The sequence below is a fragment of the Parasteatoda tepidariorum genome, chromosome 11 (genome assembly GCF_982258835.1).
Source record: "Parasteatoda tepidariorum strain Cologne lab strain chromosome 11, Ptep-v5.0, whole genome shotgun sequence".
NCBI lineage: Eukaryota > Metazoa > Arthropoda > Arachnida > Araneae > Theridiidae > Parasteatoda > Parasteatoda tepidariorum.
In genome coordinates this window covers 43,454,243-43,696,558 of record NC_141765.1, presented here as the reverse complement: position 1 = coordinate 43,696,558, position 242,316 = coordinate 43,454,243, and the positions used below count along the sequence as shown (strand labels likewise).

Below are 242,316 nucleotides of genomic sequence, written 5' to 3'. Positions count from 1 at the left end.
ATACGAAAAAAAAAATAAGTAATCGTCAAAAAAAAATTATGGAGAGAAAAAAAAAAGTTATCTGGTAATCAATTTAGAAACCTCATTTTTTTTCATACTTTTTTTGACAAGGTTTACAGTCAATTTTAATTCCAGTATCAAAAGTTTGTTAAAAACTAAAAATATTCAGGAAACTTATGACAAAAAATTTAACCTGAAATGCAAACTGGTGAGGGAAAGAGTCTAGAGCTCAAAATACAGCTAGCTGATTAAAAGTACAGAGTTCAGAGTAAAAAAACAAGATTTTCTAAACAAATGATATTTCTATAAAATATACTTGTCATTTTAAAATTTACTATCTTTTTCTATTATATAGAACAGTATGTCAAAAAGTTTGTCTTCAAATTTTTTTACAATCTATAGTAACATAAAAAAATAGGAAGGATATCTTTTTTTTTGCCAATGCCTTTTAAAACCTAAATATAATTCTTTTTTTAATACTCTTGCTTAATGTGGTACCATAGAATTAATGTAATTTATTATCAAAATTTAAAAAATAAAATGCATGTCAGAGTGTCTACCAGGTCCAAGAGAAATAAATTCATGAAATTCTTGACCTTTTTTCACAACATTTGCCTTAGTTTTTTACTAATACTTCTTTATTTATAAAATTATCTGTATTAATAGAACTACATTATTCATAGATTTAATTCATGTGAATAGGATTTGAAGTGCTTAAAACCTTTTTTGGAACAATTTCAGAACACAAAAATTCTCACTTCGGTACATGAAAATCTTGTTTCTTTTCAGCGGCATTGTCATTAACAGGAATTTTCCTGCTCAACTACAAAATTCATCACACTGTACAAGTGGATAAGTAACATTAAGACACATTTTAAATAGAACAGGGGGATTACTTATCTGCATGCAAACACCTTGAATTTAATATTGTTCATATTATAAAACACATTGCAATGTGCAAAATTTTAAAAATGGGTGAATATGGATTCCTGTGTGTGATTTACAAATCATGTAAATATATGCGGTGTGAAGTTAGTTGTTTCAATCAGTAGTAAATAGACGGTAACAAAAAGAAAATAAAGGACTAAGAAAACTAACAAATAATGGCTTTAAGTTCTATTTAGACAGACTGAAAAAAGTCATTTCTTCAAAATACTCACTCATTCAAAATAGGTTCATTCTCATTTTTATAACAGGAGAACAGCAATGGTTATATAGCCATACACGAAAATTTCTCAAGGAAAAAAAAAATATTACTTTTAAAATATATTTAACAGAGTAATGACTTTTTTTTATAAAAATTTAAAGCAATACATTTTATTTGGTATATTAGGGTTTAAAAATATTTCAAAAATCAATTTTCTAAAAAAATGGAATAATTTGAGAGAACTGAAAGAGGGAGCAAGCAGCATTTATAATAATCCTGGACCCTTTTGGAGAAAAAAGGTACTCAAATGCTAAAAAGTGCACATCATAGAAATACATGTCAAACTAATAACCTAATTTAATTGTTAATTTAAAATTTTAAAAGAACATAAAACTAATAACCTAATTTAATTGTTAATTTTAACTTTTAAATATTTTAAAAGAACATCTAAAAATGTTTCTTCTTTAAACATTCCGCAAGATTTAATCTGGAATTGTTATAATAAAGTGGTAGCAAATTATGTAGTAAATTTCGTTGGAGAAGGACAGTTACACCTACTTTTTAATAGAGTAACTAGTAGAGTGTTGTTTTAACGTTGCATTTTATATGATACTTATAGTTTTTGATATTTAGAGGTGAAAAAATTACTTAAAAGGAAAAATACTCAACTGAAAGTAACTTGACTTTCGCTATCACTAGGAAATACTATTTTACAAAGCGGAGCAAGCTGGCATCTCTGGATGCGGTAGATAGCTCGCCTCACGAATTTTAAGAATTTCTTAAAAGTATTCGTAGTACACAAATAACAGTTTTTAAGTACTTTTCGTTTTTAACATAGTCAATTCAGAATAACAATGGCGAACGAACTCAGCTCGTCAGTGCGCATTGGGGAAAAATTTCATTACGCGAGTAGTGCTTGTTACTAACTATTACTGTCTAAATCTTGCTCCCGAGCGGAACTCGTTTGCACGCATTATGAGGCACGATTCGATTGCGAACTGAACTCATTCATAACCGTCAAAGGGTTAAAAAAAATGAAAAATATTAATGAAATAACTTTATTGAGGATATAATATATTTTTGCAAAGAAGACTTAACTTTCAAAAAGAAACACTTATTAACACACTGGCAATTTAACAAATGGGAGAAATTGGGAAAATGTATCTTCCCAATAGGTGAGGTTGCTGCGAGGAGAAGACAGAAGGTTAAAATAACACTTTTTACGTGCAGAACCGTCAGTGGAGTAAATTTCTTTCATAAGAATTTCAGTGAAATTATTTTTTATTAGGAATATGCCTTCAATAGTATCTTTAAAAAGCATAGCATATGAACTTTCCTAAAAACCTGCTTACACTTAGTATAACAGCGACTCAAAATTCACGGAAATCTTATTCATGAAAAGATAGTGAAATATTCTGGAACAAATCTTATGATACAGATATGCGAGTGCAAATACAGAATTAACAATAGTTTTAGTAACCTCTTCAAAGCAGAAACTGAAAAATTATAGAGAAAATTAAGATTTTTTAAAATGTTGTACATAATTTTTATCATTATTTTTTTTTAATAAGAAAAACAAGAGGAAATTGTCGAGTTACAGAAAATTGGGAAGTCATAGAAAAATACAAAAGTCGCACATTAAAAAAATTGAGTTGGAATGCTAGTTTAGTTATAAAGGCACGTTAGAAAAGATAAAAGCAACTCACAATTTCTTATATCAGAAATAAAAACAGCTAGGCCGCGCATGCCTTCTCCTCGAACTGCAGGCATTTTTTATAGGTGTGCAGTATACACAATCTGGAAAGAAAAAAAGAATTAGACACTTTAATCTTAATAATAATCAGTAACAAAGTAGCAGCAAACTATTGGTTCCTTTTATCCTTTCAGTATTTTCATATGAAGAGTAAATTTTTTATATTGAAACATTTTTTCTAATTCATACAATAGAACTTAACATTTTATCTACCATATTCCTAATTCGAATAAGACTTGACATGAAATTAGAATATTTTGGATGGTTTTTACTTTCAAGTGTATTCAATAAAAATCTCATTACCATGCTTAGTTATGTGCTGAAAGAGGATTTTCCTGTACAATGGAAGATATAAATTTAAAATAAAGCTTAATCGATAGTGTTAAAAGTGCATCATTATCGTTATCCATCCAAGAATATTTCCCGATACCTACATGCTAAATTTAGAAACTTTAATTATATATTTACTGAAAAATAACAATAATCTAGGAAAATTTAATACAGCCAAACCCCGGTATAGTGAACCTTCAAGGGACCGAAGTTTCGGTTCACTATAACCGGGAGTTCACTATATCCGTTACCCAGGTAATTTAACTAATGGTTCCAAAACTCCTCTCTTTTATTACAGATTATTCCAATAAATGACTGAAAAATATTATGTAGTAGCAAAAAATGTGTTATTTTTCATTACTCTTCGCCTTGCGTACAAAAAAAAAATTAGTAATCTTTAGCTGATGAGCAATCCTCAATATCAGATATGGAAACACTTCCCGACTCTCAGCTAATTTTTCCTGAATTTCTGTTATTCCGCTTTTTAAGCTAACCTTTGTCTAACCTGCCATTTGAGCACATAAAAGTAGTCTCACTAACTCGCTTAGCAAATTCATCGAAATTTTTTTTTCATGAGCAGAAATTGTCTATTTTTCCATGTGTTACAAACTGTAGATTTGGATAGTATATATTCCCTGCAAATATCAGTTTGATTACATTCATTTTCAATTTTTCTAATCATGCCCATTTTATCATCAATGGAGAATGTTTTACGTTTACCATAGTTGAATTTGAGACACTTGTTTGCAGGCTTTTTTTAACTGAACTGAGAGCAAAAAGAAGTTGAAATGAGGGCCTTATCAACACAGATTAGTGTCCAACCTTTGACCAATAATGAATAATTACTCATTCCCTCTGACAGAAAATGCATATTGATCCCATTGACACCTGACAGGTGCATCATCTGCCAGGGTTGGAAACATCTGCTTGGCATGTTTAGGGATGGGAAATAAAGATAAAAGAAGCAACCAAGAAGAAATGCTTATCGCTACATTCCCCTCTATAGATGGTTTTAAAATTCGGTATATCTATTTATTTTTAAGTAGAAATTTCAAAATTATTACAAATAAAATGAAGAAAAAAATCAGACGAAGACAGAAAAAAGTTCACTATACCCAACTTCCTCAACTTTTTGGTTGACTATATCCACAAAAAATAACATTATACGTGTACAGCAAGGCACGGGGTCGAACATTTCGTTCACTATATCCGGGAGTTCACTATAAACCGTGTTCACTATAGCGGGGTTTGACTATTAATTTTGAAAAAATAAGAAACTATTCAATTGACTAGCTTCCTACCTTAAAATTTGATACTTTAAATAACGTAGTTTACAAAACTATTTAAATTTTTTACACCTTACATAACTCAAAAGTTTTGAATATTTTTAAATATAGTTTTTTTTTTCACTCAATATGCTTACAGGTATATATTATACACACACAATGTAAAAGTCATATCTGGAATTTTGGAAAAATTTTGAAATTTGAAACAGGTGTACAAAAAAAAATTATATATATATATATATATATATATATATATAAAAATTTCAATGATTTAGTAAAAGCTATAATTTCCAGAATTCATTTTATTGCAATGTTTGCAAAACATTATTAAAAATTTTATATTTATTTTTCAAAAGAGAAAATAACCAGTATTTTCAGAATAATATGGTGTCAAATATTTTAATATAAAAAATGGCTTATATATAGTATTAACATTTACTTTTTTTTTTTTTTTAGTCTGCCTTAGTGTAAAATACTCATGGTACACTCAAAGCAAAAAAAATACCAGTTTTCAATTTTGCTCAAATATAACTAATCAAGTTAATTCATTAAATAAATGATCCCATGAAACTGAAACATAAACTTGATGTAAAAACTTCATTTGCTTAAAAAAATATAAAGATTGTATAAAAAGCAGACAAGTTTCGAGCACTCAAAAATAAGGCGCCCTTTCTCAAGACTCGTCAAATGTGAATGGAGGAAACAAAAGTTTGAAACAAAACAAAATTTGCAAATAAAATATTGGCAAATAAAGGTGGAAAACTAAACTAGAAAATTCACAGTAGCCGATTGAGGCAAAGCAGGAAAAAATTCATCTCCACATGCTATGGAGAGGTGGAGAAGAGCTTGTGTTGTTAACAAGGGAATCAAATTTTTTGAGGCAAATGAAGTTTATTATCAAATAGCACATAATTTTTCAACAAAAGTGATTTTTAGAAACTTTAGTTTTCCATTGATTTTTTTTAAATTATAGAACAGAAGGGAAAAGTATGGAAACCTAAGATTATTGGCTTTAAAATAGGAACATTAGCAAATACAGAATAAAGAATTAAACATGAAATCTTTTCTTGCTTCCCTTACTTTTTTTTTTTTTAATTTAGCAAATTTTTCTTTTTTTGTATCTTACTTACTTTTTAAACTGCTTTTTTTTAAAGTTTTTCCTCCCCCTTATTATAATTTTTCATGAACCATAGATATACAGATAAAACTTTTGTTTATATTATGGTGCCATGCCTTCTACGGAATAGAAATAAAACCGAAAACAGATTTTTAGCATTTAAATATGGTGTTTAGAACTTTTGTCTATCTGGAATTCGCAGATTCCCATACATTCAATATAATTGAGCTTTTACTAGTAATTTTAGAGGTGTAAAGCTTTTACTGCCCATCTGCCCTATTTTTAAAAAAGGAGACCAACTTGAATGTCGTAACTACAGAGGTATAACACTCCTCAATACGGCATATAAAATCTTCTCCAATATTCTTTTCAAAAGGCTCCAGTCTTTTGCTGATAAAGCGGTCGGAAATTACCAATGTGGATTCAGGCCTCAAAGGTCTACCATTGACCAAATTCATACTCTAAGACAGATCCTTGAAAAAACTAAAGAGTTCAACATCAGGACTTTTCACCTATTTATAGACTTCAAAGCTGCCTACGACAGTGTTAAAAGAGATAAATTACTTGAAGCGATGAACAAGTTCGGAATCCCTACAAAACTCGTAAGTCTCACCCGTGCCACTATCAACAATGTGAGATGCAGGAGTAAAATCCAAAGCCATCTATCTGAACCTTTCATTACCGAAAGAGGCCTGCGCCAGGGAGACTCTCTTGCTTGTCTGCTTTTTAACCTGGCATTGGAGAAATGCATTCGGGATAGCGGATTAAACCGAGGAGGATCTATTTGGAACAGATCTCTCCAAATCCTCGCTTATGCGGACGACATTGATATTGGAAGATCAGAACGGGCTGTTAAAGATGCCTTTCAAGCCCTTGAGGCCTCTGCTATAAATATGGGCCTTTCCATTAACGAAGACAAGACCAAATTCATAGAGTTTTCAAGCTCAACTGTAAACTATAGTGAACCTTTGCAGATAAACGGACATTCCTTTGAAAAGGTTAAAGAATTTAAGTATCTTGGTACAATTATCAATGACCAAAACAAACTGAAACCTGAAATTGACAATAGAATCAATATGGCCAACAGATGTTTTTTTGGACTAAAAAGTCAACTAAGATCGAATTTTATTAGCCAAAAAACAAAACTAAAATTATATAAGACACTCATTCTGCCTGTCTTGCTATACGGAAACGAAACCTGGACTTTAAACCTTGACGTACATTGCCCGATAGAAACGTTTGAAAGAAAGATACTTAGAACTATTTTTGGTGCCATACCAGAGGGGGGATGTTGGCGAACACGGTACAACTTTGAACTTTATGGGCTCTATAAACATCCTCAAATTATGCAGATAATCCGAAGCAACCGACTAAGATGGCTCGAACATATATGGAGAGGCTCTGAAGATAGCCCTGTAAAAATTGCCACCTTCAAGAACCCTCAGGGGTCCCGCTCTAGAGGTAGACCACCTACTCGATGGCTCAAAGACACTGAAAACGACCTCAAAGTCCTGAAACTTAAGAACTGGAGGGGAGTTGCCATGGACAGAGGGAGCTGGAGAAGGTGTGCTGTTGAGGCAGCCAAGGCCTGCAAAGGGCTGTTGCGCTCCTGAAGAAGAAAGCTTTTACTAATTACTGGTGAATTGTTTCCCTTTTCCCAAAATAGTTTCCGTAGTCACTGTTGATATCTTCAAGTACTTGCGAAGCAAAAAAAACTTAATATGTATGTACTACAAAATTTATTTAATTATTATAGATCGAATTTCCTAAATCCAGAGTATAATCTAAGCCAAAGGGCTTAGTAGCAAATCTAAATATTGAGAGAATAAATTGATATTATATGAAAATAAGGGTGTTAGTATGCCAGATTATGATGTTAATAAAAGATTTGGAGATGTCAGATTTATATAAGAGTTCAAAAAAGACTAAGAAAAATCTTATTCCTTAATATACAGGATAAGATCAACTCAACTTTAAGACCAACTCAAGGAACTTTTGATCAGATCTTCACATTTTAGGACTCAATTTTAATGGTTTGAGGTAACACCTCAAATATGCTAATTAAGTAGTGCAGATGATATTTTAAATTACGAAATCAGACACAAAAACATACTTTCTTTGAAGAAACCTTTGATTGATTCGGATTTTTGACTCCAAAAATAATCACAGCAATCTGTAAAATACAATCCCAAAAGTTGGGTCCGAAAAGTAGTTCTTAGAATAATTTGCATAGTTTGTTTTAAACACCATTTTGTATGAATCCAACTTTTGTGGAATTACTGTCCTAAGTATGAAAAGTGCCAAAAAAAACCCACCATAGATGGCGTTCTATTTGAATAAAATGTAACTTCCAAGTTAAAGAAGAATACTCTTCAACAGAATAGTAAAAGTTTAATTGCAGTATTATTTCTTTTAGAGCAAATAAATGTGATTTCACCTTAAAAAATCTGTGGGTCACAATATTGAATATAATTACTGTCTCCTTATTTTCTTCCATAAAATATCAGGCAAGTAAAAAATTTTGATTTATAAAAAATGTAATTAAGTAAAGAATTTAATAGTTTTTCATCTATTTGGTAAAAAACTATCTTTTCATAATTACTACCCCTACCTGAAATACACTTATAGGGGTCAGTGATTTCCTAAAGTTTAGAATTGCTTTACTAATTGAAAAACTTTTTATGTGTTTGACTCATTTGGTTATTACATATTTAGTTTCCTTTTTGTCAGATTTCAATAAAGAAGTTATCATTTAACGATAAGAACATTGCTCGTAAACATAATACGAAATTTTAATACTTAGAAGCAAATTATTATATAACATAAATATATTATTGAAATAAAGTTAAAATAATCTATTTATCAGCATTTAGATAGTTATGAATACATTCTACTTTGTGCTTCAACTATAGTTTGATTAGAATAACAAAATATTAAGTTTGTAAAGTAAAACCAAATAGCTAAAAAAAAAATATTATTAAATGTATTTTGATTTGCTTCATAAATTTTTAATTAGAAATTAATTTGGCATGTTTGTCTTCCATTTCTACTTTTATTAAGAATTGAATTATTTAAAATATTTATACAATTTCATTCAGTTATAATTAATATCTGACCATTAATACCTAAATTTTGTAGTTTTAATATTTTTTGTCAGTTTTTATTTAAAAAATTGTTAGTAGAAATAAGAATTTAGTAACTAAAAAAAAATAATAATGATTTTTTAAGTATTACAGAAATTTGCAATTTCAATTCTAACTACTCCTTTACATTCCTTAATTTTATAAAAATTATATAAATATAGGTGATAAAAAGACAATGAATAAAATTTCTACCTGAATAAAAAGTTAAATGAAATTTTACTGGAATATTTGGATGAAAAGTTTTATTAGTCGCATCTACAATTTTGTGTTATTATAAAAATGTCATAAAGGTCAATTTCTACTCATTTCTATGCCATAACCAATTTATATAAATATACAAGATATATTTCAAAATGTAAAAACAAACAATATCTATGTTTTTAGGTATAGAGCACATGGTGTAGTTTAGGGGTGTACAACCAGCGGCCCGCAAGAGCTTCTGGGCGCAATTTTTTTCTCTTTCCCCTGAAAATTAAAAAAATCTGGAAAATTTTGAATTGCAAATTTGAGTCATCACTTTTTGATGCGCTCAATTTCCACCAATTCTGTTGTAAATATATGTAGTTTTTCTATAGTTTTTCAACAGTTATTGCTACGAAATTCTGTATAGTTTTTGAAAACCTAATAGTTTTAATAGGTTATTATGATGCAATAGTTATGAATTTAAGAAATAACTTTTTCACAGTCATTTTTTCAGATTTTGTAATCAATCCATGTGATGTTCCAAAGGTTTTTTTTTGGCATTTATAACTACCAATTTCTATACTGTTTTTAAAATGTAAATACACTTATTACCGCTTGTGACTTATAAATTGTGCATTTAATTGATCACCGACATGCTTCATTTTTGCTAATTTCATCATAAATGAATTTTTTTTAAAGGCTGTAATTACCACTCTTTTGCATGGGATTTTGAAAATCTCATATTTTCACTATGAGAGAATTACGACACGCGAGTTTCAAATAGCACATTTAAATAATCACTTTTTGAAGCACTTTGTTTCCACTGTTATTTTTCAATCATTTTTTCAAAAATTTTTGGATTGCATAATGGTTTTAAAGTTAAAAAAATTCCAAATTTTATTACAACTAGTGAATTTTAAATTCTAATAATTAAAAGTTTAATTTTCCAAAAATAGGTTACTAAGTTTACTGATGAAAATATTTAGTGTTTAGAACACCAATTTTAAGATAAAAATTATCATATTTGCCACCAGCATAACTAAATATGCTTGCAGTCTCCATTAGTCAATCTGCTGTCCAAGTGGTCCTTCACTTAAAAAGGTTATGCATCCCTAGTGTAGTTGATTATATATATATATATTTATACATACAGACCCATATAATATATATGAACGTAGCTCACGGAAAATGTATCCTTATCGCAGAAAATTTTTTACTGTTGCTAAAAAAAGAAAAAAATCTGCCTCGTCAATAAAACTTTCTTGTTCGAATTTCCTGAGAAAAAAAAACAATATTTTTTCCTACCAATGCAAACAAGATTTAAGATTGCGTAACACGTTTCATATTTGAAATATTTTATATCAAATATTGCGTTTGTGATTTTTAAGTCACTATTATGATTTGTGTTAGACTTTAAAATTGTATATCAGAATTCACATTTTTTTCGCGATTTTAAAACCAAACAAAGATTAGTATTCTTAAGACTTTAAAATCACAGAAATTCATATTCATGTGATTTCAAAATCATATATAGATTCATATTCACACAATTTTAAAATCAGAGTTTGGTATTTACACTATTTTAAAATCAAATAATATAGAGTTTTGTATTCACAAGATTTAGAAGTCACTATTATAAATTGTGTTCAAGTGACTTAAAAAATTATACACCGCAATTCATATTCACACAATTTTAAAATCAAAATGAGATCTGATTTCTTACTATTAGAAGTTATTTACTATAGTTTTAATTCATTTTTGTTCCATTACTAAAAACAGTATGCTTTGAGCTTAAAATTTATAAACTGATTTATTTCAAACAAACTTTTAGGTAAAATATGTGAGCCAAAGTTGAATTTTTTTTATAACTAATAAATTTTGTGTAAAATATAATTTTTATACCTAATTTTAAATTTAAGATTTAATGTTTTGATACTTTAATATAATGTTTTTGAAATTATTTTAAATGTTTGTCAAATTTTCAAAAATGTCAGAAAGACTTGAAAGGCCAGATAAACATTAATAATGTTAGATAAGCAATCTAAAATACAATCCCACTAGTTAGTAATAATAAATATTAATAATGCAAATAAATATTAAAAAATGTTACAATTATTAAATTCCAAAAAAATGACACTAAAAAAATTTCCTTAACACTACACCTATGACAAAGATCTATTGTAAAAGATCTATTATTTATTCTATTTGGGTGAAATTGTATAAATAAATATTTATAAGCATAGGTGTTATTCATAAATAGCTATAACAGTTATAAGATAAGCTTCCTTTTTTTTTACTAAAAATACAATCACTATTACATGCACTTGTTTTTCGTAAATTACCCAACTATATTTGAGCTAGCGTAACTTAGTAATATGTTAAACTAATTAACTAAAATTTTGGCAAGCAATGCTAGTCTTTTCTTGAACTACAAACTAAATTACAAGTTTATATAAAATCACAATTAACTTTACTATGCCAAGTAATACATTCTAAATTTTAACAATAGATTATCTTTTAACATTAGATCTTTTAACAAAGATTTGTTTCTTTCCTCAATTCTGAGATTTTTCATTAGAGTGATAAACTACTTTTAAAACTTTGAGAGAAATACTAGAATATAATATAAGTCATAATTATTCTTTAATTAGAAATTACATCAATGAAGTGTATACTGCCAGGTTAAATGTAAACATACAATGTAACTTAATTTAAATATTTGTCACCAAATCAAAACCATAACAATTTTACAAAATACAAATATATTATAGAAATACCTCAGTTTTATTCACCAAATAAATGCATACAATAATAAAGTCACTTAAACTAAAATTGAAACAAGGCCATAATTGATTAATGTGGCATTTGACTAATAAGTTGTTTGTATTTTTATTCTTTTGGCTGTTAAGCAGTTGACCCGTCCAGTTGCTTAAAATCAACACCGAATATACAAAGCAAATATCTTAAATAATAATTTAACATGTGACGAAATTATTAAAATAAATTTACTCAATCCATTCTTATTACAAATAATAATTAATGACGACGAGGAGCTCTAGTACAAGTTCTTTTTGACATTTACGTCAGCACTCTCGCTTACGAAGCAACAAATCAAAATTTTAGAGGTATACAAAGATCTTCCTGAAAATTAAATGATTGTAAAGAAAGAATTCCATTATAAAGCAAATGTAGAGTATTAACACACACAAAAAAAGAAAATTTTAGAAAAATAAAAGCTTCTCTCTTACTACAAAGATGAACAGATATTTCGATAAACTTACGAAGTCACAAAGTAAAAATAATGGTAAACACTGCAGTAATGAAATGCGTTTCGATGAATAAGAACATAAATTTAAATTTTACTTAATTGTTTAAACCTGCTAAATGAAGTTCTAAAAAATATCCCAACCTATTAGAAAGATACACCCACTGCAAATAGTTCTGGTTCCGGTAAACTGAAACAAATAAGCGCCACCTCTTGGTACTCCAAGTAAACATCTACCAACTAATGCTGTTAGATTATGTTTCCTATTGCATAATGTGAGATTTATAAATATTAACACACAAGAGCTCAGTTATCAGAGCGACTTCTATTTTAAAAAAAAGTAACAAAAATACAATTAATCTGGTGTTAGTAATACTCTGTTCTAACTCTTTAAAGTACTATGTAAAAGAAAGTTTTAACACCGACACTGGTTTGGTTAACCGGCACCAGTTAAAATATATGATTTTAAATAAGAAATTATTATTTTTCCCATTGATGTGTTGTAGCAGCTCACAAAACCGAAGGATATTATTTTTTAATCAAAAGATATGCTGAGTAGCGGTAGGGGGTTCAATTCTCACCATAACATTTTCTGGTCAGGTACTTCTTATTTGTATCACTTTTTACAATTGATACTACTCAATTTGACACGGAATTTTAAACAATCATTTGTATGAAAAAAAGGACTTTTAGTGAACTGGGAGTGACATTACATCTTGATAAATTAATTTCTTTATTTTCACCCTAAAGTTTTAGATTCTTCACTAGTGTAATAATTTTATTTTTCCTATGCGTTTATTTTTTCTAGACTATTGTTTTTCTCCTTCTTTTTCAATATTTAGCAGGATATTAACAGAAAAAATATTAATCGTGTCCTGATTAAAAGTTTTAGAAGATTAATGCTGTATCTTGTCTTGATTAAAAGGTTCGGAATATTTCTGTACCGTGGCAGAGTAATCACCAAGTCTTGGCAGCCTGGATGGTTGAGCGTGTAAAGCTAAGCACAGATGGCGCTAAGGGTTAAAATTCGTCATAGACTTCCGGGTTACTACTTTCGATTGAGCAGAACTCTCTGTGGCATCAGCCAGATTAACTGTAACTGTGTGTTAACTGTTTAGTTTTAGTTTCAGTTTGTATTTATGTTTAGTTTCAGTTTTGTGTTTGTGTATCTCGAAAAGTTGTTATTAAATGTGTTTGCGAGATGCTAGATCCTGCTCATTTATTTAATATGTACTGAAATAATACACAACAACACATGGTGGCAGCGGTGGGATAAACGAATAGTTGTTAAACGAAACATAATATTCGAACGAGCTCAGTTCAATCGGCGAATTCAAAAAGAAGGTGAGTCTGTCAACGATTTTATTACTGCTTTATATGCTCTTGCTGACAAGTGTGAATATGGTAATTTACATGACGAATTGCTTCGTGACCGTATAGTTGTTGGTATTAAAGATCAAACTTTAAGCGAAAAATTACAACTTGATTCTGAACTTACCCTGCAAACTGCAATGGACAAAGTACGTCTTTCGGAATCCGTTAAGAAACAACAATCACTACTAGTTGAAAATTCTACAGTTAATGCTATTAGTCAAAAGAAGAAATATAATAAAACAACTAATGCAGACAAAAGTAATTTTCATGATTCGAAAAGTAAATATCAAGATTCGAAGACTAATTATCAGCGAAAAAATTGCAAATGGTGTGGTAAACAGCCACATGAAAAAAGAAACTGCCCAGCAAAGGACTCAAATTGCAGAAAATGCAAGAAAAGAGGACATTGGGATAATGTTTGTTTATCTACTATTAAAAGAGTCAATGAACTTTGTGATGCTGGTTTTGTAGGACTAGTGGGAAGTACACAAAACACAGATGAGTGGGTTGTTCCTGTTAAAATACTAGGAAAATGCATCCAATTTAAAATTGATAGTGGTGCAGACTATTCTGTTATTCCAAGCAGTATTGCCTCCACAGTACTCAAACATACAGAACTAAAAAGTACAGATAAAGTGATTTTTGGCCCCGATAAAACACCCTTGAAGTTAATGGGAAAACTGCTTGAAAATGTTGAATATAATGGAAAAAAGTGCTTAGAAGAAATTTATGTTATAGAAGGACTCCAAACATGTTTATTAGGAAAACCTGCCATAAAATTTTTTGGACTTGGTCCCAATATCCAATCTCAATCTGTGCTCAACATTACAAGTTTTAATCCTTTTCATGAATTTCCTTCGTTATTTCAAGGACTTGGCTTACTGAAAGGAAGTTACCATGTTGAACTAAATAGTGATGTTAAACCATATGCCCTAACTTCTCCACGCCGAATTCCAATACCACTTCTGGAGAAAACTAAACTAGAAATACAGAGAATGCAAGAATTAAATGTTATTCAGAAGGTAGAAAAACCTACTGATTGGTGTTCTCCTGCAGTGGTAGTACGAAAAAAAGATGGAAATGTGCGAATATGTGTCGACTTGACGTCACTCAATAGAAGCATCAAAAGAGAATGGCACCCATTGCCAACAACAGAATACAATTTATCACTTTTGGCTGGGGCGAAAATCTTTTCGAAATTAGATGCGAACTCTGGGTTTTGGCAAATTCCTCTCGATGAAGAATCTTCATATCTCACAACATTCATCACACCCTTTGGCAGATTTCGTTTCTTACGTCTACCATTCGGAATATCATCTGCTCCAGAACATTTTCAACGTAGAATGTCACAAGCTTTAGAAGGTCTTCCTGGTATTATATGTCACATGGATGATATACTCGTCTGGGGTTCAAATCAAAAAGAGCATGATGAACGTCTAACATCTACTTTAATCCGTCTGAAAGAAACAGGAATCACTCTTAATAAACAAAAATGCTGTTTCTCTGTTAAGTCTATAAAATATCTAGGTCATGTCATTGATGACTCAGGAATACACCCAGATCAGGACAAAGTAAAAGCCATACAAAATTTCAGAAGCCCAACAAACAAAACTGAACTGAAACAGCTACTTGGAATGGCAAATTATTTAGCAAGATTTATTCCACGATTTTCAGATATTATGGCGCCTTTGATTTCTATGTTATCCACAAAGAATAAATTTGTTTGGAACTCTCCTCAGGAAACCGCACTAAAAAAGTTAAAAGACATGTTGTTATCTGAACCTATACTTACCATCTATGACCCAAACAAACAATCAATTGTTACAGCCGATGCTTCTTCTTATGGATTAGGAGCCACACTGTGTCAGAAGCATGATTCTACAATCAAGGTGGTAGCTTATGCATCCAGAACTCTAACTCCTACTGAACAACGTTATGCTCAGATAGAAAAAGAAGCCCTTGCACTTACATGGGCATGCGAAAAATTTTCCAATTATCTAATGGGTACCAAGTTTCTTTTGGAGACAGATCATAAACCTCTTGTCCCAATACTTACTAGAAAATCTTTGGATGATTTAACACCTCGCCTACAACGTCTCAAAATGAGGCTCATGAGATATTCTTTTGATGTTTTCCACACTCCTGGAAAAAATCTTTGCGTAGCAGATGCACTATCTAGAGCACCACATCAACAAGAAACTCCAAATCTGGAATTGGAAGAGGAAGTTGAAGCTTTTATCCATCAAGTTTTAGAATCTGTTCCGATGTCTTCAGAGAGACTTTCCCAGATAAAACTAGAACAAGAGACTGACTCAACATGTAATATGTTGATCAATTACGCTTCTCAAGGTTGGCCGGAGAAAAACCAGATAGTACCATCCTGTTTACCCTTTTGGCCTCTAAGATATGAAATCTCCATACAGAATGGCTTGTTAATGAGAGGAAACCGAATAATCGTGCCAAATAGAGGCTACGACAAGAAATATTGGGCAAAATCCATGAAGGACACATGGGAATTAATAAATGTCGAGCTTTAGCGAATTCAGCAGTATACTGGCCTGGCATTAGTAAACAAATAGAGGAATTAGTTCGGGACTGTCCTTCATGTATACAGGAAGCTAAAAACTGTTCTGAACCTTTGAAACCAACTAGTTTTCCTCAGAGACCATGGGAAATTGTAGCTATGGACTTATTTAAACTCCATGCAGAATGGTATTTATTAGTTACAGATTTTTACTCACGTTATCCAGAAGTGGCAAAACTGGATAGTTTAACATCAAAAGAAGTAATTTTACACTGCAAATCAATTTTTGCCAGACATGGAATTCCAAATGTTGTAAGATCAGATAATGGACCACAGTTTGAAGTTACTAGAACAGCAGAGTTTCAAAACTTTGCAAAAGTATACGGTTTTAAGCACATTACTTCAAGTCCAAGATATCCTCAAAGCAACGGTTTTGTTGAAGCAGCAGTGAAGATAATTAAATTAAGATTCAAAAAGTCTAAAGATCCTTACTTGGCTTTATTGAGTTATCGGACAACACCTTTAAAGAACGGCTACAGTCCTGCTGAATTGTTGATGGGGCGTCGACTACAGTCAACCTTACCTTTAGCAATTTCACTACTTCAACCAAAGCTAATAGAGAAGGAGATACTGGAAGAAAAAGAAGAGAAAAGAATAGAAAGACAGAAAAAGGATTATGATCGGAGGCACAATGCTCATGAATTGAAACCAATACATCCGGGTGACAAGATATGGATAACTGATAGGAAGGCTGTTGGAACTGTACAGAGAAAAGCTGAATCACCAAGGTCATACTTTGTTAAAGAAGCCAAACAAGTGCTTCGACGGAATAGGAAACATTTGATTCCAGGATCTAAACTACAGATTCCACCGCTAAACGATGATTTAGAGGAAGCTCTTTCAGAAAGGGATAACAGAAGGAGCTTACCAGAAATAACGGATCCAGATCCTACAATGTTAACTCAGAAGAAGGATGTATCTTCAAAAACTGTTGTGACTCGCTCTGGAAGAATTGTGAAAGCTCCCAATAGACTAAATCTTTAAAGGGGGGAGATGTGGCATCAGCCAGATTAACTGTAACTGTGTGTTAACTGTTTAGTTTTAGTTTCAGTTTGTATTTATGTTTAGTTTCAGTTTTGTGTTTGTGTATCTCGAAAAGTTGTTATTAAATGTGTTTGCGAGATGCTAGATCCTGCTCATTTATTTAATATGTACTGAAATAATACACAACAACACACTCTCTACCAATTGTAACACTTTACATGATTTCACTATATGAGTGTGAAGAGTCACAGAAGAAGGACGTATGTTAGTTTCTGTCCTAATTTTCAAATAAATTAAAATATTTTAAGATAGGGAATTACAGATGGTGTTTTCTACACTGGGGAACGCTGCGAGCTCCATACCGCCTATACTTCCGGATTACTGTTTCTGGAGTATTTTAAAGCTATTTGGCTCACAACGTGATCATTGTGTTTTGAGATCCTTTCAAAAGTGGTATTTGATTAATTATTACTGAAAACAAAATTATCTGTTTGAAAATATCACCTCGCAGAATAAGCTGTAGTAAGCAGTTGCAAACTTTCTATCCGGAACTAAAACAGGTATTGAGCTCAAGATTGTTATTGTTTACATTTATATTGAAAACACCATCCATAAGATTCGTATCTGCAATCGAACGTCAATGCAATTCATGCTTGTTTAAGCAGTTCATCTTTCATGTAGTTTTTAAACGTTAATGCACCCGTTCTTAGTAATCGCATACTGTGTGAATGCTCCTTAAGGCCATCCTCTGATTCTTACAAATCCGAATGTCGTCGAGTCTTGTTGTAGTGCACTAGGCAGTACGAGACTCGACAGTACTGTCAGTAAGCGATGAGTGACTACTTTGATTAACCTGCTTAAGGACCAAAGGTATAGGGTATCGGTCCTCGCTAAATTGCTCTACCATAAAGTGCTCGACTTCTTGAACTGGTTGTCTGGCTACTAAAGAGGTGGAGCCATCCTTTTTTCAGAAGATCAAAATTATGAGAAATTGGTGATCGAAATGGACTGCAGGTGGTGTAGAGCAGAACTCTCTAACTATGGCAACACTTCGTATGCTTTCACCATTATCTTGGGGAGAGTCGTAGAGGAAGGAAGTACGTTAGTTTCTGTCTTGATTTTCATGCAGATTAAGATCTTTTAATTCTTAAAAATATATGGAAATAAAAATTACATTAAACACAGTTCTAAAGGAAAGTATCATAAATTTAAAAAATATTTTTATTAAATAAAAAGGAAAAATATTAAGAAAAGGGAAAATATCGTAGTACATTCCTATACAACTAAAAAGAGGAGGAGAGGAAAGGGTGAAGGGCCAATGGCATGAAACTGGTTTCTCCCCAAATGAACCCCTAAACTCGCAGCCTTCGAACGCGGACGGTGACGTCACTATTCCTATCTAGTCTATTCTATGCTTCCGTCCGATAATAAAACAAAATCCTAAACTCGCAACCCCCGAAAACAGCAGTGAAGGGAATCCCAGCCCTTGAACAAAGATTTGAACCCTCCCTCTAGGAAGTGACATTGTGTGTTGATAGTTTTAAGAAAGTGACCAATGGCTTTTGTTTATCCCTTAATCGTTCTCCCTTCGCTTGAGGGTCGTGACCTCTGTCACAGAGTTCGCAGCTTTGTTTTTGAAAGGGAATGCATTCTTCTTTCATTTTGACCATTACGTAGTCTAAAATAAATATCTATTTATTTTAATCTTCGATCTTTATTCAAGAATAAAATATGCAGTATTTGTTTTAAACTTGTTTGCATTATTGTATTTATTATAAGAGAATCGATTCACTTATAACTATGTTTACTAACCAGTTTGCGAAAAAAAGAAATATTCTTAAAATAAAAAATAACATCAGATTACAAATCAAATACATCTTTATTTATTACCGTTTCTAAAAATCATACTTTGAATGTTTCTTTAAATAGGTGTAATCGATTCAATCAGAAATTTCATCACTAGATTATGAAACTTTAGAAATTATATATGTATTATCGAGAGCTTTTAGACAAAATTTTGTAATTTGACAAAATTTTGCATCTTTCTATTTTTATTTATTTTATTATTTATAAAAATTTTACTATATTTATGATTATTTTATTACTTTTTATTATTTATAATTATTTTATTTTATATTTGCAATTGATAAAATGCATAGCTTTATACCACTGAAATCTTTTATTTTTAAAGGTACAATAAGTATCAAAATAACATGTAATAAATAAGCTTTAATGAATAGAAATAGCATTGAAACTAGCATTTTTTTAAATAATTGTTAGTTTAAATAATCTGAAAAAAAATTGCATTATAATTTTTAAAAAAATGCTTTTGAATTTTTCTCTTTCTTTTTTGTTATGACTTTTCTTTTTTTTGCAATTGCAAACTTATATATTTTAGTAAACAATATTGTATGCTAATAGTTTTTCAAAAACACACTATTTTCTTCTTTTTTATAATATTTTTTATAAAAAAATGCAATTCGCAACACAACAATGCAATATATTTTTTTTTCAAATTTAATAAATTATCTCTTTTTAGAAAATGGTATTTTCAATCGTTGTATTATATTGAACTAGATTTGCAAAAAAATTCTCTGCAATCAATTTTTTGCCTTATTACCCTTCTTACATTAAACCCAACTTAGAAGACAAGGATGTTAAGTAGTAGTACTTTATTTAGAATTTCATACTAGAATTTCTGGTTGCGCAATTTCACTTTGTCGTTCCAGCCATAAGGGAAATTCGTGATTTATTTTTATATCACAAATTCATGTTTGAAGTTTAATTCATTACAAATATTTTCAATACTTTCAATTAAACAAATTTTCAATTTCAAAATATCCTTAATTGTTTTTATATTTGATACTGGATTTTATTTTTTGCCTTATCATTCACCATTGTGTATGCAGGTAAATTATGAAAAAGTCATTCGGAAAAATATTTCTTTCAAGTGTCTCATAAATTTGGAAAATACTTTTTGAATTAGAATTAATTGCATCAATCAGGATAACTTAAAATATTATTTGAATAATACCAAAAAAACACTAGTATAATAATGATCAATGAATAAAACAGAATATATTAGTTAATACTTAAAAATTAATAATACTTAGCTAGTTATTAATACCTAGCTAATAGTGAAAAAAATGTCAAAACAGAGAAAAAAATTATGCTTGATTTTTTTTCTCCCTAAAATTTGTAATACTAACAATAAATATTTTCAAAAGTTCAAATGTCAAACAGCAGTTTAAGATATAACTAAAAGTTTTCTTCAGTCAAGCATTTTTTTAGAACAATTTCTAAAAAATTTTTTAAAACAACGTGATTTTAGAAGTTTTTTAATGTTCATTTTAACAAATTTTATTCTTAAAATATTACATAATTTTAAAAAAAAATTTCGAGTATAATTCGATATTATAGTTATAAGACCGGAAATACAAATAATTTTTTCTTGGAATATTTAGAATTGAAAAAATTAAAGGGGTAGTAAAATTAAGGAAATAAATAATAAAAAAAAGGTTTCTTTACTATGCATCTAAATTTATCAGCATTTTTGTAATAATTCAAAAACAATTTTATTGAAAAAGTTTCCTTTCTTAATATTCTGGACATTTTATTACGCTCTTATATTGAATCTAACTCAGAAGACAAGGATGCCAAGTCGTAAAAGCTTTGTCAGAACTTTTAGGAGTTAGAACTTTTAGTTACACAATTTCATTTCTGTCGGTCTAGTCATAAGGATTATTCGTGATATTACTTTATTACAAATTCGTGTTAGTAGTTTAACACGATGCAAATATCAATTAGTTTTCATTGCACACATTTTCAATAACAAAATTCTTTCAATTATTTTTCTGATTGGCGCAGGATATTTTTTCTTATAATTTACCATTCTGTATACAAATGAATTATAAAAAGTAATTCAAAAGAAATTCTCTTTTTTTACTCGTCGCATAAATTCGTTAAAATCTTTTTGAAGTAGAATTAATCGCATACATTAAGATAATCTGAAGTATTATTTCAATAAAAACAAATAATTATAGTTTAATAATAATAAATGAATATAACTGAATATCTTTAGAATAATTTAGCTGATATTCAATGGAGAATCTCAAAACAGAAAAGAAATTTATGCTTAAGTTTTTTTTCACCCTAAAATTTGTTTATCAATTTATTAAAGAGTAAGTATTCTAAAAAGGTCAAATGTGAAACAGAAGACTGAGAAATAACTAAAACATTTTTCCTATTCTATTACTTTTTTAATGCTATTTCTAACAAAAAAAAATTTAAAAAATGTGATTTTAGAAATTTTTTAATCTTAATCTTAACCAATTTTATTCCTAAAATAATACAAAATTTTTCAAGAAATAAGTTGTCAAATATATATGGTATTATAGACATGGTATCACAGATATGGTATTATGGATATAAAAGTAAAAATATCTTTTTGTCTTAGAAAATAAAAGGGGAAATTTCGCATTTTCAAAGATGAACAGAAAAATAAAAAAATAATAAAAAGGTTTCTTAATTATGCATCTAAATTTATCTGCAATTTTATAATAATTCTACAACGATTATATCGAAAAATCTTCCGTTCCTTCAAATCTCTAATAGAAGCAAATCTCTAATAGAAGTTCAGCGGATGAAAAATAAGTATGCAATTTATAGTAATTATTATTTATATTATTATTACATATTTAGTTATATATTATAGATTTAGTTATATATTATAGATTTAGTTATATATTATAGATTTAGTTATAGTAATCTAATCTATTTATTATGTACTAATCTCAGCTATAATTCACCAATTTTTTTTAAAGAAAAAATTGCAAAATTTTACTAAAAAACGAGGTTTTCTTTAATCTATGATGCATTTTTTTCTCCAAATGATTTGAAAATATTACAACGTAGTTAAAATAAAAGTTACTAAAAACACGGCAATAATTATACTAAACGTATTTTGGTTAAGAATACATAAAAATTTGGAATAAAGAAATTTTCTCGTTTTATTTAAAGTTGTGCAAGATTATTGTAGATTTTATTATAAGTTCTGCAAGAAACAAATTATTTAATCGATTTATTACACGAAATAATAAATTTGTGAGAGAAAAATTACGTCTGAAATATATTAATAAAATATCTAGGTAAATGATTATAAAAAAATCGTAAAATATCTGGATAAAAAATATCTTTGAAATCGGAAATCTAATTTAATCCCAGCGTTACACGCATCCTATTTGAACATTCGAATCGCTTTTACTAGCAAATTGTTAGGTGAAAGACATCTGATAGATGGGAGGAACGGTGAAGATCGCAGCCAGTTAGCAAAATCCGTTCGAAAGCTCTAGGTTACAGGTTTTCCCTAGGAGTAAAACGGGAAGTCAAAATTACGCCATTTTTCTATCCCTAGCTCGTTCGATGGTTACCAGTTTAGAGCTCCTGGGCGTATTCCAGCGTTGCGATCTCCTATTGTCTTATGATTTTCCTTAGAGATGGTGTTTTCAATATAAATGTAAACAATAACAATCTAGAGCTCAATACCTGCTCAAGTTCCGGTTAGAATTTTTGCAACTGCTTTCAACAGCTTATTCTGAGAGACGATATTTTCAAATGGATTATTTTGTTTTCAATAAAAGAAGTAAATTAGATAATTTCTGAGCTCAAATCTGCAGCATTTCATAAGATGTTATTGTTATTAAGTAATTCTGGTGAGTTTGAAGTGAAAATTTGTTTGAGTTATTAATAGATATATGGATGGTGTTTTCAATAGAAATGTAAACGATCTCGAGCTCGGCGCCTACTCTCGTTCCGGTTAAAAAGTTTGCAGCTGCTTACTACATGTTATTCTGATAGGCGATGTTTTCAAACGGATAATTTTGCTTTCAATAAAAGAAATAAATTAGATAATTTCTGAGCTCAAATCTGTCATATTTCATAAGATATTAATGTTAATATGTAATTCTGGTGAGTTTGAAGTGAAAATTTGTTTTAGTTTTTTAGAGATATATTGTTAAAAAAGGTGACATGGTTGCTAGATTTTGAATAACTCGCTTTTTTGGCAGTCTTGATATGGCCTCTTTCCATAAGTTTATTACTGTTTGTTCTTGTTGCGAGCTGTGCACCATTTTACGTTAGTGTTAACACTTTTAGCATTGTAAACACTAGTATTGTTAGCATTGTAAACACTAGTAATAAGTAATCAAATACATTGTTTGCAAGAATCTCAAAACACAATGATGCCAAATGGCTTTAAAATACAACGGAAACAGTAACCCGGAAATTTAGGCATTACAGAGCTTGCAACGTTCCCTAGTGTAGAAAACACCATCCATTGTTAAAAAAAAGGTGACAGGGCTGCCAGATTTTGAAAAACTCCCTTTTTTTGGCAGTCCTGATTTGGCCTCTTTCCATTTGTTTTTTACTGTTTGTTCTAGTTACAAGCTGTGCACCATCTTACGTTAGTGTCAGCACCTTTAGCATTGTAAACACAAGTAATAAGTAATCAAATACCACGTTTGAAAAAATCTCAAAACGCAATGTGAGCCAAATGATTTTAAAATACACCAGAAACAGTAACCCGGAAGTACAGACGGTATGGAGCTTGTAGTGTACTAAACACCATCCAGAGATGCTTTTTAGACAGTCGCCGATAGCTCATTGTACAACTCGAATGTGACGGAAATAAAGTACCAACCAAACACCGTCGAAGAAGACTTAAGCCCTGATTGGTGTAATATATTCTCCTCCCGAAAACTCGCCTGTTTAATCATCTTTTTAATTCGATTTCTATCGAATTCGCATTAACCAAATGCTGTAAGAATAATTCATTATGGAGTTTATCACCCAATTGATTGTACCTAAAGTTTGTGACGCTACGTGCCTGTGTCCCATATGCATTGTACAGGATCCCGCCTTTTTTCTGCAGTCCCTAGTACTTTGGTAACAGTTATCAAATGCGAATATCTGTGACTGAACACTGTTCTTTTTATAGAGGGTGCTGATTCTCGATGGTACTGATAGAATGATGTTTTGATGTTATTTAAACCGAAAGTAGTCGCTCTTGAATTTGCGTTTCGTTATCCCTAAGTTAAATGTACATCTGTGGAAGTGTTTGCCGAGGAGAGAAATGAATCCGTAAATTATTTCATGTTCGAAAATCAAGATCTTCACTTGTTGCTTTTTTTAAAGTGATGTTTGCAATCTTTTAAAGTTTGTGAAAAAGATATCAACAAACGCATGCTATATTAAAGTATTAGAAATTATAATTAATGTGTGATACATGGCTTTGATATTGTCACTTTTGATTTTTAAATTACATTCGTCTCTAATGAGTTAGCATAATGTTTCTAAAGTGTGAGTGTCGTAAGTTTTGCAAGAAAACTTCATTTAGGTGAGCGAGCTTAATGAATTATTGAATATTATCATGAGTTTCACCCAGGAGAAATCGTTGAAAAACTTCTAGTTCAGGTTTCTTACAAAGTAATTTTGTAACAAAAAATTGTTTTATTTAAGATCTTTTACTTTTGCAATAGATTAATTATTTTGGATTGTTTCCCCTCTTATCAAAATTATTTTCCTAGCCATTATATATTTTATAACAAAGTAGGTTCTAAATTACTATGGATAATATATTTTGCACCACCTATGTAAATTTGTTTTCTGTTATATTTTTGATTATTTTAGAAAAGTAACACTTGCTTTGAAATGCTTGTACCAGCAAGTTATATATCAAATATAACAAAATGAGAATAAGGTTAGCACGTTTTAATATTATATGCAAATTGTAACAGTCTAACTTAGAAAGCTTCTGGTTATTTTATTGTGTATTTTGTGTATTATTTATGTGTGTATTTTTTCTTATTATAACTGATTTCTTATTGTTTCAGTCATTTCTCATTAAATTTAATCTGGTTCACAAATATTATTTAAAACTAGGAAAAATTCATTGTGATTGTCAGGAATTAATGTAGGATTGGCAAGGTATTTGTCATTAGGGTTTTAGAGGCTCTAAGCCATAGATTTCAGGTTATTAAAAATTTTTTTTTACTGTGATTAGGACTTGCATGGGAAAGAATGAGGGATTTTTCATTTTTATTAAAAAGCAGGAATATTCCCCCGTAATATTAAGATTTATTTTATTCAACTATGTTGCTATTAATAACATTTATTAGATAAAAAACATTTTTTTCTTAAATTGTAATTTTTGTTTATAAAAATTATCAACAATTATCTAAAATTGATTCATTTAATGGGATAGAAATAATTTTCTATGTATGAAAAATTTTTTTAAAAAAGAAATTACAAATTGAAAATTTTTTTTCTTCACATTAAAGCGAAACTATCTAATCAAATTTATTCTGATAATTTCTGGATTGAGAAATCGAAGGTCTGACTTCTAAGGGAAGGATAAAACAATTATCACTGAAAAGTCAATTGCATTTATGATTGTTACTTATATGTAAAATAAGAGCAAATAACATTAGGGTGCTTAAGCAAAATTTTGGATTAACAACAATTGCATAAGTATAGTGAAACAATTGTATTCCATGAAGAATCATAAAAGAATAATGGGAATTTTAATGAATTTTTAACAGGCTCAAAAATTGTAATTTAGTATATACCCATTCTTAAAATCGAACATTGTGATACATATAAACAATATTAATTTAATGGATAAAAAGAAGAAAAAAAAGTTCAATTTTGTTACTAGCATACATATGGTTCAGAAAGCATTATAGCATTTAAATTCAATGTTTCCATAGATAATTAAACGCTAATAACACTAAAAATTTTTATATTATTTTCCTGAAGCTATTTCTATCTGTTTCTATTATTTAAGAATGATCCAAATCTGTTCCAAGGAATGAAATCTCTTAATTTTATGGATTATTACTTTTATTTCTTAAATAAAACAACTCATCATTTTTAGAAATTTATTTAATTATTTCTTAAATATGTAAGTATTAAAATTTCGTGAAATGGACTTGAAAAGAAATATGTAATTTTTTCTTTTATGAAATTAAATTTTTTTTTTTTTTAAAAGCAGAAACAGACTACAATCAATAAAAGTACGCCTGGTCTTTTTTCGTGCTAGAATTTCAAGTATTTTTACATGAAGTTAAAATCATCCCTGAAAATCAAATTTTGCTTGAATTGAAAATTTGTTGAATCCAACCCTGGTCAAATTTGCAATTAAAATTAAATTGAATTTTTATTATGTTTTTTTTTTTTTTTTTTAATTTTGCCTATTTTTTGTAAATTGCATTTTGGTGAATTTGAATATTTTGATGTTTCAGTTTGAGTTCAAATTAAAAAAAATCAAATGCATTAATATTTTGTATGTTGCATAGTAGGCATGGCATACACTAATTTTCTTGTTTATAACTATACTATTAATTTTTTTAAATTGCTTCAGGTTTAAAATGCAACATCATGAAGTTTTGAAAAATATTTGAAATGTCCTTTCATGGTGGTGGTGGGGCTTCCCTTCCCCACTCTCACAGCAGTCCCAGTGGCATGTATCCAATTCCATCGTCACCTGAAAACAGAAATGTTGGTAAAAGGCTTCCAGTTCAAGTTCATTTCCTTGATGATTCTTGTGCTTCTTTTAACATTCAGGTATAAACAAATGTATCAAATGTTTTTTAATCTGATTGCCTATGAAAAACGCTCAAAATTTTTCCCTCCGCTTTGTTGGAAAGCATGTTCCAATTTTACATTAGGTCGAAGGCAAAATATACATAAGAAATTGAAATTGTTTAACTTTTAGCAAAGTTTAAAAACCCTGCCCTGCTAATCTGAATCGTGCAAATTGAAAAATCGAGATACTCTAACTAATAACATATATGACATTTGTAAATCTTCTGAATATGGAAATTGGAAAAATATCAAAAGAACTGTATAAAATAAATATCATTTGTCTATCGTATTGCTTTCAAATTATTAGAGATTTATGATACAGTGGCGCTCACGTACTTAAGGACCGTGTTTTCAAAATAAATGCGTCATTATATTGGATCATTATATTATGTTTCGATCAAGATATCTATAATGACGAATTCTACCTTAGTTGAACTTCAATCCTCAAATAATTCATTCGTGTTCACAAGTGTTTCATAAAAGTTTATTTAGAAAATACATTTTGTTAAATTTCTTATACTTAAGGACAGTTTGTCTAATCATGAGTTACTGAATGATTACAATCAATTTATCGATCAATGTAAGTGTAATTTACTACATTATCTTTGGCTGATGCTTTAAAACATTATATTAATATTTTTCTAAATTTTTTTAGTACAAAATTCAACATTATTATGAGTAAAGGTAAAAATGTTAGCAATGAACAGAGATGTCGAAGGGATACTCTGAGAAAAGAAGGTTTAAGCTTTAGAGAAATTGGTGGGCAGTTAAAATTATCAAAAACAGCAGTTTTCCCAGTATTGAAATCTATTCAAGTGACCAAAAGTATTGAAAAAGCATCCCGAAAACCACGTCCTCGCAAAACTACCGAACGAGAAGATCGAATTATTCATCGAATTTCTGAAGCTGATCGTCACAAAACCGCCCCGGACATCAGAAAAGAATTCGCTGAATTAACAGGCAAGCACGTAAGCCATAATACCATCAAACGGCTTTTAAATGAGTTTTGGCTTATGTAGGAAAAAACCGTTGATGTCAAAGAAGAATATAGCAGCTCGATTAGCTTTTGCAAAAAGACACCGAAACTGGACATCGGCTGGCTGGAATCGAGTTATATTTACAGACGAATCGAAGTTCAACAGAATGGGCTCAGATGGCAAAAGTTATGTGAGGCGTCGAGTCGGTGAAGAATTTAATGTACGGTGTACAAAATCAACTGTAAAAGGTGGATTGACTTGGTGATTGAGCAGGTTGCCATTACACGTTCAGGATGTGGTCCAATTCACAAAATCGAAGGCATCATGGATCAGCATGTGTATGTGGACATTATCAAGACTGTTTTTCTGCCTTATTACAGGAAACTTCGCTCAAGAAAACCAATCATGCAAGCCGATAATGATCCAAAACACATGAGCAAAACTGCGAAGGCCTTCTTGTCAAGCAAGAAAATTAAGGTTTTGCAGTGGCCTTCCCAATCACCAGATCTCAACCCTTTCGAGATGCTGTGGATAAATATGTGAAATAGCAAAAACCAAAAAATTTAGGTGATTTATGGAAGTGTGTCGAAGAAGGCTGGGCAGCTATACCTCCTGAGCGATATCAAAGATTAGTAGATTCGATGCCTCGTAGATGTGAAGCAGTAATTGCCCCAAAAGGCTTACTGACTAAATACTAGCTCCAAATCTTTATTTTTTGTTACATTTTTTACATTGTTATTAATTTTATTAACGATTAAGAAATATTTATTTTGTTGTCCTTAAGTATGCGGAATGCATATTTTTTCTAAAATGTTACATAATTTAAGTATAACAGTTAGATAAATGATTTTAATTGTGAAAATATATTAAAAATAAGTTATTTGTTCCAATACATAATTATCAATTCAAAAAACTTATGCATGAACAATAAGTTTTGGATTTTACTTTCCATAAAGACGTCCTTAAGTACGTTAGCGCCACTGCATGTTGTAGTGAAGCAATGAATTAAAAAGTTATTGACTTACATTTTCATAATGATATTGTGTCACAAACTTAAATGTGTATCCTAAAAGTGCACAAGAAAAAGACTCATGATTGGAGAAGATGCATTTGATGTAATAACTATGAAGTATTAAATCTCAGTTATGCTTTTAAAATCCCCTAGATACAAATTGTAATATAGTGGGTAAAGTGATGATTTGATGACACAGTTCATGTTAATATTGATATAGTTAATACTTCTGCATACAAGCACTTATAATTTCTATTCCTACTTTCCAGATTGACAAGTTTTTGACAATTGCTGCTTTTATCCGATTTTAACCAAGGTTTTACCCTTCAGGTCAAAAATCCATTTTTGGCATAGTTATTGACAATTTTCAAAGACCTAAAATTTTGGTGTAAAAAATTATTATTAGAATTGTAAAAAAAAAAGTACAGTAGAGAACCATTTATCCGGTATCCAGATAACCGGGAAAAACTTTGTTCGATTTTCCCGCCATTTTAAACTAGGACGAAAAAAGCGGAAATTAGACTCATCCTTGAAGTTGAGTAGAGGAAAATGTAAGGAAGGGGAAATTTTTTCCCCCTGTTTACCCAGAGAAACGTCATTTCCTCCGTGACCTTGATGGCAGGGAAGGGAGGAATGTTTTATTTTTTCCTTTAGGCCGTCAATCAAACTCAAGGGTGTGGCATGCTGATTTCGTTTTCTGCTTGATTTACGAGGGGAGTGGGGAAAATGCATTGCATGCATATCAGTGAACAGATAAAGAAAAGAGAAAAATATATTTATTTGACATCGACTAATAAAAATAAAATCTTTTTCTTTTGAATAAATTCTCATTCTTTGGAAGTGCGGTATCAATTGCAAGTTTTTCTTGGTGTGGAATCACATCTGCTGTAATTAAAAATCTTGTTTTTATCAACAAAAAAAATAAAATAAAAGGAGAATTGTTCATTAATTTAAACATAGGATTATTTTATGAAGCAGATTGCAGTTTTGTTTTTCTGATTCCAATACGTTTGATTTTTTTTCTTTTCGCGACACTCAATAAATTAATTCTTTTTATTCATAAATTTTATCATCAGTTTTTTTTTTTTTTTGAATTCCGTTGATCTTGCCTTGTTTCGGGTTTTAATATTTATGCTGGTGCCTTTTTTAACTATCGTTTCGGTTCGATAATTTTCAAGTGTTTTTATTTAGATTAATAAGTTTTCTTTTTATTTTATCGTTTCCCCCGTATAATTAGGTATGAAATATATTGCGTTATTTAATCATTGGTTTTGTTTATATTATTTAATTTCGGAATTTTAATTATTTTTAAAAAATAAATATGAGAATTTTGTATTTTTTAAACTTTATTTTCTTGTCTAAACTTGCAAATTTTTTATTCTTTTAAATGTTATATTTCTACCATTTTTTTTTCTTTTTAAAGTTAGGAGTACCTTTCTTTTTTCTCTTACTTTATGCATTACACTTTTTCCTTGTACTTCGGGTTCGATAAAACATCGATTAACGACACTTTTTGGTCGATCCAGAAAACCGGGAAATTCAGATATCCGGGATAGCGATTGTCCCGAGCATCCCGGATAATTGGTTCTCTACTGTACATATAAAATGAAAGTTTACAATTAAATTATGTTTTTTAATCATTTTTAACATTACACCTTTTTTTTTTGTTTAACATTACTTTCCAAACCCTGAAATTTTGGTGTAGAAAATCATAATCTGTTGTGAATATTAAGAAATTATAAATAAATATGTGTTAAATTGCTATTTATCTTATCTGTTAATTTGTCTAATTATCGAAATAAAAATACGAAAACAATCATCTTAAAAAAACACATCACTTTTTGCATTATGTTTAAAACCAATTTTTATTTATTCCCATTTTAACTCCTTCATTCCCCAAAGCATGTGATTATAAAATAATAGTTTTGATGCCCTCTGTACAAGGCCGGATTTACGTATAAGCTAAATAAGCTGTAGCTTGGGGCCCCCGAGATGACCAGGGCCCCCAGATCCTACTTTCCCCCCTCTTTTCTAAAATCTAAATCTAATCGAAGTATTTACAAACATAGAATAATTGTTACTCTTCACTTTTCTAACCAAAAGAGGAATAAAACGGTCTTTTGACTGGTGAAAATATACCCGCTTTAGTACCTGCCACCCACGGAGTTGTTAAATAGCTGTCTCACTTTACACGGAGGGAAAATAATTTTAGCTTCTTTAAATTGCCTATGACTCTTTTGTCCTTACTTATCACAGATATCCACAGAAATATCAGATATCCACAGAAACACAGTTTTGTCTGATTTCTGATCATAAATTGCTTGGAACAACAAATTTCTAGGGCTGTAAATAAGGAGAGAGTCTTGTTAGTATTTCTTTGGGGACACCCTGTCTTGAGATTTCTTTTGCTCACATTGTCGTTAAAGTGATCCTCCTTCAATTCTAATTTTTCTTTTTTACAAAATTTAGTTATTTTTTCTAATTTATTATAGAAGCTTTTTCTTCTTTTAACTATCTTAAATGTTTCAACTAGCGTAATTGTTTAATTTACTTAATTGTTGTAATGGATTTTATTTTATTTTCCAAATTAATGGTACATGATCCCGTGAACTACAAACTTCTAAATCCAAATTTTCGTAGGATATTTAAGAATAGATAAATTTTTCTCTTTTGGAGGTAAGAAAATGTTTTTATTAAATCAACTTTGGTTGTGGTTAGGGAAAACATGGAAGGTTTGCACCGTTTTTTATTTATACATTTTTAAGCGTAATAAATTTCAAATTATTAATTATTTAATAGCTTATAATATTTGCCCCCTGTTTACATCAATATTTTTTACTTGAATTAGAAACTTAGTAAAATTAAAAAATATGTTTTATAAAAATAATTTTTTAAGGGCTAAAGAGCTCTGTCAAACCTCCTTACTAAAAGGTAATTTGACTTGACCCACTTTATTCTGATGGATGAGTATTTAAAGAACCAACAAAGCAATATATAAGTGTCTAAAAATTGTGATAATTTTGTTTAAAGAAACATCAAATCTAATAGTTATTTACTAATGAAAAGTAAGAAATTTGAAGCAACATTGTTAAAATGAATAGTAAGATTGATTCAGTAATTTGAACTATATGGAGAGAAATCTATCTTTTTTATTTATTTATTTAGTTCTTTTTTAATATTTTATGATTTTTGACAGACCAAGCTGCCAAAATTCTTGATTTGGTCTATTATGGATGAAAGTGAGGTAACAGATGTTATTATATTTTAATTATACTTACTGCTAATAGACAGAAACAACATGTGATTTTGCTTGATAGAGCATTGAAATCGAGTGATCATGACCGAAACAAATGCTTAAGTAAGAAAAAGGAAAAGAAAAAAAAATAATTGTTCAAACCTCCTGTATGACCAAATTTTTCATGTTTCCCTTAAATATGAAATATGTTTATTTTGTAATATTCGTACAGAAAATTTCTTTTATTTAGTTAGCTAATGATTTTATTGTTTATTGATCATACTTGTTTCTATTTTTAATTCCTTGATTTTTGTTGTTATTATGTGTTTAAAGTTAATATGGCTTTTAAATTTTTAAATCAAAGTCGAAACAACTTCTTAAAATTTTAAATCGAAACTATTTATGACATTTTGACAACTTTGTTTTAATTTTAAACGTGTGCATGTAATTTAATAAAATAAAAACAAATAAAAAATAAATTAAAAAAACATAAATAAATAACTGATAATACAAAAAACTTCGTTGTCATTAGAAGGGAACATATCATCTTTCAAGCAATTTCAGTATTAATAAATTATTTATAAATAAAAATTTTTTTAGTTTAAAAGGTAAAAAAGTTCTTTTTGCCCCTTCATTCGATTTTCAGACTATTTAATATCTGTATCTGAGGATCAGAATTCCCTTTCATTTTACCTTAAAATTTTACAAATGATATATTTCTTGCTTTCATGTGATATGCAGCAGTTTTAAATGGCACTTAAGAATATCTAAAAAAATTACTAAATTGTCAATTCAAAAAACAATTAACTAATACTTTTGAATATGAATTTAAATAACTAAAAACGTTTGTTCTGCTATCTCATTTTATATAGCACTATTTAGAGCAGACAGCTTCGTATTGGTGTGATGATGACGTAATAAAAGATGCATGCAGAAAAAGCAAATTTCATTTCAGTTAAAATCCTTAATGTCATATTTTTAAACTCTTCGAAAAATGTAGTAAAAAAGTATACAAATTAACTGTCGCAGAAAAATTAATATTAAGTAAGAACGAAACAAAAATGAAATTGAAATATGTTGAATCACTAATGAGACAGGCGAGATGAAAGACATCGAAGCCTATTTGATTGAATAGTAAAACTAGAAGGTGTTTCTAAAATTTTGAAATCTATCAGGCTTTAATTTTTTTTCTGTCACAAAATTTATCAGTAATTAAAAATAATAAATTCGTTAGATTTCAAAAATGGTTCTGTTTTTTCGTTGATTAAATATTAAGCATTAACAGATATTTATCTTTTAAAACATTTCATTCTATAATAAAATAATTATTCTACAATTGTAATTATCTAAAACTAATTGATATGAAGCTATAGTGTGTTCCATTGATATGTTGAATGCTGATTTTGGCTGGATGTCCGAAACCCGTATCATATTTATTCTCTCTGATATTTAATAGACCCTTTAAAAAATCCTTAAAAATATAAGCCAAAAATTTACATAAATAATGACAATCTTGCACTAAAATTTAACAATTGTACTTAAAACAATTAAAAAGAAAGCAAAAATAATGAAGAAATATTTTTAATATAAACATCAATTAAATAATATCAGCTTACGAAATGTTCTTTTTATTATTTTTTATTTTTACATACAGTATTATTATAACGGCCCTCACCGAATCCAGGTTGTAGGGACTGCTGGATTGGGTTCAAAATGACAAGGCTACGGTGTTGAATATTAGTAGTGGTAAACTCGAAATTGGGTCAGCTGTGCAATGATTGTTATTAAATAAACTAATAAATTTGGCTGGGATAGCCTGGTTGATAGGGAGTTGGACTCATGTTCGTGAGAATAGGAGCTTGAATCCAGCCAGCAGAAGAATACCCATGTATAAAATGGTGACTGGTGCATGTTAAATCTGTCAGGGTCACAAAGTTCTCCAAGTTCTCATAACAAATAAATACATCTGGGTACTGATAAAGCAATTCCCTTGTCTTCTGGATTGAGTTCAAAATTACAAGGCTACGATAGTCGTTAACTCAAAATTGAGTCGGTTGTTCAACGGGGGTTATAAAAAAAAATAAAACTAATAATCAAATTGTATTTTCATGTTTTCTTTCTAACTCTTTGCATATTTTCTACACACATTCAAAATTTCATGTTTCTAAATCTTATAGATTTTGTGCCGCAAAGCAAAATGTAACGTAAAGAAAAACAATTGTGAAAAAAATTGGCAAAAAATCATTAAAAATTGCAAATAAATTATATTCAAAATGAATTTTAAAAAAAAGCTCTGTTAAATATATAGTGGCCCTTCCAGCATGCCAAATTTTTACTCAGTTCTTAAAATGTATTTCTGTTCTAACTTTTTTCCCTCATTTGAAAAATATGTGAAATAAAAGAAAGGTTCTACATTATAGTCTCATCACGATCAATATATTTAACAATCAAGTTATATTATCAAATTTTTTAATAATATAATGCTAATACTCAACAATAAAAAATAATGACAGTTTACTTTAGGTGTACAGAAATGGAATTGAACTTATAAGGTCACCATCATTTTCAGTAGCTTAGGGCCCCACCAAGCTTAAATCCGGCCCTGCCTCTGTATAACAAGTTTATTTTTCACTTTTGAGTGAACAAGACCTAAATTCTTAAATATTTTTTCAATTGATGCTGAGCTGCATGTACTAGAATGTAGACTTACCAAAAATATTAAATTGTTTTGTGAAACACAAAGCATTGTGTAGCAATAGGAAATTAAAAAAATTTTTTTTTTTAAATATCTAACATAAAGATACGGCAAACAAAAGCAATCACCTAAAAAGTGATTAAATTTTTTTTTGAAAAACGAGTTAATTAACTCAGCACCAAAATCCAAAATTTTAAAAATAATATTGCTGTTATTTATGCTCTAAAATGCAAAATTTTATATCAAATCAAAAGTAATTATGTAACCAGTTACTGATTATCATGTAATTTTTCAAACTAAAATAGTAATTTTTGTATGTTAAGGATCTACTATGTGTTTCTACTTCACAGTTATTGTTATGTTTCAAAGGGCTCTAGCTAGATTAGATTATAATATAAACATAGTGATTCCAATTGTAAAAGTTTATTTTCTTTTCTAAATAATTTAAAAAGTCATGTTACTGATATATTTGTTATAAATCACATAATAGTATTTATTAAAAGAAATGGATTGTTAATGTATGTTCTCAGTAATTTTAATTGCTAAACTAGTTAGTTTCTCAAGTAATAATTGTTTCCTTTATGTGAACTAAAGAAAAATATAATTTCTAGTTTTATTTTTTCAATTGGTAATTTTACTTTTTACTAAATGTTAAGTATCGATGTAATCATTCATATATTAATAAATTAGTACACAATTTTATTTCAAAACATGGTTATTTATTATCTTAAATTGTCTGGAATTTATTATTAAACAATTGCACACTCGTAAAATTTACTCGCGTGGAAATTCAACTTTTTTGCCTTTTGGCCAATCTCATCCCTGCTATAACAACTTAATACATCTGGGGGTACTGGAATGAAGATTGATCGTGCTCTGGTTCAGATCAAAATTATGATCTGTGGATGGATGGTTTGTGAATGCGTCCTCCCTGTAAAACTGGTTGTGACGTATGTGTGTGGCAGAACTCAAATTCTTGGCCATAGATGGCGTCGCTGGAAATCAAGAAGACTGATACCCCTCTGTCTTAATGTAGGCTTGTTAGTATTGACAAGTGGTATAAGACATTAAAGAACTTACATACTTCCACTAAGACGGGAAAAGTTTGTCAGTCGACTTATGTGGATCTGTGTGATTGGGTAGTAAAGACATGGGATGGGGTAAGAATCGAAACTGTGACAAATGTAAATTGTGATTTTAGCAAGGTTTCAATACTGCCTCATTGTAGAAAAAATGATTCCATATATACAAATATTATTGACTTTGTAACTTATTCTGTCAGATGAAAAAAAACAAAATAGAAAATGTAATTTGAATTTGGATCTGAATACATTAGAATTATTTAATTCTGATTTTGACAGCTTTGAGCGATTTGGATGAATGAATATTTCATGTTTATTTATGGTATAATTATATGTTTTTTTTTCTTAAAAATAACGGTTAATTTTAAAAGGTTTGTAATTTTCTTTTTTAATAATATTTCCCTTTTTTAATGCAAATTATTTTATTACCTATTCATACTTAGCCTCATACTACAGAACGATATATTGACGCTAGTAATATGCCAATGTTCATTATGCACCAATGCGAATAATATATTGAAAATTGTGTTGCATTAAATTTAATTTTAAATTTTATCTATTCCATTATTAGTTACTGTTAATCTAGTCATTTTAGTTGATCTAATTGGTCAACTTTAGTTTCTTCCATTTGTTCTGGACAAAATGCAAACCTTGATTGAAACCATTAAATGCCAAGCAAGTATATTGTAGTATGTAGTATAGTATATATTTGAACTTGAATGAGTAAATTAAATTGATTAAAAATTTGTCATCAATAAATTACTGAGGCAAAATATTAATGCAATGCTTTTATTTAATGAATTATTAGTTTATTTTTTATGAATTTAACTACTAAACTATGTATTAATTAATTAAATATCTAACTATATATTTTTATTTGGTATAAATTTTTCAGTTTAAAGCCATGGGGAGAGTGTTATTTGATCAAGTTTGCAAGATGTTAAATCTCTTAGAAACAGATTATTTTGGATTGGAATATGTCGATTGCACTGGTACAAAAGTATGAAAAATTATGCTAATGTTTCATTTGTACATACATATATAATCAAATTATGTTTCTTAGATGCTATTATGTTGCCAACATCTTTCTTTAGAACTTTATAAACTGTCTCAAGCCCATTAAATGAAAATGTTTTTGGGAGACATGCTAAGTTGTGTTGTTTTGTGTGTTAGTTTTAATTTATCACACTCTTTTTTTTAATCTTATTTATTCTTTCATAGGAGTTATTCAAATAATATGTATGCATCTAAGTATGATTTGCTTATTATTGTTGATAAGAGGGGAGGAGATGTTTGAGAAATGTTTACGTAAGACACTAAAATATACTTTTTGGGGAAAATTTAAGTGCAGGAAAGGAAAAAAATTTGTAAAATTTTAAATTCAAAGTTAAATTTAGGTAAAGGAAAAGGCAGAAAAAATTTATTCAAGGAGTTTCAAAAGTTAAATTTTGATCACTGAAGCAAAGCATAAAAAATTCGTAAGGAGTAAAAAACTTTCAGCAAATGAACTTATAAACAGGGGCCGATGCGCCCACTTTAAGCTTGGGGGAGAATTTTTACACTAAATAAAATGAATCGTTTGGGGGGGGGGGAATTTAGATGAGAGAATTAGTTTTTTTTTTAAGTACATAAATAAAAGAAGCTAACATCGAGGGGGGAAGTTAGCAAATTTTTTTTTTGAGGGGGGATGAATGCACCTAAGAGCTTGGGGGTGCACTTCTTATGAATGCAATTAAGTATGTTAAAGGCATGGAGGTTTCCAAATGAGTAAATAACGAGGTGGCCCAAGATTCATACCGAGTAGAAGAAAATAAGAATGATGCTATGTCATAAAAGATATTGAAAAATGTCTAACAACTTTATGATTATCTAATTAGATGCTTAAATCATTTTATGCTGAAATATTTCTGTTTAAACTATATTGATCTGAAAAGTTTTCTACTTGAATTTTTAGAAACTTTGTTTAAAAGCATATTAATGATTTTTCTAAATAAATTATAATTTTTAAATCAGAAGAAAATTTTTAAACTCCTCTCATTCTTAGAAATTTTTTATACAAATTAACTTATTGTTATATATATGTTTGTCAATTTATATTGTTATATATATGTTTGAATTTATACAAGATTTGATTTAAGGTTACAAATCTTTTAATTATTCTTTCCAGTTTTGGTTAGATTATGAAAAACCTATTTGTCGTCAAATGGGCTTGTCAATGATTAATCCAATCATGTGTTTTTGTGTGAAATTTTATACACCTGACCCTGCTCAATTGGAAGAAGAATATACCAGGTATTTTACTTTTTGTTGATCTTATATATAATTACACGCAATACTTTTATTTTTTAATGACGCAATTAGTTTAAGAGTTATATAAATTATGCATTGCTTTATTAGTTAATTGTTAATAAAAATGAATGTGAAATATAATGAATAAAAATGAAATGAAATGTTAATAAACATGAACAAATGAAGCGTGATTTAAAAAAATAATGAGCAATTTTTTGCCTTGCATATTAAAATACATTTTATTTATTGCTTTTTTAAACTCAAACTCATAATTAAAGATTGATCCCTCCCCTATTAGCGTTATTTTTCTTAAATTTTTAATTAAACATTTTTTGACAACATAGAAATTTTTAATGGCATTTTATTCACTTTCGATTGCATACTTGTTTTGAAATTATTTAAATTTAATTGAAGTAGAGAAATTTTTTGTATAAAAATTGCTATTTTACAAATCATTGTGAAATGCATTTATGAAATGTAATTTGGTCTTAAAAAATATAATACAGGTAAAATTTAAATTTTATTGGGTTGCATTACTTGAGTCCGTTACTGGCATGGAACGTGACTGGTGCTAATAAAATTATGACAAAAGTTATTGGCTATGAAAAAATATCCCCAAGAAATGGGTTCATAACAAATCAGTCTCCGGGGCAACAGCTATGTGTCTGCACCCCTTTTTCTTTGATTTTTCATAACATGCAGTTGTTTTAGCATTCCCTAAAACAGTGCTGCCGACTTATATTAAAACATTATTATTATAAAACATAAAATTTAAAAAAAGTAGTAAAATTCCAGAAAATATAAATATATAGAAACTTGTCTGAGAGCTAAAGAGTATTCCATTTTAACAATTCTATTTTAAAAATTGTCCTATCTTCATTGATGATTGTAATCCAAGAATCTCAAATATCATAATCATTCACATAAACTGCATATCATCACTGAAGTTTCGATTCCCTTTCAAACTCTTCACAAACTGTTTTAAAAAATTATGCACTCCCCCTATCCCCATAGAACCCTAAAATTATTTTTTTTAAAAAAAACTTTACTATTACAAAAGCACTTGATTTATACACCACCCTTAACCCACATTTATTTAATCCCACCTTCTTCTTTGTCAGCACAACAGCCCTTAGCAGGCCTTGGCTGCCTCAACAGCTGACAAACGCCAGCGCCTTCTATCCATGGCAACTCCCTTCCAATTTCTAATCTTTAGGATTTTCAAGTAATTTTCGATGTCGTTGAGCCATCTTCGAAGGGGTTCTGCTTCTGGGACGTGACCCCTCGTGGCTCTTATATGTGACTATTCTCATGGCGCTATTTTCAAGGCTTCTCCATAGATAGCCCAGCCATCTCAGCCTATTACTGCGAATTATTTGGGAAATTTGGGGCTGCTTGTAGAGTCGGTAGAGCTCGAAGTTATATCTGGTTCGCCAGCATCCCCTTTCTTTAATTGCGCCAAAGATGGCTCTGAGGATCTTTTTTTCAAAGGTGTCTAGTGTCCACTGTAAATCTGAATTTAGGGTCCAAGTTTCACTTCCATTAAGTAGCACAGGAAGTATAAGTGTCTTATAGAGTTTTAACTTTGTTTTTCGGCTGAGAAGATTTGATCTTAACTGTCTCCTAGTCCAAAGAAACACTTATTAGCCATTTGGACTCTATTGTTGATTTCTGCTCTAAGTATGTTTTGATCGTTAACAACAGAGCCAAGGTATTTCAGTTTGTTAACCCTTTCAAAGTTATAATTATTTCAAAGTCATAAAGGGGCACTGTAATTTACAGTTGAGGATGAAAATTCTGTGAATTTTGTCTTATCTTTATTAATAGCAAGGCCCATATTTGTGGCAGCAGCTTTGAGAGCTTGAAAAGCCTCTTTGACATCTCTTTCTGACCTTCCAATTATATCAATATCATCCGCACAGACCAAAACTTGAGGAGACCTATTCCAGAGAGTGCCTCTTTGATCCAATCCATTATCTCGGATACATTTCTTCAAAGCAATGTTAAAAAGTAGGTAAGCAAGGGAATCAAGGGTAGGGTAGGTAAGCAAGCCTCTTTCAGTTACAAAGTGTTTAGAAAGATGGTTTTCAATTTTAATCCTGCATCTCACATTACTGAGTGTAGCGCCGGTGAGGTTAACAAGTTTTACAGATATACCGAACTCATTCATTCTCTAAAGCAGTTTATCCCTCTTGATGCTATCATTGGCAGCCTTGAAGTCTATAAATAAGTGAAAAGTCTTGATGTTATATTCTTTAGTTTTTTTTTAGTTTAATCCCACCTTGAAAACTAATAAAATTCAAAATTTTTTTAAAAAGTTAATAAATAAGAAGCTTACTAACATTTCCATTTATTTTAACTATCTTTCTCTGAACAACAAAATAATTACTCCGATTAATCTCCCTAACAATCTCTATAAGACGAACAAATGCAGATACTCTTTTATTAATGCAAATTTTCCTTAACATATCGTGATTTCTGAATTAAGCCAAAATCCATCATTATCTTAACTTCAAGATGTGTCTTTAAGTTTGAAATTTTCAGTATGGAGCAAAAATTTTTTAGGTAAGAGGAATTCTTTAGTGATTTTTAATTAGTTTGAAAAATGTAAAAATCAATATTTTGTCTTTTGTATGATGTAGGTTAATCGTAATTAATGATTTTATATGTGAAAAATTTAAAAAAATATTTAATCACAATGATTTATTAAATAAAAAAAGTTGGATTATTTTAAGAGATAAATATTTAAAAGTACAAAAAAAAAACAACTTCTTTTTAAAAAGACTTGTAAAAACTAGAATTTTCAGAAGAAACTAAAGATTACTAATTATTGCAAACTTAACATTTTAAACATTACATTACTTATAATATATAACAATAAATTATAATTTCCATCCAAAATATTATTCAGTGTTGTAGATTCTAGGTAGCTCTTTCTCTAAAATAATTTTGTACTCATTTGTGCCAGACAAAACATTTTATTTGCAAATCCAGAATGATTTTGGAATTAGTTTCGAATAGGAAATAAGGTAATCAATCCAAAGTTCTCTACTTAGTTTTTTTTTATGATTGAGAAATTTTTGCATTTAGTTCATTTTTTCTCTTGTAATAATTTATGCTCCTAAATTATTGAAAATGAAATATTAATCTGAAATAAATGGTGAATAAATTAATCTGCTGTTTATTTAATGTATTAAGAATTATATTGTAAATTATTATTATATTTTAGGTATTTATTCAGTTTACAAATCAAGCGAGATTTAGCTCAAGGAATTTTACTATGCAATGACAATACCGCAGCATTAATGGCCTCTTACATTGTGCAAGGTAAGTAATTTAATACCTAATGCAATTCCTTTCAAGTGTTTTATGTGTTTTCTTTTCATATATTTTTCTTTAAATATATAAATTGTGTGTAGTTTTAGTTTTTCTACTGTAAATGTTTCTGAATCTATTCTATATTGCATATTAGTGCAAATGATAATGCTAATATTTTATTTGGACCATATCAAAAGGTCTTAATCATCTTAAGTAAGCACCAAGTAATCTTTTCTCTTTTTTTTCCCCTTCATCTATCGAACATTGCTATAACACCTTGAATATGTAATGTTTTTCAAGATAAGTACAGTGTAGTCCATTCTTGCTCTTGAAACAATACATTCTATCTCTGATTATATTAGTATTGGTTATTTTTATAAATATTCAAATCATCAGCTAGCTCTAAGTTCCATCTTTAATTTTCGGAAACTTTCCCGTTTTCTGTTGTTAGTTTTATTAACTTAAAAATAGTCATGATTTTAATTGATTATGTCTTCTTGTAAATTAGGGATGCACAACCTTTTTGAGTGAAGGGCCACTTGCACTGCAGGTTGACTAACGAAGGGTTGCACGTATATTATGGACTCTTGCAAGAGATACTATAAACACTAACAAAAAAGCTATTATGCTCACAGAATAAAAGTGTAAAAAATACCTACAGATTTTAATCAGTAATAGAAACTTGAACTAAATATGTAAAATAAAATTTATAGGGTTAAGCAAAAAAATTAAAATAAAACTATTATAATACATATTAAAATTTAATATTTCTTTGCTATTATTTATTTTAAATGGAAAAGGTTTTCTTTTTCTTTTTTTCTTAAAAAAAAATCATGCAAGAAATTTAAAACAGAATTACAAACAGTGAGCAATTTAAAAAGTTTGCCTTTTGCTCCACTTTTCAATTTTTTTTAATGTTGTAATAACATAGTATTGAAATATTGGAATTCTAAATACCACATACAAATGCATGGTGCTAATTGCCAAAAAACGATGTAAAAAGAACTTATTTAGGATGAAATATGCACAAATAAATATTGTAAAAAGGTGATTATTTAAAGGTGCGATTAGAAACTTGTGTGTCGTATTAACATCATAGTTAAAATAACAGATTGGAAATATAGAGGAAAAATTGCTTACATTTACGAAGTAATCAGCATAAATAAAACACACCATCAAGTAATTATTTAAATGCGGTATTTAAAATTGGCTAGTCGTAAGAAAAATTCGAAATTTCTAAAACCACCTGGGATTGCATTGCAAAAACTATTTAAAAAAATTATTGGAAAATAACTTGGATTTATGATGAAATCAATAAAAACAATGTGCTTCAAAAAGTGATAATTTAAATGTGCGATTTGAAACACGTGTGTCGTAATAATATCGTAGTGAAATAGGAGATTTTCAAAATCTCGTGCAAAAGCATAACAATAACTGCCTTTAAAAATTATTTAAATTCAAAACTCGCGCATCATAATAAAGTATTAAAATATTGTTTTTTCTTTTAAAAAAACTATTCAGAATTTCGCAGCAATCAATAACTGTTGACAAAACTATCAAGAAAAAATATAGATTTGCAATAGTATCTATGCAAATTGAGTACATCAAAAGTCTTAATTCAAATTTGTGATTCAAAATGTGGAAATTTTTTTTTGGAAAAATTATTGTGCTTAAAAGTTTTTGCAGACTGCTTATCAACAGTCGGCAAGCTGCAGGTTGTGCACCCTTATATGTAAAAAATTATATAACTATTTACTACAAAGAGTAAAAGCAACTTTCCCTAGAAAAAAAGCTTCCTCATTTCTTGATTTTCTTTAAGTTTAGAAATATTTATTTTAAATAATTTTTGTAGCTGAATGTGGTGATTTTGTATCTGAAGACTATCCTGATCACACTTATGTTGCATCCTTTATGTTTGTTCCTCATCAAGATGCTGAATTTCAACATAAAATCATGGAAAATCATAAGAAACACATGTAAGTTAAATATATTCTCAAATTATGATAATTAAGATTTTTTTTTTCTTGTGTATACTGTACAGTCAGCAAAATAATCTGAAAACTCTTAATACCTCATAATCTAATGAGTGGTGTGTATTCACTTCCAACTTACAGTCTTGAATATTTTAGTTAAATAATAATTACCGTTAAATCGTATATTCTCTGAATGAATGTCTTATTTTGTTATCATTATGTAACCAGTATTGCCAAAAAGTTTAAAGGTAATGAAAATTCCACTCATATAGTTTAGTTTATAGTGAGATTTTTAGTGCTTTGCACGTTTAGATGTTGATTTAAATTTACTGACATATTTGTTATAATATCTCTATATTAAAAGAAGAAAAAAAAAATTACTGCCATCATCATCCCTGTTTTGAAATTATTTTTTTTTGTCAAGCTTCTTTCTCACTGTCATAACTCAAAAATTATTTGTTGAAACGATGTGAAATTCTGCACATGTTGCAATATTTTAAGAACATTCTGATGTGAAAATGTTAATTGATGTAGTCATTGATTTTTGAGTTGTTTTATATCAAAGTTGAAGTTTTTTTTTTGCATTTTGTTATTCAGTTTAGTCGAAACTATTAGCAGGGTAATTGTGTTTCCTTTTCATCCATGTACTTATGTTTGAGAATGTGTAACACATCTTGTTTAGTCTAAATTTTGAATTATAAATTTTAAATAATTGAATGGTTTATATTGACCATTCTTTTTGGATATTTCAATGTATAAGTAAAACTAATCTCAGTAAAATTTTCATTTTTTGCAGCCATATACTCTTATGACTTAAGATAATAAAATTTGATCTTTTTTAAAATTTCATATTAGTTCTGGAATTAATATATGTAAAAATTTTAGAAATAGTCCCAAAACCTCTGTTATGAGATGAACTATTGTTTTGCTTTCCTATTTAATACAAATAAAAATATTGATGGAACCTATTATGAAAAAACAAATAAATAAAAATCTGAATATAAACTGTTTTTAAAGTTTTCACTAAATAAATATAAAATGTGACCCTTATCTGGAAAGAGTGGGGTGTGAGACTAGAGATGTGTGGGTGTAGTTTTTATATAGTATTTGAATGAAAGTTGATCTTTTATGTTAAAGTACATTCTCTAATGCACATAATACATAAATGCAGTTTTGGAACATTGCATAGTTGTTCATGTGCTGGTGGGAGTATAATATTTTTTTTAAACAAGTGTATCATAAATAAATTATAATATTGCTATGGGAAAAATATACTTGAGGGTGCCCCTTGGCGAAATTGGCGACTTATGTTTGGCGCTATGCCTGTTTGCGCGGAACACCGTGGTAACAGGAATGGCGGCCAAAACATAATGATATTTCAGTAAAACATTGGAAAATTTCAACAAAACATTGAATAAAGCTTGCAATGAACCCAATATAAGCAAAATTAATAAGTCCAATAAAAAGGATTTTGAATCGAAGCAAAAATTATTGGAGTAGGCGCAGAAAGAAAAGGAAAAAAACAACTCACTTCTTCATTAAGCTTGAATATTCTCAGATTTAGGTGCACAGAATTATCTAATAACAGTTAGATACTGTATAAATTTATCATGAATAGAATCGGTGTACCTCCATCGCCACATAAATGCGACGAAATACGAATCGGAAATGGCGTCTGTAATACTGGACTAGCGGTGACATTTTTTTCTTAAATACCTTTTTATGACTGCCCACATACCTTTGATCTTATTGACCAGATTCAAAAGTAACCTTACCAGCCGGTATCCAACGTAGAACTAACGGACCTCTGAAATTACAACCGTTGAACATTTAAAAATGATGCTAAAATCTAAACCAATCAGAATCACGATTGGGTTTCAACATCGCCCAGCTTGACGATCAACCGCGATCAAAACTTGGCGAGAATCAAGGGGCACCCTCAAATATAGTCAACCCATTGCTATATTTCGTTTTAAATTAATAAATAAAATATAATACTGCTATATTTAGTTTTAAAATAATATTTTCCTAATACTAACATAAGCATCATATGACATTTACTATTCTTTTAAAAAGTACTTAGATTAACTATCATAGCCTTGTATTCAATTTTGAAATTTTAGTATGTGCTTTGTTACAAAAATCACTCTAACTGCATTATTGTTTCAGATTACTTGAATCACAACACTTGTTTCAGTGGTTTGTTTTTCTTTTAATATGTTTCTTGCTTCTTATTTCTTTATTAAAATTAATTTTTATTTTTATTTTTAGAGGGCAATCACCTGCTGAAGCTGATCTTAATTTGTTAGAAACTTCTCGGAGATGTGAGTTGTATGGAATTAAAATGACACCTGCAAAAGTATGTTCTGTACAGTCTTATTATTGTTTTAAAATTCATCTCTCTTAAAGAATAATTAATATAAGGATGTATTGGTTCTTAAGCAGTCAGCCATGAACCTAATTGTATAGATATTAATTTAATTATTTATTTGATTTTACTTTTACCTTGTGTTTTGTGTCTAATTTGAATTAAACTCATTGGCTGGCTTTGACTCTATGACTTAGAGTAAGTATTGAAGGTTTTTAAATTTTTTTATCAACAGAACCTCAAAATGAAAAGTTGAAACATAAAAAGTTAAAAATATATGCATACTGTCAACAAGTCCAAATAACTTATAGCTTTTAATACTGAGACTAGCCACACTTGGTATTTGTTAATTATGCTTTTGTATTATTTGTAAAATAATTGACTTTAACATTTTTTTTTCTTTTAAAATTTTATCTTCCTCAATATATTTAGAAAAAAGATTTGGACTGACTGCTTTGTTATCTTTTATGGTAACAAGATTTATACTCTATGTGACTATCTTGATACTAAATTTTTTTCCCTATGCCACAATTGAGACGAATTTGTATGGGTTTAAATTATAAAGCTGCTATTATAAAACTTCGAAATATGCTAGTAATTTTATCACCTAAAATTTTCAAAGCTGTTGCATAGACTGGGAAGTTTATTTCCACAGAGATAATACGGTAGTACGAGTCCAAATTTTTTTCCTATTACTGTTATAGGTTTTCTGATAAGTAGTAAGGAACATTGTGAAGCGCAGAAAATTAAAAGCAGCTGGAGACTTTTAATAGCATTTTTATTTTTTTCTACTTATGCTATTGCATTTCTTAATTCTTATTTATCTCATTTAGGACAGTGAAGGAGTTCCTTTAAATCTAGCTGCTGCTCATATGGGTGTATTAGTCTTCCAGAATTTCACAAAAATCAACACATTTTCCTGGGCTAAAATTAGAAAAATAAGTTTTAAAAGAAGGAAGTTTTTAATTAAGCTTCATCCTGAGGGCTATGTAAGTATCTTATTCATCATTACATTATTTGATATTTATGTCATAGAAATGCTAGATTCATTGTTAAGTTTTCAAGGAATTTAACTGTGAGTCTTTTGTACCTTCAACAATTAGTCCAGTAGTGCTTCAATTTCTTTCTTTTTGTTTTATTTTTATTTTAAGGATCATAGTGGTGATTTCCTTGCTTTTAATAATGTTTTATCAGTTTTTTGTTAAATTTATTTCTACAAATAGTTAATACAAATAATTACTACATACAAATACTTAACTTCATTTTTTGGGGTTTATTTCTTTCAAATACTTCTGAAAGCCTTCAATGTTTCATGGTTGCTCTTATTCCAGTATTAATTTACTTATTACTGATTACCAAAAAGCAAAATGACCTTGTTATGTAATGAAAAATTTGTGTGAAGGATTTTTGAAAATTGCAAATGTAACATTTAGATACCTGATTGAGTCTTAATTAACTCAGTGCTAAAACGATAGTAGTTTTTGAGAAATTAGGTAGTGAAAAATCAACTTTTCTTTAAAAGGTTCACATATGCTCTTAAATAAATTATGTGAATTTGGCTATATTGTGCAGAATTCATATCGACCAGCCATGGGATTTGAACCCGGATCACCTCATTGGGAGATGAGTGCTCTATCAGCTGAGCCACCACAGCATATGTTTGTTTGTTAAGTTATAAATGAGAATGCTTGAAAGCTATTGGTTTTGAAAACTAAAGTTGTGGAGAAAAGTAATTTTGATCTTGAAAACTAAAACTGCTATAGGAACAGTTAATTGATCAACAAATTAAAGAAGAATTGCTTGACTGACATTGCTTATTAAAAGTCTATGTTTGTTTTCATTACTATCTTTTGTTTGTACTGTTTCTGGTAGTCGCATGGTGGATCACTAGGAGTGAAAGCTGCTATCCTAAGTGTCAAATAAGAAATTAGCATATTTTATTTCTAAGCAAGTTTTAATAGTGAATTTTTTTATATTTATTGTTAGCATCGTTTTTATGTGAAATACATGTTAGGTTAAAAACTGCCTGTTTTTCGTCTCTTTCTCTCCCTTTTGTTTCTTTAGTGAGTAGACCAGTAACAACGAGTTCATCTTTTGTGCTGGAAACTTGCTAGTAAAGGTCTGAATAAGTGTAGTTAAACGACTGATACTCTAGATGAGACGCGTTCTTACATATTTGAACTGGACCACTTAGAGTGATGCACTTTTCTTTACTGTCTTAAAGCATTCTGAAAAAAAGATATCGAGAATCCCTTGGAGTCCTGTTCCTGCCGCTATTGTGAGGTTTTTTCGATTGTCTTTGTTCCCAACACAACAAAGGAGGTATCAAGGTCCCTCTAATGTGGAATTTTTGACTAACGATTATATGATAAATTCTGGTGAACTCTGTCTGCTGATCTATGAACTGAACTGAGACATTTTGCTGTTCTAAGAACTTGTGTTCTACTAGCCCTGTGAAAGTTTGTTGAACTCTGTTTGACAGGAGTATTTTTGCAAATCCATGCATCTCTGATATTTAGCCTATTCTGCTAATAATTATAGAGGATTTGTACCTACTATGTCATAATACTATTAAACCCTATTTTTGATTGTTGGATTCGCAATGTATTCTTAGTCAAGTGCATTAAACGTTTCAAATTATAGAATAGACATTTTTATATTAATTCATATTTATATTTAAGATTTCAACTGTAAAGAAAATTGAGATGATTAAGGGTATTAACATGAAGTTATTTATTTACAGGGGTATTATAAAGACACTGTAGAATTTGTTTTTGAAAGTCGAAATGAATGTAAAAACTTTTGGAAGAAATGCATTGAAAATCATGCTTTTTTTCGATGTTCAGAAGTAAAGCGATTACCACGGCAGAAAACTCGAATTTTTAGTCGAGGCTCTTCTTTTAGGTATATCTTTATTTAAAAAAATAATTGCTGTATGATTTCTAATTTATTATACTTATTACTCATTATTGTTAATTTTTTGATTTTATTGCATATAAATAAAACATTTTATGTGTATTCACTGCTGGCCATTAAAATTGCTACTTTAGAAAAGAATAGAAATAAATGAATGTTATTTATTAGACTCATACATTATAGTAAGAAGAGCAATTTAGAGGCAAGTAGGACATGTAGATATTGAAAAATCAGTAACAAAAGTTGCCAACTTTGGTAAAAATAACATAATTTATCTACGTGGATGAGGAGTTAGATATTATAGAATAGAAAGAAGACGTAAATAAAATCTTAATAATTAAAATAAAAATATAAATGTGTGTTATAGAGCAATTTCTGCAACCTTAATCAGTACACTTTAAAAACTATACCTTAGTTTATTTGCTTTTAAACCATCAACAAACATTTTCAATTGTTCAAAGTTCGGGGCGTTGTCCTAGCTACCTTCGACCTTCGGACATGTTTTGTGTTAAAAAAGGCGAGGATAGTACACCCAACAAGCAGCTGTGCCACCGTTCATGGGTCCATGCTGCTGCAAATGTTGAACTATTTCAATATAAAAATTTTGTCTTGGGAACTATTTTATTTCTATACTCACGATGAGTAATTTGGCTCTTCAACCCCCTTAGTCAAGCTGTCTGTCTTCTTGGCTATTGATAGTGGGTTGCTGCTGAGACTTAACATGGTGTTCTATGTGACTCAGGGTTGGCTTTTTGCCAGAAGGAGCTGGTTTTTGCCATGCCAATGGAAGAAATTGGTTATAACCAGTAAAAACCGGCAAAAATTGGCAGAAACTAAAAAAACGTCTATACTAGTTCTAGTAATTGCTTAATGACATTTTGTTTGAGTAAACTGAAAAATGTAACTCCATGTAACTGTAACAAACTTTTTAATTCATTGTTTGTTAATATATATTATTTTGTTTATATTAAATATAAAGAGTACAGTATATCAAATATTTATATGAAATAAAAAATAAAGTAATGTAATAATAAATATAAATGCTAGATTTTAGTTTATTACATTAAACTCTGAAATTCAGTAATTATTATCATTTAACTCTTAACATAACTGAATAGAGCTATTTTCAAATAGTTTTTTTCTTTTCAAGACATAATTTGCATGACAACAATCCAATTATTATAACAGTAACAGTTTTAGTCTTTGCTGTATGTAAGAGGCAATATAATTGGTTAGACTGCTACATGGTGGTTCAGTTTTAAAAAATATGCAATAGATGAAAGTTTCACAAATCTTGCTTGTTCCTTGATGGCAATGACTGCTAGTTCTGCTGGACTTGAGAGAATTTTCTCAAATTTCTGGTTTGTGCATAGCAAATTGTGAAATTGTTTAGGTTTAGAAACTGCATCAAAACTTGTCTTTTCTTATAGATTACTGCAGAGTGCAAACAATGTAATATTTGATTTTGAATGGTGATAATTTTGTAAATAAGTTGTACTTTGTTTACATTTAATTATTTCTTCTATGAATTATACATTGTATGTCAATCTCAGTACTTACTTTTATGTCATTTTCTGAATTTCTGCCAATAAAGTTATGTACTTTTGCATATGTTGCAAAATAAAAATTCTAACACGAAGGAAATGTGCATATGTAAAATTCTGAGCGCACATTTTTACTACCTTTTCCTGGCTTTGCAGCCCCTTCATAATGTTTTTTGAATTCTGCAGTTCCCCTTATCAAAATTATCACTGCAATAATTCTATAAGGACAATTTGTATTATTTATTGTATCAAAATTTTTTCAGTTGGGGTAAGCCTGTTTTGTCTTATAAAATGCCAGCTTTAAAAAAAAAAAAAACTTCGTATAATTGAAGACTTATAAATGGTTGGTTCTAGCGTTGTTTAAGAGATGGAAAGTTAAATAATTTAATATTAATTCAAAACTGTCTGCTGCACAACATGTGCCTAGAGTGTACACTAAGTCTTGATTAGTCAGAGTGTTATTTCAATTTAAAACAAAGTGTAGATTTCGTTTTATTACAACGTCCTCTAACACAATTGCATTCCTGTGTGTCCTCTGTGATTATTATTTTCTCAGAATATTGTGATATCTTTTTTGTTACGTAGGCATTTACCTTATACGGTAGAGAACCATTTATCTGGTATCCAGAAAACCGGTACAAATTTTGTGCGGTTTTCCTGTCATTTTGAACTAGAACATTTTTGAAAGAGATCGGATATTTGACTGAAACTCGAAGTTGAGTAGAGGAAAACGTGGGTGTAGGGGAAAATTTTTCTTCCCGTTTGCCCAGAGAAACTTCATTTCTTCCCTGACCTTGAAGATCTTTAGATCGAAAGGGGGCAGGGAAGGGACAAATGTTTTATTTTCTCCTGTGTGACCGAAAGAATCATAGTTTTTCTGATAAGCTGCCATCAGTTAAACTTAAGGAGCGGCATGCTGATTTCGTTTTCTCTCTGATTTATGAGAGGGTGGGGAAAATGCATTGCATACGCATATCAGTGAACAAAAGATAAAATAAAAAAGAAAAATATATCATATAAATATAAGATTTATTATGATAAATTGTTTTATAATTTCGGATAATACATTATTTATTAGGAGTAAAGCGTTTTTTTAATCACCAGTTATATTTATCTATTTGACATCTATTAACAAAACAATATTTTTCTCATGAATAAATTCTGATTTCTTAGAAGTGCAGTATCATTTCTATGCAAGTTTTTCTTGAAATGGAATCGCATCTGCTTTCGTTAAAAATCGTCTGTTTTTATAAAATAAAAAAATATAAGAGGAGAAGATTGTTTATTAATTTAAGCATATAATTATTTATTACTAATAGCAGACGATTATTTTATGAAGCAGATAGCTGTTTTTTTTAATTTTTTTTAATTCTGGTTTTCTGATTCCATTATGTTGGAGTTTTTTTTTTCTTTTCATGATAAAATTCATATTCAATAAATTAATTCTTTTCATTCATAAATTTTATCAATAAGTGTTTTTTAAATTCCGTTGATCTTATGATATCCGGCCTTGTTCTGGGTTTTAATATTTATGCTAGTGCCCTTTTTTAACTATCGTTAATTATAATTTTCAAGTGTTGTTTTTATTTAGATTAATAAGTTTTCCTTTTTTTTCTTTATAATTAGGTATGAAATATATTGCGTTATTTAATCGTTGGTTTTGTTTTATATTAGTTAATTTGGGTTTTTTAATTATTTTCAAAAAGTAAATTTGTGAGTTTTGTATTTTTTAAACTTGTTTTTCTTGTCTAAACTTGCAAATATTTTTATTCTTTTAAATGTTATTTTTCTAACATTTATTTTTGAAATTTAGGAGAGCCTTTCTTTCGTTTCTTATTTTAAAATGTGTTACACTTCTTCCTTGTAATTTGGGTTCGATAAAACATCGATTAGCGACACTTTTTGACCAATCCAGAAAACTGGGAAATTCAGTCATCCGAGAAAGATAGCGATCCCGATAGCGATGGTCCCAAGCATCCCGGATAATTTCTCTACTGTACTAATTTTCATCTGATATTTGTCAACTTGGAGTATTATTGTAAAATTTAAATTCCATCTTTTATACAAATTAGCACACTTTTATAATTGCTGTTCCTAGTAATGAAATACTTGTTTTGAATATTTTGTCATGCATATTATGTATTTTTGCAGGTACAGTGGCAGAACACAGAAACAAATGGTAGAATATGTGAGAGAAAATTATGTGAAGCGTCAGCCGTTTCAAAGGTAAAGCAGTGTGTTCTTTCACTGAACTTTCAGTTGTGCAAAATACTTCTCTCTGCTTCCTGACAATATTCTTATTTTGAAGCAAGAAATTTTGTTTGAATTTTTATCTGTGAGAACTTGAAAACTAATTTATATTTTTTATTTATTTATTTTTTTTAAGATTCAAGTAGTTTAATTTGACTTAAACTTAGAACCGTTTGATGCTTTGCAGATTACAAAGAAATCTTTTATAGATAAATGTACCTGTATTTCGATTTTGAAGAAAGGAAGTTATTTACAGTAGTAAAAATAATTTAAATCAGATCTTGGATAAATGCATTATTATTTGAAAATAATAATGATGAGTAATGTTTGTACACTCTCATTTCAATAGTAACTGATCTGATTCTGTGTACAAAATCTATAATAACTATAATCTATAACTATAATCTATAACTATAACTATAATCTATAACTATAACTATAATCTATAACTATAATCTATAACTATAATCTATAACTATAATCTATAACTATAATCTATAACTATAATCTATAACTATAAACTATAATCTATAACTATAATCTATAACTATAAACTATAATCTGATTTTGTGTACAAAATTGTTTTTATTTTGACTTGTGTCATTAAACTCTTGAATCAATATAATCCTTATATCTTTTCATATTAAAATCTTTAAACTATTTTTTTCTTTTGTTTGCCAAAATTTAGTTTTTAAAAAAATATTATAGGCCCCAACTTAAATTTTTTTATTGACATCAAACATTGCTCTGTAAAATTTCACAATTACAATTGTATTGTATCTTCCTTATTTATTTTGAACTTGCATTTGTTAGTCTTAAAGTATCAATTCTTTCATGTTATTGGTTGATTGTATGCATATTCATTGCTATATTCTTATTTTTGGAAAGACAGAATTTTTAATTCAAACTTTCAGTGATAAATTTCTATTTGCTACATTTTATTTGGCATTTGTGCCCAACTTAAACTTGTAAATATTAAAAGAATATACCAATTACTCTTCTCTTTATATTATGCAAGTGTAGCATTGCAAATTTTCGACTATTTGGAATGAGATTAACCAGAAAGCTCAAAAAGCTAGGATTTGTAAAAGTTTACAAAAGCTTTTTAAAAAAAGGAATTTATTTACAAAAGGTTAATTAAAGCATTGAAACAATTTATTGTGAAGTACCAATAAATTGCATTATTTTGTAAGATAATATAAGCAGTTTTTTCATTGATAAAATTGTTGAAAACCTGCGAGATAAAATTTATATAAAAAGAAAGAAAGTTTAGGACAAAAGAAGACAATAATTGTGGTTTCCGAAGAAACGAACGTCATCCCCTTCCTATAACTTCATTTTAATAAAGAGTAAGTAGAAAATTTTCTTCAGTCTCTGTTAGAGGAAGGGAAAATAGTTGCCAAAAAAATAACATAGAGGATAATGTTAAATTTCCTATAACATAACATAACAAAAAAAAATTGTAAATTTTTTTTAGTATTTTTATTTGTATTTGTTTAAAGACACTTTGTTCTTGATTTGTATTTGTTAATCACCATACTGTCATTGATATCTTTCAGAAAAATTAAATAACAAATCAAATAAGAATAATGAATATTAAATAGATTTGGATTTGATGCAGATGAGTTTTTTTTTTCTTCTTGTGTTTTAGTTTTGGTTCACTTCACAATTTTTTTGTTTATTGAACTTTTTAACCTGCATTTTGTTACATCGCAACATTTTTTAAAGGCATTTTTGGTAGTATTTTTTTTCTTCCTGAAAGTACAGTAATGTAGAAAAATGATTATTTCATTTTAAAGTTTAGCTTTCAGAATAAGGAACAATTTTATTTGCTGTTTCTCTTTCGCCTTTTTGTCAATTGTGTAACTTCAGTTTTATTTTTATAGCTGTTAGTCAATATCACATTTATCTTTAATATTTCTTGTTAGATGACTATTCTAGTCTTTGCTTACCTATTACCCTTATTATTGTTCTAAAAGCTGAGATTCTGGAAAATATTTTATATCAGTGTTTTTATTGTGGTGCAACACTTTTCCAGCTATTTAGCTTGTAATTTCCCTTCAAATACTTCTATTAACAACTATTACAGTTTATTTTTCCATTATCTTTATTATTTTCTATAAGCAGTGACTCAATTATGCTTTTTTTATTTATTTTTTTCTGTTTCATATATTTTCTTTCACGTAGCTATTTTAGTTTTTTTCTTATCTGCTTTTTTTATTATGGTTCAAAATTTTTTCCAGTAAGTACAGCAGAGTGGCCACTCACTCTGAAAACAGAAGAATACATGGAATGCCCGGGGAATTCGAAAGTACTCCTGAAAAGCCTAGAATTTTTAGAAAGTTTACTCTGATTTCTGGAATATTTTGGAAGATCAAAAATTAATAGTACTTTTTTATTTTAATTTTATAACCAGTTCTGAACAGCCGACCTAATTCTGAGTTTGTGACTATCATTGTTCATTTCCATAGCCTTATAATTTTGAACTCAACCTAGAAGAGAGGAGAAACCATGAAAACCTCCCATGGTTTGCCTGACTGTAAGAGGATTCTTACCCATGATTCATTTACCACTGACAATATTTTACGTCAACACTGTAGTCGATGTGAGCCTGGAACAGACTTCGTATCAACCAGCTACCGCTGACATTTGAACCTGGGTTACCCCATTGGGAGGCAAACACTCTCTATCTCTTAAATTACTGCAGCCCTATCAGTATTTTTTTATAAACGTTGTTGAACAGCCAACCCAATTTTTTGAGTTTATGACTACCAATGTTCATCTCTGTTGCCTTGTAATTTTGAACCTGATCCAGAACACTAGGGAACTCCAGGATCAAGTAGTGGGAGAAATTTTGCCTTCTTGCATGACCTTTTGATGGAACTAACTTGTATTTGCATTACATGGAGAGGAAAACCAAGAAAACCACTCATGGTTAGCCTGATGGCAAGGGGGCTCTAACCCATGATCCATCTACCACAGAGGATATTTTATATCAGCACTGTGGTCAGTGCGAGCCAAGTGTAAAGTTATAAGATGCAGACGCTCTATCCCCTGAATCACCCCGGCTTCTAGCAGATTGTTTGTTATATTCATTAAAAATAATATAACAAATATATAAATTCATGTATTTACACTCAACAAAATGTTTCAATTTTTTTATGTATGAAATTGTATCATTTAAAATTTATCCTGTCTCACTTTTTTTTCTTTTCATCAATGTTATTTTAATAAATAACTCATTTTTAATTTATTTAATTAATAATTTCCAGTTTTCCTACATCTAAAAACATTAGGACAATAAAATTTTTTTCAAAACCAGACATATCTATCTATAGCCTGTCATAAAATTATTAATGAAAATTTTTAATGAAAGTCATAAATGCTTTGTTCAATATCATGAACATTTTAACAATGATCAGTTTTAATATAAAAAAAGTGGAAATTTTAATTGAAATTTTTTCCTTCTCAATTCTTAAACGCATGCTTAAATATTTTAATAATTTATTAAAATTATGTTTTATTCATGAGATTTTGCAACCCAATCCAGAAATTTTTTTTCTAATGCGACCTTGGATATCTCACCTAATTGTGTATGGAGAGTGGCCACTCTGTACAGTAATATAAAACACCAAAAATTTCAACATTAAATGGTAAAAACATGTCCTTATTTAATAAGATTTGTTTTTATATCCCTGTCGTGTGTTTTTTCAACTTTACCATTCATGTTTTTCATTTATTTGTCTTTAATTGTATTGTTATATTGTTTATATTTTTTTTATGAGTGTCATTTGCACTAAAATCTTGGGCTTTTATTGAGATATGGCATTTTTTTCTCTCCAGAAAATAGGGTTGCATTAAAAGCCAACATTTTGCGACTTAAGTATCCAGAATGTTTACATATCTGTACTTTGCCTAATCTAGCTCATTCTGAATAGTCAAGCTTTATTGTATATGTTATTTATAAAAGCAAATGAACCTGGCACAGAAGAAATTTATCCTCACACTAAAAATACAAGCAGAAAGTTATATATATTTTTTCAATTCATAATTCTTTGACCTGAATTTTATTAATTTTTATGACCTTTTATTATTGCAGGTCTACCAGCTTGCGTGTCTCTAGTACAAATCGTAGAGGCCTAGGCCTAGTTGGTGTATCTCTTTCAGCACAACCCTTGCTACCTGTAAGTAGCAGCCAATCTTGTGGTTCAGTTATCCTTTCTCATGATCTAGAGATGCCTCCAGCTTTTTTGACAAGGCCCACATCAGCTTCACAACCTTCTTCTCCAAGAGTTAATCAAGACTCATCCAGAATGATGGCAAATGGAAGTATATGTATTGATTCCAGAGGTTCCTACTCAGAGAGAAGAGATCTTCCACCAGGTTTGCTTTACTCGAAATTAAATAAAGATTTAATTGACAGTGAACTTCATAGTCCAGATGTAATAAGTAATTGCAGTGAGGAAAATTATAGCGATAATTTTAGTGATCATTATTTGTCTGATAACACTTCACATAATTCTTATTCTTTAGATCATAAACATTCTCTTTCTGACAGTGTTGTTTATCAAAATTGTCGTGATGCTTTGACTATGTCAGATAACAAATCTGATCATATTTGTAATTTATCTTTCGATTCAAAAGCACCATTTGATACTAAACAAAGCTCGTTAGGTAGTGAGGGAGAAGTAGCAAAGGGAGAATTTTTAAGCAATTTGGTGAAAGATTTATCTGAAATTTGTAATCAAAATAGTGTTGAAAATGATATGGTTGTTCTTGAATCGAATTGTGTGAATGGTGATGCATCTTCTAACTGTGTGAATGGTGATATACCCTATATTTTGCATAAATTAGACAAATCTCAAAAACCTCAATCAAATATTTTAAAACAATGTAATACACCTAGGTCACCTAAGCCTATACTCAGAGTTGAGGTGGAGCATGCTCTAAAATCCCAAGGTAGTCCCACACTTTATGCAAGGGCTGGATGTTTTTCTACTTCGAAGAAAAACAAATTTAATCATAATATTAAAAATTTAATGCGTAGTAAAACAGTTGATTTTGTTTCTGTTAATCAACTTCCTGCTGCTGACAGTTTTTCATCTCAAGATGATTCGTTGGAAGATTCTATTGGTAAAGTTCTCAAAGAATGTCAACGAAAATGCAATTCTGAACCAATTAACACCAAAGGTTTGCTTAAATATTCTTCTAGTAAACAGAGTTCAACTGATTCCCAAGATATGGATTATGGTTCTTCAAACAAAGATGGTACATATTATCGGTTTGCAACAGATGATTTGACTGACAGCATTGAGATGATCATGTCCAAAAAACAAGGAAAGAAAAGATTGAATAAATTTAAACATAGTACTACAAATATTTCATTTGAAGCTAGTGATCCCGTTGAAAATAAAAGTTACGTACCTGAATTCGTTGATGTTCCCGTTACGGAAACTGTTTTTCAAGTTACTGAAGTAGAATCAGAAAGAAAGAAGATGGAGAATATTAATCCCCTGCTTAAAGATCATTGGGTAAATCGTAGTACCGAAGAATATCTTGCTGACTCTTCATCAAGTAGTGAGATGTTGTATTCTGGTAATAGCACCAGTAGCCTTGATGATATGCTTCAATTAAGTGATCTTAGGCTTTATGATACTCATTTATCTTCATCTGAAGAAGATCCAACTGTTGCTGATGATGATGAATTGGATAAAAGCCACATAGTTGATTATGAAGAGGAGGATTTGAATAATCAAATGCAATCAGAAAACCATATTCCTTTCAAAAATGCTAGTGACTTTGAAAATGACTGTGAAGTAGATAATAATAGTTTAAATGAAGCTATAGATATATTAGAAGACATAACTGAGCACACTGAAACCTTCTCAGAAGGAGAAACAGCCCAAATACTAGATGATAATTTGTCTTGTGGAAGTACTCGCTCAATTGAATCTATTCCTAGTACACCAAGTAAAGCTGGCTCTTCTTGTTTAGTAGAAGATTGTATAGCAGCTAGTTCATCTCAGAACTCAAATCAAAAATCTGGCTGCATACCACCCATTCTGAAAACTGTAGATAGGCACCAAAAGTAATCCTATAATGTACTGAAATCAACACTTCCCTATGTTAATTTTTGCTGATGGAAGAAAGTTTTTTAGAATTTTGTACTTTGTGCAATAACTTTTGTTTTCTGTTTTAAAAATAACTGAAAATAAGAAATTGAATTCTGATTGAAAACTCTGCTGTTAAGTGCATTAATTTTGTCGTGTAAAATTTTCAGTACTTTTTATATGTGTATTTGTTTTATTTAAATTTTAATGTGGTTTTTCATTATTTAGTCTAACTCCTACCTCAAATGCTAAATACTTTACTTTTAGTGTATTAAATTTTTATGTTAAATATTACATGCAAAATAGTTTTATTTTACCATACTGAAAATTCTTTCTTTCATGAGCCTGTGTTTTTATTTATGCAATTTTTTTTTGTCATATAAGTAGTTATATATTGTTTTTTCATTTTGAACGCATATATTAACTATTACTTTCTTATATCTAGTCATTTTTGTTTATTTTTATTTTCATTGTTGAGATTTACATTGTTAAGGTGAAAGTATCTGTGATTGGATTTTGAAATAGTATACCATACCATGCTTTTTTATGAATCAAATTTATTTTTATTCTTTGATATTTGCTTAATGTTTGAAAATGAAGACAATGGATTTAAATTCAGTTGAAGGTTTGCTAGATCAAGTATAAATGTTTAAGTTGACATGTTCACAGTTTAGTTAAAAAATTAAAACTAGTGTAGAGAAAAAAATTAATAAAATGAAAAATGTGGTTAGATGTTTTGAAGAGGGATAAATCACAATTCAAAACTTTTCCACCTATACTTTGTGCTAGGATAACTTGGTTATGTATAATAAGCACCTGTAATGTGTTAAACAATCATTTGTAGGTAGGAAATATCGAAATGCATCATTCTTAGTTGCTATTTTAAAGATTATCTTCAGTAATATTGAAGAATCATGAAAAAAAGACAAAGGTTATCCCACCTGGCATTTTTGCATGGAATAAAAATCATCAATATTTACCATAATATATCTGATAGTGGGATTGGAAGATTTATTGGATCTTTTAACTTTTTTATTATCTCTGAAATCAGAATTGATAGTACATGAAAAGAAATAAGCTAAAAAAAATAATTATTGTTCATGAGTTTTGATACTTAATTTAGCTCTTGTTTAATTATAAAATATTTTTTAGGGGGTATTTACGAAATATAATTAGCATATCTCGTATCTCAATCTCATTCACTTTGTATAATTTGAAAATTTTAGTATCCATGAAATTACACATTCATATTCACTTCTTGTATTACATCTGCAATTTTCAGTTTTGTTCTGCGTGTGAAGCACAGAAGAAATGAATTTTTTTTTAAAAAACTGAGCTTATAAATTCATATAATTATAATTTTAGTACTGATTATTATCATATGCTAATCGTTTGTCCACTTGGCCTTTAAACCATGGACTCTCCAATGTTTCTCTACTTGAGTAGAGCAAGAAGATAGTGCAGGACATTTGTCCAAATGCAAAACAGTCATATCCTGGCCAGTCATATAAAAAGAACATATTTTGGTAATGATAACCTATTTAATTTTCAATATATAGCTTAAAATTCATTCATTTTAAGATTGCATATTGAATACAATAAATACTTGTTCAAATTGTGGTATAAACTGTCACACAATTAAGAAAATATGGTCATGTTTCTCAGCCTTTCTGCTATTTAGCACTTTTGCGTTTACTATAATTATGCTTTCCTGTTTTTTTTTCCTGTAATTTAGCAGATTTGCTTTAATTGTTACTATGCTGTATCACTTATGTAGTATACCATTTAATTTGGTTTTTTCAAGTGGACAATGCCTGAATTTTTCCCTTATAGATTGTGCTTTAGTATGCCATAAAAAATGCCAAATGTTGTAGTTTTTAAAAGGCAAGCATTATAAGTTGCCTACTCTTATTATCTTATTTTATTTTTAGTTTTCTACATTTAAAGTACACATTCAAATTCCTTTACATTTTAAAGGACTTTCACAATCAATTCTGTTTTCAAGGATATTTGCTCTGTAAAGAAAATCCATCCTATAAACTTGTTAAATGTTTTTCGTGAAAGAACTTTTTGCATTATTAACAAATAATTAATTCCTAATAATGGTTTACAATATTGTGTTCGTAGTTTTAAGTGCATATGCAGAATGGACTCAATTTTACACAAAGCTCATTATAAAAGTAACTAGAACTTAAAGCTTAATAATTGTTAGACGATTAATCGATTAATAAGTTTTACCTTAAGTTTAAATCCCTAAATTTGGAATAATATTCAAAAGTAAATACCTTTTAAATTAGGGATAAAATTTTTTTTACAGGGAAGCTTTACCTTTATAATTTTTGTTAATTTTATGTTTATGTGAACTAAAGTAACGCGTGTGATAAGATGTCCGCTTGTCAACTATTTGTGATGATGGCATAATGTTTATATAGCTTAGTGAAATATATTTATATATATAACAGCGTTTTTAATAATGTGCTTACAAAAATAAGATTACGCTATGGCTTTATAAAAGTTTTAACTTTATTCTAAATGCTAAAAAGCATCATTTGAACCTTAAAAGGCAGACAGAATTAAATATAATCTATCTAAGTTTTTAAAAAAACCAGCGTTACAATTGTTCCAAGCACTGTTTGAACTGAAAAATTGAATTAGGATAAAATGCATGAAAATAATAATAGTAATAATAAATAAATTTAAAAAAACTTTAAAATAAATAAGAAGGCAAAAACAACAAGAATTTTTTCTGAAAGTGGGTAAAACCTGTTTCTTTTTTTTAAACAGTAAAAACCATAAAAAATTATATTTTTTAAAGATTGTAAAAACCAGGGGGAAAAGGCTATAAAGACCTTTTTTGATAAATATTGTGTCAACCCTGAATTATCTGAAGTGCAGTTTTCATAAATGTATATTTTGCTGTCATTTTCTTCTATTTCGCAATTTCAGTTTTTTTTATTATTAGGCCTATTATTTCTTTTATAAATCTTAAATGTATTTTCTTATGGCGAACTATTACAGCATTTTTTTCTTCCTTTCTTTGAATATTATAAGAGAAATTCTGATGAACCATAAAAACCATAAACCAGTTTTATACCAAACCAAACATATATACTACAAACATACAAATTAACATAAACCAAAGTTTTATATCGTATTGTTATAGCGCTATTCATTTTCCATAGAAAACAAAATAAATGTGGTAGAGATATATAAAATATGGTAGCTGCATTAAATAATTGGCAATAAAGTAAGAGTTAAGAATAAAAATGACGTTTTTCCCTTTGTTTCGCGCTTAAATTTTTGCCACTGAATGACTTCAAAAATTTTTTTTTAATGCTCTTAGTCTCTTTATGTTTTAATATTTTTATGGACAACTATTATAGTTTTTTTCCTTTATCTTTTATTTCTATAAGAATATGATTCTGATTAAATTTTATTTTTGTTATAACTTAGACATTTTTTCTGAAAAATATAGTTTGGTGGAAAACTGAGATTTTCAGTAATAAAAAATTAAAATAAGTAGTTATAAGTAGGATTAAAGCATTAGAAATGATATTTTTCTTCCTATTTGTCTCTTCTGTTTCCCACTTTGCAATTTCAATTTTTATATAACTATAATTTATTAGTATTATTTTATTAACTGTTATTTATCTTAAATAGCTTTAAAGAAAAGTAATATAGCTTTTTTGCTTTTTTACGAATTATTTTTCTTAAGCGTCAATTTTTATGAACTTTTGTTTTATTAGCATTTTTTTCTAGTAAATATGGTATTATGGAAAACAGAAAATTTCTGAATTAAATATTAGGGATGGTAAGTAAGAGTTAGGAATTAACAATGATTTTCTTTCTGTTCTTCTCTTGCGTTTTTTTTCCACTGTGCAATTTCATTCCTTTTTTTTCCAATAATTTTATAGAGTTATAGTTTTAAATTTCTTTTATTTCTTTATATTCTTATAGAAATGATATTTTTTGTATTGTAGAATTGTAAAATACTGAGCTAAAAGTTTGATAAACCAATGGCCATTATATTGGTATGAATAATAAATTCTTTTTCTCTCTCTCAAATTTTTTAAATATAAAATTTGTCTTATGAAACCAAAGCAATTTTTCTTCATAATGTAGTTTAGAGTCAAATATATCAAGCTGACTATATCAAGTCAAATATATCAATAGTGACTGCTGTTTGTTGCTATTGTAAACTATAGACTTTAATTTAATTCTTATATTATTATCTCTTATGCATGAAATTTATATAATCATTATATTTTTTTTATAAACTGAAGTATACTGAGTGACTAACAGTGAAACTAAACAGATATAAAAAAAAAATAGTTTTATTACATTTAAAATAAATGATAAATAGAATTAGTCTGTCAAAGAGTGGCTGTACCTTGTATTCTTACACTTTTATAAATTATGTGTAATTTGGGAAAAGAGAAATAAGTTCTTTATTTATGTTTCAGCTGTGATTAATTAATTTTGAAATATTTTAAAAATAATACCCTATATATAATATGTACAAGTTTGAAGAAAATCTTTAAGTTATTAATCAGTTAAGAATGCTTTTTCTAAACTAAGCGTATTTTAAATTGGGATTTGTAGGCATTGGAATTCCTCAAATTCACGATTTTCCGCTTTTTTTTTATCATTTTCTTTTGTTTCTATTTTTTATTATCATATTCTGATTTTTTGTTATAATTTCACACCATGGTAAGTTTTCTGTGCTACAGTTCCCAATATATATAAAAATTTAACTTCATTGATTGAAAAAGATTGAGATCAGATGCTAGTAATTTGATTTTTATTTTCAATGTGGCTTATTTAGAGATCATTCATAAATTTTTTTATTGTTATAAGTTTTGTTAATTGAACTTTGATAATCAGTTTTACTATCTACAGTTTTCAGATTTATATCATTAATTTTATTTTTAGATTTTAATACTTTTAACCCTAAGAGACATTATTTAAGCAGAAACGTTGTTAATTAATGTTTTGAATGGCTCATCAGCCGTTGATGATTTGCTCTGAATTTTCTGTATAGGCTGCGTCAATCATCTCCTGTCACGCACAATGTAAAAAAATATGGTTTAAAATTAAAAGATTTACGTTGTTTTAAGTAATAACTGAAAATTTATTTCAAATTCACTTCATTTTTATTTAATACAAATCAAAATTTTTATTTTAACAAATCAAATTTTTATTTATTTCAATCTGTGTGCGCTTCGCATTACTATACCACAATATGAGCTCTTCTAAGCAGTGATCATTGTCTGACAGGGATTTCCTTATAATTACATATGGTGCTTATTGTGTCAATAAATTTACTGCACTAAAATAGTTCTTTTGTTTTTTTAAGGTGAGTTTTTCATTTGCTTTTTCTTTTTTAATCTCAGGCCAGGATTTAATTTAAGAAGATAAATAATTTAATTAAACAATCTTGCCTATGTTTTTTTTTTATCTAGTGGTCAAAAATATTTAATAAAAATAACTTGATCAATCAGTCTATCATACATGTTTTATGGATACTTGCTCTAGCACATTTTCATTTTAAACTCTGTACTTTGCAATTTGCTAGTAGTGCTGCTAGTGTTTCACCATAAAATAAATATTTTTGTTGATATTATTCACAGATAAATGTAATTGGAGATCTCGATGCCAGAAGACTTCATTTTCACAGGGGGAGGGGGGAAACCAAAATAATTAAAGATTAAAAAAAACTTGAATTCATTTAAAAAAATTAAGATTGTACCCAGGGTTTCACTTAAAGCTAGGTTTAAAAATTTTTTTAGGAAAATAAAACTGTAATTTTAGATTGCTTCTTATTTTAAAAATTGTTACTTCCAGATATTACAAAACATTACAAAAGCTTTGTTAATAATTTTTTACTCCTAGTCATTTTAAGCTTAGAATTTTTGTATTCTTTAATGAGACTACATTCTATCTATTTGAAAAGATGGTTTTGTTTTGAAAAAATAGTACTTATTAAAAAAAATGTGTTTCAATTTTAATAAGTACCTTGTTTGCATCAATTGTATGCTTGGAAATATGCCTTTCGTAATGCTTTATATGCTTGAAATTTTTTTAATTTATCCTGCTTTGTTTGAATTTTTAAAAAAACAAAACATTGAGGAATTTTGGTGACTAAAAAAGTTATGCTTAATTTATATGCTGGTTCATGTATACATACAATCAGTACTTACTTAATTAAGCATTAAAAGCATACTATGATGTCTGTTTTTGTTTTGAAATTTTCTTGAATAACTTAGGTAAGATTTAACCTTCTATAAAAAGCATTTATGAAAAATGCATTCAGTTATGATAAAAAAAAACAATATTGTATAAATAATTATATTAAATATACTTATTTGTTGACACTTGATCTAGTACACTTTCATAACTCTTCAAACTCTGTAGTTTGAAACTAAATTGCAATGGTGCTGTAGTTTCACCATAAAATATTTTTATGATCATAATCAAAAGATAAATGTAATTGGAGATCTCAGTGCAAAAGAAAAAGCCCTTCTTACACAAAAAAAAAAAAAACCTAAAGCTAAAAAGAAAATAAATTTGTCACAAAAATTTTAAGCTTGTACTTGAAGTTTCTCTTAAAGTTACTTTTAAAAAATTAAATTATTAAATAAATACGTAATTTATATTGATTACTTTTTTTTCTTCAAAATTATTACTTCCAAATATTGCAAAACATTTAAATAATTAGCTAGTAATTTGCTGCTCTTAATCATTTTAAGCTTAGATTTTTTTTATATTCTTTAATGAGATTACTTTCTATCGATTTGTAAAAAAAAATGGTTTTGTTTTGAACAAATGGCACTTATTAAATTTTTTTTATAATTTTAATAATTACCTCGTTTGTGTTAGCTGCATACTTGGAAATATGCCTTTTCCAATGCTCTTATGCTTGAGCACACTTTAATTTTTCTTCCCTTGTTTGAATTAAAAACAAAAATCGTGAAGAATTTGTTGTATCCAAAACTATTTTTAATTTATATACTGATTCATGTATACATACAATCATTACTAACTTAATTTAATGATGAGAGTATGCAATGATGTCTATTTGTTTTGAAATTTTCTTTTAGATTTAACCCTTTGTAAAAAGCATTTAAAAAATACTTTAAACTCTGATAAAATAAATAGTAAAATAATATTAAATACATAAATAATAATATTGTGAAACTTTTATTCTCGATGAATCGACTTTTAAATTCAAATTATTGCCCAAAGTTATTGTAGTTAGCAAAAGCTATTAAGGAGATTGCATAATTTATAAGACTGAAGTAATAAGTAAAATAAGTCTGCTTTAAACATTGCTTTCATATACATATATAAAATATAATAATGACTATAATGCTAGTTTGAATAGTTTTATTAAAATTAAAAATAACACCCTTCAACATTAATGAATTGTTTTCATCATTTGGTGGTATTAAAACTATTTTAGTTGGTTTAAAAAGAAAGATTTTCAATTAGGAAGAAATAAATGTAAAAATCAGATTTTTTTAAAAAAATAGTTGTTTTTCTAAATCATCATGTAATTATGAGTTGTTTCGTTACTATAAATTTCCTACATTAAAAGTATATATGAATGTTCTGGAAAAATACTTAATTTAACTTCATTTGCTACTTGTATATTCTCACTACCCTCTGTCTTCATGCATGCACAAATCTTTTTTTAAATTTTTTTTTTAAAGAAATGGTGCTTTTTTATCTTACTCAAAGCATCATGATTTCTATCACATGGGTGTTCTTCTAATAAGCTACTTACTAAAATTATATATATATATATATATATATATATTTCTTTGTTTGTATTCTAACTTTCAATTAGCTCAACTTAACTTATTTACCCACACGTATATATCTATATGCATGTCTTGGAAATATCTTAAAAAGTAAGAGAGATCTTGTACTTTTTCCAAAAAGTTTTTATTGTTACTTTTCAATGTATTTTCCCTAATATTCTCTCATTTAAGTTGTTTCAGAAATAGTAGTAATGGTTTGTAACTGGAATCAATTATTTGTGAGTCAATGCATTTTAATATTTCACAATGCATTTTAATATTTCACAATGCATTTTAATATTTCATTTGCATAAAACAAACATGCCTGGTTTGTTGTGTTAAATGTTTTTCATTGTTTATTTTAATGATAAAATACATCAAAGTAATTAGTGGTTTTAGACTAAAATATTGAGTATTTGTAAACATCTTATTTCAAGTCTGGTGAAAAAACATGAAGCTGATTTTTAACCTTGTATAAAGAACAAATTTGATTCAAAAGCTCTTTTACTAATAGTTATTACTAATATTTCATAAATAGTTAATCTTTAGGTTTTAAATAAGAACTGATATTAGTAAATTTTTCATTGAATTATGCTCTTTATATAAATAAACCTTTTTTTTCTGAGACCAACTTTTATATTCATGACAATCTTCATTTTTTTAAAATACGGTTATACTTTTATCCTCTTGATTAAAAAATAATTCTAAAGTATTTCAATGCACTTGGTCAATTTTTCAATTTACTAAGTGTTATTGATCTATAGTTTGTTAAGTGTGAGATATGATTTTAATTTTTCTTACTTTATCTAGTTCATAGTATTGAACTCGCCTTAAATCCTTGGTCGCACTAAGTTACCCATTACAGTGGAAAGTCGCGTATCCGGAATCGGCGGGACTTTCCGAAGTCCGTATATTTGATTTTTTCGTATAATTGACCTCCAAGGTAAACAAAGTTAAAATGATCTGAATCTAAGAAGCAGAAAATAAATAAACATTATTTTTCGATCAATAATGTTTTAGTATTAGAATGATATCTAATCAATCATAAACAAAATATTAGAAAAAAATAATTATTGCTATTCTAAAAATAAATATAGAAAACGAAAAAAATTCACAGTTATGAAAATATTAATTGCTCTCTCCTCCATTTTGAACTAGAACGATTCAAGCAAGAAGGGGAAATTCCCATCATTCAATAAGGTGGGTAGATGGAGAAGAAAAATTCATTTCCTCCTTACTTGTCATTCAAGTTGAGGGCGGGGTAGTGACAAATTCTTATTTTCTCTCCCATCATTGGCTATCAATCAAGCATAAAGGCGTGGCATGCTGATTGGGTTCTCTTTACTTTTTCTTGTGTGACTAAAGGGGATTCCCCCTCCACTTTAACATTTGCTGTGTTTGCCCTTTTTCACAGTATTTCTTCTTCCCCTGACACTCAAATAAAAAGGTTCCAGGAAATGCCTCTTTTACTAGCCAGCTGCACAGGAAAGAAGGGGGAGGGAGGGGACTCAGTTGTGCTCTTTTGAAAACAAACCTCCCCCCCCTTTCCTGCATTCCAGAGGAGGAGCTTCATGGTCTTAGTAGATCTTCTGTTCTCTTTTCTGTTGATTTATGGGTTCAATGCATAGATCTCTAGAAGCTGAGAAGGGAAGAAACCTGTCAAAAGACTTCGTTTTTTTTTTTTTAAAGGAGAGGGGAAGATGAAGAAATGTTTGTTGATTTTGATTGTTAAACAGTGTCAGGGAAATCGACCCTTCAGGAAAAGGGACGCCCGGATATGGGACGTTACACTGTATCTATAAACTTCAAAAAAGTTTTGCTCTACAAGGAGGACTTTTTTTTTCATCATTATAAACTTCTTTTTAAATAAATATATTTTAATAAATTTTTCTTTAGTAAATTTTTTTAATAAATTTTTTTATAAAGTAACTGAGAAATTTCCAATTATTAGACAATTCATTTATTTTTTTTACCCTTTTCATCCCCAAAAAATTATTTTTATTGAAAAAAATTCCTTTAATAGTTAACAGAACAGTTATATTACAAGTACTTCAATATTTTAATAATACGTTAACTTTTATGATCTCTTACATGCAGAAAAATGTTTTTTCTTTTTCTTTCAAACTTTTAGTTATTTAAACTGATAAAAGTTATGCTTTTAATGATAATGCATGTGCGTCTCAACTTAAAAAGCAAATTTTAATGTCTGTAATTAAAAACATTTAAAAATTAATTTTAATAAACTTTTTCCCTCATTTTAAAGATCTTTATTTTTTTTTCCAAATCAAAAATCATTTTATATAAAGTGTAAGAAACAGGATATCTGAAATATAAATTGTGGAAAACTTTTTTTATAGTATAGCTTGAAGGTAATTTTACTTATTCAAGTTTTTTCTTTGTTAATAAAACAATTTTCTTGACCATATGTCCTTAATCTGTAATTAACTATTTTAAAATTTACATTAGTATACAAATATAGTCAATATTTTCTGATTATTGTATATTTTAAAGAGTTTCTAAAAATTAAAATAGTTCCTGAAAAAAAAATTACTATTGAAATAATATTTCATCCAGTTTATTGCTTTCTTGAGTACTTATACAAGTATTACTTTTAAAAAATGAAGTAAGTTTTATTTATAATAATTAGTTTGAAGCTTATATTTTTTGCTATATTCTAGAATTTTAAATTCCCTTACATAGGACTCTCATTTTTAAATAATAGGTTATTATTATCTAAAATGAATTTAATATGATATCTGTTACTATTTAAAATTATAAATTTAAAAATATAACTAAAACAGTTTATATTCAAGTACATTTAATGTAAAGTTTTAATGAAAAATTCCAGTAAATTTAAATTTATAACTGTTAGTGTTATATAGTTTTAATTTTTTATTGACTAAGAAAGTCCCTAAAATTACTTGTCTGAAGTATTTTATATATTAGGCATCATTACATGAATTTTATATTGTTTCATAGAGTACATTGTTTTTTTTTTCCTTTTCTTGTTGATAGTTATGTTAATCAATTTTACAAAAATTATTGGTTTATCTTTCATTACGACAAATTTTGATTAAAACATGATTTAATATAAATGCATACATATTTATTTCATTAAATGTATGTTTTTAACTTCTATCCCGTTTATTTAATAATTCATTGAAAACATTTCTGATTGATTCCTTATAAGTAGCTGAGAATAATTTTCTATTCATTCATTATTATAACTTAGTATCCAAAATCACCTTCATTTGAAATAAGAATATTGAGAGAATGGTCAAAATAAAAAATAGAAAAATTTAGAAACATGAATTTCATTTTTATGTACTTTAAATTGAATTGACAGAATGAGTTATAATCTATTACTGTAACATATAAAAGCTATATTATCTTATTTGAAAATTCGTTTTATTCTTAGGTATTTTTTATGCACTTTCATTTCTTTATTTCATGCAGTAAAAATAGCTGTTTACAAATTTTCTTTGAATTTAAAATATCAAGAAAAAGATATAGTATCAAACTTAATTCAATTAAATATTAATCAAATTAAATATTAATTAATTGCAATACAGATTAGGAGTAGACTATTTAAATTAAAAGTTTAAATAAAGCAATTGATCAATTATTGGAAATGAAATGATATTAAAAACAAGAGAAAGAGAGAGAAAAGTTACTATGATACTTAAAATATTTTAGAGTTTTTTTTTCCTTCTTCCATTAAAAAAAGTTTTGATATATTTTGCAAGTATGCATATGACTATTATTTTGTTACTATTTTTAAATACTTGTACATTAATTTTTATTTAATTATGTATTTTTTTAGAGAAGTACATATTAGTTAAGTAGTTTGTTGAAAAACTGAATAATAAAATGTATTTTAAAAAACCTTAAAATTATGATTTAAATCAAGATAAATGAATTTTTTTTTTCAAAAGAGTTTATTCAATCAATAACCCTGTTTTTTAGTTTGTTTATTAAAACTTTTATCTCTTTGTTCAATTAAAAGTACTCCAAAATATGCACATATGTTCTAAAAATGGTCCTGATGTTTTGTTCTACTTGACCCTAATTTTCTTTTTAGAAAACAACTAGCCCTGATCTTAAAATGTGCCTTTGAGTTGTTCTTAGAACAGAAATGAAATGATATAGAAAAATGTTTTAATCCATTTTAGGCCAAACATAGAAATTTTTTAAAATGTGGTATTATTTTCATCAAAATACACTTAAATTACATTAATTTAAACAAAAAGTTTCGTGCATGAAAAATAATTTATTTAAGCAATAAAATGGTGCGTCTATGCACCATTGGCCAAATAAATGGACAAACTATTTAGTTGAACACTATTTTTTAAATATTTGGCTTATTTTTATTTTATTTACAAAACTTGCAACTTTAATCCATTAAAAACATTTATCTCAAATGGAATAATTATACATTTTCAAAAAGTTGAATTTGTCATATCTAGTTAAAAAACTAGAGTTAAAAAATTTCTCAACAGAAAATGTTAACTCCATTTGAATAACTAATATTTTATGGATGTCTTCAGAACCTTTGACAATAGCAGAAAAGGAAAATTAATGAAAAATATATGTCACAGTGATAATAAATATATTTTCCAACCATATAGAGCAGATATGCCAGTCAGTTATCTAATCATAGCTTTTAACAAAAATGTGGGAAAAATGGGTGAGGATGAGAGTTTACCTATCTATTTAGTTATTCTCTAAACTTTTAGGGACATTTTTTATTCATTTAAGTTCACATCAATTTGTTTAAAGTTAAAACAGAATTTTCAATATGTTACTTATTTATATTAAATATATAATTATTATTTGATATTTTAGTAAAATTCTTATTTATTTATTTGTTTTTGTTATTTGATTTAGTTTAAATATTATTACAAAACACTATTATACAACTAGTTTTGAAATTTTTCTTGTTTTTTTTTTATTTAAGGATTTTTAGAAATTCTTTTTGTTGGGGCAAGGAATAATTTCTGTCTAAACTAGTCTTTCATTTAATTTTGTAATCATGCAATTAATGTAATTAATTTACTTAGCTGATAATTGACATTTTTAACTGACAAAAGAATTTGACCAAGGATCATTGATGTTTTCAACTTAAGAAAAAATACAACACCCAAAAAATACCTTTCAAATTTGTGTTGTCCTTTTTAGTCTACTTAGAGAACGCATTTTTATTTAATTTCATTATTTTCTGTTTAATTTTGTGTCTGGTAGTTTGTTTATTGTGTTTGAAAGTTTTTGGGAAATTGGTTGAAATTTCAATTGGCGAGGAAATGTTGTTAAATTATGCTTGCGACAAACAATTGTAAATCATCATTGTATTATCATCAGGCACAAAGCTGTAATTGAAAGTTTGGCACTAGGACTGGGCGATAAATAGATATATCACGAAATATCAATTTAACGTATACATCAGCAAGCCGATATAAGGACTGTCATTTCAGACGATGCATCATAAGTCTGATTGAAGCAGCCGATAGTGATTTTCGTTTTAGGCGAGGTATCACAAATCTGATTTAAGCCGTCTATATAACTTGCGGTTTAACGATTTAGCATTAGAGGATCCTTCCCTACGCTAACTTTGTCACCGTGCTGACGAACACAATTTTGATTTCGTCTAGCTGCGGAGATGTTCATAACGTCTAGCGATGAAGACAATGTTAGTTTCATGATGTTGAATGACGAAAAGCGAATTGAATGAGAACTCCCGGTTTTGTTCAAGGATCAGCGTTGAAATATAGAATGCTATGCGTAGTTCTTTTATGCACCATTTTTGTCTTTGAGATTTTACATTTCTTGAAGATTATTTTCAGTGGGACTTACATTATTTTTGCGATCGCGGTGCATTTTATATTTTATTTTGTGCATTTTATTTTGTCGTTTCTTGTAAATTATTTTCAGTGAGACTTTTTTTACTTAGCGATCGTTTCGTTGTGGATTATTTCGTCACTTTTTTTTGCCTGTCAGGATTTAACGATTCTTGTCAATTATTTTTAGTAGACCTGTTACTTTGCGATCGCTGCTCAATCCCTGTTATCTTAAATTTTTGTTCTCGACTCAATCTTCTATTAAAAGAAAGAAAATATGAATAAAAAAAATTCTTCATTGATTTTCTTTAATTATTGTTTTTCATTTTAAGCGATACAATTTAATAGGTGTATGTTGTATTTAACTTTGTTATAAAAAGTTGTTTTTTTAAAAAAATTTTTATTGCTCATAAGTATAATAACTTGATTTTATTTAAAAAAATAAAATCAAAGCCTACATTAATTTAATTTGCTTTTTTTGAGAAAATTAAAGTGAAGTTTGCGTTATTTTTTAAAAAAAAAAAATTTGGCTTTTAGTTAAAACAAAAATTTTTTTTTAATTGAATAAAAAGTTAAACATTGTTTTGACGATTATTAATAATTTAACAATAGTACTTGAAGAATTTTTTAAAAATTTTTTCTTAAAATTCTTTCAATACTTGTTCGTTTCATAATTTCTTAGATAGTCAGTATCTTTTTTAATCAAATAAATCTTATGTTGGCTTTATTTTCAAAAAAGAAAATAATAATAAATAAATAAATGAAAAGCTTAAATTTATTTTTACATTTATTAAGTATAGAATTTGACCATTAGTTAATACAACTTTATTATTTTAAATAAATAAATAAATGGAAGGTCTAACGATATTTCAAAAGCAAGGTTTTTTTTTTCAACAAATAATTTAAAAAATGTTTTATTAAAGTGAACATTTCCTTAGTTTGTTTTCTACTTTCGCTTTTTTTTTCTTTTAATTTTTAATGCATGTATGTAAAATATTTTGCTACAGCTTTATTATTATTTTTAAACCAATAAATATTAAGTCATTTTTAATTTAAAAAAATAAAATAAAGCTTGGGTTTGTCTTCACTTTAAGACATCTTTATTATTTTAATTGAAAAAATTAAGCAATACAATTGATGTGTTGAAGCATTTTTTTAGAATTAAAATTTTCTCTGGTAATAGATTTATTCCTTTTATTTAATTTTGATTGATTTAAAGATTTCTGATAGGTAATTTTTGAACATATGCTAAATCATGATACATCACGATATGAAATTTCTTACATCGCTCAGTTCTATATGGCACTCTAATAAGAAATTAGCCGAAATTTTTATTCAAAGTTGATCACAGCCAGGAAGCGATTGAAACTTGCATTATCAGTATGCATAGAGCTCCAGTTAGGATTTAAAATCTTAGGTAGTTGGAATGTGGTCAAACTTTTATTTGATATTAAATATTCTTTATCACAAAAAAGTTCTGCTTGTAATGGTCAGGAAATAATTTGAACTTGCTTTATCTTCCCTCACAGAGCTGCCAGTGGGATTTTAAAACTTTAAATAGTCAGAAAGATGTTGCAATTTTGATTGATAAAATTTTCTTTGGTGGTAAATTGGCAAATAATTCTTGCTATCAAGAAACAAAACTTAGATTGTCATTATACACAGAGCTTCAGTAAAAATGTTAGTACTCTAGCTAGTGGCAATACTGTTGGAAGTTTGATGCTAAAACCCATGGATAAATGGCACTAAATTCTGCTTGTATCAAACAGGATTTGATTGAAACCTGTATTGCCATCTAAGACAAAGTTAAAATTACAGTGTTGTAGCTAGTTGGAAAGTTAAGAAATATTGATTGCAGGACACACAAAAAATACTTAAAGAAAATTTGAAACAAAGAAACAAAACATAGTAAAATAAAAATGTGATTAATTTATTTGATGAAATATGATGCATTAATTTATTAAATTTAAATGGGATAATAAAATAGAGACAGAAAGCAAGAATCATGCCTAATGTATGACACAGCACATTGTCCATTAATATATATTTGTTTTTCTAGTGCTTGATAATCTTTTTTGTTAAACCAAACTCTTCAAATTATTTGTTTATTCCAAAAAAATTAATTAATTTATCAAATGAAATTGATTTGGTTGTATCTTCTTTTTTTTCTTATTGAAAAATAACCATAAATATTAGAATGAGATTAAAAAATTTTGATAAAATAATATCTTAAAAAGTTATCATTAAAAGTTTAAGTAATTTTCTTATTTAACAAAGAAAGGAACTTTATTAGCTAAGATTTAAAAAAAACATTAAATTAGTTAAAAAAGAATAGTATACTATTGATTCTGTTATTATAATATGTTTTATTTGCAATAGTTGTAAGTCCTTGATTGGATTAAATTCTCATATGTTAAATTATTGCCGCAACTCTTACATTCTTTAATGTTTTTTTGCTTTTGACTAATGCATGAAAGCTTTATTTTCTTTGTTAATGTTACAATATATTTGTGATTTGTTAAACATATTTTATGTTTTTTTTTAAACAAAACTTTTATTTGTTCTGTAACATTTTGCATTTAAATCTGTTAGCAAGCCTGAAATCCATTTTTTAAAATATTTTATTTAGCACTTTTGCATGGAACTTTGTTCTTAAGCTTTTATACATATATTTTTAAAAATTTCATTGACATTTTTTCTTTTTCATTTTTTTTTATGAAAGTTATGAAAACCTAGCTTATTTAAAAAGAAATGAGGCCTTCTCTCTTTTTTTACAGGTTTTTGGAATCTCTTCTCCATCTCATCTCCTAATCTGTACTGAATAAAAATATAATAAATATTTACCTTAGTGTAACCCAGATTAATGAATTGATTTGACTGGACCAAATGTTGGTCATTGAGTATATTTTGTTTCTTTAAATATTCCTCAAACTTCCTTACAATAGTGTACAATGTAGTCTAGTTATATAAAACATTTTTTTAAACAAACTATCTAACTTTTTAGAAGTACAGAGCCTTTATTCAATTTTCAACTAACATATCCATAACCCTTGCTTTTTATATATCGATAGATGACAAGTTTTATTGTTTTAAAGATTAATTTTACACATGCCTGCTACTTTTTAAATCAAACATATTCTTTTGTCTAGTGCATGATTGCTTAAATAATTTGAATATATTATAATAATATTACCTTTAGGCTGAAGTAACATATATGACTTTATTTTCAAAATTTTTCATTTGAGTAAATTATATTTATTTATTCAAAGTCTTATAATTGGCAAAATAATTTTTTTATTTCATTTTTGGTTCTTGTTTAGAGTTAATTATTACTATTATCAGTTTCTTATTTGAAAGCTATAGTACAAAACAGGTGCTTATCTATTTCACTCTATATATACATATATATATTTTTATGCAGAGACTTTTATAGCGTGTAAGTAAAATTGTTTTAATGAATGTTATTGTTTTTAAGTTAGAAATTTTTTTGAGTTATTATGTTCCATTTGAAGATCAATAATTTGCTCAAATATACTAGGTGTTTGAAATTTTCTAATCAAGTTTGAGAAAGAAAATAAATTTTTGTAGGCTTAAACTACAATAGAATATTCAAAAAGCATATTTTTTTTACATTCTTCTAAGTAACTATTTCTATTTTTTGTTAACCTGTATATTTTTATTAGTTACACTTTCATATAAAAGGAAGGTTAAACTTGCTTTATCAGAACAATATACTTGAGTACCCCTATCTTTATATTTTAATGAATTCTTGTTAAACCCAAAAACTTGTACATGAAAAATTTAAGAGGGATTAAAGTGCCAACTCATATTTTCAAACCCTAGTATGTTTTAGATTAAATATAATAAAAAATATACAACCATGGTTTAAAAAACACGGATTTTGTTTCCTGAGTTGTCTGTTACTTGCAAATCTAATATATTTTTTTATTTACTTATCCTGGTGATGTGTTCTAAATATTTTATTGCATTTATATTTCAACTTCAATTAATTTTGATTTTTTCTCCATTTTTTTCTCCAATTATTATATCTTTCTCTTTTTTTCTTCTCTTTTTTTTGCATTATTTAAATTGAGCCATTAGTCTGTCAATTCCATGCTTTTAATGATTTTTTTTATATTTTTGTCTGAAAATTAAAAGTTTTGAATTTATTAATTTATTAGTGGTTTAAAAATTTATTGTTTAATATTAATTTCATTCATATTGAAGTTCACCAGCATGATTGGTTATTAAAGTATTTATTCATGTACTACAAATTTTTTCTTATTGCAAGCATCTGATTGTTAATTGACTGTTGTTGTTTTTGTACTTATGTTTACTGAAAGGAGCTTGAGTCATTTTATTGAGATATGATAGAAACAAGTGCCAAATTTATTTACTTGTGTATATAAATATATATACTGTAAACTTATATGCTTAAAAATGTTTATCATTTTATATTTTTATTAAGCTTTGCTAACTGATTTTGCTTACATGTGAGTGTGATATAAAATTTTAGTCTTTGTTGTAAAATGTTAGTTTTTCATTAAGTGTTTATTTACCTCTATGATGTATTTATTTTTTATTTTATAAAACTTTATTTTTTTATTAGTTTGCTGGCTGATATGAATGTTATGAATAAATTTTAATGAGTTCAATGAAAATTTATCAAATTAATCAATGAGACTTATTTCTTTTTATAATTTGTTAAAAAGTATCTAATAGTTTCATATTTACATATTTTTCATATTTCTGTCATTCTTTCTGGTTATTAGTAATAATGTATTTTATAAAATAAAATTATACTGATCCCATTTAACTTTGCTTCTCTTGTTTTTTGTATCCTTATACACAACTTTTAATTTAAATATTTCACAGGATCATTTAGAATATTTTCCTATTCTGCAATTACTACTATTTTTAGACTTTTAACTTTTATTTTTGCAACAATAATTTTTGTGTGTCAGATGGTGCTTTTGTTAATTTTGTTCCAGTTTCAATTATTTAAAACTGCCCACATTCTTATTTTGATTTTTATGAAAAAATAAAACAGCTCTTCATACATGGTTGTAAATAGTTTTATCATAAAAACAGTAAATGCTTTGATGTCATTATAACCTGTCAGAAGAGAAATGGACGTTTACTGGACATTGTAATTAAATTTTTATTTAATTAGAAGTTAATATGAATCAGACAAAAAGAAATTTTTTTTATTACTTAAATCTCTTGAAATATTTCATGATCTTAATTTCAATTTTGAATCAAGAGTGTTTTAAATTAAGATTTAATCTTTCAGACAATAGATTTATTTTATATTTAAGTTGTCTCTGATTGTATAAATTAGTATTTAATACATCGGGTTGTCAAGTATGAAATTTATAGAGGAAAATACAAAATTGGTTGTTAGTTTACTAATATAAAGAACTACTTCATTCGTCAAAATTTGCTCCATATTTTCTGTGGCAGGTTGTTTAGGTGGACCAGAGTCAATAATTTCTTGTAAGGCTAGTTTTACAGTATTTTTAAAATAAAACTTTTCTTTTTAAAATGTTCTAATTTGGAAATAAAGTGGTAGTCAGTGGGAATTAGGTCTAATGAGTATGAAGGAGGATTATGAAGTTCTGATTCCTCTAGTTTTACCATAGTTATTTTAACAGTGTGTGGTTTGTCAATGCCATTCAACTAGACAGGAGGCAACCTGTTAACCGATCTAGGCTATTTTTCTCTAAGTTGTTTTGCATCATTTCATCTAATTGGTTGCAGTCTACTGTTGTGACTAATTAGTCAGGTTTCATCATAGCTGCACTGGAGCACCAAACAAGTATAATCAGCTTTTTTTTGGTGAATATTTCATTTTTAGTGTATTTTGGGGATTATTCCTTGTTCACCTAACACTAAAGTCAACTAACACTAAAGCCAAATTCATTATTAATGTTTTGTGTGGTCTGCGATACCATATTTCCATGTAAGAACTTATACTTTATAATAAAGTATTTAAGATGAGCAACATTTCAACTACAAAAACAAAACATAATTAATGGTTAAATATTAAGCTAATGTCAAATTATAACCTGCTTAAGTCTACAGAGACGCCCGGTGGCTGAGCGGTAGCGCTTCGCGCTGTCGTGTTACAGGTCCCTGGTTTGATCCTCGGGCCGGGCAAGGTTGACTCAGCCCTTCATCCCTTCAGTGGGTTGATAAATGAGTACCAAGCATGCTTGGGAACTAAACACTGGGGATTCCGCATTCGGCTGACCACCTGACCGGAACATCTGTTCCTGGACCCCAGAGCCTAAGGTCAAGAATACTGAAATGGGCACAGTAGGCCTTGGTCCTCTATGGGCTGTCGTGCCACTGAGTTTAGTTTAGTTTAAGTCTACAGATCCAACCTACAAATTTCATCCTTGATGACCTAATATCTATATATAATTTTTGCAAGGGTGTGCAAGCCTTTTAATTATTTTCTACCATTTAAAAGTAGTTGCAAAAAGTTCTTCACTAAAACTAATTTGTTTTATGTAATTGGTTCTTGGAATGACTGTGATTATTCAAATTCCTTCTGGTCTATGCTCAATTTAATACTTTCTCATCACTAGTATCAAACAAACCTTATTTTGAAAAAAAAATTTTTTTTGATGTGGTCAGTCGAAATTTGCAAAGAATCTTCAAAATTGAATAGCCAATGTGACTGAAACACCCATTGTCCTAGAAACTGATCTTAAAAATGATCTTATCTTAATTTCAGTATCTGTTATGTTAGATAAAATGCCAAATTTTCTATCTGATTTTTTTCAAAATATTACATTGACCGCTTTTTCTAAAATTTCAAAAGGCTCATATAGTAGAATGTTAGATGTTTTTGATACTAATTCAAACAGCAGTCAATTTTTTAAATGTCTTCTGAAGGACTCAGAAACTAATATTTAGAGATCTTTTAACCTTGGAGTTTTGCATGAGACAGCTTTTACTTATGTGCCAGACCAAGGACCCGTATAAAAAGTTATATAGGTGCTACGGCCATGTGGAAACCCAAAAAGCTTTATAAGAAAACTTAATTTGTAATGAAGATATGGGCAAAATAGATTTCTATATGATCACATCTATAGTTTTTAAAGAATTGTTTTTATATAAAAAATATAACATATCTGATATAATTTTATTTCTTTTCAAAGGAACCAGCAATGATAAAAGTTCTATTTAAAATGTACTAAGTCAATTTCAAAGCTACAAAATGATTTGCTAACTGTAATAGTATGATAGTCATAATTTTTTATTGCATTCAATTTAAAAGAAAGTCAAAATGCTATTCCTTTAGTTTGCTAGTGTAACTAAGCATATATAAACTTAACCTAATTTCATATGCAGACCAACTATTTTAAAACTATACTTTGTTGAAACTTAGTTACATGAAGCTTTTTATAAGGAAATAAGAAATGATTTGTAACTAATCCTATATCTGATGTTATGACAATATGCAAAATCTACTCCCTGAAAACAAAATTGGTCATTTCTGGAAAAAAAGTATTGAAAATCTACATTGCATTAGGGTAAGGGCCTTCAACCTTTTGCACTTGGGAACCGCATCAACAAATTCCGGAAATAATATTGGCCACACATCTGTTCAATAATTTAGTCAAAGAAATTCTTTTGCAGAGGGGACATGAGAAATAATTTTAGCCTACACGTTGTTAGTATTTTATTAAAAATTTAAATAAAACTAGAGTAGAATAAATTTATTTTATCCAGTTTTGTTACTGTCTGAAACAAGGTACTAAGATACTAAACATATCAATAGAACTGTAGTGCAAAAAAATTAAATTACACAAAGAATGAACATTATTTCAAACCTAATGAAAAGTATAACATTATTTTTACTTAACTAAATCATTAATATTATGTGAAATATTTGTAATTACATCAGTTTTAAGAATCCTCTCCCAAATGTTCATTTGTCAAACGTATTCTTTTCAATTTTTGTATTCTTTGATCAAATTAATTTGTTATTTCAATCTGAATAAAACACTAAATGAACTAATTGTCAATCTTTTATACATATCACCACGATTTTTGCACTACTAGTTATCTGAAATAATACACATTCTAAAGCTTTTTTTTTTTCTGAAACTGTTCGAGATAATTCAATGAGCCCTTATGGAATCATAAGCTGGCCATTAAGGGTTAGGGGGGGGCAAATACTGAAGAATCCTACTCTAGGGCAAGTAATGTATATCTTTCAAAATGAAGATAACATCGTTTATTCTTTAAAAGAATTTCTCTTTTCTCAGAATTTTTCATAATGGGTTTCATTTTAATAGAGATGAGAGTTATATAAGTGAGAGGTTCGTTTTTAGTGCATTACAGGAATAAGTTAAATAATTTTTTCCATATTCTTTGGGGGACCACTGAAAATTGTCACATAAATGAGAAAGATTCCTAAAAAGAGGGCGCGTTTGTCCTTTATCGCAGAATTCTAAATAAGCCTTAATGCCAAAAATTAACTTTTTTGTTTCAATATTAACAATAATATAAGCCATGTTCATAGAGGTGCATTGACAATTTTATAATGGCAGGTTGGATTCTCAACTATTTCAAATTGTCGTAGAATGTAATTTAAAATTACAGTGCTGTTTTTTTAAAATTAATATAAAGTGACTCTACAATACACACAATGTTCTAATCAAATTACGATGAAATCTTTCTAAATAATTTCTTTTAAATCTATCCAATTGAAGTTATTATGAATTTAATTCAGGGTTCTTTTGTTAAATGAAATGTTTTTGTGATTTTCACTCCATTTTTACTATGATAATCCTTTATAATGATTTGTCAGACTTCGATAAAGTTTTTTTCTTGTCATTGTAAAGTTCATTACGACATGATACCATTAAAAGTGTGTGTGTTAATATGGGTGAAAAAGAGAAGTCTTTGTTTTCAAAATGCTACAGTGCAAAATAAATGTGCTAAGAAGAAAATAGACATAAGAAGAAATAAAATTAACTAATACCTTCCTGTCACGCACCCCACAAAAATTTTCAAAATTTAAAATTTTTCATAAATTTTTTTTTTAAAAATGGCATGTGATTTCAGCCATGTGAAAAATAAGTTAAAATATCATTATTAAATCAATGCACGTGAGTCATGCAATGAGGTTGGAAAAAGAGAATTTTACACGTATTTTCAAGTTTCTTTTGCCATTTACTGCCATATATATATACAATGTGTTTGAAAAATCTGCATTGCTAAAAATTTAAAAGTTTCTTGCCTTACCTATTTTTTTAGCTCAAAATGATAAAAAATTTGTCATTCATATTCAGTTTTATCTGACCCCTACCTAACCAACCATTCAAGCTAGAGGTCCATTTGTATGATTTTCAATTTACCTTAAAGTAGAAAAAAAAATCACTAGGGATTACATTTTTGAAGATAATGTTTTAAAAAACTTTAATGTTTTTATGAAACTGTTTAATGTTTTTATAAAACTGATGTTGGTAGGACTAGATCTACCTTAGCAATCTTTAGCTTTCATGTTCTTAACTTTATACTTTAATTGAGGCTTCCATAACCAGTTTGACAGATCTCTCAACTAGGACTTAGTGTGACTAGGAAACTTTTTGATGTCACCAATAAAGCTAGACATCAATATGATTAATATGTCATATAATATCACACGCTTCCATTAATAATGAAAAATATTACAACAGGCAATGTTTTCAACCTCATCATTCCAGCTTGGAGCATAGAGCCTCTGTCATAGTCTTCCAGCTCACCGCATTAGTAGTCCTCAGTTTCACCCAACTCCATGATTTAATAATGATTTTCAATGCATCATTAATTGTTCAACACCAAGTTATTTTCTGAGTCTAATTTCACCTATAGTTAATATTTGTTTTTAAATTTCTGATCTTATTTGAATTATCAGAAACAGTAATAAGTTGAGTTATTATGTAGTTATACACATACTAGAGATAAACTGTCGTACAAGCATAAAATTTTTTCTGCTATTAGCCTAGCTTCTTTTAAAAAAATGTACTTTGTATTTGTTTCAGTAAATAATTTGACTCTCTTTTTAAAACAGCATTTAAGAACACATATGTTTACCATAATGAAAATCTCTCAGGCAACCAAATATCGGTAATTCAAAAGACTGAATTGCAGTTATATTCATTAAAGGAGATTGTAATTATTACCAATTATCTATGTTATAAACTGTATATTAGTGTAAACTAAGTGTGCAAAAGAGCAACATATTTAAAAATTATGCCATATTAATAATAAATACGACAAGATTTTCTGAATACAAAATTAAATACATTTCTTATTATCAGCAAAGCCAAAAGTTATGAGGTATGGCTGATAAGCAACAATGATAAAAAGTGGGAAACTCGAAAAAATTTTGATACTTTGTTTTTCAAATATATTGCACAACCAGTGTGAATTGCATTATTATTGATTTTTTAACAATTGCACAATCTCAAGTAATATTAGAAAACTTAAGAAAATTTAAAATTTTTATTGAACATTATTGAGTACTATGCATGGTGAACATGAATTAACTTTGTGTGCTATGTGCAACCAGTTGATCAAAGCACCATTCACTGATAAAAATTTTTTTAATGCTTCACAAAAAATTGAGACATCTCTTCCTCATTAAAACAGTTAACCATCTGAAATAAATTATATTTTTTCTTATTAATAATGAATGAGTTTTGATGTTTTAATTGTTTTTTTTTCCTTCATGATTTATTTAAGTTTGAGGCATCAAGGTTTTAATGTAAGAAATATCAAAACTTTGTTAAAACTATTTAAAAAAATTGTTTGAGTATTTCCTGTAATACGAATTTAAAAAAGCTTATGTTTAATAAAACGTCATATTTCTTATAAACTGACATGTTTTTTTTCCATATAAATCTGGCAAATTTTAAATTCTGACATTTAAAATTTAACATGGTGAAGTTCTATGCTACTTATAATGTTGAATTTTTAATAACTAATATGTTAGTTGCATTAAAATTGTGTGTATAATTATTTGTGAAAACTTAGGTATAAATTGCATATAAAATATTTTAATGCACATTATTAGTTTAATGGATGTAATAACGAAATATATATTTATATTAAATAAGAATATGCATTTAAAATATACATTACAACAGTTCTCTAAATTTCCCTCATAGAAAAAAAAAATTCTTGCTAAATATCTGCAAAAGGATAAATTACTTTTATTTTTAACTTGTTTTCTGCTTAGTTGAATTCCAGAAAATTTTATTTTCTGAATTTTTTTCATATATCTGTAATTTACATTTTTTGAATTTTGATTATGTATCAAAAATCTACAAATTGTGATTTTTTTGGATAATAATGCTTGAAAGATTGAAATAGTGACTTTTCAAGAGATATTACATTTTGACTTACATACTCTTAATTAAAAAACTTTTCAAAATTTGAAAACATTTGCAAATTATTATTTGCTCTTGCATAAACTTGTTTAGCTTGTTTAAAATAAGAAGAACATCACCAAGCTACAAATTTTGTTAGCCTTTCCTGATTCCAGGAATTATGTACTGTTTAATTGTTAGAAGAAAAATATAATTTCTTGTCACTGAGTAAATAACTTGCTTAGTACTTTACCTCTTGAAAGCCATCTTTTCACTGTGTGGTGAAACTGATGGGTAAACAGTTAACCATTTTTTCCATAAGGATGTTTTAAAGCAACCGAAAATACATTATAAATATTTTGAAATTTACAATAATTATATTTGTTCTACACTATTTTTAAGTGCACAAAATTACAACAAAAGAAATATTTTACATGTCATTTAAAATATAAAAAAATTAAAATATAAAAATTTTCGAAGTATAAAAAATAAATTTAAAAAAAAAGTAATTTTTTTAAAAATATAAAAAAAAAAATTTATATTTTAAAAACCAAAATATAATGATCAGTTTCTAAGAATACGTAAAAACCATCTAGACGCATTGGTGCCAGTTATTCCAGTTTTTGTACAAGTTCAATGGTTGCAGATAACTTTTAATTAATGGAAAGGCAAGAAATTTGACTAATGTTACCTAAGAAAAAATCCTTGATTGTTAAATATTTTGCTGTCGTGAGCAATTTTTTCGTGAACCACAGTTTAGCTCTCGCTGATATAGATTATAAGAAAGTGATTCTATTTTTTTTTAAATATCAGCTTTTGACTTGCAGTTTCTTGACACATGGATTTGGTTACTGAAACAATGCATAAATTAAAAAGAAAACAACTCAGAAACTCAAAACTTTGTTTAATCACAGAATTAGTTCAATAGCATTCGAAAAATTAAGTATTTTTGAAAAGAAGGCTTATGGGGTTTCGAAAAGTTGTAATAACCGTTAAATATGTTTCTCTGTGCTCTCAACTTGCAAGTGAAATATTCATTGAACAAGTTTTTAAATTAAAAATTTTTAAATTTGTTTTTTGTTATTTACTATTGTTTTACCTAGCAGTTACAATTTGAACTTAATTTTTTTATTCATTATGGAATCTTTTTTTTTCTCTCTCTTTTTTTGTATAATTACTTATATCTTATAAAATTTAATAAATGAACTAGAGTTTTTGGATAGCTTACATAGGATTCAATATAGTAATTTAATTATATCCATTGTATATACATAGATTTGATACTCTCCAAAGGAATTTGGGAACAGTAAATTTGAAAAAGTTCCATAAAATCTTAGAGCTACAAATTTTTTTAATACATGCATTAGTAAAATATAATTTTTACCGGGGAGTGATAAACTATGAGGACGATAATAGTAGTAGAATCACACTTTCCTTCTATACTTATAAAATGTTGCCGCTTTTAATTTTCTAGAATAACAAAGCATTGCAATACTACGAGTCATTTATTAATCATATTAGCCTAGTCAACTTGTTAAGGTAGCAGTCTTATGTTAGTAATTATTATTATCATTATTGAAACCAGCAAATGCTTTGTAGCTGAAATGAAGAAATTTGCCATATTTTTCAGAATAAATTGTGTGTATTTAAAATTCTTGTCCTTGGAGAAAGTTGAATAGAAATGATGAAAGACTTCATTCTTTTTAGTAATAATACACAGCAATATAGCAATAATACACAGTAATTAGGTTAAAGTTAGTTAGTATTAGTCTTAGATAGTAGTTAGTATTCCCATGGCTGTCTTCCACAGCTTTTGAATCTCCACCTCCCTACCAATCTCCAGCTAAAGACCTATCCAGCCCTGTCAGTCAACCAAGAAGTAGCAGCAATATCCACAGTGAAACAACTTCCATATCTACCAGATGTATTTCCAGTGATGAGGAAATGAGTCGATCTCCTACATCTCCCTTACGCAGTCTTCGAGAACAATGTAGCACTGCTCATTCACCAAGGTCAGAAACAGATACTGAAGTCAGAAGAAAAGTAAGAAAATTTAAGATGATTATTTAACTGTGCAAAACAATTATTTGTGTTTGTGAAGTAGTTATAAAAAGGAAGGGACCGAGAAATAAAATTAATCGGTTTTTTTCGTGCTTACATATTTTTTATGTAACTAAATAATGCTAGATTTGTTGAACTGTGGTGTGTAGAAGAGGGAAATTAAAGGGCAGATATAAATACAATAGACAATAAAAAAATAAAATTCTGTTTTGAAAAGTAGTATGATTTTAACAGTACATAAACTTTTGATTTATATTCCTCAGGCATCAAAGATGTTAAAAAAAATAATTTCATATATACGTCAACCAAATTAGAAATATAAGCATATCATTTTGCTGTTCATAATGATATTCAAAAAAATGTAATAATGAACAAATTTTCAAACTCATTATAAATTTTTTTTGAATAACACGATTTAAAAAAAATTAACGATGATTTTTTTGGGCTAATTTAAATACTAAAATTAAAGATCACATTGAAAATAATTTTTTACCCTACAGTAATTTTTGCTACAGTTTTCAAATAAATAAATAAAAATTAAAAATGAAATCATTTTAGATTTTTGTTCATACATATATAATTTACGTCTAACTTATGTTTTTTTTTGTTTAAACAGGACTTTAATGGTCCCATACAGTAATTATGCCTCTCTTTACTAGGGCATCTAATCAAGGAGTTTGCTCCCAGGCATTTACACACTTCTACATGTAACTGTCAAGCAACTTTATTAAGAATCTAAGAGGTCATGCAAGGTTTTTTCCTTTAAAGAGAATTCAAGCTGTGCAATATCTTCAAAAGAAATACTAGTTTTAATAATTTCTTTCAAACTTTTACTATGTCATTGGAAGCATTTATTTAAATTTTTTTTTTTGAAGTAGAATAATGTTTGACACTTATTTTTGAAATGATTTTCAAGAGAATAAAAAATAGAACTAAATATAGATGTTATATTGGAATGAACTGTTCAGTGCAAACATTCTTGTGGATACTAAAATAACATTACATTTATCGAATGTAAAACAGGACTTAGTGTATCGGTCATTATGATGGAAGGGTCGCTGTAAAGTTAAGTTGTACTGCAGAATGTAGATTGTACAAATATAGTTTAAAAATTGTTAATTTATTTTCTTTAAATTAAATTAAATTAACTAATTAACTGAACATTGAATTAAATGTCTGAAATTTACCTCTGTGTCTTATTGGTTGTATAGGTATTTAATTTTGATGTATGTTAATGTTATATTATTCTTTTTAAGAGAATTCCTGCTGATAAGGCCTACTTTATTTCTAAAGAACTTCTGATGACTGAGCGAACTTATAAAAAAGATTTGGAACTCATTAATGTGGTAAGATAAGGAACTACTATTTCCCTTTTTTATTTTAATACTTAAATAAGAGATAAAATATTAGGCAGCTAATTATTTTTTTTAAAATTGATTTTTTTGTTTATATTTAAGTGGTTTCGAGATGAAGTTAGCAAAGAAGAAAACATGCCTACTCAAGCTTTAGCAGTTTTATTTGGAGTTGTTGATCCATTATATGAGTTTCATTGTTCATTTCTCAGAGAACTTGAACATAGACTTGCAACATGGTAAGCATTTTTTTTGTAATGGATGTTGTTAGATTAATTGCATTTATTATGAAATATGATATGCAAAAATAAAACTCTTCTATTTTTATGTCTATTGGTAAAATTTAAAACAAGTAGTACAAAGTTTATTTGGTAAATAATTTTTGTGGAGTAATCTAAGTGTAGATCCATGAATGAGACATTTTTTCCTCTCTTAACAGCAACTCCTCTTCTTTTATTGGCCAAAGTTTTTGTTAAAACACTATAGTGAGTATTTTACTCAGATTTGTTTGAGCAATTTCCAACTTAAGCTGAACTTCAAGAATCTAAGCATATAAAATTTCAAAGAAAATGTTTAAGTAGCTGACTGTTGCAAGAATTACTTAATTGCTGTATCAAAAACCATGTAAAATTAATTATATAAGAAGTAATTCCTAAATAACAAGTATGCATCAAATCATTTACTTCAAAACTTGTGTTCTTTTTCTTGTTTTATTTAACTTATATTTTAATAAAATATGATGTGTTTAAGGCTATAATTTTTAATTGGCTTAAGATAGTGGGATAGTAGCGTCTATGAGTGGAGATTTTGTTATAAATTATTATATGAATGCAGTATATCTGTTCCCCCTGTTATTATTTGACTGAAATAAAATCGAATCATGTGAATAAAATTTCAAATTTTCATACAATATTAGAACATGGAAATAATGAATCATATTAGATTGGTATTCCTGTCACAGCTATTGCATGCTGTACAGTGTGTCAATAAAATGAACCACCCTGAATAACTTTTAATCTAATATTCAGGTCTTCATTGCATTGCATTGTGTGCAAAAATGTTTCATTAATTTGCTTTAAAATTTCTCGAGATATGGCAAAATACGAAAAAGTAAAATTAACATTAAATGGTCAAAACTTTGGATCCCTTGTGATCAAACTATGGGGACCATATTTCCAGATTGCTCCGAAATCCAAATGTTTATTCAGAGAAAGTACATTTTTGCTTCTGATTTTGTAACTTAAAGTAGTGTCTGCACTAATTAATTTGCATATTTGAAATCGCCCCTCGCAGGGCCGAATTAACCTATAGGCACACTAGGCGCGTGCCTAGGGCCTACGAAATTCAGGGGCCTACGAGAAAATTGGGAGAAAAAAATTTGTTGACAAAAGTAATTTAGCTTTAAAAACAACAAGTGTATTTTGCACAAAATTATGAAGATACAAATAAAAATATAATATTTTTCGGTAATAAATCATTTTGCAGAATCTTATGATCTAATATATTACTTTTTTGCTATTTTTGGATTCAACGAAATCTTGTATTATGCTGTCGAATTCCAAACTGCGCAAAATGTCGTATTCAAATTAAAATCCATATTAATAAAAATGTAAAAAAAAATATGCAAGAAAATTTTAGCATATATTTTGAAAAGAGGGGAGGAGTGGGGGAAGGAGGGGAGGGCCCAAAAACGGCTTTGCCTAGGGCCTACGAAAGGTATAATCCGGCTCTGCCCCCTCGAACCATTAAGAATGTGTTCTAGAATTTGAAGATCTGATCATTAGATCAAAAGTTATTCAGGGTGGTCCTTTGTTTGGTGCACTGTACCATCAATATAAATTGCATCAATTTACCTTAATTTTACTAGTCCTAGAGACAATCCTGTGGATGACGTCTGGGAACATTTCATTGGGAGGACAGTTTGTTCAAAGTATGAATAGCAGTCTCAAATGTTGACTATTAGTTCCTTATCAGATAAAAAGAAGAAAAACTTTTAAGTTTCATTTCTATATTTTGTAATTATTGGAGTAATAATCCTATTGGTAGTAATTGTGGAAGAATAAACATATTTATTATAAACTTTAACTTTAGTTTCTTACAGATTAGAGTATTCTTGATTAGTTAAAAGGAATGACGTTTCTCAGTAGTCTCTTCTATAAATATGCGACTAATAATGATCCCAAAATGTGATGTCGGTATTTGCTGATGTTAATGTTATTTTTTTGTTATTTAAAATGATTAAATAAATTTCTATTTAATAGTTATTGGTGATATGTATTTTTATGACATATAACTCTGCTAAAATGTGGTTTAGTACTCACATTGGGTATGGGCCGTTGCCCACGATATCATGACATGTACGCACTTTATAAAAATATAATTTGTAATCTGGATCTATTTTTCCATTGAAGGAAATATTATGGAAGATAAAATATTATACATATATGTGTATAAAGCGAAGCACTCACTCTTCACTAATTATATTCCCAATTCGGGAATTCCTAAAATTTCCGAATTTCCAGGTTAACAATATTATGTCCTGCTTTCTAACATTTTGTCCTGATATTCTTGATTTTTTTGTTTGTTCGAAATGTTCCATTTCAACAAACGCATGATTTTAAAAGAATCTTTTAGATTTTTTTTTCAAAATTTCTTACACTAAGAAAGAAATAAGAAAAACTAGACTTATCAATGTCAAAACCATTATTTTTTAGAAATGAAATAAGGAATTTTAAAAGCTGTAGCAAAGGAAAAGGAGTTAGTGGGGAAAATTAACAAAACGAAACATGTTATTACTGAATAAAATTTTCTTATTGAACACCAGCAGTGTTTAATAAGAAAATCAAACACTAACCTCTAAAATTTCACTCCTTTGCTAATTCTATACTGTTATTATCAAATATTTTATGAACGGTCTTTTATAGCGTTTTCTCTTTTCTAATTAAAATTTTTTTCGTAGGGAAGGAAGAACTGGTATGCCTCTTCAGACTTTCATTCAAGGACCTGGTGATATATTTTTGAAAAAAGTACAAATGACTGAGGTAAAGTATATTATTCTGTCCTGTACAAATATAAATGTTTTAATAAACATTTTTAAAATTTTAATTTGTTTTGCAAAGTTTTATTTATTTAAATGTTACTCTAGTATGGAAGAGATGTATTTTCTTTTCTCACGGTAACTGCAAAGAAATCCTATTAAGACCAAAAATTTTATTCCGATTTGAGTAAAAGTTTCCAACTTTACTAGAATAAATGCCTACTTTTTCAGGGAATGACATTAATCTCATTTCCTTAGACTAAACTGTTTTTTCTTAATGAAAAACAACAACAAATTCTAAAATTATTTTATAGAATACAATAAAAAATAATGATATATTACCCATATGATTATAAATATCATCCAATAAACTGAATTTGATATTAAAATTAAACTTTCAATGTTCGTCACAACATTTATCATAAATTATTATAATTTTCATGCTCCATTGTAAAGACTGTGGCCTCATTTAAATTTTGTATTGATGTTATAAATCTCATTCGTGTCCCGTTATACAATTAATTCTGAAACTTTTTTTATGTTTATTTGTATGCAGTTAATGCAGACACACTACTCTAAATTCAATAACTTATATGCAGCTGCTGAGCAATTTATTCTTTACAAACCACAACCTAACTCTTATAGCTAAATTAATGTTTTACAACACGATTAAATATGTGCATCAAAAGTCACTGGTTGAATCACATATTTTTTTAGTATTTTTATCACATTAAATCCTTGATATCACTACTAGATCATTTCTTCATGCGTTACAACTTTCTTAAGTTTGCTTAAAAACCTTATTAATACTATCCTACATTCTGCTTTCATTTATCATGATAAGATGTCTTTACTGATAAACACAACTTTCACAATTAAAATATCTGTTATTCAATTTTTGTTTATAAATAACTTCAAAGTAAGTGGCTGGTATACTAATTACTTCAAAAGTCTTTCTCCAGTTTTATGACTATTTATTTTGAAATTACATCCATACTTACATTTTCTATGCTATTGTAGAAAACTTCAGATTATCAAGTAACGCTTAAAAGTTTACTTATGTTATAATTTTTTTAAATTAATGATTCTTGATAGTTCGGTTTCTCCTGAGGTTTATTTATTCATTTACAAATAAGATTTGAATTATAAAACTTGGCCTCTTAAAATTCAGTTGTTACCTGTATTTTTAGTTAGTTGCATTTAAACAAAATATAAAGCTATTTTTTTCATTGGTAAATTAAAATTTTTAAATGACAAGTGCAGTACTTTTACTTATTTTATTTTCTATGATAATATTTACTCATTTTATGACATTTTTATGTTATGCTTTATTCTTAGGATTTTCACTTTTTTTTATTACCTTATTCTATTATTACTATTGTTTTTTTAAATTTTGTTAATCATTACTATTTACATTCTGAAAAACCTTTCATGTTTTTTTTACAGTTTTACACAAATTATATTGAGAAGTTACCATATATTCTTGAAAAGTTAAACAGTGCTTACTACTCAAATACTCATTTTGAACGAATGTACTGTGATTTTGAAATGCAGAGGGTGTGTTACCTACCACTTACATCATTTTTACTTCGTCCCGCTCACCGATTATTACATTACTCAAGTTTAATGGAAAGTAAGTCCAATTTTTTTATTCCTGTTACTCTATAAACTAAATTTCTTAAATGTTTATGTCTTAAGGTAAGATTTAATGTATCTAAAGTTTTATTTACTATATAATTTCCTTCATTCAAGCCTACAACTAAATATGTTTTTTAATTTGAAATAATTAATTTATTATTGTACAGCCCCAATTATCCATGAAGAGATTGAAAATCATATTGCACGTTATCGATCATTAATATTTTTTTTAAAAAGTGCAGCTAAACACTTTAATGTTTGAACACTTTCAAAAAGTATGTATGGATTAATTTTTTCTTTACCATTTGTTGTTTCAATATTTATATGTACAGCAAAGATATCTGCTGTATGTTTAAAATATACACACATGTAAGAATACATTTGAAAATTATTTTTCATGTTTTCAAAAAACGGAAAACTCAAGAAATTTATAATTTGATTAAAAAACTGGTGGAAATAGACATTTTTACTAAATTTAACCATGGGAACATTTTAAATGTTTTTAAGCATTTCTTTCTTAACCTTCAGAAAATTATATTAAAAATATCCGAAAAATGGTAATTTTTTACTTCTACTCCATCATTTTCATTATTCTTTCTCTTTGTTCTTCAATCTTATTCCTGTGTGTCCTTAACTGATATGGTGTATTGTTGCTTGTATTGGAAATTCAGCAATTTTTTTCTTCAGAAATTTTGTATGAATTAACATCTAATTGAAATTCAACTGTGTAGAATATTTTCATTATTTTTAAATCTTGTAAAAGGCACGAAAAAAAATTTTCCTTATGAAATGTAGGAAGTTATAGTATCGTAATTTTCAATCTACTATTATATTTCTTTGGAATAGATTCTAATAGGTTTTGAGATCTAAATTTTTCTCTTGTAATTTAAATGGTAAATATTTTGTTATATTATATTTACAATATATCCAAGTGTATGACTCTATAGTTTTTATTACAAGATGGTACATTTCTGGTATGTCGGTTGTATAAATTGACCGCTGAAGAAAACCTAATATGAAAATTTCTAATTTTATGTAAAATCTTATGAAAAGTGTTTGAATTTCAAATTCTTTGGAGGGGGTGAATACAATGTTTTGTGGGACTCAGCAAATGAGGACGAAGTAGAATTTATTGCAGAGTGGAAAATTTATTGCAGAGTGGGCCAACAGTATTGAATTCAACAGATATGATGTTCTGGAATTTTTAAATTTGTAACTTTATGGTTATGTTTTATAAGTTTCCACTGTGTATATTTTTTGAAATACTTTTAAATTAGCTATCTTAAAATTTTTTATTCTTAATTTTTTCTGAATGTAAAAGTAAAAAAGTTTTTAAAAAAACCCCTCTGTATGTAAAGAAAATATGATGAGAGAAAATACAAACTCAATTGTACATAATTTATTCAAAATAGTTTTTGAAAGGTGTAAATTGATACAAAGTTCACGACCAAAGAAAGTCTGACTTTATTACCAGTGTATAAGTCGACCCCCTGATTTTCGTGAAATTTTGAGAGTTTGTTAAACCAACTTGCACTTAGGAATGTAGGGTAAATAAAATGTACATTTTAATATTGAGCATTTAAGCAAATATATTTTTACTAATTTTGTTTCTAGGACTTGTAGAACACTATGGTGATAATCATCCAGACTCCAAGAACTGCAAAAGTGAGTTTGTATTACAATTCTTTCATGCTTCCTTTTTAAAATGCATAATTCTGCCTATAGTAATAAATTAATCATGTATTCATTTTACAAAAAAATATCGCTAAATTTGGAAAAAGTAGTCTAGAAAGAGCAAATATATCCCTCATCATTGAAATTTTTAAAATTAAAATTAAAAACATAACCAAAATGAATTCTTTCCTATCCTATATAAACTTAATATGTAGCTGTCTGATCAAAGGAAAACATTACCAATGTTTCATCTTAAATTTTAATTTGAAGGTTAATAATCTTTAAACTTACATTTGACTCAGAATGCTTTTTCAATAACACAGTTAAAAAGTTTTTCATTGAGATAATCCAAAATGTCATTTTTAATGAATTCATAGAAAAACATGTGCAGTAGAACTGCGATTAACTGATGCTCGATTACACAACACTTTGATTATCCAACACCCTTCCTGATATGTTTTAAAAGCATTTCGACCTAATTGTTATTTCAACACATGGCACAAGGGGCAATTGAGTGTGTTTGAAGGTTAGCTTAGAAAGCTTTTATTTTACTGTGTTATTAGAAAACAAATTAAACATTATCAAAAGTTTGGATATCTTGCAGGATAAAATATGCAATTTTTAATGTAGCTCAAGCCTGAGAATATTATTAGAAATTTTGGAGTTTGTTGAGCCATAGTATCGTTCAAATTTGCTGCAACCTTACTGTGATTATACTGAACCATGTTACTCTACTTCTGAAGCTATGTCACTTGATACTAAGGTTCAACTTGAATAGAAACACAGTTCAATTTGATACCTTCATTAAGGTTGCAGAAAGTTTTTGATGTTGGTACAATTTTTGTAAATGTTAAAACTGATTATATTAGAGTGTGTAATTTGGAAAACATTTACTTAAGAAAAAATCTGATTGAAGCTAAGGAAAAAATCAAGAAAGGGAACTACAGAAAATGTGTCAGGTTATATGTCTTTGATATCGAAATCCAATCCTAAAAAAATATGTGATGTGGGATGAGTTTGGATTAATAGCTTAGCAATGATAAAATTATTCAGACCCTATTAAATAAAATAGCATCTGGATCTGATGATTCCAACAGCAATGAGTATAATGTGTTAGTAGTAGTATAACTCAATAATGAAGAAGTTTTTACTAAATGTGTTGAGTGGTTTGAAAATAAAGAATGGTTTTCCAATTACTGTTGTCATTATGAACCTTAAATCTGACTACTAGAAAATAACATAAACAAATTATTTTTTGGGATATTGTTTAATTGATGATATAAAAGTAAAACACAGATTTATTATAGTCACTACTTATTTTTAATAATTATTCTCATAATTTAATGTTTATACACTTTATGTGATGATTTAAATTTTATGACACATCCCTGGTTAGATTGTTGGGGCTCTACTTTAACTGTTTAAGGGGAACAAATGAATATAAAATTGCATAATTGTTATAAAATTTAATTTAATTTCATATATTAATGTAATATCAGTGTCAATCTTAAATATTAGTAGTCAATGAAGCTGAAGAATAGAGTATACATTGAGGTGTATTTTTTTGTAAAACTCAAAATTATTGCACAAATTGATGTTAAGCAATGCATTAGTGAGCAACTGCCTTGCAAATTAGGATGCTTTTGAGAGGTACTATGTAATCTTAATTATCTAGGGCAATTGGCCCCAAACCTATTTCAGAATATAAAAATCTTCAGATAAAATTATTTGATCAACATAAATGTTATAATTTAATCTATAAAAAGTCATATTTATTTTTTATAATCTTTTTTTGAAAGTTTAATATTTCTTATTCATTTTAAAAATACATCTATATTTAGATATAATAAATATATACATATTACATGAGAACTCTTGATTTAATCCTGTTGCTTGATGCAGCAAATTACAGAAATTTTTAAGTATTCTATTCACAGTTGTGATTTTCACTACTTAACTAATTAAATTTATTTTATTCATTTTTTTTTTTGCTATTCTCTCTAGAATTCTCATCACTACCCTCCTCTAAATTTTTATTTGAAAATTTCAGTTAAAGCAAAGTCATTTAGTAAACTACTGCAATTTAAATTTTTTTTTTTCAGCTGTATTGGCTAAATTGAAGCAAGTCACAAATATGCTCATAAAGAATATTCATTATTCTGTAAGTAATCTTCTTGAAATTTATGCTTTGCTACATATGTATGTAGAAATTGTGATCTAAATTATAAAATTAGTTTAAAATCTAAGTTGATAAATACTTTTTTCTCAGGATGTTATTGTTTTTCTGTTTGTTGTACAGTTAAAGGAAAGCTCAAAACTTCCTATGTCAAACTTCCTATGTCAAAGTGATAAAAGAGAAACTTATACTAAGCTATTTAAGTGAGGTATTGTTTCACCTGAATTTTTGATCGCTTAATTGAATGAGACAATACACAAGTCAATAGGACTTGCATTTCATAAGTTGCAATGATTTCTGGCAATGGAACCTTATAAATAAAGACATTTGTTAACTTATTAACCAATAAAAGGCTACTTTGTTTTAAAAATATTTAACAAGAGGAATAAAAATTTTTCTTTGTTTTATCATTAATAACCTTAAATTAGGTTTTATATATAACTTTTTATGAAACTTTTTGAGTCTATCTAACCATTTATGTTATTAATTTTAATCTATCTTTATTATTTTATGAGTTATTAAGCATCAAAATGGGTCCGGGACTTTATAAACACCCTGTATAATTATAGGTTTCAAAAATCATTTTTAATAAAGAAAGTCTTAACTCTCAGAACCACTTTAACCCTTCCACGGACACATAGGGCTCCGCTGAACACCATTTGGGAACTATTTATCAAGACAGATAAGATATTTATGCTTAATTGTATGTGACTAAACTTGAGTCAATAGGGTAAATAGTTAAAAAGTTATATAAGGTTTAAGTCATATAAATTACTACTAAAAAATAGTGCAGTTTATTTAAATAAATGTTTGTAACTCCTAAACTATGAGTCCTACTGACTATGTTTGATCTTAATCAATTAAGCGCAGGAAATTACATAAGGAAACAATGCTTATCTTGTATTGTACAATGATGTCAGATGCATAACTAGGTACAAGTGCAAAATTGTACCTTTTGCGCATAAAACCCTTATAATTTCTGAGCAGTTAGTTCTATCATCTTGTAATTGGTCTCATTCAATTCAGCATAAAAATTGCAAAGAAAACAACTGCCTTGTTAAGTTAATAACCAAACAACAAGGATAAAAGTCTGAGAAGACAATTAAAAAATACTACTTTTTATACATAAAAATCTTTGGAGCTTCTGAACTTATTCATCCCATTGGCTCACTTTTGATATTATTAAATTTGACATGCAAAATTACATAGAAAACAGTATTTTGCATGTCTAGATAATCATTTCAGATGCGTATTTAGATACAAGTAAAAAATTAATTTTTTTTGTTATTTCTGAGATAAGTCCTAATTTTTTGTTAAAAATTACATCAGAAGCAACACTTTATTTTTCTGAATGGCAGTATGAAAGATTTTTACACTGTTATATTTAATATCTAATTACTTTTTTACTCGTTATCTTTTTTTTCTCGTAACTTTTTTATGTATTACCAGTGTAAACCATATTTTTACTGTTCTATACTGAAACCTAATAGCCCATTTTTCTATTAGAAAACTTTCCTTTTTATTTCCATTTCTTTAAATTAATATGAGTAAATTATTTTTTGTTGTGTTGAATCATAGCAAATCTATGAATTAAATTTGGAAACCCTGATACCAAAAGAATCAAAATTGAACTCAGAACTTTTTCAAATTTTTCACATTTTTTTCTTTCAAATTTAATAATAATGTTAAGATTTTATTTAGAAAAAATTTTATTTATTGAAAATTTTTTTGTTTGGTTATTGTTATTTTTTTCTTTCTAAAAAGACTCTGGTACATTTATGCTATAGTATGTCTGTCTGAACTGGGACAGAGCATGTCTTTTGATAAGTGAATTTGCTACTGGTTTTATACTTGCCTATCATCTGAAAACATTATGCTTATGAATCTTCAATCCTACTCAGTAAAATGTTGGTTTTAAGTTTTTGATTTTTGAAATACTTTAATTCATAAAAAAACGTGTCTGTCAAACACAATTGAATCCTTTTCAAAGTTATTTTGATAATTGTATTAAAAAAAGGGTGGACTGCTTTTCAGTTTGATTTTATAACATTCAACTCTTATTTCAGCTCAATGTTGAATTTTAATTTCTAGTGCATATTTAAAACATAAATCAGTAATTTACTGCTCAAATTCATTTGAATAAAAATTTCTTTTTCTTTGTAGTAACACAGTGTTGATTTATTAAAATCATAATATGGCAGGTTTTATCTAGACTATTATATTGAATGAAGTAAAATGTAATTATGCTGACTCACTTTTGTTTATCTATTATAAATTTGCTAATATTTAATTTGTTGCATTTTATGGGCAAAAACTATAACCAGAACAGTAGCTAATCAGTACAAGATATTTGAGTAAATTATCATTTTTTTTAAAATAAATTTTTCTGCACTTTTGTTTATATGTTCAATAAATTCCAGGCTAATTTTGTGAAACTAATGGAGCTACAAAGAGATTTGTTTGGAATTGACAATTTAACAGCTGGAAGAAGGGTATGTAATAGTATTTGAGAAATGTAATACAATCACAGTGATAAACTTTCATCTTGATATGTATCACTCTTTCATATTTGTGCTTTTCTATATTTTCATAATATAAAATGAATTAAATTCCTGATTCTTATGATACATTTAAGTCTTATAGTTTTAAGTATTATAATGAATTAAATTTTAGAATATAAAATTTTTTCTTGCTATAATTTACTTTTCTGATTTATTTGTCTGAGTTGTTTTTCTAAAGGTAACTTTCTCACAAATCCATCTGTTTATTATTTATAAATCTTTTTCTATTTGCATGAGAACTTTTTGCAAAGCCTCGAGAGCCTTCCATAGAACCTTCCTCCATTGTGCTCTTTTCTTTGCGATTGTTCTCCAGTTAGTAATTCTTAGGATTTTAAAATCCTCTTCCACACAGTTAAGCCATCTGATCTCTTACTCTAGTTCCCTTTGGTTGGTAATTGAAGCTTATATGTCAAGGAATAAGGGTCCATTCGGCAGATGTGATCCGCAAGCTTTAAGCAACTTATTTTGATGTATTTGTTGAGATCAGCTTCCTTGAATAGCCATATAAATCTATATGGCCAAAACTTGTGCTAATTTATTTCTCCAACTAATAGTTTTTTTTTCTTAACTTCATCGTTCAGCGAAAAAAAAAAGGTTTCTCCTATGCAAAAAATGTTATGCATCGTAAAACTTTCTTGTCTCTTGCAGTTACGTTAAACTTAACATAAGCCCTAGTGTTTAATGAAAAAATACAATAAATTCTTACAAAACTTACATGAGTTTAATTGTGAAATTTAAAAAAAAAAAAATTAAAACTTTTGCATTTACCTTGCTTTTTTTTCAAACTGTATTAGTTTTATGTAAAAAAATTAACTGTGTTTTCTTTTACACTTTAAATTTCTTTTCCAACAAAATCAATTTTTGTTGAATCTCAGTCATTCTCTGTCAATACTTTTTCTTGTAAGAAAAATGAGACCCTGTTTTTCTTATTAATTAACTTCTTAAAATTTCATTTTTAGGAGTTCTTACGAGAAGGATGTCTTCAGAAATTATCTAAGAAAGGATATCAAAATAGGATGTTTTTTCTAGTAATGTTTTTTGTTTTTTAATATTTTTATAGACAATGTTGATAATACTATTATCTTTAAATTTTTTTAATTAATGGTCACAAAACCATCAAAAGTTCTATAAAAAAGAATGTGTTACATCTTATGTGAGTAAAAATTGTATTTTCCTTTGACATAAATTTTACATGAAAAAGAAAAGAAACCTTATCAGATTTAGTTTTAATGATTAAAGTGTGACACACTAAGATTAAATCCCAATGGTTTGAAGGACTAACCTTAAGTATTTTGTGCAAATTCTTAAGTTACAATATCAGAAGCAAACATAGTTTCTCTAAATGAACCTACCCTTTTTTTAGTGCATTTAGATTCATGTTCCTCAAAGTAGCAGGGTTAGCTGCATTCTGAGAAATATGATTAAAATAGTTTATTGTTGATTAATATGCGGCCTCTGTGTAGATAGGTTTGTTAACTATGTCAACTTTCTTATGTTTTTTTTTTGTTTTGAAACTATCCTTATTTATTGGTCATTACAGTTACAAAAATTATTTTTAGTCCAGCTTATTATACTTTACTAGAAATTCATATCTTAACAAACAATAAAGATTTAGCCAAATAATCGCTCTGTTCTGTTACGTTTCTCTAACATCTGTTCTTGGGGTAAGACCGGATACTAACCAGTTTCGCCTTTCCCTCTTTAAAGTGAATCTATGCCGGGACTATAAAAGCTGCAGTGTAGCAGAGGAAGAACCTCACTAGTCTTGGGACAATTGTACCGTACCCCCCACCCTTGAGTATGACCTTGACTGCATCACATGTAAATTACACACATAATTTTCTTAAATTGTCATTAAAATAGAAATGTCTGCTACTTTTTCATGGAAATTCTAGTATTCCTAAATTTCCCAAAGACTTAACATGCATACCCTGTCTCACTCCACAAGTGGGATGAGATGGGTGTTTTGATTTTTTCTAGAAAATTATTTGTAGAAAAAGTAGTATATCTGCAACGTTTTAGGAATGATATATTGTACACAACTAAACATTGAATATCTTTATTAAATCTGATAGCGTATAGGTCAAACAGTTTAGCTCCAACAGGCCCTTGAATCTTAGCTACCCAGTCATATACCTCTTTCCCCTGCAGTGAAACCTTAATCAAGCAGACACCATCAATGTTAAGAAAATTCTCCTCTTTTGGGAAGGAGTTAATTGAACTGTTTTAACTAAGTCAATAAAATGATCGAATAAACATATAATTATAAATAAGAAGTTTCATTAATATTTATTTAAACTTTATACATAAAATCAGAACAATTAAAATTCAAAGAAAACTGTTTAAAACTATGTACAATATAAGTAGTTATGAGCATTACATAATTCATTTCTTAATGTCACCTGTTAAATATCTATTAATAAATATATATCCAGTTAAATATCTGCTTTTAATGAAAAATTGTTGTTGCAATACACATTACAAAATGATTAGTTGTTGCCATGCACATATAGTAATTAGCAAAATCTATAACGAAATGTTAATTTTGATTGATTGAATAAATTGATTTAATTTTGAACTTCTCCTTACTTGATTATTTGATCCATGAAACTTACTTGATCCGTGGAAAACACTCACAGCTTTGTAACATTGAAATTTAAAAATTTTAAATTTTCAAAAAATAACTTGTAAAAATGTTTAGTATCTGCTTTGAAAATATTGAAATATGGCTTTTTTTGTTTGCTAGTTTCTATCTATGTAGGGTTAAGAGATAGTCTGTTTTAGGAAAATTGTATATTATAGTTTATTCAACTAAGATTATCAGGTGTATTCAAAATTATTTGTAATGTGAGGTGGTTGCCTTTAGAAGTGACTATAAGGTGAGGTTTTACTGTAATTTTAAATGGGAAAATTCATTTGAACAGGATCAATCAAATAATTTTTGATTAATAAAAATGAAAATACGAAATTTTTGAAATCTCCTTAACTCAGAAAACATTTTTTTCTCAGTAAAATTTTTTTTCTCAGACATCATCAAATCAGGCAATTTCTGAGAATTTTTAAATGATTTCTAAAAATTATATTTTATATGGAATTATATTTAGATATAATAGTTTTATAATTGTGTGCAAAAGTTTTGATTCACTGAATAGATCTAGAAATAAAAACAAAATATGTAGAATTGAAAATTAACATTAAGGGCTCCAAATTTTCAATTACTGTTTTGACTTATTGAAATATATCCCAAGTTACAGCAATCCCTAAAATTTTGATGGGCAATAATCTAACTGAAAAAAAAGGTATGTTCATTCAAAGTACATTTTGATATTTGATGTTATAACTTAAGATATTTTCTACATAAATTAATTAGCATTTTAAAGAATAGCCTTTCAAACCAATAAGATTGCACCTTAGTGTATGAAAATCTGTTTACTAGATCAACAGTTATTTAGGTAGATAAAAAATAGACAGAAGTTTTTATAATTAAAATGCAACTACATAGAAAAGGTCTCTTAGGAAAAAATAAGTAAAATTGCAAATATAACCCTAATCATTTAACTCATTAATATTTACAGATTCTTTGGGACCATTTTAAAAATAGGGTTACAGTCTTCCAATGATAATTTGACATAAATTATTTTTAAATGCTTTATTCATTTACATTTTTCAACAGCAGCGTGCACTAAGTGTTTGGTTGATAATATATGCTTCTTCTATTTTTAAGTCCTTTTCAAAAGTAGTTTTCCATGGTGCAATAAAGAAAATTGTTTAGTTTGTTTCACTATTTAATAATTTAATCATTTGCATTCAGCAAATAATTTGTTAAGTATAATATTCTTCGATTATTTAGTAACTATAAGAACGATCGTTTTGAAGTTTCACTCAGTTTTATGTTTTAAAAGTCTCACGTTCCAAAATTTTTAAGGATTAATCACAAAGCTATAAATTTATATATAAATTTCTTTTTTAAACAACAGAGACAGGATTTTGCTAGATTCAGAAAAGGTCTATGCAGATATTATTAATTTTATTATGATTGCATTTGTAACAGGATTATTGTAACAAGATAATACATTTGGAAGAAAGATAAGAGTGAGAACAATGAATCAAAATTCAATTGAATTAAAATTATGCGTTAGATACTACACCACTTTATTCTCAACATGTCAAAAATTGCTGATGTAGATTGTATTCCACAATAAATAATACACAGAAATAATAATATATATTTAACTGAACAAGTCATTTTTTGAAATTTTTTTATGACTAACTTGTATTTTATTGTTTACATTCTCTTGACTTATCACAGTTATAATAATTGTTTAGACATATTTTTGCTGTAAGCTAATATTTTTTTCAGTCTTTTCTTTTCTATAAGTAGTATACATAAAACTTCTATAACTCAAATATGCATAGCTAAATTTTTGGATAATATAAAGCAGTTTTAACGTTTCTGCCAAATGCATAGGCTTTAGCATAAAGCGCATTTTCTATTACTTAAAGTTTGCATAATGTGCCCCTTTTCCAATTATCAAATCTGATCTACTAAAAAATATTAGACTAAAGTGAACTAATAATTTTTTTGAGAAACTTTTCCTTAATCTCTGAATTTTCCAATTTCATTTCAACTCCTTTTATAAAAGAAAATTCAAACTGTTTTGTACTTTGATTTGAATTTCATTATTGGTTTCTATATTCTCTTCAATATTTTTAGATAAATCTTAACATGTAGTTGACACAAAATTTTTGATTTTTCCTCATTAAACAGTCTTTATAAGTTTGTTTTTGCTTTAGAATTTTCTACAAATAAATTTAAACAATGTTTTTTTCATAGTAACCATGAAACTGCTGTTTCTGAAATAATATTTAGCTATGAAACTATTTTTATAATCAGACTTTTTTTTCAAACAACTCTTCTAGAATGTGGCTTTGAATACACAATTTATTTGATATTTGTAATTTAGTTTTAATAATTAAATAATGATGTAGATTGATATCAAGTTTAATTATGGAATTATTTTCATTTTTTAATGTGCTGCTTTTCTGTTATGTTTTAGTTTTCTGATGTACTGCTCTATGCAAATAGAGGTCCAATTAATCAACATCAATTCAAAATTCACGGGCAGCTACCATTACAGGGTATTGTGGTTGAGGAGACAGAATCTAGAATGGGAGTTCCCCATTGTTTTACTATTTATGGAAACAATCGAGCTTTAATGGTTGCTGCTAGGTTAGTAGTTAGTTTTGTTAATTGAAGAATATAAGGGAGGTTTCTTGAAAATAAATAGTTACTAAATTTTTCATGACCTTGAATTAATAACATTGAGCTCAATATTTTACACAAACAGTATCAATTGTTGTTAAACTCATGGAGAACTAACTAGGGAAAAAGTCTGTCCCAAATACAAAATTACAAAATGTATACAAAATATGAGCAGCATAAACAAAATAGTGTGATTTTTTAATAACATTTTTGATAAGGTAAATGAAAATAATAATTCCCATATTTTTTGTTTAGTGAAGTTCAAAAATTAGTTGAAATTTCCATTATGTTTATTTGAAAAATTAATAAACATACTAATCTATGAATCTAGATCCCCTAACAATTTCATAGTCTTATATTAAAAAAAATCTATGTATTGGTGAAACAAAAAACATTTGCACACCAAACATAGATAAATTATACTAAATTTCAAAGTAGGAATACATATAATTAGCAATTTTATTTATTAAAAATAAGCTGATTTTGTTTTTCACTTTATTTAACATTCCTGCATGATATCAGACCATATACATTTATGTTTGAATCATTTATTATTATGGTGGTCAAAATCAATTCAAATGAAATTTATTAAATCAACAATTAACATCTGAAGCTTAAATTTTGCTACTTTTAAGAAATGTCTTGTTGTTATCCTCTTAATATGTCAGATAAGCTCCAGAAGGTCACTGACCCCAAGAAAATCCGCAACAAAGATGGGATATTAGATGTCTTTTGTAAAAAGCATAAATGTTGCAAATTATGGCTATAGTGTTTAAAAATTATCCCTTAGATATCTTAGATTCATTACTGTTTTGAATGCAAATTGTTATACAGCATTAGATGAAAACTAATGTGAACATGTACGAATTTTAAATCATGCCATTTTTACTTTTTGCTTACAGCGTTTGCATGTTGAAGCTTGACATTCTACTCTATTGTACCAGTCGTCAGCAAAAATGTTTTATTATTTAGTTTGAATATTAGACAAACATGGGTTGCTTTTTTTTACACAGCTTCATTTCCTGATTTGAAAATTATGTATGTATCTTAATATATCCTGATTGAAAGACTATGAATCTTTGTATATCAATATAGCCTCAAGCTAACTTAAGTGAAAATTATAGCTCCATCAGAAAAGTGGTTGTTTTATCTTTGATGCGGTTGTTTGAGTTGTCTGATTGGTGAAGTTTAATGGCTCAGTCAGAAAAGTGGTTCGATGATATTACTAATTTGAATGAATTTCACAGTAGAATGCTGAATTGAAAAATCAATATTTATAAAAAAAAAAGTGCTTGCATAAATTTGGATTGCTAAGTTTAGATAGAAAATATTATAAACTGCTTTGAATTTCTAAGAATTTAAATATTTATTTAATACTTTAAATTTTCCATAGACTTATTTAAAAATTTTTAAGTATGTAATTGATAACTTTTACTCAATTATAAGAAATAATTTGGGTTTAAACTTAAAATTATGTTATTAATACAGTGAGCTAAATTGTACAATAAGCCTAGTGGAACAGTGGGTAAAAAAAAGATATCACCCTGAATAACTTTTGTTCCAATGATCGGATTTTCACATACTAAATGTCAATCTTAACGGTTTCTGGGGGTGATTTCAAATATGCTAACTAATTATTGCTAACTATTAATTAAGTTACGAAATTAGACACAAAAATGCACTTTCTCTGAATAAACATATATTTTATTTCACGTATTGCGATACCTGACCCTCAAAATAAAGGGGTAGACAAAATTTCGAAAATCATAGATTGGAGGCCTAATAAGTTATATATATTTGGCCATTGTCCCAAAGAACAGCCAAGCAAAATTGCTGCCGCAAATGAATATTGTTAGATAGCTCATAGACTAATTCAAGAGGAATATATAATTTTACTCCGTCAGGGGTCGCATTCCCCCTAAAATTCATAAAATTCCTAAAACTATGTGCAAACCCTAAAATTCCTAAAAATCTGATAAAATTTTGTTAGTGTTCCTAAAAAATTAGAGTTATAGGCTAAATATAAATAAAAAAGCAATAATCTGAAATATAAGAATTTAACTACATTAATTAAAACTGTTTTAATTTTGCCACATGGGAATTCTGATCCTGAGAGAGGTTTTTCGATAAATAAAGTAATGCTTAATGTGAGTCACCATGAGAATACTGTTATGTCTCTTAGACTAATCAAAGATACCATTCAAAATTATGGAGGAGTGTTGAAGATCACCACAACACTATTGAGGGCAGTAAAAGAATCTCACAAATCATATCAAGAATATATTAGAAAAATGATAATGATTAATTTGTTTTTCTCTAACTTCTAATATAAATTGCTGATTTGAAATCTAATAATATCACACAATAGTTTTTCTTAATAAAGTAAGGTAAAGGGTAATAATAAAGTTTTGATTAAGAAGGTAAAAATTAAATAAAAATCCAAGTTGGTGTTAATTTATTTTTTCTCTTGATTTATTCTCTTTTTTGCCTGTTCCTGAATTATGCACTTAATTTCTGATAGGTAATATGTAAAGTTGAAATTTCATTTTTACGCTTTAGAGATTTCATTCTTGACTTAATAAATTTCAGAGCTTTATTTTATGGCTTGCTATTATTTATGATATGTGTGGATGAATTGTAATAATCTTCTGTTATGTAATAAACTACCGTGTGATCTGTTTTTATCCTAGCAAAATCATATATTACTCCTAAAATTTACCTAAAATTTTTTGAAAAAAGCTCCTAAAATTACCCTAAAATTTTTAAAAACTTTGCTGCTACCCCGACTCCGTTGCTAAGCAACCAAGTTAAGACTATAAAAAAATGGAAATAAGGTTGTGTGATTGCTCGGAGAGATTTATTTATTAATAGTTGGTGGAAAATGTCTAGAAGTTTCTAGGCAATAGCTATTTTTCAGCTGATTTCTAACCAAAGTGCAAAGATTTTTTCTTTTTTAATCTCCTCTGACAAGAAAGTTTAAATCGATTTATAAATTATTTATGATTTTCTAAGCTTATAGAATTTGAATACATGAACTTTTTATCTGACATTATTTGGATTTATGTTGTTTTTACTTAATTTATAGGAGGATTTCATACTAAAATCAAATTTACATATCTACTATAACTATATATAAAAGTTTAGGGATGAAGTTTAAAGAAACAAAACAAAAGTGCCTGAAAAATAAAATGTTGATTATATAGTAATTCTAATGCTCAGTCACAAGGTTTTATATAATTTACGATATTTCTTTTTTCTATAACTGAAGGAAAATTTCTGAATGTTAAGTGGCATTTTAAAAACATTGAAATATGTTATATTTAAGAATAACATATTAAAATAATATGTTGCATATTGTTTGATTTATTGTTTAAATATTCGCTTTGTTCTGCCTGGTATTTAGATTACATGGTTTTCTGTGTATAAAGATGATTTGCAACTAGCATCCTGATTTTTTTATACGTTCTGAAACTCATTTTCACAGATTCAGCATAAAATGTCGCACAACATTTCTTTAATTCAATTACGATAAGCTACATTTAACGCCAAATACCGCTACTGTGATTTCTTCGTTTTCTTATATATATCTGATGAGATATTCTCTTTTTGAACAGAGTTCGTAAGGTCCATAAGGTATTGAAATGGTGACACAAAAACTTAAAAGATAAAATATTCAATTTCATTAACTCAAAATATCTGGTCTCAAAATCTTAATTTTAAAGTTAAAGATAACTTCATAGTTACAAGGTTTATACTATGGAACACAAAATCTATGGTTCTCTTACATTTTTAATATGTATAGGGAAACAAAATTCGACATGTTTTGAGCATTCAAATATAAGCACCCATTCTCAAGACTCGTCAGGCATGAATGACTTGTGTCGTTAATTATTGGATGCTCCAAATATGTCTACTTTTGTTATCTATTATTTTTTAAATCAATGAAGTTTTTATCTTTCCGATTCAGTTTCTTGAGATTATCCATTTAGTTACACAGTATATTAAATTATTTTACGCTATATTAAAATAAGTTTTATGTAAGATAAAGGTATTGGTTTTTAGATTAAAAAAATAATTAGTCACTACTTTTTAAAAAAATCAATGCAGTGCAGTTTTTTTACTGGTAGCCTTAATAACATTTTTAAGGACATAAAAAAAATTACTTTACAATTGAAATTTCAAAAGTCGAGTGTAAATTGTCACCTAGCACCAGATATCAAAATTAAATAGTTACAAGGACAGCTATACGAAGTAAGGACAGTTTGAAAATGTATTTTTTATTTTTTTTCCCCAAGGATAATTTTATATATATTTTAGGCATACTTCAATCAAGTTTATTTTTGCACCCTTATTTACTTAAAATAATTAAATAATTTGCTTAAAATAAATTATTCAAGTTATAGGATTCAATGTATTTATCGTATAATAGTAAACAGGCTTTCATTGCATATCCTTAACCTTGATACTGCTATCATTAAATTAATGGAATAAGCTTAGATAAATAATACTAGTTAAATTTTTTCTTGATTTAGCTTTCAAGGCTTTTGTCTAAATAGATTTTAATTCTGGAAATAATGAAATTATTGAGCAGGTACCTTGGAGCAATATCATTCTTATCCTCCTATGACGAAATTAAGTAAAAATTTGTATTCACAGTTTCTGTAAAAAGTATGTTAATCTTCTTGCTGCATATTTTTTAAAATCAAAATAAGTTTGAAAGTTGCATATTTTCTTCTTGCATTATTTAAATCAGATGATAATTCTAAAATTGGCATGACTTCATAATATTTTTACAAATTTCAATTTTTAGTATTTGCTGTTTAACAAAATGAGGCATTTTCTTAATACAGTTGACTCGCGTTATAACGACCCCATCGGGACTGCCCCAATCTGGTTGTTATATCAAATGGTCGCTATGTCAAAAAGAGCAAATTTCCTTTGAAAATCGGTCACATAATGGTTTTAAACGTCATAATGCATGCATATACTATTTGTGGTGTACATGTTATAAACCAAAAAAGGATAGGATACAAACATTAATAAAACATAATGACATTTTAACAATTGAATTACAACTGTTAACAATTAAGAATTTTATTTTAAAGTACAGATTAAAAAACATGTATGACAAAAAAAATCTAGTTTCTAATGAATTAATTTTTTGATGTACATAGTTAGGGGTATATATAAAGAATTTTTTTTTGTACCTAATCTGCAGTATTATAACGAAGAGTAAACCGAGGAACATAAACGAGGCTTCATTAGACGAAGACATAAATTTTTTGATGTGCATTAATTTGTTGAAGTTACATGTTTTAAGTTTTTGTAAAAAAATTGGAAATTGAAGTTTGTCGTAATTTTGAGCTCTGGAAAAGCGCTATTTCCAAACTGTTAATTTTCTCCAAATGGTCATCTGAATTTAGGTCAAACTCAAAAAAATCCCTTAGTGTGTATATTGCTTCTGCAGCTTGTTTAATTGAAGGCCTTTCCTTCGGCAAAACACTAATTTCCTCGTTGGATGAAGCCTCGTCCATATCTTTATTTAGCAATCCGTTTAAAATCTCCTTCTCTGTTAACTTCTCTGTACATTGTACATCATCGTCGACCTTTGCATATTCGTCAGAGTTGTTCATGGCATCACTCAAATTTACATAGGAGGAAAAATCCTTCAGTATTTCATCGTCTAGGTCAAGGTCATCTAAGTGATCCATGTCCTCGCCACACATATTTTCGTTTCCTCGCCATCAAGAACACCTCGCCATCAAGTACACCATCAAGAACTCCTCGCTACACGTAAGAGTTCTTGATGGTGTTTACTGAAAGTTCTTTCCAAGCGGTTTCTACAGTTCGTAGAGCAACCAGCAGATCAACGTCAAATTTCATGTTTTCCACATGAAATAAAATTTTGAGAAACAACATTTTCCTATAGATTCTTTTGAAGCTGTGGATCACACCTTGATCCATTGGTTGGAGCTCTGATGTCGCATTTGGGGGAAGGTACTCCACTTTTATCGCCTTCAAATTTTTAATTTCCTTTGAATGCGCAGTGCAATTGTCGACAATTATCAAAATTTTTCTGCTCTGTTGATGCATTTTTTTATCAAGGATTCAAAGCCATTCTTCGAACAGGGAACTCGTCATCCAAGCCTTCTTGTTGGCACGATATGCCACAGGTAAAGATTTTACACCCTTAAAACAGCGTGGACGCTGCGAATCACCAATTACAAGCAATAGTAATTTTCATTACCTGACATATTCGCTCCAAGCAGAACAGTTATTCTTTGTTTGGACCGCATATTTCCTTTGCATGTTTCACCTTTAAAAACTAAAGATCTATCAGGTAAAAGTTTATGAAAAAGTGCAGTTTCATCTGAATTAAAAATATCGTCCTCACTATAGTTTTCCATAATTTTTTTAAAAGTTTCTTCCTTGAATATACGCACGGTATCTTTGTTTACTGAAGAGCTTTCCCTGCATATTTTTTTAACACTATTTCATGCCGATGCTTAAAGTTCTGAAGCCATCGATCGGAAGCTCTGAAGGATTCATTGGGATAGAGTTTTTCAAAAAAAACTGTTGCCTTTTCTTTTAAAGCGTTTCCATCCAGAGGAATGTTTTTGCATGCCTTTCATCCAGTCTGAAAGGGCTTTCTCAAGAAGAGGGAATTTTCCCTCTCTGAGTCGCATTCTTTCTGGTGCAGCGTTTAAAATGGATTCTCTGTTCTTCACTATTGTGAACAGAGTGCTCTTAGGTATTCCAAATTTTTTAGCGATTTCAGTTTTAGGCATTAGTTTCTTGTCGATGCACTCTGAAATTTTTCTTTTCACATCAATAGATAAAGCACAACGTTTAGCTACTAAAGGTGGCATTTTTATCAAATGACAAATCAGTGTGTTGAAATGCAAGCTTGCAAAATTAAGAACAGCACACTTTAATCAAATGCAAAAGCCTTTTCCAGCTAAAAACAAAGTGAAACTGAAAAGGAGAGGCAAAGGAAAGGAAAAGAGGTGGGAGTGTCGGCTATGGGAGGGGGCAAGAGTAAACAAACTCACCCGATTCGACGGCTCGTACTCAATGCTCGATGACATTTGTTGTCTACACACCCCCATACTAGCCAACTGAAATCGCTTTGTCTTGACGCCCTGTGAGACCTTCGGATTCTAGGAAACAGGACTTAACAGAGGTGTGCTTGTTCAAGGTCAACCATTCAACCCCACTTTCCAATAGGAAGTTAGAAAAGAGCGGTGTTCAAATTCAGAGAGGGTCATTATATTAAGAGTTTACCTTTTTTATGGTCGTTATAGCAAGAGTAAAATAACGTTATCTTTTATGGATGTGAATTGGGACTCCTTCACAGGGTCGTTATATCATGTTGGTCGTTCTATCACAGGGTCGTTATAACACAAGTCGACTGTAGTAAATTATGCTATAATAATACCGTGGGAATTGTGCTAAAGTTGTAAAATAATTTTAACAAAAGTAAATTATTTCACTATCTTTTTTTAAAGGAGCAGCTTTCTTAAAATTAATGAATTAATTAATGCTATTAAATTTCTTTAATTTTACTTTATTAATAATTTAAACATCAAATTGAAATTGTGGTTCAAATTTGTTCATTTTAAAAACAAAGCAAACAGTTGTAGTTTTTTGAGTTGCACTAATATGTATATAATTTTCACAAACAAAACAAATATAAAACAATAAGGTAAATAAATAAATAATTTGTTCAGTCTTAGAGAAAATATTGCACTTATTTACTATGATTATTCAGACGTTTTGCACTGAGTAATTTTAATTTTAACATAGAAAATGTTCTTAAAATCATATCAGCTAACTGGATATAGTTCTGAGACTCGAAAAAAAATTAGCAATTACTTAAAATAAGTGTTAATTTAAAGAAAAACTTTAAGTTCTAATAAAAATTTTAAAAAAATAGTTTAGTATATATAAAAAAATCTACGTGGTAGCATAAAGAAAAAGTAAAAAATATAATGAAATAATTAGTTGAATAGTACTGTGAATCACATGTGACCAAGCAACTAAAAATTTAATTTCATAATTAAGATGATAGGACGCCATTTAAAATACTGAGAAATTTTAGAATGATATATAAGATGTTTAAAAATAATTAAAAAATTTATTTCAGGTAGTTAATTTAAAACTAAGATGATATATAAGATGTTGAGAAATTTTAAGATGCTTAGAAATGTTGACTACGTATTCGTATTAATAGTTATAAAATATATATTGAAGATATTGATTAATATATTATTCCAAATCTATGCATACTCTATGATTAGGGCTGCAGGTTTGTCGCGGCGCGAATTTCCGCGATGATTTCCGCGAAATTGTCATCTTTTTCCCTAAAATCCGCGAATTTCTCAATATGTCTTGCGCGAAAATTGCTTAAAATGTGATTTTTTTTAAATTTATTATTTTTATGAAACAGAATTTTTCATTTTCCTGAACCTTAAATTGAACATGTAAAATTGATTTGATATTTAGGGGAGTGAATCAATAGCAAAATGACATGAAAATAGTTCAGAGAAAAGAGATAATCACAATCTTGTCAACTAAGGTGGTCTTTCTACACCTAAGGAGGGTAATTACCTTCCTGAAGTCAGTAAGAGTACGAAAGAAATTAGAATCACAAAAGAAGGAAAATGTTATAAATCAAATCTTAGACAGAAAAATTGTTATACATGCTATTGCACTGGGCAATGAAATTTCTACTGCCTCCTACATATCCAGTTAATTTTTCCTAGGCGACTTCTTGTGATTTCTTAAATATGGATCAGTTTCTAGATGAAGGGGGGGGAACTAGTAGTTACTAGGGACTTGTATCTAGTAGTTTGAATGAAGTAGTTTGAGTTTTCACAGCAATTACTTCTTACAAAGCAACGGTAAAGGAATTACGCGTTGGTGAAGGAAAATTGATCGAGTTTTGGAAATTAAAGACCGAAAGCTTCAAAAGTGGCAATTCGAAGTTTGTCGGTGCCTAAAAACAGCTTTGATGCAGAAAGGTCGTTTTCTAAGTATAAAAATGTATTAAGTGATGAAAGATGAAGGATAAATGAGAATAATCTGACAATGTACAATACATTGTACCAAAATTCTGTTGATTTAAATAAAAATATTAATATTGCTTGAAATGCAAAGAAATACTTTTGTTGTGTATTTTTAAGCTTATTTTATTATTTGCGCAATTTCTGTCTTTTGCATCATTTATGTAATAAATTTTTTTATGTTTAGAATTTGTGTAATTTTCAAAATTTCCCGCGATTTTTCCGCGAATTTGGGGTCTTTTTACCCACGACAAACTTGCAGCCCTATCTATGATTATTATGCGTAATATTCAAATTGTATAATCACATTATTACAATCTGATGTAAAATCACATTCTATCAAAAACATGCTTTTATAAAACTCAACAGTTGTTGAAAAAGCTTTTTTTTATTCAATAAAATGTTTTATTTAAATTTCTTTACTAAATTATGAATAAGTTTTTAGATGACTAAAAACGTAGCACCGTATTTTATAATAAAAAAAAGAAGAAATAAAAAAAGATTAGCAATCACTTATTAGCGAGAAAAGATATTAATGAAATTTTACGCTCTTTTAAGTCAAGTTCCTTGTCAGTTAACCACATTTAAATATTAATCGCTCCATTTAAATATTTCTTCATTGTTACCAAATTATTTTTTTAAAACAATTCATTTTAATTTTTTTTGGCTTATTTAGATTAATATGGTATAAAAAAATTCATACCTCATAATTCAAAGTGTTTTTATCCTCAATTAAATTAAATAATTATTAAAAAGGATTTTTTGCATGAAATTATCTTTGGGTAAATGTGTTTTATGAGTGGGGGAAATTTTTTTAAAATTGTTTAATTAGCTTTAAAAATATGACTAAAAACACAAAAAGTGAAATTACCATTAAGGGTTCTGAAATTTGGATCGCTTTCCTGACCAAACTATTTGGACCATATTTTCCAGATTGCGGCTGCTCCCTATATTTCTTTAAGGTTAAGAATCTAAACATGTAAAAAAAAGATATCTTTTTTCAGATAAGGTAAGTTTTTGTGTCCGATTTCGTAACTGATTTAATGGTCAGGATTAAATAATTAGCATATTTGAGGTCACACTCAGGAACTATTACGATTGACACTTAGTACATAAAAATCCGATCATTAGAACAAAAGTTATTCAGGGTGATATCTTTTTTTTGCCCATTGTGCAGTGAGTGAAAAAAATTTTTTACTCCTTGAATTACATTTGTACTTATTGTCAGTTTTTTTAGACACTACCCCTCAATGATGGGAAAAAAATCGTTTTCAATTTTCTCAAGAAATACTTAAATAAATATCTTATAACTTTAGCAGTATTTAGATCATGCAGTTACTCATACTAATCATAAAGTTAAAAGAATAAATATTGGATAAAAGTTGTTTTTTGCAAAAAATTATTTTTAGACAAATAAGTTTTCAACTTGAACACAAGAGTGTTTGGATTTGTATAATTAGTTCTCATGATGTAACAAAGAACTGATAATTTTGATATTTGACTTATTCTTATCAATTTAATTTCAGTTTAGAAACAGAAAAACAGAAATGGTTGATTGATCTAAATGAAACTATACAAGGTTCAAAAGAATCTCATGATGATGCACTATTCTATTCTAGTCTTCGATCTTGCAGTAAGTACTTTGTGAATGTTTGAATAATTTATTTGATAGTTATTTGATATTCAAAATTTTGTTTAAATATGTTATTGATGTTTTTGATATTAACCATTGGAAGCTGATTATTAGTTATAAAAAAATTAAGTTTATGGACGTGAAGTTTACAGGAACTCAATTGAAGTTTTAAAGAAGCTGTACCTGATTTAAAAATGATATTAATGGGTGTATTCAAATAAGCCAAGAGAAGTGGTACATCATTTAGGGCAATGAAATGTTTTCTTGACCGATTCAACATAAAGCACTCTTATCGAGATTAAACTAAAAGTATTCCCTATTCTAACAAAGCACCTAAGGTCAAGTTTGTGAGCAACTAGAATGTCTGGTTTTTATTTCTTTTGCTCAAGATTGTGTGATTCTACTCCATTTGTAACTCAGTATCGGTTAATTTAAAGTTCAGATCAAGTATGTTTGTCATTTAATTTTTGTCCTTCCTTATCCAGAATATATTTATTTAGTGCTCCTTATATTGTTATTGTATTTTACTGTTAACATTAAAATCTGTTTTAGAGGTGAAAACAGTAGAAAAATGTCATATTTTTTTGTTTCTCAGAATAAATTCCTTCGTGTTCATGACATAACAAAAACTTCGATGGTAACCATTTTCTAGTTCTTCCGTTAAAGTAAAACTTTTTGTACTTAATTGTTAAAAGTTGTAATTTTTTAATGTCTATTGCCTATTTCATTTTTGCCAAAATTTGATATTAGTTACTCTTGTCTTAAGCCACAAATGTGCACTTACATGTCAAGAGAAGACGCTGAGATTGGGCAGCTATTTTATCTTTTGCATTATACATTTGTCACAGAGTCTATTTGTATTTATAAAACAGAATTTATAAATTTGGTTATTTATAAGCACAGAAGTACAAGTTTATGGCCAATTCTTTACAGTAGAGAAAATTTCGAAAATTCCACCCACCTACCCTCTTAAGAATGAAATTAATTTTTGGTAGAACGAAGCTTAATGAGTTTCTTTTTATAAATTAATTTCAATTCCAAAAGTACTTTAACTAAGAAAAACATTACGAAGAAAAAATGACCCCATAAAAGATCCAAAATAAATCTTTTTTTAATAATTTTTCATTATTAATAGTACTTATATTACACAATATTTTAGCTTAAATAATCAATTAAAATAAAGTGATAGAGTTCCTTATCTTAATTGTATAAATGTAATATTTGCTGTTTTGCATTATTGCTAAAAATAAAATACATTTCTTCAGATGTGTTCATTTTAGAAAAATTCTTTTGTAGAGTTTTGAAAGATTTCTAAATTTAATACTTAAATTGTTTTGTGGGTATGAAATTTCTCTTTAGGTTCATCAGAGGATTTGTTACAGCATTCTGATAATGTTCAGACAACTGAGGCTGTCTCTGCCACTGGTAGCTCAGGAAAGCCTTATCAACATTTTTCTAATACTACTGTTCATGTTTGTTGGCATCGAAATACTACTGTTGGTAAAGAAGACTATACAAGAGCTTTATTGGTATGAAATTTTATTTTGTTTAATATATTAGTTTATATAAATTTTTATATACTGTATTTTCTGGTGAAAGCGGCACATCTTTGCAAGCGCGGCACAACGATAAAAATGGAACAATTTTAAAAAAATTATCATAAGAGCCAATGTGGGGCAAGCAACACAGAGGCGCGATTCTTATATTTTTCATAAAGTAAAGTTTTAATTTCTAAATTATGAAAAAAAAAAAATCCGTTAACAGGTCTGCTCACTTATGGCCGTAGACTGTTTAGGCAAGACTGAACTAAATCATCCTTGATACAGGTTTATTTGGAATAAGCGTGCATAATAAATAATCCTTTTAAGTGGTCTGAAAGTAATATTAAGTGCACCAAAATATTTTTAAATGCATCAAATAACGCAATATCTAAATTATCTGGGTGGGGGGTTAAATAATCCTTTTAAGTGGTCTGAAAGTAATATTAAGTGCACCAAAATATTTTTAAATGCATCAAATAACGCAATATCTAAATTATCTGGGTGGGGGGGGGGAGAGAATAGCCTGAAATGCGCTAACAAAGAGTTCACACAAAGGGTTCATGTTAAAACAGTTTTCTTTTTCAGCTACAAAAAATAACAAAACGATGTAAAGTAAAGTTGTTCGTACCAGTTGGCACCATGCCAAAAAATAAAGTTGTCATATTTTACTTCAGAAGAGCAAATATCAGAAAAAAAATATTTATATGCTCAGCGGTACCGGTGAAAACCTTGTGTTGGGTAGGTTGGAGTTAGAGAGAAAAAGGTTGGAGAATCTCAAATTTCAGGAAAGTAAATTATTCTTTGATTATAAAAATAGTTCAACTATATTTAGCAGAAGAATTAAAGCTGCAACTGATCATATAAATCTGTAAAACAATGCAATTAGAAAAATTTTTAAGCTAAAAATTAATTAAAAAAAAGATTTAAAGATTTTGGCAATTAATTTTGCACCCAGCCTCACTCATCCTAATGGTCGAAACCATCCATTCTTCTAGTTTATGTTCTAGTTAAGGATACTTAGTTATTCCACTTCTCCTGGCCCTTTTATTCCTAGGCATTTTTTCTATAACTGGCTTTTCCTTTCTCCATCGACGGATGCAGCGTTCGTCTATCTCAAATTCTCGGCCTGCTGCTCCATTGCCGATCTATTCAGTTATTCAGCTTGCTTAAGTACAGGGATAATATAAGGAAAAATAATAATCGAAATACCTAATAACAGGAATAAGAAATAACTAAGAGCGCACCAAAAACATTCTCAAGAAGGAATGAGCAAAGTGGAAATGAATTTCACTTTCACAATCTTTGGGGGTGGAATTTTAGTGGGTAGAATGCCCTCTCCTCCAATGGAAACAACACAATATGACTCAGCTTAGAAAGAGAGGAGAAGAAACTGTTTAAAACAGGGGTGTATACCACCTCTTCCACTTGTCATTTCTACTGAAGCTGTTTAGGAGAAAACAATCGGTTATTTTTAAAGGTGTTGGGGAAAAGGGGATACTTCCTTATCTGTTCACTCCCATTACAATTGCAAAGGCGCTAAGTGGATTTCCAGCTTGCGATCTTTTTTTAAGCTGGGAGTGGATACAAGATACATACATTTTAAATTGATATCCTTATGTGGTCCATTTTTATTATTGTTTCGTTTATTTATTTTCTTGCAGGCCGCTGCCGAAAGTTACTAAAAATTGGCGATTGTTCTGCAGCAGATCACGATATTGGTGAATATTTAGCGCTATTCAATAGCGCTGTGGTGCTTTCGCCAAAAAATATGGTATATGCTAAATCAGTTTTACCAATTTTTATTTTTAATAAACAGCCATGCAATACTTATTTTAAGAAGTAGTGGAATTTGATAAAATTTACCTTTTTATTTACTTATTATTCACTGAATTATTTATTTTGATTATTGGCTCATTAAAATTAATGCAAGAATTGCTTAAATTACTTAGCACAGTGTTTCCCAAAGTGTGGTACACGTACCCCCAGGGGTACGGGGACCGTTAAGCGGGGGTACTCGTTCTTATGCAAAATATCTTGCAACAAACGAAAATTTCAAAATTGTTTATTTAAAAACAAAGCTAGCCATGAAAATTTACAATTACGTATTTTTCTATTGGCTATTTTTCGTAGAGTTAACAGTTAATAATTGATAATTAGTGGTGTCAACAACCAGTTAACTTTTGTGCAATTTTTATTTTTATCACAGCAAAAGCAATATCATCCTTCTCATTGATGCAAATAAACTTACCAACAAAACTTTGTACCAAAAAATAAAAATAAACATATTTAAAAAAATGCATTCATTTTTTTATCAGTGGTACACAGCGTTACGAAAAATTTAGAGAGGGTACTCAAAAGTCATAAGTTTGGGAAACACTGACTGAGCATATTAAATTATGATTAACAGCATTTATTGAAAATTATTTTAAATATATTTTGTTTTAGAATTATCTTAGTGGATATCTGCTGAGAAAATTTAAAAATAGTAGTGGTTGGCAGAAACTATGGGTAGTTTTTACAAATTTTTGCCTTTTCTTCTATAAGTCATATCAGGTAAGCTTATGTAACTATTTTTAACTATTTCAAAGTTTTACTTGATACTTTTATAAACTTGACAACAAGAGGCAGTTCAACCTCAATCTATTCACCCTGCATCTTTTGTTTTTCCATATGTATGGTCTTGTTTTTATGGTTCTCTTACAATTGCTATTCAAATGATGGTAATCAACTAAAAATAACATATTTTTGCTTCTAATGTTTAAAAAAGTTAATGAAATTTTAAAAATTAACCACCTATATGTTTTTAGGAATTTTTTTTTTATTGTGACCTTAATTTAAAAGTGAATTAAAACTAGTCTGGTGGCAGGTAACCTCCTTTTCTGTATCCTTCATTGCAGTAAGTGGACCTGTTAGAAACGGTAGATTGAGGTTCTATATTAGTGGATATTTTCTTTATTGCTTAGTATACTTTTATAATTTGACTAGCTTTAAAGATGAATATTAGTATAAAATATGGTCATCCAGAAACCTTAACAAAATGAAAAGTCACTACATATTTTACAAAAAAAGTGTACTTTTTTATGCTTCAATTAAGTTTTGTTTTAGAAAAAACAATAGTTTAAAAGAATAATTAAACTGAAACTTTTCAGTGATTAGGCAATTGTTTATAATAAATGCTTTATGTAAGTTTTGAATTTTTTAAAACTTTTGTTATTATAGTTTTATATTTAGAAGGCTTAAAGTATTAACCAACTGACAGTTCTGCATGTAAAAAGTCTTTATTTTAAATGCAGTCTTCTCCTCACAGCAAAATCGGTTTTCCCACGTTATTAGATAGAAAAGTGGTGTATTGGGAAATTTTTTTTCCCAATTTCACCCATTTGCTAAGCCGCCAGTGGGTTAAAGTATATACTACTATAAATGAGCTACAGCTAGAAACTATTATTAAATAAAATAAATTGTTTTATTTTTTTTGAATACATGAGAAAATTAATTAGCTACATTTATCGAAACTATCTTAGCAAAAGTTTTTATTAAATTAAATGGGTTTCTTTTTAAAAGTCTATTAAGTTAAGAAATGGTTGATAGCCTTTTGGTATTTCTCTGTAATATTTTTATTTTTTAGAAAATCATTTAACTAATACTTTGTTTTGTTTCAGTTATTTGTTCTATCATTTTAATGTGTTTATTTTTTTTTATTTAAGTCTAATTTATATTTTTTCACCTTTACCCCATTTTTTAATTTTGTATGGACTAATAGACTGGTGTGCAAAATTTAAGGATGAAGCTAAAAAACCAATACACTATGTTTTTGTACAACATGTTGCAATTCCAATACGCCAACAGCGTGACTAATTCAAGAGTATGGTTGTACAGGGCTGCCAACTACTATGCTTTTTGCAAAATATTTCATAGAGTGTAAAGCAAATAAAAATGAAAGTTTTAGAATTTTTGGTAATGTTGCCAACATTTTAAAAGCCTTACCATGAGAGAACAGGAACAAAGTGGTATTTCATATGCAATTTTGAATCTTTCTTATGTAGTGGTGTAGAAAATAACTCTAAATTAAATTTATAAAACAAAGAATCACACATTACAACATAAATATAGCTACCAATAGAAAATTTTTCCCTAAAAAGGGTAGAAAGTTATCAGCATAGTGGGTATAATTTCCATGAAAGCTATTGCACAATATACTATGTCCAGTTTCTGCCTCAGTGTCATTTGACCAACAGGCAATCCTGTAGGGGACATTTGGATGCCTTAACCCGATGTCAAATTATTGGGAAGTCAGACAAAGGTTGCAGTGAAACATATTGATGTTTCAAAGTGTGAAAATATTACAGCAATTAATCCTTGAAAAAAAAAGGAAAAGAAAAGCTTATATGTGGCAGGAGTGAGACATAAATATTTTATAATTGTTGTATTACAAACAGATAAACTACAGGTACTTAATTTATAACAATTAAATCACATCATTTAAAACAGATTCAGAGCCATACTACTCTTCAAAATAGTAAGTAAGGCTAATTCAAAAAAGAACTAAGAAAGAAATAGTGGATTGAAATAAATGTAAATAAAAAAATTAATGTAAATGTTTGTTTTGTGAAGGGAGAAAAAAGATAAATTTTTCTAATTTCTTTCTTCTATAGTCTTAAATGGAAAAGTTTTTAGTTATTTGAAATGGTATTTGAAATTTTACTAAATCTTTTCAAGCTACTATATTTTTGAGAAAAAAAATTGCCTTATTTGGTGTTTGGGAAGAATGAGAGCAAATTACAACAAATTATTGAAAAAGTTATCAAACTTCAAGCAATAGAAAATATGCTTAATGTATGTAATTCTACCTTTAAAATATAATATATAAACAGGAAAAATGTTCTTAATGTAAATTTGAGGAGCAATAGTACTGATATTTTCAGAAAAAAGAACTTTTTGTTTGGGTTAAGCTATTTTTAAGTGTTATTCAAATCATGTAAAAATAAATATTTGCTTATGTAATAAAATCTTCTGAAGAAACAAATCTCTTTAAGGCAATCACTATGCTATTTTTCCTTAATCCTGCTCTATATCTAATAGTTTTATCAAATTAATGATGTCTCTTTTATTTTTATATCATTATGTAGGATGATTTTCCTTTAGCAAGTCTACCTTTAGTTGGTTATACTATTACCTTACCGTGCTCTCAAGATAATATAAATAAAGACAATGTCTTCAAATTACAGTTCAAAAACCATGTCTACTTTTTTAGAGCTGAAAGTGACTATACTTTTGAAAGGTAGTTTTTCTTTTATGTATATTTTATTCTATTTCGTTGAATGTTGAAAACATTTTACAATATTTATAATTGATCAAATAAGTTTAAAAGACGTATATTACTGTGTTTCCAAACTAACATTGTCTTTTTAAACTTCTATATTCTGTACACATTTTTTATCTGCTTTTAAAGGATTGGTTAAAAAATTTATTTTGTCCTATCTGCTTTTTATTTTTGAAATCTTTTTATCTTAAAGTAAATGATGAAATTTTTTGTTGTTGTGGTTATAATTGCAAAAGTTACTGTTACTTGAAAGTATCAAAAATTTCGACAGATTTATTAAAAAAGTGTTAGTTTTAGTCAAAACAATGCACATATGTTAACTAAAATATATATGCATTAAAATATTATACTTTTTCTGATTGCATGTCCTCTGACATAACAAAAAATGTATTTTTTAAACTTTTCCATTCGGCTGAATTTCTATTTACTCTCATTTCAATATTTTTTGATGCACAATACAAGAGAATAGAAAATATGGAAAATATAAATACATGTATAGCTTTGATAAAGTTCTTAGCCATTTAAAAACAGCTGCTTCATAAGTGAAAAGTTTGTTTGCTTGTTTAATTTTATTAATAGTATTCATTACTCATTTACGACATAATGAAATTTACTTTTATCATAATGACACTCAGTTTGGAATTACTAGACTATTGAAATTACATTTAGAAAATTATGTTCATATTACTATGAAAATAAATTTCTAAATGTAATTCTAATAGTTAGAATGCTGAATTAGTTATTTATTATTAGTTATTTGAGCTATTTATTATTGACTATTATGACTGCGCCAGTCTTAGTTATAAAACAGGTAAACAAAGAATGAGTTTTTTTACATTGAATTGCTCTAATGCATAGAGAATCCTACTTATTAACCCCTTAACTGCCGAGTAAAATTTACGTGATTCACTTCCCAGTGCCACCGTTTTTCGCTCAAGTGCACTTTCTTACGCGGTGTTTTGGTGGGGTAAACAGATGCACGCGTTGCAATTTAAAAACAGTTTACTTTTACAAGACAAGAAAAAGGAAAGAAAGAAAATACAAAATTTTAATTAAATAATAAAAATACAATATAAAAGATGTTAAAACTTAGCTGTTGTATGATAAATCCTGAAACATGGTTGGACACATAAACCAACATCACATTGATTGCACTGATAGAGGGATTCACGCCGAATTTTTTTTCTTGAACAAACGGCACATTTTCGCGATGCATTTTTCTTTGAAGACATTGATGGAAAGAATAAAAAGCACCAAATAAACACGGGAAACGAAAGCGAAAAGAGAATAAACCCAACCTTACTCAAATAGAGACATGCCAGCGATTAATACGATATCACTTTTCCATAACATCCTTTCCTCATTCCCCCTCCTCCAAAATTAGTAATTCATTTGCAAAGCAAACACTTTCAAGGTAATTTTACTGCATTCTGAAGTAGGGGGTGTAGTTCTATTTATAGCAGCGTAATGCAAAGCATCGTACTTCGGGAAAGCGTATATATACGCCTGCGGCAGTTAACGCATCGTCTGGCCGAGACGTATATATACGCCTGCGGCAGTTAAGGGGTTAAATTACTTTCACATGTTAATAATAATTAAATGCATTTTAGTATACTACTGATTATGTGTGCATGGATTATTTGAATTTGCGCTCGAGTTGTCCAAAAATAGATGCCAAAAGAAAGTTTGCTTTGATATAACAAACTGAATAAAATACCATATAATTAAAGAAAACTTATTTTTTTAATTCAACTTTTCTATCATGCTCTCAGATGTGAGTTTTTAGTCAGTACAAGTTTTTGCCTTGAAATTAGCAATTCACCTGAAGATTCATTCAATAACCACACAATGAGTAAAATTTTATTTATGAGTTAAGCTATCATACATTTTTAAAATCTACTCTTAGAATAGTGAATTTAGTCTAAGGCAAGCATGTAAAGAAAATGTCTAATGAGACTGTTAAGCGCAAGTGGAATCTGCTTTTTATTAAATACGAACTAGAAATTATTTTGAGTTAGAGAATTATAAAAAAATTATCAAATAATAATAAAGTATGAATTTCAAATAGTGTGTCTCTGGAAAACCTGTCATTAGATTAAATAAGTATTTTGATAGGTTTTATTTTTGTTTACTTATAATAAATAAATATTCGCTGAATAATAACTCCTATATCAACTTTCTTAAAATTGTATAACCAATTTCAGATTATATTTCAATTTTTATCAATTACATATCATATGCAGGGACTTTCAGTGAGAAATTTCGCATTTATAGAGCCTCCTGAATAGTCATTGAAAAATCTTTTCCAAGCCTATGATCTTGATTTATAGAAAAATTCTCTTGTGTAGTATCTTCAAAAAGAAGGTTATTTGATAACCAAACTGTAAAAGAATTTTCTTTCTCACATTTTCTTATGATAAAAGACCCCTCACATTGTGAAGCATTAAGTGGCCAATTGAATTTTTAAAAAATGTTATACGACAGTCGACACTTGATATAACGACTCTTATGGTCCAAACTAAAATGAACGTTATAATGCAAGTACACAAAAATGTTGCAAATATTTACTAATGATAAATTAATACTGAACTTACTTTGACAAAGCCTTGCTACACTTAAGAGTAATGAAACTGGTAGAATAATTTAAAATAATGCAGTTTTTTTGTGTTAATAAAGTACAATTATAATATAATAGCTTTTTTTTTTAATTTTAATTATTTGTTTAAGGACTACATTTAATGAGGGAAAAGAAATCTCACAAAAATAGTTTTTTTTTTTCCTAAAATAATCAGGTAGCATAATTCGTTTTAATTTTGTGATTTTTTTAAAACATAGTCTTGCTTCTCAGTTAGAGATGTAAAAAATTTTTCTGCCTCTCTTGAAAAAATGTTTTATTCTGTACCACTTTAGAAACACCTATTAATTTGGTGCTGGTGATGAAATACTTTCGACTTGATTATGTGACAAGATTTCTGCCTTTTCTTGTTTGTTATTGAAAGAAATTATATTTTAATACAATTCTTCAAAACACTACGTTACCATCAATTTGAACATAAATGTCTAAGTTCAAACTGATATCACAGTTGATTTTATCTAAGGAATGTTGAAGCAAAAGTTCATCTAAATTCTCATTCAGTTTATGATTTACAGGAGGAACATCATAAAAACCAGCATGATGAAAACCGTTTTTACTGTCATTTCCCTTACAGCTTTTCAGCAGATTTGATTTGATGCAATGCAGTAAGCAAATCTGTTTTGAAAATTTTGTTATCTAAAGCTAAAATTAGTCTTCGTACTAGCATTTTCCTATTGTGTTTCTTAAAACTTAGAATAATTCCCTGGTCAAGACGTTGGAGGAAAGACATTGTGTTGGTTTCAAAAATTTGATTTTAATTGATTTCAGTTCCTTTATTTTAGAAGAGGCAGTACAATTATCTACTAAGGGATTATTTTTTGTCATCATAATATCTAAGATTCTACACTAGTTTTCAAAAATTTGTGGCCATCCACAATTTTGCATTGTTATTGTATGAAATATGCAAAGTTTTAACCTCTTTAAAATATTTTATATATTTAGATTTACCTACCACTAAAAGGGTGCTTTTCAGCAGCTAACAAGAGAGTTATTCTTTGCATTGTCTTTTTTTTCTACATAAGTTTGTTTCATCTTCTATTAAAGATTTTCATCATGTGGAACACTTAGTCTCATCTCTGTTAAATACATTTAAAATCCCTTCTTTTAAAATTCCCTTAAATTAATTGTTTCTCCATGTTACCACTGTCTCTAAATAAACTGATCCACTTTCACCGCATAGTTCATGGAAAGACAATTCATGTCGCATTTTGAATTTGTCCAATAATCCATCTTATGAATTAAATATTTCTTTATCAATTACCATTTTTTTTTCAAAGTACTGAGCTTTCATTTTCAACAAGGCATTTGTTTTTGTTTGCATTAACTTTAGCCAATCATGCTGAGCTTTCTTCAGATTTTCAAATTTTCCTTCATGAGAATGATGGAATTGGAAAACCTTGTTCTTCGGCTTTTAGAATCATATCACCATTTTTAATTATTATAAATAAAGTGCTTTTCAGGATCTTGAATATTTTAGCAATTTCTGATAAGATAAAAATTGACAAAAATGTGAATACCACATATTGGAAGTTAACCATCAATTACAACATTTCACAAAAAGAGTGAATAGAATTTTCAAAGTGAAATATGATAAGTGAATTCATTTAACCCTTTGAAATAAGAATTTGAATAAGTTATAAATGCATACAAGAATGCAATATAAACTTGTAATTATCAATAATGAAAAGTAACTGATATTTCACTATTTTTTTGACCATAGATAATGTCTAGGACCACCTAGCTCAAACTGATTTTTTTAGGTCTGAATTTTATATCGTTGATTAATTTTTAGCCATCATTATCGGGGCTCCTAGAACTGAGAAATTATGCATTTTATGAGCCTGGCTTAAATAACTATATAATTTTATTTATATTCTTCTAATTCTATGATTTCGATTTCTTAGAAAATCAAACACTCAGTACTAAATACAATTTTAGGAATAAATTTTTTAAATATCTATGGCACAGGCAAACATCCCATCCTTACGACAGCTCTATATAAATATCGGTCACAAAGCAATATTCTTGCATTATTAAAACACCATCAAAACAGAGACGATTTACAAAATAGTGAAGTTTTCTTTTTTTAAGGGACTAATTATAAATTTTTTAAATTACATATTACAACATGACTGGAATTTGAAAAAAAAAATTGTTAATTTGCGTGTCGTACGTTATATTAGCTAATAATATTTCTCTTTTTTATTTAATGATGTATGTTTTTATACTTGTGAAATTGTTAGCTTTTTTTTCCAATTTAGGTGGGTAGATGTTATAAAAGGTGCAACACTACGGAGCTAATTGTTGTTTTTGCCAAAAATGATCAAATTCCTATGCAACTTTCATGTCATCTGAATTACATTCATGATGTAACATTTCTATCTTCTTTTTTATTCATTTTTCAAAAGCAGAAAAATTATCATTATTATTATTATTTACTAGCTATTGCTTATTTTCTTTGTCCATGCAATTTGCTAGAATGAAAAAAGGATGCAGAAAGCTTGAAAATACCTTTGCAAGTAAATTAGTGCATGCTTCTTTTATTAATTGCTATCCAAGTCAATCAGCTAATGTATCACTTTGCTTTAATGTAGCTTCAGGCTGAAAGATAGTCTTTTTATTAATTTTATATTATGAGTATTTAATAAAAAATGTGTTAATTTTTATACGTTTATAAGTTTTATATTTGTTTATTATATACGAATATTAATATAAATGCTATTTACTGCAGATATATGTATGAAAATATCGATCTGATTAATTTATTTTACATCTATGCATTTGTATTTTAACTATTATATGTTTTTAACTTGTAAGTGTAAATGCACTTATTTGTTTTTGTCTAAGATTTTATTTAATTGTATACAGTGTGTATTCTTATGTATCTTATGATCATCTGTATGAAAACAAGAATCTCTTACCTAAATTGTTCCTCAATAAAAGGTTTATATTTTTGCTAGTTGTTGCGCATTTTATTTTGGTCCTTAAATTCTCAAAAAGTACAAAACTATAAATGTCTTGAAATTTTTTAACAGTCAAAATGTAGGATTATTCCATCTTCCCAATAATTACAATTTGGATGTCTGTTAAAAATCCTATTCAATTTGTATTTACGTGAAAAATATGTTACTGATGGATTATAATTCAAATTTTACCTAGCAGTGATTATGCTTAAGCACTATACCAAAAATCATAGACTGGACACAGAGAAAAAGATGATGCATCCCCTAGGAGACATAATTTTTTGAGTTATGGAAAACAAAAAGACTTAATTAGTGTATGTTAATTTTGCCATTCGCTAGATTAAACTATCTTTTTTTTAAAAATAAAACTTTTTTCCTCTATATACAGTAAAAAGAGAATAACATTACATTGGCATCTTTTCTGCTAAGAGCTTGGATTCCTCAAAGTATAACTTCCTGCTTTAAATATCTTTGTTTTGTCTAACAATAGAAAGGTATAAATGCCCACATTAATAGATGAAAATTTATCGACTTTTCAATATCATATAAATTTTTTACCCATTATCATCTTAGAGACTTTTTTTCTTCTTTCTTATCTACCTTTTGTTTTAATTTTTTAAGCATCCTTTGAAGTGAAAGTTAATTTTATTTCACCGAATTTTATTATTACATAGTATTTAGTAAATTGCTTAAAAATTTTACTTTTAAGGATAATTCGTTTTAAAAAACTAAACTTAGTTGAAATCAAGGATATATTTCATTAATTATCTTTTTTTACAGTTAAAGAATTATTTTTTCTAGAAATCATTTTTTAATGAATTGTCATTTAAATTCACATAAAATATTTGTTTTTTTTTAGTAATTAATTTTACGGATTTTAAAGTTGATAAAAGCTATTTTCTGTTAAAATTAACTGATCTAAACTGATAAAACAGTTGTTGCCACAGTTAAGATTTGAACTTTAGTCATAAAATCTGTTGTTACTTAGATATTTTTCGTGTAAAATAAATAATTAATAAAACTTTTATTTTGTAAAAATGTTTATATTTTAGCGATATGTACTAGTTAGTAAAGATGGACTTGGTGAAAATTTGATTTGTTACTCGAAGGGTTCCTGGTCCTATTTAAATTTGGATTTCTTACCCAGCAAGGTAAAACATTCATCCATATAACAATATAAAATTTTTTTACCAAGAAAATATTTTACAAGATATAGTTCAAGAAAACTTATTGTGCTGTGGGGTTGTTTGGTATCTTTGTTAGAATCCCCACCTAAACTCTAAAAAGAAATATATCTCTAGGAAAGCGTTCCGCATAAAAATGTTTCCGAGAACGGGTTATAGGTTTCTTCATAAATAACACTAAGTTTAAATAAATAACTACCTTATTAACATTTAGGAAACTTGTAAATTTAACTAAAACATTTTAACATATATAAAACTTAACCACTTTAACATTGAGGCAGCATAGAAAAAAACTGCGAAAAGGTAACCGGCGAGAACATGCCGGATTGCTAGCTAGAACCGACGGGGAGAGAGAGCAAGCTGTGAGGATGTGGCCAAGTTATATCCAAAGCATACTGTGCGCGTTTTACTGATTTCGCCCTTCACGCATGAGGTTTACATCAATTACCGGCTGCAAGCTACGTAGTCCAACGTCAGAGATTCGTAGTTCGGACTTTGCATTTCAGACCGTAACGCCACAGTGCAATTACATAAATAAAAACATGTTTTTTTTTAGATTTTGTTAAAAAAATTTTTTTTTTAAAACGGAATTTAGATTGACACTTTTGGAAGTAGAATAGTAATTGTAAAACTCTGCTATGAAGTGGAAAAAATAAGTAATTAAATTTTCAATAGCATTTATTGGAGTATATTCTGTTAGATATTTTAAGTATGTTCTGTAAGATATTTTAAAAATATTTTAACAAAATGATGGTAAATAAAATGAAAACTATTTTAATCTTTAAGGTTTAATTTTAAATCAACTATAAATGTAATTTATGTGAAATAAAATCTGATCTCAGCTTTGCACTTCCGCTTCTTGATAAATGATGAAAAATGTAATCTTTTTATCAATATTGAAAAGAATTATATAGCGGTTTTGCTGTCTTTAATGTTACAATTCAAACTCTGTATTAAGGATGTAACGAATAGTGATTTGACCAAATAGCGGAATATTCGGCGGCTAAGATTGAACTTTTTTAAAAATTATTCTTAAGTATTTTTTAGATATAAGTTATTATTGAAAAAAAATCAAAACTTAGCTGCATTAAAACTTTAATAGAAATGTTTAAGATAATTAGAAATATTTAAGATAAAAAAACTGACTAACAATTAGTAAAAGAAACTAAAGCTACTAAGTTGAAAAAAAAATAGAAAAAAGATCCATTTAATTCTTAAAACAAAACTTCAATGCTAAAAAAAAATACTTTTCGTAAAAAAAAATTATCCATAAAACATTAAAGAGATATCTATAGGAAACACTTTTAAAAAAAGCAGCACTATCATAAAAACGCCTATAAAAAACCAGGATTATATACAAAAGCAAAACAGAAAAAAATAAAAATCAATCTTAAGTTTTGAAAGAAAATTTAAAGCTAAGCATTTTAGTTTTCCAATTACTGTATTTTCACGAAAAAGTGAAGATTAAAGTATAATAGAAACCCTTTTAATTGCTGTGTCATTATAGAAACAAAAGTTTTTTAAAAAGGAAAAGCTTATTAGAAACCAAAATCGTTCTTAATTTTAATTTCTCACAAAAAATGACCATAAAAAATAACGCTCATTTGAAATGCTCTTTAAAAATTGCTGTCATAATAAAAATGTAGATAAAAAGTAAAGTTAGTAGAAAATAAACAGAAAAAAAATTGTACTTAGTTCTGAAATATAACTTTAATGTTGAGAATCAGAGTATTCTATGTTACTAGTTATGTCTTACAGTACAAGAAAAAAGTGACAATAAAAGAATAAAGTCTATTAAAAATGCTCCCTTAACATGCTTCGCTTTTTTTAAAACAGAAAAACAAGCAAAAATGAAACAAAAAAAAAGTTCTATATTTTGAAAACATAAAGTGTTAAAAAAACCATGAAATAGACTTGCGTGAATATAATTAAAATAAAGAAAAAAATTAGCATTACAAAACTGATGGCTCAGTATTAAGTAATCTAGTTTCAATTCTTCCAAATTTTCTTTTCAACGTGACTTTCAGGAAATAAATTAACAAGTTTTAGAACTTAATAAGTATGTGTAAAAATTATTTCTAATAATTTATAGTAAACAATACGATTTCAGATTACTCTTTATTAAATCTATTATAATTTCTCTGAAAAAAACTTTTTCTAAAGAAAATTTTCCAAATAATACTTCGCCGAATATTTGGCAAAAGGGCCGAATATCCAATATTTTAACATTGCTACTCTGTATCCTATATCATTTTTAAATATCCAAAAGAAAAAGGATCTCCTAGATCAGGTAACAAAAAAGAAGCAAATTTTCTTTCATGAAATACTTTTTATACCTGAAATACACAGTGCTTTACACAGAGAAAAAAAAACAACTCCAAAATAGTTCACTATTAACTCACCAGTAAAGGAACTTTTACCCGAGTGGTTTGAAGTTGAATGAATTTATTGACCTATAATGAGTAAGGAACACGCTTTCTGGTAAAAATATAGTTCAAAGTTGCAATGGCCAATTTTATTCAGACATGCTTTTCAATGTGAACATAAAATGTTTCCATGTGATTTTTTTTATGTGAAAATAAGTACATTTTTTGGTTTTTAAAATACCTTCAAAAAATTTATTTATCAATTTTCGTTGATACAATTGTTTTAGTTTAAACAAGTTTTTATATACTAGGAAATTGATTTTTAATGATATTTAAATTAATAATAACATGATAAATCTTAATATATATTCATATTTGATTTGAAACTTTTTTTTATAGAATGCCAGCCAAGCTTATAAAACCAACCCAAATAATATAATTATATTACTGCACTTACTCAGCATTAGTATAAGAGTAATATACATATATCACATTTTTCTATCTTTGAATTTTATTCATTATGATTTTAACTTTTTGAAGGGTTGTGGTTTTCAAGGCTAATCACAAATTTAACAAAAATGTGTAAAAATTCATTTAAATAAATTGTTCTGCTAGAACTAAACTAAAATAATTTTGACAGTTCTGGAGTTTTATTTAAAAAAAATCCCTGTCCCGCAATGAGTTAATATCAATATAATTCCATATTTCTGATTTTGCATCTACTTAAATTAAAATAGTTTACAGCGTAAGATTTCTGAACTCTCATGTCCTTCTAAGCAGACACTTCTCGTCAGTAAATATTCTTCTCTTTCCCGAAAGTGTCTATTGAGGTTTCCTAGAGATAAAGGTCTGCACAAATGTAAAATATGTTGTGCATAAACAGATTTTTCAGTTCGATTATTAAAAAATTGATGGAATGCATAGATTTTCAAAACTAAGCAAATTAATAATTTTAAGGTTTCTATAATTCTCAATATGGTTGCATCAAACATAAATTTTTGTTGTCACTGGATACCCGGTATTGGGTCTTGAGACTAAGAACCTGGTCTGGATACCCGGTAGTAATTTATTTTTGCTAAGTATTGGGTAATAGCCAGGTAATGAAAGTTTGAATCAAATCTTAAGTATATCACTTTTTTAAAATTCGATTTATCACGAACTATTCAACCAATTTCGCTCCAAATTCTATCTTTAATTGTAATAAATTTTATACCGTAAAATTCAAAACTTTTGCAACTCTAATTAAATAAAATAATAAATATTTCCTAAAATTTAAATTTTGCATGGGATTATCTTTGGATAAATGAATTTTATATTCATGTGTAAAAAATTTTGAATTCACTTAAGATATAACGAAATAGGCAAAACGTAAAATTAACATTAAGGGACCATATTTTGGGGGACCAGATTTCCAAATCTGTCGAAAAGACAAGGTATATTTATTTAGAGAAAGCACGTTTTTGTGTCTGATTTTGTAACTTAAAATATTGTCTACATTAATTAATTAGCATTTTTGAGGTCACCCCCTTGAAACATTAAGATCGAATCTTAGAACATAAAGATCTGATCATTAGATCAAAAGTTATTTATAGTGGTTTGTCTTTTTTAAATACGCATACTTATACATAATATCTGTCTAAATAAATAAATGAGAAGGGCAAGAAATATTATTACAGTAATTTGTCAATTATTATAAAAATATTTTCCACAATAAAAAAATATCAATGAAAATACTAATTCAAAAGAATTCTTCTCCAGAAATTATATTATTTCAACTCAATACTAAAACACAATTAATAGTTTAAAAAGCTTAAATATAGCTATTTTAAAAAGATTATTTTCAATTGATTTATAAATATATCGCAATTTTATCAAGAAGATTCAAAACTGTCTTCATCAGTGTAAAAAATGGTATTAGACTAAACTCTAAAAAGACCGGTCAACTGAAATTCCAAAAAAAAAAAATATTAGAAAACTGATAAAAATAATTAATATAATCTTTAACCTATGGTTATTACAATCTTGCGTCTCTTTAAAAGAAGAGTTTTGTTTTAAGTAAAACAAAAATGGTATGTTTTCATTACACTTGATTGGAATCTAAATTAATTCAGAATTTGTCAAGATCAGGATTGGTTAGTATATAAGAAAATATTGATTGAAGTCTAAATAAATTCAGGATTTGATTATTTTGTAAATACTATTTGAAAATAACTAATAACAACATAAAATGAGTTATATAAATATTAGACATTGCTATTACATACCTTCTTTTATACATTACTAAAAAAATATTTACATGAGTATATGAATACACCAAATATTTAAAGGATATAAATAAACATATGTTTTCTATTTTTTTTATTTCATCATGATATGTAGAAGGTTACTTGACATGCCTGGCATATCAAAGTGCTTCTCATGAAATCGCCACTAACAAATTAAGCTTGGCATGGCCTCTGCAACATCTTTGGTTTCAGATTTGATTCTTACCTGGTTTGGAATATTATTTTTAATTGAACTTATGAAGATTTAAGGGGTCAGTTTACTAATTGGTGGCATCATAGCTTTGATTAATGCCATTTTGAAGTCTAATGATTTCATGGGTTCTTAAGATTATGATTGTATGTATGTTCAATGATTGAATTTGATATGAACATATTATTTACAACACTGTTCAAAAGAAACCAAAATATATATAGTCACCATTTTCTATTTAAGTGTTATAACATTTCCTGTTCTGATGGCTTAGTATTGGATGGGTGAAAAGTAGCATTACACTTTCGTGTCTCTCCTCTATTCTTCAATATTTAATTTCAGGATTGAATGAAAATTAGAAGTTGTTAACACAGGGTGTCCAGTGGGAAGACATTATCAAATTCCCTGATAATTCCCTGTAAGTCCCAGAATTTCCCTGTATCGTGCATATATTTAATTTTCAATTTTATTAAATAAGAAATATTTTATAATCTAAAATATTTTATAACTTAAGGAAAATAATGGACAGATTATAATATAAACATTATGCATTTGAAAATAAAGTAGATATTATATGTAATACTACAAACTTACATTTCTCCTAGTAAATAAAATGCTGCATAACTTTAATACTGAATAAACAAATACAAGAAATCACTGTTCAAAACCCTATCAAAATATTTATTTATCACTTATATCATTATGATGAAATGTTATCATTATAACGTGAAACAAGACTCTGCTCCATCACATTACTAATTTCTTTAGTAACATCTTTAATTTTAGCATTTTTTCCCCCCAATTCCTTCTCAATCATTGCTGTTTTTTTTCTTTTTGGCTTCAATAGCCAAATTTTCCTGATCTTCAATCGTACGCTTTTTTGTAACCTCCTTCATCAACAAATGAGCATTCCGGAAGGTATGTACAAGTGGTTGTGAAATTTTATAGGAATTTACGTTTTTCACTGTGGAAATAATAGTATCGTATACCATTCTCTGTGGTATCAGAGTCTCTTCTTTCAAATTTTCAATCAAACATTGCGAGTTTACAAAGAAACCTCTCTCAACGTTCGCATTACCGTTATATAAACTCGTGGTGAGTTTCATGACTTTGGTGATTTCATCCGAATCTCTAAGGAGTTTAAATACATTTCTCCACAATAAATACATTTCTCCACAATACTGTCAGTCCTATTAAACTTTTTTAGCAGTTCTATGATAAGATTTTGTTTCAATGCACTTTTATACTGACGTTCAGCTTTATCAGCTGTTGATCCATCAATCCAACTATTTTCAATGAAAAATATTTGTTATCAGTTCTGTTTTGAAATATGGAGCAATACCATATAAAAAAGAATATGTTATTTTACTTTTATTTTAATTTAATGCTTCTGTCAATCTCGTTATCTGGACATAAAAGCTGAAATAATTCTACATCTTTCTCTGACATCCTAACAGATTTATGAGTAACAACAGTGTGCACACACCATAAAATTTCTGCCTTTGCAATATCATCTCTTAAAAGGAATGATTCAAGACCTTGTCTTGTTGAAAGAGTTGTTAACATTAGATCATTTAGGGATTTTACAGAACTGCTGCCATTTTCAATAGTTTTATTAGAAGACTATGCTTGGTGCTTCCCCATCGTCAAAAGCGAAATATTTTAATGGTAATGTACCCTGCATTGCTTTTATTTTTTTTACATGCTGCACACTTTTGGCATGACTTCTAAGAGCACGGCGGCCCATATTACTTAGTGAAAATGTTGAATGGCACATAATACATTTTGCTCTATGGATGTCTGATTCAACCTCCTTAAGCCAGTCTTTGAATTCTGGATTATGAAGACAATTCACTTGGAAGTGAGCAGCCTTATAATTGTTTTATCTGCAAATAGAATGAATATTCAATATAATGCTCATATATTGTGTGTATTTTATAATTTTAAATAAATAGCAAGAAGAAATTTTTAAAAAAATCGGTTGTTTGGAGAATAATTTTTTTTTTCTATGCTGCTTAAAATAAAATGGTAAATATACTCATTGCATAAGATGATATTTGTATATCCCTGTTTAATACCACTCTAATACTTTTTAAATTATTGTTGATTTAAATCAATGTTTTTGTTAATGATATAATGAAAGCAACATTCATGCAAATATAATAATTTGCATGTACTATATTCTTTATATTTCTCTGGGGAAAACAATCATTATCATATTAAACTTACAAAAATTACATCTTTAAAATGTATTTATTAACATTGTTTAAAAAATAATTAATATTTTTAAAATTATATTTAGTAAAAAATCTAATTAAATAATTTTTTTAGAAAAAAAAATAACGATTGATTTAAATCAATAGTTTTCCTCTAATAAAATAATGAAAGAAATATGCTATTGAATACATTTATATGCATACTGCATTTTTATGCATTAGTAAAATACCATCATTACCATTGAAATCATTTATTTAATTATTATTGTTTGTACTTAATATTAATGCTTCATTTGGTTCTATAAAAACAAACTATATCATAAAAATTATAAAAGATTATTTTTAAAAAAAAATCAAGCTTGGCTTAGAAAAAAACAAAAAAACATTTGGTTTTAAACAGTGGTTTGAGTCATGGTTTAAACCAGTCAACCCAGCAATAAATTATTTAACACATATTTTCAATTCTAAAATTAAATAAAATATTGATGGTTTCATGTAACAATTGATTTAATTTTTCTTTGTCTTTAATTCACGAAACAAATTCTTTTTTCTTCGTTCATTCCTAGCGTTATTTATTAAAATTCCGTAAATATGAAACTGAATTTTAAAATCACATGAGTATGAATTGCGATAAGCTTAAATTTTAAAAAGCACAAAAACTAATCTTGACTAATGATTTAAAATTTGCATTGTATAAAAAAAAATATTTAAAATTTGATTAAAGAAATTCATAAAGAATATTAATTAAATAAAGAATTATACCATCACGTGAAAATAATACATTTAATTTATCGAAAAATCAACCTGCCGTAAACGAAAATAAGTTAAAATAAACAAAAAGTTATTGGAATAAAAATTAAATAAAGTTTATTAGAATGAAAATAAAATAACTTATTAGAGCACAACGAGCGAAAATCTTCCACGCGGAGTCAATAATGCGCAATCGGAAGGGCAAAAATTAGCTTTTCTCTTATATATTGTTCACAACTTATTTCTTAATGACATTACGTATATTAGACCTTAAAAATGAAATTAAGCAAATATTTTAAGATAATTTTATAAGTCCATTAGTAATTATAATTTTAAAAAATAAGATAAAGAACTTACCAGAAAAATGCAAGTAAATTGATGACACAGTTTCTTTCAAACAGACGCGAACAAACGCACAATCCTTCAGACTCAGTTGCAATGGCTGCATGGAGAAGTTCCACGTGACGATGTTGGATTGGAAATGACGTCAACTTCAGCACCACACGTACTTACCGCACGGTAAAGAAAACTTGTTTGCGACATCATCAATTATGAAGCGTAGCGCCGCGAATTGAAACATTCGGCGCTTGCTGGCTATTTGAATGCTTTTCCCTGATTTACTAAGATTTCAGAGAAATTCCCTGACATTACCATAATTAAAAAATTGCCTGATAATTTCCGGTTTTCCCTATCGCTGGACACCCTGTAACAGAGAAAAATTAAAGAACTCCCCCCTCCATTTTTTTCTGATGATGGCAGCATGTGTGAAAGAGAAATGAAAAAGAAATAGGAATGTCAATAAATTTAATGGCATTAAAACTTTACAAAGTGTGAATATATAAACAATATGATAAGTTTTATAATATAATCTTTTTTTTTAATGAAATTACAAAATGAGAGGATGTGAACTAGTGGTTAGATGTGTCTCGATCCTAAAATAAAAATAAAATAATATTTTTTAAAAGCATCAGAAAGCATACTACAAATATATAATCGCAATATAGTGTAGTATATACATATCGCTCATGGGCTGCAATAGCGGCACAACTCAAAAAATCAAGTTTTGAGATAGGTGGGTTTAAAGTTTTCATTGCTAAGAAAAATGCATAAGAAATGCTTCAGTTTGCTGAAACGAAGATTGCCTTTAAGTTGAGTTATGAGTTGTGCTAGTATTGCTGTATTTTAATGTTTGAAAATGAGTATAAGAAAATACCCATTTTCATACATTAAAAATACAGCAATACTAGCACGACTTACACCTGTTTTTAGTTTAAAACGCGTATTTTTTTAGTTTTGCCACTATTGCAGCCCATGAGCAATTTATATATAGAAATATGGTAAAATTCTAAAGAAAACAAGGAAACGAAAAACCTTTTTAAAAAAAGAATACGAAAATTGCAGAGAAAATGTTCCAGGAGGCTTGAATGTACATAATTTTCTTTATGCCAAGTGTATGAATGCGCAAATTTCAAAATTTTGAGAAATGCTATATTAATCGCCCCTGTTACAAATTCATTTAGTGCAAATGAATGAGTTTCAGGAGAAGATACACATTTACATTTAAAGTCAAATTTAAATTATGTAAAAAGTTGTAACAACTCCAAAAAGTTAAATTATGCAATTCACATTCCTGCCATAAAAGAGATACTTTAAGTATAAATATACTAGCTTTAAAAAGTGATAAAAAATAATAGACCTTAGAAAAAATCACCTCTAAAGGTTCTCACAATTAACACAATCACATAAAGGAGTGCACGTTTGTTTCTTCTTTTTGCAGCTGCAACGAATTGAACTACAGTCACCGGGACAACTACAACCAGTTGATAAAGTCTATAAAACAAATAAAATTTTGATTGATTAACAGGTACATATACATTAGTTCAAATATATTTAGGAATTTCAAAATTTTGTTATTGACATGAGACTACTATATCCCAATTAAACAGAAAATTATGTAAGATTACCCATTTTGGTTAACTTGAACTATTTTTCAAATTTTTCCTCTTATGAAAAATAGAATACAAAACTTGATAAATAAACATAAAATTATAACACAAATAGCAGAGGTTTACTTCATTTATTTGACATGGTTTTATTTTGTCTGTCATGAAAAAAAAGTATACTTTTATTAGAAACATTTACTTACTTTTGGAGGTTTTGGACTGGTTAAAGGCTCTAAACCCTGAAAAAAAAATTATAAATTTTATAGTTTCAATTTATTTAGATTTACTATTAGTGAACAATATTTTAAATACAATTTAAAATATTGTTCAACAATATTTTTATAATACAATTTATAATTGACAGGAATAATATAGACAGAGTAATATAAAAGTATACATAACAATAAGTTTAATAACAAAAAGTTTAAGTTAATAAATAAACATAATAAGCAAAGAAAAAAAAACTTTGATAGAAATACTTAAAAATTAATCAAATGTTCAGGAATATTTTGAAAGGGAGAGAGAGACAAAAAAATGAAATTTTTGTACATAGAATTTAATTATGAAAGTTATTATTTACAAGGAAATGTTTAAAACAAAAAGAAACTAAAATTAGTAAACAAAAAAATTATCAATCAATCAATCAGATCACAATAAAATTGTTATTTAAGGAATGAAAAGTATAAAACTATATAATTCCTAACCATAGCATAATCATCCAACATAAGAATAATTAAAGTGAAGAATATGGTTCAGCAATTCTTAGTACTAATAAAAACTAAGACTGAAATAGGCAAAAAATAGCTTACGATTAGTTGATGAAATTTTCAGCAGTTTTAAATATACATACATATTAATTGTATTTTTAATGGTAAAAAATGGAAACATGGACAGTACAAATAAAAGATGCTGAAACATGAATAAGAGTTACAACAAAAATGTGGACAACTAACATATGCAAATAAGTGATAAGTAAGCTTTTCTTTTTTTACCAGAGTAGATTTTGAAAGCTTTTTTTTTCATAATACAAATTGAAATGATTTTCATGCTGTCTTGATTAAATTCTTCATACTAATATTCTATCAATACAAAAGTACATAACATTAAAAACGCACCTCTGGATTTTTTCGCTTGGCCTTGGATTGCTTCCTTTTATACATAGGTGTTCCACGAAAATCAGGGTCCTGTAATTCGGATTGTTGAGCAAAGGATGCTTCATCTTCGCTTAAGTTTATAAATTCCTCCATCATCGAATCATGTGAACATTGCTATAAGTTATAAGGAAAAAATTATTACTTAATATTTAAAAAAAAAAACACTCTTAATTTAACAAATGTTATTTTAATAGTTGCATATGTAATCTATAACTTTAGCATCTTGTTTTAGAACATATATATTTAGCATAAAAACCAAAAATATAAATAGAATCACATCAGTCGTACAATCAGCCATCATATATCATTCTTGTGTTTAAGAACCAAAATTAATTTATAGATAAAGCTTAGCTTTTAAAAGCATAGTATTATTGAACAGCAGACAGGGTGAGATTCAAGATTTAAAAAAAAGAAAGAAATTGTTAAACAAAACACAACATTTCACAGTATAATATTCCAGATTTAATAATTCTTAAGAAATTTAACCATGCTGCAGCATAACTTTTAGAAGAAAATAAAATATTTAATAAATTTCATTGGTTACATATTGCAGTGGATTTTGAAATTTGCTATTTTCCAGGTTAGTTGCTAGACTTCTCTAAGTTTTAGATAAAATAAATGGACATTATTCCTTGAGAATTGACTGATTGCCTCTATTTTAATATCAAACTTTCTTACAATTCTAAGCTTCTTTGACCTTATGGGAACTCTGTATCGAGATTCATTAAGTTTTAAAAAAATGATCTATTTATAACCTTTGAAAATTTCTTTTCAAATAGCACAATAAATTTAACACTCCAACTTATCTAGTTTCAAAATTTTATTCCTTTCTCACTGTGAAATCAAGTGGATGCTTGAAGGCTTATTTTCGAACATTCACAATTTTCTTGACTTCTCTTAATCAGTCCCCTTTTTGAACTATTATTTATAGTATTTTTAAAAAAAAAACAAAACTTATTTATTAAAATAAATCGCATTTTTACGTTTAAAAAAAAATTCAAACAATTAAAAATCATGTGTAAAATATTTTGTCAGTTACATTATTTATTCTTTGAAGTATTGAATGGTTTTGTTAAATAAGTACAGTATTTATTAGCCATAAAATATAAATATTTAATTTTATTTTATAACTGTTGTTAAACATCCGACCCAATTTTTGAGTTCACTACCACTAATGTTCGACTCTGAAACCTTGTAATTTTGAACCCAAACCAGATTACTAGGATTAGACTAGACAATGCGAGCCGGTTGCGGAATTCGTTCCAACCAGTTATTGCTGGGATTTGAACCAGGGCCACCTTGTTTGGAGGTAAGCGCTCTACCTCCTAAGCCACCAGGGCTCAATAAACATTTTATTTTAAAACAGTCATTGAATAGCAGACCTAAATTTCAGTTTACGACTACCAATGTTCAACTTTGTATCCTTGTAATTATTTAATCCAATCTGGAAGATAAGTGAACTCTTGGACCAGTACCCCCAGTGATATTGATTTGCTAGGGGAACATGGAGGACTTTGTGACCCTGAAGATTTAACGTGCTACTGTTATCAGTTAATACAGGGGGATTCTTCCAGCATTCGAGTTCCAGCTCTCACAAACATGAGTCCAACACCCTCAGGGTGGTTACTGAAGATTACAAATTTCCTTGATTTTTCGAGGTAAAAATTTAAAATTTTCCACGTGAGCCATTTTTTCTCTCTCATAAAATGTAGGATGGGTTATAGAATTGAGTCGGGTAAATACCCAGTAGGTAGGGTATAAATATAAAAATAATATTATTAAAAATAAGTAATATAAATAATTTTATTTTTAAAAATCAGTTTTACTTCTGAAAATATCATTTTAGACAAAAGAAATAATGAATTATTTAATTTCTATACTATTGAGTTATTTTTCAAACTATGAGCTAACACTGCTTCATCTCCAAAATAAAAGACAATTCAGACATTTAAACAAAAAGGTAGTTTTATTAACTGCAGGTAGCCTTATCTTTTATAGTGTTATTTACTGTTCTCTATTTAATATAAAAGGCATATAACCCAGTTATATATAGACTATCAATGTTGTTATATAAAAAAATAAGGAAGATAAACTTTATGAATGCTAAATCTATCAAGTATTATTCTATACTTTTACTAATTAGGAGTAAAAGATCTTTAATGCAAATAAAATATATTTCAATAGTTATTTATTCGCATGATTTTGTTACATGCATTTTCACTTTATATGCCCTAATCAGACTGAAGTTTATGACTTTTAATTAACGAAAAGTATTTTTTTAAAATTGAAAACAATTAATGATAGATATTTAATTAACAAAAAATATTTAGTTAATATTCCTTTTTCATTCCTGTAAGAATTATTGAAATTCTGATAAAGAATATAATGATAAAACTAAATATATATTTTATCATTTAACGTAAGAAATAAAATATATCAATCCTTGCTTGGAGTTGTTCAATAAGTTAAACATGTAACTTTTAATGGGGAAAAGAGCAGTTTTTTCCCATAGAGAAAAAAGCTTTGTGATCTCATTTAAACTTAGCAAACAGAAATATTGAACATACCACATATTTTATACTCCTTTGAAAACCGTACTAATATTAAGCTATATTTCTAAATTCCTTAATAATAATGAAATAAAAACTCAAAAATTTTTACAGTCTGGGGCATTATTATTATTCAGAAAGATATCACTACATCACAATTAAATATGAATCAAATAAGGAATTATGCATGATTTATATACAGGAAAAGTACTGTATGATAAACTTTTTAAAATAAATTACATAAAACATGAAAAATTCTTGCATTTCAAAACAATATTTCTTCCAAAACTTTCCTTGCTTAGATGTTACTTTTAAAACCTTAAAGGCTGGGAATTATGATTAGAAAGAGGATTAAACCATAACAGCTCTCAAATAAAGAAAAAGAAAACGATTTTAATAATTTATATGCTCAAATTGAATGAATTTTTTTTTCATAGTTAATTAACCATTGACAATGTAGGCAAAATTTAATTGTGTCTAAAATATACATAATTTTGTAAAAAGAAAACCATAATCACAAATTTTTAATAAAATTGATAAATACTCAGGTACTAATAAATTTCGGGTATTTATGAGGGTAATTATTCAGAATATTTACCCTAAGTTATGAAAACGCGAGTATTTTACATCTATAGGATGGGTACAAGAAAAATTTCAATATTATAAAGCATTTATTAAAAATGCTATTTTTTTTAATGCATGTTTATACTGCATTTTATCCAAACAGTGCTCTTAATAAAATTCATTGGTCATATTTTCTTTAAACCAATACCCAAAGAGTAAAAAAATTAGGCCGCTATAACCGCTTCCCTGATAATTCCAGGTTTTCCAGGTAGATGGCCACCCTGGCCCCAATATAAAAATTTTACTTTATATTTACAACCGACTAACAGTCGACTCAATTTTAGGTTTATGACTTCTAATGTTTATCTTTGTAGCCTTGTAATTTTGAACAAAATCCAGAAGACAAGGGAACTCCTGGATCAAGTATTGGGAGAAATTTGCTTTCATGGGGGACTTTTTGATGAAACTAACCCGCATTTGTGTTACATGGAGAGAAAAAGCACGAAAACCTCCAATTGTTAACCAGACAGCAAGGGTACTCTAACCCATGATCCATCTACCACTGAGGATATTTCATGTCAGCACTGTTGTCAGTGCAAGCCGGGTGCGGAATTTGAATAGACTAGCCATTACTAAGATTTGAACCAGGTTCCTTATATAGAGTGTCTACTATATCACAAAAGTAAAAAAGAAACAAAACTTACTGGCTGGGACCTTATTCTTCTAGTAGCACTAGTAGTAGTAGTCGAACGAAGTTGTTGAATTTTTTCCTCAGCATCAGTTAATTTCTGAAATTTCAAAGACATAGGCATATTATTTTAGTAGTTTGGTATGCATCAAATTTTGAAGTGAAATCTTTTTTTTTTTTTTTTGTAACAGCAAGAGTACAAAGTTAATTTAAAACCAGTAAAATGAAAGTTAAAAACTAATAAGACTAATCTTGACTAACTATATGCATATTACACAGAGAAAATTGAGCTTTGCAATTGCAATGCAATATATTTAGTTTTACAAAAAGAATTCATATGATATTTTTATGAACTAAGATAATAAGTTTAAATAAAAAAAAAATTGATGCCACTCTCTTCTTTAAACATAATCAGAAAGTAGAATAAATTATTTTACTGGCATAGATGCTTCTTTGCTAAATGACAGATGAAAGTTGCATTTTAAGTAACTATAACATAACTTTTAACTATAACTTTTTCTTATGATTTTAAGATAAAAAAAATTATACAAAGCAATAGAAATATACAAAAACTAAGAAATTTGAAAAAATTGATTGATTTCTTTTGATTCAATTACAGAATTGGTAAACAAGTAGAACTTAGTTTTTTTCTTTCAATCAATGTTATAGAAAATTTTGTAATATATCACTTGACTTATTTTTGTAAACTTTGTTTTTTTCTTTAATTTTGATGGGATAATGTAAACAGGTACTGATGGGATAAAATAAATATATCTTATGTTCTTATAATATTCCAATAATTTCACAAAACACTGCCCCAAAAGGAGTAACGAAGTGAAGTTAAATAAATGGTAAATTTTATAGTAAATGATTATGCAAGATGTTTAATTAGGTAAAAGGTCAAGAAGATTGATAAAAAAAAACTATAAATATATGGTATAAAATAAAGGAAAAACACTTTAGAAGTAAAATGTAATCAACAATTTTTGAATAATTAAAAATTTATAATTTAATTTTATTTATGCATAATATCGAAATGAAAATAAATCAACAAGTTTCAATTTAATACAAACTTTATTTAACCCATTCTCATTGCCTCAGTAAAATTATTTTAAAATGAATAAAAAGTACAATTTCTGGATGATTCAAACTATTTTTTTAAAATTATGGACTGCAGTTTTACTCCTTTTTCAAGAGATTATTTACATTCAAAAGAAATGTTGAAGAGCAAAAAACATATTTTTAGTATCCCCTGAATTTTTTTTGCAAAATGATAAACTTTGGTTTTGAAACAAAAAATCACATGTACGTTTGTTTCTAACAGATTTAGTCTCCCACTATTTTAATGAGATAATTTTATTTTTCTCCTTACCAATTTTTTTCAATGAGCTTAGCAAATCAGAAAATTATTAAAAGAATTAAATTTAGAGATAGAATAGATAGATATGTAATTCATTCTTTAAAAAGTACAATACTTTACTGTATTTTTAAAACAACTTAGCAATAACATTAGATATTTCTTTTATTTATACTGTTCCTGAACAACAGAATGTTGAGTACTTTTCAATTTACTAGTTGTCAGTATAATTTTATGAATTGCTACAAATAATAAGGAAAGATGACAAAAACACATTTTAAAGTAAATGTTAATTAGAAAGCAAAAGAAATACAAGGGAAATTTAGAATACCAAAAGTGATTTATATTGTATTCTTATATAAATAATGAAATGTAAAGACTTGCTACAATCAGAAGAACTTAAAATTATCCCCGATAACAGTAATTCAATTATGTTACTAATTACAGTACTTTTAGGCACCAGAATAAATTTTTGCACTTAAAAAATAAAAATTCTAACATTGTAAAGAAATCATTAATAACATAAGGAATAAATGAAACCACCACTATTTGTTATATCACTAAAAATAAAGTAAAAATATCTTGAATTCCTTTTAAAGGAAGGAAGAGTGACATGAATTATCCTTTTGATCCTTGTTATAGGTCTCTATCACTTAATAGTCTTGATAATTGAAAAAAGGCATGTCACTGTTGACCGAAATTTGTACGAGGTCACACATAAATTTGAGAGTATTTGTTTTAAAAAATACATTTATAAGACTTGAATTAATTTCTCAAATTCGTTGTAGTTTAAAATTTCCTTTTCTTATCATTTCCTAAGGATGTTCCAATTTGAAAAGTTTCATTTTAAAATTGAAAATTTCTTCTAAATTTTTACTCAGGCATAAACATTAATTCAAAAATTGTAGATAATATTTTTGCTTCAATCAAAAACAGAAGTAGTAGTTTATTCTCTCTCATTAATGATTTCAAATGAAACAAAGCAAGTAATGCTATTCCCCCCAAATCTATTTCATAACAAAATTATATAACAATGCTTGAAATATTTCTAGTTATAAGTTTACGTGATAGGCAATTAAAATTAAACATGGTAGAGTTATAAGAACTATAAGAATTCAAAAAGAACAGGATCACAAAAAATTCCTTCAATTATAAAAAAAAAGATTTTCCATATTTGAATCTATATTTTTGAACAAGATGATACAGTACAGGACCTAGTATCTAGAAGCTAGCATAGCAGAAAACTAGAGAAACTAGTGAACAAATAGGAAAACTACACACTCAAATTCTAAATAACTAAAAAATTTTGTGATTTAAAGTTTTTAGGCACAGAAAGTTTTTCACAATTATTTTCCACCTAAAAACTTTTATTTTGTTTCAAAACAATTGCTTCCTGCTTCAATTATATGTTTATAGTGGTAAAATATTGTGAAGTTTAAGCATACAAAATTTGTATTTTTCACCTGAGGTTTTCAGATAATGGAACACATCAAACAATCTAATTTTGAATTTATGTTCCATTGTTTGCAATGTTTATTATTCTTAGTAATCCAGAAAACCAGATATCGGGAATAAGATTGGGTCCAGGTTTTTGAAGAAAGGCAGATTTTATGAATGTCCTAATTGGTATTTATATTTATAAAAATTATTTTTTTTATCTAAAAGTTTTAAAATTTTAAAAGAATGAGTTAAATTTTACTAAAATGTTGGAGGCTAGCTATGATTTTTTAGATGCCTTGGCGATCAGGCACTAATCTGCGCAGATGCTCTAATAATACAAATTTAAAAAAAGAATTAGCCAAAAAAATTTACTGTTGCCTTTCATTTTCTCAAAATATATTTCCTAAACAATTTTTTTAATCTTTGAGGATTTCAAAATGTATTCTTGAACTAGAATTTTTCCTTCATTTTAGGAATGGTTTTTCCCACACTGATAAGCGAGTGCCATTAAATATATAATCCCAAGAAACTGAAGTAGTAAGGTATTACTTGATTAAAATATTGACTCGCTTCAAAAATATACAAATTGGAAAGGACAGTCGGCATATTTCAAGCGTTCAAAAACATACGTTGTGATATCCACTTCTTATTTTTTGTTTGACTATATGTTTAAAAAATACCTACTTTCTTCAAATCTTCAGCTTCTTTACATTTTTCTTCATACCGTATAAGTTCTAAGTCTCTTTCGGCTCCCAAATTATGCAACTATAAAAGTTAACAAAAACTACATTTTAAAAACTTTCAATATGTGTGTATATATATATATATAGTCAAACAAATTTGTCATATTGCTAGTCAAAGAAAAATTTGCAGGAAGTTACCCAAGTAGAATTATGGTTAAATTACTAAAAGATATTTTTAAATGATGCAGCAATATAAATGGAGTATGTTTGTTTATACAAACTAGTTCAAAAATGTAAAGACTGGAGATTTCTCTACCTGTAAACTAGACTTAAAGTGTTAGAAAAATAGTATGCCTAGTCACAGTCTAAAAAGAATAGGCACTGTTACAAAAATGCTACTATCTCCTTTGGAAGAGAGAACAGTTTTGGTTCCTTTTCTAAAAAAAGTACATCTGTGAATCAGTTAAAGACATTTTTGTGTAATAATTATTTTAAATTGATTTCATATATTTATGCTTAAAATAGTTTACTTTTTACACAGGATATTTAGATAATTTTCTTTCACTGTTAATTTCATTTTGCATTCAAATATTATTTTGATTAATTTGATAGTAGTAATGCGCTTCCTTCTAATTCTGAAAGACTTAAGGTTTCTAGAAAAATGTAAGTTTTATCTTAATTGTGCAAAATCTACATTTAAAATCTGATTAATAATTTATCTTTTGATAAGTTTCAGAAATGTGATTACACACTGACCACAGAACAGGAAAAAGTCACGGGAAATTTTACAAATCTGAAAAAAAGTCAGGGAAAAGGAATTTTTTTGAGTTTGAGGCACCGTAATTTATACAAGAAAAGCCGCACCTATCGTAAAGGCCGCACTCGCGATATTGAGACTTAAAAGAAAAAAATCACGGTAAACGCCGCACCCATAATAACGATTTAGCGGCAAATGTGAATATATAACATTAATTCATTATAAATACTACTAATGTTCTAATTTAAAATTTATAAATGTATAATTATAATAAAATCAAGAATGTAATCTGTTATTGTATATTTTGGACAAACTGCTCAGAACAACATGTCACACTCGGCTGTTGGCGCCATCTTTAGGTAAAAAATTTAAATAACTACATTTATATTAATTTAATATAAATGATTTTTTTACATTACTTATTTGATTATTTACATACATTACTTAATGATTTATTTAAATTTTATAATTTTTTTAATTTTATTTATTTATTTTTTGGAAACATACCTCTTTTATTTAACTAAGTAGATATCAGTTTATAAGTCGCACCCATAACAACGATGTAGCGACAAAAATTAAATATATTAAATTAATACTTTATAAATATTACTAAAATTTAAAATTAAAATATAAATTAAAGTATAAAATGCGTAGTCTAACAAAAGCAAGAAACTGTTATTAAACACTTTGGATAAACTTCTCAAAATAATATTTTTACAATCGGTAATCGCTGGTGGCGCCATTTCTAGATTAAGAATTATATAACTGACTTACATTGTAACATATTTACATTTCACAACTTAAGTGGGTCGCATTCACTTTGCACGCTTTTCAAAGTGGGTCGCATCCACTTAAAATTTAGGCTCACTCAAACCCTTCAAATTCGCTGCATTCAAAATCCGAATAAAACTATTGAAGCAATTCTTCATCCAGTTCAGCATCATCATTATTTTCATCTGTCGGATCACATTTTTCTTCAATCGAAACACTCGGGATTATTTCCGCCTGCGAAAAACCTAATTTTACAGTGTTCGGAGAAATTGCTTTCCAAGCTTCTGAAACCCATCGAGCTACTTCTCTATATGAAGCTCTTTTCAAATTTCCGTTTTTTGTGTACAAGTGATTTTCGCCAGCCATCCATGCTTCCCAAAGTTTTCTCATGTGGCTTTTGAAACTTCTATTTACTGTTAAATCCGGCTGCTGGAGTATTTTTGTTAGCCCACCTGGGATAACAGCTAAAGAAGCTGAAGCTCTTTTTGCTTCCTTTTTCACCAAGTCCAGCAAATGTGCCCGCACTGAATCCATCACAAGAATGCCACTTGGCTGGAAAAATGACCCTTTTCTTTTACGCCAGACTTCATTAATCCAGTCAAGCATTATTTTCTCGCACATCCAGCCCTTTTCCCTGCATTTTATGATGTCACTTGGGAAAATTTCCTTAGGCAACGTTTTCCGCTTGAAAATCAGCATCGGTTTTAATTTTTTGCCATTAGCAGCACAGGTAAGCACACAAGTGAAGGATGTTTTTTTGTGGCTAGATGCAGCAATTGAAACGTCAACGGGACTTCATCCATATTGACGATTTGGCATTCTTTAATTCCTTTCTGAGCTCTTAAATCCTTCAATTAATTCAAAAAGGATTATTTTTTTTCTTTCCAGTCATCTGAAAGACTTTGGCCGATCGTTGTTTTACTTCGCACAAATAATTTCTTGTCATGAACCAATGACACCAATTTGGATTATCGTTAAAATTGGAAATTCCCATGTTTGCAGATATCTTTTTGGCTTGTAGACGAATTTTAATGGTGGATACAGGGAGTCCTTTCTCGCGCTGTTCAGAAATCCACTTTTCTAAAACATCTTCTAGCTCAGGCCAGAGCACAGTTCCACTTCTTCTTGCCCTTTTCATTTTCGGCATGTTTTCTAGGCTTTTCTTTTCTGACCGCCATTGGCAAATGCATATCTCATCTACTTCAAATTCTCGCACTGCTGCACAATTTCCTATACTTTCAGCTCGTTCAATAGATTGCAGTTTGAAAGCAGCTGTATAACTCAGATGTCTTTCAGGATGCATATTGTAATATGAAAAAATATTAGCAAATACTAAAAAGAAAACTTTCCGCAATTTAATTTCTCTACACCATGCAAAGCACGCTGTAACAAAGTCAGGAGAAAAAATGTGAAAGAGCTGTTTGACCGGAACTAGATCGAGAAAAACCCATTTTTAAGGGGTGGTGGGTTAGCAATAGTGGAGCTATCTTTTGCCATAATTCGCAACTATTTTGATTAAAATTTTTATTTTCTATTTGAAAAATGTAAAATTTATTTTTAAAATATTGTAAATGCCGCAACCGGCATAAACGCCACACTTAAAATTTTAAACTCATATTCAATATACGAATTATCAAAAGTCATGTAGCAGAACATTAGATATTATTCTGCTCCTGGCGAAAAAAGTAAGATTTTTCAATCCTCATTAAAGGAATCAAAAACGGTAGAAGAAAAACGAGACTAGATTTTAAATTAGAGTTTGATGCTGAAACTCCCATTTCAAGAATATACAGTAAACCTACTTAGTTCCTCTTTATACAAAATTTTATTCATCTTTAGATTCATATTATTAAAATTATTCCAATTTTTTTAAAAAAATTTGATTTAGAAGGGTCTAATGAGCTAAATAAAAAATAAATAATTTTTAAAAAAAAAATTTAGCTTTACATTCTATATGATAAACTTAGCTTCAGATCATCAGGAGACCAGCTTGGCTGGAAAATAAAGGTGGTCAGAGCACCTCTATCCCTCCCTGAATCACAACAGCCTCCTGCAGGAATGCCTAACTTTTAATTTAGGTCAGAAATGCAGTTTTAAACAGTATTATCATTTGTAAAAGCAGTTTAAAATAGTATACATCTTATGAAAGAATATGCTTACTTCAATCAAGCTGTTCAAATCTTTTTTGATATTTCCGACAATATCAAGGCAAATTTGTAAAAGGGACTTTTCAAAAGTGCTTGACGACATCATTTCCTCTAAAGATCTAGAATAAATTTAGTAAAGAAATTTGAAACTGAAAATTATAAATAGATGTTGAATGTATGATGAAAATTCATAATAAACAAGCTTTTGCACTTGTTCTCAACTCATAACTGTTCAGTTATTTCTGTTATAAAATGGAATATTGTTAAGACACATATCACACTATATACCTGTTACAAATTTATTTTAAATAAATAAATAAAAAAAACAATATATTGCCATGCTTTAATGAGGAAAACTTGTGTTTTAAAGCTTTTGTGGTGCAGCATTTAAATAATAATTACAGCACAATTTTAAGTCATTAACCTGGGAAGTAAGTGAGGTAGTGTAGTATCAAAGAATTCTGTTTTAAAAACTGCTATTTTTCCTAATGAATTTTATAAGGTTGCCAAATTTAATATTATATGGGGCCACAACAAAAGTAATTAAAGAGAAAGTGATAGCTTGTTCAAAAATATTCACAGAGTACTTGTATGCATACATAGAGAACATCTACTTTTGACATTTGGAAAGTGGCACAGTATGCAAAAAATAGTAAGTGAAATTTTTTTATTTTTGGGGTAATTAGAAATATGGTTTAATATTTATCTTTTGTGGGTAGACTATGACAAATGCATATCATACTTTGGCAGACATAGCAGGAAACAATTAAAAAAAAAAACTCACAAAGTTTGGCTACAAAGTATGATGTTTAAATTCACCTGAATGGTATTCTGTTAATTTCGATGTATACCAAGAATGAAATTCTTGCTCTAATACCAAATACGAGGGAGAGTTTGCAAAAGCTGCACCAGCTCTTGTTGTTATATTGACTAACTCCCAAACGTAAATGAACTGTCATCCTGGTTTCATTTTGACAATTTTTAAAGTCCCAACGGATTGTAAGGAATGCATAGTTGGACTGACTTCCCATGAACTGCTTTGCTGACTTCCATAACAAATCATAGAATGAAAAACATTTATTTTTCTTGTATTTAAATCTATCCAAAATTACAGCTTTTTTCACATTAAAACTCTTTTTGTGAACGAAAATATTTTGCAATTGATATCATTTATCAAGGCATGATGGCCACATTCTTATGTATGAGTTTGTATGCAGAAAAGTATGAGTTTTTAACTGTTCACTAAGTCGTAAAAAAGAAAATAGACTCCAAATATGTATATTTTTTACTCTCAAACGTCTAATGATACCATGCATTTTTAGTAAAAATCAATTAAAATTCATAACTTAAAATAACTCTTTCTAAATTAGTACCACCAAAGAAACAATATTCTAAAAAGAAATTAAAGTATGAAAAAAAAGTCATTAATAGTTGGATGTGGCCAGAACTATAAACCTCATAAACAAAGGATTAATTCACGAAAGAGTTCCAATTTCATCATGATTTTATTTTTGGGAAGCTCAGTACTTTTCACCCTTAAAAATAAAAAAAAGATCTAAGTATTTCATTTTGATTAAACACATTGTCATTTCAATAAAACATTGTTGCAAGAATCTCTTTCTTTCTTTACTTCAGCCCTAGTTAACACATTTTTTATTTAAACATTTCATTTAGAAATTTTTTAGACAAACATTTTAAGCTAAGCTTGATGACCAGCTACCTTGATAAGTCTAAAAATAGCTCTGTGGAAAGGTGAAGCAGAAACATTGCACTCTTTTGCTCTTATCTGTTATTTTTGTTTGTGTTTTTAGAAATCCTCTTTATTTTTTTTTTTCTTTCTTACAGAAATCTTTTCATTATTTTTCTCGGAATAGTTTAAGAAAAAAAAAAGAAGAAAATCCTCAGAAAGGATAATTTTTATAACTCAAACTTGAGACCATAATCTTGATTTTAAAATGGTAATAATCACTTATAAATCATAAAAGTTGGCATCTCTATGAAAGAAGATTACCAATATTGACTAAAATGGATCAAGAAGAAAGCTTGTCAATCGAAGAAAAAAGTGCAGATAATGTGCCCATGCAGGTTACAGGCTGACTAATTTACATTCACTCTGAAAATTAGGGCTACAGATTATGGGCCACCATGGATAATGTGTTACAGGGTCACTACTCAAACAGATGAACACATTTCCCTGACTTTTCCAGGTTTTCTAGACACATTTTTACAAAATTCCTGTCTAACATCATAGTATGTACTGACAGTGCTGTGGTCAAAATATACAGTGAACCACAAAAATTAATTTTAATAATCTACACATTATATTGTATGTTTTATTTCAATAAAAAAACACAGTAAAAAAATGGTAGTAAAGATAGAAAAAAATAAATCATATAAAATAAATCATGTTCTTTGTCAACTAAAAAGTTTTCAGAAAAAAAATTTCAATTGTCTACAAAAACGAGCCTTAAAAATAAAAATTAGATCGACCACAGATTATAATATAGGGCTATAATTTCTAAGTGGAACAGCAATTCCCATGCTTCCAAAAAATTCTTAATGACCAGTTTAATTGAATTCATTTATCAAACCTTGGCGACTAAAGAGAAATTGAAACAGTTTTCAGATTAATCTCATATGAGAATTCATAAAACTGATTTGAAGTTAATTATATAGAATTGAAAACTTACCTGAGAAGTAAGAACATGATAAACATTTTATAGATATCAATGTTATGTTAAATGCTTATTTAATGAAGTTTAATGCAGATCGATACAAATTAGTAAAGCCGTAAGATAATTACTGTATAATATTATATATAACCTTATGTATATTAATCTCACTTTGAATATACTAAACAGTATTATACAAAAAAATGTGAATAAAGCACAAATAAAAGAAGTATAGTAATGGGCTGTACAGCAAATTATTTTAATTAAAAATGGTACATAAGGAAAAAATTTCTTACTGAATGCTTGTTGTAAAATCCATCAGTTTTTCCTTCATCATCTTTGAATTATCTTGTGCCTATTATTAATTAATAAAAAAAAAACAACTGAATTTTAAAATAGATTAAATGTGTAAAATTTCAATGCTGAAACCTACATATAAGCTAAGCACTCAAAATTAAATTCATTAGTCTTTTATTATTTGACATCCAAACAAGTTAGATCTACTACAAAAACATTTTAATTTTGAAAAAGGATTTTTAGTAAAAAAACAAACTTAAGAATTGAAATAGACAATGTATTGGATTAAAGTAAAACACAAACAAAATATGTACTCAGGTATTAAAGAAAATCTAATCACCTCTGATCTATCAAAATCACTTAAAGTATCATAGACTCATCAATAAGATAACGTAAATTCGCTGGGATACGCTGTAGCGTTTACGATTTAAAATAATAAATTTTAGTATGTGCAGCGTATCTAACGGGGTGTTCTGTTTGGTGTTTTTTTCCCTACTTAGTTAGAAAATTCTCTTTTGTTTAATTGATTCAACAAAATTTCATTATTATTCCTCATTTCTTTATCATTTGCAGCGATCTATTTTTATAATTTATGACCAATAATAATTTAAAGAATTAACAATTGGTCTGAAAAACAGTTTGCAAAAGTGTAACAATAGCGCAACAGATGTTCCTTTCATCCAAAGAAGCTGTTAATGAATTCCTTTCCCACAACTGCCCCGCGAACAGTTTCTTGCAAGGATCAACGGAAGTAAGGTCCCCCCCTTTCTTCTACTGCAGGTGCGAAGAAGAAAAAAATGAAGGAAAATATTTAATTCATTCTAAATGAAAGAGTGGGGTGAAATGCTTACATGATCTATATTGAAGCTGAACTTTTTATTGCATATTTCCTAGACTAGGAAATGTACGATTTCAAAATTTAAAGATGTTCGTGTAAAATGATGCAACATGAGCACATGGATAAGAATGTACAAACTGCTTTATTTACTGAATATTTAACATTTATTTTAAAAATTTTTAACTGCTCAATCATTTGATTTATTTATAACTGGGAATTATAAGAGAAATAATGCAATCACGACTATTTATGCTTTAATTTGCGCAAAATATTATTTGTTAACTTTTATATCTACTTCACATGTTTACTTGTTTATCTCTCATTTAAAAGGTCAAAATTTTAAAATAGCAAAAAGAAATGGGATGTGTTTGTGATTGTTTTGTGTAGTACAATTTTGCCCAAAACAAGATTTAATTTATTAAATTACTATTAATATTTTTTGAATTATTGTAAGGATTTTTATCTGTTTAATCATTTGATTTAATAATATTTAGGTATTTCAAATCAATTTACGATAAAACTATGTGGTACGATCACAATTATTTTAGATGATGCAATTTTGCATTTAGTAAGAATCTTTCCATCAATTTATTGTATTTCAATAACAGGGTGGGCACAGAAAAAAATGAACAAAATAAAATAGTTGCTTGTGGTAGCCTAAAGAATGAGAATAGTAGCCAAAAACTATGAAAATAGTTGCCTAAATAAGAACAAAAATTCATTAAAAATATGACTAAAATTATGTTAATGATTTAATTGTCATATACCATGATCCATTTAGTCAAGCTGGTGGCAAATGTGATAATTTTTATATAAACGTTAATGTTCTAGCAATATTTTCCCTTTTATCAATAACTGATCTGGGAAATAATATATGTATATATATATACACACACACATATACACAAATATATTGTGAAAAATGATTGGTCAAATTCGAAATTTATGCTTCGTAATAACGTTTTAAAATTAAAAAAAATCATGTGGAACTTCGTAGCCATTGAAAGATAACCATTGAAAAGGCGATCGAGAAACAATAGAATCTGTGCGAACTGAATGAATTAAAAAGTGAAGTGCAAATTTGCAATTCAAAATTGTTTATTTTTTAAGGAAAAAAAAAAGAAACTAGAGTTGAAACTGTGTTGAGAAACTATCATGGGTCGCAGATTTTCAACCCAAGTCATGCTAAAAAAACATTGCTAGGAGTACCGAACAGTCTCCCAATAGTCTCCTTTTCCTAAAAATTAGTTGAATTTTAGTCGCCTGCGGCAACCCTGCAATAACTTAACAAAAAAAGAAAACAATAAAAAAAACACTGCGATTTTTTCTTTAAAAAAAAAATTAACAATTTGTAGCAATAATTGCAGGGAAAAAATTATCAAAAAACTATATATATAATTTTCATTTTCATGTGCATAATATATTAAAACTATTCGATAGATTTTATTCAATAAAATTTATAAAAAAAAGGGGGAAATGTACCGCATTTATTAATTCTTTTGCTATACATCTGAATTTGTAACAAAATTCCCATTCATAGTAATATTTTAATGAAATGTAAAAAAAGATGTTCGTTAAAAAAATGAAAAGAAAGAACACCATTTCTAAAATGAACTTTTTTCACCTTTCTGCATTTTTGAATATATATTTTCTTTATATTATCCATTTGAAATTTTGCTGAAGCCAGTCATTATCGAACTTTTATTTGGCAAATGAGAATACAAAAATCTTGAACATTTCTTTCCCTCTGATGCTTGAGAAATTCATCTTTTAAATATTATTCTGCAGAAAACAAAATCTTTCTAAAATTTTTGCAAAAAAGAAATGCAAAATTTTTTACTTCCCAAATTAAAAATCTTTCTGCAGGAACTTAGTAACATTCAGCAACATTATGATTATATTAAAATTTCTTAGCAGAATTTTCCACACATTGGATCAACATATTTTTTTAATTTAAAATTTCAGAAATTTTTTTTCCACAATCTTCAACTGATAAAAATAATAACAAATAAAGACATAAATACCATTTTTAACCTATCATTAAGGCTGTTGATTTGATTCATCAGTTTTTCTTTTTCTTCCAAGCCTAATTTTTTTACTCTTCCAAGCTAGAAAAAAAAACAATGTTTCAAAAAGTTCTATCATATCAATATGAAAATTTATTTCATTAAAGGAAAAAAAAATATTCAAAATACAGTTAACAAAATAATTATCTATTTCATATTTTGAAACAGAATACTCAACATATTTGCTAATACAGTAGTGAACCATTTATCCGGTATCCAGAAAAACGGGAAAAATTTTGCTCAATTTCCCCACCATTTTGAACTAGAACGATTAAGGAAAAAAAAAAAAAAACCCCGGAAATTAGACTCATCTTTACGTTGAGTAGAGGAAAATGCGGGTGAGGAGGGAATTTTTCTCCCAGTTTGTCCAGAGAAACTTCATTTCTTCTGTGACCTTGAAGATCTTTAGATTGAGAGGAGGCAGGGAAGGGACAAATGTTTTATTTTCTCCTGTGAGTTCGAAAGAGTCCTTAAAATAATCAGCATTTTGTAATGATAATTTAGCAAATTGTTAACATAATTGACTGTGCTTATGGGGGGAAAATACAAAAACCACCAAGCTAGCATTAAATTATTCCAAAGAGAGTTATAAAACATCCGTTAGAATCCAAAATTGAGTGGTTAGTTTGTTTTTTTTTAAACTCATTATTTAAAAAAGTGGATTAAAGAAGAAAAAAATTGGGAACATTTAATTAAAAATGAAACAAAGTTTTGCCACACCTTATAAGAACATGACGTTTTAAAGAATTAAAACCAAATAAAATAATAAATTAGTATCAATCTTTTTCTAAACTCGGATCTTGTTTAATTTAGAATCTGGAATGAAAATTCCGAAATGAACAACAATATCCTTTGGAAGTATAATGACGGATTTGTAAGCCTCATGAATAATCAGAAAAAACTAGATTTGAAAAAAGTCAGTGAATTGTCAGGGGGAAACGTAATTTTACCCCAAAACCGGAAATTACAGGGTATCTGCTACATTTAAAATTTTCAAACAACAAATTTTCATTTCTATTGTGCATACTAAATTGATAAAAGTAACCACAAAAGTTTCCTCCAGAATAAAAATTTAATAGTTTAGAACATAATTTAATCTAAGAAATGAAAAGAAAACATTTGTTATTCATAAAAATGCCACAATAAGGCATGCAATTAGTTTTCATAGTAAAAATGAATTTTAAAAATAGCAAATAAATACATAATAAATAAAAAATAGATAATTTTTTAGTTGAATTTAAAGTTAACCATTATATGCATATTTCAAAACATTATATTTATTAATTTTATATTTATACATTCTAAATGATTACTTTGCTACTAATATACATTTACTTTTGTTTTTTTTTTAATATTTTATAAGTTCAAAACATAAGAAAAATTTTTATATTGAATAAAAATTACTTTAAATATTAAATTTTTCATTTTAAGAATCAGTGAAGTTAAATGTATAATGAATAGACATAATAATGTGAATATAATTTAAGAGGTTTTTCTGAAGAAAACTATTTAAAATTTGATACTAGCAATAAAACTCAATATACCTCTAATTTAAGGTGTTCAATAAGATCCGTTGAGTCTTTGTTGATGACTACATTATTTTTAATTTTTTTTGCACAGGCTGAGTATCGAAGTGAACTTAGAGTTTCTTCCAAGGTCGATTGAGCAGGGCTAACACAAGTCACCATTACTGTGTAGGAGCTTCCCCCGAATGAATCTAGAATAATAACATAAAAAAGATAAAAAATGTTTATGATTTAATTAAACAGAAGAAAAAAGTACTGTAGTTTTTTGCAAAAAGTGATGTAATTTTAGAGATAGAAAAGAGAAAAACGATATGCAAAGCTAACAACAAAGATTTGGATAATATAATGATAGAATGGGTACGACAAAGAAGTGAGAAAGTGCCGTTGACTGATATGGCACAGACAAGCAATAAAAAAAGCAATACAGTATAATACATATACAATTAATCAGAATAATTCATAATACAGAAATCATATATTTGAATACCTTGCAAGAATCTGGTTAATAGAGAATCTCGGTATGGGATATGCTTTTCCCTTGTAGATAATGAGGAAATTACACGGCCTAACGCCGTCAAGCCTTTATTTATTTGGACACCTAAAAAAATTAAAATATGCATTATAATGAATCATGTTTAGTACAAAAATCATTGATATGTTTAATTTTTAAGAAACAATCAAAATTAACAAACTGTTAAAAGTAATACTTTTTAAGTTTATATTTATTTTTTTACCTTGCTTAAATTCTTTTTCTGAAGAATCAACTCCTGCGCGCTCGCTGCCAGCCAAATCCACGAATAAAAACTTGGCGTATTTGGATTTACCATCTTTCTTATTCGTCATTATCATCGAAATAAGAAAAAAAGCATGAGAGCGAGATGATCTTGCATTTTTGGAGGTCACTGCAGTTGTTCTTGATAGGGTTCCTCTTCTGAGTGCTTGCATAGCTTCGCTATAGCTTTTCACATTAATTTGAGTCATGCTTGAGATCTAAAATAGAGTAAACATTATATATTTAGCATGAATAATTCATAAAAAGAAATTATACAATGAAACAAGTTAATAGTAATAAATTGTTTAATATTTTAAAAAAATTGTAAATTTGACTATGTTTTAGAACAGTGGTTACAAACTGGCAGCCCACGAAGGCTTTTTTCGTGGCCCGAGAACTGAAATATATTAGTCATTATTTTTTGTAAAAAATCTACATGGGTTAAAATACTTTTATTTCGTTAAAAAAAGCCTAATTTCTTTGTTTTGTGATGTCTTTTTTTTTTTTTTGTATTTTGTGAATATAATTTAAGTGGTAAAAAAAGTCTCACTGGGGACTTTTTTTCATGTCCAAGGAGTTTCTAAGGAGTATAAGGAGTCTGTGTGCACCCTGCAAATGATATTATTATTGGATTATGCCTCCCTAGGAACAGAAAAGATTTTGAAGGGAAAAAATCCAACAGGAATAACTTTACTTGTTTATACGATATTCTTTTAATACAAGAAAATTAGAATTAATATGTGACATTTAGTGTTAACATAAAAATTAGATGTGACATGATGCTTAAAAATCTATAAACTTATTAATAGTGCAAATATTAGGCACACCTCAGAAAAATTTTCCAGTAAGATATATTTCATATTATATTATTATATGCTAAAAGGTGAGATTATTATTCTTGCAACATCAAGGTGGCCACTCAAATCAGATTTCAAATTTCCCTGATTTTTCTAGATAAAAACATTAAAATTTCCAGTTTGCCTCCCCTTCTTATAAAGTGTAGGATGTGTACAAAAAAAGAGTCTATATTATAAAATATTTTATTCAAAATGTTATTTTTTTAACATTCATCTCGAAAAAAATAATTCATTTTGACAATTTGGCAAGATTTTTTATTTATTTTTTAATGTTTTGGTACAAAATTTAGAATCAAAAATCATATGTTGACCAACAAAAGAGTAAAAATAAATATTAATATATAGATAGTTCTTAAAAAAACCTTTCTTTTAAAAAAAAATTAAAATATGTTATAAAAGGTTAAAATGAAATAGAAAAAATTAGCATTAATGCAACAATTTGTCGACAAACATTGCTGTTAGCGATTGTAAAAAAATGTTTGATTGGTTGGACTGCTGAGAAAAAATAATTCATAGATTTCTTTGAATGGGAATATAAAAGCTTTCAGAAAAAGAGTGCAATATACAATCTATTATTATTATTAAATTATAACCAACTAATTTTTGGAGAATTTTATAAAGTTAAAAATACAAAAACATTTTTGTCAAAATGGAAAAATATTACCACGAAAGCATCGGAACAAACTTGAGCCATAAATGAATTCAGCCCAAGGACAGAGAATTTAAAAACAGAAGCTAATATCCTAATCCCTTCTTCCACCTCCACCACAATTTTTCGCAAATTGCACAGTCCCATGGCTGTCAAAGGTTTCTACATTTGTTTAGCAACCGTGGGAAAATTTTATGTGGCATTCTAGTTTAACAGAGTTGCAATGGAGCAAATTTTCATGCAAACTAAGTATTGCTAAGTCAATGATATTTCAACTGTTAGGAGATACATTTCAGTCTAAAAAAAGTGGGTATAATGGATGAAATAATTTAAATTAAGAAAATTAGTAAATAATTTAAATTAGTGAAATAAAAAAATTATCAAACAAAACATTTCCAGCTTTTCTTTAAAATTCCCTGATTTTTATCCAAATTTCCCTGATTTTTTCCAGTCTAAAAAAATTTCCTGATAATTCCAGGTGGGTGGCCACCCTGAACATTAATATTTTGAATACTTAAAGATGCAATATAAAAGCAATTCATACTTTAGCCTCTTTTGAATCACCAGGAATGTATGTTGATTGGTTCTTCAATAAATCTTTTACTGTTTCCATGTAAATCTAAAAGAATATCAGAAATTATATAGCAAAAAAACAAAATTGTTATAGATAATGAAGCAAAGGTAAAAATCTGTTTTAAATCAGTTATAAGTAAAATAATAATAATTAAATGATAATTTTATGAGTTTATTCTTGTCAATACTCATATCTTTCTAGTAGAGAGCAATATGGCGAATGAACAATTTCTATCTCACATCTATTTCAGTAAACAGTAACATCTGCAAGCGTTAAACAGGAGAACAATTTTATTCTTTTTGCTAGGAGCTATTGGATACAGGATCTACAGACTACCTGGCTTTTATCCTCTACTTTATTTATGTTAAGTTGATGCAAACATTTAACACTTAAATCTAACTATAAAAATTTAAAGAATAAAAATATTTTCCAATTTACATTCTTTGGGAGCAATGTAATAGCTCTGCTTTCCAGACTTGTTGCATGATCACCAAATAAATGTAAATAATAGATATAAACAAAGCTCTAAATTTGATAAGTAACGTTAGTAGATTGACACTTTTGAATTTATCATCCAAATAACCATTATAATCTTTAATAATAGAATTTTGAACGTGAATCAGAAAATCTTCGTAAAAGTGGAAGTCTTGTACATCGAGCTTTTATAGTAGTAAAGAGTTTTGAAAAAAAAAGGAACATATTTTTGAGGTTGTCAGTGAGCTTTTTATTCTGGACATAGCTCAATATGTCTCTTTAAGAAAATAAAGCTAAAAATGCTTAGTTACGAAAATGGACAAGCTCCGAATACATATTTAAGAAAAAGGATTTTGCAAAAATTCAGTAAAAAGGCTGTACCGCAATACAGGTAGCACTCAGATAAAACATTGAAAATTTAGATCATTTTTATTATAATTACAATTTTAGTAAAATTTTAGCCATCATTAAGCACAACAAGAAAAGAAAAAAAAGTTTTTGGCAGCAGTGTATCACATATGAAAGTGAACTTAAAAACTTTCTAGCATAAAAGTAGTCAGCTCAAAATGTGCTGCACAAGAGCTTTTTTCTTCTTCATTTTCTCCATGAACGTGCCTCACCAATCTCTTGTTGATGTTAATCTGAATTTCTATGCAAACTTAGTTGCACATTCTTAGTTGAGGCAGTATATTCTATCGTTTATCAAAAACAAACTTGTCTAACCCTACTATATTTTAATAAAAAATATTGATTAAAAGTGAGAAAAATATACCATTTTCTGAGAAAATTGATATTGGTCTGAAAATTGACAAAATTTTTGCAAACATTTACTCTTGATTAAATCTATATTGTTTGCAGAATGTTCAGGGGAAGCCCGTGGAAAAATGAAATCGTTGATGGCTGCACAAAAAATGTGCCGCACATCACGATAATTCAACTTTGAAATAGATTGTGTTTATCTACCGGAAATTATTGAATTGACCGGAATTTATTGAATTATACCGGAAATTATTGAATTATTGAAAATTGACAAGGCTCAAAATGTGCGTTTAAGAAAATGGATGCAGCAAAAAAGTGCCATATCAATATTTAAGCCAAATTTAACAATTAAACCTAAAATTATGTACTAACTTTTTTAAATAATAAGCATAATCATTAAGGGGCAAAGTCTCAGACTTAGGGGTCAGGGTGGCTGAGTATATTACAGAATTAACTTTTCAGACGATCTCTTCATATTCAAAACATTAACAAAAGTTATTTTCAAATATCTTATTTTCTACAAGATAATTCTAAACCACTATTATAAATTTATATGACCTGTGACAGCTTTGTAAAAACATATTGCTGACTTTTTTAAAAAAAAGATAGACTAATTTATTAAATATGTCGTAAGTGCTTCATGTTAATAAATGATCTAATGAATTTATTTAAATTGTTCATAAGTTTATTCTGCAAAAAATATTTTGATATTCTGAAGTAACAAAACAGATAATTTGTTATTCAAATTGAAACAGATATGCTAAATGGATAAATTTTAAAATTTTATCTTATTATATACATATCCTGTAACATAAAATTTGATCTAACATATTAAAATGTGTTAATATAAATCCTTATGACAAATTTGCAAATCACTTTAAAGCAATATTTGATATGTGATTCATTAATCACTTTCATTTAAAATCGGAATTCGTAGAACATTCTATATGAATTCCGATCCGTAAATCAAGAATCAGTTTAATGTAAATCACTATCTTTATTTATAATCAACAAAACCTGCAGAACTAAATTTTATTTATTAGCAGTAAAAACTAAATGTAAAAATTTGATTATAAATGATAAAAAATTAATCATTCTTCGTACATAAATGAAAAAAACAAATAAGACAACAATATTAACCAATCGTAATAATGAAATTAACACATTGAACATATTTCTAAATCGATTAAACGCCATATATCATTTGTAAACTATGACTACAAAACCTAAAATTTGCTAGAAATTTCAGCTTTCAAAACATCAGAGAGATGAATATTAATCTGGTGTGAAAAATTTAGGAGAGAAAAGTTTTGCCTCTTCTTTAACCCCCTTTCACTTTAAGCATTAAAAATTGCATCCATCAGAATTTCTATAACTTTCCTTTGAAATTATTTATTATTATTTTAATTCCTAAAAAATCAAGTACTTTTCAAGTACCCTATAGCAGAATTTAAGGAATTTTCAGGGTCCTGATTTTTTCAACAAAATTCAAAGACTTTCAAGTACCGCGGGGACCCTGTGGTAAAAATTTATAGCAGTATAATACTTATTGACTTTGCTGCAGATCATAATATGATCATACCAAGCACAATGTTCCAGCATAAGAAGATACATAAAATGACCTGGCGATCTCCTGATGGAATCACATTCAATCAAATCGAGCATTTTTTGATTGATTCAGGCATAAATCGGATATTGAGAACGTAAGAACCTACTGAGGTGCCCACTTAGATTCAGATCACTTTTTAATAATAGCAAAACTGTGAGCTAGAATCTCCAACATTCGAGGAAAATGCTTGGAAAAGTTTGACTGTAAACAACTAAAAGATGAGGCAATTTGGAATTTGAGCTTATCAAATTCCAAAATCAAATTGACAGTAACCTTAAAGAATCTAAGGATAACCATAAGGAGGAAGATAGCATAAACGATAAATGGAACTCTTTGAAGGAAACAATCTTTAAGACTGGTAACGAGGTTGCTGAAAAAGTTAAGAAAATTAAAAGGAAAGATTGGTTTGACAGTGGCAACAGAAAAAAAGAAGGAACCATATAAAAAGATGCTGAATACGAGACATTCTAGAAATGCTGAGATCAAATACAAAGAGGCAAGAAGGGAGGAGAAGAGAATTCATAAAACAAAGAAGGCATTTCTCGAAGATCTTTTAAAAACTGTCGAACATTTAAGGGGATCTAATGAAAGCAGAGCTTTCTTTCGGGAAATAAACCTAGGACGAAAGGAATTTAAGAACAGAACTACCTCATGTCGTGACAAGAATGGAGCAATCTTGACTAACAAAATTGGAGAGATGGAATGAGCATTTTTATGAACTACTGAATGGAGTTAGCGATGAACATGAACCACCTACAGAAGACACAGGAATTTATAACATATTGTGGAACCACCAACATTAGAAGAAGTCGATGACGGAATAAAAAAGCTAAAGGACTGCGGCGGTGCCCTGGCCCTGTAATCTCACCTTTACTTGGTGATGCAAAAAAAAAGAACTTTTACTTCAACTTGCAGGAGTCACGTAAAACCAGTTTTTCTACAAGCAACCGACGATATTCACATTTTAGCTCGTGGCACGGTCGGTGATGCATGGCTGTACAATAATCCTAATTTCATTTTTAACTTTCTGTATTTATTTGTAATTAATTATGTTTAAATTAAATTTATTCTTCAAACTTTAATTGGTAATTTGCTTTAACGCTTATAAAAACTCAATTTACCAAATTGGTGACCCTTTTTCCGAACATGCGTTCAACATCAACTTAGGATATGGCGTTTCAACAATTTCAGTAAGTCTATTTTTTAAATTGGTTTCCACTAGGAGTATCACGCGGTAACTTTTATTTTCTTGTGTGGCTTTTTTTTTTTATTTCTTATTACCGTCTAATTTAATAGTTATTTTTACTTCTCATTAAACATGGCATTTTTGTTATAGCAATGTTCGCGTGCATCAATATTTACATTATTTTTAATAATAATCCATAATCAAATTTGTTAACTAAATTCACGACTTATTTGAGAATTTTCTTTTAATTTGTTTAAACATTCCGCAATGCCTAACGAAACTCTAGACGAAAATCAAATTGCTCACGTGGCAGTCAAACCACCTCCGTTTTGGAAATCAAATCCCGCTTTGTGGTTTGTCCGGCTAGAAGCACAATTCACTTTGGCTAAAATTTCCACCAATGATACAAAGTTTAATTACGTACTTGCAGCTGTCGACTCAAATGTTTTAAGTTCGATTAGCGATATTGTTTTAAAACCTCCTAACACTGAGAAATACGAAGCTATCAAAAAACGATTAATTGAGCTGCATTCCGAGAGTGAGGAATCAAAAATTCGGACCCTTCTTCAAGGGCTGGAATTAGGTGACCAGCGACCTTCCCAATTATTAACACGAATGAGAGCACTCGCAGGTGATAATGTGGGCACTCCTCTCTTAAAATCTTTGTGGCTTGGTAGACTCCCTAACAACGTACAAACAGACGTGCCAACCTAGCAAAATTAACATTCAGGAGTTTCCTTAACGGGATTTCAGGAGGGATAAAAAAAAGCGCACGGTATACAATATTTGACACTTCTAAGGAATTTTAAGTAAAAAATTTATTAAATAATAGAATGCAAGAAATTTTACACACTAATGGAGCACAAATTGTGGAAAAATATTAAATAGAAATAAAATAATTAAACACAGATTTAGAAACAAAATTATATTAGGTAGATACTCTTTATTTAAAAAATAAATACCATTTCCTTAATAAAACATTATTCAAAAACCCTTGACACTGTAATAAAAATGAACAAAAACTTTTAAAAAATAAACAAATTGAAGAACTATTTTATTTTAAAAAACCAATTCAATACTAATGTATAATAATACTAATGTTTGTACACTAGAGAATCAATTATCCGGGATGCTCGGGACCATCGCCATCCCGGATGTCTTAATTTCCCGGTTTTCTGGATCGACCAAAAAGTGGTCGTTAATCGATGTTTTATCGAGCCCAAATTACAAGGAAAAAGTGTAAACGCATTTTAAATTAAGAGAAAAAAGAAGAGCACTCCTAAATCGAAAAAGGAAAAAAATTGTAGAAAAATAACATTTAAAAGAATAAAAAAATTTGCAAGTTTAGACAAGAAAAACAAGCTTAAAAGGAAAATTTATTAATCTAAATAAAAACAACAGTTGAAAATTATCGAACCGAAACGATAGTTAAAAAACGGCACTAGCATAAATATTAAAACCTGGAACAAGGCAAGATCAATGGAATTTATAAAAAAAAAAAACCTAATGATAAAATTTAGGAATAAAAATAATTTATTGAGTGCGAAATTTATCAGGAAAAGGAAAAAAAAAAAATCAAACGTAGTGGAATCAGAAAAACAAAACTGCAATCTACTTCATAAATTAATTGTATGTTTAAATTAATAAACAATTTTCCTTTTTATTTTTTATTTTTATAAAAACACTACTTTTAATTAAAGCAGGTGCGATTCCACATCAAGAAAAACTTGCGAATGGTACCGCACTTCCAAAGAATCAGAATTTATTCAAAAGGAAATTTTCTTTATTTTTTATTAATCAATGTCAAATAGATAAATATATTTTTCTCTTTCATCTTCTGTTTGCTGATATGCATGTGCAATTCATTATTCCCACCCCCTCGTAAATCAAACAGAACACGAAATCAGCATGCCACTCCTCTGAGTTCGATTGACGGCCTAAAGGAGAAAATAAAGATCTAAAATCTTCAAGGACGCGGAAGAAATTACGTTTCTCTGGGTAAACGGGGGAAAAAATTCTCCCCTTTGTCACATTTTCCTCTACTCACCTTCAAGGATGAGTCCAATTTCCACTTTTTTTTCCATATCGTTTTAGTTTGGCCGTCGATTGCAGTAAAATTCGGGAGTTTTTTTAATCAATTCCGGAGGGCGGGAGAATAACTCAAAATTCGGCAGACTCCCGCAAAATGCGGGAGAGTTGGCACGTCTGTACAAACTATTTTGGCAGCCCTCAATGATGAATTAGACCAGCTAGCTTCAGTTGCTGACAAAATCAATGATCTCACCTCGCATCAACACGTAAACACTGTCGCCGCTGATAAAACGTCTGCACTTGAATTGCAAGTCGCTCAGCTCACTAAACAAGTAAGCGAACTCACTTCTTATGTGAGACAGTCTCGAAACCCGAACAGAGAAAGAAAGAATTCTCAACATCGCAGCAATTCTAGAGCTCACTAGAGCCGATCAAAAAAGTAACCTTAATTTGCTTATTGATACTGGCGCTGATTTGTCTGTCTTGCCAAAGCGTTATGCATCTGATACTAGTTTCTGATGATTTAGTATTATTCTCAGCAAACAGTACTAAAATTTTAACATACGGAACAAAAATTTTAACTTTAGATTTTAACCTTCGTAGGCCATTCACTTGGCGTTTTGTTGTTGCCGATGTTAAACAGCCAATTATTGGTGTCGATTTTCTGAGACATTTCGATTTATTAGTTGATGTAAAAAATAGCCGATTAATCGATAATCTAACTAAACTAACATCACGTGGAAAGATTGCTCATATTGATTTTCCAAGTAGTTTAACTATTCACTTAGGAGACTCAAAATTTGATAGGGTATTGTCCCGCTTTCCGGAATTGACAAACCCATCTCATGCAAATCCTACGCCTACTCCTTTGACCATTTACCATTTTTTAGAAACTACAGGACCGCCTGTATTTTCCAAGTCAAGGCGTTTATCGCCCGAAATTATGAAAGCGACCAGGGAAGAATTTGATTTTCTTTTAACTCAAGGGATTATAAGACCATCAAAAAGCCCTTGGGCTAGCCCACTACACGTAGTTAAGAAGTCGAATGGTAATTGGCGTCCCTGCGGAGATTACCGAAAACTTAATTCCATAACAGTTCCTGACAGATACCCAGTTCCACATATTCAGGACTGCACTCAATTATTTTACGGTAAGAAGATTTTTTCAACTGTCGATCTCACGAGAGCGTATCATCAAATTCCGGTGAATCCTCCGGATATTCCCAAAACAGCAGTCACCACTCCATTCGGACTATTCGAATACGTTTACATGCCTTTCGGTTTAAAAAACTCTGGTCAAACTTTCCAAAGGTTTATGCACCAAGTTTTAACAGGCTTAGACTTTTGCATACCATACTTTGACGACGTGCTCATAGCTTCAGCTAATGAAGACGAACACATCCAACATCTTCAAGAAATATTTACCTGTTTTTCTCAGTACGGCCTTAAACTTAACCCATCAAAGTGAGTGTTGGGAAAATCATCCGTTAAATTTCTCGGTTGTCTGATTTCTTCGGATGGTGTTCAACCTTTACATGAAAAAGTACAAGCCATAGTTGATTTCCCCAAACCTGAGACAGTTGTCCAACTTAAACGTTTTCTAGCTATGATAAATTTTTATCGTCGTTTTTTAAAAAATGCCGGAGCCACACAAGCTCCTCTAACTGAATATTTGAGAGATTCGAAGAAAAACGACAAACGCTTGATCGAGTGGACAGGCGCAGCAATTTCGGCATTTGAAAAATGCAAACAAGAATTAGCTAATTTTGCTATTCTTAGTTATCAAACACCAAATCAGCAACTTTCGTTAATGGTAGATGCTTCCGATACCTCTATTGGCGCTGTATTAAATACTGATACTCCTAGTGGACCAAAGCCCCTCGGTTTCTTTTCCCGTAAACTTTCATTAACTGAAAAAAAATACAGTACCTATGATCGCGAATTACTTGCCATGTATGTAGCTATTAAACACTTTCGCCATAATCTTGAAGCGCAAAATTTCATAATATTTACCGACCATCGTCCCTTAATTTATTCTTTTAAAAAAAATTCAGATTCATGCTCGCCGCGCCAGCTTCGACAATTAGATTTTATAGCCCAATTCAGTACTGAAATTCGCCATGTTTCTGGAAGTGATAATGTAGTAGCCGACACACTCTCACGATTGAACTCAATAAAGCTTCCACCAATTGATTTTCTTAAAATCGCTGATGCCCAAAGAACTGATGAGGAACTAAAGAAACTACTCACTGAATGCGAAAACTCTACAATGACTTTGAAGTTACAAACTATGAAATTGGATGGCCCATACCCCTTATATTGTGACACCAGCAATGACAGAGTTCGTCCATATGTGCCAAAAGACTTTCGAAAAAGTATTTTTATGTCTCTTCACAATTTGACACATCCTGGAATCCGTGCTTCGAAGAAGCTTGTTCTTTCTCGCTTCGTATGGCTCATCCATAGTCAAAGACGTTGTAGAATGGTCTCGCTCCTGTGTCAGCTGTCAGAAAAACAAAGTGATCCGACACACACGGTCTCCTCTGCAACCATTCGAGTTACCATCTCGACGGTTCGATCATATACACATCGACCTTGTCGGACCGCTCCCTCCTTCTGATGGATACCAGTATCTCTTGACGTGCATTGACAGATTCTCAAGGTGGCCTGAAGCTATCCCCATCCCAGAGATTACTGCCGAAACGGTAGCCCGAGCACTCGTGAACAACTGGTTTTCTAGGTTCGGCATTCCTTCTGTAATCACAACAGACCAAGGCCGTCAATTCGAGAGTAGCCTTTTTCTTCAACTGTCTCGAATGATCGGAGCAGCTAGAGTGCGTACAACACCGTACCATCCTTCTAGCAATGGTCTCGTCGAATGCTTTCACAGAGCTCTAAAACAAGGTCTCAAATGCCACCCCAATATAAAATGGACTGAATCCCTTCCCATTGTACTTCTTGGACTAAGATCTGCCGTAAAAGAGGACCTAGGATGCACCAGTGCTGAACTCGTCTATGGAGCCCCCCTACGACTACCAGCGGAGTTCTTCGATCCGTCAACTTCAAATGTTGATCCACACGAGTTCCTTCAAAAACTTCGAACCTGCATGTCAGAACTGAAACCAATTCCAACTTCATCACATGCAAACGTAAAAGTTTTCATCCACCCAACTCTTGAATCATGCTCTCATGTGTTTGTGAGACGTGACAGTGTAAAGAAACCCCTTCAAGCTCCTTATGATGGACCATATACAGTACTCAGTCGTTCAGAAAAAACTTTTTGTCTGGACATTTCTGGAAAAGCTTCAGTGATCAGTGTTGACCGTCTAAAACCGGCTTTCCTCCTCAAAGACATTGAGCGAACTGTGATATCAAAATTACCTCATGCTGCGATAACTCCAACGACCACACAATTTACTGAACCTCCGCAGACAACGACACGATCTGGCCGGAGAGTTCGATTTAATCCCAAATACTTGTAGTATTTGCTGGATGGGGAGTACTGCGGCGGTGCCCTGGCCCTGTAATTTCACCTTTACTTGGTGATGCAAAAAAAAGAACTTTTACTTCAACTTGCAGGAGTCACGTAAAACCAGTTTTTCTACAAGCAACCGACGATATTCACATTTTAGCTCGTGGCACGGTCGGTGATGCATGGCTGTACAATAATCCTAATTTCATTTTTAACTTTCTGTATTTATTTGTAATTAATTATGTTTAAATTAAATTTATTCTTCAAACTTTAATTGGTAATTTGCTTTAATGCTTATAAAAACTCAATTTACCAAAGGACAATAAAGCACCAGGCCCTGATGAAATCCCATCAAAATTTCTAAAAAATGGGGGAACAAGTGTCACGAAGAAAATATATGATCTGGTACGAGCTATATGGGAGCAAGAATGGAAAACCCTGGAGAGTGGAAAACCAGCATGACCTGTGTGATACATAAAAAAGGAGATATACTCGATTGCTCAAACTACAGAGGAATTAGCTTGCTCTGTACAAGTTATAAAGCATTTTCTAACATCCCTTTCAAAAGAATCTCCCCACTTGTCGAGAATATAATTGGAGATTATCAGATCGGATTCAGGAAGGGGCGATCCACCACAGAGCAAATTTTTAACATCCGGCAAATTTAGAGAAGACAAAAGAATTTGGTATTGACACGCACCATCTGTTTATTGATTTTAAAACAGCCTATGATAGTATTAGCCGAAAAACTCTAATTTCAGCCTTAAGAGAATTTAATATACCAGAGAAACTAGTGAAGCTATACACTAAGTGAAACCAAAATCATGGTCAAGATACAGAATAGTCTTTCCCATCAGGGGTCTGTTTAGAAGAAATTTGGGTCCGTTAACAGACCCTTCACAAAATATCTTTTCATAACAACGGACCCTTCACAAAATATTTTAACTTAAAAACAGTCCCTTCACAAAATAATTTTTCTTTTAATCGGACCCTTCACAAATTTGTTTATCTTCATTATTATTTTGTTAATCGAATAAACCCTTTCCAGGGAATAAAACAAGAAAGATGGATGTAAACGAAATAAGTTTTGTCTTCGGCAGAAGATTCTTCCATTATTCGTCCGAAATTAATATTCTGCGTCCAGCAGTATAGGCTAAATACCAAATATTTGTATGTTGTATCTCTAATTTATAAGCAGCAATTGTTGCTTATTTTTTAAAATTTAATTTTTTTAATTATAATTTTACAGTGTTGAGCATAATCTTGTATGTCTTTACAATTTAAAAACTCCTTGAAAATTTTTTTTTCTTGCAATAGCGAACCCTATTTGCACAAATTTACCAGGTGGACAACAAAATGAATTATATCCCTTTTGCGGTTTTTTATTCCATTCATTAATTTTTTCCTTTTGCTGCTTTTTTATTAGTTATTAACTGTTAATTTGTTTTTTATTTGTTAATAGTTAGCTTGTTTTTTTCTTCTTGTTAATAGTTGTTTGCTTGTTTTTTTTTAATCGTTATTAGTTTTTAGCTTGTTTTTTGTTGTTATTCATTGTTAGTTTCTTAGCATTAATTGTTAAATGTTTTTTTTTTGTAGTTCCTTGTTAGCTATTTTTTTTCTTGCGAGGTAAGCGTCTTTTGTTAAAACAAAATGTTATCTATAAGAAAAAACGAGAACTATGATCTCGCTCCAAAGAAGAAACGATTATTTCTTCTTCACAGGATTCGGATTATTTCTTCTTGATTATATTATATAGATTATTATTTTGATTAGTAAAATTTCTTAAGATGGGTCAGTTTTAAATTCACCCCATCATAATCTACGATCGAAACTTGACTAAATTTATTGTTTTTTTTTTTTAAAATTAACAGTGAAATTGAATTATAGTAATATTTGGGGGCCATATTGGAATTTCCGAAAGAGATCTCCGAAGTTCGGCGTTTCGTGAGTGTCGGATTTAGGGTCCTATAACTTCCTTTTCTGTTCGCTCCAATTACAATTGCCAAGGCGCTAAGTAGATTTCTAGCTTGCGATTTTAAAGCTGGGGGTGGATACAAGATGCATACCTTTTAAATTTTCTCATTATGCGATGTTTTTTTAAAATTATTATTTCGTTTATTTTCTTATAGGCTTCTGCCGAAAGTTTGCTAAGAATTGGCGATGTTTTGCAGCAGATCGCGATATGGGCGAACATTTCGTCGACTTCGTTAATTTTTTTAAATAGTCCTTCTCTCAGAAAATTATTTAATCTTAAATAACTTTCCTTGACAAATTTTTTTGCTTCTAAAAAATATTTTGTCAGAAGCGCCGCATGTAGGAAAAAAACAACTTTTTTTAATAGCGCCGCGGCACTTCCGTCGATAAATACGGTAGATAGATACGAAAACTATTCAAAGAAAAAGATCAAGAAAATCTGTTGGATTATGGAAATTTTATTTTAAGTTAAGTGGAACCAAATGCATGAGTGTTGTCAGGATATAAAGGATTAATCAAATCTGCGAGATATGTATCAGTATCCTCAAATAATATTTACTCTTAAAACATACTACAGTGGAAAGTCGCATATCCGGAATTAGCGGGACTTCCTGAAGTCCGTATATTTGATTTTTCCGTATAATTGACCTCCAAGGTAAACAAAGCTTAAAATGATCTGAATCTAAGAAGCAGAAAATAAATAAACATTATTTTTCGGGCAATAATGTTTTAGTATTAGAATGATATCTAATCAATCATAATCAAAATATTAGAAAAAAATAATTATTGCTACTTTAAATATAAATATAGAAAACGAAAAAAATTCACAGTTATGAAAATATTAATTGCTCTCTCCGCCATTTTGAACTAGAACGATTCAAGCAAGAAGGGGAAATTCCCATCATTCATTAAGGCGGGTACGTGGAGAAGAAAAATTCCTTCCCTCCTTACTTGTCATTCAAGTTGAGGGCGGGGTAGTGACAAATTCTTATTTTCTCTCCCATCATTGGCTATCAAGAAAGCAAAAAAGGCGTGGCATGCTGATTGGGTTCTCTTTATTTTTTCTTGTGTTACTAAAGGGGATTCCCCCTCCACTTTAACATTTGCTGTGTTTACCCTTTTTCACAGTATTTCTTCTTCCCCTGACACTCAAATAAAAAGGTTCCAGGAAATGAATATTTTAGGAAAGAATTTCTCTGCATAGGAAAGAAGGGGGAGGGAGGGGACTCAGTTGTGCTCTTTTGAAAACAAATCTCCCCCTCCCCCCTTTTCTGCATTCCAGAGGAGGAGCGTCATGGTCTTAGTAGATCTTCTGTTCTCTTCTCTGTTGATTTATGGGTTCAATGCATAGATCTCTAGAAGCTGAAAAGGGAAAAACCTGTCAAGACTTCGTTTTTTTTTTTTTTTTTAAATTAGAGGGGAAGATGAAGAAATGTTTGTTGATTTTGATTGTTAAAAAGTGTCCGGGAAATCGACCCTTCCGGAAAAGGGACGTCCGGATATGGGACGTTACACTGTAGAACATTTGTTACATTAAGTTATTAATTTTTAAAAATCACCAATTCACTTCAAACTGACTTTTCTTTTAAAAGATAATATTGAAATATAAAGGGGAAAAAAGTCAAGGATAGTTAATTATATACAAATAAAAATTCAGATAGAAAAATTATGCAACTTGTGAGAAAAATAAAATCAAAAATATCTTTTTTTTTTTCAGTATTTTTAAATTTATTTCTGTAATACTGTAAGCTTCCGGAGAAGCTCAGGAGCTCCTATGTTATATAATATTTCTCAACATATTTTGTTGTTTGACAATTTCTGAATCAAGAACATCCAGTTCTGTTGCAGCAGTTTTCGACAATTTAGATTTTCTTAATTTCAAATAATCTATCTTTTCTTTTATTCGTTTTCTAGAAATTTCAGCTTTTTTATTCTCTTTGTTTTTCTTTTTTTTTGGTTTCTAATGCATGTCTCCATCTTGTTCTAGATCCTTTTACAGCATCTAGCATTTCTTCATTAATGTCTATGTTTTTTTATTCCATTTATAAATGAAACATAATCATACACACGCCTTTGTGAAATAATAGTCTTCATTGACGTTTTCAACCAATAAGCTTTTATTGATTGAAAAACCCCCTTCGACTGTTGCGGTACCATGAGAGAGGATAAGAAATTTTTTTATAACCTCCCACAAATTTTTAATTTTTTTACTCCGTGTAAATATTTCGAAAAAAAATTATCTAATCTCTGTTGCTGTGGATTAAACTCTAAGAAACTCTTCTGCTCTTCTTTTTTTTGGCAGCATCACAAAACAGTAAAAATTCCTTGTTTGCTTTTTCTGCTGTTGTTTCAGCTACCCAGTTATTAACATGGAGAATTTCCAGACAGGTATCCATCTTTAGCTGAGCAATGGATGAATATTGAATGATCAATTCTTGAATTGAAATGCCACGTGCCATACTATACAACAATGGACTTTTTTCCAGTATTTTTTCGACCGTCGTCAAAAGGAATTTTCGACATTCTAACTTGAAATATCCCTTTTCTTTCTCACAAATTTTTGTCATGTTCAGATATTTACTTGCTGCAAAACCTATATTCACATTATTAACACTTAATAGATTGTCATTGCTTGTTAAGCCAATACTTGCTATTTTCCTTGCAGTTGCAGCATTGTCTATAACCGACTTTTGTACACAACGCCGCAAAAGATTTTGTGTTAGTTCCAATATACTGGAATATAAGCATGGACTGAGACATTTGGAGGTCTGAAAATTTAAAAGAAAAGGTTGAAATTCTTCAGAAATTAGCTTAAAGAATGCTAATTTTGGTAGCATTATCGGATCCTTAACACAGTCTTCGAAATTTTTTATTGAGATTCCGGCTGGCTGAGAATTTTTCTTTTCTTCTATGTACCTTTTAATGATGTCAAAAATTAATATGGCTCGCTCCACACCAGGAAGATTTTCCAGCCACCTGATTTGGCAGAACTTTTTTGGAAAAATGTTGCTACCAGATATGCTAGTATACTCTGCTCGTAAACTAGTTATTCACACAAAGAGCAATAAACCTAGCAACCATATCAAAAATTCCTTATCATTGGATAAGCAGGAGGAAAATTGCTATCAGGACAGGTTCTACCAGGGAAAGAGGAATGTTATTATGAGGAAATTACATATTTTGAATTACAGAATTTTTTGTTGAAACTTCACTTTTGCCTGTCAGTCTTTGAATGAACTATAGTTTTCTTTTTTTATTTTCCTAACTTTATGAATATGTAAGAAAAATCCTGACTTTTTAGCTTAATTTAAAATATCCTGACTTTTGCAGGTTTTCCTGACAGTGTAGGAACCCTGCATTAAGAATCAATGAAAATAAAACTAAATATATGATTTGCACAAAAGCTGGCTATGAAGAAACACAGTTTGAAATTGGAGCATACAAATTCGAAGCCATTGATAGCTTCATCTATTTGGGGTCTAAGATTAACAACAAAAACGACACTACACAAGAAATACACACGAGAATCACAATGGCCAATAAGTATTTTTTGGTCTTCAGCCAAGCCTAATAAAAAGAAAAACAAAGGTGTTACTCTATAAATGTCTTATACGATCAATGCTTACATATACATGTGAGAACTGGACAATGACCCATGGATATGAAAATATAATAGCTAGATTTGAGAGAAAAATACTGTGAAGCATTTTTGGTGGAATAAGTGAAAACGGTACCTGGTTTAGAAGATCAAACACGGAACTTTACGAAGCATATAAAGAACCTGATGTCATTAAATTTATCAAAATTCAAAGGATTAAATGGGCAGGCCACATTATAAAAGTGGAGGATAGCAGGACAACCAAAAAAGTTTTCAGTGCCAGGCCAACAGGTACAAGAAAAAGAGGACGACCAAACCTAAGATTTTTAGACTACCTTGAAAAGGATCTACAAGTTTTAAAGATAATAAACTGGAGAATCTTGGCTGAGGGAAGAATGTCTTGGCATAGGCTTGCTGAAAAGGCCAAGGCCCATCCTGGGCTGTCGTGCCAATTAGAAGAATAATAATAATACTTTTTAAAGTTTACCTCAAAGAAAGATGCGTTGATGACAACACTTGTATCTTGGGAAATAGAATGAGTATGTTCAAATATTTGCTGCAAGCCTCGTGGTACTAATCCTTTAGAATCTTCATCTTGGGGAATAGATGCGGTTCCCATGGTAAATGTTTTTCCAGATCCAGTTGAGCCATATGCTAAAATGGTAACATTGAAACCTGAAATAGATTTTGACAAATACTAAAGTCAAAGTTAACAAAAGTTAGTAAAAAAAATATTAAATATTGTTTTAAAAATTTTTTTTAAAAGCATTTGCAACGAGTATAAATACAAACATGAAATAATGCAGTTTTACGGCTGATTTATTACGATAAGATAATTTTATTTTATTTACATCGCAATTTAACATTTTAAATAGCAATGGTGTAAGTTACATAGCATGCAGAATTTTTTTTTCTAAATAAAAGACATTACACGGGAAAAATGTTGCATTAAGATCATGCTTTTAAAGACAATTCACGTAATCGAAAGGAATGCTAAGATAATAAAGCAGGCTTCCTACTCTTTTAACAAAGCAAAAATTAAGCACTTTTAAGGACCTTTTCGTGAAAAAATTTAAGACTTTAAAAATAGAATGATTGTTAATCATCGAATATATATATACTACCAGTGACAGTTCCAATTATTTACATTTATTAAAACAAATCAATAAATAAAAAAAAAAAACAATTTTATTATAATGTAAGCACTGATATAATTGCATTCATCAACAGGACTAGCCAAAGAAGTACCAGGTAATTTTTGCAAACCCGGGTTAGTTTTTTAAAAAAAAAAAAATATCAGATCGTTCAAGGTTAACGTCATCTATGAAACTAATCCATATTCAATTCTTAATGATTTCATAGAAATTAAAATTTTAAACTTTTTTCATGTATAATTACATTTAAAAAAAGTGTAACTAAAGAAATTTGGCAAAAAATTTATCGCAACAAGTTTTTATATTTCGCTACTAGACCTGCATCATATATTCATTTGTGGGCCAATCTTGCTGAATATTCAGTTAGGCCAAAAAAATTCCATATTTTCTACTAATAAAATGTTTCATTTATAAGGGTATATATTAAAATAATTAATACTAAAAAGTTAAATTAGACACATGCTTGAGAATAGTTTTCTTAACTGTCCCATGTAAAATTAAGTCGCATTTTGAGTAAAAACAGGCGATACTAATATCTAAGCACCTTAAATCATTCCAGATTTTTTTCATAAGGCTTTGCTCAGTATATTTTTTAAATTCATTGCAATAAATGCTTTTATGAAAATTTTTATAGAATAAAAATACAATTAGATTTGAGAATATTTATAATTTTCAAATTATAATTTGTTTTTTATTAGTTCTTATTATTAATTTTTTATTAATTAGTAAACATGTAAACTAAAGGGTCTAAAACAATTTTTCAAAGGTATCAACATATTTCTATGGTCAGAAAATTAATAAGGTCCCTTAATTAACAAATACTGATAAATTATTTATATTTTAATCATTTATAGAGTTTTACTAGTAATATTTCTTTATCATCTACTATCATTCGTAATATTCTCTAACTATTATTATGATTTGATATTTTATCTTTATCACAAATTAACAATTGAAAACTGAAAGTGGTATAATTTCATTATAAAATAATCCAGTAATATCACCTTATCAGGTAATGTTTTGTAAAAAAATATTGAAATATTTTATGAAAAACACATTGAAAACGGTATATAACTTAACAATTTTGAAATTATTACTAAGCAACAAATGTGTTGTATTTATTTTTATGATGAGCTTTACACAAAATTATTTCCAACCAAGCCTGTTATTAGGAATTAACTGTACATGATAACTAAACAATCTGGTGAAAAACATAAACTATTTATAAAACAACCAAAAATTGAATATAAAGCTGGAAATTATATTTTTCCTCAGTTCACATAAGAGACAATTATTACTTGAAAAACTACCTGTTTAGGATATTAAAACTACTGAGAATATACATTAATATTTCATTTCTTTTAACAAATACTGTTATGTGATTTATAGCAAATATATCAGTAATATTACTTTTTAAATTATATTGGAAAAAAAAACTTTAACAATGGACCGAATCATTATGTTCATCAGGGGTCTGTCTAGGTTTTTCTGAGAGGTACCTATTTTGTGAAAATTTAGACATAATTTGTGAAAAATAAAAAATTATATTTAAAAATCAACACAAAAATATGGTACAAATATGGATTTATCGTTTCTTAAGGGATACAAAAATAAAGTTTCAAGAAAAATTATTTTGTGAAACTACCGATTTTCCTAAAATTGAATTTGTGAAACTACCGTTTTTCCAAAAGTTGAATTTGTGAAGGTACCGCTAAACGGTAGTAAATTCGGCCTGGACAGACCCCTGTTCATATTATAGTCTAATCTAAGAGCCCTCTGAAACATATCAATAACAGTGAAGTAGAAATATCCGTCATCTATTGAAAAAGTTTTAATTTTAATAATTCAGTAAATATTTGCATAGTATTCAAAATAGGAAAAGAATTTTCAGATTTATAACCTTAACATACAAAAAATGCTATTTTAGTTTTTAAAAATTACACGACAATCAGCAACTGATTAGATAATTGCTTTTTATTTGATAAGAATTTTGCATTTTATAGCACTAATAACAGCAATTATAAATAAAATTTTGATGATGAGTTATAACTCTTTTTCCAAAAAAAAAAATAATAAAATAAATAAAATAATTAAATCCCTTTTCAAGTGGTTGCTTTTGTTTGCTATATTTAGTCGTTAGTCCATTTTCAAACATCTTGTGACAAATCCTATTTTTTCTTTGTTGCAAGCACAGAATGTAAGTTTTGAATATATTCCCTTCCAGTTTCTCTGATATTGTAACACTTACATATACTAATAATCGTCGTTAGAAAAACAGTCACCTTTATAGTAACTAATTTAAAAAAAATTTACTTCTTACAAGAATTGCGATAGTTGATCTTAATATTGCGTGAATATGAATAACAATTATGGATTTTGGAAATCATGATTCATAATTTTCAGATCACGTAAATACGAATCATGATGCGTAATTTTTAGATCGCATAAATAAGAATTATGATGCAGAATTTTTAGAATGCGTGAATGCGAATCCCAATGCCTTATTTTAAAATCACGTATAAAGACGAAAAATCAATATTTGATATTATAAACCGCACGAGCAAATCAAGACATGGAATTTTAAACTTGCATGAATACGAATTGCTACATAGGTTTTTAAGAAGGCGTAAATACAAAACAAAATATCGAATTTTTAAATCTCGTATATCTCGTAAATAAGAATGGCAACATACAATATTCAAATTGCGTAAATAAGAAGCGCAACACGCAAATATGAAAAGCTATGTTTGATATTAAAAACCTGTGAATAAGAATCGAGATATTAGCAGATTCCAGGCTTGGGACCTCTAAAAGGCTTGTCATAAGCAGCGTTGTTTGAACTACGAAAATCGGATCTATCTGGAGGGCTGGTAAAAAATTCGGAAAATCTTATCTGCTGCGTGTAAAAGGGAAGAAAACAGCTAAAATAAGTAAAAATGAGAAAGGATTCTGTTTCTCTTTGAAAATTGGTGAATTTTCTGAAAAAGTGGAATACTTATAAAAAAAAGTGAAATTTTTAGAAAATCTGAATTTTTGATAAAAAAGCTGAAATTCAAGAGATAAAAGTGAAAAAAGCGGAAATCCGTTAAAAAGCGGAAAAATCTCATCCCTGTGAATAGGGATTTTATTAAAATCTAAGGATCTTTTAATTGAGTAGATTTAAATATTGTGTAACAATCTCCTTATCCTTAAGAAACAAAAATAATAGCATAACAATCTAAACTTAAAAAAAAAATTTACAATGCAACTAAACAAATTATAAATAGTTAACAAATATTTAACTTTCTTGTTAGAAGCAAATCATGCATTCTCATTTAGTATTCAGGAAAAAACTTGAGGTTTTCAATGAAAACCCAATAAAACCCAGGTTTTTGATGAAAAACATAGGTGGGCAGGGATTTTTCAAACTCTGTTTCGGACAGATCTGTTTAATTTTTAATACAATCATGAATATTAAAAAAAAAGGTTACTGTTTTTAATAAATTTACAGTTACTTATTACTTATCAAAATATTATACAAATTAAATTGATATTAGGAAATAGTTTTCGTTATGGATACTAGTTCAAAAAATACTTTTTTTCTTAGGGTTTTATTTAATTCCTATAAGCAGATGACCAGTAGAACTGAATTTCTTGAATTCTGTAAATTTTGAAGTTCAGTGTAGGTCTTCTACTTAGGTACTTTAAAATTGCACTCCCTCCCCCCTAAAATAGCATTATGAAAGAATCAATATATTAGTAAAAGGACATGCTTTCTTCTCTTTGCTTGTAGCCCCCCCCCCAAGCACATTCATTTCTGTTTCTCTAAAATGATGCATGGTTTAATTCTAGGTGATAAAAGAACGGTATTTTGTTTTAAAATATTGAACTGAAAAACTATTCCGATCAACTCTAGTTATGGGGAAAAATTAAGGACTTTTAAAAACCTTGTATCTAAATTAAGTACTTTTAAGGGCCCTTATATTCCAAAATAAAAATTAAGCAGTTTTTAAGGACTTTTAAGGACCGTGGGAACCCTGTAAAGATTAAGCTAAGATGAGGGCAAAAAAAAGTATTAACTGATCCCTGGTTACTAGAACTTTTTTCAAAATAAAATGGTGGTAAAAAAAGAAATTAAAGTTTTATTAAATATAAAATAAATAATTTAAGGTGAAAATACATACCCTCAAATAAATGTTGTATCTTCTCCGACACTAGTCCTTTATACACATCTTCATTAGAAGTCTCAGGAGGAAAAACAATGTCGAAAGAAAATGACGCATTTCTAATCTCAATGGCTGTACCTTGCTGATTTAAGTCTATATCTTCGTTCATGCTTTCACCAAGAAGTGGAGGACGGACTCGAATAGCTACCTTAATTGCCGCTTCCGTCATCTATTGAAAAAGTTTTAATTTTAATAATTCAGTAAATATTTGCATAGTATTCAAAATAGGAAAAGAATTTTCAGATTTATAATTAGATTGACTTAAAAAGTTCTCAAAGTATGTCAAAATACTCAAAGTAAAAAAGAGTCCAATTCTTTGATGTTAAGGTTATGACAACTCAAATAATTAAGATTGAGTCTTAGTACAAGGAAATCTGATCATTACATCAAAAGTTATTTAGGGTGTTCACTTTACTTTGCACACTGTACAATTCTAAACAATTTTTAGGTTAGAATAATAAAAAATAAGACATCAAATATTATTCACAATTTAAGAACTGGCAGCTTTATTTCTGTTCAGATGATTTCAGTATGATAATTTCTCAAGGAATTTAAGTATATATTTCCTAACAAATAAAATTCGTAATAATAATTCGTAGCTAGTGTTCATTTTTCGATAAAATAAGCAAAGTTTTGTCTTTTAAGATTAGTTTGATTTAATATAAATGGTAGGGCCAGCTGGTATGAAATCACTTCACAAATAAGAACACTTTAATGAACTGTATAAATAAAACACTAATTTATTATCTCCTCACATGGTGTTCTCTCACTCGCACACAACGATGATCTCTCAGAGCTCTTCAGGAACACATTTCCAAAGCTCGTATAGATGGCTCTTTAACGATAAATATTTATTATTATTTCAATCACATATCACATGGTATTTGGAATGGATTAGACATATTAATTTTACATACATTAATAGTGAATAGAACAACATCTATACATATAGTACATGCTAAACATATTAGATTTCTAAAAAATAAATATTTACATTTCCTGAAGGGTAGAAACTGAAACTCGCAATGGAGACAAACTACACAGTACACTATCAGAACACAACTGAAAACGAATCTAGAAAAACAAATCTAGCGGTTGTAGTAAACCTGAACGTTGCCAATTCAAGAATGAAATGCTATACATGGAACTTTCTATTTAGGTAAGCTAAAAGCTGAACTTTTCACCATAGAAATTCCTTACCATAAGGACGGTGTTTTATCCGTTAAAAAAGTGTATTATTAGGAACGATTCAGATTAAATAATTGAAGTATCCTGCTTCGCTATGTTTACTTTGTCAATTTACATTAAATCTGGCAACTATTATTTATGTAAACTTTTATTGGCATGATCTAAAATATATAATTATTATTGTTTTTATATATAAATACAATTTGTATGCTTCTATTGTGAGCTCATTTCTTATTTTATTTAAAGAATTGCAAACAGGTTAGCACTCAACTTATATGTACAGCCATTTCAGATTTTTTAACCACACTTTCCAAATGCCGGTAAGATTACTCTTCCCTCTCTTATTACAAAATATTTTTTACGAATTACCTCATTAAATATAGCAAATTTATTTGCTTGATTTTCAAACCAGTTATTTTTGTTGCACACATATGAAATTACAGTCGCTATTACTCGTAACTACGCCTAAATGAGGAATTTTTATACTTTCAGAATGGATGGTGTTTTCAATAGAAATGTAAACAATCTCAAGCTCGGCACTTACTCTAGTTTTGGTTAAAAAGTTTGCAGCTGCTTACTACATGTTATTCTGATAGGCGATGTTTTCAAACGGATAATTTTGTTTTCAATAAAAGAAATAAATTAGATACTTTCTGAGCCCAGTCTGCCATATTTCATAAGATATTAATGTTAATATGTAATTCTCTGCTGAGTTTGAAGTGAAAATTTGTTTTAGTTTTTTAGAGATATATTGTTAAAAAAGGTGACATGGTTGCTAGATTTTGAATAACTCGCTTTTTTGGCAGTCTTGATATGGCCTCTTTCCATAAGTTTATTACTGTTTGTTCTTGTTGCAAGCTGTGCACCATCTTACGTTAGTGTTAACACTTTTAGCATTGTAAACACCAGTATTGTTAGCATTGTAAACACAAGTAATAAGTAATCAAATACATTGTTTGCAAGATTCTCAAAACACAATGATGCCAAATGGCTTTAAAATACAACGGAAACAGTAACACGGAAATTTAGGCGGTACCGAGCTTGCAGCGTTCCCTAGTGTAGGAAACACCATCCATGTAATTTTATTATATTAATTTTTAAAAATATCAACGATTTTTGTAAATTATTATGCATAAGTATTGTGTTGTGCATGCTTTCTGATTTCTATTAGTAGCAGGGTTGGGTTTTTGACGTCAAAAAGTGGTTTTTGACATGACAAGGGTATAATACTGGTTTAAACCGTCAAAAACCCGTCAAAAATGTCAAAAACTTAAGTTTGCCAAAAAAATATATAAACTTCAAAACTACCAACAGTTGCCATGCATTACATTGAAATTTAATTATACTATAGGTAATCAGCAGGTTTTAAAATATTTTTTAATTAAAATTAAGGTAAAATAACACATTTAAAATCTCAGAAATTTATATTCAAATGCATGTGCAGAAAAATTTTGCACAAAATTTTTTTAAATATTTATATTTTGAAAAAAAAAATTTTTTTTTTGATACTTAAGAAAATTAAAAGTTTATTACTATGCATTTTTGACATATAAGGAACATATAACTAATATTTATAAGGAACTTACAAGTTATGTTGTATAAATACAAACTTGATACAAGTGTATGAAAAAAAAAATTAATGTTATACCGAATATCTTTATTATCCAGTATGTTAATTTGAATTTAAAAGTAGTTATATTTGGGAATAATGATAAATATAATTCATATTGTTTATTATATTTATTTATAATTATTACACTTATCATTTTAAAACAATTTTTACCTCTTAATTTTTTTCCCCCACTTGTATTAAGAATACAAATAATGCATATCTTGAAAGCAAAAAGTAATTATTCAACAGCTGAATATTTAGATATTCAACAAAACTATGTATATAATATTCAGCAAAATGAAATTCACAAGTATTTGGATAAACTAAATTTTCAGCATAGTAAATGAATAGGCTGAATATACTGTAAATCAACACTAACTACTCTGTGTATTTAACAGAAAGCACTTAAATTTGTATTGTCTTAAGTTAAAAAGATTATTAAGAAGATTTAAAAGAATATTAAAAAGATTTTTCTTTAAAAGATGTCTAATGTACAAAACTGCTAATGTTTATCTTTAAAAATGTCTAATTTTTAGTATAATCTATACTATACACTAAATTTGGTTATAAATAAATTTCTTAATAATATCACTGCAGATTTTCAATAACACATGAAAATGAATACATAATATTACAAAAGATGTGAGCTTTCAAAAGTACAAGATTTTGGTTACTATTCAAACTATAAGTGTTTCTTTAAAATTTTAAATTTATTTTTTCTAGAACATATTTAGAAACACTATCCTTTATAAAAAATATATAAATTTTATGTATTAATTAAATTTCACTTATGAATATAGGTTTTTGACATTTTCGACATTTTTGACAGTGAGGTTTTTGACGTGACGGTTTAAACCATGGTTTAAACTGTCAAAAACTGTCACATGTCAAAAACCTGCCAACCCTGATTAGTAGTAAACATGTCCTTTTGAAATATAATTTATCTGAAAGTGCTAAAATAAATTGAAAGATATATTATGTGTATTGATTCTTAATTATATGTGTTTTAAGTTTGGTTGGATGTTTCAAGAATCAGGGATGCTAAAACATGGAGGCACTTCTTTTTGTAGTTATCAATATCTTTTATTGCTTTTTTTAAAATTTTAATTCTTTTATTAAGGCTATTGGTAACTTCTGAAAGTGACAGGCAGATATCTGTTATTTTGTTGAAGGAATATTTTACCTGTAAAAGGGTTTTTTGGACAATTTTAGAAAACTTACCTTTTGCCAATTGGAGATTATTTCTGCTACTTAGCATCAGATCTTATTTCCTTTACGTCATGTACCATCATTCTTTCATTCTGAAAGTTTTGAATATGTAATTTAGGAAGACATAGATATACAGCTGACCGACTTATTTTAGAATTTAAGAATCAAAAATAAAACATTCTATTCCATAATGTTTTAATACTGTCTATAATTTAATTTTAATTAAATTCAAGAATTTTAATTTTTTAACTGTTGAGATATGTTTTCGCTGTAGATTATGGATAGATTAGGTGAACCATTAACATATGGAATATGGGTTATTAGTGCTGTGGTTGTTTATTATTTTAATAGATTATTAATATTGGCATTCTCTACTCCAGGAGTAAACAATTGTTTAGGTACTTGAGCTTCTCTGTTTGGTCACACAGTTTGACCAAGGGTATTGAGGACAATACCATCAAGAAATTGCCAACCATGAATCTATATAAATTCAAAACTCTATGATAAAAATTTTCAATATTGCTAAAAAATATGAATTCCTTACACATTTGCTATGTTGATAATAGAAAAAAACCTCTTTAAGTTCAATACATTTATTTCTTGATAAACATTGATTTTATGAAATACTTTGATTACCACTTGTTTTCTTTCTTAGATTCAAAAATTCATTTTTTTCCCTTAGATTTTTAAAAAAAATAATTATTTTTTGAGTTTTAAATGCTTCTTCGAATTCCTGTCCTTAAAGACTTTTCTTGAATAATCTTATAAGCCATTTCTTGAAGCTCTAATTAAGAGATCTGTTTGAAAATAAGTTTCCTGAACTTAAATAGGCATGTGAAATGTGCGTGCATTGATAAGAATAAGAGAGTAGTGGTATTGATAAAAATAAAGAACCTGAACGAGTAAAAAGAGCTTAAAAATGTAATGAATCCAAGAAAAAATAGCAAAAAACTTATATTAAAGAGGAAGTATTTATAGTTGACAATAATGTTTCAGTATATGATGTTTGAGGAGAATCAGAACTTTTAAAAGAGGTACACTACAGTATTGAAGATATATCAGAAACAAAAGAGGATGGACAAGAAGAATATTCTCAAAACATAAAATGAAATGAATCTTAAGTATTTATTAGAGTTTTGAAATTGGTAGTTGAAATGTTTGATTCTGGATTTTCCGGGAATTTCAACGTAATACTAAATTAAAATTTCCATTGAATCCATAAAAAGTAGTAATATTATTACTAAGTAAGGGGTACTTTCTTTCGTACGTATTACATTTCATATTATAATAATTGAAGCAGTAGGCTTTAGCAGATAAATGTGTACAAAATATTTAAAATTTTCCAAACTATTAAATGAATATAGCTATATCAATATCTCAGCTGCACACCCTCCCACACGCATTATAATCAAATTGGCAAAGAAATTGTATAAAAAATGTTCATAAACTAGGTTACTGTTATAAATGATACATTAAACTAGATTGCATACCTTTTAATCAGGGTTGGGTTTTTGATGTCAAAAAGTGGTTTTTGTCATGACAAGAGTATAATACTGGTTTAAACTGTCAAAAACCCATCAAAAATGTCAAAAACTGAAGTTTGCCAAGAAAATATATAAACTTCAAAACTACCAACAGTTGCCATGCATTATATTGAAATTTAATTATACTATAGGTAATCAGCAGGTTTTAAAATTTTTTTGAATTAAAATTAAGGTAAAATAACAGATTTAAAATCTCAGAAATTTATATTCAAATGCACGTGCAGAAAAATTTTGCACAAAATTTTTTTAAATATTTATATTTTGAAAAAAAAAATTTTTTTTTTTGATATTTAAGAAAATTAAAAGTTTATTTCTATGCATTTTTGACATATAAGGAACATATAACTAATATTTATAAGGAACTTACAAGTTATGTTGTATAAATACCAACTTGATACATGTGTATAAAAATTTTTTTTTAATGTTATACCGAATATCTTTATTATCCAGTATGTTAATTTGAATTTAAAAGTAGTTATATTTATGAATAATGATAAATATAATTCATATTGTTTATTATATTTATTTATAATTATTACAATTATCATTTTAAAAAATGTTTTATCTCTTAATTTTTTTTTCTCCTTGTATTAAGAATACAAATAATGTATATCTTGAAAGCAAGAAGTAATTATTCAACAGCTGAATATTTAGATATTCAACAAAACTATATAGTATTCAGCAAAATGAAATTCACAAGCATTTGGATAAACTAAATTTTCAGCATAGTAAATGAATGGGCTGAATATACTGTAAATCGACACTAACTACTCTGTGTATTTAACAGAAAGCACTTAAATTTGTATTGTCTTATGTTAACTATGAATTTTAAAAAATTGAAGATTTAAAATTCAGAATTACTGATTTTTCTGAAAAACTAACAACCAATCACAAAAGTCAAACTAAACAGAAGAACATTACAGTCACTGATCCATGAAATATTTAAACAAATTATTATGGAAATTTATTAATTATCCTAATTAAATATGTAATTTTAAAAATTAGAACAGGCATCAGACTACATAATCAAAATGAAAATGATGGAAGTAGAAATTTAATTCAAAATTCAATAGTCTAGTTCATTACTATTCAAAATATAAATGTTTCTTCCAAATTTAAAATTTATTTTTTCTAGAACATATTTAGAAACACTATCCTTTATAAAAAATATATAAATTTTATGTATTAATTAAATTTCACATATGAATATAGGTTTTTGACGTGACGGTTTAAACCGTCAAAAACTGTCACATGTCAAAAACCTGCCAACCCTGCTTTTAATTAACTTAGCTAACTTAATTTGGTTTTGGAATTCATAAATTGAGAAAATAACTTAATTATAATTTATTTATTAATACTGATTTTTCAACAGTTTCAATAATATCCATGCTTGGCAAAGATTGTGATTTTGAATTTTTTTTTTTTTCCTTTTTATTGAAGTTAGATTTTTTGATTTAAATTGGATTTTTTTTCCTACATTATTCAATGAATGCTTTAATAAAATTTATTATGTATACTTAATATCCAGACCAGTGTTATAGCTAAAATATTTAATATTTAACTTATCGATAATTTTTCTAAATTTAGAAGAATAAACAAAATCTACTACATCTGAAGACCATATTTAATTTACAACCTTTTTTAGCAGTTTTCTTATAGTAGCCATACATACATGTATTGTTATACAGTTTAACCTACATACTCCTTTAGCCCTCTTCAATTGAAAATCATCTTCCAATAATGGGAGCTTCATTTTGACAGTCTACAATGATTGGAATGCAGAAGGAGTTTATGAATAGATAAGTGCTGAAGTTCTTTGGGGGATGGTTAGTTGTCACTTATGGTTAATGATTAGTGAATGCAGTGCACTTCTCACAGCTGTTTACTTTTCGAGGATGTAATGTAAACTAGAAAATGACTAGTGGAATGACCACGTTCTTATGCCGTCACTTCCAACTGGACAACAGGTTTTCTGTTGTCAAGATTACAATCAGTTGAAAAGTAGAGTTACCAGAGTAAAGGGCTTTTTATAAGAATCTGGAAAGATGTGCAAATGTAAGAGGATCGTTCTTTTCTTAAGTGATAAAATCAAAATTTTAAAAAGATTAAGAAATGGAGAAAGTGGAAGTAAATTAACGTCAGAATATGGCGAAGGAAAATCAACAGTATCGGAATTGGAAAAAAAATGAATCAGTTATGTTTCAGTAATGGACAAAAACAATGGAAATTCGAATAGAAAATGCATAAAAAAAAGTCAAGCACCAATGAAGTGGACAAAGCACTTTATTTGTGGTTTCTGCAAAGAAGATCATTCGGCCAACCAATATCTAGCCACTTATTATGCGAATAGGCTTTATTTTTTCATGAGAAATTTTGTGGAAAAGGTAGGTACTTTTTAGGCTAGTTCAGGATGGTTAAGGAACTTTAAACATCGACATGGAATACGCAGGTTAGAAATTCATGGCGATAAACTTTCCACATCTAATGAAGCAGCTTCAAATTTTGTGTAGGAATTAGAAAGTATTATTGAAACTAAAGGATATGAAGATTTTATTTTTAATGCAGAAGAAAGTGGCTTCAGGAGATGAGAAACGTGTTTCCGGGAACAAGATAATTAAAGAAAGAGCCACAATTAGCGCATGTGCAAATGCAGCTGGAAATTGTCAAATGTCTTCAATGATTATTAGAAAATCCAAAAAGTCCAAGACCTTTCAAAATTGTTAAAACACTGCCTGCCATTTATGCACTTTAAAACAAAGTATTTGTGAACACCAAAGTTTTTATTGAGTGATACAATAAGACTTTCATTCCAAATGTGAAGAAACATCAAAAGAACGTGGGAAAAACAGGAAAAATGTTACTCCTCTTGGACAATGCTCCTTCGCATCCAAATCCTGATCTCTTAGATTGGGAAAATGGAATGTTTCATGTTGTTTTCCTGCCACCTAATGTGACACCTTTGATTCAGCCGATGGGTTAAAATGTCATTGAAACCTTAGATTTAGAGGTTGGGCAGCTCCACAGAGCAGGGCATATCAACCAGTGGTCTATTGTACCCAAACCCTAAATCATGATTAGCGTGAAAGCCCTATAGCTGAAATAAAATTCAGCAAACACCTTACAGGAACATCTTGCAGTTCCCAGACATTGACGCAAATGCTCAAATCTTTGAGCAGAATAGACCTCACAATCACAGAGTATGCGTCGTGATGTCTCTTCTTCAAGATGACAACCTCGACAAAAAGAATTGGATTCTATTCCCATTATGTATAGGTGTCTCCTACTCCTTAGGATGCAGTGTCCAGTAAGAAGACCAATGATCTTTCTTAAACTGTTTCTATAAAGTTTTAAAAGCTCCTTTCAACGTACACTAGGATACAAAGTAAGGTAAAACAACGTACACTAGGATAGTCACGATTTAGCTCCTTAGCTTGTCTCTGATGGTCAGCAGCGTGCCATTGCACATGGGCAATTTTACCGTTGACGTCTTTGAAACCTTACAACGTCTTTATGGAAAACAATTTTTAAGGAAGATTTTATTATCAGATGAACAAAATGAGGGGGGTTTTTGAGATTCAATCAAAGGGATTGGTTTAAGAGAAGACTGCTTGAGGACAGCGGGTGCCTGGAATTTAGTAAAAACGTCGACGCTTAGACAATCTTGGAATAAAATTCTTAACAGAAAAACAAACGAAACTGAATTTTCTGAACCAATACATCTTCCAGATATGCTTCTTATGTATGAGGCATATAGTTGAACTTTTCTTAAAATTTAAATTGCTCCTTAATGAAATAAGTTCTATGTTCTCAAAAGAAAGTTCCAAAATCTTCTGTCAGTTTAAACTGCATTTAAAATCTTTCAAAGTTAATCCAATACTACATAATACTTGGATTTCCATAATAAAACTCTTCTTTAAATACCAAATTGATGCATATAAAATTTTTGAAAACTTATTTCTATTCTGTTCTAAATTAATGGAAATACCATTTTATTGATTTGAAAGAAAATAAATTTTACATGAGACTCAATTCTGATTGGAACAAACAGAAATGTTCTGGCAAATGATACATTCTGATTAATCAAATTTCTTTTTTGGGTAGGTAGGGATGGAGTGTGTCAATAGTTTTTAGTATTCTTTTTTTCTATTCAGACTTTTTTTTAAAAAAAAAAAAATTTGGATGTATCTAATTACAATAAAAGTCTTACAGAATAAAAAAAATGGCCTGCAGGTGTTAGTGATGAAATAAGAGCATTACAAATTATCAGATAGTTGGTGATTTAAAATCATTTCAATATAATTAAAATAAGTAGAAAATAAATATTTTGAGCTTTATCAGCGTTTTACATGAAATTTTTTAGGAGTATGTCATTACCATAACAATCATTGTGACCAGGGTTGGGGTTTTGGACATCCTAAACTGGTTTTGGTCTTAAACTGGATAAAACTGTCTTAAAGTGTTCAAAACCTTGAACTTTGGTAAACGGTAAAAATTCTATAGGTGTAACCATTGTACACATTATAATTACATGTATTGATAAATATTTGATATTTTTTATGCAATTTACTTTAACTTATTAAAGGAAAATAATATAATATAATAGGAAAAGGTTTATAATTTTTGAAGCTCAGAACAAAAGTCAATAAAGAACAAAAGTCAATACCTAACCCTTTAAATATAAATATGCTTTTAACACTGATAAATAATGTTTCTGCATAAGGATAAATAATGCAATATTAAATAATAATGATTTTTTAAAAAAATACTAAATTTGTTTAAAAATTAACCTTTTATTTTTTACAATATTTTTTTAAAAAAATTTTATAATTTCTGCTTCACAGGATGATAAAAAAGACATCTATTTAAAAAGAAATTGTTTTTAAATATGAATATATAAGTTTTAATTGGAAGCACAAAATAACTGAAAAATGTATTAACAGTTTTGAAGGGCATAACATCAGTTTCAGTTACTAACACTGGTGATGTATCACCACTATGCTAAAAGAATCGAACATGAATGAAATAAAAGTATTCTTGAATAGTACTTATAGATAAATAAACCTGTTTATGAGTAACCAAGCACTTAGTCCCTAATAGCTTAACCTGTATGGCAAGGTCAAACTTCAGTTATGTGCTATTGAAGGAGAGGACCAATTGAACTTGATTACTGATTAATCTTCCATTGTTTATTGTTTAAATTGAAGAGTCAAACAATATTAATAAAACATTATATTTTTAAAAACAAATATTCTCTAGTAGATTTAATTATCAATAGGTTATTAGTTCTATGTTTATTCTACCTTTTAAATATTGTTCAGATAAAATTGTGACATAATTTGAGTAAAAGGGTTTTGGACAATGGGGTTTTGGACAGGACGGTTTAAACCGTGGATTAATCCATTCTGTCCTTGCCAACCCTAATTGTGACAAATAAAAGGATAAAATTAACTATAAATATTCATAAGTTGGTCTTGAATTGCATTTTAGAATCAAACAAAATGCTCGAATTGAAATAAAGTGTACAATGATTTTCTCTCTGATATTATTCAACATCATAAATTCTGATTTTCTCCTTCCATAAAGATCAAAGTTAGTTCAATTAAAAATAAAATTTAATGGCTGCTTTTTATTATTTGGTATTGCCGTCTACTCTTTTCGAGAAACTTTTATCTTTTTTTAGATTCTGATATCTCTCATTTACCAAAGCTATATGATTCTGGATAAATTTATTTACAAAAAAGGTGAAATTTTGTTCATTCTCAATTTTTTTCCTTTTCTTTTTTGAAGAAAAAAATAATTTAAAAAATTTTTACTTTATTTTACTTATTTTTCTACCATTCTCATTTATTACACTCTAGTTACAATTACAATTAAGGACTATAAATCATCAAACTACCAGTACTTTTAACGCATAATAATTCATAAGAAAAATATTTTTTTTAAAAAAGTGAGTGAACCCCCATCAAAATTTTTATATCATGTTAGTTTGCACTTTCAACTATCTTTGCCTAAAATATTTTTGAAATTGAAGGGGGCGAGTTGCCAGAAATCAGCTCCTGAAGTTACTCAACTCCGTTGATCAAAAAACTGCAAAACAGACCCATTTACTAAATAAGTAAGATAATTATTTGAAAACAAATCTGTGTAAATGACAGATTATTTTATTATGAACAAAATAAAAAAAAATTATTGCTCTATGACAAATATAAGGTGAGTTACAATCATTAATAGCCTTTGATGTATGAATCAAAATGGCGGCAAATGTGCCATTTTGGCAAAAATATAAATGCTTATAACTTTTAAACCCCACAACTGATTAAATATAAATGATATTTTTGAAATCAGCATCAAAATCTGAGACAGTGGGTGCCATTTTTGTAAAATCCTGTATGATTTGACATGGAATGACCCACATTTAAGGTTTGGAATTTTACTGGCAATAGTAATTTTTGCAAAAACAATGATTAAAAAAAGTGTGTCTGTTCAAATATTCATGACATAACTTTAAGCTTCTTATTAATTAACTATGCTGAAATCTAGAAATTTTAAATTAAAGACTTGAAATATATAATAAATATTTTATTTACTGAATTGAGCAGAAAAAAGTGCAGTTTGCTTATAGTGACAGTTTTGATAATTTAAAATTTTATTTCAATTATTCAAAGTATTGAATGAATAAGTAATATTGTTTCCACATGGCATAGCAAAATAAAAGCTTTGAAGAGGATTTTCGAAGAATAATTGTATCTTATATCAGAAGGAATTTTAAAAAAATATTTAAAAATGTCTTTTTAATTGTAGCAGAACCAACAAATGTGCCATTACAGATTTAACACGCGTCTTGCTGCATATACACATTGGTTGTTTTGTCGGCCATCTGGATCATGCTCATTGTCTCCTGCCCTCCAATCATCGATGTGAGCATCTTAACAGACCGTGCCACCGGAAAGCTTAATCTTCCTTCATTTGGAAAATATGACCATTGATTCTTTTTGAGCTTTTTATCCGTATATATATTTAATATTCTGTATATTATATAGTCCTTGATAATATTGATGGTTCTTTCTATATTTTAAATAAGCAATATCCATTTTATTAATTTTTGCCAGTCTGATATTTGCCGTGTTATTATTAATTTTTTTTCTCTGGCTTTTTCAACCTCTGCAAAAGTTTGCTAACCCTGACACTTTTCAACTAATTACCATGTATTTGGCACAGCCTAACTGATTCCGTCTCTTTTGCTTTTAAATTCCAAATAGGAGTGATTAATTGGCTTTCACAGAAGAGTCCAAGAGTAATTTCTAACTCACTAATTTGCTCTTGAAATACTAATGCTCTGGATTTAGAGTGAAACAACCATTGTAGAACCACAAAGTTATATGTTCATGCAGGTGAAGTATATAATGGTATTAAGCTGCAGTTGGTATTATTTCATTACATAGAAATGACATAATATGAAGTTCAACCAGATTCCATGTGTTATATTTTTTCTAAAAAAAAAGGTCTTATTTTATATTGAACTCAATTTTATTTGTTGGTTTAAAAGTAAATTTTATTAATTAACTAGTGGTAGTAATGAAGCTGAACTAAGTTGTTTTTATTTAATCTGAAAAATATAGGATGTCCAGTGATCGTTCTATACCTGGTACTTCAAGAATAAGTGATAACACATTTAAGCCTTGTCAAGAACGTGATAAAGAAAAAGTAAATCCTAAGATGGCAAAAGCTCTCAGTACAAGTGCTAAACGGTAAGTAAGATACTGATTTTTTAAATTTAGGTATGCTGGTTTCTAAAATTTTAACATTCCTGTTTTTTATATTTCTTTATTACAGAATTCAAAAAGAACTAGCTGAAATTACTTTAGATCCTCCACCTAATTGCAGGTAAAATCATATCTTCTGAAGTTTAAAAGTTATTACAGGGGTCTGTCTAGGTTTTTCTGAGAGGTACTTAATTTGTGAAAATTTAGACATAATTTGTGAAAATTAAAAATTATATTTAAAAAATCAACAGAAAAATATGGTAAAAATATAAATTTATCGTCTTTGCTTTCGAAATGCAAACAATAGTTTATAAATGATATATAAAGGGTAAACTTACCCCTCTCTTGGGTTCTTGGACACCGGGGCCTGTCAAGATTTCTTAACTAATACTAAGCGATCTGAAAAACATTTGTACATTTAATTACATAAGTAAATTACTAAATGTGTCACTAGTTGACGACTGACATGCTGCTTTCAGTGAGTGATAACAACAACTTCTATCGCGCATGCGTTGGGAAAGTTCTGCTCGGTTACAGTTGCGTTTCCGGCATTGCTCCCACTTTGCGTACTTGAAAAAACATAAAGGAAAGTACGCAACCAAAGTCACATTAGTGTATAAAGTCACAGTCCGAGTCTCTGAACAGGTTTTACTACCCGGTCACATCGGGTTCCTTGTTCTTGACAGTTAGCATTCGAAGTCTCCATTGATGCTGTCTCTTCAATCAAGGGGGATCTCTTTTCATCTTCTACTTCCAGTGGATAAAGTTTTTGGTATGGTCGAACAAGTTCTCCATTCATAGTTTTTATTCGTGCAACACGAGAGTTTCTATCAACTCCAGGATAAAGTTCCAGTATTTTAGCCATAGGCCAGTCTAACCTTTTAGCATTGTCATTTCCTACAAGAACAATTTGGCCAACTTTAAAGGTGGTGGGGAGTTTGTTTTTTGAATAATTTTTCAATTGACCCAAGTACTCAATACAGAATCTTTCCATTATATCTTTTAATTTCTGGCAATAGCGGAAGCGTTTATTTAGATGTGCTGAATCATATACGTCTAGTTCAGGTAAACTTCCAAATCGGATCTCTTGCAGAAATAAAGATAGAGTTAAGGGATGTACGCCATCGACATCTTCGGAAAGATAAGTTAGAGGTCGATTATTTATATTGCTCTCAGCTTCACACAAAATGGGATACAGTTCATCAAAATTTAGCCGAGCTCGTCCCATTATTCCTTTGGTCATTCCAATAAGACGCTCCCCCCATCAAGATGAACGTCCACTTAATTCTTTGTATTGAGGCTATTTTTTCGACTTTTTGCCAGTCGATAGATTGGAAAATAATATTATCTCCTATAAAGTTTTTGCCGTTGTTAGAGTTGACATGAGAAGGTCTTCCTCTTCTTGAAACGAACCTTCAGAAAGCTAGTAAGAAGGTTTCAGTGCTCAATGATAGAACAAGTTCAATGTGTACTGCTCTGATTATTGCACAATTAATAGACAATTAAATAAAACAAACCAGCTCTTTTCTTCATTACTTAAATACAGGGGTCCTCCTAAATCTATGCCCGTTATTTCAAAAGCAGCATTTTCACGAGTTTCTCAGGTAAAGTCACTGACAATACCTCTGTATTCTGAACTTTAAATAGTTGGCAATTTATACATCTCCATATGACTCGACGAATAGTTCCTCTACATTTTATTATCCAGATTTTTTCTCTTAATGGAGTCATTAAGGTTTGAACTCCAGCGTGACTCAACTTACGATGATGTTAAAGTATTAGCAAATCAACAACAGGATGTTTACTCGGAAGCACAATGGGTCGTTTAAAATCATCAGTGCCTTCTCGTTGAATCAAACGGGTGGTCACTCGAATTACACCAGTTTCATCCAATTGTGTTTGTAATGATTTCAAAATAGGATTAGAAACGGTTCCAAAAGCTTCTAATTGTATGGCTTTCAATAAAATTACTTCAGCTTGCTCTATTTCTTCAACGGTGAGTGTAAGAGAATACCTTTCTAACCTCGTCTTCCTAACATTAGAAAGGAAACGCATCACCCAAGCGATTGTTCTTACAAACTTAGGGTATGAAGAAAGCTTGTTTTGATACCATGGTATCTTCTCTGTATTTACAATAACAGTTTTCCTTTTCGCTTGACTTAAAATTTCCTGTTCCGTCTCAATTTGAACTGATTTAGGCAATCTTTTTTTCGGATGCTTTAGCCATTCTGGGCCCTGTAACCATCTTGATTCAATTAGGTGTTTGATGGTACTACCTCGAGACGGTGTATCTGCAGGATTATATTTTCCAGGTATGTAATGCCAATTATTAGGATGAGATACAGTTCGAATTTCCTTTACTCGATTGGCAACAAAAGTAGCCCAATAATCTTCTCTTTTTATCCACCCAAGAGCATTTGTGGATTCAGTCCAATAGTATGTTTCAATATCTGGACCTTTTATGTCTTTCTTAACACTCTCAGCTAGGCGAGCAGTTATTAAACACGCTAAATGCTCAAATCTTGGGATCGTTATTGCCTTCAATGGTGATACTCTGTTCTTAGCTCTGACTAATTCGCAGGACACAGAGTCTTTGGTTTCTAGTTGAATAAAAATGCAAACAGCATAAGCACATTGACTGGCATCGGCAAACACATGGAGGCTACAGTGTTTCAAGGGAAAAGTTCTCTTCATCAACCATCTAGAAATAAAAATGTCTTTCAAAATTACAATTTGATTTTGCCAATTCAGAAATTTCTTTGCATTATCCTCAGGTAGTTCTTTATCCCATGGAATTTTTTGTTTCCGGCAATCCTGGAGAAGTAATTTTGGCAACAATGTAAAAGGGCAAACCATGCCTAGAGGATCATAAATTTGTTGAGCAACAACCAGAATTTTCCTTTTTGTAACTGGAAAAGGATCTTTAGTTACTTTATAATTTGAATTACAGTGATAAATCCCAGGAAAGTCCCAATGCCGAAATTAAATTTCCTTCGTCCAGCTTTTCTGTCTTCAGTGATTATAGGTGGAACAGGGTCATTCTCTATGATAGAATAATTTTTTCGCCATCCTCTCAAATAAAATTCTCCAGACAATAATAATTCTTTCGATTGTTCCACAAAAATTTCACAGTCTTCAATTGTGGCGAGACAATTATCAACATAAAAAGTGTCCTGTATAAACAAAGCAGCGTCCTTCAATTGAGGTGGAGCCTTCGCTAAGTGGTGTTTAAGAGTGGGGCTTAACAAAAATGGATTGCAGGTGAGTCCAAAAACAACCCTGCAGTGTCTGTAAATTTTCAGTTTATTCAAATCACCGTCTATGATCCAGAGAAATCTTAAATAGTTTCTATCTTATTTAGACACTGACCTGTAAAAAGGCCTGTTTAATATCCCCGGTTACCGTAAATTTTTTCATGCGGAAACGAGTTAAAACAGTGAGAATAAGTTCCAGAAAATTAGTCCCTTTGGCAAGACATTCCTTCAAAGAGGTTGAATTCTTTGTTCGTGCTGTCGTTGATGAATTTTTAATTACAGCTCTGTGGGGAAGAAAATGTCCAGGTAGAACCTCATTATCCATATTCACTTCTTCAATAATTCCTTCATTCAACCAAGCCAGCAAGACATCTTGATAAGCTTCTACGATTTGAGCTGCTTTCAATCTGTTAATTGTTGTTCGCAATCTTCTTTCTGCTAATTCTCTCCCTTCAGAAAGTGCAGGGTGTAACTGAAGCCAAGGTAACTTTACTTCATACCTACCTTCATTGTTAAAATTTAGATTGCTTTGAAAATGTTCATAAGCAGCCTGGCATGGCTCAATTTTTGTTTGACTTTCGACTGGATCTGCAATTCCTATTCTTTCTAAACTCCATATGTCTGGCAGGCTGATGTCACTTAGTGAGTAAGGATATGATTGACAAACAGGATTCCGAAACAGGAAACACATGTGGAATTTCCCCCATTATTGTCCAGCCCAGGTGAGTACCAACTGCAACCAGCCCAGCTTCTAAATTCTGAATTTACCGTTTAACAGCTTCCCAGCTACGTTTACTCCTATCAGTAGCTGAAGCTCAGAATCGACTGCTCAAGAGGAACAATAATCCAAATCAGTTAAATTTATTCCTCTTTTCTGAAGTTCTTTCATCCATGGTCCATGAGGAGTTTTCCTTGTGTCACCACATATCATTTCTTGTTCTAATACTTTGAAATTACAATTGTAAGTTTAATCCAAACTAGTTAAATATACTATAAAACAGTGATGCATTTGCTGTGGAGATTCAAGGCTACCAAATAAGCTATGTATTATAGGAAGTTCTCCTAAACTTTCATAGTTCATCAATTTTACAGTCTTTGCACTAATATAGGAATGCTGGCTACCTGTATTAATCATGGCCAGTATAAGATGTCTAGTATTTTTAGCTCTAAGATGTACCTGTAAAGTTTGTAACAATACACTATTTTTATTCAACAGAATTGTTAGTATTTGATCTTTTGAATATTCATCAGGTTTAGGGGTATCTGTTATTTTGGATTCATTGGACAAATTTGGACACATTATTGTACAGTGAAATTTACAGCAGCAAAAACACTATTTTACAATAATACTCTTTAGAAACATGACCCTTTTTTAAACATTTGAAACAGCAACCAGATTTCCTAACTAACTCTCGTCTTTCATCTAAACTCATATTTTTTGTTTTATTGCAATCTCAAGAGTAATGTTTTTTAGCACAAAAAATACACTTTCTTTCAAAATTATCATTTGTATTTAACAGTCCTGAAGCAGTAGGAATATCATATTTGTTTTCATTAAATTTACGCTTATAATATTTCTTGTGTGTTTCTCTTTCATAATTAAATGTATTTTTAGCAATGGCTAATCTTTGTTCTCCTTCTACTTCTGATTTCAAAAATTCCAAGAGAAGAGTTAATTTATTTACTTTCCCCTCTTCCTTATTTTTTACTAAAAGAGAACTAATATGGTGCTCCCATATTTTCAAAATATCTGACAAACAGCTTTCTACCAGTGGTTACAGCATTGCTGCATATTTGTCTGAAGTAACTCAATATGAGATTTTTCCGCTTTTTAGCGGATTTCCGCTTTTTTCACTTTTATCTCTTGAATATCAGTTTTTTTATCAAAAATTCAGATTTTCTAAAAATTTCACATTTTTTTATAAGTATTCCACTTTTTCAGAAAATTTACTGATTTTCTAAAAGAAACAGAAAATTCACTGATTTTCTAAAAGAAACAGAAAATTCAAACTAAATAGCTACCAATCCTTTCTCATTTTTACTTATTTTGGCTATTTTCTCCCCTTTTACACGCAGCAGATAAGGTTTTCCGAATTTTTTACCTGACCTCCAGATAGATCCGATTTTCGTAGTTCATACGACACTGCTTCTGACAAGCCTTTTAGAGGTCCTAAGCCTGGAATCTGCTAATATCTCGATTCTTATTCACACGATTTTCATTTCAAACATAGCTTTTCATATTTGCGTGTTGTGATTCTTATTCACGCGATTTGAATATTGTATGTTGCGATTCTTATTTACAAGATTTAAAAATCCGATATTGTGATTCGTATTTACGCCTTTTTAAAAACCTATGTAGCCATTCGTATTCACGCAAGTTTAAAATTAATGTCTTGATTTGCTCATGCTGTTTATAATATCAAACATTGATTTTCATATTTATACGTGATTTTAAAATAAGGCATTGGGATTTGCATTCACGCATTCTAAAAATTATGCATCATAATTCTTATATATGCAATCTAAAAATTACGTGTCATGATTCGTATTTACGCGATCTAAAAAATTATGAATCGTGATTTGTATTTACACGTTTTAAAAATTCTATATCCAAGTTTGAATTTTCTCATTTTCAAAATCGTATATCTAGTTTCATATTCATGGGATTTCAAAATCCATAATTGTTATTCATGTTCACACAGTTATAAGATCAACTATCGTGATTCTTGTAAAAAGTAAATTTTTTTTTGAATTAGTTACTATAAAGGTGACTGTTTTTCTAACGACGATTATTAGTATATGTAAGTGTTACAACATCAGAGAAACTGGAAGGGAATATATTCAAAACTTACATTCTGTGCTTGCAGAGAAGAAAAAATAGGATTTGTCACAAGATGTTTGAAGATGGACTAACGACTAAATATAGGAAACATAAAAGATATAGCAAACAAAAGCAATCACTTAAAAGGGATTTAATTAAATTTTAAATTTTTTTTTTTGGAAAAAGAGTTTATTAACTCATTATCAAAGTTTTATTTATAATTGCTGTTATTTATGCTATAAAATGCAAAATTCTTATCAAATAAGAAACAATTATCTAAGCAGCTGATTGTCGTGTAATTTTTCAAACTAAAGTAGCATTTTTTTTGTGTTAAGGAGTTACTATATATTTCTACTTCACTGTTATTGATATGTTTCAGAGGGCTCTAGTTAGATTAGACTATAATATAAACATAATGATTTGGTCCATAGATAAAGTTTTTTTTTCCCAATATAATTTGAAAAGTAATGTTACTGATATATTTGCTATAAATCACATAACATTATTTATTAAAAGAGATGAATTATTAATGTATATTCTCAGTAGTTTTAATTTGCTAAACCAGGTAGTTTTTCAAGTAATAATTGTCTCTTATGTGAACTTAGGAAAAATATAATTTCCAGCTTTATTTTTTCAATTGGTAATTTTTATTTTCACTAAATGTTAAGTATCAATGTAATCATTTATGTAATAATAGATTAGTACACAATTGTATGTCAACACATTATTTATTACCTTAAACTGTCTGGAATTTATTATTAAAGAGTTGTGCTTGGGTAAAATTTACTATCGTGGAAATTCAGCTTTTTTGCCTTTTGGCTAATCTCATCCCTGGTAACTCCTAACGTACCTAAGGATCTTAAGTACGCTTCGATTTTATCATAAAGTTTAACCAAATGGCATTGATTATAATTTAAAACTAAACTCAGCAGTTCTCTTACGTATACTTCAATAAGAAGTTCATCTTTCCTAAAACACGCTCCCAAAACACAAAAAAATAAAATAGAAATTCGCCAAATCTTGAATGCCAGGAAAATGACATTATCTTAGAAGTTTAAAAAACAATCATTTTAAGTTAATAGTAAGTAACTCAACTTAAGCCTTTATGCTAGATGGACCATAAATTGCTTAAATTAATTCTCTTTATCCACTGTAGAAAGAATCAAAAACGTTTTCGTTGATGATGTGTATAGAATAAAATTGTGTATAATAATCAATCATAAAATAAATAAATAACTTTGATTACATCCAAGCATATTACAATCATACATAAACTTGGTATTAGGTTAATATTTGATTTCCTTCCTTTATTAGCAGTTGAAAAAAATTTCTGGTAACACTTCAATGTCCTAGCATTCATAAGCCAGGATAATAACAAATTTGCCATTTTGTAGCATATAACTTTACTTTAATTTAATATTTTGGCCTAAGACGTTTATATTCTGCGGAAGACAACAGGATTTCTTAAAATAACTTAGATAAATCTATGTAGTTTATGTTATTAATGATTTCAAGAAGCTAGGAAAATGACAACACAAAAACGTACTCACCATGAAAAATTTTTTGAAATAGATTTTGAACCAGAAAATTGCTTCTTTATTCATGCAACAAGACATGTTCATATAGGAGGGTATCTAATCAATCTATTAACATTAGATATTGATTGCTGGCTCTTACCTATTTTGGTTATAAACCACTAAGTAATAGTAGCCAGGAAAATGACAGAGTTTTTTGGGACAAACAAATTATTGACAGAAAAAATTATTTTAACCAAAGTTTTTGTAAATAATACCCTCTGCATATATTCTAGAAATGCTTACACAGGTTGAGATAAAAAAAAAAATAGGTATTGAAAAATTTATGGGAAGTTTTGAAGCTAGTTATTATTGGAAACATTGTTTGTGACATGCCAGAAACATGAAATTTTGAAGTTCAATTAAATTTTTTAACTATACAAAATAGGCAATGCTAGTGCAAAGTCATTTTAAAATGCTAACAGCATTGCTATTTATTAATTTTTTTTTTAAAAAAAAAAGTTCTTTTAGTATTATAGTATTAGATCTTGGAGCAAGGGACAGTGAATTGTCATATTTCGTGAGAATCACCCGTATGTAGCAAAATTAGCATAGATGGATAAAAAAAATTGAATAATTTCATAAATTGGCCGATATTAAGTAATGATTTTATATATATATATATATATATATATATATATATATATATATATATATATATATATGTATATATATATATATATATATATATATATATATATATATATATATATATATATATGTATATATATATATATATGTATATATATATATATATATATATAACGTCGTTGCCGAGTGGAAGGATTAAAACAGGTCATAGGTCGGGAAGGAGGGTACAAATTTTATTTATTAATTATTAGACAAGAGCAGTCATGAGAATGAGTGAAAGTGCACACGAAAAGTTGCGCTCCTTGGTTATATGTTAGGGAAAATCTTGCAAAGTAAAATCCGTAATATGTCTTCATTTAGGGAAAGAGGGAAATCTTAGTAGTTGCAATTGGTTTATGAAATAGATCGAACGTTTCCCACACAAGAGCAAAGGGAAAAATGTCCTGCTCTTAATTACATGCATACTTGAGCCAAAAATAGATTTAAGAACAGGATGTGGCTTTTAAAAGTGTGAGAAAGTATTTCGTTTAGAATAATTAATTAGGATGAAGTTTTATGAAAGAAACTAACATAAAAAGATTAATTGAAGCTTTTTATGTTACATCCCCCCTCGCCAAAAATGTTTAGTTAGAATCCCAAAATTTTGAAATTATCCTTTTGCAAAATCTTCCCTATGGTAGAAGTACAAATAAAATAACCAAATTTGTAATGGTAACAATATATAAAAGTAATATAAATTATAAAACATTTACATATGTTCTCATTGTAAAAATTTTAACACAATCAAAAATCTGTAGTAGCATTATCAACAATTTTAAGATTTTCATTTTCAAAAAATTTTTTTGACTTAACAGTTTTTTCAGTTTTATAAGTATTTCGTTTAAAGATCACATTACAGTTTTTTCGCTATAAGAAGTATTCTTCATAATAACACAACTTAAGTTAACTCTTCAATCATGATGACAAAAATTTTTAAACATTTGTTAGAAATGTGTAATTTAAAATGTAAAACACAAAATACAAAAAACATTTTTACTGGAAAAATTTCAATCTGAAATTAGATTTGAGTGTTGTTTACCTTTTTTGAAAACAAAAATGACACAGTGGTTGTTATTCTGAAGTTCTACACTTCAGAATTTACTTCATTTCACTTTATTTATTATTTACCTTACATTTTTTGTCACTTTAATAGCTAAATATCCGAAAAAAATTTCTTTTTATTTTATTTTTTCTATGTCCAAAATTTGCCTTCTGTAACTTTTCTTTTCTTTTTCTTTCTTATTTTCCTTTCTACTTTCTTTATATTTATTTATTTGTACTTTTATTTTCTTTCTTGGTATTTTTATTGCAATTATTAACCCGGATTTCAGGAAATATGTGTAAAGACAAATTGCTTTTATAATCAGAAAAGGTGATCAGTCTTCTCAGATTTTACATTACAACCCGTTTAACACAATTTATCACTAATTGAAATCCAAAACAAAGTTTTCAAATTTAATATGGTATTAAGGTAAATCAGTTTTCAATTTTTGACTGATCTAGCTATTTTCCTTATTTTAATCTGAAGTGCAAGTTTGGTTTATTTGCAAATTACCTTTTTTTTCTTTCTTTTTTTTTTCATTTATACCTTTCTTTTTGGACAGAAATTTTTTTTTCAAGAATTTTAGTTCGGATATTTTTTTAAAGTAATTTTTGTGCAGAGATCTTAATTGGTAATTTAATTTGTCACAATTGTTAGGGAATTCAAATATTTTCATTTCTATTTTAAATGTGTTTTTGAAGTGAATTTGGTTACTATTACTTTTCAAATTTTTTTGATCATTTTCCTATCTTTATGTTGTTTGTGTATGGAAATGTCTGAGCTACAACTTATTACCAACGTTGGACTAAAGCATTAATGTCTGGTTGCACTTCAATTTAAATTCTAACAACAAGTATTTTATTCATTTTTCCAAACTATTTGTAATAGTTTTAACATTTCTTGATTTAATTTTTGCAACACCGTAATTGCATTCACATATCTAAATTAAATTTCAATAATTACTGCAGTTGCATTACGAAGAGAAAAAAAAATTTAAATGGTATCTTCATCTTAAACCCTACACCCTATAGTAAAACAAAAATATAAATTCAACTAATCAAAAAATTATAGAAGCTGTAACACATAAAACAGTATGAAAATAATTTCTTGAAACACTTTTCAATCAAATAAATCAATTAACTGAAAATAAAAATTTAAAGAAATAAAAATTTCAACAATAAATACTATCAATACATAAAAGGTAGTTTCACTTTGAAACATCAAATATGGGAAAAAATTAAAATTATAATCATTTAAGAAATTGATTTATGAGAAATGTAAAAAACTTTAACTCAAAGGATACCTGAAAAAGTTCGAATTAGTCCGAGATATTTTGAAAACCACAACAGAGATGGGAATGCGTTGAAATTCCGTAAACACAATTCCAAAACCAAAGACGTGAGCTGCTAGGGAAAAAATTTGTTTCTTCGTTAAGATGAATCGTAAATTAACACCAATAGTGACGAGAAATTGAAGCTTATTTTTCTTTTGAATGACGAATATTTAAGTAGACCATCGTGGGTGTGAGAATAATTATTCATCGACGATAAGATCCAGCTCAGCACTTAAGAGTGGCAAAATCAACGCTTTCTCAAAGGGATAGTTTCAATAAAACATTTTAATTAACAGGAATTCGATGCAGTTTTTCTTTTTAGTCCAAGGAAGGAATTGAAGCTCAGCTTTCTAGTATTCTCAGGAACGTAGACAAAATATGCAGCATAGACATGGAAAACGGATGATCGTTTAGTTCCACTGTGCGTAGGTATAATTTATAATAAACTAAACGTTTGATGATTGAAGAGATTATTTTTTTTTTGATGAAGATACAGGATGAATTAATTATTGCCATAAGTTGAAGAAGAATTTGACTGCTTATTTACCAAATGTCCATTTGAATAAATGATTTGAAGTTATTCCATATTTTTTAAGTACCCTCTTCCGAAGTTGATTTATTTAATTTTAAATGAGATATTAAATATCTTTAATGTACCGTACGAACTGTACCCCTTCCCGACCGTTAAATCCTGGCGACTTATAACGTCGTTGCCGAGTGGAAGGATTAAAACAGGTCATAGGTCGGGAAGGAGGGTACAAATTTTATTTATTAATTATTAGACAAGAGCAGTCATGAGAATGAGTGAAAGTGCACACGAAAAGTTGCGCTCCTTGGTTATATGTTAGGGAAAATCTTGCAAAGTAAAATCCGTAATATGTCTTCATTTAGGGAAAGAGGGAAATCTTAGTAGTTGCAATTGGTTTATGAAATAGATCGAACGTTTCCCACACAAGAGCAAAGGGAAAAATGTCCTGCTCTTAATTACATGCATACTTGAGCCAAAAATAGATTTAAGAACAGGATGTGGCTTTTAAAAGTGTGAGAAAGTATTTCGTTTAGAATAATTAATTAGGATGAAGTTTTATGAAAGAAACTAACATAAAAAGATTAATTGAAGCTTTTTATGTTACATATATATATATATATATATATGTAATAATTTTGACCTTTTTTAAAGAAATTTTATGTTTAAAATTTTCAGTATATGAGGAAAATTAAATTTTGTAGATTTTAAAAGTATAATTCAAATATATTTTTCAAAAAAGTTTAATGAAGTTTGAAAAAATGTTTGAAGTCAAAAAACTCGTATGATGCTATAAAGTTATCATTAAACATTAAGAGTTAGCTCAAAATATCATTTGTTACCAACAGAAATCTTATACCTTTGTTATTAATTTTTTATTTAATTTTATATTTGTCACATACTTTTTTGTAACAGAAATCTAAAATTTTTTATACAAATATATTAAATTGGTGCTAACATGCTTATACTTTTCTCTTCTTTTTATAGTGCTGGACCTAAAGGTGATAATTTGTATGAATGGGTTTCCACTATTTTAGGACCACCTGGATCTGTATATGAAGGAGGTGTATTCTTTTTAGACATACATTTTTCTCCTGAATACCCATTTAAACCTCCTAAAGTAAGAATTTTATGAGTTATTTTATTCTAACTTTACATTAAAAGCTCAGTTATCTGATCTTATATCTTATTGCTATAAAAGCTTGACAACCCTGAATGTACAACATTCAGCAAATTCTGGATATGCAAAAATTCCAGATGGTTGATCCCTGAAATTCTTGATTTTTAGCATTATAACTTATTTTCCAAGAAAATAAGGGCTGCACCTTATTAAAAACAAAAAAATTATTGCAAGCAATGCTTATAAAAAAATGACTGTAAAAGGAGAAAAAAAACTTAATTAAACGGCTATAAAACTAGTTAAAGGTAAATAAGTTTTAAGAAAAAGCTGAATTGCAAAGTGGAAAAAAAAAAACAACAATTAGAGAGTGGAACATAAAATAAAAGCAGCTTTTAATTTTTTGTTCTTAATTAACACCCAAAATCTAAATTTTTCATATTATCGTATTTACTGGAAAAATGCTGTGAATAAAATCTAACGTGATAGTTTTTCTTTTCATCAATCATAAAAAATATATGTCTTTGCATAGTCTTTTTTCATATTTGAAATATACTTTTAATGTAATTGTAAAAGCGGTTAACCTTAATTGATCTGGGAGTAATGTAGAATTTCAGTTTTAACAAATTCCAAACGAGTTCAGTAACCATACCCTCCAACTGCTACGGAATTTCCGTAGTTGCTACGGAAATTGGAGATAAACTACGGAGCTACGGGTGAATAGTAAAATACTACGGATTAAACGAAAGCGCCTGTCCGATCTATCCGCTTCCGCTGTTGTCGTCTTTCAAGCATGGTGACGTCACTGATTGCGTATCGCCGAAAATGACGTCATGAGTTGTTAGCCTTGGTCGGGAGAAACCACGTGATTATGAAGGGTTACTCATCGGCGGCGCCATTGTAATCTGCCTGAATGCAGCTGGTCTTTGAGAAACTGCGTTAGTTTTTTGCTTTACACCGTGTGAAGTGAAGTGACTTCAATAAAAATTTTTGAAAACAACTTTGAATTTTGCTGCTCCGATGTTAAAAGAATGATACGTTTTTGTTTGAAATTTTAGATTATTTTTCATCCAGCTTTTATCGCGTTAGTTTATAAGTTGTGTATGTATTATTAAATTTTATTGTGATGGATCGTTATTTGAAAAGATCTAATCAGGATCGGGAAGTTTCTAATGACGATGGATTACGAAAGAAGAGGAAGAATAATCAAAAGTTTAGAGAGGAATATACTAAAAAGTTTCCTTGTTTAGTATCGGGAAAAGATGGCTTTGCGAAATGCAATATTTGTAGTTCGGAATTCTCAATTGTCCACGGTGGACTGGATGATTGTCGCCGACACGTGATCGGTCCTAAACATTGTGCTACTGCAAAAGCACAGGTGCATCAGCAACCTATTAACAATTTTTATTCTTCCAAATTAGAAGAAAATGGAGTGATTAAAGCTGAAGTATTGTTCGTACGGTTTTTAATTGAGCACAATTTTTCTCTATCTGCTTCCGATCATTCTGGCGCCTTATTTAAAAAAATGTTCCCAGATTCCGACATTGCAAAAAAGTATGGATGTGGACATACCAAGACCCAGGCAATAACTGTTTCCACTGCTGAGGGGATAAGAGAGAGTACTCTAAGTAAGCTCAGAACCTCATTATTTTCTCTTTCCACTGACGGAAGCAATGACATATCAGATAAAAAGCTATATCCTTTAATTTTTAATTATTATGATGAAGAAAAAGGACAAATCGTATCATCACTGGTTTCTTTATCTGAATCAACTAACAACACTGGTGAGGGAATTTTTCAACTTCTTGATGGAGAGTTTAAAAAATATCTACTGAAGTGGGAGAGTTGCATAGCATTCAGTTCTGATAATACTAACACAATGACTGGATGTAATAAAGGTGTTTTGAGCTATATAAAACAGAAGCAACCAAATATAAAATTCATTGGATGCCCTTGTCATTTGGTTCATCTAGCAGCTAAAAAGGCTACAGCCTCATTGCCCGTTGATGTGGAGAATTTGGTGATAAAAGTTTTTTACTACCTTGAAAAGAGTAGTAAAAGAAAGTATGAATTTAAAAACTGTCAGATAGAATGTGATGTGAAACTTCACAAGATTTTAAAACATGTTTCAACTCGGTGGTTAAGTTTAGAAAATTCTCTAAAGAGACTAGTTGAGCAGTGGGACCCATTGCTAATTTTTTTTTCACAATCTGATGTTAAAGAGAATGCTACCTCAGAAAAAATAAAAGAGTTACTTAAATCAAACAAAACAAAGATATATTGTGTTTTTGTTACATCGATATTGCCTGTATTCACCAAGGTAAATGTTGCCCTGCAAAAAGAGCAACCTTCTATCCATACTTTGTATGATGATTTAATGAGCTTATATTATGAGCTTCTTGTACGATTTGTTTCGCCTTCTACCATAAGCAAATCCAAGTCTTCTCTGTTACAAGCGAAATTTCAGAAACCCAAGTATCAAAAACCTGATGAGTCTCTTATAATAGGATCAAGTGCTAGATCCATTTTGAGTGATCTGACGCCAGAAGAAACAACTGAGTTCTTTTTGGCAGTGCGAAAGTTTTTTGTCACTGCATGTGAATATATTCTCAAAAAGTTTCCTTTAGAGGATGATTTTCTTAAGCATGCTACTGTGGCAAACATTTTGAATAGGCAGAATGCAAATTTTGCATCTCTTAAGTATTTTTATGATTTGTTTAATTGTGGTATTGACATTGATCAATTTGAGTTAGAATTTGCCTTTTATCAGGCAGACAATTTTCCTTCTGAAATTTTAAATCATACCAGAGTAGATGAGGCATGGCATAAAATTAGCCAGTTAAAGGATAACAATGGAATAAAGAGATATGTGGCTTTGTCAAAAATAATGCTTTCAATTCTGTCAATTCCCCATAGTAATGCTGGATCTGAGAGAATTTTTAGCATGATTCGTAAAAATCAAACTGATAATCGCTCAAGTCTGAGTACCAAAACATTAGAATCAATTCTAATCACTAAATTAAGCATGGGAGTTTGTTACAATGCACAATTTACTGAGGATGAGTTAAAAAGAGCAAAAAATGCTTGTTATTCATCACTGAAAAAGCATAGAGAGGTTTAGATACTGTGTTTCTGTAATTAAGGGTATTTTTAATTAAAATCAGATTTGCTTATAGATTAGATTTCTTAATTAATGCTTTTACTCCTTAATTATAATAGATAATTCAAAGATTTGAAACAATTTAGCTATTGGTTAATGTCTATACAAATTCATTCCTCTTAAAGAACAAAGTTTAATGTGTAAGCTTTAGATGATATAAGTTTTTAAATATTGTTTTCTAATTCTGAAAGTTTTATTAGGAAGAAACTCATTTATATATTCCATTTTTCTTTCAATAAATTGGTATTCAATTGTTTTCTTGATTTAATTGTTTTAAAATTTGGTGTAAAAAGTATTTAATAGGAAACATCTTAGAATCTGACCTTCCTAAATAAAATAAGTGAAAAAAATTTGGTAACAATTGAATGAATGTAGAGAAAAAGTTGTGGAGAGTTCACTTTTTGCATTTTACTGAGATGTTATATTATTTTTCTTTGAAATTTGTATAAATGTACAATAAACTTTCATTTGCAATTTAATAATTTTATATCCTTAGAAAAGTGTACCTTCCTGTATGTGAATTAAAATTGTACTATCTAAATAACATGATTTTTTAAAAGTCTATGGCATTTTAATGTTTTAAAAAATTTCTCAATGTGAAATAAAATTTTACGCTTGTTTCAAAATCTATTTTCTTATATTTATCAACTGCTTTTTGAAATTATAAGTGAATATAATTAAGTATCAATATGAGCATAGCAAATATTGCGGGATGCCGTAAATGTGTGTTGCGCGAGTGCTACTGATGGCCAGGTAGGCAAAGTTGGAGGGTATGAGTAACTCACACGAAATTTATTCGTTATCCTCCTTCTGCTGCTGAATTCCTTAACCTATATTCAGAAATATAATATGTTGGGAGATGGTGCACTGCCGCTGGTTTTTTTGTTTAAATCCCATTTTTCCACTTAGCAGTTTTTTAGTAGTTAAGTTTTCTTATTTCTGTAATTTTCTTTATGTACTGAAATTTTTTTTCTCTATTCAATGTTGATGAAAATGTTAAAGTTCTATGTACAGTGAACAATTAGAAAAATATAAATTCTCCCTGAATAATTTTTGTTCCACCGACCAGAATTTTGAGTACTAAAATCAATGTCTTAATGGTTCAAAGAATTAACTTTAACTATGCTGCTGATTAATTAGTTCTAACTACGAAATAAAAAAGTACCTTATCTGAATATATATATATATATATTTATATATATATATTTTTGACCATTCAAATATGGAGGGTTGCCAAGATATGTAGATAGAAATAAAGATCATGTTTCAAGTGCTATAAATAGACGTCCATTCTTAAGACTTTGCCAGGCATAAATGAGAAGAAACAAAAGTGATTTGAAGTATGAAACATAAAGTTGCCTACAAAAAATGGAAAATAGAAGTGAGAAAAAACCCACAGTAGTCATGAGTAAAACAAAAATAAACGTGAAAAAAAACAGAGTTAAAACTGATGTGAAAAAGAGCTGATGCGACTGGGGTGGAAATGATTTATGCTGCCCATATTGTCTTGCACATGTGTGGCCTACCTTATTTTTTGTATTTATTTTTATTTTGTATATTTTTTGTCCTTGGGTTCGAAAGGTTGTACACTTCTAGTTAAAGTGATTGAGATTATCAACCCCTTCCTGATAACTCAGGAAAATAAACTGATGTTAAAACAATGCTTTTTAGCTTGTTAAAAAATACAAATCCAGCTTAACAATATTTGAAAGGGTAAATTTCTGATTTTAATCAAACATCAAATATGCTTCTGTGACTGTAGATGTTAACCACAAAGAAATATAATGCAGCTTCATGTTATTTAAATTTAAATTAATTTTCATTTGAATTGATTTGTAATATTTTTTAAATAAGTAGTCCCAGACTAAGCATACTGGTCAAAAAGTCTTGAAACCTCTGTATTATGTTTCTTTTTTTTTTTTTTATCTAACCTTAATATGATTTTTTTTTTGTCTAACCTTAATATAATTTTTTTTGCGGTTTTTTTTTTAAAAAAAAGAAAACAATTAATTAAAGCAATTCCCGGACAAGACTTCATCGCTTTATTACTTATTTGTACAAGTGTATTACCATTTTTTATAAATCTTTCTGGAACCATTAAAATATGTACTAGTTTGTAAAGAACTTTACTAAATCAAAAGTTATTAACTAATTCAGTATCTTTTAATGAAACATCTGTTTACTATGGCTCTGCTTTCTCTCATTACACAAACTCATTATAAACTAATAAGAAATTTGCTTCTACAATTCTTCATTTTTATCAATAAATCAGTGTTTTCTGAATGCAACAATTAAATAAAGCTGTTTTACTGCGTCTGTAAAATTACAAATCTCTGACATTACTACATTTTGATTTCTCAGACGTTTCTTCAATTTTATCAAAATATGTCCGGAAGCACTGATAGATATCGTATAAAACTTTCTCATGTAATTTATTTCAATAGGTCACTTTTCGCACAAGAATTTATCACTGTAATATAAACAGTCAAGGAGTTATTTGTCTAGATATTCTAAAGGATAATTGGAGTCCTGCTTTAACTATTTCCAAAGTTCTTCTTTCAATCTGTTCACTACTTACAGATTGTAACCCAGGTACAGTATCAAATATATTATTTTATATATATTGTAACTTTACATTTTTGGTAATAGAAGTCACAATTTGTTTGAAGAAATTAAGTAATAAGTTCAATCATGTAATTTTGTCTCTACAAATTCTAAGAACTCATAAAAGATAAATGATTTAATTTGTTAAGTGAATTACAAAAAGCTGAAATTGTATATCAAATAAACAGCAATGGTTTGGGCTGTACAGTCAACAGAAAAACGATATCACCCTGAATAACTTTTGTTCTAATGATTGGACTTTCGCATACTAAGTGCCAATCTTAACGGTTTCTGGGGGTAACCTCAAATATGTTAATTGTTTACTGCTAATTATTAATTAAGTTATGAAATCGGATACAAAAACGTACTTTCTCTGAATAAACATATATTTTTTTTACATATTTGGATTTTTAATTTTCAAAATATTGGGAGTACTCGCAATCTGGGAAATGTGGTCCCCATAGTTTACCCAGGAGAGTGATTTAAAGTTTGAACTCCTTAATGTTAATTTCACTTCTTGCGATTTTAGTCATATTTAAAAAACTAATTAGGCAATTCAAAAAAAAAAAAAAAAGAAATTTACCAATCTAAAGTTTCAAACAGTTTTTATTTAGTAGAAGCTGTGAAAAATTAAAATTAATTATTTTAAAAAAAAAAAATTGGCAGCAATGAAGAAATATTTAAATGGGGGTGATTAATATTAAAATGTGATTAACTTGCAAGGAACTTGAATTCACGTGTAGCATAAAATTTCTTACATATTTTTTTTTGCTGATAACCGATTGCTATTCCTTTTATTTTTTTTAAACTATAAAATGTTTCTTTTTTTGTAGTCTAAAAATTTATTTGCAATTTACTGAAGAAATTTGATTAAAACATTTTATTAAATAAAAAACATTTTATATAACGAATGTTGAGTTTTATAAAGGCATGCTTCTGATAGGATATAAGTATACACCAGATTGTGCTTATTTAATGTGATTATATTTTATTTCTTAGTTTGTTTTCTCGATAATTTATACAATGTCAATTATATACATATGTATGCATAGATTTTTTTAAATATATTTATCAATTTCTTCAATATATATTATAATTATTAATACGAATACCTAGTCGACAACATCTTATATATCATCTTAATCTTAAAATAAATTTTTTAATCGCCTGTCCCCGAGAGTTTCATACAATTATTTTACCAGCAATTTAATTAAATTTTAACATTTTTAAAAATCTTATTCTTTACGCTACTACGTATATTATTTCTCGCTAATATACTAATCTAATTTTTTAGTACTTTAATTTAAGTTTTACTTAAAGTAAAGCTCCTTTTTAAATTATTGTCAAGTTTTTTTTAGAAAGAAAACTTAGAATTATTGTCTGCTAGTTAAGAATAAAACCTTGTTAAGAAATTAAAAGCATTCCAATGTTTTAAATTATTTGATGCATAACAGCTGATTATTTACTAAGCATACTATTTTTTTCGAAAAAAGAATATAAATTATTGATTGTCTTTTTTTTATTTCTTGTGACTTCAAATTAGATTATCTAAAATAGTATTGATGTTTTATGAGTCACTACAAAGGGTATAAAGATACTGAACATAAGAAGCTGTCAAATACTTAGAGTCAAATACGTTAAAAAAGTTTTTAAGCGTCTTAGAATATCTCGGTATCTTAAATGTTGTCCTAACATCCTACTTTGGAAATTAAATTTTTAATTATCTGACCTCGTGTGATTCTCAGAACTGTCCAAATAATTATTTCATTATATCTTTTACTCTTTCTTTATGATACCATATAGATTTTTTTCTGGATAGTATACTGAACTATTTTGTTTAATTTTTAACTTTATCACGATTCCCAATCTATTATTAAAGTATAATTTGTTGTTAGGAAAATGCCTTATTTTGTTAAGCGGCAAGTACTAAAAATTGAAATCTGTAAAAAGTTTTCAAAGCCATGCCAATTTTAGAATCATCTGATTTTTTAAAAAATGCAGTAAAAAATACACAATTTTCAAACTTATTTTGATGAAGAAAATAATAATAATCATCGAGAAAATTAACATATTTTTTATAGAAGCTGTGAAAACCAATTTATCCTATATTTCGTCATAAGAAGATAAGATTGATATTGCTCCAAGGAACCTACTCAATAATTTCATTATTTCCGGAATGATATCTGTTAGATCAAAACTTATTATTCATTGAAAACTAAAATGAGTAAAAAAGAGCTTATTCCATTTATTTAATGATAGCGATATCAAGGTTAAGGATATGCAATGGAAGCGCCATTTACTATTATTCTATAAATGCATTAAATCATATAGCTTGAATAATTTATTTTAAGCAAATTATTTAACAATTTTAAGCAAATAATTGTGTAAAAATAAACTCGATCGAAATACTCCTTAAGTATACCCTAAAATATATGTAGAATGAACTTTGGAATCGATCGATTAAAAGTGCCTTTTCAAACAACTCTGAGTTGGAGGGAAACGCTAAATTGTTTAAAATATCTGTCCTTGTAACTATTTTATTTTGATTCCTGGTGCAAAGGCACATTCCATTTTCACATTCTACTTTTAAAATTTTAATTGTAAAGGGAATTTTTTATGTCCTTAATAAATGTTAAGGCATGCAACAACAAAAAATTATTGCATTGATATTTTTAGAAAGTAGTGAATTATTATCTTTTCAATCTAAGAACCTATGCCTATATCTTACGTAAAACTTATTTTATTATCGAGAAATAATTTAATATGCTGTGTTGCTAAATAGATAATCCCAAGAAACTAAATCGAAAATATAAAAACTTCCATTACTTGATTTAAAAAAAATAGATGATAAAAGTAGACATTTTTTGAGCATCCAATAATTAAAGTCAGAAGTCATTAACACCTGACAAGTCTTGAGAATGGGCGCTTATATTTGAAAGCTCGAAACATGTTGACTTTTTCTTCCCTCTTCATATTTTTGGAAGGCAGTTGAGTTTTTATCATCAATTACATACCCGGTAACAACCCCGGAATTTCCGGAGCATCTCCGGAAATTCCAGTGTACTCCGGGCACTCTGCAAAGATATACATTTTACCCGGAAAATAAACCCAGTAGCTAATTTTCACATTTTTCTTAAGATGACGTCACGTAATCCTATTCCCCGCCCCTTTCACGTCAGCTCCTTCTCCTCCCAATCGAGAACGGTGTTTCTTTTCCCCGCGCTCTTGTGGTATAGTGCTGACGTCGCCGAACCTGCAGAGCTAGAACTGGTCGAATGACGTCACCATTACATTAAAACTGTGGTGCGAGCCTGTCGTGTTTACTTTTTTCTGCTGCCGACGCTAGGCTTAGTTGAAGTTAGTTGCTGTTTGAAGATAAGATCATGGCTTCCAAAAAACATTCACAGATGTATAGAAAAGAATATTCTGTCGAATGGCCAGTTTTTTCTCGCTCGACTAAATCTATGAATCATGTATACTGTAATATTTGCAAATGCGATTTTTCTATCGCTCATGGAGGTTGGAATGACTGTTTACGGCATGTGGAGGGATCGCGCCATCGAGCGAATGGTGCCGCTTCTTCCTCCAGTAAAAGTATTAGAGATATGTTCTCTAGTTCCTCAAAAGAGAGCCAAAGTGTCATTAAAGCGGAAACTCTCTTCACCAATTTCATAGTTCAGCATAATTTACCTCTATCTGTTGCGGACCACGTAGGCCAGTTATTTAAAATAATGTTCCCGGACTCTAACATAGCGGCCAAATTCAAATGCGCTAGGAAAAAAACGACAGAAATCTGCAAAAGTCTTGCAGAAACTACTCAAAATAATTTGTGCTCCATAATGAATGGAAAGTTTTCTCTAGCGACAGACGGCAGCAATTCGTCTGGCGATAAGCTTTTTCCTCTGGTGGTAACATTCTTTGATGATACCAACGGTAGAATTAAGACTACCCTTTTCTCTCTTCCAAAATTGGATAAGGATGGTACCGGGGAAAACATTTTCATGCTCCTTGTCAAAAAATAGTGTTCCCTGGGAACACTGCATCGCCTTTTGTGCAGACAATGCTTCAGTTATGCTTGGACAACATAAAGGAGTGGGGTCATTTATAAAGAAAAAGAATCCTAATGTCATCATTCATGGTTGTGCTTGCCACTTAATCCATTTAGCTGCTAAACATGCTACAAAAAAAATCAGTTTTGATGTAGAAAGTTTTTTGATAGATGTGTTCTACTATTTGAAGAAGAGTTCAAAGAGAATCCAGCTTTTAAAATTCTGTGAAGAACTATGTAATCTTGAAAACAGCAAGGTTCTTAAGTATGGGGCTACAAGGTGGCTATCAATGGGCAAAACCATTGATCGATTTTTAGAGAAATGGGATGCCTTAAAAATCTTTTTTTGTGAGGAAGAGAAGGGCTCTTCGGAAACTTTTAAAAAATTGAAGACTATTTTTGAGGATAAATCGACTCAACTCTACCTTTTCTTTTTACAGTCAGTCATCCCATTGTTTGAATCGTGCAATACGATGATGCAGCAGCAAGCTCCATTGATTCATAGATTTCAGAGAGAACTTATGAATTTATTTAGCAATATTTTGTCTCGATTCATAAAACCAGCATGCATAGCAAATGCAAGTTCTGTTTTTGAAGTCAATTTTAATAAATCAAAGAACCAAAAAGATGATTCTGAACTTGTGATAGGTGGCAAGACAAGACAATACATAAAAGATTCAGACCTTTCTTCAGAAGAAATGAGGCAGTTTTATTCGTCAATCAGAAAATTTTATACCGAAGCACTCTCTTATATTTTAAAAAAATTTCCCCTGACCACTGAAGTTTACAAGCACTGTGAAGTGGCTGATATAACCATTCGACATGAAGCTAAATTTGCTTCTTTGGAGTATTTTTTGTCTCTGTTTTTTGTTTCAGAGTAAAAACGGAGTCAAATTGAGCAAAAGTTTGCTTTATACCAAATGGACAAACTAAATGAAGAGATTTTATCAGCCGAACGATGTGACACAGCTTGGACTCTTCTATCGGGTTTAGTGGATATGAATGGTGCAAGGAAATATGAAGCATTGCCATCAATAATGCTGACCATACTCATTTTGCCTCACAGCAATGCTGCTTGTGAACGGGTGTTTTCTATAGTTAAAAAAAATTTAACTGATAGTAGGTCCAGCTTGGCTTTGCCAACCTTGGAGGCACTGCTAATAGAGAAGTGCAAAAGTTCCGAAACATGCTGCTATGATGCAGTGTTAACTGAACAAGACTTAATAAAAGCTAAAAAAGCTACTTATGTTTCTTTAACTGGCGAAAAAGTTTAAGTCTTTGATATAATTATGTATAATGATAACAATATAACGAGGAAAGTGTTCGTTTTATTAAAATTTATTTTTCATTTGCTTTATAATTATTTTGTCTACAATTCTTTCATAGTAATCTCATTGCGTAATGTAAGTTTAAAAAATAATTATACTTTTTTTAAAATCATTAAAAAAGTGAATAATATAGTTAATTTTAATCATGATTTAATAATCTAAGATGGTCTATATATTGTTCAGTAACTAGTATTAATTTTCCATTTTCAATATTTTTCTATTAATTATACCCTTCTAAAGTAATGTATCTTTAAATTTATGCACAAAAATATGAATAAATTTGTTCCGAGTTACACTCCTGAAAAGACTCCCAAAACCCCTGATGTTTTTAATAATATCTCCTGAAATCCTTTTTACAAAGTTACCAGGTCTGCGATTATACTATTTTACATTTGGGTCTTGATCATTATTGTGATACAGATTTTCCTCTCGTTAGAGGAAGCATGCATTTTAATATTTTAACAGGATTCTTGTGGTCTTTAAAAACCTAAGTGAACTGTAGCATCAATATAAAAAGAGATTGTATCAAATATATGTAAGAAAAAAAAAGAAAATCATAGCAATATTTGGTGGTAGATGTAGCTTATCGTAGTACAGTATGGGACCCCTAATCCGGCATCCCGAAATTCCGCACTTAATCCGACCTATATATATATATATATATAATTTTTTTTAAGAAATTTTAATTGATAAGAGAGAAAAAAATCAGTCATATTTTCTTTTTATTTGGAATTTTTTTTCTCTTGAAGTAACTATATTTTATCTTTTAAAAATAAAAGCATGAAGAGAAGGAATAATAAATCTGTGTCAAGCAAACCATTGATTCCCAAAGCAGTTGAAATTGAAAAGTAAAAACATCTGCATTTCCAATGAACAAAATAAAGAAATGCAAGTTGGGAGAAACTGATCAATCAATCTTGACAGCTGTGCAAGTGCTTTACTGGTTTGTCCCTACATTTCCCTCTCCTGTTTGACCATAAATTAGCCACACCCTTTTGACATTGAAACTTTCTTCTCACTTGGTGTACAAAATGAATTCTATCCCTTTTGCTGTCTTTTTTTAAAATTCAATTTATTTGTATTTTTAATAGTTATTAAATATTGCTTTTTTTTGTTACTTGTTAACTTGTTTTTTTTTATCATTATTAGTTGTTTGCTTCTTTTTTGTAGTTATTCATTGTTAGTTTCCTAGCATTAATTGTTAATTTTTTTTTTTAGTTCCTTGTTAGCTTTTTTTTTTTTTTTTTTAACAAGGTGAGCGTCTTTAGTTAAAACAAAATGTTATGTAGTAAAAGAAAAAACGAGAACAATGATCTTGCTCCGAAAAAGAAACGATTATTTCTTTTTCAGAGGATTCGGATTATTTCTTCTTGATTATATCATGTACATTATTATTTTAATTAATGAAATTTATTATTTTAATTAATGAAATTTCTAAAGAGGGGACAGTTTTAAATTCACCCCATCATAATCTACATTTGAAACTAGCTAAATGTATTGGTTTTTCTGAAATTAACAGCATAACTGATTTATCGTAATATATGGGCGACATATTGGAATTTCCGTGAGAGATACGGAATTTCGTCGATCCCGTGAGTGCCGGATTTTGGGTCCTATACTGTAGAAGAACATGCTGTGCAACATTTTATGGTGAATTTGCGAAAGTAAGTTTCAGAATGTATCGAAACATGAGGATGCTATCCACAAAGCATCTTTATCCAAAGAAAACCATGAAGCCGAATATCTAGCAGAATGAAGTGATTTTTTAAACAATGAATCATACAATATGCAACATATTATTTGAATATCTTATCCTTAAACATAACATATTTCAATGTTTTTAAAATGCCACTTAACATTTAGCAGTTCCTTGAGTAGTAGAAAAAAAAGAAATATCATAAATTATATAAAACCTTGTGAATGTGCATTAGAATTACTATACAATCTACATTTATTTTTCAAGCACTTTTCTTGTTTCTTCAAACTTTAATGTTTAGCAGACTCTATTATAGCTGTAAAAATGTTTATCCTTAAAATTTTGCATATAGTTGTATGTAAATTTGATTTCAGTAAAATCCTCAAATAAATATAGTAAAAACAACACAAAAAACTAAATGATATCAATAAAAGTTCTAGTATTTAAATTCTAAAAGCTTAGAAAATTATAAGTAATTTATAAATCGTTTTAAATTTTTCTTTTCAAAGTAGATTAAAGGAAAAAAATCTTAGCTTTTTCGATAGAAATCAGCTTAAAAATTGTCTATTGCATAGAAACTTCGAGATTTTTTTTTAATTAAACCTCTCCGAGCAATCCCAGAACATTATTTCATTTTCTCTTTTATAGTCAGAGCTTGGTTGCTTAGCAATGGAGTAAAATCAAATGTTCCTCTTTAGAATTTGTTTATGGGTTATTTTAAAAATTCATTTGCAGTGGCAACTTTTGTTGGCTGTTTTATGGACTATCGTCAATTATATAATTTTTATTGCGACCCAATTTTTTCAAAATTTTGTCTATTTCAAGGGTCAGGATACCAAATATGTATAAAAAAACAAACATGTTTATTCAGAGAAAGTACATTTTTGTGTCTGATTTCATAAATTAATTAACACAAATTAGCATATTTGAGGCCTCCCCCAGAAACCATTAAGATTGTCATTTAGTTCGTGAAAATTTGATCATAAGAAAAAAAATTTTTAGGGTGATATCTGTTTTTTTGTGTGTTTTTTTTGTTGATAACTAAACTAAGCAGTTGCTGCACTAAGTGTGCTAGTAGAGAAAAGAGAAGTGCGGAGCATCAAGTTCGATGTTTCTTAAATAAAAATGAATCTAATTTCCAAAGCTGTCTATCTTAGCTGGTTTTCATGAAACTGCTGTGTTCATTCCTGATTAGAATTACGTCGTTATTTGTTCTGATTTTTCACCTTTTTTCTAGATTTTTTTAAAAATTACTTTCACTGGAAAAGAACTTAGAAAAACTATATTTCATAAAGCCAAATCAAGTTTGTTTTTATTCAAAAGAAAAAGTAAAAAAAAAACATTTTTCAGATTAAAAAGAGTTAGCTTTGAAAACTGGGACCTCTTCTTTATCTTCCCTTTTTTCTCAGAGGAACCAATTATTGCTGAGTCAGCATTGAAGCAATTTGTTTTTAATTCCTACCCTTTTTACAGAAAGGTTGTTGTTTGTTGAATGTTGTCATTGTAAATTTTGTTTTATCAGAAGCAAGTAACAGGTGCTTCACCTCAAGGTCATGCACAGATGTCTCACACAAAGGCTACTGAAGAAAAGCAAATTTTTAAAAGACATGAAATTTTGTTGTTTGCAGCAAGTAATAAAAAAAATTGACACTTATTTGTTACTTTTTTATTTAACATTAAATGCATGCTTAATATTATCAATATTAGGTATATGCCTATATAGAATTAAGTAGTGGAAACATCATCTAACTGTACTAATTTTGTTAATGATATATGTATTATTGTACTTCTGATTACTGATAGATAGTTAGGGAAGTTGGAATCTCTGTGTTTTATGTTTTCTTATAATTTGTTTAATTTCTGTATACACTGTGATGTTCTATTAATCGGCAATTCTGAAATCGGCGACCATCGGACAACTGAAGTTATGTCTTTTGTTTACATTAGAGTTTGCGTTTACCTCTACCGGCAGTTGGAGGGAAACCATTGGTGGGTAGTGTGGTTGCAATGTGCCTCAGTAGTAGGGAGTTACCATATCTCTCTTCAATAATTGTAATGAGTAGGATATTTGCACATTGTTAGTTTTTTTAATGTTTTATTAGTTAATGTTAAGCAAGTAGCTGCTGACATCAAGTTCATGTGAATAGGTTAATTGGATAAATACGGACAGTTTATACTCGTTCACTAGCTTTCTTACTTACACACTTGCTGGCTCGTTCAAGTCATCTGCTTTATGTACTGCATGCTTGTAATTGCTTCACAGCTTGTGCTGTGCATGACTGCTGCCACATCACTTCCAAGTAACTCGAGACTTTGCTTCTAAGGGAATGTTAGAAATATTGTGTAAAGATATATTTATGACTGAAATGTCTTTGTACTGCAGGTGAAATTATGAATGCAAAAATATCCCCCCCCCCGTCTTATCTATGAAAACATTTAGCTGTATGAATTCTGATAGTTTCTAATTGTCCTACATTTTACTTGAAATTGCATTATTTTGTTTTTAAACTTCCTGGACAATGTTCTAAGTCTAGTTCATAACAAAAATCTAAACTTTAGCATAATAAAAGATCAGAATTGTATAGAAAAACTTGGATGCAACAGCAATTTTATTGTATGTGTACAGGTCGTTCCATACTGATCACTCTTAGTTTGAATCTTAATAGCTTTGGTCAAACTTTAAGTTTAAAAAAATGTTTATGCATTAGCTGTTTCAAATTAGGGTTTATAAACAAAGAAGAAGAAAAACATTGTTGAAATCTAATGATTCCATACTTTAAAAGGCAGGACTGAAAACATCTACTCCAGTTTAATTGCTGAAAGAAATTGTGAAGATTTGCAATCATAAGAAACACTTACATGTTTCTTCAGGCATTTAAACGAGTTTTCATGTTTTTCATTCAAACCTCTTTACTAATTATTCAATAGACTTTTAAAACGTTTTGTTTGTTGTTTAAATATTAATTTGCAACTCCTAATGTGCATACTGTTTTGATAAGGATTCTAAAAATATATATTAAGGGTGGCGATTATGGAACATTTATTATATATTTACTTTTTTATCAGTAAAATTACATTTGAAAGTAACTTTTTCAGCTGATCCTTTGGTAGGAAGCATTGCAACGCAGTATCTTCAACATAGAGAGGAACATGATCGTATTGCCAGACTTTGGACAAAACGTTATGCAACATAAGTTACTGAAAATAAAGAGCTTTTGGATATAGGCTTTGTCACATGCATAGAACATTAAAATTCATTGAAATTTGTGTATATGTTGGTCATGAGTGAGTGTTTTGTTTCTAAAATAGAAGGATTTTTGTGTTTATTTTTTCTCCTTGCATGTGCATTTTTTAAAAATAAATGTATTGTGTGCCATGCTAAGAAATCATTAAAGTTTGAACATTTGCTGATTAAAAAAGTCCTGCATGATTTGTGTTCAAATTTTTACTCACTAAATCAGTTCTTGAAGAAGTAGTTGTAAAAGGATTATGCATAGTAAAATTATTAATATTTAAATTAATGCTTGCAATGCCTATATTTGAAAACATGTTTATGTGCTACACTTTGTAAATTGTGTAAGTGTTAACTTTTAGTTATAAATGTTTGACTTTTAGTTCTGCGGTTAAATTCTTTGTCTTTATTAGCATGTGTTATCTCTGTACAAGTCATTAATGTTTTTCTGAGAAAATTTTGTTCATTATAATAATTTTGTTAAAACTATGATGAAATATATTAATTGATGATCATTTTATTTATTATCAGACATTTGTTTCTATAAGCAAATTGTTAAATACTTAATTATGTGTTAGAATTTTTTTTACCATATTCTGTATATTTCATAGAAAAAAGAAGAAAAAATATATTGTTTCCACCTATTTGACAGACCTTTAAGTGACAAATAAAAAATTCTTTAAATTAAGATACTCTTGTTGTTCTTTTAATAAAAATAAATTTACACACATAAAAAATAAATTTTTTATTTTACCTGTTAAATTTTATTTTACTAATTATTACCCAAAAGTTTACAGTGATTGTGTTTCTTACTGTTCGTAAAATAAAAATGATAAAGGGTGAGATGAGTTTTTGTTTAAAATACATATTTATAACTTTTTATTAATCAAACAGAATGCTAGTACCATAAATGTGGACCACCGAAAAATTTAATATCACTGGAGAGATTAACCTGATGCCTGGATGCATGATAAACCCACAAAATGCCTGGTGAAGAAGCATTTTACAGGCAACTTAGTCCTTCATCCACTCTTAGTCACTTCATCCACTCTTAGACACTTCATATTAAATGTGGATAATTTATTGATAAGAGTTTGAGAAGAAGCAATGAAAGGCATTGTCATCTAAGCTTAATAATTATACAGTGAAATAAAAAAAAATCCTATGTACAATGTTAGTGACTTCTTAAACCTGTTAATTATTGTAGATTGCTATATGGAAATTTTTTTATGCAATTTTATATGGCTGTGAAGGAAGAAATAACTTTTTTATTATTGCAGAGAGTCGACATGTTATTGAGATAATTAAGAATTTTATTAATTAAAATTAAAAATTTTCTAGATTTTTAAATTTATTGATAACACAAATATCCAAATAAGAGAATTCATTTAATGAAGCTTTTGGATTGGAGCTATTAAGGCAACTTCCATATGGCATGAAATGCTTTTAATAAAATATGCAACTCATTTAATAAAACTTTTATCTTTCATCTAACAGGTTTTTCTTTTCTTAAATTACTTGAGACAAAGTTGAATTTTTGTATTAGATTTCACAAATAATAGCACAAAGTCAAGTTGACAACAAAGCTTTATCAAAAAATATGTAGAAATTAATTTAGTATATTTATTAAACCCATAAAGATTAAGAGTCTTAGTTTGAAAAATGAATAAAAAGTTGAAAACAACTCTTGAATAAGTATGGAAATAATCTTGAACAATCATAGTAATGCTTAGTTACTATATATTTAAAAAAATATATTAAGATATGAATTTACTGCTTTTTAAAAATAATTGTTTTAGTTTAGTTAAAAATTATCGAATCGATTGTTTCACACTTAAATTTTTGCAATAATTTTGAGGGAAAAAAGGTGTTTCCTCCTTGTTAATTTATGGAGAAAGTTTTAAAAATACTTTCCTTAAAGTTAAAAATTCAGCAATTTAATTTAATATAATACATTTCAAAGAATAAATTAAAACAAATACTATTTAGAACTATTAGTTACTATCTAAATAGGTAAATTCTGAACATATAATTTTTCCATAGGTTAACATGGTGAAAGAATTTTTTTTTTTTTGTAAAGGGAATTTCAATAATATACAGTAGTAAATAAAATAGTTATCAGCTTGATCAATATGGTGGTCTTGACGAAGGTATATAATACTCTATGAAGGCATATTTCCACTCTTCATATCTTTTGTCTACTTCTCCCTACTAAATGGTTTAAATCGGTTTTCTTTATAGAAATATAAATAAAAAACCTTAATATGCTAACTTTGTATTATTTGAGAGAAGAAAAATTCTCAAAATTTTATACAACTTAGCAAAAGTGGATTATTAAAATTCTGTTAATTTTTTAAATTGGGGAAAATCAAAATCATTAAAGCCATTTTACGTGCTGGAAGAAATCAAAGACTTAATAATCAGTCTAATAAAGAAATGTTAAAATTTAAGTTCTGTTTTGAGTGAAACTGCCACCGCGAGATATGTTTGTTTGTGTCGGCTATTTGGTGAAGCCTCTGTAGTATTTATAACTTTAACAAACACTCTAGCTGCAGGAACAAAATAGGTTTGTGATTTGTTTCCTTTGGTAAAATGAAGAGTTAAAAAGAAAACTTTCAGATGTTTTTTTTAAATTTATTATATTAATTTTAACTGTCTAGAAAATTCATCATGATAAAGATATTATTCCAGTTTGCTTTTCTGTAAAATAGTACAATCAAATTACAATTAGTGGTTACAAAAACTAGGTTTAATGCATTGTCTAGGTAGGCGCATTAATGAAAAATTCAAGTTTTCCAATTCTCCTGACCTATACCATTTTCGAAAACCGCTACATTTTTGGAATTTTTTCTTTTTCAAAGTTAAAAAAATAATAATAATAATGGTTTTAATTAAACTTGAGACCAATTCAAAGCTTGTATGCGTACCTTGGTACGTATCGCGAAATTTGTTGCAGTGTATAAGTCAAATGAAATCTCATGGTATTATAAGTATTCAATTTGATAAATATTTAGTAATATTTTTATGTGTATTTTATTTATTTGTTTTATATAAGTATTAATTTGTATTATGTAAGTACATACATACATTTTATAACTTTTTGTATTTTTCTCCACAATTTTAAAATTATCAATTAAAAAATAGTTAATCCCAAGGATTTCTTATTGTTAATGATATATTCTTTTCAATAATTATTTATTTTACGTCGTTTACACAGTTAAAAAAAGTTCTGAAACTGAGATTTCATATGCAGTAAACATTGGTATTGCATCTCATTACAAAAAAATTTTGTAATTTATTTTTTTAAATTTTTTTTTTCTGAATAATTATTAAATCTATTCATCATTGTATTTAAATAGATCATAATATGACATTATGCATGTTTTTTCCTACTTTAGGCGCAATTTAACATCAGAAATATTTTTATTATTTTACTTAATTAAAACCTAAAGTCCACGAGTGTGGACCAAAAATTATTAGCCCCCAGGTAGTATAATTTGTGTTTTGTTTATCATATTATGACTTATGGCAGTAAAATAGAAATTTGGAACTGTAAAATATTTTTTTGCTATATTCCTTTAAACTTCAGTAGTGAAGGGGTTAATGTTAATTTTACTTTTTGAGTATTTCGCCATATCTTTACAGCTTTTTAAGAGCATAGAAAATTTTTTGCATATAATTGTAAAATTCGTTTGTCCAAAAAGAGAAGGAAAGAACACCTCATCTCTTCTCTTAAGGTGAAAACTAATTAAACATTTCAGTTTATTTTCGAATGGCATTGCTAGAACAATTTGTAACAGGCTCTTTAAAGCTCCGTGTCTGGGAACTGACCTAATGTAATAATACGCTCTACTCCTTTTTTTTTTTTTTTTTTTTGTTATTTTAAATACAGCTTAGAAGTCAAAATAACTCCTAATTTAAGGATCGAATAAATTTATCTTTAAGGAAGACTTTGAAGGAAAGTAATGAGAATTTACGTAACACACAAGTGAAAGCAACGAAAAAGTTATAAATGATAGTCTGAGTGTAATGAGATTTCATCTCACATTCTTTATTTTTCAAATTGACAGTTTTTGTTAAGATATCCCGAATCATATTAAAACTCTTTTCTGCTAAGATGGATTATGCCTAGAGAATCAATCTTCAATCAAATAGATTTTTTTTAATAAATTATATACAACAAGGTTTTAGAGTCAAGAATTAAAATAAGTGTGCATTTTTCTTTTGTAATGGAAATCTTAATTAAAAACTTTGATTTTTTTTTCGCATTTTATATTACTAAGAAAATTTTCTTAAATTTTATTTTAATCTATATATATATATATATATATATATATATATATATATATATATATATATATATATATCCCCTCCGCAGAGGATCAAAATTGTGGTGGCATGTCTTCGGATCATCCTCAGGGATGTTTCCCAGACCGTCGTCAATAGCCCATTGTGCAGCTCTAGTGCGACGTAAATGAACAACAACAATATATATATATAAAGGGTGTCTCAGTTAAACGTTTCAGAACTCCTAAGAGGGCTAGGGTGCATCCTGACGACTGGAAATCATATAGCAATGGAATCATATAGGGTCGGAAACAAGGGTGCCGGCAGAATAATATAAAAGGGGGTGCAACCCTCTAACAAACTACCCCCCCCCCTAAAAAAATTATATTCCGTTATTACATTTTGTTTTGTTATTACATATACTTTTATCTGTTAATTTTTTTCAAGATGCATTTCTTCATTGTTAACAAGATATTTAAAAAAAAGTACGAATTTCATATACTTTCAAATTTTGCCACGAGAAACTGTATTGATGGCGCTGGCATAGCTACTGACTTTGAAACACAAATAACTGCAAACCGTAGTTTTGTATACTAACGTGCTTGTGCATGCTTATCATTGGTATTTATTGTGTTGATGAAGTTTTGCAGTTGTGAGAAGTCAGTTTGTTTTATACATATTTGTTAAACTAAATAGCTAATAGAAAATATAATATTATTTATATTTTATTAAATGAAATTTAAAAATATAGCTTAAATTTCTGCCAAGTTTGTGCATGCTCAGTGTGCATAAGAAAAGAATCAGAACTCATTGAAGAACTCAGAATTCATTGAAAAAGCTATAAACAGATTTAGAGATCAAACAAGACGATTAAAATTCTTGTTTGATTAAACAATTTTTTAATTGTTATGTATCAATAATTACTTAATTATTTGCTTTTTAATAAAAATATTTTTAATAAAAAAATAACAAAATTGTTTTTCTGTATCTCTTTAATTGTTTAAAAAAAAGCCAAGGTAGTGCAAGTGCACCCCCTTGCACTCCGCTGCCGGCGCCCTTGGTCGGAAATGCTTTCTAGACGCGGTAGGTTGCGTTGCGCGAAAGTTCCGAGCTTTCATGCAGGGAATCGTTATTTAGAACAAGTACGCGAAGTTAGTAGGATGGCTGATTATACGAAAGCAGAGTTAGCCGATATGCATTTGGCGTACAGGGCTGCAGATTGTAGTGGGCCAGCCGCACAGCTTTTCTATGCTGAACGATATCCGACGAGGTGCATTCCCAGTCATAATTTCTTTGCCCGCCTGCACCAGAGGTTAGCTGGGACGGGTTCATTTTAAAAAGCTGGCAGGGACCGGAAAAGAACAGCACGAACGCCGGCCGTTGAAGAGAATATGCTGCAGCTGGTGCAGGAGACGCAGAGTATGAGTACGCGTATTCTAGCGCACGAACTTAGTGTTTCCCGTTCAAGCGTCTGGAGGATTCTCCGTGAACACAACATGCATCCGTTTCACGTGCAGCGTGTCCAGGCACTGCAACCGGATGATTACCTATTCACCTCGTATTGCTTTCGCACAGTGGTACCTTGGAAAGTATGCTAGAGATCTCCTTTTCCCTGCTAAAGTTTTGTTTTCTGATGAGGCATCCTTCCCATGGGAAGGAATTTTCAACACGCATAACGCCCATATGTGGGCGGAAAAGAACCCGCATGCAATACGACGTCGTGCAGCACAGACTCGATTTTCGGTCAATGTTTGGGCCGGTATTATAGGAGATCATCTTATCGTGCCTTACCTGTTATCGTTTCGTCTAAACGGACGCAACTACTTGATCTTTCTGCAGCAAGTATTGCCACAACTTTTGGGAGACGAACAGATTTCTGCACTGATGCGACAGACAATGTGGTTCCAACATGATGGAGCCCCTGCCCATTTCAGTCGAAATGTTCGTAACCACCTAGATGTCACATTTGGTCAACAGCGGATCGGACGTGGCGGTCCAGTGCGTTGCCCTCCTCTGTCACTCGACCTATCATGTCTTGATTTTTATTTCTGTGGTCATATGAAAACACTGGTTTATGACACCCCTGTTGACAATGCTGAGGAGATGGTTGCAAGAATCGCAGTAGCTGCCGGAGAAATCCGAGATATGCCTGGAATATTGCAGAATGTTCGGATGTCCATGCGCCGGTGATGTGAGGTGTGCATTGCAGCCGGTGGCAGAAACTTCGAACACTTACTTTGACCCATGTATCTTATGCTTTTTTTCTATGTATTATTAAAATGATTTTTCACTTACGGGCTCTTTTATTTATGGTGCTTCTGCGTACATCACCGCTTCAGGAAAGCATTTCCGACCCGCATTGCTATATGATTCGAGTCGTCAGGATGCACCCTAGCCCTCTTAGGAGTTCTGAAACGTTTAACTGAGACATCCTGCATATATATATATATGTATATATGGGTCATTCTCACAAAAACAGTCATTTTCATGTCCCCATTATATTTTATGTTTGTTTTACAACTTACGAGAAAGAATTTTTTCAGGGAAAGTGTGCTTCAGAATGCAGGCTAACAAAAGAATAAAAATAAAATTATCAATTTTTATTTTTTATTTATTTTAGGTAATTAAAATATACCAATATGTCATTCCCTCACTTGTCCCCACTGTTGATTTAAAAAAAGAAAAAATTGTTTCTGAAATAAAAATAAAAAAAATTACAAATTCGTGTTTTTTATTTCAGAATATTGAAATATAGAATTCAGAAAATCAATTTTAAATTTAATTTCTGATAAAAAATACTAACACAGAACTATTTTAAACTTTGCCCCTAGTGTTTCGCATCATTCCCTCACAATCTTATCACCTGCAATCTTCTTAGAATAAAAATATTTTAATAAAAACTTTAGCAGTTAACAACTGGCTTCATAGAACAAAATTGCAGTATGTTTCCATCTTCTACTTAAAGAAGTTTTGCTGTGGAATAAATTTGAATGAATCAAACCAGGTAAAATTTTTTACATTTGTCATTCCCTCATGTTGTTTTTTAGAGTAAAATAAAATACAACTTCATCGAGAAAGTGGATAATTATATGCTGCTTTCTTGTATGAATATAATTGTATGTGATTGATTTCAGAAATTAATTAGGCCTAACTGTTATTTTTAAATTGTATTAAATTTGTCATTCATTTACTAGTGTATAAAGCGAGGGAATGATGCTGAAGTGAGGGAATGATTCAAGATGAGTATATTATTGCATTTTTTTTTGTTCAATCGTGCCAGTCAATTTTATTTCCCAAACCTGTGAAAACTATTAAATATATAAAACTAAATTATAATAAATATTAGATGTACTTAGAATGTTATCATTTTCAAACTTGAGGTAGCTGTAACTTTGAGAAAAACATGTATTAAAATAAAATATCATTCCCTCACTTTTTACATAGTGAAATTAATTAATTAATTTAAATATTAAGTATAATTTTTAGGATAAATACTTTCTTTATAATGCCATTACATATTTCGATTAATACAAAAAGTTTCAGAGCTTTTTATTTACTTTACTTTTTTGGGATTTCATGAACTGAAAAATGACAGCTTTCGTAAGAATGACCCTTATATATATTATGTATCTGTTTTTAACAATGCACAAGCTTCCTTTACAATTTCTTATGAAATTAAATAAAATTTGCAAAGTATAAATCTTTAAAAATTTGTGGTCAAGGTCTGTAAAATTTGTGAATTTTGGATTTTTCTGGCACGGAGAAAAAGGTAAATTGTCATTATTTTAATTTATTTATATATACATGTCCCACAGTGGACTGATCGTTAAGACACGGTTCCCAGCAGATCACCGAAGTCAAACATCGCTGTCTGCCGTCAGTGTGCAGGTGGGTGACCACTTGGATCAGTCTGCGTAGGGACCGAGGGTGTGTGGTATTGGTTCTCGTTAAACTGTGCTACCGTAAAGTGCTCGACTTTGCGTGCAGGTCGTTGGGCTACCGAAGCGGGGTGCCATCCCCTCTGCAGAGGATCAAAATTGTGATGGCATGTCTTCGGATCATCCTCAAGGATGTTTCCCAGATCGTCGTCAATAGCCCATTGTGCAGCTCTAGTGAGACGTAAATGAGCTACAACTACAACAACTATTTTAGTTTATAAAAATAAAATAAAGAACAAATTAAATGGCTCAGAACATACAGCAGCTTTAATGGTATATAGAAATTTTTTCGAGGGGAAGACGTTGGAATGTACCCATCTGTAAACCACAACTTGTTCCTGACTTATCTCGTGCGGATGCATTTGCAACTTTTAGACTCCTTATGGGGCCATCTTCAGATCCATCGAAAAAGATTATCCATCTTTTTCGTTCAAACATTGCTGACTTTCATAGATGTTCCCTTTTGTATGACTGCCTTGCATTTAGACGAGTGCCCCGCACTATTTTCTTTCTTGGTCAAGCTTGGAGGTATTGGAGAGCCTGTCATCTAATTGGCCTAGAGTCAAAGCTCCTGGCATTTGATACTGTATGCTATAAAGAAACAATCTTTAATGAAATTTTGCTTGGGAAATGATGAATGAACATGTTAGTAAAATAGGGAAAAGATATATAAAGATATATATGTATATATACAGCAAAATAAATACAAAAAAACACGAAGAAAATTACGAAAAACAATAAGTTTCATTTAATTGCGCAAGTAAACAGAACTCATAAGATAAGTTCAAAATGAAGATAAAACAAAGGAAAATTACAGACATATGGAAAAGGGGGGAGGGAAGAAAAATAATAATGAAAAAATAACAAACAACTGGAAAAAAAAGGATAAATTTTTTTTAAAAAATCAGGAAAATAAAAGATATAATCTTTTCATCAGCCCACACGATTATATCCGCAAAAAAGAGTGCTTTCTGATATTGCATCAATATAGCCGAAGCAAAATATATCAATACAACAGTGTGAGGAGCACTCAAAAAATTTTTACAAAAATTACAGCAAATAAAATAGAACACAATAAGTAAAAATAACACGTAAAAACAGAAAATAAAATAAAATAAAAATAAAAACGAAAATAAAACATAAAACATAATCCATAAGGCGAGTAGCGAATTCAAATGTACTTACATGAATGGGAAATTTTTCAAGAATGATTTGAAATATTTTCTTAACAAGATTGCCAGATTGCAAAATATGAAAACAAAAGCGTAAATTGAGCATATAGAGGAGTTTTGTTTTAAAGTGCCATTCTTACTGCATTGCTGAAGTGCGTTTGATTTGTTAGTTACCAAGGATGGGCCCGAAAATGGATGTGCGCAAGGTAATATTATACTAGATAATTTAAAGAAGTTGACCGTAAATAATTTTAGAAAATAAATATTTATTTAAGAAAAAAATGTAAAATAGAAAAGAGAAACATGAATTGCCTGTTTTGCACGTAATTTTGGCCTCGGATTTGCCCGAAATGGATTTGCAACTGGAAAAATTATATCAATTAACAAATAAATTTTTTTAGTTAATAATTTTAGCCACGGATTTGCCCGAAATGGATTTGCACATGGAAAAATTTTATTAAATTAACAAAGAAATTTATTAGTAAATAATTTTACCCACGGATTTGTACGAAATGGATTTGTACATGGAAAAATTATATAAATTAACAAAGAAAAATTTTATTAGTAGATCCATTGCTTTCCAAATCCATTGTTATTAGTAGATTTAAAAATTTTATTAGGTATCCATTGTTTTTCATCAACTTTTGAAAGAATTTATCGATTTGTTTTTTGGATAAATAAATATTGCTACATATTCTTGTAATTCTATTCATTTGATTAAAAGTGGTATTTAAATAGATGCTCCTAAACTAAATACCCAACTAAAGTAATAAAATTCTATATAAAATCATTGAATTAGTCGTATATTTTTGTAGATATATTTACTAAAAATTTTCTTTGTTAATTTATATAATTTTCCCATGTGCAAATCCATTTCGGGTAAATCCGTGGCCAAAATTATGTACTAAATAATTTCTTTGTTAATTTGTCTAATTTTTCGTGTGCAAATCCATTTCGGGTAAATCCACGGTCAAAATTATTTACTAAAAAATTCCTTTACTAAAAAAATTCCTTTGTTAATTTATATAATTTTTCCATGTGCAAATCCATTTCGTGCCAATCCGTGGGTAAAATTATTTACTAATAAATTTCTTTGTTAATTTATAAAATTTTTTCATGTGCAAATCCATTTCGGGAAAATTCGTGGCTAAAATTACATGCAAAACAGGCAATTCATGTTTCTCTTTCCTATTTTATATTTTTTTCTTAAATAAATATTTATTTTCTAAAATTATTTATGGTCAACTTCTTTAAATTATCCAGTATAATATTACCTTGCGCACATCCATTTTCGGGCCCATCCTTTGTAACTAACAGATCAAACGCACTTCAGCAATGCAGTAAGAACGGCACTTTAAAACAAAACTCCTCTAGGTATGCTCAATTTACGCTTTTGTTTTCATATTTTGCAATCTGGCAATCTTGTTACGAAAATATTTTAAATCATTCTTGAAAAATTTCCCGTTCATGTAAGTACATTTAAAATCGCTACTCGCTTTATGGATCATGTTTTATTTTCTTCTTTATTTTTATTTTGTTTTATTTTCTGTTTTTATGTGTTATTTTTACTTATTGTGTTCTATTTTATTTGTTGTAATTCTTGTAAAAATTTTTTGAGTGCTCCTCACACTATTGTATTGATATATTTTGCTTTGGCTATATTGATACAATATTAGAAAATACTCTTTTTTGCGGATATAATCGTGTGGGCTTATGAAAAGATTATAGCTTTTATTTTCCGGATTTTTTAAAAGAATTCTATTCTCCCCCCCCCCCCCAGTTTTTGTTATTTTTATTATTAATTTTCTTTTCCCCCCTTTTTTCATATGTTTGTAATTTTCCTTTGTTTTATCTTCATTTTGAATTTTTATATATATATATACTAAAAGATATATAAGACTTGTTAACTAGAGTATTAATCCACAACGCGTATACATTTTTTTTTTTTTAAATTATAATTAGAGTTTAGAAGAATAAGTTACAATCATATTCTTAGTTTTTTTCCTGCCGCTATGTCTTTTGTCTTATTTTTTTTAAACTAATAAATCAATATTATTTCTAATAGAAGTGTTAAATTAAAGAGTATTGAAGAATAAGTTTAAAATGTTATCTTAATGAAATAAGCAGTTTGTCATATGGAGAATTTTTATTGGTATATTGTGCTTTCACTTGTAAAAGTAAACTGATCAGTAGAGAGTGTGGACATAGAAGTAAGAACTAGTGATGTCTAGTTCACTATGACATCCTTTTTACCGAGTGCAACTGAAACTGAAATCTCGAGGGAAAGTCTGCTTTTTGCTTCAGTCTGCAGACAGAACTTAACATATGTTAGGGTCGCTAAATTCAAAATACGCATGTTCTATAGACTATTTATATTATAGATTATTATAGGTCACGCCAGGACGAGTGTAGTTGACTACTTTGATGCCTCCCCTTACATTCTCTCAGGCTTTCTTTTAGGAGTTGAACAATTCTCCATATGAAAATTATTAAATAATTTAACTTAGGAAAGTATTAAATTAAAAATAGTATTATTTTAATCAGTCAGATTGACAACTTTGGGAGCCCTTCCTTAGTTCATTTTAGGGATCTTTCTTAACACAACTCAGATGCTTTAACCTAAATCGATATAATTAATTTACATTTTTTTAAAACGGTTCGTTACTATTAACATGAAGCCTTAATAAGTGCAAACAAAATAATTTGAGTGTGAAACAAATGACCTGTAATCAAGGGCGCCGGCAGAATAATATAAAAGGGGGTGCAACCCTCTAGCAAACTACCCCCCCCCCCACACACAAAAAAAAATAAATTAAAAATATTCTGTTATTACATTTTGTTTTGTTATTACATATACTTTCATCTGTTAATTTTTTCAACATACATTTCTTCATTGTTAACAAGATATTTAAAAAGAAGTACGAATTTCTTGTACTTGCAAATTTTGCCACGAGAAACTGTACTGATGGCGCTGGCAGAGCTACTGACTTTGAAACACAAATAACTACAAACAGTAGTTTCGTATACTAACGTGTTTGTGCACGCTTAACATTGGTATTTATTGTGTTGATGAAGTTTCACAGTTTTGAGAAGTCAGTTAGTGTTATACACCTTTGTTAAACTAAATAACTAATAGAAAATATAATATTACTTATATTTTATTAAATGAAATTTAAAAATATAGCTTAGATGTCTGCCAAGTTTGTTCAATAAAAATATGTTTAATAAAAACTTTTATAACAAAATTGTTTTACTGTATCTCTTTAACTGTTTAAAAAAAGCCAGGGGGGTGCAAGTGCACCCCCCTGCACCCCGCTGCCGGCGCCCTTGCTTGTAATCATCATATGTTTTGTAGTCATCATATTATAAATTTTCAATAATTTAGTGGAATCTATCATTATAAAGATTTACTTAATATTCACATGAATATGCTCTAATTCCATTCATTAGAAAGTGTTATTTCCAGATTTTTATTGATTCGTTATTGCCCAGTCTTTCTTTCAGGACAGGTTTTGATATTTTTGTAGTGCTAATGACAATGTTAGTGTTTTATCGAGTAATGTCGAGTAATTGTAAAAAACAGGTATTTTATACAAAAGATGTATAAAAAAACTTCATCTCCGAAAATAAAGTTGTTACTTAATTTTTAGTACGAAAATGAATTAATTGAAACAATACTGAAATTACATAATACTGAAGAATATGAAATTATCTTCAACAATAATTTCTGTAGCAAAAATTTTTTCTTGCCCCACCGATCTACAAAAATAAATGGCTTGAAATTTTGTGTTCTTGTAATTATTGTAAAAGATGTAGCTCAATTTTCGAGCTAAAAAAATCTCTGCTACTTTATTCAGTTCATTATTATTGTTTTCAAAAGAGCGTTGGAAATTTAAATTATTAATAAATATTATTATTAAAAAAAACCGTTTAAGACCAACAGGACGATTTAGTTGAAGACAATTTTCTTTAAATAAAAATATTTTATTTAATTAACTATATAAATTGTTTCTCTTTAAATGCTACATAAAATTTATAAATTAAAAGGAGAAGAAAAAATTATTTTAAAAATTTTGCTTATCTCTGAAATTGATTAATTAAAAAAATTTTTTTATTTAATCAAAATAATATTTAGAAAAAGAGATAGAAATCACATTTTTTGGTGTCCGTAATTTGTACTTAATTAAAAAAGATTTAGAGAAGTTTAATGGGGACATATTTTATTTTATTTTATAACTGACGTTAAATAGCCGAGCCTTTTTTCTACAATTATCAATGATAATGAAAGCGTGATCTGTACAGGGTAACTTTGGAAAAAAAAAAAATTCGACGCATCAGTTTAGTACAACCTTTAAAACCATGAAGCATGATTAGGACGAATATAAACTGAAAGGTTCCTCTGGAACTTTACATACATAGGCGATCTCTGAATCTTATTAAAATAAGAAAAATCATTTTTTTCGAAGTGGGGGGGGGGGATAAATTAGGATTTATTTAAGCGGCCTTAGATTAAGTAAAATATTTGAGTTTTTATGAATGTAAAAAAAAAAAAGTTAGATTATTATTAAGATGCTTGTTCTCCTTAGTGTATTTTCCTTGTTGGACTGATTATAAATATTAAACGATCGCTAAGCCATTGAAGACATGTTCTTCACTGATCATAATATTCAAGTTTATTCGTAGAAAATGTAAGTATTGTGATTAGTGTCCGTGAAAATGTTTTGATTGATATTAAGGTTTCTTACCTATTCGAAAAATGGGAGTTGTTCTAGCTTTTTCATGTACATACACTTTTCAACTAGATCAACAGTATAATCACAAATAAAAGTTGTAAGCGTCATAAAAAATCAGGCTAACATAAGCATCAATGAAAAAACAGCACAAGAAGATCAAATAAAAATAATGAAGCAGACGATAATTCAGAACTTCTTGGAATTGATTACATTCCAGACTGAATTATTTATTTTTCATTGAGTTTTTCTTCTCCAGGTTTTTACATAATATTGATTTAAAGTATTTTTCGGTTCATTTCAAGATTAATTTATTCATAATTACTGTCTTGGTGATGATTTTGATGTAAACATGAATACAGAAAAAGGAAAAGAATTTTGAGAAGTCTTACAATCTTCCGAAACATATATTGGTTGGAGCAGGAGGACAAAAATCAATTGATGAAGCTTCTGCAAGCCATGACTTGAAATGCTGTGGTAGTTATGAAAATCTATCAAGAAGGAAAAGAAAAACACATTCTACCACTGGGTAAACAGTGATCGTAATAATATTGTAGCACTAATGGGTAAACCAATGGGTAAACAGTGATCATTATAGTGCGATCACAATTTTCTCTCTTTTGTAATTAATCGTCATTATTTATTTATTTATTTTCATTATACTAACTGCCATTTTCTTGTTGAATCTCTTAATATTAATACTTACTTATCAATCGTTGAAACACTGAAGAAACTTTTTCCACGGTTCATATTTTATTTATTTTATAACCTGCGTTGAAAAACTGACCCATTTTTCAATTTACGATTAATAATGTTCCAATCCGTAACCTCGTAATTTTGAACACAATCCAGAAAAGACAGCTTCTTTATCAAGTATTGGGACAAACTAGCCTTCGTGGAGAACTTCTTGATTGCATTTACGTTAGGTGGAAAGGAAAACCAAAAGCTTTCACGGTTGGCCCGTTGACAAGCCCGTTGACATTTTAAGTCACCATTGCGGTGTGATTGCTGCGAGTCTGGAACAGAATTTTTACCAACTAGCTATTGCTGGAATTCGAACCTAGATCATCTCGTTAGGAGGCAAAAACTTTATTTCCTGAGCTGCCTCAACTCCAGGACTAAGTTTGTCCTAATTCATATCACACCAGAAAAAAAAAACATTTTTGTTACAGAATACAATATGCAATATTTTTAGTTGTAAAATCAGACACAAAAGACGTACTTTCTCTGACTAAACGCACCTTTTTTTTCCAGACGGATAAGGATTTCTGACTCCCAAAATAAAAGGGGGAGCAGCAATCTGGGAAATATGGTCCCAATAGTTTGGTCAGAAGTGTGATTCGAATTTTGCACTCCTTACTGCTAATTTAATTTTTGTGTATTTCACCATATCTCGAGAACTTTTTAAGTGAATTGAAAGCTTTTTGCGCACAATTATAAAATTCGTTTATCCAAAGATAATTCCTATAACTTTGAGCAAATATTCATTATTTTTTATTATTTTATTTAATAATAGAGAAAAGTTTCAATTGTAAGATGTGGAATTTTTGACGTAATTTTAAATGATGTAACTGTTTTAAATGATGTAATTAGGCAAAATGCGAAACTTGAGAGAAATCAATAAAATAGTTCCCTAGAAATCGAATTTTAAAAAATATGACTTCTTAAAAATTCCATTTCTCTGGAAATATTCGTTCGATTTCGCTCAAATTTTGTAATATATGGAAAAAATTGCATTCCTTTCAATTTAAAATGTTTCCTATCATTAATAAATAAAATAATAAGTATTCTGCTCTCCGTACAGTGCGCAAAAAAAATAAATAAATAAAAATAAATAAATGGACCACCCTAAATAAATTTTGATCTAATTACCGGATCTTCATGTTCTAGGTATCAAACTTAATGGTTTGAGGGGGGTGATCTCAAATATGGTAATTAACTAGAGCAGACGATACTCTAAATTACGAAATCAAGTGCAAAAGCATACTTTCTCTGAAAAAATATACATTTTTCGGCGGATTCGGATTTGTAACCCACAAGATATAGGGGGTAGCCGCAATGTTGGCAATATGGTCCCAATAGTTTGGTCAGAAGTTCATGTAACGCAAATGTAGTTTAGTTCCATCAAAAAGTCTTCTCCGCAGGCTATTTTGTTTTAATGCTTGATCCATGAGTTCCCTTGACTTCTGGATTGGGCTCGAAATTGCACGGCTACGGAATTGAGCAGTGATAGTCGTAAACTCAGAATTGGGTCGGCTGTTAAAAACCAGTTATAAAATTATTTACTTTAACTGCCACAGAAAACTAATATCAAGCAATAAAATGATGATTTTTCAAAATTTAATTAATAATATTCTCGTTACCTTCTTACAATGATTTCAAATTGGTTTCAAAAACTTATACATAAATAGAAATGCAAGCTGAATTTCACAAGTCATTTTCCTGGCATGTCACCTGTGATATTTTCAATTATTGCTTGCTTTAAAACTGCACAAACTTTTTTTTTCAGTCTAATTTTTTACTTCTAAACTGTTAAAAACATTTTCGGAGTATGTGCACAAGATATGGTTTTCGAAATAGTTTTTCAGTTATTAATTTGAATATAACACGAAAATATGTCATTTAAATGGCCACTTATTTTTATTTCTTTATAGCCTACATAATGACGTTAGCATTAATTATTTTTATTTAAATGATTGATTTTTAAGTCATTTCTATAAAATAAGCTTTCTAGTAGGAACAGAGAGGACAGTTTCAGTGCAAAATCCATTTAAAGAGATTTTAAAAAGCAAGTAGGTTTCCATGTTGTCATTTTCCTCCCTTGACTAAATCATTGATAACATAAACTATATAATTCAGTTCGAGCTCTTTTAAATTCTTGTTAATAAGACAATCAAAAGTGTTAGGGCTTACAGGTGAACATGGAGAAAAAAAGCTGTAAAATTATTAAATATCAGGAAATAATTGCAAACTGCATAATGTTTGTAAACTACGCTGTCCTCTATAAATTATTAATTAAGGTTACTAAATGTTTTTTTTTTTAAATTTATTTATTATTTTTAAAATAACAATTCTGAAGATTTTGAATTGAAATTTTTTTCTTAAAGTGTGGTATTTTCTTTCTGGAGTTAATAGATCAGTAGTCCTGGAAATTATTGACCGTACCTAGTAAATATTGTATACAATTAATGCATTGTATCTAATGTTTAGCTTCTATATATTTAGCTTCTATATAAACCATATTTCAAACTATTTTATTTAAGATGTGTTTTTAAAATTGATTCGCACTATTAACACACTGTTAGAATTTTCATTCTAAAATTACGTTTAAATAACCGAAAGCGCTCTGTCCATTCAATTAATAAGAAAGTTTACTGTTAGAAACATTTCTTACTTTTACCTTTTGAAACCGTTAAACAGAACCCGTAAGAATGAAATTTAGGTACTGGAGTTGGGTTATGCCAACCTTTTCATTAGGTCATTGACAAAGTCAAGTTGGTTGTGTTGAGTTTTACCAAATGAATGATGATTGAGGCTTTTTTAGTATATCTGGTGGTGCCATCTATGAGTGAATGAGAGATTCCTTTTCTAGTAGTCCAGGGTCACCAATTGGGGAGAGCAGGACACTGGAAACTCTTCATATGTTGAAGAAATAGAGTTGATGTGAGCACTGGGATTTGAACCCCCGTACAGTCGTTAATGAGAACGGCAGCTTAGTCCTCTCGGCTACTGTAAGTACCCAGCTGTAAGGAACTAAGTGGCTTCATGCTGTGGGTCTAGTTGGCGCAGATGAAGTTCTGGTTGCTTAACTGTATTAGGTGAAAACAGTCAAAAAATGATTTTTTTCACAATTTGAATATTTTTTTAATGATTACTTGTCTGTATTGGTTGACTGTGGTGAAATAACAATAAAAAACAAATTGTTATTAAACCATTTTTTCCAAGAAATTTCTAACAATACAATATAAGTACTATTGCGACAAGAAGTCGGTTTTTTTTTTCGTTTTTCCTTCTTTTCTCTACCTCTTAACTTAGATCATTTTGGTAATATGTTAGTAGTATATGGGGGGGGCTAGAGGACACTTTTGCCCTTTCCATATACTACTATTGATTTCCTATTTTTTATATTAAAAAAATTTAAAATAGACCTATATTTTACATTTTTTATGAAATATCAGCATATTTAAAAATTCTTATTTTTATATTAATAATTTTTATTTTATTAAAACCTTATTGAAAATATCGTTTTTTATTTTACATGTAATTCATAATCGTAATATTTATTTTTACCTTTAAAATCAAAAATATATTTTCCACTATTAATTTTTCTTATAGCTTTATCAGATAATTCACCATGACATTTCGAGAGATAAAAATCTTTCTCATCATTGTCTACTTCTAATCTAGCTATAATAGAGTCACCGTATTTTGTATTTATTTTTCTCAATGATATTAAATTATATTTACCTATCTCGAGTTCATTTAATTTATATGTTTCAGGAAATCGTTTGAGGTCATTAAATTCTTCCATTTATTTAAGAACATTTTTTGTAATATAATTTTATTATCTATATCTAAAAAATAATGGGGTCATAAAGTTATACCATAAAGTTTTAACTGACGTTTTCTAGAACAAGGATAAGGAACTTGATCAAAAAAGTCTACTAGGTCTAATAATTTTTACTATTAATTAAAACATCACGATAAGAATAATTTTTACTATTTAATTAAAACATCATTAATTAATTTAGAAAAAAATGGCAAAATGGCCTACCGGATTGATGTACTGAGACTCCGATTCCTACAGCTGTTTACGAATTCAGGAACCAGAGTCCCAGTACACCAACCCAGCCTACGTGGCCGACACTGTTATAACATTACATATACATTATTAATACATAATTATATTATTATAATCATAACTAATATTATTAATACATAATTATATTATTATAATCATAACTAATATTATTAATACATATTATTAATACATAAACAATATTAACACATAAACAATACAAACAACATTAATACATAAACAATACAAACAACATTAATACATAAAAACATCCAGGACATGGAGCCACAAGTCTCCGCCCACCTCGATGACGCTCTGTGGGATGTTTTATAATATGGCTTTTATAATGATCCCCCTATTGACGCTTAACGCAAATAACATTCCTGCTACTCACGAAAGCTTCTGGGGATCGAACCAACTATCTACGTGATGCTAAGCTTAGACTTAACCACAGAGCTACGGGGCCCCAGACTGAAGAAGAGCTTTTATTATTTTAACAAGAGAAAATGTAAAACTTTTTGATTTCCTTTGAAACAGTGGTGTCATCTAGTAGTATAAAAGAAAGACTGACATTAAATTAATCTTATTATCTATATCTATTTATAATCTCTAATTTCATATGTTATTTTTTAATTATTAATATAAAATTTTACCAGTAAATATCTTATGTAAATAAATGGAATCAGTTTATACAGAGATATTTGAACAAATTAAGAATAAAAAAATAAGTTACGATTCAGAAGAAGATGAATTTTTTTATGACACAAAAGATTTTGATATTTTTTTGAAACAGAGATACAATTCGAGAATTTGTTTTTTTAAAAAGTTAAAAAGAAAATTGAACTTGGTTTTTACTGTTGAAACAGATGAAATGTTTTTAAAATTTTTAGATTATATGTATTTTAAAAAGAGTTTAAATTATAAATATTTTATGAAAAAGATATGTGATTATTATAATATTCCTAATAATATTAAGTTAGGTAGTCCTAAAAAACAAATCATTTATGATGAAATTTGGAATTCGTTTCTTAAAGAGACAGAAAAGTATTTATAAAAACTCCATTTAATAAATGGAAGATAAATTTTGTTGCGATTGTAAGACTTTGAAATCAGCTGACGAATTTTACAAATATAAAAAATATTTATTTAAAAGATGTATAGATTGTGATCTTAAAAGAAAATATATATATTATGAATGCGATTGTGGTAAAAATTATACTTATTCACATAAACAAAGACATTTTAGAAGTAATTTTCATATAAAACGTATGAACTCCTTTTTATAAAAGTATTTATAAATTTTCTTCCTTATAAATGAGTAACATGACAAAGGAGTTCAAACACTTGAGTAATGTACTCTCAACTTTCAGTATTAAAAAACTAAGAGAATTGATAACTAAATTTAAAATTCCTGTCCTGACTGATAAGAAATTGAAATCAAATATTATT

The 242,316-nt window shown here is 28.6% G+C and overlaps 5 protein-coding genes across 14 annotated transcripts in view; 3 read left to right on the top strand and 2 right to left on the bottom strand.

Annotated features, from left to right (window-relative positions):
- The window catches only part of AP-2alpha (adaptor protein complex 2, subunit alpha), a 66,871-nt gene extending 54,225 nt beyond the window's left edge, over nucleotides 1-12,646 (bottom strand). The window contains exons 1-2 of one of the 3 annotated variants that reach the window (XM_016075126.3): nucleotides 12,369-12,646; nucleotides 2,854-2,944 (exon numbers count right to left, since the gene is read on the bottom strand). In XM_016075126.3, the coding sequence (XP_015930612.1) occupies nucleotides 2,854-2,917 (64 nt within the window). In that variant the 5' untranslated portion in view covers nucleotides 2,918-2,944; nucleotides 12,369-12,646. Of the gene's footprint in view, nucleotides 1-2,853; nucleotides 2,945-12,207 lie in introns of all 3 variants that reach the window. The other 2 variants (XM_016075124.3, XM_016075125.4) reach the window with 2 other exon arrangements.
- Nucleotides 12,647-16,281: 3,635 nt separating this feature from the next.
- LOC147801369 (uncharacterized) lies at nucleotides 16,282-17,166 on the top strand. Its single transcript, XM_087154485.1, has one exon. The coding sequence runs from the start codon at nucleotides 16,282-16,284 to the stop codon at nucleotides 17,164-17,166; it is 885 nt and encodes a 294-aa protein (XP_087010611.1).
- Nucleotides 17,167-23,756: 6,590 nt separating this feature from the next.
- Nucleotides 23,757-126,500, top strand: Cdep (Chondrocyte-derived ezrin-like domain containing protein). 5 transcript variants are annotated; one of them, XM_016075123.3, is made up of 26 exons: nucleotides 23,757-24,559; nucleotides 26,585-26,787; nucleotides 36,705-36,809; nucleotides 37,977-38,101; nucleotides 41,328-41,425; nucleotides 43,269-43,392; nucleotides 45,661-45,748; nucleotides 46,591-46,746; nucleotides 48,501-48,661; nucleotides 52,369-52,443; nucleotides 56,567-56,850; nucleotides 85,429-85,628; nucleotides 86,903-86,992; nucleotides 87,104-87,237; nucleotides 89,958-90,039; nucleotides 91,482-91,668; nucleotides 93,288-93,338; nucleotides 95,450-95,508; nucleotides 97,944-98,015; nucleotides 99,044-99,112; nucleotides 103,142-103,314; nucleotides 113,939-114,045; nucleotides 115,405-115,574; nucleotides 118,032-118,139; nucleotides 120,713-120,864; nucleotides 125,803-126,500. In XM_016075123.3, the coding sequence occupies exons 2-26, from the start codon at nucleotides 26,626-26,628 to the stop codon at nucleotides 125,840-125,842; spliced, it is 3,072 nt and encodes a 1,023-aa protein (XP_015930609.1). In that variant the 5' UTR covers nucleotides 23,757-24,559; nucleotides 26,585-26,625; the 3' UTR covers nucleotides 125,843-126,500. The 5 variants fall into 5 exon arrangements, with proteins under 5 accessions (XP_015930609.1, XP_015930607.1, XP_071043826.1 ...); XM_016075121.4 differs by having other exon boundaries at nucleotides 85,396-85,628; XM_071187725.1 differs by having other exon boundaries at nucleotides 24,137-24,648.
- Nucleotides 126,501-136,282: 9,782 nt separating this feature from the next.
- Nucleotides 136,283-181,478, bottom strand: LOC107457071 (kinesin-like protein klp-19). 2 transcript variants are annotated; one of them, XM_016075129.3, is made up of 16 exons: nucleotides 181,256-181,478; nucleotides 180,220-180,430; nucleotides 175,390-175,577; nucleotides 159,770-159,844; nucleotides 157,682-157,937; nucleotides 157,435-157,545; nucleotides 156,966-157,138; nucleotides 155,380-155,463; nucleotides 152,517-152,575; nucleotides 149,562-149,667; nucleotides 145,875-145,955; nucleotides 142,410-142,493; nucleotides 138,554-138,706; nucleotides 137,642-137,677; nucleotides 137,192-137,325; nucleotides 136,283-136,427 (listed from the first exon to the last, which is right to left on the bottom strand). In XM_016075129.3, exons 2-15 carry the CDS (start codon nucleotides 180,428-180,430, stop codon nucleotides 137,209-137,211), a joined length of 1,734 nt encoding a protein of 577 aa, XP_015930615.1. In that variant the 5' UTR covers nucleotides 181,256-181,478; the 3' UTR covers nucleotides 136,283-136,427; nucleotides 137,192-137,208. The 2 variants fall into 2 exon arrangements, with proteins under 2 accessions (XP_015930615.1, XP_015930613.1); XM_016075127.3 differs by having other exon boundaries at nucleotides 137,207-137,325.
- LOC107457072 (ubiquitin-conjugating enzyme E2-24 kDa) lies at nucleotides 181,465-222,630 on the top strand. 3 transcript variants are annotated; one of them, XM_087154772.1, is made up of 6 exons: nucleotides 181,465-181,769; nucleotides 193,434-193,562; nucleotides 193,648-193,698; nucleotides 205,745-205,877; nucleotides 211,479-211,626; nucleotides 221,807-222,630. In XM_087154772.1, exons 2-6 carry the CDS (start codon nucleotides 193,435-193,437, stop codon nucleotides 221,902-221,904), a joined length of 558 nt encoding a protein of 185 aa, XP_087010898.1. In that variant the 5' UTR covers nucleotides 181,465-181,769; nucleotide 193,434; the 3' UTR covers nucleotides 221,905-222,630. The 3 variants fall into 3 exon arrangements, with proteins under 3 accessions (XP_087010898.1, XP_087010900.1, XP_087010899.1); XM_087154773.1 differs by lacking the exon at nucleotides 181,465-181,769 and adding an exon at nucleotides 191,494-191,555; XM_087154774.1 differs by lacking the exon at nucleotides 193,648-193,698 and having other exon boundaries at nucleotides 181,531-181,769.
- The last annotated feature ends 19,686 nt before the right edge of the window (nucleotides 222,631-242,316 follow it).

What these genes read in the sequence shown, in the direction of transcription:
- LOC147801369 (XM_087154485.1), top strand. Translation starts at nt 16,282, where the DNA reads ATGGACTTATTTAAACTCCATGCAGAATGGTATTTATTAGTTACAGAT.
- Cdep (XM_016075121.4), top strand. Translation starts at nt 26,626, where the DNA reads ATGTCCTTTCATGGTGGTGGTGGGGCTTCCCTTCCCCACTCTCACAGC. An exon ending in AGCTTCATCCTGAGGGCTAT is followed by an intron (nt 46,747 to 48,500) that starts GTAAGTATCTTA and finishes ATTTATTTACAG; the next exon opens with GGGTATTATAAAGACACTGT. An exon ending in ATTTAACAGCTGGAAGAAGG is followed by an intron (nt 98,016 to 99,043) that starts GTATGTAATAGT and finishes TTTCATTTTTAG; the next exon opens with GAGTTCTTACGAGAAGGATG.
- LOC107457071 (XM_016075129.3), bottom strand. Translation starts at nt 180,430, where the DNA reads ATGACGGAAGCGGCAATTAAGGTAGCTATTCGAGTCCGTCCTCCACTT. An exon ending in ATTAACCAGATTCTTGCAAG is followed by an intron (nt 157,139 to 157,434) that starts GTATTCAAATAT and finishes TTATTATTCTAG; the next exon opens with ATTCATTCGGGGGAAGCTCC. An exon ending in TTGAACACCTTAAATTAGAG is followed by an intron (nt 155,464 to 156,965) that starts GTATATTGAGTT and finishes TTTTTTTTCTAG; the next exon opens with CTTGGAAGAGTAAAAAAATT.
- LOC107457072 (XM_087154772.1), top strand. Translation starts at nt 193,435, where the DNA reads ATGTCCAGTGATCGTTCTATACCTGGTACTTCAAGAATAAGTGATAAC. An exon ending in CTCAGTACAAGTGCTAAACG is followed by an intron (nt 193,563 to 193,647) that starts GTAAGTAAGATA and finishes TCTTTATTACAG; the next exon opens with AATTCAAAAAGAACTAGCTG. An exon ending in GATCCTCCACCTAATTGCAG is followed by an intron (nt 193,699 to 205,744) that starts GTAAAATCATAT and finishes TTCTTTTTATAG; the next exon opens with TGCTGGACCTAAAGGTGATA.